Consider the following 225,270-nt stretch of genomic DNA (forward strand, 5'->3'; position numbering starts at 1 on the left):
ATGCCTTGAGTCTACTAGCTGTATTACCTTTTTCTTTAAGGTTCCATCTCTTTGGAATGACCTTTCTCTTCATTTACATGCTAAGCTGACTTTAAGAACATAAAAATAGCCATACTGGATCAGACCAGTGGTCTATCCAGCCCAGTATCCTGCTTCCAACAGTGGCTAATCCAGGTTACAAGTACCTGGCAGAAACCCAAATAGTAGCAACATTCCGTGCTATCAATCCCATGGCAAGCAGTAGCTTCCTCCATATCCATCTCAGACTATGGACTTTTCCTCCAGGAACTTGTCCAAATCTTTTTTTTAAACCCAGATAATGCTAACTGCTGTTACCACATTCTCCGGCAATGAGTTCCAGGGCTCAACTAGTCTTTGAGTGAAAAAATATTTCCTCTTATTTGTTTTAAGCACGCGCCTGTGGAACGTGGTGGCACAAGTGGTGAAAACAACTTATGATCACCTAAAATTCAGAAAATGATTAAAGACTCACCTATTCGGAAAGGCATATCCGAATGACCCAACTTAGGTGACTCAACTCTGCAACACTTCACTATCAAAGATCGTATTGAACATTGCCAAACCCTTTTACCTCAAACCCAGCTTGATTGAATCTTATCTTCCCTACCCCACTACAACATTTTGTACTTATCCCATACTGGACTTGGCGAATGCCTTCACGGTATTATGTAAGCCACATTGAGCCTGCAAATGTGTGGGAAAACGTGGGATACAAATGTAACAAATAAAATAAATAAATACATTTTACCATATAACTGAATGTCACCTGGCCTTCGTACTTTTTGAAAGAGTGAAAAATTGATTCACTTTTACCTGTTCAACACCACTCAGGATTTTATAGACCTCAATCATATCCCCCCCAATCTCTTTTCCAAGCTGCAGATCCCTAACCTCTTTAGCCTTTCCTCATATGAGAGAAGTTCCTTCCCGTTATCATTTTGGTTGCTCTTCTTTGAACCTTTTCTAATTCCGCTGTATCTTTTTTGAGATATGGCAACCAGAACTGAACGCAATACTCAAGGTAAGGTCGCACCATGGAGCGATACAGAGGCATTATAATATTCTTGGTCTCATTTTCCATCCCTTTCCTATTAATTCCTAGCATCCTGTTTGCTTTTTTTTTTTTTTTTTTTAAGAAATGTAGACCTGCTTTTAGACTTCTTTTTTCAGTTAGGCTTTGGGGATTGACTTGGAAGCCTGGGATTTGAGAGGCTCCAGGGTTTGCCCTGCTTCGTTCTGCTTTAAGATATTATGGGATTCTTTTCTTCTTCTGTGATGTGATTCATATCTGTCATTTTTTGTTCCTTTCTGACTATAACTTACTTTTACTATGATTGGAAACTGCTTTTATTTGTGCTGCAAACAAGGTGGTATATCAAATTCCAACAACCATAAACTTACTATCTCATCAATTTGTATCTGAAATGTAAGAAAGAGAGAAAATCCGGAGTAAAATCATGTCTTGTTTATATCGCATCCACCTCTATGCTTATATTTGATATTCTGCCTGTAAATAGGATTATGGTGTGCTCGGCCTTGGTGCTGCAGAAGTCTTGAGCCAGATAAGTGGCCTGTGGCATATTTAGCTCTAACTTCTGGAGATTTAGGGTGAAATTCTATACAGTGGTGCCTATGTTAAGGTGCCAGTTCTTTAATGGCATTGAAGCATGTCTAACCCATTACAAAATGCCGCTTTGGCATGCCAAAACTTAGGTGCAACCACTTACGTCAAGTCAATGGCTGGAGTAAATTGCCCCATCTAAGTGCAACATGCAGTGCACCCAACTATCAATATTTTAGACATTGGGCACATTGCATGGCAGCACCCATTCTCTGCCCACAGGTATGGCCAATTTTATTGAATAGCACCCAGCAATTACGCACATATGAGCCAATTAATGGAGCCAGTCTCTGCTCTAAATGCTGGCATGCAACTTTAGACGCGCCTTATAGACTTGACTTTTACTGCTTGGAATGCTGTTTTCTACATGTGAATTTCACTTGGTGCTGCCCAAATATTTTCTGTACTTGGGGCTCTTTTTACAAAGCGGCACTACCGATTAGCGAGCACTGAATGTGAAGCAGCCCCACGGGAATTGAATGGGCTTCTTCGCATTCAACACACTGCTAATCGGTAGAGCTGCTTTATAAAGGGAACCTCAAATTAGGTTGTGAAATAAACAATGGGAAGATGTGGTCCATGTTTCCATTTATGTAGCCCGATGGTGGCTTTTCTTGACTGCAGGGGAATCTGTGGTTGGCAGACGCATCCTCTGGACTCGGGGCCAATATTGTGAGGAATGAAGCTTTTCAAACTAGAGAACAGATATGGAAACTGTGGTCCAAAAATCAAACGTCCTTATTATATGGAAACATTAAATCTTATATCAGAAGGACAAGCCTCCGATATAAATCAGGCACTTTTTAATTCAGTGCTCACTCCATATCTATCATAGGCAAAAAAAAAACCTTTGGAATATTATATCGGAAAAACTGCAAAAACTTCCAAAAGGTACAATCCAGATGTTATGTGGTCACTTAACTGTCAGCGTTCAAGCAACTTATTCAATGATCATCCATCTGACGATGGCCAGTGTGTCGGGGTATAAATGAAAATCAAGTACTCCTTAGAGTTATCGTTCACTTCTCTCTAGTTTCTGTGAACCCTCATCTGACGAAGAAGGGCAACCTTCGTTATGTCCAATAAAAAAGGTATCATCTTATTTTCTTTTCCATGTTTTATTTTGTTTGATTTCTATTGATAACCTTTAAGAGTGGACTAACACGGCTACCACACCTCTCTACTTGTGAACCCTCAGAACTGACTGTTTGCAGAACTGCTTTGAAACATCTTCTCCTCCGCCGTGTCCCAAGCAAACACGTGGACGGTTACCAAGAAGACCTGGTTCGATGCCACGGAATGTATCTTTCTGTGATCAGGAGTAAAATTAGCTGCATGAGTCATTCTTTCACATGCAGGCCTGTGTGTGCGTTTCTGTACAGATATACTGTCCTCAACTGACTGTTTATCTGACAAGCCTCAATTGCACAGCGATGGCAGACACCAGTCTGGGAGAACCATAAGCCTGCGTCCTCCTGGCTTACTCAACAATGTTTTGGCCAATATGGAGCGATGGAGAGAGGGGGTTGTGAGAATGCCAGACAGTTTTTCTTTTCTTTTTAATTAAATGCTGGGCTGGCCACCAGAGGGGAGAATTATGGCTAGCTTATGGAGTTAGAGCACTGGGCTGACAATGAGAGAAGCCAGGGTCAAATGCTACTCCTCATTCTTGTGACCTTGGGCAAGTCACTTATCCTTCTGTTGCCTCATGTACAAATGTAGATTCTATACCCTCCAGGGACAGAAAAATACTTACTGAATCTGAATATAACCCCCTTGAAAAAATGTGAGCGAAACCTAAATAAAATAATGATGACCGTTCCACTCCCCTTCACTTTTCACTACGGGAGGGAGGAGACAGTGATGGTGGCAGCTATTGACCCTCTCCCCCCCCCACCCAAATACTTTTAATACCACAGAACAGAGAAAACATACAAACAGACCGATTTCGATCTACTCTTGCAGTGTCAATATGTTTTGCCTAACTTTCTCCCCTTGACATAACCTTAGCTCCAGGTCTCACCTAGAATTTGACAGGCTAAATTTTGGAGGGTGCATTTAGCCAGGTAGCCCAGTCAATTTGAAAGGCTTTTGATCAAGCTGGCAAGATCTTACTTAGCTTCATAGATCCCTTTGACAACAGTCAGATCTGCAGGTAACAAGTGTGGCCTAGCTTACCGAATCATGCTCACAGAACATAATAAGAACATAACGATTGAAGAACCCTTGGCATAATATTGTTAAAATATGAATTCTCATCTTAAATTCAAAATCCATTGGATCTGAATATTCTACAAAACCCTGAGTGGTGTAGAACGAGTAGAAGTAAATTGATTTTTTACTCATTCCAAAAGTAAAAAGACTAGGGGACACTTGAGGAAGTTACATGGAAATACTTTTAAAACAAATAGGAGGAAATATTTTTTCACTCAATGACTAGTTAAGCTCTGGAACTCTTTGCCGGAGGAAGTGGTAACAGCGGTTAGCTTATCTGGGTTTAAAAAAGGTCTGGACAAATTCCTGGAGGAAAAGTCTATAGTCTGCTACTGAGACAGACATGGGGAAGCAGCTGCTTGCCGTGGGATTTGTAGTATGGAATGTTGCTACTCTTTGAGATTCTGCATGGAATCTTGTCACTCTTTAGGATTCCAGAATCTTGCTATTCTTTCGGGTTCTACATGAAATGTTGCTGCTCTTTGAGATTCTGCATGGGATCTTGTCACTCTTTAGGATTCCAGAATCTTGCTATTCTTTGGGGTTCTACATGGAATGTTGCTAGTCTTCGAGATTCTGCATGGAATCTTGTCACTCTCTAGGATTCCAGAATCTTGCTATTCTTTCGGGTTCTACATGAAATGTTGCTGCTCTTTGAGATTCTGCATGGGATCTTGTCACTCTTTAGGATTCCAGAATCTTGCTATTCTTTGGGGTTCTACATGGAATGTTGCTAGTCTTCGAGATTCTGCATGGAATCTTGTCACTCTCTAGGATTCCAGAATCTTGCTATTCTTTGGGGTTCTACATGGAATGTTGCCACGATTTGGGTTTCTGCCAGGTACTTGTGACCTGGCTTGGCCACTGTTTGGAAAACAGGATACTGGGCTAGATGAACCATTGGTATGACCCAGTATAGCTACTCTTATGAGGAGTAGCCTGGTGGTTAGTGCAGCAGCCGTTGATCCTGGGGAACTGGGTTCGATTCCCACTGCGGCTCCTTGTGACTCTGGGCAAGTCACTTAACCCTCCATTGGCGCAGGTACAATTAAGTACCTGTATATACTATGTGAACCACTTTGAATGTAGTTGCAAAAACCACAGGAAGGTGATATTTCAAGTCCCGTTCCCTTTCCCTTATATTCTTAGTGTTAATTTAATTGAAACCTGAGGCCAGTTACGTCACAGGGCTAAGAACACAAGGTAAAACACCTCTGTAGTTCAAGAAGCATGGTCTTAAGCAGGCCCCTGGCTGCCATACCCCAAACACAGCTTGTAAGTCTTTCTCCAAATTAAAGGGTCTGGCTCCAGGCAGAGCTCAGAGCAAGGCTTACAAGTCTCAAACAGGAAATAAAAGTGGCTTACCCCAGCCAGATCACAATCATTGAATGTGAGTTGTAATGGCGTATGCTGGGACTTCGATTTTTCCATCCCTGGGCTTCCTTAACCTCAGTCTGGTCCTGTCATTTATACTTCCTGGTTCTGACTCCACCCCTCCAGGCTTACTTCCTCCCAGGGCAAGACCAGTGATCTTAAGGTGGCTCAAGATATTTGATGGACTATTCTTAAGGGTGAGAGGCAATGTTCTAGAAACCCCTTCTCAGAGCCCTTATCACCACCCATTATGTAAGCGGTAAGGACTCATGTGCTAAGCACACGCTAATTGATTAGTGCACAGCAATGTATCTGCACTAACATTAGCGTAGAATATGTCCAAATTTCTTTTAGAGAGTGGCTAGTGTGAGGAGATCCCAAAATTACCATGGGATGCCTCAGCACACCCTGCATTGCACCATTTTTTGTTAAGGTAAACATGCGTTAGTGCTTACTGTATCTTTGCAAAAGGGTTTCTTAATTTCCTTTATGAAGCTATCCAAACCTTTTTTTAAACCCCGCTAAGCTAACTGGTTTTACCACATTATCTGGCAACGAATTCCAGTTTAATTACACGTTGAGTGAAGAAATATTTTCTCTGATTTGTTTTAAATTTACTACTTTGTAGCTTCATCTCGTGCCCCCTAGTCCTAGTATTTTTGGAAAGAGTACACAAGCGATTCACATCTACCTGTTCCACTCCACTCATTATTTTATAGACCTCTATCATATCTCCCCTCAGCCGTCTTTTCTCCATTTCCTCTGTTGGGCAGTGCCTCTGAGTCCTCCTTTGCCTCCCTGTCTCCCGTCCCACGTTGCAGGAACAGACTGACAGTCCTTGACCAGGGGCCAAAAATGCACTTCTTTTCACGCATAAGCATCGTGATTCTGGCCACTAGATGTTGCTGTTGTGAAAGTCACCCCTGCGTCATCCTCCCACCAAGGGGCTGGGACTCTTTCATTTCCACTAATACTGAAATATTAAGTTGCATTCCTCCATTAAAAAACTGAAGGATTTCTATGCAGAAAAGAAATATGGCTAGTGTTGTGCTCTGGGCACCTGTTCGCTTCCTTGATGAGAAGTTTGTATGGCGAGCAATGTGTGGCTGCAGTTTTGAGCTGCTGTAGAAGTTTCTGGTTGCAGTGTGTGCACGTAGAGGCCAAGTGAGCATATGGCTTTTACTTCTGTTTTGTGGATGAGTGGTTACTCCTTGCTTAATCCATGAGGACTGCCAGATCAGCAATTTTGGTCCGTCCCAAAGGGCTGCTGACTGCTGGTGTGTCATTTGAAGGAATTAGTTCAACTCGGATCTTGGTCGTTTCTCAATTCCCAGTTTGCTAGTATGTGATTTCATGTGGAAAGCTCAGTGCATCGAACAAGGTTTAAATAAGCCTGGAGTCTGCAAATCATTGTTCAAAGTAATACAGATGTGAACAATGACATTAGAACAGCTTCTTAGAATGAGACAGCACCAGGGCCGCCGAGAGACTAGGCCGGGCCTGGGGCAAGGCTGCCCCGCCTCCGCCCCCCCCCCCCCCCCCCCGTCACTGCAGGCCGCGGTCTCATCTGCCTGCCTCCACGGCTCCGGGCCCCCTTCATTCAAAGCGGCAGTCACAGATCGCTTCTCTTCTGGCCTTCCCTCAATGTGTCCCACCCTCGTGTGATGTAACTTCTGGTTTCCATGAGGGCGGGACACGGGGAGGGAAAGCCAGAAGAGATGCGATCTGCGACTGCTGCTTTGAATGAAGGGGGCCCGCAGCCGAGGAGGCAGGCAGGTAAGACTGGGAACTGCAGCGCTGGTGGCCTGACCCCGGCGCCGGGCCCCCCTTGGAGGCCCAGGTCCAGGGAAGTTTGCCCCCCCCCCCCGCTCGGCGGCCATGGACAGCACTAAGGGGCTTTTACAAAGTCACATGGAGGGGCACAATTGAACGAAAACGTCTATCTCCATAGGCGTTTATCTCCGAGAACGGGTCCTTGAAGGGGCGGACTGAACCGTATTTTCGAAAAAAATAGACGTCCATGTTTTATTCGACAATTTGTGAGCTGGGCATTTTTGTTTTTCAGTGATAATGGAAAATGAAAGCGCCCAGCTCAAAAACGAATAAATCCAAGGCATTTGTTCGTGGGAGGGGCCAGGATTCGTAGTGCACTGGTCCCCCTCACATGCCAGGACACCAACCGGGCACCCTAGGGGGCACTTTTACAAAAACAAAAAAAAAGGTAAAAGCTCCCAGGTGCATAGCACCCTTCCCTTGTGTGTTGAGCCCCCCAAATCCCCCTCAAAACCCACTGCCCACAAGTCTACACCATTACTATAGCCCTAAGGAGTGAAGGGGGACACCTCCATATGGGTACAGTGGGTTTGGATGACTAAGCATTAAGCAGCACAATTGTAACAGGTAGGGGGGGGATGGGCCTGGGTCCACCTGCCTGAAGTCCACTGCACCCCCTAACAACTGCTCCAGGGACCTGCATACTGCTGCCAGGGAGGTGGGTATGACATTTGAGGGTGAAAATAAAAAGTTGTGAAACATCATGTTTTGTGGTGGGAGGGGGTTAGTGACCACTGGGGGAGTCAGGGGAGGTCATCTCCGATTCCCTCTGGTGGTAATCTGGTCATTTAGGGCACTTTTGGGGCCTTATTCGTGAAAAAACAGGGTCCAGGAAAAGTGCCCTAAATTCTAGCTACAAACGCATACTTTTTTTCCATTATCGGCGAAAGGCGCCCATCTCTCCTCGGCCGATAACCACGCCCCAGTTCCACCTTTGCCACGCCTCCGACACGCCCCTGTCAACTTTGTACGCTTCCGCGATGGAGTGCAGTTGAAAACGTCCAAAATCGGCTCTCCATTATACCGATTTATTCGTTTTTGTGAGATAAACGTCTATCTCCCGATTTGGGTCGAAATCTAGGCGTTTTTCTCTTTCAATTATAAGGTGGATAGGCGCCTACGCGCACCCAATGTGCACCAGTTCAGAACTACTGCCTGCCTACCGTGTGTCCCAGGTGGTAATTTCATTTTTTATGCATGTCTAATACGCGCGCTGGAAAATATATTTTATTTTCCAGCACGCGGTGCTAACCGGCATTGTACATGCGCTGACAGTTACCGCACGGTTAATGCGTGAGACCTTACTGCTACGTGAATGGGTGGCAGTGAGGTCTCAGGCCCAAAATGGATGCGCACCAATTTTCATTTTTCCACACGTCCATTCAGCCCCCAAAAAAGGCCTTTTTTGCGGTTGTTCTGAAAAATAGACTTGCACGTGCCAATACCTGCATCGACACCAGCGCAGGGCACTTTTCAGGACTCGTGAAAGAGTTCTTCTCATCTCTCTTTTTGGAATACAGCAGTTGCAAACTTAGCTTATTTTGTGAAACGATGATATTTTGTTGGAACAGATTTGACTATGTAGCTCCTTTTTGTGTAGCCATTTTGTAGGCCACGCGTTCTTAGTTCCTTGTCCAACCTCCATAGAGCATATGTATAAAACTTGGGAGGAGGGCGAGAAGATTCTCCATTTTAGGGCCCAAGTCATACTGTTCGTTATTTAGGGCAATAATTCAGACAGGATAATGTTGTTTCAAAAACAACAAGTAGGGAAAGCATGCAGAGCATGGCTCAGGGAATTCCTTTACTTTCTTAATTTTCAGCTGTTTATTGAGAATAAGTGAAACAGTTAATTCACTGCTGCAGATAGCTGAACAACAAGAGTTCTGCCCAGCTGGGATGAGTCCTTGAAGCTGGATGCCAGTCTATTAGTTGACAGACTGCCAGACTGAAGAGGTGGAAGTTGAGTGACTGGAGAGATGGATTCTGAATTATTGAAAAGATGGAAGTTAAGCTTCAGTGGAAAAAGTGAAAGCTGACTGACTAGATAAACGCAGGGTTCAAAGCAAGAAGGATGTTGAGCATCTTCAGTGAGGATGTTGGTCCCTTTGGTTTATTCACCAAAGGGTAGAGGGGCAGAGAGCTGAGGACAGCTTGTTCTTGAGGCCAAGATAGGGAATTCTGCTCTGTAGGGAGAGATGCAGAGAATATCCACAAGATTAGGAGGCTGAAGAAATGGCCAATAGGGTTGGAACCTGTGCTTGTGGGATTGAACCCAGAACTGGCAGGTTTCTTTCTTGCGGCCCTCTGTGTACAAAGGTTCTCACCGTGCTCTAATGTCAAAACTGGAAATGCAGAGAGTTCCATAGACCTCCTGTGACAAATAAATAAGTAAAAATTTAACTAAAAATGATCCAACCAAGTGGTACAGGCTCCTCCCATGTTAAATCACTTCTGCCCACCTAAGTGGTGATATCCAGCAGCACTTCATTGGACTGAATATCACCACAGACTGCCCTGCACCAGGGGCGTAGCCAGACCTCACGGTGGGAGGGGGCCAAAGCCTGAAGTGGGGGGGGCAAGTTTTGGTGTGCCACTCCCCCTCCACCACCGCCTCACCACCCCACTGATCCCTGCCACCTTGCCGTTGCAAATACCTTGGCTGGTGGAGGTCCCCAACCCCCGCCAGCTGAACCCTTCTTCCAGCGCCGGTCTCCGGCATCGCCGCATTGCCTGCCCTGTTCTCTCTTCCCCTCACATCCTGCACGTTCCTTTTAGTGAAATTGAGCAGAGAAGGCAACGCGGAGGCGCTGGAGACCAGTGCTGGATGAAGGTTTTGGCTTGCGGGGGTTTGGGACCCCTGCCAGCAAAACCAGAGGCCCAGAAGACATTTGAGGGGGCCCATGCCCCTGTGGCCCCACTTAGCTCTGCCACTGCCCTGCACTGTCTGTTTAGTGCGGGTGGTTCGTGTGCAGAGCGTGGGAACAGCAGGGACGTAACCAGTTAACCACTAACCCATTAGGTAAGCGACTAAAGTCCGAAAATTGACTGGTGTCTGGTTAGCTTCCAGGTTGCAGCACTAATTTTCCTGCTGCCCCCTCTGTGACCCTGATCCATTTTGCTGTGTCTTGTATTCTGTTCAATCGAAGTTGGAAAGGAGTTGAGAATCTCTGTCTGTCCTTTAGTCTGTCTGAGACTAAAGTTTGAACTTATTTTTAAAATGTTTACATTTTTTTAAATATTTGTTTTATGTATAATTTATATGTTTCAATTCTGGCTTCATTCCCATGTTTGAAGAACTTTAGGTTTGACTATGTCTAAGAAAGGTGGTATATTAATGCAATATATATTTAAATATTGTGGTCAGCATTGACTTCAAATGTTCTGCACCGGCCCAATGAGCAGCGGTGACTTAACATATTTAGAAACTAAGTCAGAGCTTTCTAAACTGATCCTGGGAACCCAATGTCCACAATGAATACACATGAGATACATTTATATTTGTTGGGTCTCCAAAGTATGGAGATTTATCTCCTGCAGAATGTGTGTGGATATCCAGAAAACATGGCTGATTGTGGGATCCCGGAGACCGGTTTGGAACAGTAGGATGGAACTGCATTCAGGGATTAGTAAAAGAGAAGGCAACTGGTCCACAATATCCACTGTGAAACAGAAAACAAGAAGCAGACTTTGATGTTTCGCCGAGATTACAGGCTGCGTCAGGGACCTACAGGATCAGTTGGTGCAAATCTTAACACTCCAGCAACATAGGTCCCAGGAAGATACACATTTGACCTATGGCAAAACATGGCCATATCGGGCATCTGAGTGTGAACCCTGGGAGCATTCATACGATTCATTAAAGGGAAATGGGACTTGATATACGGCATTTCTGATGTTTTTGCAACTACATTCAAAGCGGTTTACATAGTATATACAGGTACTTATTTTGTACCAGGATCAATGGAGGGTTAAGTGATTTGCCCAGAGTCACAAGGAGCTGCAGTGGGAATCGAACCCAGTTCCCCAGGATCAAAGTCCACTGCACTAACCACTGCTACTCCTCCACTGCACTTTCTTCATCAAGGTCTGCTTCTTGGTTTTTGCTCCATGGTGGAACTACATTCAGACCAGTTCTCCACTTTTTAATTAGTTAGCAGGACTCTGCTCTCCTTTGCTCCCTTCTTCTTCCCTCACATCGCTAATGAGCATCGAGCAGTGTTAGGGCTTTGATGACCATTCAATGTGCGTTAAGAGAATTAGCATGAGTTAAATTCTAAAGACCCATAGGTATAAAATAGGCTTTTAGCATTTAGCGCATACTAATTCCCTTTAAGGCCCTGATGCGGCTTGCTGAATTCCCCCCTTAAGCACAAACACTCCCAGCCCATGCAGGAAGGACCTTGGTATAGTGCTGAAGTTGAACTGTGAAGTCTTCTGCTTTTTAGCATAAGGTTATTTGAGATTAACTCGGCCTCTGATGGCTGATGGATTATTTTGTGGCTTCAGGGAAACCATTTATCCCTATTGGCAATTAAAGATGTGGAAGTGTTTTACACAGAGATTGCACAGTTAACCAGTTAAGGCTGGTAGTTAATAAGCTTTGATAAAATATCACATTATACTCCTATGTTATATTTCATTTAGCGTTGCTGCAGCTGGGAACATTACTCATTCCTGATTGCAGCAATGCAAGACAGAGAGCCCTAAATCCAACCTGCTGAATTTATAGGGCTGATAACTGAACAAATTCCCCCCCCCCCCCCCACCCAGAAATTCCCTCCTTATCGTCAAGTACACCTTCCTGTCCCTCAATCTCCACCCCCCCCCCCCAGTAGCCAATTGACTCCATCTTCTTCCCAGCATCAAGTACAAACCCCCTACCCACAATCCCCCCTTGCTAGCAAATACTCCTCCACCTCCACCAATGATCCATCCTCCAACATCTATTATTGTCTCCCTGGTCGATAGTGGGAGGGGCAAGAAAATTTCCATACTTGGAAGAAGGGAGGCGGACTGGATCAAGGGTGAAGGATTTGTAAATTGGGGGAGGTTGGGGGTATTGTTTTCAGACACCTGAGGCTGCCAGGAGCATCAGGTCATGTGACCCTAAATATAAATAAAAATGGACCATCACATTATGTATAATTTAATGTGGCATTTGTAATAATTGATAAACACTGTCGTTCTCTTCTCTGTGTTTATTAAAGGAAAGTTGAGTGCATTTTTGTACCCTGCCCCCATCTGCCTCCCTGAAGTCAGCAATGCAAATTTGGGCTGTGTGAAATGATGCCGTCTCTCTCAACTCCCAGTTGTCATATTTTTCCTCATGAAACCCATTCACTCATTCATTCATGAAGCGGAGCTTCAGTAACAAATTTGTATCTCTTAAGAAAATGATTCATGTCCTCTAAAAATAGGCACAAATAAAATTAGTTGTCAAGCTTCATAATTGATAGGCATACTTATCTTTAATGCTTCTATTTTCTTCCACAGTCAAGAGCTCAAAACACTTAAATAGAATTTTTTTAGGTAGTGGTACTGACAAGTACTATTTTGGAGAACTTTATTAGCCATTAAATGTCCTTTTATCACCTTAATTATTGTTTTATTCTAGACACAATAACGATTTCACATGTTATTTCTCTTTAAATCTTGGTACGCTGCTATTGTGGTCCTCCTCAGAATCCCCCCCATCCTCTAGGCAGCCATCATGAATGACACTACTACTACTTGACATTTCTAAAGCGCTACTAGGGTTACGCAGCGCTGTACAATTTAACATAGAAGGACAGTCCCTGCTCAAAGGAGCTTACAATCTAAAGGACAAATGTACAGTCAGTCAAATTGGGGCAGTCTAGATTTCATGAAAAGGTATAAAGGTTAGGTGCCATGTAACATACTCTAGGTATACAGCACAAACTGTATGTATACAGCACAGAGAGTTGATTACTGCAGAGAAACAGGCACTCCAGAGCCCTTTTCCTAAGGCATACCGAAAAATGGCCTGCGCTGGTGTAGGCGCATGTATTGGACGTGCGCAGGTCCATTTTTCAATGCGCCTGCATAAAAGGCCTTTTTTGGGGGGTGAAAATGGACATGTGGCAAATAAAAGTTGGCGTTCATCCATTTTGGTCCCGAGACCTTACCACCACCCATTGGCTTAGCGGTAAGGTCTCATGCATTAACTGGGTGGTAATCATCAAAGAGCATACACTGCTGATTAACCCACAGCTAGCGCCACACGGTAGAAAAATAAAAAAAATAATTTCTGCTGCGTGTATCAGACATGCGTAAAAATTAGAATTACCGCCTGGGGCACGCGGTAGCTGGACGGTAGTTCTAATTTGATGTACGTTATATGTGCCTTAGTAAAAAAAAAACCAGCTCTGTGACTCAAAGTTCAGCAGCTCTCTGCATCTTCAGATGGACTAGCATCTTGCCCTCCGCACTGTAAGGACCAGATCTTCCTCAAAAGATCCTTAGATAAATAGCTATTTGGGTTTATCAAATCATTTCAGTAGTAGATCAAGGTAAGTTACGTTCAGGTACAGTGTTTGTTGTCTGTAACTGAAGCAATGGGTGTAAGTGACTTGCCTGAGGAGGCCACAAGGAGCATCAGTGGGATTTCACACCTGGCTTCCCGGGTTCTTGGCCTACGTTTCTAATCAGTAGGCCACTCCTAGGCTCTTCAGTTTCCCCCTCTCGCTGTAGCTCTGGGCTTGCTCTGTCGTATTTATAACTGGCACCTCCTCTCTCTGAGCTCATGGGTCTCTTAAATTCTTCTGCGTAGGCCATCAAAGGTGCCTGGCCAGTTCCGTGGGAATAATGAGGTTGTTCTCTCTGGGGCAGATCTCCCTTGGAATATGTGTGAACCTCAGTCTACGGGGTCACTGTGGGCCTGTATCCAGCAGATGTGAAGGCAAAGAATGTAGCAAACCAGCAAGAAAAATGTCCATCCTTAGCATCTCTTTTTCTTTTTCTTTTAATGTGGTGGTGGTGGGGGGGGGGGGGGGGGTTCCACCTCTCTTCCTTATGCCAGGCACTTAATACCTTCTAACAGCATATTCTCCTTGGATTTCTTTTTTCCTCACTCATTGCTTGTGTGCACAACTGCCATTACAGAATTCACGCTTATCGCTCATCATCCCGGCATCTATCTTTTGAGAATTACTCCCTCATTTAGAGCACCTTCTTGCTGTTGCTAAAATTATGCAGCAACTTCTAGAACCCCCCCCCCCCCACCACCACCACCACCATCTGCTGCACCATTAACGCAACCATTACTGTGCAGTAAATGCACAGCTGCCCTCCCCAAAGTGCTGGGAAGATCCCAATGGTCAGCAAAGTGGTTTTGCATCTATCATGCCTTAACTTTGGCAAACCTTCAGTGTAGCCTAGGAAAAAGGGCCCTGGATCAGCTAATCACTCTATTCCTCCCACTCTGATGCCTTTCATTTTTATTAATATGCCACTTCTTACCAAAACACTGTTACAATTCTTTGTGATGATTTACAAAAATGTTGATTAAGTTACTGAAAATGTTGCTTTTTTTTTCTTCTATCTTTTTTTCAGATATATTGTGTCCACCAGAACCTCGGACCTGTGCGCCATAGGATATCTAGGAAATAACAAGATGCCTAAGACAGGTGACAAAGAAAATGTTAATTATAACTGACAGTATGCTAAACGTCTGTTCACATCTCTAAGAACTCCTGCATTGATCGTACAGACAAATCTCTCTCACTTGGTGGTACAGATATATCTGCAGCTCCTCTGAAACTTTAGAAATTCATTATATAAATGCAAAAGAATGAATGAAATTGAGTGTCTGCAGACAATACAGCTGGAATCCGTTTTCATGAAATTACGCATTTACAGCACATCCAACTGAGTTCCCTGCCTTATACAGACTGCTGCCTGCACTGAACACAGTAGGTCTTTCTAGCTAGACAACTAGATATAAAGTCGACAGACAAAAAAAAATCCATCTTATCGTCTTACAACTTGTATACTACAAATTATCGGAGCTGACCATGGAGGACTATGAGTTCAGTGTACAACAACTGCAGCCCAATGTTATTTCAGTCCGACTCTTCAAACGCAAGGTTGGAGGTCTTGGATTTCTGGTGAAGCAACGTGTCAACAAGCCCCCAGTGATCATCTCAGATCTGATCCGGGGAGGGGCAGCAGAACAGAGTGGACTTGTCCAAGTTGGAGACATTATCTTGGCAGTTAATGATAGATCATTAGTAGATGTCGGCTACGAATCTGCCCTTGAGATCCTTCGAAGCATCTCCTCTGAGACCTTTGTTGTCCTTATTCTGAGAGGCCCAGAGGGTTTCACAACCCACTTGGAGACTACTTTCACCAGTGATGGGAAACCAAAGACAACCCGAGTGACCCGGCCTGTGTGCCCCAATTCAAAATTGGTTAACCTGTCCAGCCAAAGCATCTATAGCAAAGATCAGTCCCAAGCAGTAGACAGTGCTACAAGTTCAGTTGGCTCATCGTGGACAAGGGAGAATGGACAGGACATCAACTCATTGGTTCACCTCAATGGCATGGCCTCCACTGTGATAGGAGAGAGAAGTGATGATATAAGCTGCAGTCCTTGCATAAATGGCAAGGATGAAAATGACATCTTCAAAGAAATAAAGCCAGTTGGGAGTCTTTTGCAAAATGGAAGGAAGGAGCTCAATGGAGGTGGAGCTTCCAAGGCAGAGATGAAGGATGCTGAAATCCAAGTGGACAGGTAGGTCTCTTCATTCATTTATTTCCATTGAGAGAAAAGAGCCAAGAACAAGGAAGCTAAGGGTCCGATATTCCAAAAAATCTAAGCTCCTAGGTTGGGCTCATAAATTTGAGCTCTATTTTCTGACAAACCTTAGAAGCCTAACTTTTGAGCTGAAAATTCATAAAATTTAGTTTAAAAGTTTGTTTATAAATTTAGACCTGTCATTCATTTGCTTAGATTTATGAGCCTCATTCTGAAAATCAGGGTGAAGCGCCTCAGTTTTATTCCCTGCCCTAAATCACCCCTGCTGCCACCTACCTCTTATGCTCCTAAATTTAGGAGTTTAGTGAAATTGAGTATAGAGTTATGCACTCAGCTCTACTCAGTTTTCATACAGACCAATTTAGAATTGTAACTCTCAAAGTTAGGAGCGTAAATCCTTTGAATATTGAGCCCTAAGTGAACAAGCATGTTGTTTATGCAGTAAGTTTTGCAGATTTAGATTCTCACATGACTTCAGCTGCATTCTAGATCCTGAAATAGCATCTCCCCCTGCTGGTCAGCCAGAGCTGTGAGCAGTGTCTAGCACTGGGGTGGTTTAGCAGAGCTATGGCTTAGCAAGTGATGCTGCTCCTCAGAACTGCACAGAGCCATTTTCATTAGGACACAGTGCAATTGCCAGGCTATTCTGTACAAATACAGAGACTTGTAAACCAACAAAGGTATAAGAAATTCCTTTCCATTGGACTAGCTTAGCAAATTTGTGATTAACTTCTATGTGCTATATTCAGGTCAGTAGAGAAGGTTTGGTAGTAATCAAAAAACCCTACCTTTGAGAAGTGCGTCCAATACGCACTCCTGAAAATAAAAATGATTTTTTGGATGTGCGTATTGGACGTGCACCAAAAATGAAATTACTGCAAGAGTTGTGCAGTGGCCGGGCGGTAAGTCCATTTTGGCGCACGTTGGGTGCGCATAGACTAGGGTTACCATATGTCCGGATTTACCCAGACATGTCCTCTTTTTGAAGACATGTCTGGGCAACTGGGCGGGTTTTGCCAATCTGCCCGTTTGTCCGGATTTCTGAAATCCGGACAAACGGGCAGATTGCTAGCCTTCCCTCCCCTTACTTACTACTGCCCTGGTGGTCTAGTGACCTCTTCCGCCTTCGGGGCAGAAAAGAGCCCCCTCTTTCCTGCCCGGAGCTCTGCCCTGCATGCATCATTCCTGTTGCTGATCTCGGCGCCGATTCAAAATGGCCACCGAGAGTTAACGTGACCTCGCGAGACTTCAACTCTCAGCAGCCATTTTGAATTGGCACCGAGATCAGCAACAGGAATGATGCATGCAGGGCAGAGCTCCGGGCAGGAAAGAGGGGGCTCTTTTCTGCCCCGAAGAGGTCATTAGACCACCAGGGCAGTAGTAGTAAAGTAAGGGGAGGGGGGTGACGGGATGTGTGACAGGGGGGAGGGGAAAATGTGACATGGGCGGAGCGAGGGTGTGAAAGGGGGTGGGGCAGGGTGTGAAAGAGGGTGGGGTGTGTGGTGGGGGTGGAGCATGTGTCCTTTTTGGGGGACAAAATATGGTTAACCCTACCATAGACGCTTACGCGATTTAGTAAATATTTCAGCAGTTTCAGTAGATATTTCAGTAGTTTGCCATAGCAAGTAATTAACTCCAACAATGATGGTCACACCGGTCCTCATGGGGCTCTTCCTCTTCCTCCAATCTCATGCTTAGCAGGATATTGCACAGGCAGCCATTTCCAGGAAGCAGACTGTGCGCATTGCCAAAGCACTATTTGACAACATTTCATTAGTGAAAATGTTTTGCAGTTCTAATTGGAACCCATTTAGTAACAGCAAAGTAGAGCAGCCATTAGTGAGTGGAGCTTGGTCCAACAGCTAGGTTAAAACCATGGCCAGTTTGCAAGGCTTCAGCTGGCACTTAGGCGCACTTAACATCAACTCTATAAAGGCTTAAGGGCAACACCTAAGCCATTCTAGAATAACTAGTGGAAATCTGCATCAGCCTGCTGGTGTGAGTGGATGCACCTAAATGCACCACGCAGTGCACCTAAATGCACCACACAGTGCAGCTACCATGCAGTAAACCTAAATGCACAACACACGAAAATGCACCATGCAATGCACGCAAAAAGTGGTGCTCGTAATTTGGTGAAATGCCCATGATATGCCCATGTGTACATCCCCTGAAAGTTGCACACTTACCCTTGGTTTCTATTTTTACAAGACTGCACAAATTGCATGCACTGTTATGCAAGAGAGCAGTATGTGCATGCAAATTAATATAATAACAGCCAATTATTAGCACTAATTGGCACCATTTGCAGTTGCACGCAAACCTGCCCTTACAAGCTATTCTATAACCTGGGAGTGTAAATTCAAGGTGCGCATTTCAAAGGGGGCATTGACATGGGAGGGGCATGAGTGGGTCATGGACACGGCCAGAATGTGTGCATAGGTCACAGAATTCCTGCATATGCATATTCAGGCAGCCGCTTTTACACCAGCCGTTGTGACGCCTAAATGGGCATAAGCAAATGCACACTTAGCCGCTATTCTGTTACGGAAAGTATGAACCCATTTGCTGTTATACAATAGCTGAATGATTGGCGGGGGTTTTTGTTTGCCTTTGTGGTTTCGGGTCTCAGCTCCTTCTCACATGGCAAATTCCCGCACAGAAGCCTGGACCTTGCTGCTTCTAGGTCACTCTCAGCTTCTTGGCTTCCCTTGCAGCCTTCTCCTGGCTGTGTGTTCACTCTGCTGCTCACTTCTCTTTCTGAGGCCTTGGCTATGCTGGCGTGGGTTGCCCTTTTTTCCTGGGGGGATTGTATTTCCTTCTCACCTTGAGCTAAGGGGCAATGTCTCCTCGTGGTTGCCTGGCCTGCTCTTTCCCAGCTGCATAGGCAGCCTTCAGCTTGTGCCTGCAATTGCAGAGGCATTTGCTTCCATCTGCTGCATTTATGTCAGGTACTGGATTGCAGAGTTCCTTGTTTTGGTAGCTACGGCTCTCTCACTTGGACTGTTTTTTTTCTCCTTCCTGAGGCATGGCCATTTTTCTCGATGGTAGTCCATGTCCGCATGAGCATCTAGTGGTGCACTGCGTTGCTGTAGCATCCACCTTCAGAGCACATTGGTCATCCCGGCATGGCTTCCCTATGGTGGAGATCCCATACGGCATCAGGAGCCTTAGACTCATGGTTATCTGACCTGTTTTTCAGCCCCTTGCGGCATGGTCGGCTTTCAGCTCCTGACTGCATTTGTGGACTTTGACTTCAGCATATGGAGGCATTTCTACCTCGCAGTTCTCCACGCCTTGGGGCCGTTCCAGCATGGGTGATTGCCCTTCAGATTATTTAGCATTTGTACTATTTCCTTCGGGCCACTGTACCTTTGCAGCATGGAATAGGTACTGGGTGGGATGCCCCCTGGGTGCCTGGCAGGTTGCAGCCTCCATTGCTGCTGGTCAGTGGAAGACAGTTTGTGGCGTCTTCAGTAGCCTCTTCATGACTGCAGATCTGGGACCTTCCTGTTGGGGGCTATGCAGGCTGCCAGCCCTCGGTGCCCACTGCATATCTTCAGGTTCTTGCTGTCTTGAGTGCCCTCTCTCCGTTGTGCAGGTCATGTGATTGTGTCTTTTTGCTTCTTCAAGCACTGTTTCATTGTTAGCAGTTCCTGTGGCCTTTGTCGGCCTTTGCCTCACAATGAGGCTATGGCTGCTTGACTAGTTCCTGGCTCTCCAGCAGAATTTGGTTCCTTCAAGGCTGTTGAGCTGCTTCCGTTGGTACATGTGGAATACGGCTCCATCACTGTCTGTACAGCACAGTTTCCCCTTTCCACATGCTGAGCTGCTCAGTATTTGGCTATGGAGCATGGTTCTGGCTACACCTGGTGGCCACATCACCATATCTAGTGTGGTTCACTCATGATTTGCTGGTCTCAGTCTCAGTTTGGTTCTGTCTTGGGATGCCATTCCCAGTTTCCTCTCTGTTGATTGGAGCAGTTCCGTATCTGAATGGGGAGCAACCCTAGTCCTGACTGAACATGACCGTCTGTGTCTGATAGCCACAGTTCCTTTTTGAGACACAGTTCCATGTCTGATAACTCTGCTCCACTGCTGCCTGTTGAGCACTGCTTCTTCTTTATGTGCTGAGCCTTCTATGCCTGGTGAGCGCAGCTCTATTTAGAACTGTTGATCTCAGCTCCATATATCCCGGTTGGGCGCAGATCCATTTTTGCCTAGTGAACATGACTCCTTCTCTGCATGTTGAACGCAACACCATCACTGAATGAAGACCACCGCTCCATCTCTGCTTATGGAGCACATCTTGTCTCTGAATGTGTGTGTATCATTTCTGTATGTCTAATGCCCTCTCTGAACGTAGAGCACAGCCGCATCTCTGAATATGGGTCACAACAGCATCTCTGAATGTGGAGCACAGCTCCATCTGGGATAATCAGCAAGGCACCATCTATGAATATGGATCACGGCATCATTTCTGCTTCTTCTGTATCGCTCCAGTACAGTTGGCTCTGTCTCTGTTTATGGGGCACAGCTCCTTCTCTGCATGTATGTCCAACTCCACCTCTGAGCGTGACGTGAGGTTTCATTGCAGGAAGCAGATCACCTCTCTGGTTATGCCTCATAGCTTCATCCGTGGAGTTGTCCAAAGCTCCATCTCTGGATGTGTAGTTCAGTTCTATCTCTGATTATGGAGCACTGCTCCTTGTCTGGCTCTGGGTGCACCTCTGTCTCTGGACGCAGCTGCATATCTGGATGAGGAGTACTGCGCCATTCATGTGGTGGAAGTGCACCCGTCTCTGTGCACAACAGCTTCAACATTGTTCCGTATCTTACTCTCAGATTGGTCTCGTCCTTGTCATCTGTGACTTTCTCACTTTGCTAGGGAATCTCTTTGAGCTGGGGAGTGCACATCTGGTGTTCAGTAGTGCACAGCTTAGACCTTTCTGTGCAGAATGTTGCTTGCAGGTGTCGTATTTCAGCTCATCCTATGCCTATAGGGTTCTGCTTGGCTACGAACCTGAGGAACAATCTTGCCCTATTCTGGGCCTCAGCCCTATTGTGCGACAGGATCCTCCCCGTCTTACATTGGAGTTCTCCTGTGTGCCTTCTTCCAACTGGCTCCAACTCTGCATGGTCAGCATGACTCCAGCTCAGCATTTTTTGCTTGGTTCCATCACTAATTTGAAATCCTGACAGTATTCTGTGCAGATTCCTTATTCGTGTCTCAAAGTCAAGGGTGACTCTCAGCACAGTCCCGCCATTGTTACCTGTGGTGGTATCCATATTTCCATTTTATCAGCTGTTGTTTCCTTCATTCTTCAGGAGGAAAATCATCCTGGGAGTTTCCATCTGCTGATTTATATCATGGTCAATGTGGACCTTTCTGGTACCTTCAGGCTACCAATGGATGTCTGAGTGTAGACTCCCTTCTTGCTACTGGTGGGCCCCAGTCAGGGCAATGCAGTCTCATGTGCAGCCATAGCTCGCTGGAGTCAGGCGCCTATTTCTTTGGCATATATCTTCTGGGTGCATCTCCTCTTCATTTTCTTCTATGAAAGTCCCCTATGTGGTTCTTGTGACGCACGTTTTCCAGACTTTGTTTTTGGCTAGGTCTAAGGCATCTTTCGGGGTGTCAGTTTTTTCCATGGTTGTGTCTGGTTCCCATCCTACTTTGCTACATCCCACAAGTCTCTGGATTCATCTGCTGCTGCTGATGAGGAAGGAAAAATTATGTCTTACCTGATAATTTTCTTTCCTTTAATCACAGCAAACAAATCTAGAGTCCCACACTTTCACGAGGTTGACATTATCAGTTCAGTCTGTTTCTTTGCTTAGGTTTCTTGCTGTGGTTGCCTGTGAATAGTTCTGCTAGTTGACAGGTTTATGCCTCATTTCTGTGAGGAGGGAGAAATGTTTGCCTTATTTCTTCTGCTTTGATATAAGAAATACTGACTGACCAAGGAGCATATCATCCTATGCGGCAGAGTTCAGTTTGGTACTCTCTATCTCCACCTGCTGGTAGATGGTCATAATCCACAAGTCTCTGGATTGGTCTGCTATGACTACAGGAAAGAAAATTATCAGGTAAGAAATAATTTTCCTTTGTTTTTTGGTGTTACAATAAGTAATAAATGATATGCTGGGGTAAACAAATGATCGATATAGCTCAGTATCCCATCTTTAAAAAGTGGTTGACCTGTGTCACTTAGAAGATCTGTTGCCTTTCTGTTACTCCCAGAAGTAAGAGGTGGTGATTTAAGGTTTCCTGACTAATCGTTGTTAATGGACCTGCCATCACAAAGCTCATCCAAACCTTTATTTTTTTCTATTGAAGATTTCAATTTTAACTGTTAAACTAAAAATACAAAGGAAATATGAAATATGGAAACATACAAAGACAAAAATAAGAAACAAAGCTAAATGCCCATGTCATGGAGAAAGAAAGGAAATAAATACCAAGTGCTGATATATAAACTCACAAAGCTACTTCCTTAACAAATCAATGAGCATTTATATTCCATCTTCCCTACCAGGAAAATTACAGATATGCATAATCAAATCAAACCATGACAGAGACCCCAAAAAACCACACACAAAAACTTGGTACAGTTTGTAAGACAGAGGATCTAGTAACTTAGGTCAATAAGTGGGTCCTTTTACTAATGTATGCTGAAAAATGGCCTGCGGTAGTGTAGGCGTGGGTTTTGGGCGTGCGCAGGTCCATTTTTCAGCGCGCCTGTAAAAAAAAGGCCTTTATTTTTTGCCTAAAATGGACGTGCGGCAAAATCAAAATTGCTGCGTGTCCATTTTAGATCTGCGACCTCACTGTCAGCCCTTGACCTAGCGGTAAAGACTCATGCGGTAACTGGGCGGTAATGACCTACGTGCATCAAATGCAGCTTGGCACGCGTCTGATACGTGCACCTGAAAATAAAAATTATTTTTCGGACGCGTGTATCAGACGCGCACCAAAAATGAAATTACTGCAAGAGCCACATGGTAGCCAAGCAGTAACTCCATTTTGGCGCATGTTGGGCGCGCATAGACGCTTACGTGGCTTAGTAAAAGGACCCCTAAGTAAATACTGAATTCAGTTAAGCATCAGATCTCCAGATCTGGATTCTACAACACAGCTCTGCATCCCTTACCTTTCAGGGAACAATGTCCTTGTTCCCTACAATTGTTTTCAATTTCCAAGGACAAAAGCAATCCCTGAAGGGCAGGATTACTGGTCCTGGCTTTGGTCCCAGTTCAGAGTCTCCTAGCTTGCCTGAACTTAAATCTAGAAAAGTCACACAGTAACATTGACATGGGGCCTTAGCCTTCAGTCTCAACAAGCCTCTGCTTCAAGGGCTACCAAATCCCTTCCCTTATTCTCTTTATTGGTTTTTTTTGCCCTTCCCTGTAACTTTTCTAGTCCCATTATATCTTTTTTTACGGGGATATCCAGAACTGTAGGCAATACTTGAGATGTGGTTACATCATGGATCAAAACCGAGACTTGGGTGTGATCGTATGTGATAATCTTAAGGTGGCCAAACAGGCAACGGTGAAAGCTAGAAGGATGCTTGGGTGCATAGGGACAGGAATGGCCAGTAGGAAAAAGGAGGAGATGATGCCCCTGTGTAAGATTCTGGTGAGATCTCATTCAGAACATTGTGTACAATTCTGGAGATGCACCTTCAAAAAGATATAAACAGGATGGAGTCGGTCCAGAGGGTGGCAACTAAAACGGTCAGTGGTCTTTGTCATAAAGCGTCTGGGGACAGACTTAAAGATCTGAATACTTTGGAAGAAAGGCCAGAGAGGGGAGATACGATAAGACACATTTAAATACCTATGTGGCATAAATGCACAGGAAGTGAGTCTCTTTCAATTGAAAGGAAGCTCTGGAACGAGGGGGCACAGGATGAAGGTGAAAGGAGATAGACTCAGAAATAACCCGAGGAAATACTTCTTCACAGAAAGGGAGATGAATTTGTGGAATGACCTTCCTTCCTTCTGGAGGTGGTGGAGACAAAAACTGTATCTGAATTCATGAAAGTTCTGGAAGGGAAAGGAAAGGAAAGAGGTTGGCATGGATGGGCAGACTGCATAGGCCATATGGTCTCTATTTGCCTTCATTTTTCTGTGTTTCTAGGTTTGCCAGTTTTATTCTCTATTTTGAATGCAGTCCACAGTGATTCCAAAGTCTTTATCCTGAGTTGTAAAACGTAGTGTGAAGCCAGCACTGTGTTTGTATCATTAAGGGTTCTTTTTCTCTCTTTGTATCGCTTTGCATTTGCCCACATTCAGCTTCCGCTGCCGTTTAGATGCCAGTTCTCTGATCTGCCAGGGCACCACTTTGAATCACTTTGTGCGTTTGCAGAGTCAATGGCCTCACTCGTTGCTCCCTTTTCCAGATCATTAATGACTGTTAAAGAAGATTGTTCTTTCATAAGCAAGATCACAAGTAAATTACCAGAATATATTATCAAGAGTTTCTCTTGTATGCCAGAAATAGAAAATTATCCTTTTTTTTTTTCCAAAGAGAGTTACATAAATTGTGTGCATTTCATTAACCAGGCATAATAGAAAACTGTCAAGCTGGTATCTGTTAAGAAAGGTGTCATCAGGGAGACCTGTAAAGCATGTTGTAGTTTTAAAAGAAAACTACATTTTGCAGAAGATTAAAAGAGCACAAAAGCAGCAAAATGCCCTGTGAGGAAATCTCTCTCTCTCTCTCTCTCTCTCTCTCTATCTATCTATCAGTGGAGTAGCTACGTGGGGCCACGGGGGCCTGGGCCCCCGTAGATTTGTCCCTGGACCCCCCTGCCAACGACCCTCTCGACCCCCCTCCCACCGCCAACCCTTCCTCGTCGTCGCCGTCAGCTACCTTTGCTGGCTGGGGAACCCCAAAACCCACCAGCCGAGGTCCTCTTCTTCCGGCACAAAGCTTCATTCTGTTTCTGTGAGTCTGACGTCCTGCATCTACAACGTGCAACACGTCAGACTCACAGAAACAGAATGAAGCCTTGCGCCGGAAGAAGAGGGCCTCGGTTGGTGGGGGTTGGGGTCCCCTGCCAGCAAAGGTAGGCGACAGCGGCGGCGGGAGGGGGTCGAGACTCTTGGCAGGATCGTCGGCGGGGGGGGGGGGGGTCAAAGTTGGTGGTGGGGGGGGGAGTCTGCGGCACCGGGGGGGGCTAAAATGTGCCCCCTCACCTCGGGCTCTGGACCCCCCCTCCCGCCGAAGTCTGGCTACGCCCCTGATATATATATATATATATATATATATATATATATATATACACACACACACACAGAGAATGTGTATGCATAGATATAGAGAGATTCATATATATAATCTACATCTTTCTCTCTCTGTACATACCTTGTATACTTGTCAATAAGTCAAGGGCAGTTTGGGGCTAGAAATAGCCAAAATTGGTGTGACCTGTGTATAGGTCGAGGCCTCTTGCACACAGCCAAATTTAACCCCCTCCCTAGCAACAGGGTTTTCTCCGTGAAACAAACACACACTCACACACATCCTCAGCCAATATGTCGTTCTCTCTGCCTCTCTCACACCCCACCACACAAATCCAGCGTGCCTTCCTCCCACACACATAAACCCAGCATGCCATCTTCTGCTGCACCCCCTAAACATGTTATTGTCCCCCCCTCCCCTCCACAGTGTACCTTCAAAACTTTCTTCCACACAAAACCACCATTTCAATGGTACACCTAGGCTGCCTGAGGTCTGCACCAGAGCTTTCTCTGACTCCACTTCCTGTTTCCACATGGGCGGGACAGATCAGAGGGAGTGCTCCAGACCAGACCACAGGCAGCCAAGGTGTAGTGCCAGTGCTGTAAGGAAGTGAGATTTGAAGGTACACAGGGGGAGGGGTAAATTTGAAATGGCAAGTTGCGGCTAGCACTGACAGGGGTGCAGGGGAAGTCGTCCAATTCCCTTTATCATTAGTTCTTCCATTAAAGGACTGGTTGAAGAGCCAAGCTTTCAACTACTTTCTGAAGTAGAGATAGTCTTGTGTTAAGCGGACCCTTTCAGGAAGTGCATTTCAGAGTGTTGGGGCTACTCTGGGGAAGGCTCGTTTGCAGGTATCACATTGTGTAATGTATTTTGGAGAGGGTGTGGTTTGGGATACCCCTTGGGAGGACCTTAAATGTCCTTGGAGGTGTGTAAAGGGTCATCCTGTTCTTCAAGTACTCGGGGCCATTTCCTTTAAGGGCCTTGAATATCAGACATAGAGTTTTAAATTTAGCCCTGTATTGTACTGGTAGCTAGTAAAGGTTTTGCAAAAATGGTGTGATGTGGTTAAGTCACTTGCAACCTTCTATGATCTTGGCTGCAGCATTCTGAATCAATTGGAGCTGGTGCAGACCCTCTGTAGTCAGACCAGTGTAGAGTGCATTACAGTAATCCAGTCTTGATGTTATCACGGCATGCACAACTGGGATAAGATTTTCCTTCTCAGTGTAAGGAAAGAGGCAGCGCAGTTGTCGTAAGTAGTAGAAATAGCTCTTGGAGGTTGCTTGGATTTGAGGAATCAGAGTAAGTGTTAAATCTAACTGTATTCCAAGGTTCCCAACTTGTAATTTGAGGGGGAGTTTGTACTTCCCAAAAGAGATTTTGATGTCAGGTGCATGTCCACTTGTGTCCCATTTTGGTGCCAGGTATGTGTCCCATTATTATCGTGTTCTCCAGTTGGTTAGCCTCCCTAATTTCTGATAACATTTCTACATCTGTCTGTAGGGATTCTAAGGTGTGTTTTGTTTCCTGCAGAATTTTCAATCTATTTGATTCAAGGCCCTCCTTAACATACAATGCTACCCTTCCACCAATTCGATCCATCCTATCACTACGATATAATTTGTACCCCGGTATGACAGTGTCCCGCTGGTTATCCTCCTTCCACCAGGTCTCAGAGATGCCTATTATATCTAATTTTTCATTTAGTGCAATATATTCTAACTCTCCCATCTTATTTCTTAGGTTTCTGGCATTTGCATATAGACATTTCAAACTATGTTTTTTGTTCCTATTTACATCTTGCTCAGCAGTTGACAGTGATAATTTGCAATCTTGAAAATCTGTCTGCTTTTTATTTAAAGACACTGGGAGGGGCATAATCGAAAGGGACGCCAAGTTTTCCTGGGATGTCCTCGCAGGATGGTCCCGTGAAGGGGCGGGGAAAACCCGTATTATCGAAACAAGATGGGTGTCCGTCTTTTGTTTCGATAATACGGTCGGGGATGCCCAAATCCTGAAATTTAGGTCGACCTTAGAAATGGTCGCCCTTAGACTTGGTCGTTTCTGATTTTTGGCAATAATGGAAACCGAGGACGCCCATCTCAGAAATGACCAAATTCAAGCCATTTGGTCATGGGAGGAGCTAGCATTTGTAGTGCACTGGTCCTCCTGACATGCCAGGACATCAACTGGGCACCATAGGGGGCACTGCAGTGGACTTCACAAATTGCTCCCAAGTGCATAGCTCCCTTACCTTGTGTGCTGAGCCCCCCCAACCCCCCCCAAAAACCCACTACCCACAACTGTACACCAGTACCATAGCCCTTAGGGGTGAAGGGGGCACCTAGATGTGGGTACAGTAGGTTTCTGGTGGGTTTTGAAGGGCTCACATTTACCACCACAAGTATAACAGGTAGGGGGGATGGGCCTGGGTCTGCCTGCCTGAAGTGCACTGCACCCACTAAAACTGCTCCAGGGACCTGCATACTGCTGCGAGGGACCTGAGTATGACATTTGAGGCTGGCATAGAGGCTGGCACAAAAGATTTTTAAAGTTGTTTTTTGAGGGTGGGAGGGGAGTAAGAGGAGGTCATCCCCAATTCCCTCTGGTGGTCATCTGGTCAGTTTGGGCACCTTTTTGAGATTTGATCGTAAGAAAAAAGGGACCAAGTAAAGTCGGCCAAGTGCTCGTTGGGGACGCCCTTCTTTTTTCCATTATGGGTCGAGGACGCTCATGTGTTAGGCACACCCAAATCCCGCTTTTGCTACGCCTCCGACATGCCCCCGGGAACTTTGGTCGTCCCCGCAACGGAAAGCAGTTGGGGACACCCAAAATCGTCTTTTGATTATGCTGATTTTGGGCGACCCTGAAAGAAGGACACCCATTTCCCGATTTGTGTCAAAGGATGGGTGCCCTTCTCTTTCGAAAATAAGCCTGATGATCTACAATGGTCTCTATTAACTGGATGCCCTATCTTATCTGTTTTGGTGATATCTTTGAAAGATACCTTGTTCCGAACCATGCTCTTTTTAACGTCTGTCAGCCTTCCCCCGGTTTCTAGTTTAAAAGCTGCTCTATCTCCTTTTTAAATGCTGATGCCAGCAGCTTGGTCCCACCCTAATTAAGGTGGAGCCCATCATTCCAGAATAAGCTCCCCCTTCTCCAGAATGTTGCCCAGTTTCTAACAAATCTAAAACCCTCCTTCTTGCACCTTTGCCTCATCCACACTTTGAGACTGTAAAGCTCTGCCTGTCTCTTGGGACCTGCACGTGGAACGGGGAGCACTTTGAAAATGCTACCCTAGAGATTCTGGATTTGAGCTTTCTACCTAAGAGCCTAAATTTGGCTTCCGGAACTTCCCTCCCACATTTTCCTATGTCATTGGTACCCACATGTACTAAGACAGCCGGCTCCCCAACCCCCACCCCAGCACTATTTAAATGTTTAGGTGACGCAGGAGGTCTGCCACCTTCTTACCAGACAGGCTAGTGACCAAGTGATCCTCATGTCCAGCGGCCATCCAGCTATCTACAAGCCTAATAATCGAACCACCACAACCCTTTCCTCCTGGGCAAAAGCTCCTGGAGACACATCCTCATTGCATTTTTCAGCACAAATTTCTTTCCATTGTCAAGTATAGTTGGTGTATGTGTGTATCTATCCATCTGTGTGTGTGTATATATAGATATACACTTAACATATACTGTGTCTGGGGAAAAAATGAGCCCCCTAAACATTTTTCAATAACAACCTTGAACCTGCACTGAATGAATTAAAATTTTACGTGCACATCTAAGCATAATTAACAAACAAACTTTAGAGTCTACTTTAAAGTGGTTCACTTTTTGTTTAAAAAATATCAAGGGTTGATTGTTTTATTGTGTCTGTTTGCTTCTTTTAATGATTTCCATCAAGAGTTTTAATTGTAAAACTGAAAGAGAATCTGCCTTTTCTGTTTCACGAAATTTAAGTCCCATTTGCAAACCTGCATGCGCCTCTGTGATCTTAGGTGGCGACTCGGGCTCCTCGTTCATATTGTCCTCGATTGCATCCAAATCATGATTTTTGTCGGTAACATTTTCGATTATTTCTGAATCAGGGATATGCTCATATGTAAGACAGCTGTTATCCCCATCCAAGATTCTATAGTGGCCCCACTCTTCCCATCAATGAACGCTTCCCGCATGTTGGCCATGTCATTTTCTGTGAGGCCTTCATTAGTATATCTTTCCAAGAACTGTTCGGTGGTGGTGACATCTTCCTCTGTAAAAGCCTTCAAAGTCATTCTATTCATCGCTGTTGCTGGCTCCCTGGGAGATATCCAGGACTATACTTGCACCAGTTAGGTGTCTCCAACATTTGGAAATACAAATTTGTGTAATCGCATCCCAGGCTTCACCACCAATGTAAAAAAACATTTTAGGTTTAGCTTCTTTAAAAATGTGGTAACTGAAAATCCTCACTCGTGATTATTTGCTGTATCGGCTTCTTTCAGAAGTTCATCTTGAATGTTGATGTAATACCTTGATCGAGCAGTTGTTATAATTCTGATGTGGTGTTATTGTGCAAGTAGCTGGCTCAGATTTTACCATCTCTGCTTATAAGGTTATCGGCTGACGGATGGTCCAGGGCAGTTATGTAGCAACAACAGCGCTGTGGAATCGGACTCTGCTGCCGCAAGTGATATTGGGTACGAACTACTAATAAAACCAGTTTTCAAAAGTACTGGAAGTCATCCATACATTTTTTCTAAACTCAGGAAAAAGGCATAGAGGCCGTGTTCCCATGTTGGAAGCACCAACTGGCTTCAGTTTGTGATTTCCTGTTTGGTTAACACATAAGAGAACAGTCACTCTGTCCTTCATTTGCTTGAAGCCCTGCTTCGCTGGTAGTCATTCTTTCAAGCAACCACAAGAACAGCAGAAGAAACCAAAAGGATCAGACTGAAAACTGATAGTAAGGACCACCAAAATAGTTTTATTAGGGCCCTACATGGTCCGTGTTTCGGCCGGAAAGGCCTTCCTCAGGGGTCTTCAAATTGACGTATACAAATGTTGCCTCCAAAGTTGCTCTCTCCTGTTAATCAAATCGAGAACCACACTTGCATCACTTTATAAGTGGATTCTCATTGTATCAGATTGTGTTGTAACAGAGTTGAGGAGGGGTGTGTATAGATATATATAATGGATTTGCACAGACAATGTTTCATTTTGGGAATTTTATACCCAGTTTTCAAACTTTTGTTCACTTCACACATTCATGCAAAAAAAATGTAATATGTGCTAGAATTTTTAGAATTTGGAAAACAATGGCACATAGGTTTCACATTTCAGTTTCATTTAATATACCGCGGTTTACAAAAGAAAATTAAAATCAATTCAATTATCAGAGAAGAACAGGTGAAGAAACGGCAAGAGCCTCTGTTCCATTCATTATCATATACCCTGAAAGGGATAGGGGGAATAAATATCAAACTATAACACCATAGGGGGAAGGGAGATGAAAAGAGCAGACTTGGAAAGTGCCAGGAGAAGGATGCACTTGGAGCATGGCGAGGCAGATAATGAATTGACAGTTATTCCTGTGAGGAGCACAGGGTAATCATGATGTGGGGGTTGGAGAAGGGAATGCCTTTGAGAAAAAGTAAGCCTTACGCCGGGCCTTAACGTTTTTAAAGTGACAGTTCTTAACACATCTCAAGTGGAAGGAAGATCCCCATTGAAGGAGCTACTACACTAAAACAAAAGATTGGGCAGAATCAGCCCCCAATTCCTAAACCCCCCCCCCCCAAATAAAAGCACTCTTCCTCCTTGCTGGAAGTCCCCTTGGGCCTACTTTTAAATCCCTGGTGCCTAGTGGTCTCATGATAGAAGTGATCCTCATTTGCTCTTGCACTTGCTGGTGGTGGGTTCAAAATGGTGCTGGTGACCCCTAGCAGTAGACTCAAGGAACTACCACTAGGAGACAAGTTACCATTTAAGTTGACCATGAATCCTTTCCAGAGAAGGCTATTGGTGCTCCTTCTGCATTTTTTCTAACTTTGGCTGAGTCCAGATCTCTCTGAGCCACCAGGCCAGTCCTGCTGTATTCCGTTCTTGTTAGTTCTACTTGTATTTCCTTCGCTCAGCATTTGCAATTGCAATATATTAACATCTATTTTAGGACCTTTTTGTAAAGGTAGAATTCACAATTCCATCATGAAAACATGATCTCGCTGGAACTAGGTTTGTGAGCCCTTCGGCCACTGCCGAGTAGCGGCAGTGGCAGGCAAAACCACCCCACACCGGAGACTATGCAGAACAGGACTGGAACCCCGGACTGGAGTTGTAGCAGAGGCGAGCAGGTACCCTTAAACTTCACCTGCATTTGGCCACTTTTCACCAGGAGTTGAGCTCCTGGCTGCAGGTGGCCGGCAGGACTTACTGGGCAAGGCAGGACTGGATACCCACTAGGCTGAACCAGGACTGAGGGTCAGAGGGGAAAGGAACATACAGGGGCAGCAGGGCAAGGAAGGGAAAGCTACAGGGCAGGACTGAAAACTGCAAGCAGCCACTAAAACAGTGAACAAACACTGGTAGACGAGACAAAACTGAAAGCTGCCAGGCAGCCACTGAACAAGAAACACAGAGAACCTAGAACTAGACAAAGACAAACAAACAAGAAACAAGACTGGGAAACAAGCAATACAATACAAGAAGCTACACAAAGACTAAACTAGAATCAGGCAAGAACTTGAACCAGAAACTAAACTAGGCAGAAGTGCCACAAGCACCAACATACCAAGGCCTTAGGTGATGCAAAGGCAAGGCAGAAAGGTTCCAAAATGGCTAATAAGCCCAGCAGCAGCTGATACTCAGCTACAGCAATCACCAGGCAACTAAGGGTGCTGTGCAGGTTCAAACAAAACAAGCAAGTCTGGTAGTCTGGAAGATCCGGACCGGACTGGGCTGAAATCTGGAACAGGTGACAGCACACAGACAATCTAATGCAACCAGCACACAGAGACAGAACTAACTCACAAAGAACAGACAGAAGCCAGCTCAGAAGCTGACAACAGGTCCTAAGGTGAGTCTGAGAGGGGTCACGGCCACAGACGTGACACTCACTGAGATGTGGGCTCTCCATTAAGGGGTTCATTTGAATAAATGTTGTCATATTTCGCTCATTTCTGACCCGAGGAAGGTATTGCCTTCAAAATTATTCAACGAGCCCTACAATAAGAACCCTTCATAAAGACCCTCTATCACATCTGTATCAAAACTAATCAACATTGAACTCTTAATTTGACTACTTTAATCGTATTGTTATTATTTAACACCATACTCTACCTTATATTTTGCATATCTGAGATGTATTAATTATTTCTTTGTTTCTAATTTTCTTGATATCTAATGTACCTTAATTGTATTAATTGTATTAATACTTTGCTCTTCTCACACCGTTAATGACGATTGTCATTGCGGCATAATGTAAGCCACATTGAGCCTGCAAAGAGGTGGGAAAATGTGGGATACAAATGCAGCAAATCTATATATATAAAAGGCAACCCCAACGTTCTGAAGCCTCCACGGAAGTTGAGGCGCCCGAGATATCCGGTGTGCCCTGGAGTGTCTGCACCGCCCTCGCGTCAAAACGTCATGATGTCGAGGGCGGAGCTATTGACACTCGAGGGCCGAAACGGCCCACAGCAAACAAGGCAAGTAGCTTCGAGGGACGGAGGGAGGGGACCCCTTGCTAGCGCCCATTTCATTCCGCTCAGAAACGGGCATTTTTTCCTAGTAAATAAATAAAAGCTAGTCAAAAAATGTATTATGTTAGTCCAGTAAAAAAAAGGTATTATCATATTTTCTTGTTTTGCTTTATTTTCTGTCTTTTTTTTTACCTTTAAAAGTGGACTAACAAGGTTCCCAGACCATTTTATTCTTTAAATACTGGAAAATCAGTTTCTGCTACTAAGGGGTTAAAATTGCAGTTTTACTTGTAGGGTTTATATTTCATTTACAGTAGCAATAAGAAAACAAGCTCCAAAATGCTGCCTGGCATGCAAGCTGTGAAAAGTAATTAAGAGAGAAGTACAGAGGGTTTCCTCCAGGAATATGGGAAAAGTGTGAACACAGGCAGCTGAAACAAATCAGCTCATTAACTCCGGAAAGAAAATAAAACCTTAAGGAGCACAATCCCTCTCCACCCCTAACTTAGATCAGGGAAGGGTCAAGCCTCTTTCCCTAGGATGTGTCCCTTTGCATCATGAATCAAGTGGCATGGGCAAGTTTGGATGTCTCTTGGTGGAAGGGGGTCTTGGGATTTTGAGGGATCTGGAAGTTAAGGAAGTGCTTGAAGGTATTTTTATCTCTGCATCATTTCAAGGCTCTTGTAGTTATCAATAGAAATCAAACAAAATAAAACATGGAAAAGAAAATAAGATGATACCTTTTTTATTGGACATAATTTAATACATTTCTTGATTAGCTTTCGAAGGCTGCCCTTCTTCCTCAGATCGGAAATAAGCAAATGTGCTAGCTGACAGTGTATATAAGTGAAAACATTCAAGCATTACTATGACAGTCTGACAGGGTGGGAGGATGGGGGTGGGTCGGAGGTATGCATGGGGACATCAAAGCATATCATTGATATTCTAACAGGATGGGTGTGGATAGGTGAGGGGTGGGGTGATCAACAGAGACATACAGCTTTATGGTTTATAATGGGCTAGGAACCCCAGATCCTTGTTAAGTCCTTTCTGTTGGGTGTTAAAATATTCAATCATTCTGACTTCAAAACCATAAAGCTGTATGTCTCTGTTGATCACCCTCCCCTCACCTATCCACACCCACCCTGTTAGAATATCAATGATATGCTTTGATGTCCCCATGCATACCTCCTACCCACCCCCACCCTCCTACCCTGTCAGACTGTCAAAGTAATGCTTGGATGTTTTACTTATATATACTATCTGCTACCACATTTGCTTATTTCTGATCTGACGAAGAAGGGCGACCTTCGAAAGCTAATCAAGAAATGTATTAAGTTATGTCCAATAAAAAAGGTATCATCTTATTTTCTTTTCCATGTTTTATTTTGTTTGATTTCTATTGATAACCTTAAGAGTGGACTAACACGGCTACCATACCTCTCTACTCTAGAATTAGGGGTAAAATAGTATCTGGTTTTAAAGGAAAGCAGATTTTCATCTTCATGGGTATCTCCTTGTGATGTTCCCCAAGGTTCTCCCTTCTCCCCACTGCTATACAACTTATACATGAGCTCCCTCAGTCAACTTCTGTTGAAATCTGGTGAGCTCATGTTGTCCTATGCATACGATATTTTCTTTTTGTTTCCCTGTAGACTCTATTTCTTATAAAATCAACAGTTGTATAAATAGGATTAAAGCGTGGTCTGCTAAGGTTAAACTCGAACTTAATGCTGATAAGGACCCAACTTAATTACCTGAATCCAGTAACTCAAAGAAACCCAAATTTGTTATGAACTTAATGAACTTTATATAACTTCCCTCTCTATGTTTCCCTAATGTGTCTGTACATATCTATTTCATTTAAAATAACATCACTCTACACCGGAGGAGGCTTTCGCCCCACTGCGCTATGTAAGCCACATTGAGCCAGCAAATAGGTAGGAAAATGTGGGGTACAAATGTAATAAATAAATAAATAAATAAGACCAAGATATTATGGGTCCCTTTTACTAAGCTGCGTAAGCGTCTACGCACGCCCAACGCGTGCCAATTTGAAGTTATTGACCGGCTACCACGTGGCTCTTGCGGTAATTTCATTTTGGGCGCGCATCCAAAAAATAATTTTTATTTTCTGGTGCGCGTCCACTAAGTGCACCAAGTGGCATTTGACACGCATAGGTCATTAACACCCAGTTAATGCATGAGACCTTACCGCTAAGTCAATGGCTGGCGGTAAGGTCTCAGACCCAAAATGAACGCCTGCCAATTTTTATTTTGCCGCACATCCATTTTTGGCAAAAATTTAAAAAAAGCATTTTTTTGCAGGCGCGCTGAAAAATGGATCTGCATGCGCCCAAAACACGCACCTACACTACCGCAGGCCATTTTTTCAGCACACCTTAGTAAAAGGACCCCCATGGTTTTCATTGGATTTAGCCAAAATTCCCTAGGTAATCTTAGGTGGTGATAAATCCCAGTTCAAAGTAGAGAGAACCTCCAAAGTTTTGGGAGTGATACTGGATTCATCTTTAACAATGGAGCCACAGATTAATGATTTAAAATTAGAAAAGCATATTTCAAGTTAAAACAGTTACACTTGCTAAGATCTCACTTTTAGAAGATCACTTTAAGATCATTGTACAGCTAACTATTTTATCACTTTTATATTATGTAAACTCCTTATATTTGGGGTCTGTCCTCAAAGCAACTTTCTAGAATTCGGCCGCTAGTCTTTCGGAAAACTCGGTTGGATCATAAAAGTCCTTTGTTGGAAACATTGTATTGGTTGCCTGCAAGGACTCAGGTCATTTTTAAGGCATTTTGTTTAGTACTTAAAGTTTTTGGAGAGTACTTTGCCCTGAAGGTGAATCTCAGTTGGTGACTGTGTTAAAGTCTAGGACAATCTCTAGAAGATGTAACTACTTACTGTTAGTTTTAAATTCAATTAAAAAAATGTGCGGTTTGAAGCTGGTTTTTCTCAATAATTTTTTATCTTAGCTGTTTGCTATTGGAATAATCTTCCTTTTGAATTACACTCACTGAGGAGTTATCTTCTATTTGTTTGTTAGGCCTGGGGGGTGGGGGGGTTAATATTTGATTTCTTGAGATTATATAATTCCTGGTGTTTGTCATGTTTTTTTAAAAATTTTAAATCGAGTGTAACTCACATTGAATATTATATTAGAGAGTTGGAGAGAGATAACATAACAATCTTCCAGTCAACTTTAGTTTTATCACTTTGTATGCTTTGGTTTTATATGGGTTTTTGTTGTTGTTGTTTAAAAGGTTTTTAAGCTCCTATTAACAAGTTTTTTGCTCTGCTGCTTTGTTGGTTGTATTATTTGTTTATAGCTGGATTTGCCTCTTCTATTTATCTGGTATTGTCATTTCTAATCATTTTTGTCCTAAGCTCATTTCTTCTGTCTTTTGTCTGTCTTCTTCTAACTCCTTTCCAGGGTGTCCTGTCCATTTGTCTGTCTTCTCTTTCCTCTTGTATTCTTGAGTTCCTCCATTGCATCTGCTTCTGAAATTGATCGTTCCCTTTTATCTCTTTTCAACATTTCTATCTACTCATAGGTTGAAGTCATCCCTTCTTCTTCCCATCTCCGATCTTTCTCAGCCAGTCCTTAATCTCCCTCTCTCTACCTCTTTCCTATCTGCTTTCTATCTCCAGTCCATCTCTGCACTCTTTTCAGCAATCAAGATTCTGCCTGAAGAAGTCTCAAAGGTTAGCCCTCAGATACAGTAGATGGAAAAAACAGCATCCTGCTTTCTAGCTGCCTCTTCTGAATGCACCCAAACCAATTGCTCATACCTAGTAGTGTGGGTTTATGGTACTTTTTTTTTTTTTTTTTACCGCTTCTGCTTCAGATTCCCAGCTGGTCTAATTGTAAACTTCTCTACTAGGTGTCCATGTTTAGTGACAAAGAAGGCATGAAACCAAGAACAATCCTGCTTAACATAAGGCTTAAAGAGAAGAGTTTGAGTGATGTGGTGATATTAAGAGAGAGAATCAGAAGAGATTGGACAGATACAGTAAACTTAGAACCCTGGTTAATTTTGTCAGCAAAAACAAAAATTGAATTGACAGTGAAATTTAATCAGAAGTTCATCATGTCAGCTAATGAGGCTAGAGCAGGAGAATGGTGCAAAAAGTAATGAAAGATGAGCCTTCAGAATCTTGAAATAGCTGGTAGAAGAGGGATGTGAGAGTCAGAAAGGCCACCTGATAAGTCTAGTTGGTGGTAGAGAGGCGGGGATAGTGCTGGGAAGACTTATACGGTCTGTGCCAGAGCCGGTGGTGGGAAGCGGGACTGGTGGTTGGGAGGCGGGGATAGTGCTGGGTAGACTTGTACGGTCTGTGCCAGAACCGGTGGTTGGGAGGCGGGGATAGTGCTGGGCAGACTTATACGGTCTGTGCCAGAGCTGGTGGTGGGAGGCAGGGCTGGTGGTTGGGAGGCGGGGATAGTGCTGGGCAGACTTATACGGTCTGTGCCAGAGCTGGTGGTGGGAGGCGGGGTTGGTGGTTGGGAGGCGGGGATAGTGCTGGGCAGACTTATACGGTCTGTGCCAGAGCCGGTGGTGGGAGGCGGGGCTGGTGGTTGGGAGGTGGGATAGTGCTGGGCAGACTTATACGGTCTGTGCCAGAGCTGGTGGTGGGAGGCAGGGCTGGTGGTTGGGAGGCGGGGATAGTGCTGGGCAGACTTATACGGTCTGTGCCAGGGCTGGTGGTGGGAGGCGGGGTTGGTGGTGGGAGGTGGGGATAGTGCTGGGCAGACTTATACGGTCTGTGCCAGAGCTGGTGGTGGGAGGCAGGGCTGGTGGTTGGGAGGCGGGGATAGTGCTGGGCAGACTTATACGGTCTGTGCCCTGAAGAGCACAGGTACAAATCAAAGTAGGGTATACACAAAAGGTAGCAAATATGAGTTATCTTGTTGGGCAGACTGGATGGACCGTGCAGGTCTTTTTCTGCCGTCATCTACTATGTTACTATGTTATGTTATGTTACTTGTATAGAAACAGAGAAAAATATAGCGGATAATTATCATATAGCCTATCCTCTCTGCCCATCCATACTATCTATTATCTTTTCTTCTCCCTGAGAGACCCTGTGTGTTTGTCTCGTGTTTCCTTGAATTTGGTTACAATCTTTGTCTCCACCACATTCACATCCACCACTTTTTCTGTAAAGAAGTATTTCCTTAGATTACTCTTGAATCTGTCCCCTTTCACCTTCATCCTATGACCCCTTACTTCAGAACTTCCTTACAGTTGACAAACTCATTTCCTGTGCATTTGTGACATTGAGAAATTTAAACGTCTTTATTATATCTATAGGGGTACCATTTGTCCGGTTTTACCTGGACACGTCCTCTTTTTGAGGACACGGCCGGGCAACCAGGCAGGATTTGCCAGCCTGCCCTTTTGTCCGGATTTGTGGACAAACGGCAGGCTGGCTGGCAGGCGGGCCTAGTGGTGTCCTATCCTCCCCTCCTCTTACTGTACTGCCCTGGTGGTCTAGTGACCTCTTCGGGGCAGGAAAGAGCCCCCTCAGACTGTTTTTTGCTGACTCTGGTCCAGGCGCTGATTCAAAATGGCCACCTAGAGTTGAAGCAGCCTCGCAAGACTTCTGCAAAAGTCTTGCAAGGTCACTCTCTGCAGCCATTTTGAATCAGCGCCAATAGGGGAGGGAGCAAGACAGCCTCTGCAGTCGTTCTGGGCAGGAAAGAGGGGGCTCTTTCCTGCCCTGAAGAGGTCACTAGACCACCAGGGCAGTACAGTAAGGGGAGGGGAGGATAGGACACCCTTAGGGGGGTGTGACGGGGGGCAGGGTGTGTGTGTGTGTGAAAGGGGTGGGCGGTATGTGATGGGGGTGTGGCAGAGGCATGGTGGGGGTGTGGTGTGGTGGGGCATGTGTCCTCTTTTTTGGAGAATCAAATATGGTAACCCTATATATATCTCCTCTCTCCCGCTTTTATTCCAAAGTATATATGACCCCATCTGAAAATGCCCATTCTTGAAAGGTGGGAGGAAGGATTTTCAGGGTGGTCACTAAGGAGACAGAGCTGGTTTTGACAGCCTGGTTGAGAGAATCTAGAGCAAAGCCCAGCCCATGGAGGGGGGGGGGGGGGGGCAGGACAAAGAAGTTAATGAAAGAGATTGCTGGGAAACAATTCTGGTCTTGCTAAGCCCATAGGAAATAGGGGGAAGTTCCGGGTACCAAGGCAGGAGAAGTTTAGAAATGTGGTGTTTGGAAGCTTCTGCACATGGCAGAAAGAAGGTGCCTTCAGTAGGAGTGCCTGGGGAGAAGTGGGAGAGGGCGAGCCTCACGTCCAGCAGGACTTGCATTGCATAAGTGAATGACCCCTGTTCCGAGATGGGACAGAGAGTAACTGAGGAGATTGTGAAGATGACTGAGGACTAGAAAGAATCAGTGTGAAGATTACCACGTGCTGATACCTGGCAGCAAATAGAGGAGATGCAAAATAGAACTGAACTGTGAGTTTGAATGCCCTGATATCAAGTGGAGACTGTTTTCCACTGTGCTGACCATTTGAAGGAAACCCCCCAGAATTGTACAGACCAAGTTGACAAGTTTATAAACGGTTTTTATTTTTTTTTTCAAGTTACTGTTAGTAAAGCAAGTTAAAGTTTTTGTAACGGAGACCTGCTGACTGATCTTTGGAGTGAAAGTGCCCAGAGAAAGAGGGCGCTCGGCCTACCGGAGTAAGTCTGGCCCTGGCCTTCGCCCAGCTCCAGTGATTCTGTGTGTGGCAGAAGTATATCCTTTGTGTGGCCCCGATCCCTGAGTGAGATGTGAAGCTGAGCCAGAGGTGTGTGCCCGGGGGTTACATATACATATTGAGATCTTTTTAATTCTGACCCCATGCATTGCCTTCAAAGGTTTATCAAAGAATGTATTAAGTTAATCCAATTTAAAAAAGTATTATCTTATTTTCCTTTCTTTTGTTATGTTTTATTTCTATGTATTACCTTCATGCACAGAAATATTTTGCCCCCCTGTAAAGGTGGAAACTTCTCTTTGCATTTTCTGGGTTCTTCCCTATATGGAAAGGGCTGTTTTTCCCTGGAATAATATATTTATTGACATTACTATACTGTATCACTCCCTTGGATTTTTGCAGCCCAAATTCATGATCCTACGTTTCTTCAGACTAAATCAGAGCTGCCAAATTCTAGAGCATTCTTCAACTTTTGCTAGATCCCTCCTCACAATTTCTAGAATGTCTACCCTATTGCAAATTTTGGTTATCGTGCACAAAGAAGCAAACCTTACCAACGGCACTTAATTGCTCTCAAAAATGTGCAAGAACCAGACCAAAGACTGATCTCTGATATTGATCCTATCCTTAGAGTGAACTCCATTTACCTCTCCCCTTTGTTGCCTCCCAATCAATTGGGTTCTGACCCATTCAATCACTTTACAGCCCATTCCAAGTTAAGTTTTAAACAGTTTTGATCAAACTGGGCCATAGGCAATGTATGAATATATAAATCTCATGCACATACGTTGCACATATGTTGACAACCAGATTGTTTGGGGAATCCCACCAAGTTGAGTCACTGTCTTAGAATAGAAAATACCTTGTATGCAATAAACACTGTACAGTTCGTAGCTAAATGAGGAAATAGGTGCAGAAGAGGACAAAGGCGGTTAGCTCAGCGGAGTTTTAAAAAGGTTTGGATGGCTTCCTAAAGGAAAAGTCCATAGACCGTTATTAAATGGACTTTGGGAAAATCCACTATTTCTGGGATAAGCAGTATAAAATGTTTTGTACTTTTTTGGGATCTTGCCAGGTATTTGTGATCTGGATTGGCCACTGTTGGAAACAGGATGCTGGGCTCGATGGACCTTTGGTCTTTCCCAGTATGGCAATACTTATGTACTTATGTACTCAGATTCTTTGCCAAATCAGAAAAAGGAAGGGGCATTTTGTCAATTGGAAGTGACCTAGTGGTTAGAGCAATGAGCTGAGGCCCAGGGACACCATAGTAACATAGTAGATGTTGGCAGATGACTACCTGCATGGTCTATCCAGTCTGCCCAACAAGATAAACCATTAGTATATAATGTATGCATGTACTAGTGGTTGACCTTGAGCTGTCCTTGCCATTTTCAGGGCACAGACTATAGAAATCTGCCTGACAGTGGCTTAAGTTTCAACCACTGGAGATGTTGTTGAAGTCCATTCCACCCAACTAGATTGATCCAGCCAGGATCTGGACACAGTTTGTAGAAGTCTGCCAGCAATAATCTTGCTTCCCAATTACTAGGTTTGGCGCTTAAGCACAACTAAGTTGCTTTGATTCAATATAGGGAGCCTTTCTGTATATCCCACGCATTTTTGAATTCCGTTACCATTTTCATCTTCACCGTCTCGCAGGAGGGTATTACAAGCATCCACCAGCCTCTCGGTGACAAAGTACTTCCTGACATTACTCCTAAGTTGACTTTTCTGTAACCTCATGCCCTCTAGTTCTACCGCTTACCCTTCTCTGGAAGAGGTTTGTATGCATATTAATACCTTTCAAATATTTAAACATCTGTATCATATCACCCCTAATCCTACAGGGTATACATATTCAGGTCCTCAAGTCTCTTCTCATTGGTCTTTTGGCACAAACCCCGTATCATTTTTGTCACTTTTCTCTGAACCACTTCCCTAGGTTTAAATCTCACTTCTGACACCGCTACTTGGGATCTTGGCAAGTCACTTTTATCACTCTTAGAATGTAAGCTGTATGGGGCAGAGACATATTTACTTGAATATTTATCATCATTGAACAGTAGGGATCCACAGCCAGACAAGTTTCATTTCTTGTTGTTTTGGGTGAATTTCCATTTTGTTTGGGCCCCCCCGGCCCCCTTGTGTCATTGCAGGAGAATGAAAAGAAAATGTTCTGGCCCCCTTCCCATTCCCCCCCCCCCTCCACACACACACACACACACACACACACACACACACACACACACACACACACACACACACACACACACACACAATCCTGTCCCACCCTCATTTGGCTCCCCTTCCTGTTGTCGCCCCTTCCAACCCCCATTTCTCCCAGCCCTGGGCCTACCTCAGTCCCTGGTGGTCCAGCGGAAAATCGTTGGGGCACAGTGGTAGTACTGTTCATTGCCATGTGAAAGATTCCTAGTTTGATCTTCAAGTAAAATCATCTGTTCTTTCAGTTGGCTGGGCTTGGGGATGTTGCAGAAATGGTGTTTATAGCTCCCAAAGGTGCAAAGTCATCATGTAAGGGTGATAGTGAGCTGATACAGGCCTCGTGAATGCAGAAAGGAGGCCCAGTGCATGACCCTTGGCTGCCATTACAGTAACCATGCTAGGTATGGTGGGATCAGAACAAAGCAAGAATAAAGGGGAAACTCCCTGGGCAGTTGTAAATGGAAGCTGAAGGTGCTAGATCCCAGTCTTGTTACTGAACTGGAAGTCCACAGGAACAGGGGTAAACTGGTGCATGCAGTTTAATAATAGCTAAAAAGAAAAGACAAAGCATATCCAACCAAGATATCAGGGGAGGAAGAATTTGCAGGGAAAATGATTCCTTCTGTTTCAGATGCATTTATTGAGATAGTGGAGCACATTTAGGGTTATAATGAGGAGAGGCAGGAGGAAATCCAGCCAGGGAAGAAAGAAGAAGAGATGTGGGTATCCTCCATGAAGCAGTGATAGAAGCATTTGTACAAGATGAAGAAACCCTTTCCTTGCCCTCCCTTACCGAAGTATTTTAAGCTTAACTCAATGTTTGCAAAAGATGTCAGTGCCGGTTGTATACACAGGATTGAAGTTTTGGTGGGGCTGAATTTAGCATGGTAGGGTACCAGGCAGTGTAGATACCGACACTGCTTTTGATTCTCCTCTCAATGGCCCATCCTACCTACCGTTGATGGTTGGGCCTAACTGCAAAGTTGAGGGTTATGGCACACCGAGGCTCATCTGTGCCTATCCCCCCCCCCCCCCTCCCCACCTAGTCAGTGTTCTCCTATTTGCTGATACCTATCACTAAAGTCCCAATCCTCTCCAAGTATATTGTGGTGGGAGTTGGAAAACCAGAACAAATTTCTCATGATCTGGATGTAATTGGAAAACTACCTTCTACTTTCCCCCCCAAAACCTCCCCTTTCCTTTGCAAGGAACTGCGACACAAAAGGTAGGCTGAATTAGCATAAGCCTGGAACACGGGGTCAGTACTCTTGCCAATAGACAAGCCCAGCCAAGGTTGAAGCACTGACAATTAGCGTTGCCGCTCACATTCTGATTTTCTGCTAATTCAACCTCTTTTTTATATTTTTCCATGGAATGAAATCAACCCCCCCCCCCCCAACCCAGCAGCCCTGGCTTTGGTTTTTGCAAACTGCAAGAATTTCAAATTTGTCAGGCTTTTAAAGCTCTGGCAAGGATTCTGTCACCCAGAGCCAACAACACTGCTCCAGATTTTTAAAAATAGAATACTTATGTATTGTATACTGTATGCAAGCATACTTCCACCAATTCTGCACCAATGCAGACAAACGTTTGCTGTACACCATCTTGTGATTTGAAAGTTGGTCACAAAATACAATTGAAACGTTCTTAATGTACAGGACTTTACAGTAAACTTACAATATGGTTCAAGATTCGCAGTGAAGGCCTTGACCCAGCTTTTAATGCTGAACCAATGAATCTGTGAGCTTGCAGACCTACCGTTCTGACTTGAATTAGAACTACAGCTCCCTGCATGCAATGGGGCAAAATCAGAATGGCTACTATCTCTCCCTGGTGACCTTGTAACCCAGATTGTCCACTGTTGGAAACAGGATGCTGGACTTGATGGACCTTCAGTCTGTCCCGTTCTGGCAACACCTATGTTAGGTATTAGCATCATGTCTGTTGTTTGAATGTTCTAATGTGTGCTTATTAAATGTTTAATTACTATTATGCTGACATCATAATGTATCTCTGTTACTTGAATTTCAGTGTTGTTAAATGTGTATATTTTTGATCCTGTTTCATGGTAGGTTTCAGTTTGCTGTTCTCAAGTTTACTTCATTTAGTGTATTTAGAACAAAACATAAGAACATAAAGTGTTGCCATACTGGGACAGACCAAAGGTCCATCAAGCCCAGCATCCTGCTTCCAACAGTTGCCAATCCAGGTCAAGAGTAACCTGGCAAGATCCCCAAAACAGTAAAATACATTTTATGCTGCTTATCCTAGAAATAAGCAGTGGATTTTTCCAAGTTCATCTTAATAGTGGCTTATAGAGGTTTTTTTTAGAAGATACCCAATCCTTTTTTTTAAACCCCGCTAAGCTAACTGTTTTTACCACATTCTCTGGCAACGAATTCCAGCATTTAATTACACATTGAGTGAAGAAATATTTTCTCTGATTTGTTTTAAATGTACTACTTTGTAGCTTCATCGCATGCCCCCTAGTCCTAGTATTTTTGGAAAGAGTAAACAAGTGATTCACGTCTACCCATTCAACTCCACTCATTTTATAGACCTCTATCATATCTCCCCTTATCCGTCTTTTCTCCAACTGAAGAGCCCTAGCCACTTCAGCCTTTCCTCACAGGGAAGTCGTCCCATCCCCTTTATCATTTTCGTCGCCCTTCTCTACACCTTTAATAATTCCACTATATCTTTTTTGAGATGCGGTGACCAGAATTGCACACAGTATTTGAGGTGCAGTCGCACCATGGAGCGATACAAAGGCATTATAACATCCTCATTTTTGTTTTCCATTCCTTTCCTAATAATACCTAACATTCTATTTACTTTCTTCGCTGCCGCTACACACTGAGCAGAGGGTTTCAGCGTATCATCAACAATGACACATAAATCCTTTTCTTGGTCGGTGACTTCTAATGTGGAACTTTGCATCACGTAGCTATAGTTCGGGTTCCTCTTTCTCACATCTATCATTTTGCACTTGCTCACATTAAACGTCGTCTACTATTTGGAATCCCAGTCTCGTAAAGTCCTCTTGCAATATTTCACAATCCTCATGTGATTTAACAACTTTAGTTTGTGTCGTCAGCAAATTTAATTTCCTCACTAGTTATTCCCATACCTAGATCATTTATAAATATGTTAAAAAGCAGCGGTCCCAGCACAGACCCCTGCGGAATCCCACTATCTACCCTTCTCCATTGAAAATACTGACCATTTAACCATACTCTCTCTTTTCAGTCTTTTAACCAGTTTTTAATTCACAATAGAACACTACCTCCTATCCCATGACTCTCCAATTTCCTCTGGAGTCTTTTATGAGGTACTTTTTCAAATGCCTTTTGAAAATCCAGATACACAATTTCAACCGGCTCACCTTTATCCACACGTTTGTTCACCTCTTCAAAGAAATGTAGTAGATTGGTGAGGCAAGATTTCCCTTCACTAAATCTATGTTGACTTTGTCTCATTAACCCATGATTTTGTTCTTTATAATATTCTCTAACCATTTTTCCTGGTACTGACGTCAGGCTCACCGGTCTCTAATTTCCCAGATCACTTCTGGAACCCTTTTAAAAAATCAGCGTTGCGTTGGCCACCCTCCAATCTTCCGGTACTATGCTTGATTTTAAAGATAAATTACATATTACTAACAATAGTTTTGCAAGTTCATTTTTCAATTCTGTCAGTATTCTGGGATGTCTACTATCTGGTCCAGGTGATTTACTACTCTTTAATTTGTCAAATTGCCCCATTACATCTTCCAGGTTTACAAAGAATTGATTTAGTTTCTCTGACTCGTCATCACTGAATACCATTTCTGGCACCACATCTTCCTCAGTGAAGACCGAAACAAAAGAATTCATTTAATCTCTCTGCTATGGCCTTGTCTTCCCTGAATGCCCCCTTTTACCCCTTGGTCATCTAGCAGTCAAACTGATCTTTGCCGGCTTCTTGCTTCTAATATACCTAAAAAAAGTTTTTACTATGTTTTTTGCCTCCAATACAATCTTCTTTTCAAAGTCCCTTTGCCTTCCTTATCAATGCTTTGCATTTGACTTGCCATTCTTTATACTGTTTCCTATTATTTTCAGTTGGATCCTTTTCCATATTCTGAAGGATTTTCTTTAACCCATAAGTGCCCAGTGTTCCCATAGGGGCACTTATGTATACTCTGGAAGAAAGGAGAAACAGGTGTGATATGATACAGACGTTCAAATATTTGAAATGTATTAATCCGCAAATGAACCTTTTCTGGAGGTGCGAAGGCGGTAGTAATGAGAGGACATGAAATGAGATTGAAGGGGGGCAGAATCAAGAAAAATGTCAGGAAGTATTTTTTCACGGAGAGAGTAGTGGATGCTTGGAATGCCCTCCCGCGGGAGGTGGTGGAAATGAAAACGGTAACGGAATTCAAACATGCGTGGGATAAACATAAAGGAATCCTGTTCAGAAGGAATGGATCCTAAGGAGCTTAGCCGAGATTGGGTGGCACAGTCGGTGGCGGGAGGCGGGGACAGTGCTGGGCAGACTTATACGGTCAGTGCCAGAGCCGGTGGTGGGAGGCGGGGCTGGTGGTTGTGAGGCGGGGATAGTGCTGGGCAGACTTATACGGTCTGTGCCCTGAAAAGGACAGGTACAAATCAAGGTAAGGTATACACAAAAAGTAGCACATGTGAGTTTATCTTGTTGGGCAGACTGGATGGACCGTGCAGGTCTTTTTCTGCCGTCATTTACTATGTTACTATGTTACTTATTATGGGAACATTGGGCACTAATGGGTTAAGCTGTAATAGCTTTCTTCACCTCACGTTTTAACCATGCCAGCTGTCATTTGGTCTTCCTTCCTCCTTTTTTAATACACAGAATATATTTGGCCTGATGTAAATTTTTGACCCTCACAGCCGCTCCTCTAAGTTTTTTTTTTTCACTGTTCTTCTCATTTTGTCATAGTCTCCTTTTTGAAAGTTAAATGCTAACGTATTGGACATCCTGTGTATACTTACTCCAATGCTACTATCAAATCTGATCATATTATGATCACTGTTATCAAGTGGCCTGAACTGCTATGGATTTACAACCTGTCTCACTGACACAGACTACTGTGGATTCTTTTGGATTCGTAATATGTAAATGAAAACCTTTATTAGAAGAGCTAAATTCTACAATGATTAAGATATATACAACGGTTAGCACATATACAATGAATTAGCTCTATACACACAATATTTAGCTAAACAATCATTACATCACTGGTCTCTACATCTAAGCAATGCCAAGAGTTCTTAGACCAGGAAAAGAAGCAATAATTACATCACTATACATTCAATCATCACTGGTCTCCATCATCCAGGCTCTTAACATCAGCTGGGGGTGGGGGGGCCGGTTCACAGCGAGAGCTAGGAGCTTTGGACCAGGAACAAACCCTCTGCACAGCACGTCTGCTCACAGATGAACCCCGACTCTGCTGTGACAAGCCCTCCCTTTTTATTAGGCTCTTAGCTTATGTCCAGAGCTAAGGAAAGTTACAGAATGCTTCTAAGCTTAGGTCTGTGGGAACGTGGTCACATGCTTTCCCAAGTCCAGGTGGGATGCAGGACTCAAAGATAAGACTACATTAGTTGAATTACCTGCTGGAAATTGAGGAAGATTTTTTCAACGTGTTGTTGCCATCCAAGATAAGTAACATTTTCCATTGTTACATTATATATATATATAATCGTGTCTCCACCTATGAGTGTTTGTTGAAGGTGGATGGACAGCATTTCATGAAGTGATTTAATGTGGAATTGTTTTGAGACTTATGATTAAAGAGGCACTCTTTCTTATTATAAGGCGTGTCCTTTGGAAGGAGGGGTTGCCGGTTACACTGAGGTCTTTTTTCTCCACAATTTTTTCATGTGTGAAAGTCCATAACCTCCTCTCAACCTTGTGACGATTGTAGAAAGCTGAAAATTAGTGGTGATTTATATTCTACATATTCCTTACATTTAGTTGGTAATTGAAATCACCCAGTTTGCCCAGTTTGTTAGCCTCCCTAATTTCCTTTAACATTTCTACAGCCATCTGTTCATCCTAGCCAGGTAGACGGTAGTACACTCCTATCACTAGCCTTTTCTCCTTTACACATAGAATTTCAATCCATAGGAATTCCAAGACGTGTTTTGTGTCCTACAGAATTTTCAATCCATTTGATTGAAGACCCTCCTTAACATATAATGCTACCCCGTCCACCAATTCGATCCACCCTATCACTACGATATAATTTGTACCCCGGTATGACAGTGTCCCACTGGTTATCCTCCTCCTACCAGGTCTCAGAGATGCCTATTATATTTAATTTTTCATTTAGTGCAATATATTCTAACTCTCCCATCTTATTTCTTAGGCTTCTGGCATTTGGTCATTTTACTGTTGTTATGCTGTTAACAAAATTGTAAGTTTTATGTTAAACTGTAGCTGCTGTACACCGCCTTGGGAGAATCACTTCATCAAGGTGGTTAATAAATCCCAATAAATCAATAAACAAGCCTGGAGGATTAACAAATGAAAGAGTCAACTTGAAGGGATTGGAAGTGGAGAGAAGATGGAAAAGGCTGACTGGTGGGGTTGGGATAGGGAAGGGATTATGACTAGCTGGGATATGGAGTCTGCTAGGGAGCCAGGATAGAAAATGTATGTGAAGGGAGATGGGTTTAGGGAAAGAGACAATGTATTGTGGTGTGACATTATTTTCGTTGCATAAATTATTCAGAATGTGCTCGAGCAGCCAGGCCAGATGTCACTGTAGGAGGATGCCCCTTTCCACCCCTCCCCCATCCCCCCAGTGTGCCATCTTGGCTCTCCCACGAGTTTTTTGCCAACATGACCCTACTAGAAAAACTGTGAAGATTTCTACACTAATAACAGAGACAGAACAGGCAAGTTTAGGATTCTCTCATTCCTGCCCTCACTTCATTCTGGCCAATCCCAGTAGGATTCATTCTTGACACCACATTTGAAGGCTGGTTGTCAAATCTGATCTCTGTTGAAAAAAAACATTCTGACAATCGATCAGCAGCCTGGACTTGTTTTAACAAGGACCACGATGCACATCCAGACACAAAATTGACTCGATGGAAAAACATACCATCTTGTCAGTTGAGACTAGTAATTAAGGGCAGATGTCAGGAGATGCGGCTTGACAATATTTAGAAATATTCTGAGTAGGATGTCCAGGGTCTTTGCACTGGTACCATTAGCAATGCTGAGAAGTGCTAAGTTGTGTGACAGTGATGGATTGTGAAGGTTCATGCAGTCTTATCGTCAGCAGGTAAGTCACTAGCTCTAAGAACTGCCTGCAAGGTTTGTACTCTTATCCTACAGCCTTGCTCGGTGCTCAGAGCTGCACCTGCAGTCTGATGTTTTGTTTTGATTCCATATGTCAAGATGAACACAACAGAGCTGGAAAGAAACACAGCATCGAGCAACTTGGTTCATTAGGGGAGTGGAGCTTCTGTCCTGTGATGAAAAACTGAAGCAGATACTGTACAAATATTTATCTGGAAGAAATACCTAGTAAATGACGGCAGATAAAAACCAGCATGGCCCATCCAGTCTGGCCAGAAACATGGTCATGGTTGTACCTGTGACTTTTTGTGTGGGTTTCTGCTCCTCCTTTCCGGTCAATATTCAGCCAGCAGTGAACAGCGTATTTTTAAATGCTGACCGTCACTGCCATTTAATAGCGGTGGCTGATCAGACTCCTGCGGGTCCTGGCTGATATTCACTTGCAATCCGCATAAGCTGATCCCACCTGAATATCGGCCGAGACTAGCATAAGTGGAGTGTGCATATCCCCCCTCCCCATCAAGTTCACTGAGCCCCCCCCCCTCCCAGCACCGGCAAAGATTCCAAGCCCCCCTCTACTCCTCCTCCTCCCAACATACCATTACTATGAAAGGCCCCATTAATTGACAGGCGCCTATTGTACTTGGCCTTATTCTAAGGTAACGCCTAAGTGTCACAGTGCATAACTCAAGGGGGGTATATACATGGGTAGAGCATGGGTGGGCTATGGGCGTCTCTTCCAATTGCACGTGTAACTGTAGAATATTATAAATTACACGCCTCATTTGGCGCACGTAGGCACTCAATTTCTATAATGGAACCTTGGTAATCAAGATATTTATAGAGTTGGTGCTAAGTGCATGGCCTTGGGGCACCTAAACCGCGGCACCAATGTCTAGAATCGTCCCACGTTCTTTTTCAGAGATGGGAATGGGTTAGAACTAGAGCACATAAACTGAGGTTGCAGGATGATAGGCTTAGAAGTAACATCAGAAAATACTTTTCCAGTGAGAGGGTGGTGGATGCCTGGAATACACTTCCCAGGGGAGGTGGTGGGGACAAAACCAATGATGGAATTCAATAGAAAGAAGGTTGAATCAAACCATAACCAATAACATTCACACTTTAAACAAGACAAGAGGTACATAACCTTCAAAGAGCAGCAGGCACAACCCTGGCCGCCTTACTGGGGAGACTGGAAGGACCAATCTCCCATCATTTACTATATTAATATGGTGCATATTTTAGAAGTCCAATTTGTGATTTAGACATTTCAGTCCTACCACATAAATGTCTAGCAGTGAAGATTAGAACCCGATTTGGGGAAGGCAGGATTCAAACATCTAAACCATCAAGATGTCCTTCTGTCAAGGCGTCGTGGTTTGGGTAGGACTAGAGCTGACTAGGGCAGGATGAAAACAAATGTGCATTCCCATTTCCAAAAAGAAGAACACAAAGGAATCCTGTTTAGAAGGAATGGTTTCGTGGAATCTTAGCGGAGATTGGGTGGCGATGCAGGTAATTGGGAAACAAAATGAGAGCTGGGCAGATTTCTATGGTCTATGCCCTGATCGTGACTGAATAGATAGGCATGGGCTGGAGTGTAAATTTTAAGGGGCTTCAACGTTAGCTTCAGAACGTAGTACAAGTACAGTGCTGGGTAGACTTCTATGGTCTGTGCCCTGAGAATGGCAATGACAAATCAAACTCGGGTATAGGCGCCGACGCTGTGGGTGCTCAGTGTTTTAACCCGCCCGGCTCAACAGTCCTCTGTCCTCACCTTCCTGCTGCCCAGAATTTAAAACTCATCTTTCCTCGGTCACAGGCGGCAGTGAAAGGCGAGCAGGCTCGGCTTCAGCCTTCCCTTGTTTCTCAGCTCTGGTCCCACCCTCATTTCCTGTTTCCGCGAAGGCGGGACCAGAGCTGAGAGACAAGGGAAAGCTGAAGCTGAGCCTGCTCGCCTTTCACTGCTGCCAGCCCAGGACCGAGGTAAGATGAGGTTTAAATTCTGGGTGGCACGAAGGCGAGGACGGAGGACTGTTGTGGGAGAAGAGGTCAGGCTGGGGTTAGGACTGGCACTCGGAGGAGAGGGGGGCTGAAAGGGGCAGGTAATGTTTGGGGCAAGTTACTGGACATGGAGGGGAGGAGAGAGAGGTGAAATTGCTGGACATGGAGGGGAGGGCAGGGGAGAGATGAGGCTTGTTGGCCATGGATGAATGGAGGGAGGAGAAGGCAGGGGAGAGAGGAGAATTCGCTGGACATGGATGAGAGGGGAGGGTAGGGGAGAGAGAAGAATTGCTGGATATGAATGGAGGGGAGAGGAGGAGGGAGAAAATGCACCACTTGTTAAAAAGAAAATCAGCACTCCCAATCATTTTGAAAAGCTGGCTCCTATTTATTTATTTATTTTATTTGTTTCATTTGTATCCCACATTTTCCCACCTGTTTGCAGGCTCAATGTGGCTTACATAGAACCTTAAAGGCATTCACCAGTTCCGGTATGAACAAATACATGTGATGTCATGGTAGAATAAAGTTCATATGTGACAGACGAGTTATTTCGTATCCGTTATGAGCTATGGTTTTGTGGAGAGGAAGAGTTATTTTGTGTTTAATCTGAGCCTCGGTTTCGTTATGTTGCAAGGTTTAGGCATTTATTTTGGGTCAGTAGGGTATGCCTTTTGAATGGGTTGGTTTTGAGTGATTTCCGGAAGTTTAGGTGGTTGTACGTTGTTTTCACGGCTGTTGGTAATGCGTTCCATAGTTGTGAGCTTATGTAGGAAAAGCTAGATGCATAAGTTGATTTATATTTGAGTCCTTTGCAGCTTGGGTAGTGAAGATTTAAGTATGTTCGTGATGATTCTGATGAGTTCCTGGTTGGTAGATCTATGAGGTCAATCATGTATCCTGGGGAATCGCTGTAGATAATTTTATGAATTAGGGTGCAGATTTTGAAAGCAATTCATTCTTTGATTGGGAGCCAGTGTAGGTTTTCTCAGAGGGATTTGGTGCTTTCAAATCGCGTTTTTCCAAAAATGAGTCTGGATGCTGTGTTTTGAGCCGTCTGAAGTTTTATGACTTGTTCTTTGCATCCCGCATAAATTCCATTGCAGTAATCAATGTGGCTTAGTACCATTGATTGTATCAAATTGTGAAATGTTTCCCTCTGGAAGAATGGTTTCAAGCGTTTGTTTCCACATTGAGTGGAACATTTTCTTTGTTGTAGATTTCGCTTGGTTTTCCAATGTGAGGTTACGGTCGATTGTAACGCCGAGGATTTTCAAGCTGTCCAAGATTGGAAGGGTGCAGCCTGGGATGTTTTTGGGTGTGTATGGTATTGGGATGAGATGATGAGGCAGTGTGTTTTATCTGTGTTGAGTTTTAATTGGAAAGCATTTGCCCATGAGTTCATGAGGTTCAAGCTGAGCTTGATTTCGTTGGTGATTTATATTATGACATCGTCAGCATAGATGAAAGGGTTAAGACCTTGGTTGGATAGGGCCTTGGCAAATGGGGTCATCATTAGGTTGAAAAGGGTTGGTGATAGTGGTGATCCTTGAAGTACTCCGCAGTCTGCTTTCCATGGTGATGATATATTTGAACTTGGTATGTTCTGGTAGTTAGGAAGCCCTTGATCCATTTAAGTATGTTTCCGCTAATCCCAAAGTGCTCTAGGAGTCTTAGTAGTATTTTATGGTTTACCATGTCAAACACACTGGGCATGTCAAATTGGAGGAGAAGTATATTTTGCCTATTGCTATTTCTTGTTTCAATTTGGCAAGGAGAGTAATTAGTACTGTTTTGGTGCTATGTAAAGGGCGGAATCCTGATTGTGATTCATGTAATATTGCAAATCTGTTTATATAGTCATTGAGTTGTTTGTTTACTATGCTTTCCATCAGTTTGACTACCAGTGGGATGGATGCTACCGGGCTGTAATTAGTTATTTCATTTTTTTCTTAGTGTCTTTTGGTAGTGGGGTGAGGAGGATGTTGTCGTCATCCTTGGGGAAGAGACCTTGTTGAAGCAAGTAATTTTAGATGGGATGTGAGGTCTGCTGTGAAGCAATGGGGAGGCGGATTTGCTTAAGTAGCTGGGGCATATATCTAAATGACAATTTGAGGACCTATTAATCGCATGGGTAACTGTTTCGACATTGAGGAAAACGAAGTTTGACCAGATTCGGTCAGTAGGGTATTTGCCAGGGGTTGGGTCCAGGCCGTTGATGAAGTTTTTGATGTCGGTGTTGTCCTGAGGTAGAGCTTTACGTAGGCTTGCAATTTTTTCATTAAAGTATTTATCAAGATTGTCTGCCGATGGGATGTCTGTATTGGTTGAGGTGACCGGGGTGATGTCTAGTAGTTTGTTCATGGGTATACATATCACATACCATGTAAAATGAGTTTATCTTGTTGGGCAGACTGGATGGACCGTACAGGTCTTTATCTGCCGACATTTACTATGTTACTATCCTGCTTATTTTCAAAGGACATGGCCATCCAACTTCCGACACAAATTGGGAGATGGCAGGCCATCTCCTAAACCCGGTCAAAATAAGTATAATGGAAAGCTGATTTTGGCCGGCTCCAACTGCTTTCTGTCGCAGGGCCAGCCAAAGTTAAAGGGGGCGTTTTGGCAGGGTATGGAAGGCGGGACGGGATTGTGGTTAACAGATGGCCAGCTTCGGCCGATAATGGAAAAAAGAAGGCCGGCTCTGACGAGCACTTGGCCGGCTTCATTTGGTCCATTTATTTTTAGGACCGAGCCTCCAAAAAGTGCCCCAACTGACCAGATGACCACCGGAGGGAATCGGGGATCTTCTCCCCTTACTCCCCCAGTGGTCATCAACCCCCTCCCATCAAAAAAAAATCATTTTTTTGCCAGCCTGAAATGTCATACCCAGCTCCATGACATACCCAGCTGCATACTGCAGGTCACTGGAGCAGTTTTTAGTGGGTGCAGTGCACTTCAGGCAGGTGGACCCAGGTCCATCTTCCCCGTTACCTCTTACACTTGTGGTGGTAAATGGGAGCCTTCCAACCCCCCCCCCCCAAACCCACTGTACCCACATGTAGGTCCCCCCCCCCTTCATCCCTAAGGGCTATGGTAGTGGTGTACAGTTGTGGGGAGTGGGTTTTGGGGGGGATTTGGGGGGGGGGCTCAGCACACAAGGTAAGGGAGCTATGCACCTGGGATCAATTTGTGAAATCCACTGCAGTGCCCCCTAAGGTGCCCGGTTGGTGTCCTGGCATGTGAGAAGGACCAGTGCACTACAAATGCTGACTCCTCCCACGACCAAATGCCGTGGATTTGAGATCACCGCCATTAGTTTCCATTATCGCTGAAAATCTCTAAAGCCGGCCCAAATGTTGAGATTTGGCCGGCTCTGACCGTATTATTGAAACAAAAGATGGCCGGCCATCTTGTTTCGATAATACGGTCGGGTCGCCGCTTTACGATTATGCCCCTCCACATTATTTAACTGGCCAGAAGCCAATCCTGGCCAGTTAAATAGTTTTAAATATCGGCCAGCATATCTTTTTACTGGTTTTTCCCACATGCCAAGCTTCATTCTGTTTCCTTAAATTTTCAGAGTTGTTTTGTCCCCAGACAGACAGGCAGAAATTCTTGAGCCCTTTTGTATTCTCTTTCTAACTTCCATTCCAAGGAAAATTCAAGAGGAAAGAAGTAGGATGGAGTGGAGGGGAAGAACAGGCAAGAATGAGGGATGGTCTGTAGACTTTTATGGTTTTATAATATGGCAAAGAACACAGCTTTAAGTCCTTTCTGGTTAATTTCAAGTTCCTAGAATTTGGAACACATTCACATCTGGAACACATCTTCATGCTAAGCCAGCCACTCTTGAATCAAAATTATTGGCTTTAATAGGCATCCGTGATATCAGGTTTATTATGTTAAATGTATTTAGTCCTTTGCTTAAAGGAATGACCTTGTTTGAAAATGAAAAGGTTTGAGAGTCTGACTGCCTTGTTCAGAGAACTCTGGCAGACAAGGATGACAAGAGGCTGGCACCAAATGAACACTGATATCCTAAGAGGGACAGATCAGGTTTCCTGAGGCTCTGCCTGTCATCTACACAATACATTTAAGTTAACCAAAGCAGCAAAAGCAATCATTTATTTACAGGAGAAAAAAAGCTCCCTAATTTTATCAGAGCCTAATACTCACCTCCCAACACAACAAGAAAGAATTCACCGCCATTAACACACCAACTCTAAACCTTCCTATTTCAGAAACCCTAAAAATTCTTGGAGTCACCATTGATCGACACCTAACACTAGAGAACCACGCGAAAAACACAACCAAGAAGATGTTCCACTCAATGTGGAAATTAAAAAGAATAAGACCTTTCTTCCCAAGGAGTGTTTTCCACAACCTGATACAATCAATGGTGCTCAGTCACCTAGACTATTGCAACGCACTATATGCCGGCTGCAAAGAACAAATAATCAAGAAACTCCAGACAGCCCAGAACACTGCAGCTAGACTCATATTTGGCAAACCAAAATTTGAAAGTGCCAAGCCCTTACGAGAAAATTTACACTGGCTCCCAATTAAGGAACGCATCACATTCAAAATATGCTCACTAGTTCACAAAATTATCCATGGAGACGCACCAGCTTACATGTCAGACCTGATAGACCTACCACCTAGGAATGCCAAAAGATCATCCCGCACATTCCTTGATCTGCACTTCCCCAGCTGCAAAAGAATGAAATACAAACTAATGCATGCATCAAACTTTACCTACCTGAGCACACAGTTATGGAACGCACTGCCGCGCAGCTTGAAATCGATCTACGAAAGAACGAACTTCCGCATATTACTGAAGACCCATCTCTTTAATAAAGCGTACCACAAAGATCAACCAATGTGAATGTACACAACTCGCCCATCTATATTCAGAACTGTTTCTTAATATCTGCTTGTATATTATTACTTTGTTTTATTATCATCATGGCGACCAAGATCCTGCAATACTAAATGTTTGTTTACTAACATTCTTCCACTACTCATGATGTATTGTAAGCCACTTTGAGCCTGCAAAGAGGTGGGATAAGGTGGGATACAAATGCAACAAATAATAATAATCAAAGAACTTAGGTGTAGAGAACATGGAAAAACAGCCAGGAGCAAGTCAGAAATCGCAGAGAAAAAGAAACAGCTTTCTAAGAAAGATTTCTAGAAATAAAATTAAGGATGATAACCTTTGTGATTGGCTATTGGGGGTTACACTACCCAAGACTGCCAAGAGACAAAACTGGGCCTGGAGCAAATGATTTTCAGGGCCCTGCTGCTGCTGCCCCACCACCACCACTGCTGCCACCACTGATCTCCCCCCCCCCCCCATTGCTCCCCAAACCGCATCTCCCCTCCCGCAGCAGTGAACAAGAGAGTGCTCTGCCACATCCCGCCTCCTGTGAAGTAACTTCCTGTTTCCACATAGGCAGGAAGAAGGAACTGTGACCAGCAGAACAGTCTCTTTTGATCACTGGCGCCAGGTCCTTCTTGGAGGCCAAGCCCAGGGAATCTTGCCCCCCCCCCCTTCTCCCCCACCTCTCAGTGGCCCTGACCCTACTTTCATCAGGTCAGGGCAGGAAGAGTGATTACAGTTGCCTGAGTAGAGAAGTAAATTAGGGGTTGTATTACAGTGGTGGTGTGGTGATGTAGAATTATAAAGATGGCTGGGGGGGGCAGGGTGACATGTTTGCAGAGAGGTGTGAAGACTGTGGGAGACAAACAGCAGAATTTTACAGATGGAGGAGGAGGGATGTCTGGTTGTGGGTGGGGAAACCAATGTCCTTATTAATTCCCTTTGTGTTTGTTTCAAAGTGTTTGATCATTTTAATTTCAAATGTCTTTTACGAAGAGAGGATGCTGCATAAGTGAAATGGGTTTGGAAGGTAAAGGCCAGAGCAAATCTTCACAAGACGATTCAGCACAGAAAAGAGCAGTAAGGGCAGAGGTACTCGTAGGGTGTGGTAGGACGCACTGCCCCGCTCCATGGAAAATATCACTGTGAGTTATGAAAAGACCGTAGCAGATCACAGCCACTGCTGCTGCCTGCAAAATCGCTCTCGCAGGGCGCCGAAAGAGCGCTATTCTAGAAGCCGTGCTGAAAGTTAGGTGTGGTTTATAGAATAGTGTCTACGGCCAGGAATCACATGCAAATGCACGCATCTACACTAGGCGCCTATCCCCTGTTATTCTGTAACAGTATGCGTTAATTTTAGGAACACCCTATTACACCCATGCCCCTCCCATTTCTGCTCCCCCTTTTTCTGATCACATGTACATTTTTCGACTGTAAATGGTAATTTAATCTAATTAGTGCTAATAATAGCTTGTTAAGCCAATTGGCACTGATTGGCTCATTATTGAATTTAATTTGTGCACACAGCTTTTGGCAAATTTTATACAATTAAAAACACTTTAGTGTCCAATGTTCCCATCAATCTGTTCCCATATGGCTTATTACGGGAACATTGGACACTAAAGGGTTAAGGGGAAAAGCACTTTTTATTTTTAACAGGGTCAACCTCAGTGGGCGGGGTGGCTATCCATGGCTCCAGCTCTATGGTAGCCACACCCTTGTCACCAGCCATGCAACATATATAAAGGTTGCACTGCAACTACCTTGCCAGTCCCTATTTACAGAATAGCTCTTAGGTGTTTAAGTACATGTCTGAACACATAGATACAAAAATGCCATTATTCTAATGAGTCGTGCATGTAATCGGTGAGTAATTGCTAGCATGTACTACAGGGGTTCTCAACCTGATCCTCAGGACTCACCTAGCCAGTCAGGCTTTCAGGATATCCACAGTGAATCGGCATGCACTACCTCCATTCTATGCAAATCTGTTTCATGCATATTCATTGTGCATATCCTGAAACCCCGCCTGGCTAGGTGCGCCTCCAGCAAAGATTGTTGTGGAACACAAGAGCCAGCAAACCATGAGGACTTAGGGAATGAAAGCGACGTTATTTCTCAAAGTTCTTTTTATTTGGTTTCTATGCAAACTTCCATGGTAACCAAACACTGCTGGCAACCTGACTTTTCCACTTGGCTTTTAACAGTAGTTAATGTTGATTTAAATTTGATTCTGCTCGGTTCATGTCATCTGCTGCAAGTTATTAGGGGCGGCACATGGTACCTCTTGTTATGGAAGCAAAGGTGCAGTTTTTAGGGTTCAGGGGCAGTGGCAGCCTCGCTCCCTTCCCCACATTGTTAACATGACTTCCCTGCTCCTTGCCTCTCCTCCCCCAATCAAAGCAGGGGAAATATACATATCTGATGCAGTATTAGTAGTAGGTTTGTCTCACGTAAAGAAATGGACAAATGCCGACTCATGCCGAGCTTTGTAATCCATTGCCATTATGCAGTAACTCGGTATGATTTTGATTAGTAAACTGAACAAACACGATCTGAAATCCATATAGCAACCACATGCGGACCTCCCTATGACTTCTTCTTTAGACATGACATCGGCCATCAAAAGAGACACCTTAAAGACCAAACATAAGTGAGTCAGAATTGATTGGCGTCAGCGATTGTATTTATTTGAACACTGGTATGGTTTTTAAAGGGATATGGATTTAGCGCGTGCCTTTCTTATTTATTTATTTATTTATATATTTGTTTGTTTGTTTATTTATTTGCTGCATTTGTATCCCACATTTTCCCACCTATTTGCAGGCTCAATGTGGCTTACAATATGTTACAACGACACTCACATTAATGGAATAAGAATTTCAGAGTATAGATACAGATAAGGTGCATAAGAATATCATATAGGATTAGAAGTGGATAAATAGGTAAAACATAACATAATGATATCATGACAAGATATTATTCAATAATGAGGATGTAATTAAGCAAATTACAAGAGTTCCATAATAGTTGTATCTGGTGTAATTTAGGAGTCAGATCGTAATGGGGGATCCTTTTTGTACGTCTTTTTGAACAAGTCAGTCTTCAGTAATTTTCGGAAGGTTGTCTTAGTAGCTCAAGGTGAGTTATGTCACGTAACCTACGTGCAGGTATGGTATGTATTTTTCTATCCACAGAGGACTTATTATCTAAGTTTCCTCCTAAGGCAATGGAGGGTTAAGCGCTTCTTTTACAAAGCTGTGCGGCAAATCAAAAGAAGCCCATAGGAATTGAATGGGCTTCCTTTCATTTGCCGCACCGAGAATCGGCAGCATGGTCTTGTAAATGAGGCCCTAAGCGACCTGCCCAAGATCACAAGCAGCCACAGTGGGATTTGAACCCTGGCTTTTCTGATCTAACCGTTGGCTACTCCAAGTTGCAATTTTGATGGTTGGTGGCACTGGATATATGTATAGGGCGATAGATACATTGGTAGGGCAATTCGATTATCTAGTCACCCATGTTTATATAACCTTTGTGTATGTAAATGTCTAGAATATGCTAGAACTTACATGTGTACCAGTATGTGTACATTTAACTAGGAAAGTGCCAGCAGGGCGCTGAAATGCTATTTTGTGACAGAGAATGGAAGAGGAGGAGGCTACAGGTGATGGTAACCTAACTCCTTCAACAATAACCTTACTATCGTTAAGAGTCTCGTTCCTAGGGGGAGCCCCCTCTTTTGGAGACAGTTCCTCAGAGGGCATACTGCTTTCCAAATCAGGAGCACAAGCTCACCCCCGCTCTAGTGCAGCTTTGTGGGGGTGGGGTTCCACTCCCCCCCCCCCCCAAAGACGGAGAAGTTTCAGGGGAGGAAACTGCAAAATTTCTGCAAATGCTTGTCCATTGGTCCCTTCCCAGCTTGCATTTCCCCATGAAAAAGGAGCAGAGTAACATGCTCCATTATCTGAAGGGGCTCTAAAGGGGCAGTACCTGCCCCTTTGGTCACGGCCATGCACCTGTGGCCACATACTACAGCTGGGATGTGCTAAAGTATGCCTATGCCACTTTGGAAGTTATTTATTTATTTGGATTTTGCTCAACCTTTTTCAGTAGTAGCGCAAAGCAAGTTACATTCAGGTACTCTGGATATTTCTCTGTCCCAGGAGGGCTCACAATCTAAGTTTGTACCTGAGGCAATGGAGGGTTAAGTGACTTGCCCAAGATCACAAGGAGTGGCAGTGGGATCTCAACCGGCCACCTCTGGATTGCAAGACCAGTGCTCTAACCACTAGGCCACTCCTCCTCACGGTACACCTGGCAGTTTGAAATTTTCCTCTGCATAAAAAGTTTCCCTCTGATATTTAAACACCGCTGTTAGTGTTGACTTCAAACACTGCCCAGGTTTAAATTTATACCCGGCGCTCCTGTCCCATATTGCTTTAATATTAATAGCAGAACATAAAACTCTGGGCTTGAGTTGAACCATCTCACCTCTTCTTTGTTTCCTATGAGGTCTCCCTAGTCCTCCTCAGCCCAGTCCTTCACCCTCTTCTTCAAGGAAGGAGAATATATGCAGGCTTATTTTCGAAAGAGAAGGGCGCCCATCTTTCGACACAAATCGGGAGATGGGCGTCCTTCTCCCAGGGTAGCCCAAATCGGCATAATCGAAAGTGGATTTTGGGCATCCTCAACTGCTTTCTGTTGCGGGGATGATCAAAGTTCACGGGGGTGTGTCGGAGGCGTAGCAAAGGCAGGACTTGGGCATGCCTAACACATGGGCGTCCTCGACCGATAATCGAAAAAAGAAGGGCATCCCTTACGAGCACTTGAGCGACTTTACTTGGTCCATTTTTTTGTAGGACCAAGCCATGAAAAATGCCCTAAATGACCAGATGACCACCGGAGGAAATCGGGGATGACCTCTCCTTACTCCCCCAGTGGTCACTAACCTCCTCCCACCCTAAAAAAAATTTTAAAATATTTTTTCCAGTCTCTATGCCAGCCTCAAATATTATACCCAGCTCCATGACAGCAGCATGCAGGTCCCTGGAACAGTTTTAGTGGGTGCAGCGCACTGCAGGCAGGCGGACCCAGGCCCATCCCCCCCTACCTATTACAGTTGTGGTGGTAAAAATGAGCCCTTCAAAACCCACCAGAAGCCCACTGTACCCACATGTAGGTGCCCCCGTTCACCCCTTAGGACTATGGTAATGGTGTACAGTTGTGGGGGAGTGGGGTTGGGGGGCTCAGCACCCAAGGTAAGGGAGCAATTTCTGAAGTCCACTGCAGTGCCCCCTAGGGTGCCCGGTTGGTGTCCTGGCATGTGAGGGGGACCAGTGCACTACGAATGCTGGCTCCTCCCATGACCAAATGGCTTGGATTTGGTCGTTTCTAAGATGGGCGTCCTCGGTTTCCATTATCGCCGAAAATCGGGGACGACCATCTCTAAGGTCGACCTAAATTTCGCGATTTGGGCGCCCCCGACTGTATTATTGTAGCGAAAGATGGATGCCCATCTTGTTTCGATAATATGGGTTTCCCCGCCCCTTCGCCGGGATGTCCTGTGAGGACGTCCTCAGGAAAACTTGGGCGCCTCTTTCGATTATGCCCCTCTTCGTTAACTCTATCCTACTGCCACATTGACTTCCAAATGCTACCAGTGGGTGGCGCTGTGATGGTCTCTGGAGTTATTGGTCCACTTCCCACTCCTCCTTTGGTTTCTTGTACTTCCGTGGGATTTTGCTGTTCATCCACCTAGTGGATTACCCTTCCCCACAGCATATCCTGCTCATGACTCTGGGACAGGGAGGAATATCTCCTGTTTCTAAGAAGGACGTGCAGATGGGATAGAGTTGTGGGGGATCAGAGTGTGACCACATTACTAAAGTGGGGGAATAATAGGTTCAATTTACAATCAGAGCTCCAGGATGAGGGGTAAAGATGTCTCTTTTTCAAAGGATCTAGCCAGGCAGTTTGCAACTGACAATGCAACTTATGTGGGAAAATTATCTGGATATTAGATCACCAAACTACTTTCTGAAGATTATCCAGAATAGTCATAAATGAAGGCAGTGTTTCCCAACCTTGTTGAGCCCAAGCCATCACTGAATTTTCAAAAACGGTCTGCGTAAAATCAGTCTTCATGGAGCAGGCACAGTGGGCGACAGAGAGGATTCATATGGCCGAAAAGAACAGGAAGATTCAAAGGAGGAGGAGCAGGAGGAGTTTCTCTATGTAAAAAGTGTGTACTGCACAATGCAGAGCTTGGCTATCTGTGCCCTACACCAGGGGTTCCCAAAGCTAGTCCTGGAGGCTCCCAGCCAGTTAGGTTTTCTGAATATCCACAATAAATATCCATGATAGACATCTGTTTGCACTGTATGCAAATCTCTCTCATGAATATTCATTGTGGATATGCTGAAAACCTGAGTGGCCTGGGTGCCTCCAGGACCAGCTTTGGGAACCACTGCCTGTTGATTCCCACACTGCACAACTCCTGCTGTATCTAGGAAGGAGCTTCCATATGTTAAAATGACTCCGTTGGTGTCTCTTGTTGCTGCAAGGTGCTGACAAGAGGTCTAAATGTGATCAGAGTGTGGCAACATTTTCAGAGCTGCCTCGGTTACCCAGTTCCAAAAGAGAGACTTTTTGGCCAGGCCTCATCTTCAATTTGCATCCTCATGCATTATGGTACTTGTAGTCTGTGATTCTATCCATTGACATCGGTGCTACAGGTCCCACAATGCACCAGGATGAAGTTGTCCTAAAAACAATGTTTGGCCTAGAAGTAGGTGGGTAACTTGGCAGCTTTGCATTTTTTTTTCTGGCATATTGATAATATCTGAAAGCAAAGCTGGTCGGGAAGCGTTGAATTACAGTGGCTGTATAGCTCTCTCCTTTGAGAATTCAGAATTACGTCCTCACGCAGGCAGTGGCATAAACCCAGGATGGATTCTGTTTGTTTTGACATTTTCTGTTTTTGAGCAGGAGAATGTCTTTGTTCATCTCTGGCTGTTTTCAACGGGTAACCCTGCCTAGGAGAAACAGTACAAGCACCCACACACATTCACATTCCTTTATTATAAATAAAAATAAACGGAGGCCGAAGAGGAGAAGACTGACTGTGTCACATGAAAGAAAGAAAAAGTGCAGACTGGGATACAACAAATCCTGCTTTTCACCTGCTGTCTGAGACTGGTGTCCTATTCATTAGCTGTACAGTACACAGAAAAATCCCCTTACTTATGGTTAAAAGCTTCTGGCTGTGTGGTCACTGCGGTAGGTATTGCTAATGGCATTGGTTCATCATTTAATTCCTCATGAAATTGGTCACCAAGGATCTGAAGTGGCTAGTTAATTCAAAGTGCAGTACAGATACTTAGCACAGCTGACCAGTTCCAAACACAGACTTTGTCTCTTGTGAGAAAGAGGGGGGGAGGGGAATTGGCAAAGGATTGCTAGCTTCTCTTGTCCAAATTCCCCAGGGCTGCTCAAGAATCAGGGAGTTTAAGGGAGGGCAGGGGCCTTCTGAAGGAGCGCTTAACCCTTTCCAGCTATCACACCCAGGTCTGCACCCTGCTGTTTTATGACATATAATTTACAATGCACACTTGTTCCTTCCGCCCAGTCACTACTGTTTTACAGCAAATGGATTGCAAAAATGGTGTCATGTTAATCCTGTTACTAGGATTAAATTTGCCATTGTTCTAATCATTTACATATTTATTAGAATGTTAATGCCTAGTTTATAGAATTATTCCCTAAGTTTCTGTGCATCTACATTTTCTGCCTTCATGTGTATCCAAGCATTTTATAAGAGATTGTGGTAAAAGCAGTTAGCTTAGCGGGGTTTAAACAGGGTTTGGATAGCTTCCTAAAAGAAAAGTCCATAAGCCATTATTAAAACGGACTTGGGAAAATCCACTGCTTATTTGTAGGATAAGCAGAATGAAAAGTATTGTAGTGTTTTAGGATCTTGCCAGGTACTTGTGACCTGGATTGGCCACTGTTTGATGGACCGTCAGTATGGCAACACTTATTTATGTACCGTTCAACCTACTTGAGTTCCTTACAAATTATCCCCCAAACACTGACACACCATTCATTCATAGGTAGGAGTCTATCAACGAATTTACCTTTGAATTTCCTGTTTGAGGATAGAGGAGTGTGGTAGCCGTGTATTTCTCTGTTGATCACCCTCCCCTCACCTATCCACACCCATCCTGTTAGAATATCAATGATATGCTTTGATGTCCCCATGCATACCTCCTACCCACCCCCATCCTCCCACCCTGTCAGACTGTCATAGTAATGCTTGAATGTTTTCACTTATATACACTGTCAGCTAGCACATTTGCTTATTTCCGATCTGAGGAAGAAGGGCAACCTTGGAAAGCTAATCAAGAAATGTATTAAGTTATGTCCAATAAAAAAGGTATCATCTTATTTTCTTTTCCATGTTTTATTTTGTTTGATTTCTATTGATAACCTTTAAGAGTGGACTAACACGGCTACCACACCTCTCTAATTAGGACAGAGAAACAGGACAAATAAGGGATAAGGACAAAGGGTAGCAAGATTCCGGAATCCCAAAGAGTAGCAAGCTTCTGTGCAGAGTCCCAAAGAGTAGCAAGATTCCGGAACACAAATAATAGCAAGATTCCGGAATCCCAAAGACTACTACTACTTATCATTTCTATAGCGTTGTACACTTGAACATGAAGAGACAGTCCCTGCTCGACAGAGCTTACAATCTAATTAGGACAGAAGGGCAACCTTGGAAAGCTAATCAAGAAATGTATTAAGTTATGTCCAATAACAAAGGTATCATCTTATTTTCTTTTCCATGTTTTATTTTGTTTGATTTCTATTGATAACCTGTTTGAGGATGAATGAGGCTTCCTTTTGAGACCTCTTAATCTAAGTACAGACTAGAAGTCTGTGAACTATTGCAATACAGGAACCCTTCACTTTGCCTTGGCAAGTATCACGTGGTACAGGGGCCTGGGCTTCTTCCAGATAGTCACTGTTCTAGTGAAGGGTGAGATTCTCTGAGCAGTGCAACACAAAGTACCAGTAATGTATGACCTTTTCTCTTCCAGAGAGCTGGACAGTAGATCCCAGAAGCCTTTGCCACTGGGGACAGAGAACGATCGGGTCTTCAGTGACCTGTGGAAAAACAATAATATGCCCATGGTCTTGAACAACCCTTATCTGGAACATGAACAGGTACGTCATTATTTTCTGGCCAGGCAGGGCAACTGTACTACAAAACAGCAATCCAAGGGGTGAAATTATGGGTTCATAGTAAACATAGTAGATGATGGCAGAAAAAGACCTGCACGGTCCATCCTGTCTGCCCAAGAAGATAAATTCATATGTGCTACTTTTTTATTTGTACTGTCCTCTTCAGTGCACAGACCGTATAAGTCTGGCCAGCCCTATCCCCGCCTCCCAACTACCAGTCCCGCCTTCCACCACCAGCTCTGGCACAGACTGTATAAGTCTGCCCAGCACTATCCCTGCCTCCCACCACCGGCTCTAGCACAGACCGTATAAGTCTGCCCAGCATTAGCCCCGCCTCCCAACCACCAGCTCTGCCACCCATTCTAGGCTAAGCTCCTGAGGATCCCTTCCTTCTGCACAGGATTCCTTTATGTTTATCCCACGCATGTTTGAATTCTGTTACCGTTTTCATCTCCACCACCTCCCGCGGGAGGGCATTCCAAGCATCCAGCACCCTCTCCGTGAAAAAATACTTCCTGACATTCTTCTTGAGTCTGCCCCCCTTCAATCTCATTTCATGCCCTCTCGTTCTACCGCCTTCCCATCTCCGGAAAAGGTTTGTTTGCGGATTAATCAAATATTTGAACGTCTGTATCATATCACCCCTGTTTCTTCTTTCCTCCAGGGTATACATGCTCCTCTATACTGGATAATTGTGACAGCCTGAATTTTGAGCAAACATCTCATAGAAATTTTAGAAATGATCAAGATGGCGGGGTTTTATAATAGATGAGAACACATCACATTTAAAGAATCCAGGCAGAAACGTATTGGTTTTCATTCTAGATTTGATCTAAGATGGCCATGGAAGACCTTCTAGGCCTCCCTGAATGGCTCTTCCGGTTCCTTCTCTGATGTGCAGTAGAGATGCTCAGGACTGCACTCTCTCGCTGTCAGAGCTCACGATGCAATGCAGTGGGAGACGCAGAATGTATGATTTAGGTGTTTGTGTTCTGAAATATGTATATTTTGGTTTGACGACAACAGTGGCGTTCCTGGGGGGGCTGACCCCGGGGCGGATCGCCGATGCGCCCCGACCCCTGGGAGCAGCGCCCTTCCCCGGAACAGCGCGACGCCCCCCCCGGCGAAATAACCCCCCCCCCCCCGGTGCAGCGCCATCCCCCGGTGAAAGAACACCCCCCCGGGTGCACGCCGCTGGGGGGGGTGCCCCGTGCCTGCCGGCTCTTCATTTTCATGCTCCCTCTGCCCCGGAACAGGTTACTTCCTGTTTCGGGGCAAAGGGAGCATGAAAACGAAGAGCCAACAGGCACGCGGCACCCCCCCCCCAGCGGCGTGCACCCGGAGCGGACCCCCCCTTGGTACGCCACTGGACGGCAACACAATGAGCTGTGTCCAGGAGGACGTGTAAATCTTCTGTCCTTCCACGGACTGTAGGTCTAATGGATGATCTTCCTGTGTGGGCTACTATTAAGATATGTTACATTACTGTTAAGCCCAGCTATTAGTAACTAGGTCTCATTGCATAAAATGGGGCCTGTGCAAAAATAGCACCAGCTATTGGTACAAAAACCCATCAAAAGTAGCCCATGATGATAAATTCCCTCAGTCAGTAGAAAGCTTCTGCTGGCCTGTGAGCATGGGCCAAGTGTCTGTGAAGACCTGTTAGTTGCCACTCACTCGGTGATGTCGGCCGAACAATCAACAACCATCTACCCTTCAGAAAAATGTTGAAGACCCATCTCTTTTCAAGAAAGCTTACCCTAATGACCCTACTTAACTTTTAAGCCTACCCACATGATTCCTGTCCTGACGATTATCATTCCTTTGACCATATCTCCCAATCTCCTTATGACTATTCCTCAATCTTTTCCTCTCCATCCTTCCCACTCCTTATCCCTCCCAATCTCTTTTCCTTTGTTCATCCTATCTTTGTTTTACCTCTCCATGTTCAATTTACATATCCTTAAAAAAAACCCTTATTACTATGTTTATTACAACTTGTAATACTCTCCTTCAAGGCTTTGTAATTCTATTTGCTATGTAAGCCACACTGAACCTGCAATGTGTGGGAAAGCGCGGGGTACAAATGTAATAAATAAATATCCATGAAAGCATTACAACTCTTGTTAGCACAGAAATCTCTGTTGTCCATATAAATAGGCCCTTGCCTATATGCGATTACCTTCACTTAAACCCTTTTGAGTCAGTCTCTGGTGAGGTACCCAGAGGGCCTCAGCCCAGCCCAGCCTCTTTTCCCTCTGTGGGGTCAGCAAAAGGTCCAGCAAAGTTCAAGCAACAGTTCTGTATATAAAACCCCAAATATTCAGGGAATTGTCCTTTATCTCAAACCCGTTTATGGCACATTTCTGTAGTTGAGTCCAGGCCTTGTCCCAGTCTGCCTGCCTGCCACCACCTGACAACAGTGCGGAGGATTTGATCATTGGGGCCTTCTGCTCCAAACTTTCACCTCCCTGAGACCAGATTGGAGAGGAATACCTGCTTCTTGTTCCTTTTGGGTGATTGGCTTTGACCGTACATAGTCTTTTCTATCTGTTTGGCCACCTTAAGGTCATCAGGTACGATCACCTCCAATTCCCACTCTTCTTTCATATAAAGAAGTACTTCACCCCCTATACTATACCGTTCCCTTGGATTGTTGTAACCCAAGTACATGGCCCTGCATTTTTTAGCATTAAATCTTAGTTGGCCATTACTGAAAAAACTTTCCTAGATCTCTCCTCATGCTAGCCACACCCTCCAGTTTTCTAACCTACTACAGAATTTGGTGTCATCCACAAAGAGACCAACCTTACCGGACAGTCCTTCCACAATATCACTCATAAAAGATGTTAAAAAGAGCCAGCCCAAGGACCGATCCCAGCAGTACATCACTGATAGAATCCTTTTCCTTGGAGCAAACTCCATTTACCACTACCCTCTGTCTCCTTCCATTTAACCAGTTTTTAACCCAGTCAGTCACTTTAGGTCCCATACTGAGGGCCCTCAGTTTATATATCAGTCGCCTGTGTGGAACCGTGTCAAAGGCTTTGCTAAAATCCAAGTACGCCACATCTAGCGTCCTTCCCATATCCAACTGTTTAGTCACCCAATCAAAGAAATCAATCAGATTTGTCTGACAAGATCTGCCTCTAGTGATAGCATGCTGCCTCGGGTCCTGCAGTCCATTTGATTCAAGAAACCTCACAATCTCTGCTTCAGAAGCATTTCCATTAGTTTACTCACCACTGAGGTCAGGCTGACAAGACTGTAATTCCCAACCGCCTCCTTACTTCCACTCTTGTGCAGAGAGGGACCACATCCGTCCTTCTCCGGACTCTAAAGATGCATTGAAGAGCTCCAACAATGGAGCCACCAGAACCTCTCTGAATTTCTTGAGTACCCTCAGCTATATCCCATCAGACCCCATCTCTTTGTCTATGTTTAGTTTAGCTAGATTCTCACAAACACAGTCTTCTGAGAATCAGTCCTGGTCTACCATACATCCATCTCCATTATCATTTGTTTTCTGCAGTCCTACCCCCTGGCCTTTCATCTGTGAACACAGAACAGAAATAACTGTTAAGCAGTTCATCTTCACCCTTATCAGCTTCTATATATTCCTCCCCTTCACTCTTGAGCCTCACAATGCCATTTTGGCACTTCCTCCTATCACTGACATATCTAAAAAATTTTCTTGTCCCTCAGTTTTACCATATTGTCTATCTTTTTTTCCATTTCCATCTTTGCTTTCCTGACAGCTTTTCCAGTTTCTCTTAGCTTTTCCAGGTATTTTTGTCTGTCTTCCTCTTTCTGAGTCGTCTTGTAATTTATGAAGGCTAATCTTTTCTTCCCTTATGTTTTTTTCAGCTAATACGTTTGAGAACCAAAGCGGCCTTCTTTGCCTCTTTCTTTTATGTACTTTTCTAACATAAAGGTTTGTTGCCTTTAAAATAGCTCCTTTAAGTTTAGCCCACTGATATTCTACTTCCTTTAGGTGTTCGTATCCAACTAACTCTTCCTTGAGATATTACCCCATCGTGGCAAAGTTAGTTCTTTTGAAGTCCAGAATCCTCAGTCTTGAATAAGCCCATAAGTCCTCTCCTCCTGTGTCATAATATTGAACCACTCCATTCGGTGATCACTAGATGCCAAATGACCTCCCACCATAACATCAGAAACACTCTCCCCGTTTGTAAGCACCAGGTCTAGAACAGCTCCATCCCGCGTGGGTTCCGTTACGAACTTCTGGAACAATTCTTCCTGTAGAGACTCCAAGATCCACTTGCTTCTAAATGACCCCGCAGCAGGGACACCCCAATTAACGTCCGGCATATTAAAATTACCTATCAGTAGTACTTCCCCTTTCCTAGCTATCTTGTGAATGTCTGTCCATTTCTTTGGACTGTGAAGAAGGTCTGTACATCACACCAATGTCAATATATTTTCCACTCTCTCTGCCACATTAACCCACAGAGATGTAAACTGTAACCTTCAATGCCATTGTCACAGTAATGGTACTGAATCCTGGTACCTTTAGTTGCCAGCTACCTCCCTTTAGAAGTATCCCTCATCTCAATGCTTTTCAATGTCTATGTGCTAAGTTGGGAGAGCTCTTGATAGACAGGTGACTTGCCCTCCTACCTGCAAAGACAGTCATTGCTGTGGGTACAACAATGGAAATGCGAGATTTGAAAATGGACCACCAGCACATGAGGGGGGTCATTCTATAAGAGTGCACCTAGAGGGCGCTGGTTTTATAAAGGAAAGATAATTTAGGTGCAAGGAGTTACAGCAACCATAGAGCTGGTGTAAGTACCTTGCACCTAAGTGCAGGAGATATGAATGTGACTCGTAGTATTCTACAAGTTATGGACTGAATTCAGTAAATGGGCACAGAAAAAATGCACGCTGAACGCTATTCTATAAACGCAGTTCTGAGTTGGGTACCGTTTATAGAATAATATGTAGTGCCAGGATCCACACCCAACTTTTAGGTGCAAGGTACTTACAACAACTGAACCCTGACGTAAATTCCTACACCAAAATTACGTCCGTATCCCGTAAATTCTGTAGTAGTATATATGCATCTTAAGTGAATGAGCCTGACCCGCCCATGCCCTTCCCATGGCCACGCCTTCTTTTCAGTTGTGTTCAGGGGATGCTGAATAATTCAGTAATTACACAGCATATTAATGTATCTTTTTACACCATGCTTTTTACTTGTATTTATGCAGAAATGGATGACTGTTCTAGTTCTGTATGTTGGGAATTGTAGTTGAATGGCGGGGGGGGGGGGGGGGGGGGCACTGCAGCAGAGCAAGAGTTGAAATACTGAGTGAAGCTAGGTGTAGGGTCTGAGGTTTGGGACAGCAACGAATGTGCAATGGATCTTCAAGAGCTGTCATAGGTTAGGATTGAAGTACTGATACACTGGAAGAGCCTTGGTTTTCATCTGCTTCAGTGTATATGAATCTTCTTGTACAAAGGGTTGGTATTGTCTTCAGAATGAGTATATGGCTTAACGACTGCCCAAAAGACAAATAGTTAGAAATCTCTCTTGAGAAAAATGAATCACGATGATGATTTATGTCAGGGGTTGGGACACACCTAGCCATTTCAGGATATCTGCAATGAATATGCATGAGATAAATTTGCATGCACTGTCTCCACTGAATGCAAATCTGTTTCATGCATATTCATTGTGGTTATTCTAAAGACCTAACTGGCTGGGTGTGTGCCCAGGACTTGGATGAAACCCTCTGATTTATGTGAACCTCCAAAGGGTTGATCTTCATACTGTCCGTCTCAGGAATGGACCTTTGTTTCTCTTTCACTACACCATTTCTTAATGAAAGGAAAGGAACTCAACTGAAAGGTCAAACTATGGTTCTGAAACCCTTTCACACTCTTGTGCAGGGACTGAAAGTGATAGGAAGGTAGCACAAGAAACCTACAGCATGCAGTGTTTGTGAACAGGATTGCCCAGCTCCAGGGTTTTGTTTACTGCAATAAGCAGCATTCGTGGAATTTTGCTGTCTGATCTTCATTGTTCTACCGCCACTCTCCCTGTACCTTCTTCCTTCTGCCTGCTTACATTTTCTCTTTTCAGGTTCCTGTTTTGGGAAGACACTCGCCAACTAAGAACCTCGTGAATGGGAGTCCTTCAAAGTGCCCCCGTTACATGAAGGTGCGGAACTGGGAAACAGGGGCGGTGCTCCATGATACCCTGCATTTCAAGAGTGCTATGGTAGGTACAAGGACGGTCCTACTGTAGGTGACCCTTGCCCTGATTGCATCATTGCTTAGATCTTGGTTGTTGTAGGTGGAACATCTGTTGATCCAGTTGTGCCTGTTCCCGTAGAAGTGCTATCAAAATTCCTAAAAGCATCAGCGTATCAGTTTCTGAAATGTACTGGTCGATGAGATGACCTGGTGCAGAAAGTCCAGGAAGAGTTGAACACAATGTAACATCAGTGTGGCATAATGATGACTTTGGGGCTTATTTTCAAAGCATTTAGACTTACAGAGTTCCATAGTAACCTATAGAACTGTGTAACTCTAAGTGCTTTGAAAATATGCCTCCACATGTTCTTTCAATAAGCCACCTTCCAGATGCTATTCTCCCTTCTCTCTTGACGTTTTTCACCCTTTTCAACCCCCCCCCTTCCTTCTAGGATGAACAAGTCACATGAGCAGGGCCGCCGAGAGACAGAGGAGGGCCCAGGACAGGGCCGCCGCCCCCCCGCCCCCCACACACACACACACTCGGGCCACAGTCACTGCTGCTGCCTCTCCCCCCTCCCCACTCGGGCCACAGTCACTGCTGCTGCCTCTCCCCCCTCCCCACTTGGGCTGCCCCTTTACCTTCTTGCATCTGCTCTGTCTATCACTGTCCTGCTCCTGTGTGTCACAACCCAGATTATCTCATTAATGCAATCACTCAGGCCCCGACATGCAGGAGCAAAAGAGAGACAGGCCAAGGGAGCAGAACTTTCTGCCTGCCTCCAGAAGCCTTGCTGGTGCTGGGCCCTCCTTGGAGGCCACACCCGGGGAATCTTGCCCCTCCCTCTTTCTGGTGGCCTTGCACATGAAATTACCCACACTCCTCCCACTCTGCATCCCTACAGGTTGGCAGCAGGAGATTCGTTTAATCTGATATCTTCTCCTACTGCACTGAGACCAAATCCACAGCTCTTATTTTGAGATTTGGCTTGAGGAGGATTGAGTTATAGGTACCCCTCAGCTTCTACCTGTACCTGGGAGGATGAGGAGTGTGGAAAATGGAGGGAAAGTGAGAATTAGGGGAAAGATTGTGGCCCGATGCCACTTGCCACATGACATCCAGGGCAGATGCCCCATTTGCCACTCCCTAGTCCCAGCCCTGTCTACTCTAATTCAGTTGACATTTGGATGTGCATATTTTTAGTGCTCCTTAAAAAAAATCTGGTGCAAGCAAAATTGATTTAATTAACCTATGAATTAACAGTCATACGATCGGTCTGCATGCATTAGAGTTTGACTACATGTCAAAATGATTTTATTAAACTTAGGTGCGTATTTTTCAGAAGCACTGTTCTGGTTTTTTTTGACCTGTATAAACTGGTATTTAGATGTTAATATTATATAAATGTTTAAATCCCAATTTTACAAAGGTGGGATAGACACATTTAAAATTGTAACACATGCATCTGGCAAGGGGGTGAATAGACATTTACGTCCACAAAATGAACGTGGAACGTTACGCCTGCTACTTCAGGATGCTCCACTCGAGAGAGTGCGTGAGGTCGTCCCTTAATCCCCTCCGAAAATTGCTTTGGAAAAATGATTCTAAAATGGCTGACACAAACATTCATGTTGCTAGTTCATAATGTAAATGCTTTTGTGTTTGTTTTGGCCTTTCTTCATATTTAGATAAATGCTCCTGCTGCTCGTCTATTTTACCACATGTTGGCAGGTCTTGTAAAATATAAACCGAACTGGATGTCTCAATTCTGATTTGTACATCTTTTCTAAAAGTTTCTAAAATGAAAAAAACCAAAAAAAATTGAGAAAATGTAAAAAACAAATCCAAAAATGAACCATTATTTAGCTTATACTCTTCCCTAATTCACGCTGTGCCTCTCTGTAGAGGAATTAGGAAGCTGCAAGAATGGTACATGGTACAATCTCACAACCAGGCCTAGCAGTTCACCTGTCAAACATAAACCCACATGGATGTTAGTCCTTGATCACTATAAACTATGCCTTCTCCTGGTTTCACTAGTCCTTGTACAATATATCTTATGTGAACTCCTCAAAGATTAGACTGGTTTATTAGATTCAGGATTTGTTCTCATGTTTCTTCGTTGTCACTGGGACCCTCTAGATACCAGGTCAGGGTCACGTTGGGCAGCTCAGGCTTCTGTTGCCAACAAGGAAGTCTGTTCATGGGATGCACATCAGTGCTGTGCTCTTAAGAAGCGGGACGAAACAGAATACTACTACTACTACTACTACTTAACATTTCTAGAGCGCTACTAGGGTTATGCAGCGCTGTACAGATTAACATAAATTGACATAAAGGACAGTCCCTGCTCCAAGGAGCTTACAATCTAAAGGGCGAAATGTCAAGTAGGGGCAGTCCAGGTTTCCTGAATAGAGGTATGGTGGTTAGGTGCCGAAGGCGACATTGAAGAGGTGGGTTTTGAGCAAGGCTTTGAAGATGGGCAGGGAGGGCCTGGCGTATGGGCTCAGGGAGATTATTCCAGGCATGGGGTGAGGCGAGGCAGAAAGGGCGGAGCCTGGAGTTGGCAGTGGTGGAGAAGGGTACTGACAGGATGGATTTGTCTTGAGAGCGGAGGTTACGGGTAGGAACGTAAGGGGAGATGAGGGTAGAGCGGTAAGGAGGGGCTGTAGATCGAGTGCATTTGTAGGTTAAAAGGAGAAGCTTAATGAGTGTATCAGACAGAGAAGGGCTTGCATACTAAGAGTATCACCGTCTTCTCTTTTCTCAGCCAACGGCATGTACAGAGCAGATCTGTATGGGCTCCGTGATGACACCTTCTCAGCACATTCGCAAACCGGAAGATATTCGGACAAAAGAGGACCTGTTCCCCCTGGCCAAAGATTTCATCGATCAGTACTACTCATCCATTAAGAGGCGAGTCTCAGAGGGCAGGCAGTTAATGCCTTAGAAGTGCACAGCATATATAAAATACACACACGTATACACGTGAGCGCACATACATACACACACAACACATAAACACACAGAGACATATACACACAAAAACACATACACTCATAAACACGTATAGACATACACATTCATACACACATATATACACACACACACACTGTGTTATGTTTTTCTAATAGTCATGGTTATTGTGCTGTACAGCCAAATAAAAGGATTCCTAATTCTTTTTCCTGCTCTTCGGGCTGTTCTGGGTTACATTGTGTTGCGTATCTATACATGTTGTGCTATCTTTGTAGATCAGAAGGGACAAAACGCTTGTTTAGATCAGGAGACCTAGTGACTGATGAAAGAGTAGCACTGGAAGCTTGTAGCCAGATTGTGGCCGGTAATAACAGTGCCAGGCCCTGACTGCATTGGTGGCAGTAATAGGTTTCTGTATTTAGGTCAGTGGCAATGTCAGAATGTACTGGGTTGTAGCAAAACCAGGCTCCTGTAGTGAGTTTGGAGCACTGTCAGGTTGCAGAAGTTCCAGGGTCCTGAAGTGGGTCAATAACAGATTTTTGCCCCACCTTGTTTTCCTACATAAGCAGGTTTGACTCTAAAGCCTACAAAGAGAGACTGGAAGAGGTGACCAAGGAGATTGAAACAACGGGCACATACCAGCTGAAAGATACAGAGCTCATTTATGGAGCAAAGCATGCCTGGAGGAATGCTTCTCGATGCGTTGGGAGGATACAGTGGTCCAAACTGCAGGTAAGGTACCTACTCTTGGACAAGCCGCTGGTTCTAGAACCCAATAGTGCAATGATTCAGAAAGTGCATGAATTTTTTTTCATTCTGAATTCTGGAATTTCTAATATTCTATTTTCATGAAATTAAAAATGACACAATCCAACACTGTAGTGTAAAAGCTCTGGCTTGCGGGATGTTGGAGATGCATACAATCTTCCAAACAAGGCACTACAGATCCCACCTTTAGTACAAGTGTTTGATTCAACATGTCACACTTACCAGTAAGAATCCTTAGAGGTAACTTTAAAAAGGAGAGCATATGAATCACAAAATATTCATGTATTAGATTCCAAAAATAAGCCCCTGAATATTAAATTCAGAATGTAGCCTTTAATACCATCTGCTTACATTTCCTTTATTTATGTGTAATTGGAAACTTATACTGAACAACACATTCACACAATGTACAATTTTTTAAGAACTACTAAATTCTACAATATGCCGAACAGTTCGGACAGAACAGCAATGCAGCGTTATTGTATCCCGTAGGAAAATAAGATAAGACACACACTAATATGTCAAGTCCGGCATCCTGTGTCTGACAGTGCCTGTACAGATTACAAGTCCCCCCCCCCCCCCCCCCCACAGATCCCAAAAGTAGCTCATATCCAGGAATAACGATAGCTTGTCCAAATCTACCTGGCTATTCGTTTTTGGTGGACTTTTCCTTCAGCAACGTCTTTGGAGCCCTGCGATGTCAGTTGCCTTGACTACGTCCCTGGCAACAGATTCCATAGCTTCATTGTATGCTGCAAGAACCGTACTTTCAACGCTTTGCTTTCAGGCAGCTGGTTCTTACTTTCTTGGAGTGTCTGTTGTTTCACGGGTTAAACAACCATCCCTTAGTCAACCGTTCCATCTCTTCCTTGATTTTATAGACGTCTATCATATCCCTCTGTCTTCTCTTTTCCACGCTGAGCAGCCTTTATCTGTTTAGCCTTTCTTCATAGATGCCTACTTTCCTTAATAGAATAGGCTCTAAAGTGAATAGTCTGCGGTATCTTCAACTGTTGACAAGACCAAGCCAAGTAGCAGATATTACAGTACTCCAATTGTATCAACAATAAGAGCCTGAACTGCCAATTTAAATTCTTCAATACTAAGTGCAATTTTTTTTAATGAGAAAACAATGATTTCTCTCCTTGTTCCCCTGCTGATTAATACAGTGGCGTACCAAGGGGGGGCGGTCTGCCCCGGGTGCACGCTGCTGGGGGGGTGCCGCGGTGCGCGCCTGTCGGCTCCGAGTTCGCTAACTTTGCTCGTTTGCTGCAGCTCCCTCTGCCCCGAAACAGGCGCGCGCTGCGGCACCCCCCCCCCCCAGCGGCGTGCACCCAGGAGGGTGTCATTTCGCCGGGGGGGGGGCAGATGTGTCATTTCGCAGGGGAGGGCACACTGCACCCGGGGGGGGGGGGGGCGCATCGGCGATCCGCCCCGGGTGTCATCCAGGCTAGGAAAGCCACTGGATTAATATTCCCCTTTACGTTCCCCATCCTGCTTAGTTTTCCACTGTTAGTCAATGCTCCCCTTGTTTAACCTTTTTTCGCTTTATCTGTATCTTCATAATTTGTAATTCCTCCTAATTTTCTGTAAGCCACATTGTGCCTGCATGTGTGGGAAAATGTGGGATATAAATGAACCATAAATAAATAAATAAATTTTTGTGGCTGTAGAGACAAAGTATTATCTCTATACATCTGTCTCTATCTATCTATATTATCTCTATCCAATGAGTGGAAGAGTGGCCTAATAGTTAGTGCAGCGGACTTTGATCCCAGCATCATGGGTTTGGTTCCCACTGCAGCTCCTTGTGACCCTGGGCAATTCACTTAACCCTCCATTGCCTCAGGTACAAAAACCAACCAACATTGTGAGCACTCTAGGGGACAGAGATAATTGGATTGTAAGCCACATTGAACCTGAACTCTGGGATAATAAGGGATACAAATGTCATAATAAATAAAATACTGCAAAAAATTTGATAACTGACGAGAATTTATATTGTGTTTATGCAATACAAATAGACTGTGGAATATTTGTGATTTTTGATCCCCTCAGCCAAACAACTGCTTGGCTAAAGGGATCAATAGCAATGCCCCTTGATTGGACTGCAAGGCATAAGAACATACATAGCAGTCTATCTTGTTTTTTTAGGTACAGTAGACTACTGCCTTGGATCACCTGAAAGACAAACGGTGATATCTTAAATTGTGCTTGCGATTGAACTGGTAGCCTCATTACCTCTCTACCGTCATCTCCCCTTACGCTCCCACCCGAAACCTCCGCTCACTGGACAAATCCCTCCTCGCAGTTCCCTTCTTCACCACCGCCAACTCCAGGCTCCGCCCTTTCTGCCTCGCCTCACCCTATGCTTGGAATAAACTTCCTGAGCCCATTCGCCAAGCCCCCTCCCTGCCCATCTTCAAATCTTTGCTCAAAGCCCACCTCTTCAATGTCGCATTCGGCACCTAACCTTTATGCTTCTATTCAGGAAATCTAGACTGCCCCAAATTGACTGCCCTATTTGACTGACTGTACACTTGTCCTTTAGATTGTAAGCTCCTTGAGCAGGGACTGTCCTTCTATGTTAAAATGTACAGCGCTGCGTAACCCTAGTAGCGCTTTAGAAATGTTAAGTAGTAGTAGCCAGTGCTGGACACATAATAGGGGATTGCAGAAATCCATCTAGACTGTTCCAAGACCACCTGAGCAGCTGTATTTGGGCTATCCATATTCTATGAGTCATCCATGCAGGAAGGCCAATGTTACAACTATGGCTTGTGGAGTCCTTGGTGAGCTTTAAATCACCCCCTGAAAACATTTTTATTTACATAAGAACATAAGAGTAGCCATATTGGGTCAGACCAATGGTCCATCGAGCCCATTATTCTGCTTCCAAAATTGGCCAATCCAGGTCACAAGTACCTGACAGAAACCCAATTAGTAGCAACATTCCATGCTACCGATCCCAGGGCAAGCAGTGGCTTCCCTCATGTCCATCTCAATAACAGACTATGGACTTTTCCTCCAGGAACTTGTCCAAACCTTTTTTAAACCCAGATATGCTAACCACTGTTACCACACTCTCTGGCAACGAGTTCTAGAGCTTCACTATTATTTGAGTGAAAAAATATTTCCTCCTATTTGTTTTAAAAGTATTTCCATGTAATTTCATTAAGTGTCCCCTGGTGTTTGTACTTTTTGAAAGAGTGAAAAATCGGTTCAGTTCTTTTCGTTCTACACCACTCAGGATTTTATAGCACCCCCCCCCCCCCCCCCCGGAGTGCGTACTTATATGGGAAAGCGGCGAGGGATGGGCGGGAGGGCCTAAACGCCCCGAGTGCATGTTGCTGGGAGCTGCGTCGGCTCCGCTTGTTCCCTACTCTCTCTGCCCCGGAGCAGGAAGTAACCTGTTCCGGGGCAGAGAGAGCAGTGAGCCAGCGGAGCCAACACCCCCCCCCCCCCAGCAGAGTGCACCCGGGGCGGACCGCCCCACCGCCCCCCCCCCCCCTTCCTACGCCACTGGTTCTACCAATGAACATACCTGGCTTTCTTCCACCATTATTGAAACCTCTCTTATCAGGATTCCCTAAAGATTCTGTTTCAATAGTATCCTTCAAGGATACTCCACACCGAACCATCCGCTCCCGGGCGACTGTCAGCTTTCCCTCCATTCTAGTTTAAAAGCTGCTCTATCTCCAGAATGCAAACTCATCATAATTCCAAGCCTTTGTGCTCGATGATGGGTACTTCAATCTTTGCAGCACTGGTGTGTTTTTCCTTTTCTCTATCTTCTTCCTCTGTATATTCCTATAATTGAATGTTATAAACCCTTTAGAAGACATATTTGATGGGTGGCATATCAAATGTTAATAAAACTTGAAACTTATTTTGTCTGATCAACTGGCAGCAGTAAAGTGAGCTGTGCAGTCCCCCAGAGTCTTGCTCATATCTGAAGTCCCTGGGGACATTGACACGGTCTCTGGGTTTTAAATCATTCCTCTAAACAGGTGATACGCAGATCGTTTTTCCTTTGAGCTAATTCCAAGCAGGATCTTAAATAGGATTTGGTGGAGATTTTAAATTGGACAGTGTTGGACAAGTTACTTCAAATGGGACAATGTTGGACAATTTCCACATATTAAACCGAATGGTTTCACAGCTAGCTCCAATCTGATATGAAGAGATTCAGGTACATTTCAGTTGACTAAACTGGCGAGAGAATTAGGTTTTACTTGAATTCACACCTAAATTTAGAGGTCAGATTTCTCAAGTTGTAGGCTTTGTTTGGTGAAGACGTTGCTTCATTATTTTGGATATAACCTCACTTAGAGGGCTGTTTACTAAACTGAGGTAAAATTTGCCATTAACATGCACTAATTGCAAAACTTAATGAGAGTTAACAGCAAAAACTCCACAGTAATGTGTTATAGGCAAAACGGGGGGAAGCAGTCATGATGTTCACATGAATTAATGGAGCAGCTGTTACCATGGAAGCTGTAAACTGCACCGCTGGAGATGCAATTAAACTATCATGGTAACAGCCTGCTCTTGCCATTAACATGATGAAATCCCATGTTAGGTATTTAGCATGAAATTAATGCATGTTAACAATATTTACTAGGGATCCCTTTTAATAAGCGGCGGGTTTACCGCTTGCTAAACAGGAAGTACCGCTGGGTTACCACAGCAGCCCGGCGGTACATCCCACCCCTAGCACACCGTCATATCCGGCCCTACAAAAATATATTTATTATTGTAGCGCCAGAGTGTACCCGGCAGTAATCGGGCATTGCTACGTGCTGCCCGGTTATACCGTCGGGTTAGCGCCACCTCAGTGGGTGGCGGTAAGGGCTCCTTCCCAAAACGGCCGCACGGCAAGTGCTTTACTTATTGCACGGCCATTTCCTGCAGGAAAAAGAGACTTCCCTTTTACTCGCTGCAAGAGCAGGCCCCCTTTTGCTGCAGCTTTGTAAAAGGGGCCCCTAAGTGTATTAAAACCAGCTAATGCTCTTTAGTAAGCAGACCTCTTTGATCTCTAATACAAGCCCTAGTTATATCTCATTTGGATAACACAGGGCCTACGACACTAAAAATTCATGAATGAGAAAAATTATAACGGACAGTATGAAGAGAAGGAACTGTAAGATTGTAAGCCTGGGAGGAACAAAGAACCCTAGCAGGAGAGTAGGGAGTAAGTAGGCAGGAAAAATAGAGAGGGATGCCAGAGCAGGGGCGTATCTGGAGTCCGGCGGTAGGAGGGGCCAGAGCCAGAGGAAGGGGGCGCATTTTAGCCCCCCCCCCCCGCCGCTGCCACCACCACCAACGACTCTCTCCACCCCCCCCCCCCACAGTCAACCCTCCCCCGCTGCTTACCTTTGCTGGCGGGGGGCCCCAACCCCCGCCAGCCGAGGTCCGCTTCCTCCTGCCTTTAAAAATATTTCTTCCGCTGGCGGGGGACCCCAACCCCCCGCCAGCCGACCCGAAGTCTTCATATTTCTTCTTTGTCCGACTCCTCCGTGGCCATGCTGTAAGTAACGCTGTTGATTGAATCCAGTTCGGAGTCTGATGTCGCAGCACAGTTCGGAGTCTGACATCGCAGCACGTTGTACGTTCGGAGTCTGACGTCGCAGCACGTTGTACATGCGTACAACGTGCTGCAGCGTCAGACTCCGAACTGGATTCAATCAACAGCGTTACTTACAGCATGGCCACGGAGGAGTCGGACGAAGAAGAAATATGAAGACTTCGGGTCGGCTGGCAGGGGGTTGGGGCGAAATCTGTGGGGGCCCAGGCCCCTGTGGCCCCACGCAGATACGCCCCTGTGCCAGAGTGAGACTTTGGTTACCTATTACTAGTAGGATTATTTTCAAGCTGCTCACTTTGGTACACAACATTCTTCTTTCAAGAGTGGTGTGACACGATCAAGCGTATGGAGTCTGCTATGAGCTTTACTTCCGCATTTTGGACAAGTTGTAGGCAATAAAAATAAAAATCTACCCAATGTTAAGACCATGCTAGATATCCTGGGCTATTGACGTCTCTCCAATAAAACAGTGTTGTCCACCAGATGAAATGCTGATGTAAAATCCAGCAGAATTGGGAAAGCCTGATCCCCTTGGATTATATAGCATAGAATCTCATCATGGACTGTCATCAACACTATCTCAGTGCCGTGGCCTATCCTGAGGCTTGCTTGAGAGAATCCAGCTTCTCGATGTCTTCTAAAAAAAAAAAAACAAGTCAATTTTAAATTGGCAGTACACTGAATGAGTTCTTCTAAAAAGGGGACTATTGGACACCAGCCTACGTGATGCAAGGTTGACAATCAAATGCAGCAACCTGTCACTTACAAAGATGCACAGGAACAGCTCGGACCTTCCACTCTGCTCAGCTCCAGGGGAATTGCTAGAGAGCCAGAGGACTACAAACACAGGCCCTGAAATCCCCAAGATCCCAGATCCGGATGCAGGTGTGTCTGTATACGGAAGTCCCAAGAGAACGTCCCAAAACAGTAATGAGCATTATACTCTTTGCATTCAGAGAATATAGGCTGCTGTAGCCAGTTAGAAAGTTCAAAAACATGTTTTTCACAGGTGTACGTTGGATACGTTTTTCCCAGGGGAGAAAAGATAAGATTTATTTTGTCTAACAGTGTCTGCACATGCTGTCCATAAAAGAAATATGCACGAAAAATATGTTTTCATACACTAGTCTGGGTAATCTCCCTCTAAAGCAGAAAATATTGAGAGAAAGAAAAACATTTTAAAAACTGTAAAGTCATTCTAGCTTTTAGCTTACGTCTCCAGCCTGACTTTTCCCTAGAGTAACCATGATTTTCTAGCCTGCCTCACTATAACTCTCACAAGACTTTTTTTTTTAATAGAGACAATGATGGAAAGTGTGGATGTTGTAGAAATACCCCTTTCTCCAACAACTACACCACAATACTCAGCTTTGCAACTTGTTCTGGTAGACCGTTTAAGAGCCAGGAGTGGTAAGAGTTCAATTCTGGTAGCCGTAGCTCAAAAAAGATGTAGCAGAATTAGAAAAGATTCAAAGAAGAGCAACCAAAATGAGAAAGGGGATGGAACTCCTCCCGTATGAGGAAAGGCTAAAGAGGTTAGGGCTCTTCAGCTGAGGGGGGAGATATGATTGAGGTCTACAAAATCCTAAGTTGTATGGAGCAGGTGGCGGTGAATCAAATTTTCACTCGTTCAGAAAATACAAAGACCAGGGGACAATCAATGAAATTTCATGGAAATACGTTTAAAAACAAATAGGAAGAATATTTTTTCACTCAAAGAATAGTTAAGCTCTGGAACTTCTTGCTGGAGGATGTTGTAACAGCGGTTAGCGTATCCGGGTTTTAAAAAAAAGATTTGGACAAGTTCCCGGAGGAAAAGTTTAGTCTGTTATTGAGATGGACATGGGGAAGCCAGTGCTTGTGCTGGGATTGGTAGCATGGAATGGTGCTGCTATTTGGGTTTCTGCCAGGTAATTGTGGCCTGGATTGGCCACTGCTGGAAGCAGGGTACTGGGCTAGATGGACCACTGGTCTGACCCAGTATGAATATTCTTATGTTTTTAGGTTCTTAAGAGTCAAGGAAATAAAAATAGATTTCAAACTTGTCACAACTGCCATCACTTGCAATAATGACAGTTGATCAAAATGTTCTAGCTATACTTGTGAAAGACCAGGCACAATTTTTGTTCTGAGGTGGACGATTTTCAGGCAGGCCAGTTTTCCAGTTTCTTAGAATTATTCCCTGGCTACTAACATTTATGCAGTGCTGATCATGACTGACCCTGGACCCACTGTGTAATGATATCACTTAGCCAACAAGATGTAGGCTCAAGTCATAGATCTTTTGCTGGTTACACATGCTTCAACTTTCAGCTAATGTCGGAGTGCTGTGTGCAACCAACATTTTGTTATAGATTTCTGGGTTTCTGCTTGCCCTGTGGCCGTTCATTGAACAAACAGAGCATGAAGGATTCACTGAATGTCATTTGTTGAGAGGAGTAGCTAATGAGCCACATACCAAGCCTACATACCATAGAGGAACTGAAGCAATCCACTCAGCCCAGGCTAGCAAATATAGAACTTGAATTGCTTCCATGTTTTTGGGGTTTTTTTCCTGTTGCCTGGCCTAAGAATGCAAGCTGGCATCACTTTCAGTCATACAATTTTCCTCTCAATATGAATACCAATAAATCACACTTTGGGTTTCTAGGAATATCCTATGCAGCTATCCTCTCCTAGACAGTCTCTTGTCAAAATGTTTGCATCCACATGGACCATATCCCCTCCAATGTCCACAAGAGACTGAGTCATGAATTGTATCCACTCTTCTCAGACGCTGATAAATCCTATTGAAGGAACCTATGTATTGTCAGAAACTCTTGACACGTCTTCCAACTTGTAAATGATTTCAAACATCATTCATATGTTTCTTTTCTACACTATCTCCCTGCTCACAGTTCTGACAAGCTGTTTCTAACACTTCTCAGGACTAAGTGGAGAAGTGGCCTAGTGGTTAGAGCACTGGTCTTGCAATCCAGAGGTGGCTGGTTCAAATCCCACTGCTGCTCCTTGTGATTTTGGGCAAGTGGAGGAGTGGCCTAGTGGTTAGGGTGGTGGACTTTGGTCCTGAGGAACTAAGTTCGATTCCCAGCACAGGCAGATCCTTGTGACTCTGGGCAAGTCACTTAACCCTCCATTGCCTGCTGCATTGAGCCTGCCATGAGTGGGAAAGCGCGGGGTACAAATTTAACAAAAAAAATAAATAAAATAAAGTCACTTAACCCTCCATTGCCTCAGATACAAACTTAGATTGTGAGCCCTCCTGGGACAGAGAAATATCCAGAGTACCTGAATGTAACTCACCTTGAGCTACTATTGAAAAAGGTGTGAGCAAAATCTAAATAAATAAATAAAGATTCTAGAATTCTAAAGAATAACAAGATTCCATGCAGAATGTCAAAGTGTAGCAACATTCCATGTAGAACCCCAAAGAGTAACAAGATTCTTTGGGGTGGAGGAGTGGCCTAGTGGTTAGAGCACCAGTCTTGCAATCCAGAGGCGGCCAGTTCAAATCCCACTGCTGCTCCTTGTGATCTTGGGTAAGTCACTTAACCCTCCATTGCCTCAGGTACAAACTTAGATTGTGAGCCCTCCTGGGACAGAGAAATATCCAGAGTACCTGAATGTAACTCACCTTGAGCTACTACTGGAAAAGGTGGGAGCAAAATCTAAATAAATAAATAAGGATCTGCTAATTGATATTATTGCAGTCACCCCATCACAGCTTCTGAAGTGTTCCACAGCACCTACTTCTTTCCTTCAGCCTTGCTGTCCCATCTGAAGAGGGGACTCATGATCTTAAAGCTTGTGTATATCACTGCCTCTGGATAGTTCATACATTGGTACAATAAACAGAAGTTCATTTCTGAGGACACTGATCTCTGATTTCCTAAAGAGTAGCACTGATTACAAATCATTGAAAATCAATGAGATTCAAAGCTGCCAAGTCACCCAGTTCCAGCAGGGAAGTTTTAGGTCTGTGCTGGATTTCTAACAGCCACATCATGGGTAGCAATTAGGGACTGCAGATGAAATGCTTTGGGGTGTAAGTGACCAAAAAGTCTCCCTCTTGGAACTGGGTAACTTGGCAGCTTCAGAGATTACTTGACGTTGTCCTGACGTGCTATTTGAGGTGGCTGGTAGAGGACAGAGGGGAGAATTTTGAAAGAGGCAGTAGGGGAGAGAAAACAGTAGTTAATTCCTAAGTCTATCCCCTTTCACCTTCATCCTATGCTCCCTTGTTCCAGAGTTTCCTTTCAGTTGAAAGAGACTCTCCTCCTGTGCGTTTATACCACATATGTAAATGCCGAAGGTCCAGCTACGCCCTGTTCTGTAAGTAAGTGAGTATTTTACAGCTGGACATTCGCATGGACAGAGTGTGGACAGGACTCATGTATCTCCCAGCTCTATCATATATATGTATATGCCCTGGCACCTACATTCCTTTATATAACAGGCTGCACATAGGACAGTCTATAAGTGGGCATCTTGGTTTAGAAGCCCTGATTACAAGCGTTTGGACTGAGCCCTAGTCTATAACAATATCTCTGGGTCCGACCCTGAAGGAAGAAGCTGAGAAAAAGATAAGTAGAATGAAAGGAACCAGCTTCGGGGATTGTTTAAGGAAAGAACAAACTTGTTAACTCCAAAGAGCAGCGAGAGTCGAGAGTCAGATTTCAGTGTCGAGCAGAAAACCTGCATTAAGCCTGTAATGCCCATTGCTGTAGATTTATTTTTCTTCCCTTTCAATAATTGATATTCTTTGGTAAGTGAGATACTGTTTTTATGTTAAGAATTGTATTTTATTAAAAAGAGAAACAAAGAAATATGCACAACTATACAATACTGAAATCGCAACCACATTTTATGAAGAGAACACGTCCCCCCCCCCCCGCACCCACCCAGACCCAAACCACCTACACAAGAACAAATCCCTTGCCAACCTGAGTCAATCGTGTTATTCCTTCAAGAGAGATACTGTGTTTAAATTGTGCAAATGAAGGAGGCAATTTGATAAGAGTCACCCCGAATTGGGTACCAGAAATCTGAGCTCTAAGCTAGTACTTCTCTAATGGCAAATTTAAATACCCAAGTTGTTCTAAAATACCAGCGTAAATCAGCAATAGCGCACCTAAAGTTAGTCTGACCACTCACGCTTACTCTATGGCAGGATAAGAGTGAGAACAGAATAAGGCATCCAACATGGCATCCAAATTATTCATGGTGAGGCCCCGACATATATGTTTGACCTCATTGATTTACCAGCAAGGAATACAAAAAGTTCGTCACGTACTTTCTTGAATCTCCATTATCCCAATTGCAGAGGACTTAAATTTAAATCAATATATGCATCTAGTTTCTCCTACATTTGTACGCAACGTTGGAATGCACTGCCGAATGCCATAAAAACAACACACGATTTGGCAGCCTTCCGGAAACTAATGAAGACTAACCTGTTCAGAGAGACTTATCAAAAGGACCCTTCTTAAAAAAACAGGACATCAGAACTGTACCAGAATTAGTTAACATTGAATTATTCTTATTTTGGTTACTTTATCACATTGTCATTATTGAACGCTTTTCACTACCCTTGATTTCAGCACCTGAAATGTATTGATTACCGATTTTATTCTAATTTACTGTGTACTCTATATACTCTGATTGGAACATTCTTCTGTATTTCTTATTCCGGAAATGGCAATCGCCACTACGGTATTTGTAAGCCACATTGAGCCTGCAAAGAGGTGGGAAAATGTGGGATATAAATGCAAAAAATAAATAAATAAATAAACATAGCTGTAAAATATTTATTAGTGGATGACACAACCCAGTACCATGTTTCGGCACTGAAAGTGCTTCTTCAGGAGCCTTGGTAAACATGTCAAACGAATCCTTATGAATAATGTCTTCAGAAATAAACCTCGCTGATGGTATGGCTTCTAGGCGCTGCTGGTGTGCTGAAGAAGGCACGTTCAATGCCGAAACATGATACCTTGTTGAGTCATCTCTTAATAAATATTTTATACCTACCTTGGATGCCTTTGGTCTATCTTTTGAAGAGTCTGATTCTGTTCCCACTCTTCTCCTGCTCCTGTGACTTTTCATGGGACATTGTTGTTCTTTCCATAATTACATAAGTATTGCCATACTGGGACAGACCAAAGGTCCATCAAGCCCAGCATTCTGTTTCTAACAGTGGCCAATCCAGGTCACATGTACCTGGCAAGATCCAAAACATTACAATACATTTTATGCTGCTTATTCTAGAAATAAGCAGTGGATTTTCCCCAAGTCCATTTTAATAATGGTCTATGGACTTTTGCTTTAGGAAGCCATCCAAACCTTTTCAAAACTCTGCTAAGCTAACTGCTTTTACTACATTCTCTGGCTATGAATTCCAGAGTTTAATTACACGTTGAGTGAAGAAACATTTTCTCCAATTCCTTTCAAATTTACTACTTTGTAGCTTCATCGCATGCCCCCTAGTCCTAGTATTTTTGGAAAGAGTAAACAAGTGATTCACGTCTACCCATTCACTTAAAGTTAGTCTGACCACCACTCACGCTTACTCTATGGCAGGCATGAGGCATAAATATTAGCAGCAAAATGCAGCAGTTGCAAGCATACATGAGAATAATAGGAACGCCGAGGACCCCCACACAGGAACGCTCAAGCCCCTCCAGGAATGCCCAGGCCCCTCCCACAGGAATACCTCCCTTTGCAGTTATGCACTAGACAAATCAGTCTGTTTACTGTTTCAAATGATTTATGGTCTTAGCTCTGAATTATTATTTAGTTTGTTCAGCACTTCTTTCTTTTGCCGTTCTTCTCGTCTACATGCTGCGCTAATCTTTCAACTCCCAACTTCAAGAGGTGTCACTTTTCAAGTGTTTATAGTTCATTATTTTGCTGCAATTTCATTTTGGAATTTTCTTCCTTCATGCTTAAGCCTGTAAACCAAGTATTTATCTTTCCACAAAAAAAACTGAAGACATTTTAATTTGATAACCGTTAATGATTTGACTTGACAGGGTTAATCCTGTATTTTGGATTTGTTGATTATTTCTCATCTTCAATGTCTGAATTATAGTGGTATATAAGTGCTACATCAACATTGATGATTTACACACGCACTTTCTAGAATAGGGAACATAACTGCAAATTATTGGCAATTAGTGCTGGTTAAGGCCAATCATAATTAGATGCCAATTAAGGACCAATTAAGTAATTGGTAGTAAGCTCTATGTTGCATGAGTAACTGTGATGGGGGAAGTGACTTGGAGCCTTTTGCACTTGAGTTATCCTACTTTTACTTGTAATACAAATCAAGCTCCACATTATATTGTACTGTTGTTCCTGGGAAATGTGGGTCTTCTTGGATGTCTGTGCCTCGGAGATTTATCTGTCATCCTGTTTCAGGTGTTCGATGCACGGGACTGTACCACGGCCCATGGGATGTTCAACTACATCTGCAACCACATCAAGTATGCAACTAACAAAGGCAACCTCAGGTCAGTGGGGGCCAGAGCTCCATGGCAAAGGCACAGATTGGCATATGTGTAAATACACTGAAAAGGGAACTTGCCACAAGGCCACGACTCTTCCTATGTTATAAGTACATAAGTATTGCCATACCGGGAAAGACCAAAGGTCCATCGAGCCCAGCATCCTGTTTCCAACAGTGGCCAATCCAGGTCACAAATACCTGGCAAGATCCCCAAAAAGTACAAAACATTTTATACTGCTTATCCCAGAAATAGTGGATTTTCCCCAAGTCCATTTAATAACGGTCTGTGGACTTTCCTTTAGGAAGCCGTTCAAACCTTTTTTAAACTCAGCTAAGCTAACTGCCTTTACCACATTCTTTGGCAATGAATTCCAGAGTTTAATTACACGTTGAGTGAAGAAATATTTTCTCCAATTCGTTTTAAATTTACTACATTGTAGCTTCATCGCATGCCCCCTAGTCCTAGTATTTTTGGAAAGTGTAAACAGATGCTTCACATCTACCCGTTCAACTCCACTCATTATTTTATAGACCTCTATCATATCTCCCCTCAGCCACCTTTTCTCCAAGCTGAAGAGCCCTAGCTGCTTTAGCCTTTCCTCATAGGGAACTCGTCCCATCCCCTTTATCATTTTCGTCGCCCTTCTCTGCACCTTTTCTAATTCCACTATATCTTTTTTGAGATATGGCGACCTGTTATAATAAACATTGCCTTATATTTAATTATACGTCTCCCCCATTGATTGGAAAGAGCCTATCTTCCCCCACTCTTCTCTTTTTATACTACATTTGTTTCGTGGGGATTAAGTGCACCTCCACATCCTGTGTGGCCCCCTTTTTTAGACCAGAATTGAACACAATATTCGAGGTGCAGTCGCACCATGGAGCGATACAAAGGCATTATAAGATCCTCATTTTTGTTTTCCATCCCTTTCCTAATAATACCTAACATTCTATTTGCTTTCTTAGCCGCAGCAGCACACTGAGCAGAAGGTTTCAACGTATCATCAACGACGACACCTAGATCCCTTTCTTGGTCCGTGACTCCTAATGTGGGACCTTGCATGACGTAGCTATATTTCAGGTTCCTCTTTCCGACATGCATCACTTTGCACTTGCTCACATTAAATGTCATCTGCCATTTAGACGCCCAGTCTCGTAAGGTCCTCTTGTAATTTTTCACAATCCTCCTGCGATTTAACGACTTTGAATAACTTTGTATCATCAGCAAATTTAATTACCTCACTAGTTACTCCCATCTCTAGCTCTGCAGCTACTTACAAATTTGTAATGTGAATATGATGTGCTCAGAAAACAAATTGTGGCTTATAATGATATGAAAAACATCCACCTCAAGCCATTGTCATCTATCATTGCACATCAGTTATCACACTTTGTTGAAATACAATGCCCAAAATAAATAGTGCTATCAACTTTTTCAGTACTTATCTTAATTGATGAAACTTCTAGTCACACTGTCTTCACTGTTTCAACACTTCATAAAGCTCATCAAATCATTATGGGGATCTACATCATCTTTACGCATTGAATGCAGGGCTGTACAAATCCTCAGTCCATAAAGTTCATATTCTCAACCTGGATCCATGTTTCAGCAACAACATTGGCTTCGTCAGGAGAAACAAATCACTATTCAAAATCAATTAGACATCTTCATTAAACCAAAACTCCTTAATTCACAATAACTGACATACAGAAGGTCAAGCATCCCTCCACTTCAAGATGGCGCTCAGGAGAAGTAAAGATGCCAGGCCTCCTTTTCAATCCATGTTAGGAGACCACCGCACAGGTGCTATTAAAATATAATGACATTCACTCTATATCTCTGTTGAGACCCGCTGGAGAGACTGTTCCACTCAAAAATAACTTTTTGTTCTTAACAAAGCTTGTGAAACATTCTCTCCTCTCGGAAAGTGCATTGTTAACATTGTTCCGGAGAGGAGGGAAAGTTTCACAAGCTTTGTTAAGAACAAAAAGTTATTTTTGAGTGGAACAGTCTCTCCAGCGGGTCTCAACAGAGAAATAGAGTGAATGTCATTATATTTTAATAGCACCTGTGCGGTGGTCTCCTAACATGGATTGAAAAGGAGGCCTGGCATCTTTACTTCTCCTGAGCGCCATCTTGAAGTGGAGGGATGCTTGACCTTCTGTATGTCAGTTATTGTGAATTAAGGAGTTTTGGTTTAATGAAGATGTCTAATTGATTTTGAATAGTGATTTGTTTCTCCTGACGAAGCCAATGTTGTTGCTGAAACATGGATCCAGGTTGAGAATATGAACTTTATGGACTGAGGATTTGTACAGCCCTGCATTCAATGCGTAAAGATGATGTAGATCCTGATAATGATTTGATGAGCTTTATGAAGTGTTGAAACAGTGAAGACAGTGTGACTGGAAGTTTCATCGAATAAGATAAGTACTGGAAAGGTTGATAGCAGTGCTCATGGACATTGTGGGTACCTGATGTGCAATGATAGATGGCAGTGGCTGGAGGTGGATGTTTTTCATAACATTATAAGCCACAATTTGTCTTCTGAACACATCGTGTTCATATTATACATTTTTAAGTAGCTGTCTGGCTATTTGTAGAGACACACAATTTACAGAATACTATCAGTTGTGCGAATTGCATGGCACACTTATGCCAGTCGTTGATCTGTTGTAAGTAAGTACACCTAATCTTTCATGCATCAATGCGGTTTTGACCTAAGATTCTATAAAGGTTTTGGCGCACCCTTAAGCTGTTACAGAATGGCGCTAAGCTCACCCCCTTTGTCATGACTAAAATGAGGCACTAATTTATCTTACTGTTTATGGAGGAGATGTGCATTTCCGCCTAGTGACGATCTAAAGAGGTTGACAGCACTCCATTGTCTGGAATGATAGATCCAGAGGCTGTCGTAACTTCCCCAATGTATCTACCAAACACGAACCTTCTTTTACCACAATAACACCTGTATTTGTTCATACTGCAACTGGCGAACGCCATTACGGTGCTATGTAAGCCACATTGAGCTTGCAAATAGGTGGGAAAATGTGGGATACAAATGAAACAAATAAATAAAATAAATTTGTCTCTTGAATGAGATATTTGGGTCATTTGCATTGTTCCATTAGGTTTGAGGGCACTCGTCCCAAGCTGGGTGAGATTTAGGAAGAAGGCAACACTTTCTCAGGGCTGCTGATACTTAAGTGAGCTTAGTACTAGTGAAAAATACCGAGCAATGATGAAAGCTGAGCATCTTCATTTACAGAATAGGGCAGGCTGCAAATCCCTGTGTCTTACACCTGCTCTGCACGCCCTCCTACCTTACTCCGCTCTTCTGCTGAGTATATCATATCCCTGCTCTCAGCATCTTCACCCCCTCCCCACCCCTCCCTTTCCTTTCTCTTACACTGCTGGTTGTCTTTTCTAACGCCACCGGTATTTTCCTTTAGGTCGGCCATCACTATCTTCCCTCAGCGGACGGATGGAAAGCAGGATTTCCGAATCTGGAATGCCCAGCTGATTCGCTACGCTGGTTACAAGCAATCAGACGGCAGCATTCTGGGAGACCCTGCCAACGTGGAGTTAACAGAGGTACAGTAATATAATGAAAAATGAAACAGCAGAGCAGATGGAGACGGAGGTTTAGTCTTAAATTAGACATGATGCAGTGGGAAACTATAGGATGTTGATGTTGGAAGATGATTCAGAAAAGTATGTATTTATGCAACTTCTGTCTTACAACATTGGTTAAATATTTGGGGCTTTTTATGCATAAGACATAGATATGCTGAGAATTACTTCCACCACATACATGCCTTTGAGAATCCTAAATTCTGGGCCTGACAAGATCCCTGAAATAGAAGCAGTGCTTCAATGATACTGTACAGAAAATCCAGAGTTGAGTCTTTGTCCAGAACCTTCTTTGTGGGCCAGCCAGAAATGTTGCAGCCATTGTGAACAGTGACACCTTGTAGCTGGATCACAAATACACTTGTACCAGGATCCAGAGGAATTATGGTGAGTGGGACAAAAGGGACCGGGGGGCTTGCCCGCAAGATAGTTCTTCACCTCATCACAAAGTCTACTGTGGGAGAACAACATGGGACCAGTTGCACCGAGGAGCTCCACCAATTTACTGCTGTATGTGAAGAATTCTACCTGCCAGCCAGGGACAGCAAAAGTCAGGAGTTCCACTTTGCAGCATATACCCACTCCATGACGGAATAGAACAGATGAAGGGGAGCTGCTCAGCTGCAAAACACACTGTGAGGTTGTGTGTTGTCTCTCCTAACCCTTGAAATGAGCTTTGCTGTCTGCTGTAGGAGCCTGGAGTGAGACGGGCACAGTGAAATATTCTGCTCTGTGCTCCTGTCTCTTAGAGAGCAGAGAGCAGCCGTCCTTTGTCCTGGGGACTTCAGAGGACCAGTAAGGAGCTACTGGGCAGGCAAATCCGGAATGATTTGGGGACACAGAAAGAAAATGAATGATCCAAGGTGAGGACAAGGTGAACTGGGAGATGATACAAGAGAGGGTTTAACGTAGTAGGAAGGTGAGAGGAGGTTGAGGAGGTTGGATACTTGAAGGTGCGCAAGAGAGGGCAGTAAGAAGGTCAAAATGCTGTCTTCTCCTTTCCTCTTCCCCATCTCCTTCCGTCTTCTTCAAGTCACAGAGCAAACTTGGACTAACCTTCACGTGTTTCACAGGTGTGGGGAACAGTTGGGGGTGAGAGAGTCAGGGAGGGCAGCAGAATCAGGGTGAGGAGGTATAAAAGGGTATTGGAGAATGAGGTGTGAAAGAATGCCAGAGATGGTGACAGTCCTTGCAGCAGTAAAATGTCCTCAGGTACCTCCAGCTTAATCAGTCCCCCTGTGCCTCTGGAAGTCAGGGAAATGTCACTGCCCTGAGAGGGAGGAGGGAAGTCCTGAGCTGTTGCGAATGAAGGCCTTTGGCATGCAGCCAAGTTAGAACAAAGTCCAGTTCAGCTGGAAGGCCAAAGGAGAAGGCAGAAGCTGCAGGGCAGAAAATATTAAACAGGAATTATATGCAAGAGCAGTGGGACGCTGCAAGCACTTTGCAAGAAACCTGGAGGTATCCAGTCAACCAGACCCGATCAGCAAGTTCAGTTCATTTTATTCCTCAGAGTGATTTAAATAAGAGCCCAATTTTCACATGGGTGTCTGGATAGGAAATGCAACATCCAGGTGGGGATGTGTATAATTTCCCACTTCCTAGGTATTTCGTGAAACACATATAAAGCCTCCAGGAAACACACATGTCCTCTGCAACATGTACAGCGAGTACAGCCATCCTTCAAAGCAGTAGCGTACATTCAACAAAAGAGCAGCATTTCCTGGGGTTCTGAAAGCGTAAGTGTCGGATTTTACAAACCTGGATATCCTTGAACAGCCAATTAAGAAAACAAACTAAAAATACTCTGGGCTTAATATTGAGCAGGAGTTAATTGGACAGCAGTTGAAAAGCACATGTGTATTTCTGATTTTATAATAGTGAGACATGAATTCCTTAAAAAAAATACTAGACCCTTAGCTATCTGGGTTAGAATCGGTGATGGAGGAGGCAATCGTGCTGACTCTTTTAGCAGTTACAAGCCCTCAAAAATCCAAAAAAACAGACTGGGAAATATCCAGGTACTGGCACTGAGTACCAGGTCCTTGGTGTCTCCCAGGAGCTCCCTGGTTACTGCTGACGCTCTAACACTAATTCCTGTAATTTATGGTTTTCATCATCGTCTCTCAATCTCCCATTAGATCTATGTCCATCAGTAACTTTGCCTTCAGATTTTTATCCAAAATTCTTTGTGCTCAGATATTTTAACAATACTCAAAAACAAGTTTATTAATGTGTCCATTTAGAAATGTTTGTCCACCCTACCTAGTCAACTAATAAAGTCCAAAATTATTTATCTTAAAATCACATCATCCCATAAACTGTGGATGTCAAAAAATCCGTTGAACGATATCGTCACACTTTTTCCATAGAAGAGATCTTGTTAAAGCATCGGCGCCTCATTTCTCCTTTTCTCCATTTTGATTTTTAGATTTTAGATATATCTCCATTTTTGAATTAAATTTCTTTACATGTGGTTGGGATAATTAGAAATGTCCACACTTCGACTCTTTGGACATTGGTTGGAGAACCCTGAGAGCCCCAGTAAAGATGCAGTTCTGCTCTGGCATCTGGGGGTTTGAGCTCTTTTTCCTCGTGTTTTTAAGATCACACAATTTGCATGAGCGTTCCGAACTTGTTCGTTGGAGACAGAGCTTTTTTTGAGGGGATACTTGGGGGTACTGAGTACCGGCACCTTTTCCATTGTCTGCTAAAATTGACCCATGGTCCCCAAGTTTTAATGAAAGAGCTCAGCTCTATACACCAATTCTGCATTGTTAAAGATTCTGTGACTGGTCGCTGGGTGCCTGGCTATTTTAGGGTGGGTCTTCCAATGATCACTCCACCCCTGAAGGGTGGCCTCGCATTTGAGTACCGGCACCTTTTTTGCTAGAAAAAAACGCACTGGTTGGAGATATAGCGCCAAGCAAAACTTCTAAAATGACCTCCTAGACCTCTTAGGGGTTCTTTTGCTAAGCTGTGGTGAGCATTAATACGTGCTTCCCGCGGGGCACATTCAGGTATCCTACAGTAGTTTGGGAATTGGCATGTGCTACCCAAGAACTAAAAAACAGAATTTATTTTTTAGTGCTGGGGGGTGAAAAGTAGGAATGTTCTGCAGTAATTGGTTAGTGCAGCTACATCACCATGCGCTAATCGATTACCACGCGAGTCCTTACTGCCTACAAAATAGGTGGCTGGTAAGGGCTGTGAATTTTGGTCCTGCAATACCACCATACATCAGAACACGGGATAGAGAGGCCAGAGAAATTAAGCATTGGGAGGTCAAAAGGGTCAAAAGTATTAGAACAATGGGTAACATTTCCTAGAAAGCGAGAATGTGCCTGGGTAGTGTAGCGTCGCAAGCATATAGAAATTCAATACTTTTGACCCACTATAAACAGCTGACATGCTAATGGCCACACGCTATCTCAGGGCCATTTTACCGCACACACGTCGTAACCCCACCCCCTGCTCTGCAATCCCAGGAACATTCTATGTGTAGTTCACTGCAGAATGCATAGGCTTCTCTTAGCATAGTAACATAGTAGATGACGGCAGAAAAAGACCTGCACGGTCCATCTAGTCTGCCCAACAAGACAACTCATGTGTGCTACTTTTGTGTATACCCTACTTTGATTTGTACCTGTGCTCTTCAGGGTACAGACCGTATAAGTCTGCCCAGCACTAGCCCCGCCTCCCAACCACCGGCTCTGGCACAGACCGTATAAGTCTGCCCAACACTATCCCCGCCTCCCACCACCGGCTCTGGCACAGACCGTATAAGTCTGCCCAGCACTATCCCCGCCTCCCACCACCGGCTCTGGCACAGACCGTATAAGTCTGCCCAGCGCTATCCCTGCCTCCCAACCTCCAGTCCCGCCTCCCACCACTGGCTCTGGCACAGACCGTATAAGTCTGCCCCGCACTATCCCCGCCTCCCAACCTCCAGCCCCGCCTCCCACTACCAACTCTGCTATCCAATCTCGGTTAAGCTCCTGAGGATCCTTTCCTTCTGAACAGGATTCCTTTATGTTTGTATCGGCTATTTCCTACCTGGAAAATGTGCTTTACTTGCAGAAAATTCCCCCTGGGAGTATCATTCTTTAAGGCATTTTAGTGCAAAAATGGCCTTTCACAATTTGCCAGTTTATTTTATTTATTACATTTGTACCCCGCTCTTTCCCACATACAGCATGTCCAGTGCGGCTTACATAGTAAAAGAAAGCATCTTACATGGTAAAGAATACAGTAAAAACAAGGAAATGTAGGAACAGTATTATAAATTGTGATGATCGTAACTACTTACATTATGAAAGGCATTACAAAGGACATGTGAAAAGAAGGTAATGAACTAGAATAGGGAAGGTAGACAAGGATATGATAGGTGAAAGGGAAGGAGAATGGGAGGGAAATGGTAAAGGATGGAGGGAAGAAGATGAGGGATTGAGAATAACATTGGATTCAGAGTAAGCGTCGACGTCTTAGCAGGAGTATCGTAGGTGAATGCAAAAAACTTGCCCACTGTATTCCCAAAGTCAGGTCTGGGAACAGGTGTGCAGGGACATGCACACTCTTGAAAATCTGAGTGCCTGTGCATGATTTTACCAGAAAAGCTGTGCGCCCCAAAGTACATCGACCTGTCCAGCCAAATTTTAACTGGGTGGGGGAGGGAGGATTGAAAAGCAGGTATGTAGCAGGTATCTTACTTGCTTAACTTCCAAGGTTAACTACAGTCATTGTTTCTGCCATTCAGTCATCAGCAAGAATTATTAAATACTTGTTATTTTTTTGTGGAGGAAACCTAGAAGTCCCATTTACTTTTTCATTTTCTTTTCTAACACTAATGGAAAATCCAGCAACCCCTGGCCATCCTACTACTACTACTATTTAGCATTTCTATAGTGCTACAAGGCATACGCAGCACTGCACAAACATAGAAGAAAGACAGTCCCTGCTCAAAGAGCTTACAATCTAATAGACAAAAAATAAATAAAGTAAGCAAATCAAATCAATTAATGTCGCCCACTGTTAAGTGCTGTGGCTCCATTGGTTTCAGTGGAGAACTTCAGGCTGTGGGTGCTTGAGCATTTCTAGTTATGTTGTGGCCGGGGCACAGGAGCAGAGATTTCCTTCTCTCTGTCTAGATGCCGTAGCCACAGGTGGGCCTGGGTGGGCCGGGGCCCACCCACTTAGGGCTCAAGCCCACCCAACAGTAGCACACGTTTAGCTGGTAGCTGGTGGGGATCCCAAGCTCAGCCAGCTGAAGACTTCCCCCTGATGGTAACGAAAACGCTACTCTCCACGATACTGGCACCTGCGCATGCCTGCTGCAGACTGCCAAGGTGGAAAGAAGCATTTCCGCACCAGCTCAGGTATTTTTTTGGGTGGTGGTTGGGACGGGGGAGAACACTTGGTGCCCACCCACTTCTTGCCTAGGCCCACCCAAAATCTGTTGTCTGGCTACACCTCTGAGACAGAGGTATCTCTCTTCATGGTAAACAGGGGTCACCTTGGCTATGCCTATGTGAGAATTACTCTTAATCTTCCAGCTCCATGACTATTTGTGTACTTTTTGCTGTCTGCCTCATGACAGCTTGGAATGATTATTTTAATTTTTTGCCACAGATCTGCATTCAGCAAGGCTGGAAGGCACCGAGGGGTCGTTTTGATGTTCTGCCGCTTGTACTGCAGGCTGGTGGCAATGATCCAGAACTATTTGAGATTCCTCCAGAACTGATCCTGGAAGTACCAATTCGGCACCCCAAGTAAGTCACAGAAGGTTGCTGCCAGCGAGTGGGGGTGGGTAGGCATACATGGGATCATCTTGGGGGATGAGAACTTTATAGGGTCCTTTCTTCACATTCAGATGATGAGTCCTGCTGGACTTGATGTCTTGTTTTTAATTTTTGGGCAACTTTTTCCTGTCCCTGTTTACTAGTGAGCAAACGGTATTACTGGGTCTCCTATAACAGCCGCAATCAAGCGAACAAGAGATGTCTCCGAGGAAAAAACGTCTTACAGATGTCTCATAACTCTCTCATGCACATATTATAGACATATGAAGATACAAATCCCTCTCAGTCTATAACAGGTCACATGAACTTAGGCACCAAGGGGTAAATTCTGTAAGTGACACCTAAAAATCAGTGCTGAAAATGTTCTATTCTATAAAGGGTCTGCGTCCCTTATAGATTAAGTCTTAGGGCATAAACCCTGCCTAGCTTTAGTTACTGGCAATTATGCCTGCTAAAAGCAGGTATAAATCCTGGCACCTAAATTAGCTGCAGTGTGGCTGAATTTTGTATTTACTCACATAACATAGTAGATGACGGCAGAAAAAGACCTGTATGGTCCATCCAGTCTGCCCAACAAGATAAACTCATATGTGCTACTTTTTGTGTATACCTTACCTCAGGGGCATGGCCAGACCTCAGCAGGAGGGGGGTCCAGAGCCGGAGGTGAGGGGCACATTTTAGCCCCATCCGGCGCCGCCGACACCCCCCCACCATTGCCGACCCCGCCGCCGCTACCAGCACCACCAACTTTGATCCCCCCGCCGACGACCCTCTCGACCCCCCCCTACCGCCGCCAACCCTCCCCCGCCGTCGCCTACCTTTGCTGGCGGGGGACCCCAACCCCTGCCAGTCGAGGTCCTCTTCTTCCTTCGTTCTGTTTCTGAGTCTGACGTCCTGCACGTATGTGCGGGACATCAGACTCAGAACGAAGGAAGAATAGGACCTTGGCTGGCGGGGGCTGGGGTCCCCCGCCAGCAAAGGTAGCAGATGGCGACGGCGGGTTGACAGCAGGAGGGGGGGTCGAGAGGGTTGTCGGCAGGGGGGTCCAGGGCCAAATCTATGGGGGCCCAGGCTCCCGTGGCCCCACGTAGCTACGCCTCTGCCTTACCTTGATTTGTATCTGCCATTTTCAGAGCACCGACCGTAGAAGTCTTGCCCAGCAGTAGCCCCACCTCCCAACCACCAGCCCAGCCTCACCCCACTGGCTCTGCCACCCAATCTCGGCTAAGCTTCTGAGGATCCCTTCCTTCTGAACAGGATTCCTTTATGTTTATCCCACGCATGTTTCAATTCCGTTACTGTTTTCATGTCCACCGCCTCTCGTAGGAGGGCATTCGAAATATCCACCACTCTCTCCGTGAAAAAATATTTCCTGACATTTTTCTTGAGTCTACCCCCCCTCAAGAAAAATGTCAGGAAGTATTTTTGGAACATTTTGGAACGCCCCAGAAATGCCCCAAGCTATGACCCCCAAAATTTACGCACATTAAGATTTACATGTGGCTCATTATAGAATACTAGTAAAAAAGGCCCGTTTCTGACACAAATGAAACGGGCGCTAGCAAGGTTTTCCTCGGAGTGTGTATGTTTGGGAGAGTGTATGTGAGAGTGACTGTTTGAGAGTCAGAGTGAAAGTGTGAGTGTGTGTGTGTGAGAGAGAGAGTGAGTCTGGGTGTGAGTGTGTTTGTGAGAGAGTGTGTGTGTGAGAATGAGAGTGTATGCAAGTGTGTATGTGAGACACAGTGTGAGAGAGAGTGTGTGTGTGTGGGCGAGAGAGAGAGTGTGTGTGAGACACAGATTCTCTGTGAGAGTGAGTGTATGAGACCAAGCGAGTGTGTGAGTGACTGTGTGGCACATAGAGAGTGAATGTGATACAGTGTGAGACAGAGTGTGTGAGAGTGAGAGTCAGAAAGACATTGTATATGAGAGAGAGAGTGTGAGCCCTGCCCTCCCAATCCATGCCCATCTGTCCCCTGCCCCCTCCATTTATCCTTTTCCAGCATTTCCCCTCTCTCCCTGAGCCCTGCCCTCCCAATCCATGCCCATCCATGCTCCTCTGTCCCCTGCCCCCTCCATTCATCCCTACCCAGCAATTCCCCTCTCTCCCTGAGCCCTGCCCTGCAATCCATATCCATCCATGCCCATCTGTCCCCTCCATTCATCCCTATCCAGCAATTCCCCTCTCTCCCTGAGCCCTGCCCTCCCAATCCATGCCCATCCATGCTCCTCTGTCCCCTGCCCCCTCCATTCATCCCTTTCCAGCAATTCCCCTCTCTCCCTGAGCCCTGCCCTCCCAATCCATGCCCATCCATGCTCCTCTGTCACCTGCCCCCTCCATTCATCCCTATCCAGCAATTCCCCTCTCTCCCTGAGCCCTGTCCTGCAATCCATATCCATCCATGCCCATCTGTCCCCTCCATTCATCCCTATCCAGCAATTCCCCTCTTCCTGAGCCCTGCCCTCCCAATCCATGCTCCTCTGTCACCTGCCCCCTCCATTCATCCCTATCCAGCAATTCCCTTCTCTCCCTGAGCCCTGCCCTGCAATCCATATCCATCCATGCCCATCTGTCCCCTCCATTCATCCCTATCCAGCAATTCCCCTCTCTCCCTGAGCCCTGCCCTCCCAATCCATGCCCCTCCATTCATCCCTTTCCAGCAATTCCCCTCTCTCCCTGAGCCCTGCCCTCCCAATCCATGCCCATCCATGCTCCTCTGTCCCCTGCCCCCTCCATTCATCCCTTTCCAGCAATTCCCCTCTCTCCCTGAGCCCTGCCCTCCCAATCCATGCCCATCCATGCTCCTCTGTCCCCTGCCGCCTCCATTCAACCTTTTCCAGCAAGTCCCCTCTCTCCCTTCCATGACCCCCCTCGCATCCATGCTCCTCTCTCTCCCATGTCCCAGCCTGGCCCGCCCTCTTCTCCCCCCCCCCCTTCGCATCCATGGCCCCCCCTTCGCATCCATGCTGTCGTTTCTCCCCTGCCCTCCCGCTCCCATTGTTTAACTTTACTGGTCACCCTCTTCTCTCCCCCAAACTTCCTTTTTTTTTTTTTTCTTCTTTTTAAATTTACCTCCGTGGCGGTTCCGGCAGCGAAGCGTCAGGGAAGGAGGCGGCGCTCCCGACGTCTAGCCTTCCCTTCGCTGTGTTCCGCCTTCTTCTGATGTCATCCTTGATGTTAGAAGAAGGCGGAACACAGCGAAGGGAAGGCTAGAGACGTCGGGAGCGCCGCCTCCTTCCCTGACGCTGCGCTGCCGGAATTGTTTGGTTTTTTTTTCCGCCCTCGACGTCATGACGTTTGACGCGAGGGCGGGGCAGAGACGGCTGGCTGGCTTGAAGGCTTCACACCATGAATCCACGAATCCTTCAGCCTGGGAGTGACGTCAGATGGCTTCAGAACGTTGTCCTCAGAACGTTGAGGGTGCGTTTTATTATATTAGAAGATGATCTGCGCATAAATCCTAATTAAGGTCAATTAATGCCAATAATTGGTTCTTAGCAGCCAATGATTGGCTTGTTAAGCAATTAAGTTGCGTTCATAAATTGGCTAAGCATGCTGATTGTACGCGCAACTTTGGTCATCATTTGTAGAATCCAGGGACCATCGTGAATGTAGGTCGCAGAATGGCAGCACTTATATGCATAAGGGCCAGGCTCACACGCAAGGCTCCCCTAGAACTCTAAGGGGGAGGATTTAGGTGGTTGCCTGTACTCCTGCTATTGACATGGTGCAAGTAGGCATGTAACTACTGACATATAAGAGAAATTACACGTAAAGGACTAGAGCCTGCATGCCGAAAAAATGCATACTGAGCTCTGAGTTGGGCGCTGTTTGTAGAATAGCACATAGCACCGGGGATCCACGCCCCACTGGTGGGGTGAGCATTGACACCAACTGAAACCTGGAGTAAATCTTCACGCAAATTCCCTCGATTTCTATAATAGTGTGTACATCTTTAGCAAACACTCTTGTGACCCGCCCATGCTCCTCCTGTGGCCACACCCCCTTTTCAATTGCACGCTAAAAGATCTATATGTGCATCTTTAGAGAATAACGCTTAGCACAACGCCCACGTAAATCCAGATTGTTGACAATGCCAATAATTGAATTAGCACCAAATTATTGGCTGTAATTGACTTGTTACCCAATTAAATTGGGCATGTGCCCAGATTTGTTTGCAGAATTTTGAGCACCATATACAGAATCAGGGCGGAAAGTGGGCACCTAAATTATGGCACCTAGTTATGGATTGTCCCCTGTCTACATACACCGATACCACAGGCATAGAGGATTTTTGCTAAAGACATGTATGCATAGAGACCAATGTATATCAAACTGTCACTGCATTCAAGTGGAAGGGAAGAGATTTGGGATTTAGCTCACACCTTGTAGCTCAAGACCAGGGCCGCTGAGAGAGGGGCCAAAATTCCCCGGGCCTCCAAGGGGGGCCCGGTGCCACAGTACCCAGTCTCACCCGCCTGCCCTCGGCTCCGTCAACAGCCCCCCTCCGTCCGCCACCGGGCCCCCTGCATTCAAATCATAGCGCCTCACCTCCGTCTGAAAGCGCAGCAGCAGATCGCCTCCCTTCGGGCCTTCCCTCCCTGTGCCCCGCCCTAGTCTGATGTAACTTCCTGTTTCCGCGAGGGCAGGACACAGGGAGGGAAGGCCCGAAAGGAGGCGATCTGCTGCTGCGCTTTCACACGGAGGTGAGGCGCTGTGATTTGAATGCAGGGGGCCCGGTGGCAGACGGGGCTGGGGGTGGGCGGGGGGGGGGGGGGGGAGGCGGCAGGGGCCGGGCCCAGCCCAGCCTCTCGGCAGCCCTGCCCCTGCCGCCAGATCAGTTACATTCAGGTGCAGTAGGTAAGTTTCTGTCCCTGATGGGCTCACAGTCTGTTTATACCTGAGGCAATGGAGGGTTAAGTGACCTGCCGATGACCACACGGAGCTGTAGTGAGATTTGAACCAAGGTGATCATAACCTCTAATTATAAATTGATTCTTGGACATTTGGTTTCTTCTAGAAGCAAATAACTATTACAGTTGTTGGACAGAGTAACTTCTCTTTCTCCTGGTCACTTGTAGAGAATGACTTGGCTCAAAGGCCTCATTGTCCACTTTTGTTCTCTATAATGACCTTAATTTAATGTGTTGGTGGGTAAGAGTCACTTTGATACCAGTTTTCAGCCTCATGTGAAAATAAAGCATTTGTGTTCTTGCTAGAAACTTTTGTTAAAGCCATCTCACCACTGCCCAACCCCTGATTCTGAGCCCATCTTACCCCGCTGTGTGGTTATCTACAGGTTTGAATGGTTTAAGGATCTAGGCTTGAAATGGTACGGATTGCCCGCTGTATCCAGCATGCTCCTGGAAATTGGAGGCCTGGAATTCACTGCCTGTCCGTTCAGTGGCTGGTACATGGGCACGGAGATTGGTGTCCGAGACTACTGCGACAACTCTCGCTATAACATCCTGGAGGTACCGTCCCCTTTCTAATACCTGTGACTCGCTCTCTCTTTCACAGCAGGCACGGTGGATGCATTCAAAACAATGTTCTTTCATTTCCTCTTTATTTCATATGTCACATGTCTTTATTTCATTTCATTCTGTTCTCATCTGCTCTATTTGCAAATAATGCCCTCTAAACTATTTTAGCACGCACTGCTTGCAATTACAAATAACGTATATAAAGTGACAAGATATGAATGTTTAAAAATGAACACTTTGCTTAGAAAATGGCATGAAATACCGCAGTTCACTATTTGTTATGTTGCTACAATGTTTGTCATTTGTACAACGTAAAATATAAGACCATTGTACCTGCAGGGAGGGTGGGCAATTTTCAAATAGTAATGCTTAGACTATAGTGTGAAGAGGCAGTGGTGTACCAAGGGGGGGAGGTGCGGAGGGGGCGGTCTGCCCCGGGTGCACGCCGCTGGGGGGGGGGGGGTGCCGCGCGCCTGTTGACTCCGCTCGTTCCGTGCTCCCTCTGCCCGGAACAGATTACTTCCTGTTCTGGGGCAGAGGGAGCATGGAACGAGCGAAGCCGACAGGTGCGCGGCACCCCCCCCAGCAGGTAAAAATGCACCTGGGGGGGTGTCCTTTCGCCGGGGGGAGGTGTCCTTTCACCAGGGGGGGTGTCCTTTCGCCGGGGGGGGGGGCGCGCTGCACCCGGGGGGGGGGCACATCGGCGATCCGCCCCGGGTGTCAGCCACCCTAGGAACGCCACTGTGAAGAGGTACTGGAGAATCTAATAATCTTCAGTTAATTCAATCCCCATAAAAACAATTTTTTTCAAAGATTTTCCAGATTTCAACAGGAACACTCTATCAATTCAACATCAATCACTGGAGGAAAAGACCACAGAGGTTAAAAAAAATGTACAAATATGTTATAAAACGTTTCAATAATATCGTTAGTCAGAAAAACCTCCCACTTTTTCTTGAATAAAAAGTCTTGCAAATAATCCAAAAATGGTAAAAGTTCAGGTCAGTGGCATAACTACGGGTGGGCACAGGCCCACCCATTCTTGGTTCAGACCCACCCAGCGGCAGCACCCCACATCAACATCTCTCCTCTTTCGTGACGTCCTGGCATCTGACCGCCCCATTGCTGAACCCCGTCTCTCCCCCGTCCCCGGTATACCTTAATGGCATCCCCGGCGCCTGCACTGATTCAATTATTGCTGTCTGCGCCGACCCTGCAGGCTTCCATTAGCTGGATCCCGCCCTCGCTTTCATCATTTCCTGTCTGGCAGGACCCGGACGATGGAAGCCTGCAGGGCCGGTGCAGGCAGCAATAATTGAATCACTGCAGGTGCCAGGGACGCCTGTAAGGTACACTAGGTAGGGACAGGGTTCAGTGATGGGCGGTCAGATGCCTGGACGCCACGGAGGAGGAGAGATGTTGATGTGGGGTAGGTGAAAAAAATCTATAATTTTTTAAATATCTACAGGGGTTGGGGGGGAGCTGTGCCATGGAAGGACCCATCTAAGTTAACTCCAAAATACGCCACTTTTTCGGGTCAATATTCAAAGCGATTTCACCAGCTAGAACGAGCTCCTGGCTGGTTAAATCGCCTGTTTAGCAATAACTACTAACTTCCACAGGTACTTAACTGGTTTGTGCTGCTAGAAATAGCCAGTTAACACCAAACTGCAAACCAGCTATTTTGGGGGCATTCCAGGGGTAATTGGCCTGTTAAATGCCGATATTCAGCACTTAACTGTCCAGGTTAACTGCATTAAAGTCAGTCCTATCTTTACAGAATATCCCATAGCCAGTTACATGCTGAATACTGGGCTTTACCAGCTATGCGTTAGCTGGCTCCAGACAGAGCCCGACATTGAATATCCAGGAATAACTCTGGCAGTGGTCAGCAAAACACTAAATATCGACCCCTATGTTAATGAACTGTAGCCTGAAGATCCACTCAGTTCAATGAAAACGTCCAAGTCAAAAAAAGAAGGGCATTCTAAGTTTTTAGACCTGTTTCAATCACGTCCAGGGTATCCAAAGGTGCCCTATTTGAGTAGCTGACCACTGGAGGGATTAATGCATGACACCTCATGAGTCCCCCCCCCCAGTGGTTACTGTCCCCCCTCCCTCACCCCTGAAAGTGGAACCGGAAAGCGAAACTAGGTTCCCCGACAACATCGGTTATTGTGGGCATTCTGAACACAACAAAAGCATAGAAGCCAGCTCTCTGGGGGCTTGAGCACCTCCAACATTGAACAAACTCCTTGCCTGTGTCCAGGGAGAGGTCATTTCTGTTGGGTTTAGCACCCCCAATAATTATGAAAAGTTGGCTCCTATGGTGTGAAGTGGTCAAGTATATTGAGCCCTCCGGAACTGGAGATATACTTACTGTACCTAAATATTAAAACCACCTGTACAGTAGGCATATCCCTCTTTCTGGCGGAGTTCACCAATTAAAATAACAGAGTTGAGTGGACTATGAACCTGCACTGATCATTAAGCTGCCCCTCTGCTCTGGAGGGACATCTGTGTGGACCTTTATGTAAAATGTTACAAGACAGACATTCTTTCCCCTGTTTTGTTTTGTTTTTGGCGTTCATAATTTGGAAGTTTTACAGTAAAGTCTTGATCATGCAACGTAAATAGGATTGACCCGTTGTTGGGTAAGTGAAAAGTTGGATAATACAGAAAACAATGGTAACCCCTCAAACAGTCCATACACAAAGTCTGTAAAAGCAGGGTCCCGGTCACAACGGTGCTGTTTCTCTGTAAAATTTGGGTCTGAACAAAAATGGTCTCCAGTGCGAAACTTCCCTAACGGAGAAGAACACGATGACGTCATCAGGCGGTCTGTCGGATATGCCGGATGGTCAGATTAGTGAAGATCGGATAATCGTGACTGTACTTTATTTTGGAAAATGGCTTTCATTTTAGACGTTCGAACAGGAAACTCCAGAGTTTTTCTTGTTCAAAAATGGCTGTGAGATGGATGGGGTTTTTGCACGTTATGAGTAGGGCATCCCGATTCTGACTTGGACATTCCTTTGAAAGTGCCCTTTCACGTATCTTTAGAAAATAGGCTCCTAGGACAATTCCCAGAGGCACATAAATTTACAGCAGCTTTGAAGAAGTTATAAATTTGTGCAGATGTTCTAGGTGTGGATGTGCATTTTTAATCAAATAAGTGTATGCGTCATAGTTCTGTTTGTACTCTGACAAACTACAGCCTCGGGTCTTTCAGTGCTCACCCTTACTGTCTTGTGGTATGAATGACTGCTGTCCTGTTCTATGATTTGGGGTTCCTTTCTGACTTAGTTTTTTATATTTTATTGTTAGTCACTTTGATCTACTTGGCTATAATGGCAATATAGCAGATATTAAAAAAAACCCATAAACTATACATGTAATCTACTATACGGACCCACGATATTGTTCATATATCATCAGCTGCACTCTTTTATAAAATCATGTGTTTATAACATGATTTCCATATGGAAAACGCTTTATAACATTAACTCTCAATAATGCTAAAATTAGACTACTGTGATGCAAAGAACTGCAACTGGAAACTCCCAGTAAGGGAATTATCATTCAAGCTGATCTATTGTTTTTTGCAGGAAGTTGCCAAAAAAATGAGCTTGGACACACGGAAAATGTCATCACTGTGGAAGGACCAGGCGCTGGTGGAAATTAACATCGCTGTTCTCTACAGCTACCAGGTACTGGCCTCTAAAAGGGGAAGGTGTGCGCTGGTTACCCACATTCATCTCGACAGTTGTCAACTAGCAGGTCATTTTGCTAAGCCCTTCCATTCATCCTTCAGTTCAGCTCGGTTTCTTTAGAAACATGCTATTAAACCCGAAATTTATGATGCTGGACATATTCCAGGAATTGTGTTGAAGACAGGCAAATTGGACTGGAGACTGAAATATATCAAATGGATTCTTAGGTGCTTAAAATGTTGACGATGGTGAGGGTATGTAATACGTTGGCATTTATGCCAGTTCTCTCTGGCATCAATTCAATTTCATCTGCAGCTGAGCACTGAATAATTATTTTGGGAAATACACCAGAGCCACTCGGCTGCAGAAGCATTCTTCTGTTCTGCCCATGGCAAAAACAAGTTTTTAAAAAGCTGCAATCAAATAAAAATAGAAAAAAAGCAAGAATTCTTATCTGATTTCTCTTTGTGAGATCAAGTGAAAGTGAAGGCTATGCCCTACGTACAGGACGTGAGGGGGAAGAGACAGCAGGGCAGGCAACATGGTGGTGCCGAAGACCAGCGTTGGATTAGGCTTCAGCTGGCGGGGTTTGGGGACCCCAGAGGAAATTTGGGGGGGCCTAGGCCCCCTGGCCCCATGTAGCTACGCCACTGCGGCTAAAGAAACACTTACTGCTGCCAGCTGATATGTACCCTCTAGTAGTGGAGTGGAGGCGTAGCCTAGTGGTTAGCGCAGCGGACTTTGATCCTGGGGAACTGAGTTCGATTCCCACTGCAGCTCCTTGTGACTCTGGGCAAGTCACTTAACCCTCCATTGCCCCAGGTACAAAATAAGTACCTGAACATATGTAAACCGCTTTGAATGTAGTTGCAAAAACCTCAGAAAGGGGGTATGTCAAGTCCCATTTCCCCTTTCCCTATTTGAGATTCTAGATGGAATGTTGCTACTATCTGAGATTCTACAATGAATGTTGCTATTCCACTAGCAGGACGTCAGACTCACAGAAACAGAAGCCTGTGTGGCCGCGTTGCTGATCTGCTACTAGGGCAGGCTTCTACATGAAACATTGCTAGTGGAGGAGTAGCCTAGTGGTTAGTGCAGCGGACTCTGATTCTGGGGAACTGTATTGGGCAATCAAGCCATTGTGACATCACTGATGAGGTTGTCTCTTATTGGTGGAATGAGGAGGAGTAGCCTAGTGGTTAGTGCAGTGGACTCTGATCCTGGGGAACTGGGTTCGATTCCCACTGCAGCTCCTTGTGACTCTGGGCAAGTCACTTAACCCTCCATTGCCCCAGGTACAAATAAGGACCTGTATATACTATGTAATTGCTTTGAATGCAGTTGCAAAAACCACAGAAAGATGGTATATTAAATCCCATTTCCCTTTCCCTTTCCTTAGTTACTAATAACTGGGGATAAGAGTACACTTAGTACATTTATAGCCCGGTAACATAGTTCATAGCAGATTACAATTAAGATACTAGATCGAAGTAAATCTAACATATGACAATATTAACCTGAAGTTGTATCACAGCCATCAATAATCATTACCAAAACCCAACGTCAATTAAGGTAACTACAGTTTGTTACTTCCTTATCACATATTTATAGAATAACAATGTCTTTAGTCTCTTTTTAACGATAACTAGGCAACTGCCTTAGGTTAAATGGAAGAGAATTCCATAAACTAAATGCCTGATAATGCAAATAAAGAAGTGAACGGTTTCTTCGAAGTAATCCCCCGTGTACTGGGGAAAGAAAAGGACAAGGAATTTCGAATATTATAGTGTTGTCCTGTTTTTGAATAACAAACGAGAGAAATCATATAACCGAGGAATCAAACCAGCTGCAATCTTAAGTAAGAAACATCCTAACTTGAAAAACACCCTGGCCTCCATGGAAAGCCAATAAATGCAGCTCAATAAAATATGGAGTAATTCTGTCAAATTTCTTAAGAGAGGAAATCGGGCGAACAGCCACATTTTGAACAGTTGGAATTCTCTACTATAATAAAAAGCACCTCCAACGTTCTGAAGCTGACTCCGTGGCTTCACTGAAGTGAAGGGTTCATAGGGTTCGTCAGATTCGTCAGTCTGTCACCATCTCTCTCGGCCCCGCCCTCGCGTCAAAACGTGATGACGTCGAGGGCGGCGGACCTATCAGAGGTGCGAGGGCGGGGCCGAGAGAGATGGTGACAGACTGACGAATCTGACGAACCTTACGAACCCTTCACTTCAGTGAAGCCACGGAGTCAGCTTCACAACATTGCAGGTGCGTTTTATTACACTACACAGCTCCCTAATTTTGCAGTTAAACATCGCAGGGTGGCTGGAGGGGGGGGGGGGAGATGGGGGGGCAATGATCCTGGAAAACTGGGAGGGAGGGAGAGGGGGGGCAATGACCCTGGGAGGGTGGGGGGGACGGACCCTGGAACTTGGAGGGGGGCGGGCAGACCCAGGAACTGGGAGGGAGGGAGGGGGAGTGACCCTGAAACTGGGAGGGAGGGGGAAAGGGCCGACCCTGCAACTGGGAGGGAGGGAGGGGGCAGGGACACCCTGGAACTGGGAGGGAGGGAGAGGGGGGGGCCCTGGCACACACACTCATTCTCACACACACACTCTCGCACCTAGTCTCACTCTCTCTGTCACACACACTCACACGTTCACTCTGTCTCTATCACAGACTCACTCTCACACACACTCTGTAAAACACACACACTCCGAGGAAAACCTTGCTAGCGCCCATTTCATTTGTGTCAGAAACGGGCCTTTTTTCCTAGTTTTCTCAATGAATGATAACCCCAAATATACAATATTATAGTAATTTAGGGATCCTTTTACACAGCGGTGGTAACCCCAACGTGAGCTTACTGCTCACTCTTTTGGGACTACCGCCAGCTCAACAAGGCAGCCGGTGGTTGTACTGCCCCAAGAATGCGCCATTTCAAGGGGGGAAAAATAAAACCCCTGGAAATGGCTTATGTGGCACTCACCTGGCCCTCAATGGGTGGTGGTAAGGGCTCCCCCGCCGCATGGCCATGCGGTAAAGAGTTATCTCACGTGGGGGGGGGGGGGTGCTTTTACCGTCTGAGGGAAAAATGGCCCTGGCACGTGGGAAAAACAGCCCCCGCAGCTTAGTCAAAGGACCCCTTAATTTACTAGGAATCAATGATTGTACCACAAGTTTAAACAAATCTTTTGACAAATCTTTCCAAATACTTCTTAACTTGCTCATAACATCAAAAGAACTCTTTGCAAGTGAGTTAACCTGATGCTCCATGGATAATTTATCATCCAGCACAACACCCAAGACTTTAATTGAGCGATCTAACAAAGACGTTTCTCCATCAATAGTGAAATTTAGATCCATTTTTCATTCTACCCTAGGCCCCCGACAACAGAAATTTTGTTTGTTCTCTATTTAACAAGATAATGAGAGGTCATCTAAGAACAATGAGTATTATGCATATCTTTTAAATCCGTAATGACAGGGAAAATAACACATGCTGACGGTAACCCACATTGATACCTTCCCCCTTAGTTGATTAGTGCTGAAAATCAAAACTGAACAGCTAAGTCCTCGGAAAACCTGCTCCACCCCCTCCCAATGCATTTGTTAAAAAGGGGCTCTTCTGACAGCCGATCCTCCTCCCTCCCACTCTGTATTTAAAGAATCTTACCCAGTCAGCCTCTGTCCTCCATATCCGCAAGGGATTTTCCTCTCCCTGAGGTAATCAATAGAAATAAAACAAAATAAAACATGGAAAAGAAAATAAGATGATACCTTTTTTATTGGACATAACTTAATACATTTCTTGATTAGCTTTCGAAGGTTGCCCTTCTTCCTCAGATCGGAAATAAGCAAATGTGGTAGATGACAGTATGTATAAGTGAAACATCAATGCATTTCAGTGACAGTCTTAACAGGGTGGGGGTGGATAGGTGAGAGGAGGGTGGCAAACAGAGCAATACAACTTTATGGTTTATAATGGGCTAGAAAACCCAGATCTTTGTTAAGTCCTCTCTGAGTAAAGTGTCTTTGATCCAGATGGGAAATTTCTGAGCTGACCTGAATTGCTGTTACCTCTGGCTGGAAATTATCAGGTGAGTATCTGCGTGTCAAGCTACTTGTATTCAGGCTTCGGAACCTGGTTGAGAGCTGGCTGGGCAGCATAGATTTCAGTTTGACCTGAACTGGGAAGGAGTTGCCCATCCAGCTACATACAGAATTGTTTTGGATTAAATCTGAATTGTCTTGCTAATAATACTAATGTCTAACCTCCTTCTCCCCTAAAATAGAGCGATAAGATAACAATTGTTGATCATCATTCAGCCACCGAGTCCTTTATTAAGCATATGGAGAATGAGTATCGCTGCCGAGGTGGATGCCCGGCTGACTGGGTTTGGATCGTCCCACCGATGTCTGGCAGCATCACGCCTGTCTTTCACCAAGAGATGCTCAATTACCGGCTCACCCCATCCTTTGAATACCAGGTACCTGCTTTCTAGACCTACCTTCCACCTCTGCTGTTCTGAGTGCGCTTAAAACATTGGTACAATGCCCAACCAGGGCATGTAGGGCTTCAGCTAACCCAGTGTCAGCAGCGTAATAGTGGCGACCATAAAGATAGAAAAGAATCAAGATGAAAAAAAATGTAATTACTGTGGAATACCAAAGCCTATGTAAGAGCAAGACTCCAGTTAACCTTAACCTGAAACATTTATTTATTAGGATTTATTTACCGCCTTTTTGAAGGAATTCACTCAAGGCGGTGTACAGTAAGAATAAACCAAACGTAAGCAATAGACAATTACAGCAGTAAAAATATTCAAAAAACATTACAAAGTATGGCATAGTAGACTACTTACAATGTCAACACAATACGTAATAGAACATTTTAACAGACAGTGTAGGGTTTAAGCAAAGTTTTACAACTCTGGATCTACTGTGTTGATCTAAAGTTACATATTGCTTTGGAAACGTTGCCTGCCTTTGTACAACGAACAATACGAGTTTCCTGATGCAGGCGTTTTGACGCCGAAACACAGCAGCTGTATCTTTCCACACCAGACATCACCGCGGAGACCCAGGCAAAGGTATCAGCCTGCTTATCCGACATTACTGCCTGGATGTCCAACCGCCACCTGAAACTGAACATGTCCAAGACCGAGCTTATCGTCTTTTCACCAAAACCCACTTCTCCTCTTCCTCCACTTTCTATCTCAGTTGATAACACCCTCAACCTCGGAGTCATCTTTGACTCCTCTCTCTCCTTCTCTGCGCATATCCAGCAGATAGCCAAGACCTGTCGCTTCTTCCTCTTTAACATCAGCAAAATTCGCCCTTTCCTCTCTGAACACACCACCCGAACTCTCGTCCACGCTCTCATTACCTCTCGCCTGGACTACTGCAACTTACTCCTCACCGGCCTCCCACTTAGCCATCTATCCCCCCTTCAATCTGTTCAGAACTCTGCTGCACATCTCATATTCCGCCAGAACTGATATACTCATATCACCCCTCTCCTCAGGTCACTTCACTGGCTTCCGATCAGATACCGCATTCAATTCAAGCTTCTCCTACTTACCTACAAATGCACTCAGTCTGCTGCCCCTCACTATCTTTCTACCCTCATCTCCCCTTACGTTCCCGCCCATAACCTCCGTTCACAGGATAAATCCCTCCTCTCAGTACCCTTCTCCACCACCGCCAACTCCAGGCTCCGCTCATTCTGCCTCGCCTCACCCTATGCTTGGAACAACCTTCCTGAGCCCTTACGCCAAGCCCCCTCCCTACCCGTCTTCAAGTCTTTGCTTAAAGCCCACCTCTTCAATACTGCGTTCGGCACCTAACCCTTGCCGTTTACTGAATCCAGACTGCCCCAATTTGACTGCCCCTATCGGACCGACCGTTCACTTGTCTATTAGATTGTAAGCTCTTTGAGCAGGGACTGTCTCTCTTTGTTAAATTGTACAGCGCTGCGTAACCCTAGTAGTGCTCTAGAAATGTTAAATAGTAGTAGTAGTAGCTGTGTCGAGACTTTTAAGTTGTTTCAAAAAAGATCACATTGTTGAACCTGCGTCTCCCTTGGTTTTCTGGAAGAGCCCATCTACCCTACTCCGTGGACTCTCTCTTGCTGGTGTTCGTAGGGACTTTGTGTGCCTCCACTTTGTGTGGTTGTCTCAGTAGTACAGGAGACACCTATGGAGCTGTGGAAGGCTAAGTGCTTTGAAAATATGCCTCAAAGATTCCTGCGCCCACAATACAAACAGAAAGGCAGAAAATTATACAGGTCATTAAATCTATGGGATCAATATTCAGCGGCTGTTACTTGGGTAAGTGCCACTCATCTGAGGCCAGGCATGAATTGTCAGCAGCAATATCCGGATAGTACTGCTGAAAAAATTACTGCCCCTCCCTTCCCAAAACCAGCTAGGGGGTGAAACCAAAGTTGAACAGGAAGATATCTAGGAACTGCCACTATTCAGCAAAATAAATGTCCTAGCTAGCTGGATAGTTATCTGGGTACAGGTGCTGAATACTGGGGGAGTAGGGTTACCATATGTCCGGATTTACCCGGACATGTCCTCTTTTTGAGGACATGTCCGGGCAACCAGGCGGGTTTTGCCAATCTGCCCATTTGTCCGGATTTCTGGACAAACAGGCAGGCTGGTGGGCGGGCCATCCTAGGATGGCCCGCCCACCAGCCTGCCCGTTTGTCCAGAAATCCGGACAAACGGGCAGATTGCTAGCCTCCCCTCCCCTTACTTACTAGTGCCCTGGTGATCTAGTGACCTCTTCCGCCTTCGGGGCAGGAAAGAGCTCCCTCTTTCCTGCCCGGGGCGCTGCCCTGCATGCATCCTTCCAGTTGCTGATCTCGGCACCGATTCAAAATGGCCGCCGAGAGTTGAAGTGACCTCGTGAGACTTCAACTCTCGGCAGCCATTTTGAATCGGCACCGAGATCAGCATCAGAAAGGATGCATGCATGGCAGCGCTCCAGGCAGGAAAGAGGGGGCTCTTTCATGCCCCGAAGAGGTCACTAGACCACCAGGGCAGTAGTAAGGTAAGGAGAGGGGGTGACGGGGATGGGGAGTGATGGAGTGTGTGACAGGGGGAGGGGAAAATGTGATGGGGCGGGGTGTGGTGTGAAAGGGGACGGGGTGGGGTGTGGGGTGTGGGCGGGGCATGTGTCCTTCTTTTGGGGGGACAAAATATGGTAACAAAATATACAAAGACTTTAGAGAACAAAACTTCAAAAAAGGTGCTTGTCAGTGGAGAAAAACCCTCAGAAACCTGAGGCAAACTATGGTAACCCTAACTGGGGGTACCCCAATAACTTCCACAGCTGCCTGGATAGTCAATGCAGCCAGGACCGGTCTTAGCAAGTGCGGGGCCCTGTGCAGACCAATTTGGTGGGGCCCCATCCTAGCCCCGCCCCCACCCTAGCTCCGCCCCACCCTAGCTCCACCCCATTGATAAGATTATTCCAAATAAATAAAGACAAATGAAGCTAAACTTGTACAAAAAAACTGATTGAAATAATAAGCACAATGTTATCATGAACCCCCCCCCCCCCCCCAGAAATTATTCAGTTTAAGTCCACTACAATTAGTAGTTCCAATTCTCATAACAAAGGAGAAAATAAGGAAAAATATTAAGAAAAGATCCAGCACAGTGCTTCAGTGTACAAGGTATGCCAGGAATGCTTTATTTGCCTATGGTTGGAGAGAGGTTGAGTGACTCGATGCGGTCCCGGTCCGGGTCGGAGCGGAGGCACGAGGCAGAGTTGAGGCACGCTGAGCGGGGTCCCCTTAGGCGCGGGGCCCTATGCGGCCGCCTTGGTCGCCTCTGCCTAAGACCGGCCCTGAATGCAGCCCTGGCACTCAATCCCTAGGTGTAAATTTAAACACAACAGTCAGCATTGGAGGTCAACACTGGACCAAGGTGTTTAAGTATCAGGGATGTTAAAAAAATTGGCAATTAATCAGAGTAAAACATACCCCTACGTGCTCCAAAAATATCCCATCAGAACTGGGTTGTTCTCCTACCATTCTGATGCACTGAAATTTGTATTCAAAGAACCAGTGCAAAGCAGAACTGACAGAAAACCATGAAGTTTATTATTGATAAGTTTATTAATTCAATGGAAGTTGTTCATGTCAAACTGTACCTGTTTTATACCACATTGGGTGAATCTCTTCATAGAGACAGTTAACAAATCTTAATAAATAAATAAATAAATAAATAAATATACATTCCATGTCTCATACATTACACATTTAGAATGAGAATTTCCAAAATTTGACCAAATTGACCCCTCCTCCCATCACTTCTCTATTTTATCATTATTAAAACTACCAACCTGGGGCCAGCCTGGCGACTGAGTGGCCAAGTTGTATGCTGTCATGCGTGGTCCCAGCTCGATCCCAGAATTCAGTCTTCTGCTCCCTGTGTCATGGGATAGGAGGAAATGTCCTATTGTGGATTAAAAACTGGTTGAAGGATAGGAAACAGAGAGTGGGGTTAAATGGGCAGTATTCACAATGGAGAAGGGTAGTTAGTGGGGTTCCTCAGGGGTCCGTGCTAGGACCGCTGCTTTTTAATATATTTATAAATGATTTAGAGATGGGAGTAACTAGCGAGGTAATTAAATTTGCTGATGACACAAAGTTATTCAAAGTCGTTAAATCGCGACAGGATTGTGAAAAATTACAAGAGGACCTTACGAGACTGGGAGACTGGGCGGCTAAATGGCAGATGATGTTTAATGTGAGCAAGTGCAAGGTGATGCATGTGGGAAAAAAGAACCTGAATTATAGCTACGTCATGCAAGGTTCCACGTTAGGAGTTACGGACCAAGAAAGGGATCTGGGTGTCGTCGTCGATAACACACTGAAACCTTCTGCTCAGTGTGCTGCTGCGGCTAAGAAAGCGAATAGAATGTTGGGTATTATTAGGAAAGGTATGGAAAACAGGTGTGAGGATGTTATAATGCCGTTGTATCGCTCCATGGTGCGACCGCACCTTGAGTATTGTGTTCAATTCTGGTCGCCGCATCTCAAGAAAGATATAGTAGAATTGGAAAAGGTGCAGCGAATGGCGACTAAAATGATAGCGGGGATGGGACGACTTCCCTATGAAGAAAGACTAAGGAGGCTAGGGCTATACAGCTTGGAGAAGAGACGGCTGAGGGGAGACATGATAGAGGTATATAAAATAATGAGTGGAGTGGAACAGGTGGATGTGAAGCTTCTGTTCACGCTTTCCAAAAATACTAGGACTAGGGGGCATGCGATGAAACTACAGTGTAGTAAATTTAAAGCAAATCGGAGAAACCTTTTCTTCACCCAACGTATAATTAAACTCTGGAATTCGTTGCCGGAGAAAGTGGTGAAGTCGGTTAGCTTAGCAGAGTTTAAAAAGGGGTTGGACGGTTTCCTAAAGGACAAGTCCATAAACCGCTACTAAACGGACTTGGAAAAATCCAAAATTCCAGGAATAACATGTATAGAATGTTTGTACGTTTGGGAAGCTTGCCAGGTGCCCTTGGCCTGGCTTGGCCGCTGTCGTGGACAGGATGCTGGGCTCGATGGACCCTTGGTCTTTTCCCAGTATGGCATTACTTATGTACTTATGTGTCAACGACAGACTTCAGACAGAGAGGGATGGGAAAAAATAAACACAGAAACTGGTTCATTTTATCTGACTATCTTTAACCAGACATTGTTCAGCAGTATATTGGCCCTAGCATTAATCACTCATCAGTTTAAATTATCCTTGGATCAGTTCAAAGTCTGACTTGGACTCATCTCCCATGTAGACTTCAAAAATGTTGAGAACAGCTGGATTTTGTTGGCTGATTTAACTTTCTCTGGTGCATAACTAATTCTTTTTTTATGCAAGACATATTCACCCTGAGGCTTTTGTATTTGAAACATGGTGGTAGCAAAGTTTACTGAGTGTGCATTTTTAGAGAAGATCATTCAGATTCCTATGGGGAAGGTGCACTGGACATCCATAAAGTTATTGTTGAAAAATAAAGCCTTCTTAGGGCTGTATTAGAATACAACAGAGGGTTGGCAAGAAAGCACAGTATTCATATGAACAGCTCAGCAAAATCGGTAGCACCAGCTCTGTGGTCAACAGAGTAGGGGGATCCTTCCTACTTCTCACACTTGACGTGGGAGGGAGACCTTCCACCTCAACCTCATTGATGATGTTGGAGTATGCTCCTCAGTCTCATGGCCCCAAGGTCCCAAGACAGGTTAAGATGATATTGCGTAAAGGGAGATCTTAAGTCTAGAGGTCCTGGTGTCCTACTCTTTCCTACTGCTCCACAGATAAAGAAGCCCAAGAAACAGGCGGCTTACCTTTACATCAAGAAATGTCAGACATAATAGCTTTTTGCTTTTTTTTCAGACACCACAGCATGGCTGTTTCCCATACCCAAGCGGTCAAAGTCTTTCCATATGGGTCTGGGGCACACTGATACAGACTCAGGGCTAAGACCCACCCAGCCACTGGTACCTCGGACTCTTAACCTTTTCAACACAGTTACAGAAGGAATCAAACCCTTCCAACCTTCAGCCACTTCAGGGGTAGCTCAAGAGGCCCAGATTTCTAAGTAGGCAGTTTTGGATCCCTGGTGAGAAACAGCAGAATGTCCCCATCCTTCCAGTCCTCATTCAGAAAGACTAAAACTGAACTTTGATGGCATGTGTGAGATATAAATTTCATATAATAATAACAGTTTGCCGCAGTGAATTCCCTACTGGACAAAGTGCTGCTCACGAGTGTTGTGATAGGGTTAAATAGGTCTCAGTGGTGGCACAGCAGGGGTTGGATATTCCTTGAGTTCCAATTCATAATACTTGAAGGATGTCTCTCCAAGGATGAGATGCACTATATTGCTGGATTTGAAGTGGTGATTGATACACTTTTCCAGTTTCTGAGGTACAAGTCATGTATTTCTTGTCAAGGTATAGTAAAGTGGAGTGGAACAGGTGGATGTGAAGCGTCTGTTCATGCTTTCCAAAAATACTAGGACTAGGGGGCATGCGATGAAACTACAGTGTAGCAAATTTAGTACAAATCGGAGAAAATGTTTGTTCACCCAACGCTTAATTAAACTCTGGAATTCGTTGCCGGAGAACGTGGTGAAGGCGGTTAGCTTGGCAGAGTTTAAAAAGGGGTTAGACGGTTTCCTAAAGGACAAGTCCATAAACCACTACTAAATGGACTTGGGAAAAATCCACAATTCCAGGAATAACATGTATAGAATGTTTGTACGTTTGGGAAGCTCGCCAGGTGCCCTTGGCCTGGATTGGCCGCTGTCGTGGACAGGATGCTGGGCTCGATGGACCCTTGGTCTTTTCCCAGTGTGGCATTACTTATGTACCCCTAATCCTGCTAACCAATCCTCTCTTCCTCTTAGGCTAATTGGAGACTATGGGGTCCTTTTACTAAGGTGCGCTAATGGATTTAGCACACACTAATGATTAGCATATGCTGAAAGATAAAATGCCCATAGGAATATAATGGGCATCTTAGTATTTAGTGCAAAGTAATTGTTATGCAATAAGTCTGTTAGCTCATATAGTAAAAGGACCCCTATGAATAGGAGTTTGTAATAGGGGAGTGTGTGGATCACAAATTTTGGCTTGCATTCCTTGAATGATGAAAATGCCACTTAAATTCAAATGAGAGATATTTTGACTTGCCTGCAACATGTGCTTCACCTGTTAACTTTTTTGGAATGTCAAATGTTTGCTACTGTTCATTGATCCTAACATGAGTTCATAAAAATCCCACTAAATTGCTGTTTGGGAGGTTCAGTTACCACAAGACATAAGCCACAAAAGCTGGATTGACAGTTGTGGTGGGATTCATCAAAGACACACGTTCAGTGGTTCCTGGGCCTCTTTCCAGGGCTGCTGTTTTTTTACATGTTCTAAAAATTATTGTTGAAAGTCAGAAGTGATCCACATTCTTTGTTTTCTAGGACTCTGTTTCTAGTTCACTACCAAGTTAGACACCACACCAGTTACAAACAATGGCAAAGATGTACCAGATGTGGACAACCTTGCAAAATACTTCAAGGAGAAAATTATACAACTACGACTCAAAATACCTGCTAGCCCTATTGAGTACGCCACAATTTTAGATTGTCTAGACCCAGAAGAAGGAACATACCCTGCAGACAGAACATGGACCGAATTCGAAATACTATCAGAAGACCTCATCTCTGAAACTCTCAAAAGATATGCCAAATCCAACTGCAAACTAGATACGTGCCCAAACAACCTCATGAAATCTGCTCCTCAACAATTCATAATAGACCTAATGAGCCATGTGAACTTCATGCTACAAAACGGACTCTTCCCAAAAGAAAAAGGAAAAATCTTACTCACCCCAATTCCTAAGGACACAAAGAAAAACACAAGTGAAATAACCAACTACAGGCCAGTAGCATCCATACCACTAATAACCAAAATAACTGAAGGACTGGTAACCAAACAACTCACAAACTATCTAAACAAACACTCAATACTGCATGACGCCCAATCAGGATTCCGGTCGAATCATAGCACAGAAACAGTATTAGTCACCCTTATGACCAGATTTAAACAAATAATTGCAACAGGCAACAATATACTCCTCCTACAATTTGACATGTCAAGTGCCTTCGATATGGTTGACCATGGAATCCTATTACACATACTCGAATACTTTGGCATTGGAGGAAGTGTCCTGAATTGGTTCGAAGGGTTCCTAACCCAACGTTCGTATCAAGTCACATCAAATTCGACCACATCCAAGGCATGGACACCTGAATGTGGAGTACCACAAGGATCACCTCTCTCACCAACCATTTTCAACTTAATGATAATCCCTCTGGCAAAACTCCTATCAAACCATAACCTCAACCCATATATATACGCTGATGATGTGACAATATACATCCCCTTCAAACAAGACATTAACGAAATCTTCAACGAAATCAATCAAAGCCTACACATCATGAACACATGGGCGGATGCATTTCGTCTGAAATTAAATGCAGAAAAAACTCAATGCCTGATTCTCACCTCCCAATACAACACAAAAGAATTCACAGCCATAAACGCACCAAACCTGAACCTTCAAATCTCTGAAACGCTAAAAATCCTTGGAATCACTATCGACCGCCACCTAACGCTTGAAACTCACGCTAACAACACAACAAAAAAGATGTTTTACAGCATGTGGAAACTGAAAAGGATAAGACCATACTTCCCAAGATCCGTCTTTCGCAGCCTAGTGCAATCCCTCGTGCTCAGCCATTTGGATTACTGCAACTCACTATACGTAGGCTGCAAAGAACAAATACTGAGGAAACTTCAAACAGCCCAGAATACAGCAGCCAGACTCATCTTTGGAAAGCCAAAATATGAAAGTGCAAAACCATTACGAGAGAAACTGCACTGGCTCCCACTCAAGGAACGCGTCACTTTTAAAATATGCACATTGGTCCACAAAATCATTCATGGCGAAGCCCCAGCCTACATGTACGAGTTGATTGACTTACCAACTAGAAACGCCAAAAGATCATCCCGAACCTTCCTTAACCTCCACTTCCCCAATTGCAAGGGCGTGAAATACAAAGCGCTACACGCGTCAACCTTTTCTCACATGAGCACGCAGTTTTGGAATACACTGCCGCGCAACTTAAGAACAATCAACGAGCAAGCTTCCTTCCTCAGATCATTGAAGACCCATCTTTTCGAAAAAATTTACGGAAAGAAACAAAACACATAAAGGCCACACTTAATATTCACTAATGCATCATACATTCACCTCTGAATTCTCATTCCCGTAATATCACATCTCTCATACCTTTACTCACAGAAAGATATACACCATATGTCCTCATGCCTTTTTATCGCTCTCCAAGCTCCAAATGTTTCCTTCCAAAGTTTCAATGTTTATGTTCCATTGTTACATTCCCTAACGACACCTCAATTGTTTCGCATAACTCTGCACAATGTAATCCATAACCAATCTGTAACAAATTGTATTTCTAACATTTAACTCATATTGTAAGCCACACTGAACCCGCAAAAAGGTGGGAAAATGTGGGATACAAATGCAATAAATAAATAAATAAAGTTGCCACCTCCTCTTCAGCCTGTAGCCCTATCCAATAACCAACCAACCATGGCCTCATTCTCGTCCTTTCCTGAGATCACCGAGGATGAAACCTCCCGCCTTCTTTCCTTCTCGAAATGCACCACCTGTTCCTCTGATCCCATCCCCACCAACCTACTTAACACCATCTCCCATACTGTTACCCCCTCCATCTGTCGCATCCTTAACCTTTCTCTCTCCACTGCAACTGTCCCTGACACCTTCAAGCACGCCGTAGTCACACCTCTCCTAAAAAAAACATCACTTGACCCTACCTGCCCCTCCAACTACCGCCCCATCTCTCTCCTCCCCTTCCTCTCCAAAATACTTGAGCGTGCCGTTCACAGCCGCTGCCTTGATTTTCTCTCCTCTCATGCCATCCTCGATCCACTTCAATCCGGTTTTCGCCCTCTACACTCGACAGAAACAGCACTCTCTAAAGTCTGTAATGACCTGCTCCTTGCCAAATCCAGAGGCCACTACTCCATCCTCATCCTCCTCGATCTATCCGCCGCTTTTGACACTGTCAATCATGACTTACTTCTTGCCACACTGTCCTCATTTGGGTTCCAGGGCTCTGTCCTCTCCTGGTTCTCCCCCTATCTCTCCCACCGCACCTTCAGAGTTCATTCTCATGGATCTTCCTCCACCCCCATCCCCCTATCTGTTGGTGTTCCCCAGGGATCTGTCCTTGGACCCCTTCTCTTCTCAATCTACACCTCTTCCCTGGGCTCCCTGATCTCATCTCATGGTTTCCAGTATCATTTTATGCTGATGACACTCAGCTATATCTCTCCACACCAGACATCACCGTGGAGACCCAGGCCAAGGTATCGGCCTGCTGCTTATCCGGCATTGCTGCCTGGATGTCCAACCGCCACCTGAAGCTGAACATGTCCAAAACCGAGCTCCTCGTCTTTCCACCTAAACCCACCTCTCCTCTTTCTCCACTCTCTATCTCAGTTGATAACACCCTCATCCACCCCGTCCCATCTGCCCGCAACCTCGGAGTCATCTTCGATTCCTCCCTCTCCTTCTCTGCACATATCCAACAGACTGCCAAGACCTGTCGCTTCTTCCTCTTCAACATCAACAAAATTCGCTCTATCCTCTCTGAGCACATCACACGAACTCTCGTCCACGCTCTCATTACCTCTCACCTGGACTACTGCAACTTACTCCTCACCGGCCTCCCATTTAGCCATCTATCCCCCCTTCAATCCGTTCAGAACGCTGCCGCACGTCTTATATTCCGCCAGAACCAATATACTGATATCACCCCTCTCCTCAAGTCACTTCACTGGCTTCCGATCAGATACCGCATACAATTCAAGAGTCTCCTCCTTACCTACAAATGCACCCGGTCTGTGGCTCCTCACTACCTCTCTACCCTCATCTCCCCCTATGTTCCAGCCCGTAACCTCCGCTCACAGGACAAATCCCTCCTTTCAGTTCCCTTCTCCACCACTGCCAACTCCAGGCTCCGCTCATTCTGCCTTGCCTCACCCTATGCTTGGAACAATCTTCTTCAACCCCTACGCCAAGCCCCCTCCCTACCCATCTTCAAATCTCTACTTAAAACTCACCTCTTCAAGGCTGCTTTCGGCACCTAACCTTTCGTGAAATATAGTATGCCTTATCAGATGGACTCTACACTTGTCTTTTGACTGTACACTTGTCTTTAAATTGTTTAGATTGTCTTTAGATTGTACACCTGTCTTTTAGATTGTAAGCTCCTTGAGCAGGGACTGTCCTTCCATGTTAAATTGTACAGCGCTGCGTAACCCTAGTAGCGCTTTAGAAATGTTAAGTAGTAGTAGTTGGCATTGCTTCTTAATTGCATGAAAAATACAAAACTGTGGTGCAAATGGTTTCTAATTGGTACTTTCCTCTGTCCCTGGTTAATGTGTGCATGCCGTCTTCCTCTGTCCCTGGTTAATTTATGCATGCCATCTTCCTCTGTGCTTGCTTAATTTGTGCATGCCGTCTTCCTCTGTCCCTTGTTAATGTGTGCATGCCGTCTTCCTCTGTCCCTGGTTAATTTATGCATGCCATCTTCCTCTGTGCTTGCTTAATTTGTGCATGCCGTCTTCCTCTGTTCCTTGTTAATGTGTGCATGCCGTCTTCCTCTGTCCCTGGTTAATTTATGCATGCCATCTTCCTCTGTGCTTGCTTAATTTGTGCATGCCGTCTTCCTCTGTCCCTTGTTAATGTGTGCATGCCGTCTTCCTCTGTCCCTGGTTAATTTATGCATGCCATCTTCCTCTGTGCTTGCTTAATTTGTGCATGCCGTCTTCCTCTGTCCCTGGTTAATGTGTGCATGCCATCTTCCTCTGTCCCTGGTTAAAGTGCGCATGCCATCTTCCTCTGTCCCTGGTTAATTTATGCATACCATCTTCCTCTGTGCTTGCTTAATTTGTGCATGCCGTCTTCCTCTGTCCCTGGTTAATTTATGCATGCCATCTTCCTCTGTGCTTGCTTAATTTGTGCATGCCGTCTTCCTCTGTCCCTTGTTAATGTGTGCATGCCGTCTTCCTCTGTCCCTGGTTAATTTATGCATGCCATCTTCCTCTGTGCTTGCTTAATTTGTGCATGCCGTCTTCCTCTGTCCCTGGTTAAAGTGCGCATGCCATCTTCCTCTGTCTCTGGTTAAAGTGCGCATGCCATCTTCCTCTGTCCCTGGTTAATTTATGCATGCCATCTTCCTCTGTGCTTGCTTAATTTGTGCATGCCGTCTTCCTCTGTCCCTGGTTAATGTGTGCATGCCGTCTTCCTCTGTCCCTGGTTAATGTGTGCATGCCGTCTTCCTCTGTCCCTGGTTAATGTATGCATGCCGTCTTCCTCTGTCTCTGGTTAATGTATGCATGCCATCTTCCTCTGTCCCTGGTTAAAGTGTGCATGCCGTCTTCCTCTGTCCCTGGTTAATGTATGCATGCCATCTTCCTCTGTCCCTGGTTAAAGTGTGCATGCCGTCTTCCTCTGTCCCTGGTTAATGTATGCATGCCATCTTCCTCTGTCCCTGGTTAAAGTGTGCATGCCGTCTTCCTCTGTCCCTGGTTAATGTGTGCATGCCGTCTTCCTCTGTCCCTGGTTAACGTGTGCATGCTGTCCAATTGCCTTGGTGTTCTTGAATTTGTTGTTAATTGTTCTGCTGCAATAAATAGTAAATTAATAAAGTAACTGTGACCACACACAAACCTTTGCTAAACCATGTACCAGTTACCCGGGATCCTTACTGCAGTGTTGTACTGCTGAGTGTTAACATTACAAGATTGCAATGCTAAATGGGTAATTACAAGCAAGTGAGCATGGTTATTGGAAGAATGCTTAATTCAATATATGTGGGTGGCTCTCATTTGTGATACAGACATTGTACTATGAAAAGCCTGAGTTGTTTCATGATAAAGAGAAGGAACCCAGGCTTAGAAACCAAACCATCTATTTCTTACTGCTTCGTTAAGCGGTGTCATAACTAAAGATTTCTATTCTTTGTGTTTATCAATTGTTAATTTAGGAGTTTGGTGAAATTTTGAGTATAAAATTAACCATTCAGCCCTGGTACATTTTCAAAGAGGTCAATTCAGGAGCATAAATTAAGAGCACCGAGTCCTTTGAATACTGAATCCTTAGGGGAAAATTCTACATCTGGGCACACGTTAGGCAGGAGGATGGGTTGCTGATTGCACAGATGCTATTATAGAAACACTGGCTTAAGCCCGACAATGTGCTGACAATGTTAGGCTCAGCACTGCAGATCCCACATGTAACTTCCAATTTTATGAGACACATCCATGTCCTGCCCATACACCTTTTATATACTCCCCCCCCCCCATGCAGTTATTCACTACTGCGCTCGCACGCTATTCTCTAGAATAACACATATCTCACACGTGGTTATAGAATTGCCCTTCACCTTGCTATCAGTTGTTAATGTATGTGTTTATTTTCCAACTAATTTTGGGCTCTTTGAGGGTACAGAATATGGTTGGTTGTGTTTCTCTGCCACAGGTACTATTGTTGAGTATTCAAGGCTATTTTATTTGCTAACTTGCTTAAGAAGAACCATTAAAGTGGGGTACATTCAAAAAACAAAAGGAGCAATACAATAAATCAAAATCAACCATAGAAAGGAACACCAACCATATAGAAATTCCCTTATCTCTTATCTGTCCTGCTTGTGTGTCCTAATTAGATTGTAAGCTCTTTGGAGCCGGGACTGTCTCTTTATGTTCAAGTGTACAGTGCTGCGTACGTCTAGTAGCGCTATAGAAATGATAAGTAGTAATAGTAGTCTTTGGGATTCCGGAAGGTTGCTACTCTCTGGGATTCAGCACAGAATGTTGCTACTCTTTGGGATTCCGGAACCTTGTTACTCTTTGGGATTCCAGAATCTTGCTACTCTTTGTCCTTATCTCTTATTTGTCCTGTTTGTCTGTCCTAATTAGATTGTAAGCTCTTTGGAGCCGGGACTGTCTCTTCATGTTCAAGTGTACAGCGCTGTGTACGTCTAGTAGCGCTATAGAAATGATAAGTAGTAGTAGTAATATATAAAAGAGAAAAGAACAGACAAAAATATAAAGCATAAAACATAGCATAATAATAAAACATATGCATTTGTGTCACTCAGGAAACAGCAGTACGGAAAAGGCTCAAAAGCAGAGCATAGGATACAAGACCATCCAAGGGAGGGGTGAGAGAGTGATAGGAGCAGTAGCAATTTTCCAGTGTTTATAAAAAAAACCCTGTTACTTTAAATTGTTTATATCGGGGGTGTTTATTGGTCAAGACCTAAAATCAGAAGCTCAAATCATAACCTGCAAAGAGCCCAGTTTTTTCTGTGACTGATACCATATTAGATTCATGAAAGTGATGATTTTAAAAATTCATACATGTAATTGAGGGGGCCGATATTCAGCAAGGCTAAGTCCTTAATTTTTACTCGCAACTCTTTTTAGTGAATTTTCATAGAAAACAGAATCAACATCAAAAACAATAGTTATGTTCCGATCAGAGAGGGCGAATTAGAGAGGCCCTGAATCTATAATTGTGATATTATCTGAGTTTCTATAGAAACCAACTAGGTTTTAGGTGGTATACAAATTTTTTAAATAAATGCATATTTGACCAATCAGCTACAAACAGCAAATACACCCTTTGCCCTGATTGTGACTGAATAGATAGGGATGGGCTGGAGTGTAAATTTGAAGGGGCTTCGACGTTAGCTTCAGTACTTTTAGTACAGAAACAGTACTGGGCAGACTTCTACAGTCTGTGCCTGAGAAAGGCAAGGACAAATCAAACTTAGGGTTATATATAAAATATCACATACCATGTAAAATGGGTTTATCTTGTTGGGCAGCCTGGATGGACCGTAAGGTCTTTATCTGCCGTCATTTACTATGTTACTCTTTGGGGTTCTACATGGAATGTTGCTACTAATTGGGATTCCGGAATCTTGTAACTCTTTAGGATTCCAGAATGTTCAGAACTTTTAGTACAAGAACAGTGCTGGGCAGACTTCTACGGTCTGTGTCCTGATCATGACTGAATAGATAGGAATGGGCTAGAGTTTAAATTTTAAGGGGCTTCGACGTTAGCTTCAGAAATCTTAGTACAAGAACAGTGCTGGGCAGACTTCTACGGTCTGTGCCCTGAGAAAGGCAAGGACAAATCAAACTTAGGGTTATATATAAAGTATCACATACCATGTAAAATGAGTTTATCTTGTAGGGCAGACTGGATGGACCATAAGGTCTTTATCTGCCGTCATTTACTATGTTACTCTTTGGGGTTCTACGTGGAATGTTGCTACTAATTGGGATTCCGGAATCTTGTAACTCTTTAGGATTCCAGAATCTTCAGAACTTTTAGTACAAGAACAGTACTGGGCAGACTTCTACGGTCTCTGCCTTGAAAATGGCAAGGTCAGACCAACGTGAACACACACAATTCCTCCACATATATTAAGAAATGTCTTACATTATCAGCTTGTTATACTACTATCATGTTTCATCGCTATCATGTTGCTTAAGATCCTTCTGTAACACTAAATGTCTATTTTCTAATATTTCCACTATTCGTGATGTATTGTTTTATCATTATCATGTCATCCAAAATCCTTCTGCTATTACTAATTGTATACTTTCTCATGTATTCTCATTATTCATGATGTATTGTTAGCCACATTGAGCCTGCAAAGAGGTGAGAAAATGTGGGATACAAATGCAATAAATAAATATGAAGTATCACATACCATGAATAATGAGTTTATCATGTTGGGCAGACTGGATGGACCACACAGGTCTTTATCTGCCGTCATTTACTATGTTACTATGTTAAGATAGTTATCCCATAATGTCATCTCATGTGTTAAACCTCCTATCACCTATATCCAGTAGTAAGCAGATGTGTATGTTAAGAAAAGTACTATCAGATTTCTATTGATTGATCATAGTCATCTATCCCCCTGTTCCTCCCTCCCACTCTGACAACTTAGCTCTGCAATAATACCATCCAAATTTCCTTCCAGCACTGAAATTACCTTCCTCACTAGGGACAGTAAGCTAATAGTTCCCTGCTTCCCAAACCTGTCCTGGGGGAACCCTAGCCATTCAGGTTTTCTGGATAGCCAGACTGAATATTCATGAGATTGATTTGCATGCAAATTCCTCTCATGCATATTCAGTGTGGAGATCCAGAAAACCTGACTGACTGGGGCTCCCCTAGAACAGGTTTGGGAAGCACTGTAATAGTCATTTCATTGTCAACATAAACTATTGCGCCTGCTTTATGTAATCCAAAAGTTGAGCTAATCCCACTCAAACCTACCTGACTTAAATTTCTATAGCGCTACCAGTCGTAGGCAGCGCTTCACAATTGAACATGAAGAAGAGACAGTCCCTGCTCAAAAGAGCTTACAATCTAAATCAGGACAGACAGACAGGACCAATAAGGGATAAGGGTTGGACAGACAGAAGGACACATAGGGAAAGGGACTATTGAAGAGAGGAAGACAAGATTTCCCCATACTAAATAACACGTTAATCCCAATACACACCCTCCTCCCTTTCCCCTACCTCTTCCATCCTCCTTCCTTGCCCATCTTACCTATCCACACATAAACGACCACTTCTTTACTTACTATGTTACAGCTGCAACTATTCTGTATTACTTTGTCAACCTGATTTACTACGTAAGCCGCAATGAACCTGCTAATGAGTGGGAAAAGTGCGGGGTATAAATGTTACAAATAAATAAATAAATCTCGCTGACCTCTTAACTCATTTGTCAGTGTTTCCATTACTATGTACCATGTTTTCTGCAACTGTTCTGCTTCTGATAAAGGATGAACTCTCTTCCACAATCGAGCTGTTATCCTTCTAGCAGCGAACAGCAAACTCCAGCAGATCTTTAGATATTCCTTAGGAACGGTCCAATCAGGGTGCTCTCCCAACAAGAATCCTGTAATCGTATATGGCATGTCAGATTGCACAATTTGTGAGACCCAACTATGCACCAGTTTCCAGAAAGTTTGAATACAAGGGCAATGGAGGGAAGCACCTTGCTGACTGTACTGCGGCCAATATGGGTCAAAGGCTTCCAGGTCCTGAATCCACAATCATTGTGGCAATAACCTAATCCTTCATGACTGGTCTAATCTGTTAGAAAGCAGAGCTGGAGCTTTGAAATAGATTGGACTAAATTGGGATCCAGATTTGCTCTCAATCTAAAGGTCCAAGATCCTTATGTCATTACTTGACATAAGAATGATATGGAAGTAAGGAGAAGTTGATTAGTAGTGGTGCATATCATTTTTATATTTAAATTGAAGCTGCGTAATGAAAGTGGCATCATGACATAACTGAAAACAAGATAAGCGAGTTGTTGGACAAAGCACCAGGATTCTGAAAGTCAATGATTTGTCTGATTGATTGTGACGTTAACTGGATAAACCGTTTTGAATCTGGACTCCCCTCAAAATGTTAAATTTCTGTAGTTGGTCAACTTTTCAAGCTGTGTCTAACTTTTGTATCTGTCATGAACAATGCTCAATATTAATCAATGTATTTTGAGAATTAAAACGTGAAAGAGAGTGATTTCCTTTTTGTTTTCTCCTTTCCTAGCCCGATCCTTGGAACACTCATGTTTGGAAGGGTGTCAACGGAACCCCAACGAAAAAGAGAGCTATTGGTTTCAAAAAGCTAGCCAAGTAAGTGGTCCCTCTGAGACAGCCCAGTTTTCTGCTAGGAAACGCTGCTCTATGTCATGCATTCATCTTGACACTGACAAGGCTAAGGTAATTTACTCATTTAGAGAATATTATACAATTAGATTTCTTTGGATACCAATTACTGTACCATGGTTAGAGCGTGTCCTCTTCTGAACCAAAATTGTCAGTAGATTTGCTAATACCAGCCTCTCAAGTCCTTATATAGATGTTGTAGAGCTTTTCCTAACACAACCCCATTTTACATTTTCTACCTCCCCCCCCCCCCCCCAAAGGTAAACAGTTCTGCCAAACTGCTGTTACCTGCAACACTTTCTGCTATTTCAGTCCTCAGCTCCTCAAGCACCTGTTAATCCACTGACTTGACCTGAATCTGAACTGAGGCTCATAGCAAGAGATGTCACAAACTTTGTTCATTCTACTCCAGGCAGGCCAAGTGCAGGTCTTGTGGAATGGTACTGGGTGCCCTAGGCAAATCAACCTTTTGCCCGCCCCATAAACCCCAACTTACTTCCCATTCTTCCTCAAGTCTGACACCATGAACACACTCAAAGAGGATTTTGGGGCTATACTTCATGAAAGTGGTCTCTCGGGTACTATCTTGGTGTGGTTTACTTCTTATCTCTCTGACTGTTCCTTTGCTGTCTTTTGTGGTGTCTCCTAGGGCTCTATCCTACCCCCTTTGCTTTTCAACATCTACTTAAGTCCTCTAGCCACTTTAATACAAGATCACAACATCAGATTTTTTATTTAAGCAAATCACATTCTTTTAGTTTTTCCCAGATCTAATATTGACCCAGATCTTACTCCATTACAAATCTGTGTAGACACCTTAGCCAATTGGTTGACAAGTCTACTACTACTACTTATCACTTCTATAGCTCTACAAGGCATACTCAGTGCTGTACACCATACATGAAAAGACAGTCCCTGCTCAAAGAGCTCACAATCTAAATAGGACAGACAAACAGAACAACTAAGAGGTAAGGGAATTAAAGAGGGGGGATAAAAGGGTACAGGGCAAGTGAGTAGTGGTTAGGAGTCAAAAGCAGCGTTAAAGAGGTGGGCTTTTAGCCTGGATTTGAAAATGGCCACAAACTGGTACTTAATCCCTCTAAAACGGTAACCTCCTGGATCATAGGGTGTCACTCTACTTCTACTGTCATTTCCATTCCTTTTCACAGGCTCATCCTGTAGTTACCTTTTTGATATCTTGGAATCATGTTTGATTGAAATCTGACTTTTGCCCCACAGGTAGCTTCGTTAGTAAAATCAGGCTTTTTTTTACTCTTAGGAAACTTAGATCTATTCGCAGCTCAGGCCTCAAATAACAGTGACACCTATTGACCATATGTAGGATACAGAATTGCAAGGTGCCAGAAGGAACATAGATGTGTAATTGCAATAACTAGGCTATGTGAATCGAGAGGAATGTGAAACAGTCAAAATCCCCTGGTAGTTGTCAATAAATTGCCCATGATGCTGAATCTCAGCCCCAGCACTGATTGAGCTGGAAATGCAAAGGAGCAGGCCAAAACCAAAAATTAATGCTCTTATTCGGTTCTCTAGCTACGATTTGTAGACGTCAAATACATAATATACTAAGATATTTTAATCTCTCTTCCTCTTCAGAGCGGTTAAGTTCTCTGCTAAATTGATGGGCCAGGCAATGGCAAAGAGAGTCAAAGCTACTATCCTCTATGCTACAGAGACAGGGAAGTCACAGGTCTATGCAAAAACCCTATGTGAAATCTTCAAGCACGCCTTTGATGCCAAGGTATGGTGACCACTGGGGTGGAGTAGCGTCATAGGTTTGTAATAGAGAGACGGAATCTGAATTACCATTGTGTGCGCTGTATTGTTTGTCTCTTGTGATGGTCAACAGTGGGTTGAGATCCTAGGGAACCAGGTTCAATTCTCTCTGCAGCTCTATGTGACCCTGGGCAAGTCACTTAGCCCTCCGTTGCCCTAGGTACAATGTAATACTAGATTGTGAGCCCATTAGGGACAGTAGCAGTAGCTGTAAAAGAAAAGAATAGTGGAGGAGTGGCCTAGTGGTTAGGGTGGTGGACTTTGGTCCTGGGGAACTGAGTTCGATTCCCACTTCAGGCAGAGGCAGCTCCTTGTGACTCTGGGCAAGTCACTTAACCCTCCATTGCCCCATGTAAGCGGCATTGAGCCTGCCATGAGTGGGAAAGCGCAGCGTACAAATGTAACAAAAATAAAATAGATACTATTGGAGATTCTACATGGAATGTTGCTACTGTTGGAGATTCTACATGGAATGTTGCTATTCCACTAGCAACATTCCATGTAGAAGGCTGCGCAGGCTTCTGTTTCTGTGAGTCTGACGTCCTGCACGTACGTGCAGGACGTCAGACTCACAGAAGCAGAAGCCTGCGCGGCCACATTGGTGATCTGCAAGGGCCGACTTCTACCTGGAATGTTGCTAGAATCTCAAATAGTAGCAACAGTGGAGGAGTGGCCTAGTGGTTAGGGTGGTGGACTTTGGTCCTGGGGAACTGAGTTCAATTCCCACTTCAGGCACAGGCAGCTCCTTGTGACTCTGGGCAAGTCACTTAACCCTCCATTGCCCCATGTAAGCCGCATTGAGCCTGCCACGAGTGGGAAAGCGCAGGGTACAAATGTAACAAAAATAAAATAGATACTATTGGAGATTCTACATGGAATGTTGCTACTGTTGGAGATTCTACATGGAATTTTGCTATTCCACTAGCAACATTCCATGTAGAAGCCTGCGCGGCCACATTGGTGATCTGCAAGGGCCGACTTCTACCTGGAATGTTGCTAGAATCTCAAATAGTAGCAACAGTGGAGGAGTGGCCTAGTGGTTAGGGTGGTGGACTTTGGTCCTGGGGAACTGAGGAACTGAGTTTGAATCCCTCTTCAGGCACAGGCAGCTCCTTGTGACTCTGGGCAAGTCACTTAACCCTCCATTGCCCCATGTAAGCCGCATTGAGCCTGCCATGAGTGGGAAAGCGCAGGGTACAAATGTAACAAAAATAAAATAGATACTATTGGAGATTCTACATGGAATGTTGCTACAGGCTTCTGTTTCTGTGAGTCTGACGTCCTGCACATATGTGCAGGACGTCAGACTCGCAGAAGCCTGCGCGGCCACATTGGTGAACTGCAAGGACCGACTTCTACATGGAATGTTGCTAGTGGGACTCTGGGCAAGTCACTTAACCTTCCATTGCCCCATGTAAGCCACATTGAGCCTGCCATGAGTGGAAAAGCGCGGGGTACAAATGTAACAAAAAAAAAAGTGTTAACCGCTTAGGTCTAGGCGGTATATAAAAATACTGAAAGGAAATAAATTATGCAAATGCCATCTCATGCAGCCTTTTCAATGAGCCTTATATGGAAGTATGCCCCTTGGCAGTAATAGCACAACACTATATCTAGGGGTCAAAGCAGTTATCTTAGCAGGGTTTAAAAAGGTTTGGATAATCTCCTAAAAGAAAAGTCAGTAAGCCATCATTAAGATGGACTTGGGAAAATCCACTGATTATTTCTAGGATAAACGGCATAAAATCTGCTTGACTCTTTTGGGATCTTGCCAGGTACTTGTGACCTGGGTTGGCCACCGTCAGAAACAGGATACCGGGCTTGGTGGACCTTCGGTCTGTCCAAGTATGGCAATGCTTATGTTCTTATTAGCATACTAGAAAAGTAGGGAATGGACCTAGGCCAACCAATACCACAGAGTTTCCAGAGGTCGATTGTAGCAATTTTATTTTCAAAAAAACAAATACTGCAGACTCGAGACGGACTGTGTTTCCAGTACTCTTTACTCCACTGTGGGGGATTTTTTTCCTCCTTTCTTCTGGTGTTGCTTATGTTCTTATCAGACCCATTTTGAATCCCAGCATAGACCTGGGCAGGAACAAAGGGGTATTGCTCCTGTCTGGGACCACTAGACCACCAATGACAACCCCTGGGTAAGTCCCACAGGTGTCGTGGAATGGGAGAAGGTTGGGTTATGGAGACAGAAGGTGCTAATGCCCAGGGGGCAGGGTTTTGACTTGGGGGATGTCAGGGAAAGGTATCAGAAGGTCCTGGGGTGCCGGGGGAGTCAGGGAAGGGGATCATAAGTGCCAAGGGATGTTGGGGAAAAGGATCAGACGTCCGTAGGGATGTTGGCAGATACTTGGGGTGTCAGGGAGAGAGATCAGAAGTATATGAAGGAGCAGGAGAGAGGGACTGGAAGTGTCTGGGGGTGTTGTGGGAGGGGGGCTCAGAAGTGGCAAAAGGATCAGCAGAACATTGAGGGATTTGTGTTATATATACTGCAAAGCCACTGGCGTCACACCTTCATGGAACTATTATTACGAAAAATGTTGAGTGAGTGAGTTTAGTTTTATATTTTGGATTTTTTTTAATGATCTTTGAATTAAAAAAATAAATATTTCCTTTTTTTTATTTCAGTTTTTCTCTGAAAAAAACCTATGGGCCCTTTACCAAACAGTAGTAAAATGTGGCCTTAGTAACGCATGCTTCCCGTGTGCACGATGGCCCATTGTGCATGTGCCCTTATCAAGAGTGTGTGCATTCTTTCCTGATAGTGTGTGCACACTTCACTTATGCACGATGATTCCTTGTGTGTGTGCCCTTATCAAAAGCATGTGCACTCTTTCCTGATAGTGTGAGCACAGTTCACCTATGCACAAAGGTTTATTGTGCATGTGCCCTTATCAAGAGCTCGTGCACTCTTTTCTGATGGTGTATGCATGCTTCGTGTGTGCACGATGGCCCATTGTTCATGTGCCCTTATCAAGAGTTTGTGCATTCTTTCCTGATAGTGTGTGCACAGTTCACCTATGCACAATGGTTCATTGTGCATGTGCCCTTATCAAGAGCTCGTGCACTCTTTTCTGATGGTGTATGCATGCTTCGTGTGTGCACGAAGGCCCATTGTGCATGTGCCCTTATCAAGAGCATTCACGCTGTTTCTGAAAGAGTGAACACCTTCATTGCAAAGAGTGCACTGCATGATTGGCATGTTTTGTTTGTTAACAGCATGCAATGAAATGGGATATGTCTTTGGCATTTCTCATGTTGTTGCAAACAGCCAGTCCCTAGTTCTTTGGTATTATATCAAATATGGGCAGACTAGAATAACCTTGCAGTTCTTTCTTGCTGTTTTTTGTTTCTATGTAAATCTTCGGGGATAGTAACACTGGAAATGAAGCAGCTCCCTGCATAATGCATACATAAGTAGATGTAATTGGGAAGCAACAGAATAGTCTTGTGGGTCTTTACCAAATTGCTTAAGCACAAAATGTCCCAAAACACAATTTTGAAAGCCATTTGCAGGTAAAAAGAAATTTACTTGCATAAATCAGCCATCTGAAAGTTGTCCTCAGTGGCAGTGAAAGTAAGTGCACTGTGTGAATTTACCTTCAGTTGCACTGAGGGGAGTTGCAACAGGAAAATATACATTTTCAAAGCTACTGATGCCATTTTTCAATTAAAAAAAAAAAGTGGCAGAAAAATCAGATGCAAATGTCCCCAAGTACTTTTTCTCTAGAGCAAATTTCAAGCCAAAATTACCTGGGTACTTTCACTTTTCCCCCCAGGTGGACAACATCAATATTGCTCTCACAGTATAAGGAAGTATTTTAAACAGTGGGTAATAGTTTACAGCTGCAGCCTTCAAACCCACTTAATATTTATCTGATGTTTTTTCCACCAGCTTTGCCCGATTTTCTTATTTGTGCCGTATCCTTTTCCAGTTTGCCTCATCTAGCACCATTAGTATCAGTCACTGAGTGACATCTGAGTTCATCCTTTGTAGTTTTATATGTCGGTTGTAAAACCCTACATCCCAGTTATCTAGACTTGAGACCCAAAAGAAGAAAGGTGTCTAGACATATGGTCTCAAGTAACAACCCTCCTCTCTTCCAGGTGATGTCAATGGACGAGTATGATGTTGTCCATCTTGAGCACGAAACCCTAGTTCTGGTGGTAACTAGTACATTTGGCAATGGGGATCCACCTGAAAATGGCGAGGTAGGATAAAACGCTGTCAATTTTGAGTTCTAGACATAATTTACTAAACTGTTTCCCGTAGTCATGGAATGGAGAAAAGCCTTGGTAAATCAGGGGCCCTTTTACTAAGCTGTGTAGGCGCGAACTCACATCCTACGCGTGGCCCGGGTGGTAATTTCATTTTTTACACACATCCGCTACACGCTGTGGAAACTTTTCCGGCATGCGGTGCTAACCGAGCGGTAATCAGTATTGTACGTGAGCTGACAGTTACCACCCGGTTAACGCATGAGACCTTACCGCCAAGTCAATGGGTCTCAGGCCCAAAATGGACGCACACCAATTTTCATTTGCCACATGTCCATTTTCAGCCCCAAAATAAGGCCTATTTTGCAGGTGCGCTGAAAAATGGACCTGCGCACGTCCCATACATGCGTCTACAACAGCGCAGGCCATTTTTCAGCGCACCTTAGTAAAACAACCCCTCGAAGCCTAACAGGGCTATATATTTGGTAGACATGAACCATTTAAGAGTTACAGGCAAGACTGGTGTTACCTAGTTATCCATCTTGTGCAGAGGGTTCCTATGCCGCCCCCTTCAGGAATACTGGTGGCAGCAGAAGCCACAGAGCACTGGTGCCTGTGAGCCAGCGTCTTCTCACAAGAGCTGCAGTGGCTCTGCCTCCCACATGATGATAAGCCTTACATGAGAACGGGAACAGGGTCATTGTGACCTCTGTGAGAATACTGAATTCCACATCACCTCTAGCCCTGTCTCCTCCAGAAGCACATTCAGTACAGCTGAACCTCCAGCTCAAACATCAAGTTACATCTTCAAAAATATGATCTTGCTGGACGTTTACAAGTTTAAACAGCAAATTTACATATGTAAAAGACTCAGTGTATTCAAGTATCATTTTTGTAAGCCAGCATTTTATAGCTTGTAGCTTTGCTTCTTAATTGGGTCCCCTTGGACCTCCAGTTTTGTAAGATTTAGTATTTCCATGTATAAGTGTCACCATTTCAGTGTGTAGGTTGCAAGATTGCTACTTACATGTGTAAGTACTGGTACTTATATGCTTAAAGCACCAAGTGATGCTGTTCTGTTTTGAACCTACTCCTTTAATCCTCGGTGGAAATGGAGTTTGGTCGGCTGGCATGTTGATTAGTTTATTATGGTTATTGCTGTATGACCCTTATGTAGCTCTAAGTTGGAGAACCCCAGTAAGACATTTGATACAGAGCAAGTCTTCTGGACTGGAAATTGAGACAACACGACCATTAGTAGCAGTGATCTGATTAGCCGTCCGGCCTCTGGATGTGCTGTAAATTATTCATATTTCTCCTCCAGCCTTACAAAGGGCTTCACACTCAATGAGCCTTTTGTAAAACACGCTGGAAACTGTGAATGTCCAAACCAGTGGCGTACCGAGGGCAGGGAGGTGGGGGTGGTCCGCCCCAGGTGCACGCTGCAGTAGGGGTGCAGGGAGCAACTGTGTGGCTGTCGGCTCCTCCGGTTCCCTGCTCCCTCTGCTGTTACTTCCTGTTTTGGAGCAGGGAACAGGCAGAGCCAACAGCTGCGTGGCTGCTCCCCATCAGGCAAGAAGAATGCACCTAGGGGGGAAGGCATGGAGGTGATGCACGGGGGGGGGGGGGGATGACGCTGCACCGGGGGGGGGGGGGGTCATACAGAGAACACTGCACCTAGGGGGGGGGGTGAACAGCAGCAATCCTCGGGTGGCAGCTGACCAAGGAACGCCACTGGTCCAAACTTGGACATCTCTTTTTCTACCTAGATAACCTATGGAAAAATCAAGTAAATAAACCATGAATTATTTTATGAAAAAAAAAATATATTTTTTTTTAATTTAAAAAAGTAGCATGTATTGGCCCCCTGCAAATTCTGCAGCACCCAAAAGAGAATGGTTTTGGAACAAGAGAGCTTAAGGGCTAGCCCCTGCTCCAGCCATCACCCCCTGCTGCTCCACTTTGGTCTAGTCCAGATCTCATGTTCTTTAACACCTCTCACTCTACCTCTGAGAAATGGTTCCCAGTTCTATTCTGCAGTGGAAGGCCAGTCCCTCACGCCTTCATCCCAGCTCTTGTTCCATTATTCTTTTGTCTACCTGCTTCCTCCTCTTCCAGGCTCTCGTTTCCCTCTTTCACTCATCCTTCTGACAACCTTCTTCCCGGTTCATTGTCTCCTTTTCTGCCCGTCCCGCCTGCAGTCCTTCATCCCATCTTCTGATTCATTCTCCTTCTCTTCCTCAGTGACTCAGGCTCCAATGCTCAAAAGCAAATGTGGACGCTATGGACCATTAGTGCCATACAAATGCTCGCATTTATCTGTGCGGAATTTTCAGAGGCTCGGAGTGCAGGAACAAACGATCAGGCAGAAGAACAGCAGAAGTAGGATGCTAATGTAGTCAAGCACATGTAAATGAGGTCATTTTGTATTCCTTCCCAATGCTCAGAAAAGAGCGCCCTAAACAAAACTGCCTTACTGCTGCAAAAGATATCGCCAGGTTGGAATATATTTTAGGGTGTTGGAAGAGAAGATTTCTCATTCTTCTGTCTTCAAAATCTGCTGGCTTTGATTGCTTTTGAAAGCAGAAGCCTGTGCAAGCCTTTAAGTGCTGGTCGTGAGAAATGAATATGGGAAAGTCACAGCAGACCCAAAAGTGAAAGCACGCATTGGCATCTGTTTCCTGCGTTTAAATATAAGCGTCAAAATTTGTTAAAAAATGCATATATTAAAGCCACAGAAAACAGACACCGATGACTCCTCTGAGCATGCGCCAAGCATAATCCTCCTGCTGATCTCCCTAATTCTCCATGCTATGAGTGTGCCTATATTTACATCTCATTAGCGTTGAGCATTAGGAGTTTGTTCTTTGGCGCTGTTCAGAAGAGCGTCGGAGTTTTGAGCATCAGCCTTTCAGTCTCTGAGAATCTACTTCTTTTTTTTTGCTGCATCGCCATCCCTCTGCTGTTCTCTCTACTCTTCTCCCTTTCAGTGGCATTCCTAGGGTGGCTGACACCTGGGGCGGATCACCGATGCGCCCCCCCCCCCCCCCCGGGTGCATCTTTACCTGCTGGGGGGGTGCCACGTGTTTGTCGGCAACGCTCGTTCCCTGCTCCCTCTGCCCCGGAACAGGAAGTAACCCGTTCTGGGGCAGAGGGAGCAGGGAACGAGCATTGCCGACAGACGCCCCCACCCCCTTGGTACGCCACTTCTCCCTTTTCCTCTTCTCTGTGGTTTACTTTCCCTTCTTGCCTGCACTTTTTCCACTTTCCCCTTTCCTTTCTGCTATTCCTTCCCTCCCCCTTTGCCTGGTGAATCTCCTTCAGCAGGAGAGACCAGGAGATTTCTTGCCTCACTGTCCCTCCCGCAGAATTTGCCAACTTGGGCAAATTCAGCAATTGCACCCACGGTTGTGGAGGCTCCGGTTGTATGTTACTTTTGTCAGATAGTGCAAATCAGTGGAAACCATTTGGTTGCTGAAATATTGTATGAACAAAAGTGCAGTTAGTTACCTAAACTAAAAGTAGTTCCTCACTTCAGTCATATTGGTACACTCACATCTTTTGATTTCTGCAGAAATTTGGTTGTGCTTTGATGGACATGCGGAATCCCAACTCAAATCTGGAAGAGAGGAAGTAAGTAAGATAGCGTGGAAAAAAATATGCTACTGCTAACTTTAATTACTCAAGATTTCTATCGGGCTACTGGCAGCAGCAGTGCAGAGGGTAGCTACCTTCGAGTGAGCCTGACAAAAAGCCCAGGGCTATTCACTGGCAGAAGCCGCCTTCTACTGCACCAAAGTGCCTGCACCTGACTCCCTGCTCTCCTCCCTCCACTCACCCCCAGGGTCTGGCATTTCTCCCTGGCCCCAAGTTGTCCAAATGTTCAGCAGGTCACCAGCTGTGGAAGTGCTACACACAGGCCTTCTCCGACCAACCCCAATGCTTTCTCTCTGCTGCATCCCACCCACAGGAAGTGACGACAGAGGAGGTGGGACATGGCAGAGGGAAGGTGTCCAGGTCATCCAGAAGAGGCCTGTGTGAAGCACTTCCATGGTCAGTGGCCCACTATATGTTTGGAAGACAGTGGTGGTAAAGGAGAGATGCCAGACCTGCTGTGGGGGTCAGAGAGAAGGAGAGACGCCAGACCTGAGGAGAGAGAGAGAAAGATATGCAGGACTGTGGGAGAAGGGGGGAGGGAGAGATGCTGGCCCTAGGGGGTAAACGTGAGAGGAAGAGTCACTGGTCCAGGGGTTGGTGGTGCGAGAGAAAGGGAAAAGAGAGGGGAGAAGCTGGATATGGACAGGGACACACAGAAGAGATGCTGGATATGGAGGAACTAAAAGGAGACAAAGGGGTGATGCTGGACACAAGGGGAGGGATATGGGCACAGGAGGAAAGATAGGGTCAGTGAGGGCAGATGCTGGACCTAGGAGGTGGGATAGCGACACTGACGTCAGATGCCTGTTACAGGGTGAGGGATAGTGATACAAAGGGGAAATGCTGGATAGGGCACAGAGGACAGATGCTAAATATGGGGTGGGGGAGAAGGATAGGGACACTAAGAGGGCAGGTGCTGAGTATGGGGGGAGGATTCGGACAGAAACACAGTGGGGAGAAACTGAACAGAATGGGTAGGGACGCAGAGGAAAGATGGATGATGGACATGGTAAGAGAAGAAATGCCAAATGAACAGGAGACCCTGGAAAGAGAATTAAGAAAAAAACTGAGAAAAGCAGAAAAAAAGACACTGGGACCAAAGCAAATTGAGAAATAAAATGAGCAGACAAAAGTTAAAAAAAAAGGTATTTTGTTCTGAATATGTTAATTTGAATTTGTCATTTGTGGATAATGTGCAACTCTCGTATCTTCCAAAATAACCAAACCTCAATATTTATGCACAAGCGGGAGTAAATGTTAATATCACAATACCAAAGCTCGCTCTGTGGCCCATAAATCAATTAGTCATAATCATTTTCATTTCAACGACAATAAATAAATCTAATTTGGGAAGTGGATCTTCAGAATAAAACCATACCACTAACCATATAAGTGGCTACAATAGAAATGGATTAGAAAGTAAAGTTGTCTAAAATTGCAACTCTATACTGTGGAACTAAAAAATGTGCACCAAATATGGAAATACCACAGCGTAATGGACATAGCTGCTTACAAGCTGTTTACGGCCGTGGGCTGAATATTACCCCCCATGATTAAAATTACTTTATTTGTGTGAAATCTCCCTCCCACTTTTCCTAATTGGTAGTCATAGTTACCTGATGCTAGGATCCACCTTAGGAGTCAGCACTCAAGAAAAAGATCTAGGTGTCATTGCAGACAATACGTTGAAATCTGCCCAGTGTGCGGCGGCCAAAAAAGCAAACAGGATACTAGGAATTATTAGGAAAGGGATGCAAAATGAGACTAAGAATATTAAAATGCCTCTGTATCGCTCTATGATGCGACCTCATCTTGAGTATTGCGTTCAATTCTGGTTGCTGTATCTCAAGAAAGATATAGCGGAATTCGACAAGGTTCAAAGAAGAGCAACCAAAATGATAAAGGGGATCAAACTCCTCCCATATGAGGAAAGGCTGGTTAGAGCTCTTCAGCTTGGTAAAAGATGAGGGGAGATATGATTGAGGTCTATAAAATCGTGAGTGGTGTAGAACAGGTAGAAATTGACTTTTCACTCTTTCAAAAAGGGCAAAGACCAGGGAACACTCAATGAAACTGTACAGAAATACTTTTTAAAACAAATAGGAGGAAATATTGTTTCACTCAAAGAATAGTTAAGCTCTGGAACTCTTTGCCGGTTAGCATATCTGGGTTTTAAAAAGTTTTGGACAAGTTCCTGGAGGAAAAGTCCATAGTCTTTTATTGAGCTGGACATGGGGGAAGCCACTGCTTGCCCTGGGATTGGTAGCATGGAATCTTTCTACTATTTAGGTTTCTGCCAGGTACTTGTGACCTGCATTGGTCACTCCTGGAAGCAGGATACTGGGCTAGATGGACCCAGTATGGCTCTTCTTATGTTCTTATGTAATTACAGCGGTTGTCCTGAGGAAGGAAGATATGCATCGATGCTCTTTCTAGGATTCTGTATCATGAGAGCTTGACTGTCTCTGCCCCCTCCCTCCACACACATACATGGGGGTCTGTGAATGCTGTCTTCACCATATCCTCAGCTGACTCATGCTTGGAGGAGCTATCCGGGAATTGAACTAGAGTCGGTCTACACTGAATGATGCTAGTGAGCAACCAGGCTGGCCATGATGACTTCTGACCCTTACATGGGGCTTCTTGTAAAAAGATACGGGCAACACTGCAGGACAGAAGGATAGAAAAGAATGAAAAAGAAGGGAAAGCACAGGCCGCAAAGAATAAGTGAATATCTAGAATCAAAATACATACTCAAGATAATATCAAAAGTGAACAGCATGCCAGCTCTGGATTTCTAACTCCTGTCCCATTGAACATAAAATTAGACCTACATTGAGATCGGAATAACAAAGTCAAGACTGAGCTATCGACTTCAGTGGAAAACTGAGGCTGGACTTTAATCCTTCATGGAAAAGGAGTTAGGGTGGCCGGCGTGTTAATTAGTTTATTATGATTATTGCTATATGATCATTAAGTAGCTCTAAGTTGGAGAACAGCGTACGTCTTGAGGACTAGAAATTAAGAAAACATGACCATTAGTAGCAGAGACCTGATTAGCCGCCCAGCCTCTGGTACTTCATTTTCACAGTGAGTTCAGCATGCCGTTAATGTATCAGCACACAGCAGGGACCACTTCAGCTGGTTATTATGAGACATCACGGGGACACTGTGGGCAGGAGTCCAAAGACTTAAGAGTTTGAGTCATCCAAAATCTTTTTCATCTCTGGAGTGTAGATTCATGAGAAAACTACATGGCAACTGATTTAAGAGAAAATATTGGAGACGATATGGAAATACAGTACGTATATTTTTCCCAGTCTACACAGGCGGAAGATCACCACAGGCTCTCAATCGGTCCATTTTGCCTGCAGATTTGCCTACAAACACCAAATCACTGAAATACATACACAGAATGTTTTTCGCCTCTGGCATCCTTCACACCTGAATATATTTTTGGGTCAAGTGCAAACCAGAGTCCTGCCGCGGCTGTATGGCTGTCATTACTTCCTATATAATTAGTTTTGATATGTTTCAAATGTTTTATAGCTTTTAAAGAAAGGGAGGGGGCAGGAGAAGTAGCTGCAACCAACCCTCTTTTTTACACTCCAATTAACTTCTCACTAGAGGACATGAATTGAAGCTGAAGGGAGGCAGACTCAGGAGTCATATCAGGAAGTATTTTTTCACGGAGAGGATGGTGGATATGTGGAATGGCCTCCCGCAGGAGGTGGTGGAGATGAAAACGGTAATGGAATTCAAACGTGTGGGATAAACACAAAGGAATCCTGTTTAGAAGGAATAGATCCATGGAATCTTAGTGGAGATTAGGTGGTGACGCTGGTAATTGGGAAACAAAATGGGAGCTGGGCAGACTTCTACTGTCTATGCCCTGATCGTGACTGGATACGGATGGGCTGGAGTGTAAATTTGAAGGGACTTCGAAGTTAGCTTCAGTACTTTTAGTACAGAGACAGTACTGGGCAGGCTTCTACGGTCTGTGCCCTGAGACTGGCAGGGACAAATCAAACTCGGGTATAAAGTATCGCATACCATGTAAAATGAGTTTATCTTGTTGGGCAGACTGGATGGACCATACAGGTCTTTATCTGTCGTCATTTACTATGTTACTCTTTGGGGTTCTACATGGAATGTTGCTACTAATTGGGATTCCGGAATCTTGTAACTCTTTAGGATTCCAGAATCTTCAGAACTTTTAGTACAAGAGACTTCTACGGTCTGTGCCCTGATCGTGACTGAATAGATATGGATGAGCTGGACTTTAAATTTTAAGGGGCTTCGACGTTAGCTTCAGAACTTAGTACAAGAACAGTGCTGGGCAGACTTTTACAGTCTGTGCCCTGAGAATGATAAGGACAAATCAAACTCGGGTATAAAGTATCACTTACCATGTAAAATGAGTTTATCTTGTTGGGCAGACTGGATGGACCGTTCAGGTCTTTATGTGCCGTCATATACTATGTTACTCTTTGGGGTTCTACATGGAATGTTGCTACTAATTGGGATTCCAGAATCTTGTAACTCTTTAGGATTCCAGAATCTTCTGACCTTTTAGTACAAGAGACTTCTACAGTCTGTGCCCTGAGAATGGCAAAGACAAATCAAACTCAGGTATAAAGTATGACATACCATGTAAAATGAGTTTATCTTGTTGGGCAGACTGGATGGACCGTACAGGTCTTTATCTGCCGTCATTTACTATGTTACTATGTTACTCTTTGGGGTTCTACGTGGAATGTTGCTACTAATTGGGATTCCGGAATCTTGTAACTCTTTATGATTCCAGAATCTTCAGAACTTTTAGTACAAGAACAGTGCTGGGCAGACTTCTACGGCAAGCACATCATCGCATACCATGTAAAATGAGTTTATCTTGTTGAGCAGACTGGATGGACCGTTCAGGTCTTTATCTGCCGTCATTTACTATGTTACTCTTTGGGGTTCTACATGGAATGTTGCTACTAATTGGGATTCCGGAATCTTGTAACTCTTTAGGATTCCAGAATGTTCAGAACTTTTAGTACAAGAACAGTGCTGGGCAGACTTCTACGGTCTGTGCCCTGATCGTGACTGAATAGATATGGATGGGCTGGAGTGCAAATTTTAAGGGGTTTCGATGTTAGCTTCAGAACTTAGTACAAGAACAGTGCAGGGTAGACTTCTACGGCAAGCACATCATCGCATACCATGTAAAATGAGTTTATCTTGTTGGGCAGACTGGATGGACTGTAAGGTCTTTATCTGCCGTCATTCACTATGTTACTATGTTACTCTTTGGGGTTCTACATGGAATGTTGCTACTAATTGGGATTCCGGAATCTTGTAACTCTTTAGGATTCCAGAATCTTCAGAACTTTTAGTACAAGAAGAGTGCTTTTCTCAGGAAATCTAAACTACTCCAACTTGACATTTCGTCCTTTAGATTGTAAGCTCTTCTGAGAAGGGACTGTCCTTATTTGTTAATTTGTACAGCGCTGCGTAACCCTTGTGGCGCTCTAGAAATGTTAAGTAGTAGTAGTAGTAGTACTTCTACGGCAAGCACATCATCGCATACCATGTAAAATGAGTTTATGTTGTTGGGCAGACTGGATGGACCGTTCAGGTCTTTATCTGCCGTCATTTACTATGTAACTTCATAATATTTTTAGATTTTGCTTTATATTATTTATTCATTTCTAAAAATGTATATACCATCCTATCTGTAAATATACATCCAATATCAGCATAAACCTCTCTTTTCCGTGTGGATTTGTCTTTCTTTTGAGTACTAAAGCAATTCTTGAAGATTTCCATCTGCATCAGCCGATCCTACTCTTATTTCTCCAAAGCCAACTGGTTTGCACTGTACTGTGCTAACATGTCCCAGTACAAGAGCAGATAATGAGCTGTGGGGGAGGGAGGTGAGCAGAGGGACAGGACTGTGGAGAAGAAATTACACGGCTGGGCCTGACATTTTATTGAGGCACTATGTGAAATCAAGTGACAGCTGCAGGAGTTAGGAGCGCAAATCCCCAGGAAGACCAAGGGTGCCAGTAATATACCGAACACACAGATGAGGTTTTCGCTCCAGCAGCTGCATGAAAACGGGATGCTAAATCTTAAACTTTTGTGCAGCCTTCCTACTCCTGTTCCATTACAAGCAAAAACAGATGGAAATTATACTGGGGAGGGAAGAAGTAGGCCAAGGGACCACATTCAGCATTTAAGAACCAGCTGCAAACATCTGACCTGAAATTTTAATTAGTTTATCGTTTTTAAAGAAGCAGTAAACATTTCCATAGACAAGTCTCTTTTAAAGGGCTCATTGCTCCTAAACACTTCCCGTCCTTACCTAATGCCTACATTAGCTTCGACTTTTAATGCATCTCTTTTCCTACTCCGAGAATAATTTTACATTCACAGCTTTACCGTCTACCACAGCTGAAACTTGCATTCCACACTCTTTCTGACTGGAAACTCCTTTGACTGTAATATAGCCCTCATCTACTCACAGACAGAGGAATTAATCATTTCTAGGTTGATTTTCAAAGGTCTAAGTGCCTAGAGGTTCAAATTTAGAAAGTGCTGGTTCTAAACTCCTAAATTTAGGACGGGTACATAGGATCTGTAAGGGAGTGAAAGGGAGACCAGGTGCAGGGTTATCATATGTCCGGATTTACCCGGACACGTCCTCTTTTTGAGGACGTGTCCGGGTAACCGGGCGGGTTTTGCCAATCTGCCCGTTTGCCCGGATTTCTGGACAAACGGGCAGGCTGGTAGGCAGATGGCCCGCCCGCCAGCCTGCCCGTTTGTCCAGAAATCCAGACAAATGGGCAGATTGCTAGCCTCCCCTCCCCTTACTACTGCCCTGGTGGTCTAGTGACCTCTTCCGCCTTCAGGGCAGGAAAGAACCCCCGGAGCGCTGCCCTGCATGCATTCTTCCTGTTCCTGATCTCGGTGCCAATTCAAAATGGCCGCCAAGAGTTGAAGTGACCTCGCGAGACTTCAACTCTCGGCGGCCATTTTGAATCGGCGCCAAGATCAAGAACAGGAAGGATGCATGCAGGGCAGCGCTCCGGGCAGGAAAGAGGGGGCTCTTTCCTGCCCCAAAGAGGTCACTTGACCACCAGGGCAGTAGTAAGGGGAGGGGGGTGACAGGGAGGAGGAGTGACGGGGTGTGTGACAGGGGGTGGAGCGAGGGCATGAAAGGGGACAGGGCGGGGTGTGAAATGGGGTGGGGCATGTGTCCTCCTTTTTGGGGGACAAAATATGGTAACCCTAACCAGGTGGTATGGATGGGAGACTGGATAGGCCACATAGTCTTTATCTGCCTTCATTTTTCTCTGTTTCTCTGTTTCAATGTCTTAAATTGAAAGCCAATGAAGGAATTTATTTCCTTTCAAGGAAGGGGAAGGGGGCATTTGAATTTAGTTCACAAATATTTAGTAGCAGCTCAAGGCAAGTTATGTTCAGATACAATAGGTATTTCCCTGCTTCCAGAGGGTTTACAATTTAAACTCATACCGTTTAGGGGCCCTTTTACAGAACGGTGGTAATCCCAACATGGGCTTGCCGCTGGCTATTCCGGGACTACCGCCGGCCGGGTTGAACGTGTGCCATTTCCGGGTGGAAAAAGCCTGGAAATGGTTAGTACAGCAGTAAGCTGGTTGTAATCGGGCAGAAACCCTTACTGCCAGCTCAGTGGGTGGTGGTAAGAGTTCCCTGCCACGTGACCATGCGGTAAGAGTTTTCTTACCGCGTGGCCATTTTGTTTTGGGGACTGTTTACCCACTGCTGTAAAAAGGGCCCTGGCACACAGGAAAAACAGACCCCACTGCTACCACAGGGCCCCCTTTTGTCCCACAGCTTGGTAAAGGACCAAATCACACAATGCACCTCTGGGATTTGAACCCTGCTTCTCAGCCCACTGCTCTAATCACCAGGCTACTCCTCACTATTGATTTCCAGTTCTTGGCGCTTATGTTAGGAAAGTCCATGGAGGATTAGGAAACCTAAAGTTACAGTTGGGGTATTCAGGTCTTAAAATAGGTACCTAAACCTAACGCCTCATTTAGAAGCCTCTGAAGAGACAGTCATCCCTTTTTGAATACTGTGAGCTAAAGCCAAGTAACTTACAATCAGGCTCCCACGGTACAGAAGAGATGAAGCTGGGTATTTTAAACACGATCCTCCCTCTTGAATGCGAAATGTTATGCTTAGCGCACACCAAACTGTATCTGCAGTTATAGAAAATCTATAGTTGTGCACGTAACCTAATTGACAAATTAGCTGCTAATTGCCACTAACAACCAATTGCTGTTAATTGACACTAATTTACAGTTAGGCATGGGGGATTTGTCAACATATGTTATTTGGCCCTAACACCTCTTGACTTAAAATACTACGTTGCCGCTGGATAGGGAATAATGAGATGCAAAATATGCAAATGCACATTTTGCATCTCTTTATCTTGCAAATACCCTAACAGCTTGCAGTGATACCACTATTCCTGGGCGAACAGGACTAGGTTCCCCCTCCCCCCAATCAAGTCCCCCTTCCCGATCAAGAGCCCCCCCCCCCCCCCCCCCGGCCAGAGTGTCTGGGGAGAGTCCAAGGGGTCTTTGGGCAGGAAATCTGACCCCTAGCAGTAGTTGTGCTATTTTGAGAATGGCAAAGGATACGGCAGGAGCGATTGCACATCATTCCTGCCAAAAGACCCCCCCCCCCACCCACCCACCCACCCACACACACACACACACACACACACACACACACACACACACACACACACACACACTGGACCACCAGTGCTGCAAAGGATGGGGGCAGGAGTGTCTTGCTCTGGAAGAGGTGCTTGATCAGGGTAAGGGAAAACCCAGCCCTGTCAACCCAGAAGCATCGGTCCGCAGCTTTGAGGCCTAGTGCTCCCAGGCAGTAAAATAACCCCAGCAAAAAGCTTTTTTAGGCAGGATTCAGCAACCTAAGCATAGAAATTCATTAGCACATAACAGCAAGCGGGTGTGGACATGGGAGGTGCATGGGCGGGTCAAGGGTGAACCCAGGACTTATGCACTAAATTTGTAGAATACCGACAGTAACATGCATCATTGTAATATTTAGGCTCAGGCATTTACAACAGCCGTAGACATGAGCACTAGGTAGGGTTACCATATGTCCGGATTTACTCGGACATGTCCTGTTTTTGAGGACATGTCCGGGCAACCGGACAGGTTTTGCCAATCTGCCCATTTGTCCACATTTCTGGACAAACGGGAAGGCTGGTGGGTGGGCAGGCCGTCCTATGCTAGCCTCCCGGCCCTCCCCTCCCCTTAGTTACTACTCTACTGCCCTGATGGTCTAGTGACCTCTTCCACCTTCGGGGCAGGAAAAAGCCCCCTCTTTCCTGCCTTGCATTCTGTTGCTGATCTCGGCGCTGATTCAAAATGGCCACTGAGAGTTAAAGCGACCTCGCGAGACTTCAACTCTCTGCAGCCATTTTGAATCGGCACCAAGATCAGCAACAGAATGCAGGGCAGCGCTCCGGGCAGCAAAGAGGGGGCTCTTTCCTGCCCTGAGGAGGTCACTAGACCACCAGGGCAGTAGAATAAGGGAAGGGAAGGGGGCTGACAGAGAGGGGAGTGGAGGGGGGTGACGGGGTGTGTGACAGGGGGGGAGGGCGGAGGGGAATATGTGACAGGGGGCGGTGCAAGGATGTGAAAGGGGGTGGGGTGGGGTGTTAAGGGGGCGGGGTGTGGTGGGGTGGGGCATGTGTCCTCTTTTTGGGGGGGGGACCAAATATGGTAACCCTAGCACTAGGACCCAGTTTCATTTTGCTCAGTTCCCATGGTCTTGGTCCCCTGGCCTAGTCTAGGATTGTTACTAGTCTTACCTCAGGTGAGGTGTTCCTCAAGGTTCTGCTCTCCTTCCTTTACTTTTTAACATTTTCGCTCTCTTGCTTCTCTCATTCAGGAGTCCCTCATTAAGTGCTATTTAATACTGACAACATTCTCCTGGGCTCTTCCTAGAATCCCTGTATTGATAAAGTTACTGTCTGGACCACCACCTTCACCTCAACGAGCAAAAAACTGTGACCCTTTTGGTCACAGGCCACCGCTCTTACCCATCATTCTCTCCTGTCATCAATGGTTCCCCCACCTAGTTGGTGGATTCCTTCAAATATCTCAGTGTTCATTTTGACAGTGCCTTGACCTTCTCTTCTCACATTGCTTCCACAGTAAAAAGCTATTTTTTCTCTTTCTGACTTGTTCGCTCTCTGCGACCTTATTGCACTGATGAAAGCTGTGCCACTCTCCTTTATGCCCTTGTAGCATCTAAGCTCACCTACTGTAATATCATCTATGCAAGTCTTCCAGCTATCTTGCTCCGAAAACTTCAAACACTGCAGAACATTGCAGTGTGTGTTCTCTCCCACGCTAGACATTTTAATCAAGTCTTCCCTCTCTTGAGACAGCATCACTGACTACCTATAAAATCCCGAATCCTTCACAAAGTCTTGACTCTCACCTTTAAGGTTCTCCACTTGGATTCCCCCTTACCTTGCAAGTCTAACACTCCTCCACGCGTTCGTTTCTCACCCCTCTGTTCCTCTTGTCCTTTGCTCACTGTTGGATTCCATCCGCCACTCAGCTTTCTTCTACCTCGCTCCCTCTCTTTGGAATTCTCTTCCTATTTAAGGTCGGAGCTCTCTTACCCCCATTTTCGCTACCTTCTCAAAGCTGACTTGTTTTCTTCAGCATCTTGTTTGTCCTCTCCAGTGCCTATTTTTGTCCACTTAGTGTTCGACCGTGGGTCTGCAGTCTGTCGCCCTCTACCCCTTGCTTCTTCTTTTTGTTTCTCTGTCCTATCTGATGATGGAGTTTCTTTCTTTTTCCTATATGAAGCGTCGTACACCGTTTTGATTTTACCTGGAAAGGCGGTGTATTAGGTCCGTGAGAAACATAAACACACCTAAATGGTGGTGCATAAATCCTGACACGCTCGTATTCTGTAATGGTAATTAAACACTGGTAATTACCCCGAATTATATATATGGCGCTGATCTAAGATGTGCGCCCAACAAAAACGGCTAACGAGCCAATTGGTGTCAATAATTGGGTGCTAATTAGCCCCAGTTTGAATTAGTTCATAAAATCATTCACGGAGATGCCCCGGCCTACATGTCAGACCTGGTCGACTTACCACCCAGGAACGCTAAAAGATCATCCCGCACATTCCTCAATCTTCACTTCCCCAGTTGTAAAGACTAAAATACAAACTAACACATGCGTCTAGCTTTTCCTACATGAGTACGCAGCTGTGGAATGCACTGCCACTTAACCTAAAAACTATTTACGAACTAATTAACTTTCGTAAATCTCTGAAGACCTACCTCTTCAACAAGGCATACCACAATGATCAATAATTGTAATCGTAACATATCACCACTTTACCTATATTCTGAACTGTTTTCGTCCAACATCTGTTTGCTTAATTGCCTAATCCTAAAATGTCATTTATGTTCTCTATGTAACACCAATTTGATACCTTTCACTCTGTAATGGCGACTGCCATAACGAAACACTGTAAGCCACATTGAGCCTGCAAATAGGTGGGAAAATGTGGGATACAAATACAATAAATAAAGAAAAATAAATTAGTGTGCAGATGTATAACAATATGCACCCAAATCCCATAGCGGCAACCCAAAAGGGGGCGTGCAAGGGTGGGTTAGGAGCAGTGTTATAGATTACCAGGGATGTGCACCCAAATTACACCTGGTTCCAGCAGTCCTCGGGCCCCAAAATCAGCGCTCAATGCTAATCTATAATTGATGCTCATCTTTGACTGACCATTATAAGTAGCATTAAGTGCCATTTTTTTCGGCACCAATTTTTGAGCCATTTACTGAATCTAGCCTTTAGCGCACAGCGTCCTGGTGCTTAACGTTAGGCAACCCATAAAGAATTACCCACAATGGGTGTAACATTGAACCCATGGCGGTTCATGATTTATTAAACACTGCCACCAGGGGTAAAAACACCCGAAAGAGTGGCTGCTGCTGAATATTTGGCGTTTGTGGTCAGCGCTGGATCTATTCGGACAGCAGCGATATTGATCCACTCTCTGAATAGCCACAATCCGAATAAACAGGATCACCCTGGCGCTATCCAGACAGGAAATACTCGGCGGAACCATCTGGATAGTGCCTGTGAATACTGGGCTTTCCAATACTCCTCCAGTCAGTAAGTCCTGATAACCGGATTAACCCTTTTGAATACTGACCCAATTGTAAATGCCTGTGGACTGTAAATCAACTCACCAGAGTGTCTCTTCTATTATTTACATTAATAAATTGAATGTTGATTAGGAAAGCTTCTAAAGTACACACATGTCACAGTTCACTGGGGGACAAACCTCCCCACAGCTCGATTGCACTCTTTGTGTTAAAAAGATATTCCAAACTATCTGTTTTTCTTGTGGAGACTCTAGAGAACAGGGCTGTAGCCAGACCTCGACAGGAGGGGGGCAAGAGCCCACTACCTGCTGCCACCCTACCGCCGCCACTTCTACCACCACTGCTGCGGCTTCCCCCCCCCCCCCCCACACACACACACACACACCACTGCTGGAAGGTACCTTGGCTGGTGGGGGTCCCCAACCCCTGCCAGGTAAAGTGTTTATCATAGTAATATAATAAATGACGACAGATAAAGACCTGAACGGTCCATCCAGTCTGCCCAACAAGATAAACTCATTTTACATGGTATGTGACACTTTATACCCGAGTTTGATTTGTCCTTGCCAATCTCAGGGCACAGACCGTAGAAGTCTGCCCAGCACTGTCCTTGTACTAAAAGTTCTGAAGATTCTGGAATCCTAAAGAGTTACAAGATTCCGGAATCCCAATTAGTAGCAACATTCCATGTAGAACCCCAAAGAGTAACATAGTAAATGACGGCTGATAAAGACCTGTACGGTCCATCCAGTCTGCCCAACAAGATAAACTAATTTTACATGGTATGTGATACTTTATACCCAAGTTTGATTTGTCCTTGCCTTTCTCAGGGCACAGACCGTAGAAGTCTGCCCAGCACTGTCCTTGTACTAAAGGTTCTGAAGCTAACGTCGAAGCCCCTTAAAATTTACACTCCAACCCATCCAAATCTATTCAGCAACGATCAGGGTGCAGACCGTAGAAGTCTGCCCAGCACTGGTTTTACTCTCTAATCAGCGTTGCCACCCAATCTCCGCTAAGATTCCATAGATCCATTCCTTGTCCCGCGCTGGTCTCACATTGCCTGGCGCCCTGTCATGTTTTCAGTGCCATGTACACTCGTTTTAATGAGCCAATTTGGGAGGCCCAGGCCCCCGTGCCCCCCCACCCCGGATCTACGCCACTGCTAGAGCAGAAGTCGTTTGGATAATATAAACTCAGGTAGGTAATCACCAATTCTAAATACCGTACAAATTTTATACTGTACGTTGGCAACTGATCGTTTTAAATATATACTTTTTAAATGTTGTCAGGAACCCTTCAGGGGAGGTCACCTGCGAGCGTGCTTAAAAGATTTCAGAAGGTAAGTTTCTATTAAGTTTGCATATAATTCACACACTAATTCCTTATCAATACATTTCTTCTATTTTTCCTTATTTTTTTTTTAGACTTTTCCTCTGGGTCTTTCTCACTTGCAATATAATTCTGACCACAGTAAACCACTTTGGGAGCTCATGTGGTCCTACTGAGAGAGAGACGAAAAGGTGCTCCACAACAGCAAATAGAAGTTCACAGAGATCTTAGATCTTCTGGAAGTTGACAAGGATATAAGCACATAAGCACCGCCAAGCTAGGAAAAGACCAAAGGTCCATCAAGCCCAGCACTCCGTCTCCGACAGCGGCCAATCCAGGCCCCAAGAACCTGGCAAAAACCCCAAATTTAATAACGATCAATGGACTTTTCCTTCAGGAATCTATCCAGACCCCCTTTAAACTCAGCAAAGCCAGCTGCCGTCACTACCTTCGGCAATGAGTTTTACCTTAGCTCCAGGCCTGTCATGGCCAGGAGGAAATGCTGTACTCTGTTCTTGTTCTGTGCATCTCTACTGGAATTAATTCCTATTAAAATTCACTAATAAATAAATAAAAGTTCTAACCGGCCTGCAGAGTTCAATATTCTTTCACAATTACCACGCCATCATAAGACAAAGATACGTCCATCTCACTCAGCTATTTCAGCCTAACTAGACAGGTAAAATAAGGTAAGCACTCTATTACTGTAACTACTATATCAGTTTTTCAGTGGTGTTAATCTTTCACAGCTCTTCCACGTATAATTATTCCTGGTTACCACAGCAACCTAGTTCTACTTTGCATCGCATCATTTATTAATTGCAATGACTGAAAACACTGAGCTCACTCTTACATACCTGCCTACAGGCTGCATCACCATTCTCTGAATGGACTGTTCAAAAGATCCTGGGAGATGTCTCCGAATCAATCATTGGCCAACACAGATTCCATGGATGAGAATTCTACTCCCATTCGTTAGAGCTGCATTTTTCCAGCTTTTGAGATCTTTTGATTGACACTTGCTTTGGCCAGTCAAATGTGTGCTGAAACCACCCTTCTTCCTGTCCAAATCAAAGACACCATTATGATTCAACATTCTGTGATCTAATTATTTAAACTAACATTGAAAGATAAAGAAAAGGAATATATTTCCAGGCTCTATATCTTTAAAATGAAAGAGGACTTATATTCCATTTTTTAATTGTATTTTTCTACTGCATGCTTCCAAAATTACAGAGCAATTTCAAATAAGGCATTCACTCCCTCACCTCTAATAAAAACCCATGTGCTCTTTCCGTGTGCCTACTTTTTATATCTGTACGCAGTTGTTTACTTTTATAAAAGCTTTTTCATGTGTAAAACAGGGTTTACATACAGAGAAAGCGTCATGAAATTAACCCCATAATTTGCATCCTTATAAGTTAAGGTTAACACCTTGAACAGTATTCTACAACCAACATTCAGTGTAGTTTAGCAGAACTGGGGAGATATGATCCCACCATCTATGGTAAATCAAAAAATATGCTACTGAATTTTGAAGCAGTGGGAACGTTTACAGCAATTTCCCAGAAAAACCCAAGTATAATAATCCAACCTAGAGGCCAGAATAGCGTGAACAATTATGGAAAATCAATACAGCAGTTGAAAGAGAAATGGATTGGGAATTGATATACCGACTTTCTGCGGTCTTTGCAACTACATTCAAAATGGTTTAGATGTTATATACAGGTACTTACTTGTCCCTGGAGCAATGGAGGGTTAAGTGACTTGCCTAGAGTCACAAGGAGCTACTGTGGGAATCAAACCCAGTTCCCCAGGATCAAAGTCCACTGCACTAGCCACTAGGCTACTCCTCCACCAGCAACATTCCATGTAGAATCTCAGAAAGGGAAATGATATACTGCCTTTCTGTGGGGTTTACATGGTATATACAGGTACTTATTTGTACATGGGGCAATGGAGGGTTACGTGACTTGCCCAGAGTCAGAAAGAGTTGTAGTGGGAATTGAACTCAGTTCCCCAGGATCAAAGTCTGCTAGACAGTGTCGACTCATGGCGACCCAATGAATAATGTTGTGAACTAGATTCAGCGTCTTTGGACAGGTGGCTAACTGTTGATACAGTGGCATGCATAACTCTGATGCCTCTCCCGGAGTATCTGGAAGGATTTCGGCCCAATGAAAGCAAGCTGTTGCCACATAACCGCCACAAAAGACGGCTTGCAAAGCCAAGGCCGACACCTCAAAGAAGCACTTTAGAAGCGCCTCCAAGGATCTTTCAGAGCCACTCCACCTTACACAAGCTTCGTGTCTTCTTGGTCACTGCCATAACCAATGCATCCACCTTGGGAACTTGGAAATGGCCCTGCTCCTTTGCAGGCAAGCGATACAAATGGGCCATAGCCCGTGCTGTGCGCAGTGGGGCATCCAGCTACACCTTAGAAGGTTGATGAGTTCCCTTGAAAACTGGATCCTCTTTACGGAGAGCCACTGGGTGCCTTTGGTGCAGAACTTGGGCAGTCAACCAGGGAAGACCCTGCCTGTGAAAAAGGACCACTGAAGGATCCTCCCACAGCGGGGATGCCGAGAGGTTCTCCACTGTCTCCTGACTAGGTGAAACTTGGCGGGTCCACATAGCATCCAAAGACACCCCCATCTCCAAAGAGTCCTCCACATCCTGTGAGGGTCTGGCACCTGCGCACTTAAAGTAATAAGCCTAGTGCAAGAGCAGGATGAGCTCAGGGGGGAAAGGTGGCGGATCTATCGCTGCCAGACTAAAGAGGAATACAGGTGCCATCGACTGGCTCCCACCCGCCAAAGGGAGAGCTTGAAACTCATCCTGAGCTGGGAGGTCACGCACCTCCACCTAAGTGCAATCAGGATTCCCCATACACTTCCCAACTTCCAGCCTCACAGCCAAATCAGATCCCATAGGACCGGACACTTTCTGATGCAAAAGCTCCCCCACTGGAAGCCTCTTCGCACACGCAGCAAAGGCCCGTCGCTGGCGCAAGCATGCAGTGCGCTTTCGTAAATGAAACTGCCATCCAGGAGAAAAGGAAGGAAGCAGGCCACAAACCCTTTCACCCCTTCACATGCTGTTCATGCACAGTGTGGGACAGGACCCTGGAGACCAACAGGAGGTACGGACTGAGGCCAATAAGCCCTGCACTTTTGCTATGGGGTTTTTTTTGTCTGTGGATTTCCACCAAAAGTACCAGGAGCTCTGGGTCCCCACTGGGCTGCCTGAAGGAACCCCTCTCTAGGAAAGGGAGAGGAGGCCAAGGCAGACCCTGAAGCAAAGGTTGGGGAGGAGGGGGCCACCAAGGGGAAAGGAACCCTCACCACAGAGTGTGCACTCCCGGGGATCATGGCAGGAATGCGGATCCCCCACAGAAACCGGCCAAGCAGGTCACAGAGGCTATTTGAGCAGCAGCAAGGTTGTGGCTTCAGTATTGCTTTCTTTCTTTTTCTTTTTTTTAAACCAGCACTGCTTGAGCTTTTCTGCAGTGCCTTTATTTAAATAAAAAAAATCAGATAGACCCTAGGAATGGAGTAATTTCTGTTTTGTTGGTTGTTTTGTGTTTTTTATTTTTTATTTTATAAAGTAATGCAGAACCCACAGTACCTACCTACCATCTGCTTAGGAGACTACTACTACTACTTATCATTTCTATAGCGCTACTAGATGTACGCAGCGCTGTACACTTGAACATGAAGAGACAGTCCCTGCTCCACAGAGCTTACAATCTAATTAGGACAGACAAACAGGACAAATAAGGGATAAGGACAAAGAGTAGCAGGATTCCGGAACCACAAAGAGTAGCAAGATTCCAGAATCCCAAAGACAACTACTACTACTACTACTTATCATTTCTATAGCGCTACTAGATGTACACAGCGCTGTACACTTGAACATGAAGAGACAGTCCCTGCTCCACAGAGCTTACAATCTAATTAGGACAGACAAACAGGACAAACAGAAAACTGAGAAATACTGAGGGGTGCAGGGTTCCACACTTCACAGTTTCTCGGTCTCGGTCTGGGGCTGACGCTAAGGAAATAAAGGCATTTGCTGTGGAGGCTTTTGCACGTAACATACCTTACCGCAATTATGCGGCTGACATAACCATTTATATCCCTTTTGGAAGAGATATATTAAATATAATACCAAAAATGAATTGAGCATTGAAATGCCTAGAGAGTTGAACTGAGTCATCCAAATTAAAGTTAAATGCAAAAAAAAAAAACAAATTTCTGTTAATTAGTCATCCTGATAGGACAAGCCTAGAGGATGCTTAAGATATAAATTAGAGTCTCATTTGAAAACCTTTGGGATCCTAGCAGATAAACATCTTGTGAATTTGTTGACTTCTTTGGAAGTTGAGATGCATTAAATCTTATTTTGAAGTAGGTGTTTTCAACTAATTGTGCTGTTTGGACTACTAAAATATTATATATATTGGTTGGAGCATATTAATTCATCAGTTACTTCAGAATACAGCGGCACGCCTTATATTTTAGATCTGCCAGGTTCGTGTAAGATGCACAGGCTACTGGTAGAAGTCCACTCAGTTTTTAAGCTGTATTGTATGGTATTCCTAATTTTATATGGTCAAGCATCGAAGTATATGACATTATTAATTACTGTGCATAGAAAGAATTATGCAAAGAGTTCAAGGCATTATTTTGTACTCCGATTTCCTTTGCCTCAGGGTCTGATAAATCTGAATTCTCAGACTATTTGCATATTCAGCTGCCAACTGGTGGAACAATTTACCTCTGAATATATGATCTGAAACTAATTATCTCTGTTTTGGCAAATTGCTAAAAACCTGGTTGTTTCAAATTGTTGATTTAGAAATGTATCATTTGTGTGGAAGTTCTGCCTGATGTAGGGTTTGCTCTGCTCTTAGTCGTAAGCTGTTGTGATCTAAAACTTTTGGTAGGTGCGGCCTATAAATGTTACCTGTAATGGAATTTGGGTGCGCAGCAGAAAATATGCCTATTTCAAGCTTATTTTATAAAGAAATTTAGATGCCTACTTTTTATTATACACTACTAGTATCCAAAAATGCACCTTTTTAAGGTATAATCCCTTACACCAGCCCTAGGTGGCGCGTGCCTGCCTACGCTTAGCCAAAATGCATATAAATCAATGTGGGGCCCTTTCACAAAGCGGTGGGAAGCCCAACGCGGAGTTACCGCACACTAATCTGCCCAATGCAGGAGCTCTGAGTAGCGCCAGCCCTAGCGCTCACCATTTCCCGTGCTAGGGAAAATAGGGAGGTAATTTCTTCCGTGGTGCTAACTCGACAGTAATCAGGCAGCGCTGTGTGCCACCCAATTACCACTGGGTTAGCGTGGGAGCTCTTACCGCCACCTCAATGGGTGGCCATGAGGTATTTTCGGGCTTTTTTACCTGCTGCGGTAAAAAGGGCCGCAATGTGTGGCAAAAAATGGCCCCCGTCGCTAGCGCAGGGCCCTTTTACCGCAGCTTAGTAACAGCAGCCCTGTATTTGATAATTTATTTAGAGTTCTTATTACACATATCCACACATGCCTTACCCAAACACCGCCCGTGTTCACGCCCACAGTAAAACTATGCAGATAGACTTTGTGCTGCTCATTCATGCAAATGATAAAATACCACCATTTATGGAAATTCTTGCCACCTAAACTAGGCAGGTTTTTACAAAGTACCATCTAAAGGCAAAATCTTAATGCAGATAAGTAAATGTGTGTGTGTGTATATATATATATATATATATATATACATTAATGGAACCTCCAACGTTCCATGTCTGGCTGCCTGGGTTCGTAACATCTCCTGACGTCAGCAAGCCTCCAGCATTCCATTCCCCCTCACTGTCCCGCCCTCGCATCAAGATGTAATGACGTCAGAGGGCGGAACAGTGAGAGGGAAGGGAACGCTGGAGGCGAGCTGACATCAGGAGGGATGATATGAATGGAATGGAAGCCAGGACCAGCCAGCCAGAGAACGTTCAGGTACAAATCGAGGGGAGGAGAGAATTGCGGGACATCGAGGGGAGGGCAGGGCAGAGGAGAATTGATGGGCATGGTTGGGATGGGAAGACAGTAGAGGAGAAAATCGCAGGACACAGATGGGAGGGCGGGGAAGAGCAGACTCGCTGGACATAGAGGGGAGGGAAGAATTGCTGGACATGGAGGGGAGGGAAGGGCAGGGGAGAGAGAAAAAAAAGCTTACATGACAGCTTTCCTAGGGCCTGTTTCATTGTTGAGGAAACGAGCATGGTTCCACTAATATTATATAAGTATCTTACGTAATCCGCCTAGAACATTGGTGATAGAGCAGAATAAACATTTTTAAATCAACAAGATACCACCTGCCAAGTTAACTTCATGGCTCTGCTTTTCCCCTATCCTAAGGAGCTACAAGGTTCGGTTTAACAGTGTTTCTTCATACTCGGATGTGCGAAAATCTTCATATGATGAGACAGGACCTAGAGATAATTTTGGGAGTGCTGGACCTCTGGCTAATGTCAGGTACATGTACATTCCTAAGTCGAAAGCAGTATGCTGTTAATTTGCTATGATTTTTGCCTGTAATAATGGGGAAATACAGCTAATAATGGGGTAAGTTTTTTTTTTTTTTACTTTTTTGTTTTATTCAAATCCAAACTACTTGCAGACCTCCTTTTCAATAATGTGTAGCTTTGCCCAAAAACTACCTGCAAAATGACAGATGAAAATCTATCCAACCGCTTTAGCTTGCTGCAATAATCTAGATAAAACTATGCTCTTTTCGCGTTTGAGATGTGCAGAAACTGGCACATAAACTTATAACTGACATAAACATCTAAGTCCAATTTTACAAAGCCGGGATATGCACATCTCAAGCCCAAGTGCTTGCAAATGAAAGGGGCGTGGCTTGAACGACAATATTCAGCTAACTGCAGTCAGTGTTTTGTTTTGTTTTAAATACTGACCGTGGTCGGTTAAAGTAGGCCTGGATATTCAGTGCCAGGCCATGACTGGGAACCTGCACTGAATATCCGGGTCTAACTGTCCTAGTGCTAGCCGCTGGAGCTTATGCAGGTCACAGCTGACATTCAGCCAGAGTCCACATAAGACAGTTATACAGGTGGATCCAAAAAAATCTGCAGATTCCTTCTGATTCCCCCCTCCCACCCCAAACTTGCAGAATAGGCCCCCCCCCCCCCGGGCCTACCTGCAATCCCTGATGGTCCAGTGGGGTGGTGGGTGCAGCAGCGAAATCCACTCACTCCCACCCCTAGTGACTTCCTTTCCAAAATGGCTGCCATGACCTCTCACAGCAGCCTAGTGGTACTACCTAAGTTCGCCTGCTTAGATATGCATAACTGCCGGCTCCTGTCCAACCCCCACCCCCTGTACCGGCCCTGACCTGCCCACTTTTTTGATGGCTGGTCAGAGCCAATATTCAGCTGCACTGCCTGGTTAAGTGCCACAGAATATCGGTGGTTGGGGGGCCCTGAGCGATTCAAGCGGGTCGGAGCCTCTCTTGCCTGCTTGAATCACTTTTAATATCAGCCCATTGGTCCCCATTTCAGAAGGGGAATAAATGTCTCTGTCCTAAAAGATCGATGTGGGGAGTTACACCTGTGACCAATCACGTTTAGGATTTCTTCCAATATGTTTATTTATTTTGTAATAGAAACATCAAGAACAAATAGATTTGGAAAACAGCTGCTATTGAGCAGAACTCCACTGGTAGATTAGAGAAGTTGCCCCCAGTGGATTTTGTCTCCCCCCCCCCCCCCCAAACGCCCAGTCTCTGTGACAGCACTGGGAAAATACATGATTATTTTTCAAAAATGGCCAAAATAACCATGTACGTTCCGATTTTCAAACTTAGTCTTTCAGTTTTAATCTCATGAAATGTCCGCTCTGCATTTAGTGCTCAAGCTCATCCCATCCAGCATGACAACCCAGGGCTGCAGCTTGCCCGCTCACTTACCAGACAAGCGTCCCGCTGGGTTTATTTCCAGGACCCGGACCTCCCTGTCCCTCCTTCCCCCAGAGGCACAGTTCCTCTCACCCACCTCTGGACCAAACAGGTCAGTCCCTATTCCATTCACGGGGTGGGGGGTGGGCATGGAGGAAAGGGAATTCTCTCCCCCCCCCCCCCCCCCAGAGCCTCCTAGCTTCAACCTCTGCTCTCAAGCAAAGATCAATTGGTACTAACATTCTGATGAAGGGCAGGATACCCCCCCCCCCCAACTCCTTGGGTCTTGGAAAGACCCTGCTCCCAGTACAGAAGATGCTTTTATCACATACCAGTCCCCCCCACCCACCCACCCACCCACCCACACATACACAATTACATCTCACTGTCCATCCTTAATGTATCATTTTTCCACTTATTTTTTTAACAGAACTATACCAATACACATTCACCACATATGAATCGGCAGGGTATATCCCCCCCCCCCCCCCCCCGCCACTCCCAGAACTCCTCCCAGCCTCTGGTCAGGAGCCGATCATCTTCTACTAATCCCCTGGGGGAAACGCACCCAGACCTTACTCCATCACCAGTTTCCCAGGGGGGTCACATGTGACTTTCAGTGGCACGGTGGCGCTGGGCCTGGCAAGCAGGGAGCATGACCTCTGAATCGAATCTCAGGCCCAAGGTTCCTTCCTCTTCTGGGAACTTTTTTACACTGACAGTTGTTTTTTGTGGAGCTCTGATTCGATTGTTGCTGTTCAGAGACGTGATGACTTTGCTTGTGGTTGGTTTACAGGTTCTCTGCGTTTGGCCTGGGATCCCGAGCGTATCCCCATTTCTGTGCCTTCGCCCGTGCTGTGGATACTTTGATGGAGGAGCTAGGAGGGGAACGGATTCTTAAGATGGGAGAGGGTGATGAACTTTGTGGCCAAGAAGAGTCTTTCAGGACGTGGGCAAAAAAGGTCTTCAAGGTATTCACTTTTCTTTTTATCATCACTAAAGTGGTTTCACTTCCAGTCTAGCTTTTCAAGATAGCCCTCATGAATATGCATGACAGAGATTTGCATACGGTAGAGGTAGTAGGTATACAGAACTCTCTCATGCATATTCATTAGGTATATTCTGAAAACCTGACCTCTTGGCGGCCCTCAAAGATTGGAAATGAACTCTGAAAAACGGCTGGATTACAGAAGTATTATCGAAATAGATCTGACCATAGGTCCGTCAAGCCCAAAAATGGCCAAACCAGGTCACAAGTACCTGGCAGGATCCCGAAAATGAGCTGGATTCATCCAAAGCTCAGTGTATGGACATTTGCTCCAGGAATTTGTCTAAACCATTTTTAAACCCAGGTACACTAGCTGGTTTTACCACATCCTCTGGCAACAAATTCTAGAGCTTTAAATATATGGTGAATGAAAAAAAATCTTTAAAATGTACAGTTTTCATGCAACATCAACATTTCCGTCTTCCTGATTTCCCTAATGATGTCAGTGGTCAAAAAAGGACCAACTGTACTGTCACCTTTGATTCCTGAAACCTATGTAAGAAACTCTTTTAGTATAGAAGGAACAGGTATTTTTGCAGGGAAGACCCTGATTTTGCTTTTTCTCTTTTGTTTTGCATTTCTTTGTTTTTTTTTTCATGTTGGTTTCTTTCTTTTCAATTCAAATAAATGAAAATAAACAACAAACAACCTGGAAAAAAGAAAAATAAAATGAAAAAAATCAGAGCACACCCATAGTGTGTAAAAATATATAAAGAGAGAGAACAGAACAGCCGAGTATGTGTGGGGAAAACACTTCCCATGTGAACTTAAGTCACATCACCCTCTTCTTGTGCTATTTTCCTGGAGTGGCCTAGTAGTTAGTGCAGTGGACTTTGATCCTGGGGAACTGGGTTTGATTCCCACTGCAGCTCCTTGTGACTCTGGGCAAGTCACTTAACCCTCCATTGCCCCTGGTACAAAATAAGTACCTGAATATACTGTATGTAAACTGCTTTGAATGTAGTTGCAAAAACCTCAGAAAGGCGGTATATCCAGTCCCATTTCCCTTTCCCTTATGACATCACAATATCAGAAGTGAGCCAAGTATCGGGCAATCAAGCCATTGTGACATCACTGATGAGGTTGGCTCTTATTGGTGGAATGAGTGGAGGAGTAGCCTAGTGGTTAGTGCAGTGGACTTTGATCCTGGGGAACTGGGCTCAATTCCCACTGCAGTTCCTTGTGACTCTGGGCAAGTGACCTAACCCTCCATTGCCCCAGGTACTGCCTTGAATGTAGCTGCAAAAAAACCACAGAAATGCTGTGTATCAAATCCCACTCCTTCCCCCCACCCCCCCTGTGCATCTGTAGTGTGTTGACATTTTTCCCATCCCCAATTAAAACTTTTTTGAAAATACGGTCTGAGATGTAGCATCTCATGGAAAAAGCAAAGCAGCAATGATTCTTTTCTTCAAAATACAGAGAGGCCTAGTGAAGGTGCTGCATATTGTTAGGTGGAGTTACCTGATTGCTAGATCCAGGCAGTGGAATGGAGTGGGTCACTGGGGTCATGACCCCCATCAATATTTTGCCCAACACAGCATCAGGGGTAGATTGGTTTGATTGGCCCCTCCAACCAATAAGATGTTGTGTAGCCCTGCCTGGGTACAGTCCATTTTTAACTGGGGGGGGGGGGGGGGGGGGGGGCTTTTTACAAAGGCACACTAGCGGTGCCTATAGAAATATATAGGTGACTGTAACATTTAGTTTGCCTTTGCTTGCTACAGATTCTATAGAGGTGAGAGAGAGAGAGAGAGAGAGAGACTGACCCAAATATTGCACAATGGTGACACCTAGTGGTAACATTTGGAATCTAAACTAAAAAATATTTTTATAGTGCAAAATGTCTAGTAAAATTCTGTTAAGTTTACATAGAAGAGAAACCAGGCATACCTATGTTTCTTGAGCTGTGGAGGGAGTAGTTTCTTATGGCCCTGAGCCAAGCGCTGTCTCTGCGGCAACCGAGCTGAGTTTGTAGGAAGTTCAGTGGAGGCTGGTTCTGATTGAAATGAAAATCCAAAAATATAGGGGGATATTACTGAGCCAAAAAAGAAAAAAAAGCAAAAAAAATAAAAAAAAAATAAAATAAAATCCCTGACAGTGTCATATTGCGTGCAGGCAGCGTGTGATGTGTTCTGTGTCGGAGATGATGTGAACATTGAGAAGGCCAATAATTCCCTGATCAGTAATGACCGGAGCTGGAAAAGAAGCAAATTCCGACTGACCTTTGTAGCTGAAGCACCAGAGCTCACCCAAGGTATAGTAAAAGGGCTCTTTCCTTACAGAAAGCTCCCCGAAAAGAAATAGTGAGACTAAAGTACATCAGTGCTGAAATACTACTACTACTACTTAACATTTCTAGAGCGCTACTAGGGTTACGCAGCGCTGTACAGTTTAACAAAGAAGGACAGTCCCTGCTCAAAGGAGCTTACAATCTAAAGGATGAAATGTCAAGTTGGAGCAGTCTAGATTTCCGCATTATAGTTTCACAAGAGCCCAAAGCAAAAGATGGAATCGTGCACTAGTATTAATGTGACATTCCTGTGACAACTGCAGATGTTATTAATCGCAAGGCCTTATTCCATAGTAACATAACATAGTAGATGACGGTAGAATAAAGACCAGTGCATCCAGTCTGCCCACTCACAGCTTAAGTTTATTCAAAATGAAATCATCTATCCCAGACTGTCCATAATACCAGCCTGGAAGAAGGCAAAGATTTTCTTCAGCACTGGGAAGGTCATTTCATCATCATTTTATTTTATTGACTATTTTCGCAACTGAAGATGGCCCAAAGTGAATCAGCAATAAATTCCAGAATGCAAAACAACCACAACACGTTACCAGTAATCTAAAATTACAGTATAAACACGGCATAATCAAGTATTTTAATTCAAATGGGCACTTATGAAATTTTCAAAACATGCCACGCTTAAAACATAAGCACCTCACGTGACTTTTATCTTCTTCCAGAATCCTCACTAGCTCAGACAAATTTACACTGACTCCAAGGCAGGGAGTTAATATGTGCAATGCTCTTTTTGACCTGCAGACCACGGTTTCCACATGTGTACAAAATAGGTTATACAATTATCCCCGAAGAGGGCACCTGGTACTTGTAAACCAAATTTCAAAGAAACCCAGCATGGCTCACCGTGGGACCAGAGCACCATTCTTGGCAGGTGTCTTTGCCCCTGCTTACTCCACTCCCCCCAAAATTTGTTTCCCCATCACCTCCCCCCTAAAAAAGGCTGCACATCTGTCTGAACATTTCTGTATATAATGAACCTAACTAGGCCCTTCCAAAAACAGGTCTAGAGGCCTGAAGCTGTCAGCCACACCTAAAAATCATGTCCTCTGTGTGACCCAGAGGCTCATGAGCTCTTGTGACAGGCTTGCAGAAAGAAGCAATTTTCCATGCAAGGTGTTTACTAAAGAATGTGGTTAGGGGCTTTTTGCAGATATAATGACTGGAACATAGATAAATGGGTGCTGGCGAAATGGAACATGCTAATCAGTATGATGTTGCTTTAGCCCTTACCAATAATCTTGAACTAATAATTATCTACAAGGCGGTTGAAGATAATGATAACGAAATGTTTGAGCTGTGTAATCGTAGAAGAGTGTAAAATATGATAGATGACAAGACTGAATTGGAGAAGTACTCAGAGATAGAACCCATGTGCAGCTTTGTTGTAACTCTCCCATGAGAAAAGAACTGTAGTCTATTTTCTCATCTCTTCGTGGCCTTCACTTCTTCTCTCCCTAACTGGATGAGTGTGAGGAACATTCTATTGGGTTAGGGAGGGCAGAAGAATTAAACATTTCCCTTCCCTCAAAGTAGCTAAGGAGGTAATTTTGTAAAGTTATTCCCATGCCACATACGTGCATAAATGAGCTCTCATATAAAATGCTGACTGGTATGAAACTACACGCCATGACATGATGGCACACACTTTGCCAGTAGGCATACACGGGGTGGAGTTTGCACATACACATGTAGCTTATGAAATAGTTGAATTACACACCTTTATTTGCACCTGTCCTGAAGCAGGTATAGATCGTGCCTAGTTGTTTGCCACACACACTCGTCTTTATAAAATAGCGCAGCGATTAGAAACATTAAGGCCCTGAAGTCTGCCCCTGCCTTTGGGACTCAAGTTTGTCGCCATCTTTCACTTGGCTCCTTCACGACCAAGGCTCACTGGGCCTTTATTCCCTGGCTTCCTGAATTCTGCTACTATCTTTGTATTCACTCCAACTAAAACTAGATTAGATTGTAAGAATTTGAATTTTAGTTACAAATTCAAGAACATTTAGTAGGATTCACTCTGTAGTACTTAACCATCCAATTCGAATCAGAGGCAGTGGAGACTTGTCCAACGTCACAGGGAATGTCGAAGGAGAAACATGATTATTATAAACTGCTTTTAATACCTTGGTTAAGTGATATAAAAGTAAATAAATCAAAGGGGATTTGAACCCCAGCCGCCCTCCCCGCCAGCTGCTCTAACCGTTACTCTGTGGTTGTGATTATTTAAAGATTATTTTTCATAAGCACAGAAAGGGAGAATATTCTCGATAAATCAGCAGGAAATGCGGAGGGTGATGCCTAGGATTTCTGAGCAAGGGGGCTGGAGGGTGAATAGGTCATATGGCTGAGAAACATCTGGGCAAGGACAGGATGGATCCTGTGATTACTGAAACAGTATTGAACAGACTAAATATTTCTGCAAGGCCAGTCTCAAGTGTACCTCAGTGACTGAAGCCATGGAAACAGTTCAGGGAGAATGGAGCTCTCCAGTTTTGAGTATGCAGATAGAGGCCTTTCATCTGTTTGCAATTCACACTTTATAGTTGTACTTATTTTAATCTCCTTATCAACAGCTCTCTACAGTATTCACAAAAAGAAAGTCTTCGCTGCTCGGCTTTTGTCTCGGCAAAACTTGCAAAGCCCCAAATCAAGGTATGTCATCTTTCAATTTACAGCTTTTACCTCTAAGTCCTGGTCTTCTCTTTCTTCCCTCCTCGGAGTTGTGTGACTAGGGTTACCATATTTTGTCACCCAAAAAGGAGGACACATACCCCGCCCCACCCCCTTTCACGCCCTCGGTCCACCCCCTGTCACATTCCCCCCCCCCCCCCCATCACCCCCTCCCCTTACCTTACTATTGCCCTGGTGGTCTAGTGACCTCTTCGTGACAGGAAAGAGCCCCCTCTTTCCTGCCTGGAGCACTGCCCTGCATGCATCCTTCCTGTTGGTGATCTCGGCGCCAATTCAAAATGGCCGCCGAAGTCTCGCGAGGTCACTTCAACTCTCAGCGGCCATTTTGAATCGGCGCCGAGATCACCAACAGGAAGGATGCATGCAGGGCAGCACTCCGGGCAGGAAAGAGGGGGCTCTTTCCTGCCACGAAGGCGGAAGAGGTCACTAGACCACCAGGGCAGTAGTAAGTAAGGGGAGGGGAGGCTAGCAATCTGCCTGTTTGTCCAGAAATCCGGACAAACGGGCAGATTGGCAAAACCCACCCGGTTGCCTGGACATGTCCTCAAAAAGAGGACATGTCCAGGTAAATTCGGACATATGGTAACCCTATGTGTGACCCCTGCCAGCCTGGAGGCAGTCCTAACAGGGTTGCTTTTATCTGAATTTGTCTTGTGTCTTTTTTGAATTGTAGCTCAAGGCGAGTTACATTCAGGTACAGGAGGTAATTTCCTGTCTCAAGAGGGCTTACCATTTAAGCTTGTCTTCTTAGCCCATTCATCTGACCATTAGGCTAATCCTCCACTTTAGTCTGGATACACTAGTTTTCTGTGGTGGGATACTGGTAAATATTCAATGCTAAGTCGGCCAAGTTGAATTAGGCTGCAGGAGTCAAGATGGCCACACGAGCAGTGTACTGAGCGCATCTCTCAGCGTCGCTGGTTGCTTTTTGAGAATTCCACTGAATCTTTATGCCACATACCAAACGCAAAGCAGTGGTTAAGAGCCGGTCCCTCGCTGGCAAACACCTCGTCCTGCTTCAGCTGAGGCTGTTTCCTCTTTGAATAAGGTTTACTTTAAATTTTCCTCTGAGAATCATTCTTAGGGTCTACCTAAGAGCCAGATATGTGAAGAAAGGATAGATGTTAATAATATATCTGCAATATTGGAAGATTGTTTCACAAGTAATGGAAAGAGGTACCCTGATAGCAAGACTTAAATGCTGTTTTTAGATTGTATCAAATGCCCAGACATTGTTTTGTGGTCAAGGTATATGGATAAATCCTGATGTGAATAAAAACAGGAGAGAAGAAAGGCTTTCCTTGCGTTGAGACAGGATACGAGGAATATTGCAGCTGCTTATTTGTTTGCCTATCCTTGTAAATGTTTAGTCTGTTTAGGCAGTGTTAAATATGTTGTTTTTATTTTTGTTTTTGTGCCAGAATAGGGTTACCATATGTCCGGATTTACCCGGACATGTCCTCTTTTTGAGGACATGTCCGGGCAACCGGGCGGATTTCTGGACAAACGGGCAGGTTGGTGGATGGGCCATAGGACGGCCCACCCACCAGCCTGCCCGTTTGTCCAGAAATCCAGACAAACAGGCAGATTGCTAGCCTCCCCTCCCCTTACTACTGCCCTGGTGGTCTAGTGACCTCTTCCGCCTTCAGGGCAGGAAAGAGCCCCCTCTTTCCTACCCGGAGTGCTGCCCTGCATGCATCTTTCCTGTTGCTGATCTCGGCACCGATTCAAAATGGCCGCCGAGAGTTGAAGTGACCTCGCGAGACTTGAACTCTCGCCAGCCATTTTGAATCGGCGCCAAGATCAGCAACAGGAAGGGTGCATGCAGGGCAGCGCTCCGGGCAGGAAAGAGGGGGCTCTTTCCTGCCCCGAAGAGGTCACTAGACCACCAGGGCAGTAGTAAGGTAAGGGGAGGGGGTGACGGGGAGGGGGGTGATGGGGTGTGTGACAGGGGGAGGGGGAAATGTGACAGGGGTGGAGCGAGGGCGTGAAAGGGGGTGGGGCATGTGGTGGGGCGGGGCATGTGTCCTCCTTTTGGGGGGACAAAATATGGTAACCCTATGCCAGAGCAGCTAAAGGCCTTTCATAGATCTGAAGAAAACCTGTAATGGGGGGGGGGGGGGGGGGGGGGGGATTTTGTCTCATGTTAAAGCCTATTTCTAATTTCTTTATTATGGTCTCCTGTCTTTTCTAGATCTCTTCCTCCCTCCTTTTTTCTTTTATTAATGGTCTAAGAAAAATGATAAATGTTTCCTAATTGATTTGTGTGCGTAAATAGCAGCCCTATCTTTAAGTGGGTTGGCTTATGAGGGCAAAGGCTAAAAAAATAACGCCTGGACAAGGCCCGACATCGAATATCCAGGAATAACGCTGACAGTGGGCAGCAAAACGCTCACCACCACTAGCTGAATATTGGAACGATAGTAAATGTATATAAAATATCAAATTTCCTTCCCAACAGCCGATCAACAATTTTCTTGCGTCTTCACACTAATGACCACCAAGAGTTGAAGTACCTGCCTGGAGACCACTTAGGAGTATTTCCAGGCAACCATGAAGACTTAGTCAATGCTCTGATCGAGCGTCTGGAGGATGCCCCCCCAACCAACCAGATGGTAAAGGTGGAGCTTCTTGAAGAACGGAATACTGCATTAGGTATGGTTAAAATTTTGATATAAAATTGGTCTCTCGCTTTGTAATCTAATCTCACTCATTGTAATTCAACTTTTTTAATATATGCAAGCCACATTGAACTGAAATTGGTTTTGGATAATGTGGGATATAAGAACCAATAAATAAATACATAAATACCATCTTTCCTCAAAAGAGGTCAAAGCAGTTAACAGATAACATTTAACGTAAAATCATAGGAAACAGAACTCCGTTAAAAAAAGGAAAGAACAACAATCATTCCAACTCAGAGAAACAGGGGAGCACAATTAGCAGGGTTCCAACTCTGTGGTTTGGTTTTCCTGTGGAATTGGGCAGGTTTGTTTTTTTTTCAGTCGCAGGTTGCGACTTTTCCAGTGGGCTTTTAATTTTTGGGCGGCTTTCACCCTATTGGTCAAATTTGGAGCTAGAATGAGGCTTGATTCATCTCAAGCCTCACTGAGGCTCCAAATTTGACCAATAGGAGGACAAGGTGGGTGATGAGGTCATCAGCTGATGATGACTCATTACACTTTGGAGGAGGAGCCAGACAAGCAGTAGTAGCAGCACGTTGCATCATGAGGAGGAGAGCACAGCAGAAGAGGAGAGGGAGCAGAGAAAGCATGTTTGCAAGGGTGGGACCGTGGGACCCCCCACCCCCACCACACATAGTAACATAGTAACATAACATAGTAGATGACGGCAGAAAAAGACCTGCACGGTCCATCCAGTCTGCCCAACAAGATAACTCATATTTGCTGCTTTTTGTGTATACCCTACTTTGATTTGTACCTGTGCCCTTCAGGGCACAGACCACATAAGTCTGCCCAGCACTATCCCCGCCTCCCAACCACCAGCCCCGCCTCCCAACAACCGGCTCTGGCACAGACCGTATAAGTCTGCCCAGCACTATCCCTGCCTCCCAACCACCAGCCCCGCCTCCCACCACCGGCTCTGGCACAGACCATATAAGTCTGCCCAGCACTATCCCTGCCTCCCAACCACCGGCTCTGGCACAGACCGTATAAGTCTGCCCAGCACTATCCCCGCCTCCCAACCACCAGCCCCACCTCCCACCCACCAGCTCTGGCAAAGGCACAGACCGTATAAGTCTGCCCAGCACTATCCTCACCTCCCCAGCCCTGCCTCCCAACCCCGGCTCTGGCACAGACCGTACAAGTCTGTCCTGCCTCCCAACCCCGGCTCTGGCACAGACCGTACAAGTCTGTCCAGCACTATCTCCGCCTCCCAACCACCAGTCCCGCTTCCCACCACCGGCTCTGGCACAGACCGTATAAGTCTGCCCAGCCCTATCCCCGCCTCCCAACCTCCAGCCCCGCCTCCTGATCTTGACTAAGCTCCTGAGGATCCATTCCTTCGGCACAGGATTCCTTTATGCTTATCCCACGCATGTTTGAATTCCGTTACCGTTTTCATTTCCACCACCTCCCGCGGGAGGGCATTCCAAGCATCCACTGCTCTCTCCGTGAAAAAATACTTCCTGACATTTTTCTTGAGTCTGCCCCCCTTCAATCTCATTTCATGTCCTCTCGTTCTACCACCTTCCCATCTCCGGAAAAGATTCGTTTGCGGATTAATACCTTTCAAATATTTGAACGTCTGTATCATATCACCCCTGTTTCTCCTTTCCTCCAGAGTATACATGTTTAGTTCAGCAAGTCTCTCCTCATACGTCTTGTAACGCAAATCCCATACCATTCTCGTAGCTTTTCTTTGCACCGCTTCAATTCTTTTTACATCCTTAACAAGATACGGCCTTCAAAACTGAACACAATACTCCAGGTAGGGTCTTACCAACGACTTATACACACAGTTTGGGCTCATTTTGGACAAGGGTTGGGCTGGGAAATATTTTACTATCTGGCAACGTTGACAATTAGGACGGAAAATAATGGAGAAGTGGAGTGGAAAGGGTTAAGAAAATTAAAGCATAAAGACAAAACGAAATAAAAATAATAGGCTGAATCAGCACTAAATTAGCTACAGGAGTCCCAAAAGCTTTCTGGAAATAACTTCAGTAAAGAATGTCAATAACAGCCAGTGCTCAGTATAACGTGAACAGCGCTGCGTATGTCTACTACTAGTAGTACTACTTATCATCAGACGTACACAGCGCTGTACACTTGAACATGAAGAGACAGTCCCTGCTCGATAACGGCACTGTACAAATTAGTTTCCCCACGAATGTCCTTTTCATTAAGCACTTTTATGGAATGAAAAGGTAAACAAAGGGAGTAATCGAGATTCTTAAAACACATCTTTTTTTTTTGTTTGTTTGATGTAGCTCAAGCCTTTTCAGTAATAGCTCAAGGTCAGTTGCATTCAGGTGCACAGGGTGTTTCCCTGTTCCTGGAGGACTCAACAGTCTAAGGCAGTGGTGTAGCTACGTGGGGCCACAGGGGCCTGGGCCCCCCGTAGATTTGGCCCTGGACCCCCCTGCCGACGACCCTCTCGACCTCCCCCCTCCCGCCGCCTCCTACCTTTGCTGGCGGGGGACCCCAACCCCCGCCAGCCGAGGTCCTCTTCTTCCGGCGCAAGGCTTCGTTCTGTTTCTGACGTCCTGCAGAACGAAGCCTTGCGCCAGAAGAAGAGGATCTCGGCTGGCGGGGGTTGGGGTCCCCCGTCAGCAAAGGTAGGTGACGACGGCGGGTTGGCGGCGGGAGGGGGGAGGTCGAGAGGGTCGTCGGCAGGGGGGGGTCAAAGTTGGTGGTGGCGGTGCAGGCGCCGGGGGGGGGGTCGGTGGCACCGGGGGGGGGCTAAAATATGCCCCCTCACCTCGGGCTCTGGACCCCCCCCCTCCCGCCGAAGTCTGGCTACGCCCCTGGTCTAAGGGGCCCTTGTACTAAGCTGCTGTTCATGTCCCACATGCCGCCGTAAATTTGGTCAGTTATTTCATGTTCTGGCCATGCTGTAAGATTAGCTGCCACTGAAAAAAAATTACTGAGGGAGCCCTTACTGCCTGATATAATTTAGACCAGGCTCTACATTGGCAGATTCTGTTCTAAAATAGTGCTGAGACGTGAGACACGCCGACCTGCACCTCTCAATTTCTAACACGGGGCTGCAGATGTTCAGTGGCTGGACCTTTTGCCTTACGAGATGAAAAGAACATTTGTGAATATAATTCTCCAGAGTTATCCCAGACCATAAATTAGCCTGAGATCAAATAGCTGTTAACGGTGGACTCTTGTGACAGGTGTCATCAGCAACTGGACCGATGAGGATCGTATCCCACCTTGCACCATCTTCCAAGCTTTTAAATATTACCTGGACATCACCACACCACCCACCCCTCTGCTGATTCAACAGTTTGCTTTACTGGCCAGAAGTGACAAGGAGAAGAAGCGGCTACAAGTCCTGAGCAAGGTGAGCTCTGCTTGCCCACAGGCTTGCCTTCATTTCCCTGTTCTGCCTTTTCTCCTTAGACAAGATTGCTGTGTTCCAGTATTACGTATCACCCGAAGTTTTATGCAATTGTTATAACTTTGCCTTCCAAACGTGGAACTCATTTATTTACAAATGTCTTTAATCTTAATAAAATGCTCATATACTTGAAGCTGTATACAGTTAGGATGTTTCTTCAATAGATACTTTCAAATGGAAGATATTGCCTTTTCTATATAAGGAATAGCAAAGGGGGGGGGGGGGGGGGGGGGGGGGGGGGAAGCCAGAATCCACAGGTTGAGGTAAACCAGAAACAAATATAGATATGTTACAAGTCAGACCCAAAATAGTGTTCATTAGATTCACTGGTCCTCTAATACAGTGTTTCCCAAGTCCCGGTCCTGGTGTACCTCTTGCCAGTCATGTTTTCAGGATATCTACAATGAATATGCATGAACTTCATTTGCATACACTGCCTCAATTATATGCAAATCTCTTTCATGCATGTCCATTGTGGATATCCTGAAAACCTGACTGGCGAAGAGGTACTCCAGGACAGTGGCGTACCAAGGGGGGGTGGGTGCGGTCCGGCCGGGTGCACGCCACTGGGGGGGGGGGCGCGCATCTGTCGGCAACGCTCGTTCCCTGCTCCTTCTGCCCCGGAACAGGTTACAGGCGCGCGGCCCCCCCCCCCCCCAAGCAGGTAAAAATGCACCCGGGGTGGTCCTTTCGCCGGGGGGGGTGTCCTTTTGCCGGGGGTGGGGGGGTCGCGCTGCACCCGGGGGGGTGTCCTTTCGCCGGGGGGAGGTGTCGCACTGCACCTGGGGGGGGGGGGGCGCATCAGTGATCTGCCCCGGGTGTCAGCCACCCTAGGAACACCACTGCTCCAGGACTGCTCTAATACACAGGAGTATGGAAAAACAACTGCTACAAGTCATGGATCTAATTGGTACCAAGAATTCACTACGTTTTATTAAAGTGCTCCATAAATATTTATATCCAGCAAAAAGTGGGGAAAGCATATGTGTGTGTCTCTATATATGTCTGTGAGAGTGTTTTCACGCCCTGTTCCCTTTAAGCTGAGCAGGAGTCTTCCAAGTGCACTGCTACCAGTAGGGGGCAGTGCTTCATTATTGTGTTTTCAACTGCTAGGAACAGGCAAGTTCCCTAGAGTCTTGCAGAGTTTGCCTGTCCCTCACTGTTAAAAATGTGATAGTGAAATAGGGCAGAACTGTAGGAATAGGGTTACCATATTTTGTCCCCCAAAAAGGAGGGCACATGCCCTGCCCCCTTTCACACCCCACCCCTTTCACGCCCACCCTACCCCCTTTCACACCCCTCCCCTTTCACGCCCACCCTGCCCCCTTTCACACCCTCGCTCCACCCCCTTTCACATTTTCCCCTCCCCCCTGTCACACACCCTGTCACTCCCCCTCCCCGTCACCCCCTCCCCTTACCTTACTACTGCCCTGGTGGTCTAGTGACCTCTTGGGGGCAGGAAAGAGCCCCCTCTTTCCTGCCCGGAGCGCTGCCCTGCATGCATCCTTCCTGTTCGTGATCTCAGTGCCGATTCAAAATGGCTGCCGAGAGTTGACGTGACCTCGCATTAGCCATCCCTTGTGAAAAGCCCCCACAAAGAGGTAACTTGTAATTCCAGCATCTGACCACAAAATTCAGCCCTAGTCCTGACTGCCAGAAGCCTGAGTGAAAAAATATGTTTTAAATGGAGCCTTAAATTTGGGAATTGATTGCTTGCTATGGATGTACGGTGGAAAATCGTTCCGAACTTTAGGAGTAAAAAATAAGGTACATGGAGGGGAGGGGGGGAGAAGTCAAGATGGCGGCAGGCTATCGCTGCTGTGAGCATTGAAGCTGCTAGATGGAGCCTCTCTTTTCAATTTCTTCATACCGTTCCACTTCCATCCATATACCACATACTAAAAGGAAGGGGGTTGTTAAGGCTTTGTCCTCGCCAGCCTTCAGTTCAAATATACTGTAAAAAGGGGAAACTGAAGTTCAAATATACAACCCTTGAGCATATATTTATAACAATTTATACAACAGGGCATAACAACCAGTAACCCAATCTAAACTTAATTTCCATTTAAATGAAAGTTCAAATCCAGTTTTCTATACTTCACACTGAGTAATTCACTTCAGGACAACAGTATTCAGTGAAAAATCCCATCAGAATTACAATTTTTTTTTTAATTCCCAAAATCTAGCAGTGAATCTACTGGCAGAATTGGTCCTGTAAAAAGTCGATTCTTTGTAGAGATTCTGCTCTTGTGCTGGTATAATGTGAAAACCAGTACATAATCCAGACTGCTAGAGCTGGCTTTCAAATTATCTTAACTCAATCACCCCTTTCTCTGGTCTTTGAGTAGTAGACTAATCATTGGCTTCTTGAGAAGATATATAGAGCCGTATTTTCAAAGCACTTAGAAGTTGCATAGTAACCTTTGGAGCTTTGTAAGTCTATGTGCTTTAAAAATAAGCCCCATAGTTTCCAGCACAGGGTCTTTACAAAAGGTCAGTTTTCAGCATAGAGATGTTCCCATGAACCAGCAGCTAACTGACGGCTTTGCAGTTGAGTCCTTGAGATTGCTTTGTGGGAGCGGAGGCCTTGTGTTGAAGGAGGAGGAAGGAGCATCCTCCTCACTGGAGCACAAAACATCTTTGTCTTCCCCAGCTGTAAATGCCCCGCTATGTCCGGCAGCCAAATTGGTGACTCTTGGAGGTGCTACCCTCATCGCAGGTTCAGCGTCTGGAGCACCTAGTGAGGACGGGGCGCCGAGAAATGGACCAACAGGAGAAACAACAAGAGATGCTTTGCTGGCTCCCACGGCGATGTCTTTAGATCACATTTGGAACCCTTTAGAGGTAGCATCATTGGTCTCTAAATTCGATGAAATGAAGAAGAACATTGAAGTATTGAAAGCTGACTTTTCTGGACAGATTAAACACATACAAAGAAACTGGTTAAAGGTCTTCCAAGATTTTAAAGCTGCTGCAGTAGTGGACAGGCTGATGGTTCACCGGCGATAAGAGCAGCTAGAAAATCAGAATAGGAGATTTAATCACCGTATTTTGAACTTTCTTATATCTTTGACCACAACTCCTTTGGATTTATTCAAGAAATATTTAGTTGATATGTTGGAATTTTCTTCTGACGGATTGCCTCTCGATAATAAAATGTTCTATTTGTCAGTTTCCTCTAAAAAAAAAGAATCCCAAGGAGAAGTGGGGGTGGACCCTCAAATCTGTCAATGAGGCTGTCTCTTCCTATAATACTATTTTCTCCTCTGCTCTGGATACTCTTGCTTCTCCCATTTCCCGTTCAGTAAGGCATATCAAACCCCAGCCTTGGCTGACCTCTAGAATCCGCTACCTAGGTTCCTGTGCTCAATATGCCGAATGCCTTTGGCTGAAATCCTGTGCCCATGCTGACTTCATACATTTCAAATTCTTGCTGACCTCCTTCCAGTCTGTACTACATCCAACATCCAGTTGACAAACTCTCTTGGCTCAAACCCTTGACGTCTCTTTGCCACACTGAACTCTCTCCTCCAACTACCTTCACCTCCAACTCCCCTTCACTTTCTCCCCAGACTCTGGCTGAATATATTCACGATAATGTTCATAAGATTAACCTTGAATTCTCAGCCAAGTCACCTCCAACTTTCTTTCCATTCTCTCAACCCTCCTTTAACCCCTTCCCCCTTTTTTTCCTTTTCCGAAATCACTGAAGAGGAAACTGCACATTTTCTTTCCGCCTCGAAACTAACAATCTGTTCCTCTGATCCTATTCCAACCCATCTATCCTCAATATTTCACTTTCCACCCTTGGTGCTCTGATCTCATCCAATGGTTTTCAGTATCACCTTTACAATTCAGTGATGTAGCTAAGGGTGGGCTTGAGCTCAGGCCCACCAGTAGCAGCACACCTATGATATTTCCACTTGGAGTTTGACCCAAGGAGCATGACTTGCTCCTTGAGTGCACGCCAAAGGCACAATGCATCGCCAATTTGTTACATTTAAATTCTTCTTCAGGCAGGTGGCCCATATATCAGCATATCACATAATGGTGTTAATCGGAGCACACAGTTCGGTTTGGCAGAAACCCGGGAGAATACATTCAAATACCTAGAATGCATAGAAAACAATACGATACAGTGAAAACCTACTAAGATAGAAAATAAACAAAAACATCGCCAATATGTTACAGTTAAAATCCTCTTCCGGGAGGTGGTCCCTACATCAGTGGGTCATGTGACAGTATATGGAGCACACGGTTGGGTTTGGCAGAGACCTAGGAGAATACAGTCAGATACATCAGCGAAAAGAGTTGCTGTCGCATGGGGACACTTTTGAAATGTAAAGGATGGAGAAAGGGGGAGAAGTTGTCGGGTGAAAGAGTTAAAGACTGACATTCGGCATTAGGCATCTCCATTTTTCTGTTTTAAGTTAGGCCTGGTATCTCTGCAGCCTAAATTTAAAATGATGAAAAACTACTGGAAAGGAGCTGGATTTTACTGCTGTCTGGATAACCTGTCATTCATCCCTCCCCCCACCCCACCCCTGCCTTCCCCTAAAACTGTACCTTTTGGTCTTCTTATAAGTTTTATGCAAAGAACCCATAATGGCATGTTCAACACACAAAAATCATGGGGTTGATAGTCAAAGTAATTTAAATGGGCAGAACAGCTTCCTCTCCATTTAAATCACTTGTGCCCACCCAGCCGCCAGTCTTCAACATCACTCAGCCAGACAGTGCTGCTGAGTATCGGCACTCACCTACCATGTCCTAAGTGAGCAGGTCAGGGACTTACAGTGGGAGGAGCCAGGAGTTATGCGGGTGCTGGCAATGGGAAAGGAGTGGCCTAGTGGTTAGGGTGGTGGACTTTGGTCCTGGGGAACTGAGGAACTGAGTTTGATTCCCACTTCAGGCACAGGCAGCTCCTTGTGACTCTGGGCAAGTCACTTAACCCTCCATTGCCCCATGTAAGCCGCATTGAGCCTGCCATGAGTGGGAAAGCGCAGGGTACAAATGTAACAAAAATAAAATAGATACTATTGGAGATTCTACATGGAATGTTGCTACTATTGGAGATTCTACATGGAATGTTGCTATTCCACTAGCAACATTCCATGTAGAATCTCCAATAGTAGCAACATTCCATGTAGAATCTCCAATAGTAGCTACTATTGGAGATTCTACATGGAATGTTGCTATTCCACTAGCAACATTCCATGTAGAAGGCTGCGCAGGCTTCTGTTTCTGTGAGTCTGACGTCAGACTCACAGAAGCAGAAGCCTGCGCGGCCACATTGGGTGATCTGCAAGGGCCGACTTCTAGTGGAATAGCAACATTCCATGTAGAATCTCAAATAGTAGCAACAGTGGAGGAGTGGCCTAGTGGTTAGGGTGGTGGACTTTGGTCCTGGGGAACTGAGGAACTGAGTTCGATTCCCACTTCAGGCACAGGCAGCTCCTTGTGACTCTGGGCAAATCACTTAACCCTCCATTGCCCCATGTAAGCCGCATTGAGCCTGCCATGAGTGGGAAAGCGCGGGGTACAAGTGTAACAAATAATCATTCCCTGTACCCCCATAACGGACCTGGTATGCAGGACCTCATAAAGATCAGTCCTAACTTTGCCCAGTTAGGTATGAAGCTGCCAACACTGAATATTGGCTGCTACCTGCATAACTTCGAGAACCGGCCAACACATGATGCAATGTTTACCCTCCCTCCCACCCCCTGGCAAGGTCTGATCGCACCTTCCTCCCTGGAAAGGTTAGGATCACCCTTGAAGAAGTAAAGAGCCCCCTCCCACCCACTCTCCCCAATCAGAATGGAGTCCCCCCTCCCCCCTACAGCTAGAGATTGTGGCAACCATATTTACCATGGAGCTATCAGGGGCAGGAGTAAATACGGTTCACTCCTGTCCCCATTGCAACACTGGACCACCAGGGAGTTCAGGTAAGCCCTGGGAGCCTATTCTGACTGGGGAGTTGGGGGTGGACTTTACTTGTCAGGGGGGATGAAAGGAGGCTTCTTTAGATGTCAGGGAGTGGGAGCAGGAGGTGTTCACTTGTCAGGAGGCTGTGGGGGGGGGGGGGGGCATGGATATAGGACTGCTATTCAATACTGGTGGCCAGAGATAGCCTGGCATTGAATATTGGTGCCTAATTCTGCCCACGGTGATCAACGTTTAAAAAAATGTTGACCACCACCAGCTGAATATTGACCGGTATGCATATAACTAGGGCATTTTTTTAAAATGATTCTTGCGGTCAACATTGGAACCAACCACGTATTGTCTTTCTGAATATCAGACCCATTGACAATGACAGACTGTGGAGCCCCAGGGTAGAAAGAGCGCTCACGCCTTACATGGCTCATTAATTAGGTCCCTCACTTTTGTATTTAGGGTTTGCAGGAATACGAGGAATGGAAATGGTATAAAAACCCAACCATTGTGGAGGTGCTGGAGGAGTTTCCATCTATTCAGATGCTATCGTCGCTGCTGCTAACCCAGCTGCCCCTGCTCCAGCCTCGTTATTATTCCATCAGCTCTTCCCCTGACATGTACCCAGACGAGGTGCAGCTTACCGTGGCAGTGGTGTCCTATCGCACAAGAGGTGAACGGAAAGACTTAAAAGGAGATCGTACTGTATTGCATTTACTGTGGAGGGTTCCTATTACCTGTATGATCTCAAAAACCCATGTATTGTATTGGTCCAAAAAAAGATATGCAAAAGAATATACAAGGGTATAGATCAAATTGTCCACTTGTTCATATAACATGTTTCAGCACATGTAATTAATGCCTGCATCAGGAGCATGGATCACACCTTTACAGCTCCCTGAACTCAATGTATTTATAGTAGTTTCAAAATAATACGCTCTCAAACATAATCACTTGTAAGGCAATCGGGAAAACCATTAAGAAAAAAACTTTACATATATGCGTGGGATAAGCATAAAGGAATCCTGTGCAGAAGGAATGGATCCTCAGGAGCTTAGTCAAGATCGGGAGGCGGGACTGGTGGTTGGGAGGTGGGGATAGTGCTGGGCAGACTTATACGGTCTGTGCCAGAGCCGGTGGTGGGAGGAGGGGCTGGTGTTTGGGAGGCGGGGCTAGTGCTGGGAAGACTTATACGGTCTGTGCGAGAGCCGGTGGTGGGAAGTGGGACTGGTGGTTGGGAGGCAGGGATAGTGCTGGGCACACTTATACGGTCTGTGCCAGAGGCGGTGGTGGGAGGCAGGAATAGTGCTGGGCAGACTTATACGGTCTGTGCCAGAGCCGGTGGTGGGAGGCGGGGATAGTGCTGGGCAGACTTATACGGTCTGTGCCAGAGCCGGTGGTGGGAGGCGGGACTGGTGGTTGGGAGGCGGGGATAGTGCTGGGCAGACTTATACGGTCTGTGCCAGAGCCGGTGGTGGGAGGCGGGACTGGTGGTTGGGAGGCGGGGATAGTGCTGGGCAGACTTATACGGTCTGTGCCAGAGCCGGTGGTTGGGAGGCGGGGCTGGTGGTTGGGAGACGGGGATAGTGCTGGGCAGACTTATACGGTCTGTGCCCTGAAGAGCATAGGTACAAATCAAAGTAGGGTATGCACAAAAAGTAGCACACATGGGTTGTCTTGTTGGGCAGACTGGATGGACCGTGCAGGTCTTTTTTGTGCCATCATCTACTATGTAAGCTGCTTATGATAGAAATAGGCAATGGATTTTCCCAAATCCATCTTAATAGCTCATGAACTTTTCCTTTAGGAAGCTTTCCAAACGTTTTTAAAACCCTGCTAAGCTAACTGCTTTTGCCACATTCTCTGGCAACAAATTTGCCATATCTCAAAAAAGTTACAGTATAGCAGAATTAGAAAAGGTTCAAAGAAGGGCAACCAAATTGATTAAGGGGATAGAACTCTTCTCATATGAGGAAGGGCTAATGAGGTTAGGGCTCTTCAACTTGGAGAAGAGACAGCTAAGGGGGGTTATGATAGAAGTCTACAAAATCCTGAGTGAATAGTACAGGTAAATATGAATTAATTGTTTACTCTTTTAAAAAGTACAAAGACTAGGGGTCACTCAATAAAGTTACATGGTAATACTTTTAAAACGAACAGTAGAAAATATTTTTTCATTTAACAAATAGTTAAGCCAGAGGATGTGGTAAAAGCATTTAGAATATCTGGTTTTTATAAAGGTATTGGACAAGCTCCTGGAGGAAAAGTCCATAGTCTGCTATTGACATACACAGGGGGAAAGCCAAGTAGCCAATCTTGCTACTTACCATTTAGGATTTTGCCTGGTACTTGTGACCTGGATTGGCCGCTGTTGGAAACACGATATCCAGTATGGCTATTCTTATGTTGTTACATATATTAAGCTCTCTGTAGGCAGCCTTTGGAGTTCTAAGTGAGTTCTGTAAAGGTGTGATCCATGTCTTGGAAGCGTTATTAATTTGCCCCTGATGAAGGCATTATACATGCTGAAACACGTCAGACATATGAACATGTAGACAATTTGATCTACATCACTGATGCTCTTTTAATGAAAGTTACTTTAATCTACAGTCACTGGTTGACATTGGGGCTCATTTTCAAAGCACTTAGGCTTACAAAGCTGCATAGGTTACTATGGAACTTTCTAAGTTTAAGTGCTTTGAAAATACACCTCATTGTACTGTTCCAACTTGTAAAGGGATGGTGGATCCATATCTGGTTTGGATGCAATTCCAGGCCCTTGTTCTGGTAGCCAGTCCCATTTCCAGTATAAAACTGGGGCAGGACAAGTGAGCTCAAGCACTGGACTAACTCTCAGTAAAGCCAGGCTTTAATTCTACTCCTTGTGGTCTTAGACAAGTCACTTAAAGGCAAATGCATAACTGGAGCACAAGCCCAGAACGCTAGATGGGAGAGAAGGAGGAAGAGGTGCCGGTTGCCCAGCTCTGGATAGCAGAAGCTTCCACAGAAACGAAGAGGTTCGTTTTAGCCAGGTTGGGAACAGTCAGGTTCAGAGCTCTTTGATCCTTCCCCCTTCCTCTTCTTTCAAACTGGAGACAAAAAGGGGCAATAGAGAGGAAACTTTCTTTGGATGGGATTATGTGGTATCTACCCAACGATTATCTACTCCCCATGCTGCAAAGCCAGTGTTTCCTTGCAAGAGCAACACAGTTGTTCCATGGTGAAAGAACCCTTCCCCAACTGAGCAGAAACATATTATTTCAGCTCCTGCGACCTGTGCTGGGTCCCTAACCTGCAAGGAAACCCTGCCTGTCCAGGGGATTCCAGCCAGTTGGGAACCCAGACACCCTAATACCAGCTCTGAGCTGGGGTAGGGTTTTCAGCGGCAAGAGCACCCTTGTTTGGCATGCTATCCTCTGAAAATTGGGGAGGAATAGGGAATGACCTCATCGGCGTGCATTTGCATGCTTATTGCGCTGTGAGCCGGCAAGCTCGTTGGTTCACGTGCTTGTCGGCTCTGAGCATTCTGCGGTAGCAAATGCTGGCGCTTTTCCCGCACTAATGGCCTCTGGCGGCCGCATTTGCTTCTGTGTATCAGAGCCCCTATCCTCTATTGCCTCAAGTACAAAATTAGATCGTGAGCCCTCCAAGGACAACAGAATACGTAGCATTCCTGAATGTGATTCACCTTGAATTACTGCTGAAAAGTATGAGCCAGGGGCGTATCTGCGTGGGGCCACAGGGGCCTGGGCCCCCGCAGATTTCGCCCTGGCCCCCCTCCCCGCCGTCAACCCTCCCCCGCTGCTTACTTTTGCTGGCGGGGGGCCCCAAGCCCCGCCAGCCGAGGTCCAACCCGAAGTCGTCATATTTCATCTTCCTCCGACTCCTCCGTGGCCATGCTGTAAGTAACGCTGCTGATTCGTTGAATCCAGCTCGGAGTCTGACGTCGCAGCACGTTGTACGCGCGTACAACACTGGATTCATCGAATCAGCAGCGTTACTTACAGCATGGAGGAGTCGGAGGAAGACGAAATATGAAGACTGCGGGTCGGACCTCGGCTGGCGGGGGTTGGGGCCCCCCCGCCAGCAAAGGTAAGCAGCGGGGGAGGGTTGACGGCGGGGGGGGGTGGAGAGTGGCGGCGGCGGGGGGGGGAGGAGGGAGGCAAAAATGTGCCCCCCCTCTCTCTGGCTCTGGCCCCCCCTACCGCCGGATTCCAGATACACCCCTGGTATGAGCTAAATCCAAATAAATAAACTTTGAACATGTTGCATTTATTTAATTTTCAAAAATGAACAGAATAGGAAATTTTACTGAGATGTTCAAATTAAAGCGAGTCCTTCCATACCCAAGACTGTGCAAGAGGAAGAACAGAAAAAAAGTCATGAAAGGCTTAATGATTCTCTGTTTCACAGGTGGTGATGGGCCTATTCACCATGGAGTCTGCTCCTCGTGGTTCAACAGGATAGAGACAGATGAGGTTGTGCCCTGCTTTGTGAGAGGGTAAGCACTTCGAATTAATAATGCCAAATTAGGAAATATATGTTATACAACATGTGGGGCTAAATGTATGATAATAATGGGCCAATCTCCACAAGCTTTAAATATTCAAACCAGAGGCGTATCTGGACTTCGGTGGGAAGGGGGGCCAGAGCCAAAGTGAGAGGGCACATTTTAGCCCCCCCCTGGTGCCACTAACCCCCCCCCCCCGGCCGCCACTGACCCCCCCCCGCCATTGCCGTACCCCCCTGCCGACGACCCTCTCCACCCCCTTCCCGCTGCCAACCCTACCCCGCCACCATCGCCTACCTTTGCTGGCGGGGGACCCCAACCCCCACCAGCCGAGGTCCTTCCGTTGCAAAGCTGGCAGGGGACCCCAACCCCCACCAGCCGAGGTCCTTCCGTTGCAAAGCTGGCAGGGGACCCCAACCCCCACCAGCCGAGGTCCTTCCATTGCAAAGCTGGCGGGGGACCCCAACCCCCACCAGCCGAGGTCCTTCCTTTGCAAAGCTGGCAGGGGACCCCAACCCCCACCAGCCGAGGTCCTTCCGTTGCAAAGCTGGCGGGGGACCCCAACCCCCACCAGCCGAGGTCCTTCCGTTGCAAAGCTGGCGGGGGATCCCAACCCCAGCCAGCCAAGGTCCTCTCTTCCTTTGCAGCAAAGCTTCCTTCAGTTTCAAATTCTGAGCAACGGAAGGACCTCGGCTGGTGGGGGTTGGGGTGCCCCGCCAGCAAAGATAGGCGACGGCGGGTTGGCGGCGGGAGGGGGGTGGAGAGGGTCGTCGGCAGGGGGTCCAAGGCCAAATCTACGGGGGCCCAGGCCCCTGTGGCCCCACGCAGATATGCCCCTGATTCAAACTAGCATTCGTATGGAATTTTCAGCACACCTCACAACACGACAACCCTGTAGGTGGGTTCATACGAGACCCATCATGCTGTATCTCAAATCACAGGTACTACAGAGTGGCAGAGGGTGGTAAATGCCACCCAAAAAAATGATTTACCACCTGTTTTTCTAGCATGTTTGTAGTTTAGGGGAAAGAAGCAGAAAAGGGTGTCTCACTCCCTGTCTAGTATCCTCTCCTCCTCCCATACGTGAGGTCCAGTTTCTCTCCCACTTCCTCTTCACCCCCTCCCCAACACAGTCCAGCATATCTCTCTTCCTTCTCTCCCCCTCCTGGCAGTCATCCAACCTTCCCATAGGACACTGGCAGCACCAGCGATGAAGCAACCTGCCTTCAGCTGGCCCCGGAAGCCTTCCCTCTGCCACATCTCCTCTGTTGCAACTTCTTCTTTCTGTGTATTTGGAACATGGCAGAGGGAAGGCTTTTGGGGCTGATCAGAGGTATTTACCTTACTGATTCTGCCAGTGACCCACATGAAGACTAGAGGACCACTGGGGAGGAGGGAAGGGAGATACTTGACTGAATCAGGGTGGAAGGAGAGATGTTTCTGCACTTGGGGGAAGGGAAGGAAAAGAGAGATTCCTGATGATGGGGATAGATCAGATGGAACATGGAAGGGAGGGGAAGAAGATTGTGGACCCATGGAGGGAAAGAGATGCTGGGACCAGAGGGAAAAGAGAGACCGGAGTGGGGGGGGGAAGTGATAGAAATGCTGGACCAACAGAGAGAAAGAGATGCTGGACCACGGTGAGGGGGGCAGGGGGGAGAGAGAGAGAGTTGCTGGCCCTGGAGTGAGAGGTGCAGGAGAAAGGGAAGAGAGCGTGAGAAGCTGGACTTAGGGGGGAGAGTTGGGGATACAGAGGGGGGATGCTGGACAGAATAGTTGAGGCACAAAGGGGATGATGGTGGATATGGATAGAGAAGACAAATCAGATGGACATGAGATCTGAGAAAGAGCAGAAGATGGATAAGATTGATGGAGGAAGGGAGGGAAACAGAGAAGATGACTGGGACTTGGTAGCTGAGACACAGAGTGAGCAGGAAATTATAGATGGGAGAAATAGAGAGGGAATTTTGAGGGGACAGTGAGAACCTGGCAACTGGCAGGTATGAGTGGAGGGGTGTTGATGGGTTGAGACAATAAGTGAGGGTGGGAATTGGGGGGTGGGAGAATGAGAAAATATGGAGAAAGGCTGAGACATAATGAGACGAACTTGGTAGACTGGAGAGAGGATAAGGGGTACTGAGGAGGGATATGGGAGAAAGGGGAGATGAGTCTCTGAAGGGGTTGAGTGAGGATGAAAATGAGGTTGAATGATGATGGGAGAGAGGCAATGCGGGGCTGGAAAAAGGGTAAGAGACAGAAGGAAGGAAGGCAAGCTGGGGCTGGAGAGGGAATGAGAGGCAGTGAGGGTGGAGAGTAGGTGAGGGCTGAGAGGGTGAGACAGAAGAAGGGAAGGGAAATGGGACTAGATATGGAGGGTTAAGTGACTTGCCCAGAGTCAAAACTGGACCCAGTTCCCCAGGATTAAAGTCTGCTGAACTAACCACTAGGCTACTCCTCCACTCTACTCTAACGGAAATGAGGGACTAGGGAGTGAGTAAAAGATGGGGGGAAGGGAGAGAGACAGACAGAGGGAACAATGGCAGTACTGGAAAGGGGATGACAAGGAGATAGGAAAAGCCAGTAAGTAGATGAGAAGTGGTCACAGGCAATATTCATCAGCACCACCCACTTAAAGGGGGAAACTTACTCCCATTACATAGTAACATAGTAACATAGTAGATGACGGCAGAAAAAGACCTGCATGGTCCATCCAGTCTGCCCAAGACAAACTCATATGTGTATACCTTACCTTGAATTTGTACCTGTCCTTTTTAGGGCACAGACCATATAAGTCTGCCCAGCAGTATTTCCCGCCTCCCAACCACCAGTCCCGCCTCCCATCACCGGCTCTGGTACAGACCGTATAAGTCTGCCCTCCCCTATCCTCGCCTCCCAACCACCACCCCCTCTTCCCCCCAACTGCTCCGCCAGTTGTTAGGGGGGGTAAAGGGTCTTGGAGTTGGTGCGCTGCCTTTCTGTGGTACAAACTTTACAAATTCTGTGCAGGTACTTTCTCTGTCTCTGCTAGATCTCACTGCATAAATTGAGACCTGTACTGAAACAGCAGGAGTTAGCGGTAAAATAAAGCGTCTTAACAGTAGTCTTCATTGATAGCCCCTAGACCCCTAAATGTTGCGGGCTTTAACCAGGCAGGAGTCTCTCCTGTCTGGTTGAATCTTTTTGAATATTGGTCCTTAGGCTTTTAAGTGTGGCTGAAAATAGAGCACAAGTTTAGAAGACTAACTTAGGAGCTCAGGTTTTTTAATGATTATTTATTTATTGCATTTGTATCCCACATTTTCCCACCTCTTTGCAGGCTCAATGTGGCTTACAGTGTGTCGTTGTTAGTAGATAGTAGATTAGGAGATAACCGTTAGTGTTACATAAAAGTAGCATCATTGACATTTAAACAAGAAAATATAAGTAGAAAACATTGCTGATTATAGGTAAAGGTATAGATGTCGTAGAGAATAGCGTGATCGAAATTTAACAAATTGACATAAGCAAGAGGATTGTTGATAGAGTAGGTAGGTTGCGATGTATTACATTTATAGTTGCTGCTCTTTTTGGTATGCCTTGTTGAATAGGTGGGTCTTCAGGGATTTGCGAAAGTTAATTGATTCATAAGTAGTTTTTAAGCTGTGCGGCAATGCGTTTCATAGCTGTGTACTCAGACAAGAGAAGTTAGACGTATGCGTTAGTTTGTATTTTAGGCCCTTACAACTGGGGAAGTGCAGATTAAGGAATTATCTGGCCAACTGTTGATTTGCATGCATTTCTATGTTCTTTGTAGAGGAAATGTTAGATGTGTATAATGGATGTTCGTTGAACCTATCTCTAGTTACTGTATAAAATCTTTTTTAAAAATATTGAATCCATAGATGTCATTGTTCATGGAGATCAGCATAAGGGCCAAATAAAGCTGAGCAGAATTTAAGGTGCAGTCTTTCATTGATTCTTTCCTGAAGGAGACTGGCTAACTTCTGCTTCTGTTGTCTAGTGCTCCCAGCTTCCACATGCCACAAGACCCCCGTGTTCCCTGCATCCTGGTAGGACCAGGCACAGGAATCGCCCCTTTCAGAAGCTTCTGGCAGCAGCGTCTTTTCGACATACAGCACAAAGGTGTGTCTGAATTTCTAGGTGAAAGCCATTTAACGATACTAACCCTTCTTCCCTATAGACTTGGGTAAGGTTTGCTCAATAGAAGGGTCAATCTACAGGTCAGTGGAAGAAACTGTAAAGCCCCCATCACTCTATTGTCTTTCAGTCTCTACTTTCTTCCATTACATAGTAACATAGTAGATGACGGCAGAAAAAGATCTGCACGGTCCATCCAGTCTGCCTAACAAGATAAACTCATATGTGCTACTTTTTGTGTATACCTGACCTTGATTTGTATCTGCCATTTTCAGGTCACAGACCGTAGAAGTCTGCCCAGCACTATCCCCGCCTCCCAACCACCAGCCCCACCTCCCACCACTGGCTCTGGCACAGACCGTATAAGTCTGCCCAGCACTATCCCCGCCTCCCAACCACCAGCCCCTCCTCCCACCACCGGCTCTGGCACAGACCGTATAAGTTTGCCCAGCACTAGCCCTGCCTCCCAACCACCAGCCCCGGCACAGACCATTTAAGTCTGCCCAGCACTATCCCCGCCTCCCAACCACCAGCCCCGCCTCCCAGCACCGGCTCTGGCACAGACCGTATGTCTGCCCAGCACTAGCCCCGTCTCCCAACCACCAGCCCCGCCTCCCAGCACCGGCTCTGCCATCCAATCTCCACTAAGCTCCTGAGGATCCATTCCTTCTAAACAGGATTCCTTTATGTTTATCCCACGCATGTTTGAATTCCGTTACCGTTTTCATCTCCACCAGATTAACTAACAGCACAAAACAGTGTTCCTCCCATGTCTTGTCTGTATTAAAAGTATTTGGCACACTGAACTTAGCATGCTTTTTTCATGAAAATCCATCAATGCTTGCATTTTGAATAATGAATGAAATAATGAAGCTGCCCCAGCAATGTTCTATATAAGCAAAATATGTCCATATCCTCTTTGCGCCAACCCCCCCCCCCCCCCACCCGCCCGCCCACACACACGTGTTTCAAGAGAGTTCCATATGTCTGGCTCTAGAGATTAAAATATGTTAAAGGCATAGCCATTCGGGATAGGCATACAGAGTATACTCAACCACTTGATGGGGCTTTTGTACTCCCTATGTACTAACCTTGTGCCTGTTACTCCTTAGGAATTAAACCATGCCCAATGATTCTTGTCTTTGGATGTCGGGAGTCCAAAATTGATCACATTTACAAAGAAGAGACAATTCTAGCGAAAAACAAAGGTGTTTTCAAAGAACTGTATACAGCTTACTCTCGTGAACCAGATAAACCAAAGGTACGTCTGTTCCAAGTGACTCATTTCGTCTTGTACCTAACTCACATTTACTGTAAACAGAAAGACTACTGTTCTTAATTAAGGGAAAACAGAGAAGCACAAACCCCAGAAAATGGGAACAAAACTGACTTATTTCAAATGATGCAGAGCGAAAGCAAGGGGTGAAATAGTAGAAGGTGTCAGGAGCTCCAGCTGGGACATGGGTAGCTGAGGAATGGAGGGCCCTGTCGTAAGCCATCACCACAGGTAGATGGACTCTCTCCATAGTAAATCAGGGCTACAAACTAAATTTGTCAAAAAGCCTCCAAATGCGTTCTACCAAATGCATCCAGCATTCCTCACCATCATATACCAATTCTAACAGTAGAAATCAAAGCACTTTTTATAAGTACATAAGTGTTGCCATAGCATCTTGTTTCCAGCAGTTTTAGGAAACTATCCAAACCTAACTATGTCTGATCTTCAAGGTCCTGAAAAGAAATGGCCCTGAGTATCTGAAGAATAGGATGATCTTCCACACACCGCCAAGGACACTAAGGTCCTCCCAAGGACTTTCACTATCTACACCCTCTCCAAAAGACATTACATGATATGATACCCTCAAGCGAGCCTTCTCTGGAGTAGCCCCCACACTCTGGAATGCACTGCCTGAAAGCCTGTGCTTAATACAAGATTATCTGTACTTCAGGAAGCAGGTGAAAGCTTGGTTCTTCAACCAGGCCTTTAACGGAAGAAGTAACTAACTTGTTAGTCTCACCCACACACACAAGCATTGACTCGGGCTGCACATACTGCAACGGGACATGTTTATCCACTCCTAGCCTGAGATAATATTTAACCATTTCTCTGACCTCACGTGCAACTTTCTTTAAATCAGTCACCTTACTTTCTGTCTATATGTTACATCTACTACTACTACTACTTGACATTTCTAAAGCGCTACTAGGGTTACGCAGCGCTGTACATCTTTGCTTTACCCTTCACTATCAATTATAATGTTCTGTTACGTATTGTGTTGACATTGTAAGTAGTAGACTGTGCCATACTTGGTATTATTTTTGAATATTTTTACTGCTGTAATTGCCTATTGCTCATGTTTGATCTATTTCTTACTGTACACGACCTTGAGTGAATTCCTTCAAAAAGGCGATAAATATATATCTTAGTAAATAAATAAATAAAATAAATGCTTTTAACCGCCTTTATGAAGAGATTCATCCAGGATGATGTGCAATAGGTACAGCTTGACATTAAACTTACAGTTTTGTTAACAGCATAATAATGAAATGATCTACCGTAAGAATAAAAGAAGTTAACTTGGAGATGGTAAACGAATTCCAGAGTTTAATTACATGTTGAGTGAAGAAATATTTTCTCCAATTTATTTTGAATTTAGTACTTTGTGGCTTCATTGCATGCTCCCTAGTCCTAGTTGTGGGGAGTGTAGTTGTGGGGAGTGGGTTTTGGGGTTTTTTGGGAGGCTCAGCACCCAATGTAGGGGAGCTATGCACCTGGGACCAATTTGCGAAGTTCACTGTAGTGCCCCCTAGGGTGCCCGGTTGGTGCCCTGGCATGTGAGGGGGACCAGTGCACTACAAATGCTGGCCCCTCCCACGACCGAGTGGCTTGGATTTGGCCGGGTCTGAGATGGCTGGCTTCGGTTTCCATTATGGGCGAAAACCGATGCCGGCCATCTCAAACCCGGCGATCTCAACAGTTATGTCGAGATTTGGCCGGCTCCAACCGTATTATCGAAAAAAAGATGGCCACCATCTTTTTTGAAAATACGGTTGGCTCCGCCCATTTACGGAGCCGGCCCTGGAGATGGCCGGCACCGTTCAATTATGGCCCTCTATGTAAATTTGTAAGTCTAAGTGCTTTGAAAATACACCTCTTGGGCTAAGGAGTTCAGTTTTTAAAAAATTCCGTGACTACATTCTGTACACGGGGTGAGTAAAACATTACAATAGTTGAACAGAGGAGTGAAATGAGCAGAGATAACTTACCTAAAATTCTCCTCTGACAAATAAACCCTAAGGAGTTTCAGTTTAAAGAAAATACACTTGACTACATTCCATACATGGGGTGAAAATAACAAAGCCGAATCCAGGAGTACCCTCAGGTATTTCATCTCATCTTTAATTTCAATTGAAGACCCTTCCACACCAAGTTGCTTGGGAGATGTTGAATCCAGATTATCAGAAAGAATCATAATTTGAGTCTTGGTCATATTAAGCTTTAATCTTTTGGCCGACATCCAGTTCTTTATCGTTGACTGCTTTTGTAACAGATTTTTCAATAGGAAAAAAGAACCAAATGTCATCAGCACACAGTTGATAAGATACTCCCAGTCCGCTCAAACGTTTACATAAAGATAGCATGGAAATATTGAACAAGACAGGCGATAAGGCAGACCCCTGGGGCACCCCTGATCAAATCTCTAACCAGCTAGATGTTGACTGATTTATTTGCACCTGAAAAAAACTGATTACTCAGAACAGAACCAGACCAGGAAAAGACCTTACCCCCACCCCCCACCCCCACACCCAGTTCTTCCAGGCATTCCAGCAGCAATTCATAATGTAATGAGATGTCTAGAGCAATTGTATAATAGAAATAGGAAAATGTCAGCAGAGAATAAATGATACCATAATAGGCAGCATTGAAAGAACATTCATATAGCATAGATATGATACTCATGATGTCAGCACAATGCAAATGACACATCTTAATAGGTTTGGAATTGGCACAGTCAAATAACATAGATATGATATTCACAATATCAGTAAGAAACAGTAAAACACTTTAATAGACAGCTAACATTGGAAGCAGGTGCAGTTGATACATGTAGATGGACAAATTGGGTAAGGCAGAGTCCTTGGGATTAATAGATAGGTGGCTAAATCAAAGGCAAATTATATGTACAGTTGAATAAGGTGTGAGGAACTGGTCTACGTTACAGGGTGTGCGACAAGCTAATGGATGTCACTTCCAAACTTAAAAAAAGTTTGCCCATTCCAAACACCACAATCTGAAATTACTCTAACAGATGCTTTCACACACGGCTGGGGAGCCCGTTCTCTCCATTTGTACACTCAAAGGAATATGAACTCAACAAGAAAAAGCTCAGAGGTTCAATGCGAACCATGAGGATGGACAAACAAGTAGCAATGTTTTTCATCAATAAGCAAGAGGGCTCTGGTTCTCTTCATTTGTGCCAAGAAATGGAGAAGATCTGGAAGCTTATGAGCCTTACTGAAAAACTCCTGGAGATGGTTTCAGCTTAGCCACTCTTGGAGTCAGGCTGGTACGTGATTATGAAACTGAATCTGACAAAGAACAAGGCCTACCTGGCCTGGTTGAGGCTTCACTGGTGGGCAGACTATATGTGCTCTGTAAATACGGGATGTTGGGCTCTTCCAGGAGGTACTGCCATTCTTCAAATGCCCACTTAATCGCTAGGAACTCCCTGTTCCAATGTCATAGTTCTTCTCTACTGGACATAATTTTCTGAAGATATGCACAGGGGTAAAGCTAGGCTAATTCCAGATACTGCTGAGAGAGAACTGAATTCCCCATGGATTTGGCTGCTGGTCTTTCCAGTAAGGGTCAATTTCCGTGTTTTTCCTGTTTCCCATGTGCTCTGGAGGTTTCCATGCATTTTCTGAATGTTAGATTTTTACCTCCCCCTTCTCCTAGCCTCTGACCAGCAATGCACAATATATAGATTTCTAGGATGGATGTATTGGACCATATGCGTACAGCAATTGAATACGGACATTTATAACAACTGCATCTGATATGAATGTTTCACTTTCATGAATTAAGGAAACACACATGCATTCATTCCCATGGTTGGGAGTTATGGTTTACATGTAAAAATAATTTTTTTAAGTGGCCTTTAAAGTAAAGGTCGAGTCAATCTGGACATTGAAGTGTCAGCAACTGTTTGTGTTTTGCCGACCAGTTCTATAACTGTGTAGATTTTTGACAATAGGTTATTTCGAGAAGATTATGATAACCCAATATATATTTTCTTTATATTATTTGGATACGTTTGTAACATTTTGACCATGGTAATATATAGCATTCTACTAATTCGTGTTATTTACTTCTAGATGAACTAAAAGCCTTCTGCTTCCTCCCTTGCTTAGAAATATGTACAAGATGTGCTGCGTGAACAGCTGGCGGAGATGACCTATAAAGCACTTAAAGAACAAGGAGGCCATGTTTACGTGTGTGGTGACGTCACTATGGCTGGTGATGTTCTGAAGAGCATTCAGCACATTATGAAGCAGCAGGGAAGCCTGACTGTGGAGGACTCCAGCTTTTTCATCAGCAGACTGAGGGTAAGAGCTGGTGTCTGAGGCGTCGGCATAACCAATTTTTTAGAGAGAACGAGAGGAACGTGGGCTAGGAAAGGAAGTGAAAAGGTCCACGGACGTAATCAACTTCTCCACAAACAAAAGGTGTAACTTCTTTCTGCTCCATATGGAGCTTTCTGTCTCCAGCAATCTTCTTAAGTGTTGTTTGTCATAGTTTGTTGTAAGCTGGTAGGGTAAAAATCGTTCAACTAAACTACCACGTGCTTTCCCCTTCTTTCCCCCAGCAACTTGGCTATTGCAGCAATGAGCCTTGGCTGAGAACTCATCAGCAAGCGTCCTCAAGACATAATAGCCAGGCTACCTGTATCATAGCCAGATGGCAAATGTTGGGTGGGCCTATGTGCAAAATGAGTAGGAACGAAATGTCCTCTCTGCTCACCACCCCCCCCCCAGTGCCCCTCCTCCCCAACCAAATTTAAAATTTAAATACCTGAGCTAGCAGGGATCCCCAAGCCCCCCTCCCCCCCCAGGTAAAGATCTCCGCTGAAGGTGCCCAGAACTCCCTGCTGCCAAATTATTCTTTCTCTTTGTGACTGTCTGATTACTGAACTCATGTTTAGCAACCTAGTGGAGTGGAGGAGTGGCCTAGTGGTTAGAGCACCAGTCTTGCAATCCAGAGGTGGCCGGTTCAAATCCCACTGCTGCTCCTTGTGATCTTGGGTAAGTCACTTAACCCTCCATTGCCTCAGGTACAAACTTAGATTGTGAGCCCTCCTGGGACAGAGAAATATCCAGAGTACCTGAATGTAACTCACCTTGAGCTACTACTGGAAAAGGTGTGAGCAAAATCTAAATAAATAAAGATTCCATTCAGAATCTGTAAGAATAGCAACAACATTCCATGTAGAATCCCAAAGAATATCAAGATTCTGGAATCCTAAAGAGTGACAAAATTCCATGCAGAATCTCAAACAGTAGAAACTTTCCATGTAAAACCCTAAAGAATAACAAACGGAGGAATGGCCTGTGGTTAGAGCACTGGTCTTGCAATCCAGAGGTGGCTGGTGCAAATCCCACTGCTGCTCCTTGTGATCTTGGACAAGTCACTTAACCCTCCATTGCCTCAGGTACAAACTTAGATTGTGAGTCCTCCTGGCCCAGAGAAATATCCAGAGTACCTGAGCTACTACTGAAAAAGGTGTGAGCAAAATCTAAATAAATAAACCATAGTGAGCAAGATATGTAAGAAATGATGTGCATAAATTTTAATTGTCTTCTATCCGGACATTATAAGCAAGCTTTTAATAACAGGCTTATGTAAAGATCTGAACTTCACTTTTGTATTGCTTTATCCGACTTCAACTTATATTTTTTTTTTAAGCAGGTGATTTTATGCTCACATACCTCTGGGCAATTGTAGAAGCAGGTACTTGAATGTATACAGCTCTGTTCTGTATGCTGAAATTGCTTGTGAAATTTCTCTTTGGCCTGATTTATTTTGTTGCATTTGTATCCCACCTTATCCCACCTCTTTGCAGGCTCAAAGTGGCTTACAATACATCATGAGTAGTGGAAGACTGTTAGTAGATAAATATTTGGTATTGCAGGATCTTGGTCAGCATGATGATAACACAAAGTCGTAGTATACAAGCAGATATTATGAAACAGTTCTGAATATAGATTATCGACCCCTACGGTTTTCATTTGTCCCCTCTTTTCTTCAATTTAGGATGACAACAGATACCATGAAGATATTTTTGGAGTAACCCTACGCACATATGAAGTAACAAACCGCCTTAGATCCGAGTCCATTGCATTCATCGAGGAAAGCAAAAAGGACACCGATGAGTACGTTTGTAATGCAGCTCTTTTCTGGTCTGAATTCACTTTATTCATGGCCAACTCTTCACCCCTAAATACTAACGTACATAGGTTAAAACAAACATATTGGCCTCCTGACGTCTCTCAGCTCTGAATCTCATTGGTAACCAGATATATATAGCTTCTTATGTTTATGCTAGAGTTAGCCTATCATTTATTCATTTATTTTTAATTTGTAACTTTTCCTTAATTTTATTTGTTTTATGTTATGCAATGATTTTTATGTCTGACAGCTTGCTGAGATTTGTTTTGATTCTGTAGGATCTAAAATTAAATAAATACATACAATTAAAGATCCGGAAATTCAGACAATGTATGTTTCATATTTTGGGGTGTTTTTACTAAGCTGCAGTAAGAATTGACCTTAACGCGCCCTTTCAGGGGTCTTTACTGTGCACTAAAGCCATTTTTTTTCTGCAGCCATTTAAAAACCCCTATTTTCTATATATTTCATTTACAGTCATATGCTAATATTACCATTAGAGCACAACCATTTTAAAAACTTACCATACTGAACACTAACTATTACCTATTAAGGAGGCTGAAAGGGGTCTGGTGTTAATTGTGTAGTAATTAGTTAATGCATGCTAATGTAGATAACTCCTCCTCCCTGACAACCCTCTCCCCCCCCCCCAAAAAAAAAACATTTACCGTGCACATCCGCAAACTAACGTGGACTGCATTAGTGCATCTCGCATTAAGCACATGTTGCTACCTAACACAACTTAGTGGAAGGACCCCTTTGAGAGGTGGGGGCGTATTTTCAAAGCACTTACAGTAACCTATGGAACATTCTAAGTCTACAAAATACAGCTCTACTTTCCCCAGCGCAGGAAACGACGTGTTCTGGGGCTGGAACTATCATCAATGAGCACATCAGGATGACAGTAGCTGCAGATTAGCATGTGCTGAGCCTGCATCGGGCTTTCCGCCACTTCGTGAAAGGGCCCCTTAATTTTTAGGCTGCTAAATTAGGATGAATTGTCAGCTGAAAACTTAGGAGCTCAGCTTTTTGTGAATACCAGACCCGAAAAACAAGTGGGGCTGCTCCAGAGTGCTTTGGGGCTGGGTTCCACTGGGGGTTTGTGTCAGGCCCACTGGACCACCAGGGATTTGAGGTCCCCCTGAAATTGGGTAGAATGGGGGAACCACAGATTACCTGCACTGCCCCCTGCACCATTGTTGGTTTAAACATGAGAATAGGAAGTATTAGGGAGGTGGGGACAGTGACAAGATCAAAGCACTGCTCGCTGTGAAGGCTGAGCCAGTTGATGGAGGCTTCTGACACCCTTGAATTTTGGCATCCTGAGCCAGGACCTCACATGGCTCATGCCTTAAGCTGGACCTGCAGTTAAGAGGTGTAGCTAAGTACGTTGCATTTTGTTTGCTGTGCTGTTAACATTCAGTAGTTACATTTTGTTTCTCTTTCCCAAGCATTTACATCCGTAAATAGCAGAACTTCCAGGGGGTCCACTTTTTCAGTGGGAGATCTAGAGCATGCCTCCAGCCCGCCCAAGGTTCTGCTCATCCCCACCCACAGCTCCGCTCTGGCACACCCCAATGACGGCCCACGGCTCCAACAGTCACTTCCCCTTCCAGCAGCAGTAGGAGGCACCTTAATAAAACATCATTTCCTGCCTCCGGACCAGTCCAACAGCTCTTTTTGGTCCCATGGCAGCAGGAAATGATGTTTTATTAAGGCGTCTCCTACTGTCGCTGGAAGGGGAAGCTGCTCGGCGGGACATCCTGGCTCCCCAGCAGAAGTATGGGAGTCTCCTGCTGAAAACAAGAGAATTGATAGGTCTGAAACAGTGGCCTTCTGGAATCCCAATCTAGATGTGTAGATGATTCTAAAATGATCTCATGGTATCTGGGTTCCCTCTTTTTAAACACCACTTTTATGACTTGTGTCCTCAGATTGCATCCTTTATGGCGTTGTGGTTTATGTGGTAATTTACGTTCATTTGTTCTCTCCTTACCTACAGGGTTTTCTGTTCATAACTGGAATATTTTTCTCGATTGCCAAACTGACCATACAGCCCTACGTCCAACCTTTCAAGCTGGAAGAAAAACGGGTTTTGTATTTCATGGACGATGCTGAACCTTTTCGACAGGACTCCAAGAGAATTCCATCTGCCTCGTGTCCTGTTTATGACCTTGTCCTGTGGCAAGATACATATAATAGACGTATCTATATTTACTTTAGCATTTCCGAGGGGACCTGATGCTACTATGTGCTGTTTTCCAATCTGCCGTGAAACGATGGTCTGCTATGACGAGCAAGAACTGAAGGATGCATGATTTGTTTTGGATTCTGCTATTTTTACTGTTGGTTGAGGGACGTATATTGATTTGTCTTATGTCTTATTTTCTTCATCAAGCAAGAAAGACTGAAGAAAATTGCCAGTTTTTTTTAAGCCCCCTTTTTTTGAGTACTAAATGGAAGATGGCATCTTTCTACCACCACCCCCCCCCCCCAATATAATCTCATCCGTGCTTATCGCATGCCCCGCAGCTCTGCCACACCCCTCCTCCTAAATGTTAACACTTCCAGAGTCATTTAAACTTGCCACTATTCTGATTGTGAAACACAAAACAGCTTGGTTAAGTAAAATAGTTGCGGTGCATTGCAAAGTTGATTTTGTGATCACCTCCACGTTGAGCGCATGAATTTTGTTCCTGTTCTGTACATTTCATAGGTCTTAGGAAGGTTGAGGGTTTAAGGTTAGTGCCGCACATGGCAGTCCAAAAGAACTCCTTTCTAGAACACAAGACAGAGGTTGGACCATCCGTTTGCTACATACTTAAGTTCTGAAGTGCACAATTCTCTTTTTCTCCGAGGCAGATGTGCTAAAGGTGAGGCTACAGGCTAAGATCTGTCCAGTTTATTCTTTCTGTTAAATATAGATCACACAGGAATTAAAATGAACTGAAAACAGCACTTCTTTATACCAGGCCACTGCCTACAGCAGTTCCATAGATGAGGCAGACACTATACCATTATGTTCCAAACACAACCCCGCAATCCATGTTGAAGTTGCTGGGAATATGGTACCATTCAAGCAGATTTAGGGGACAGGTCAGGCGTAGACTTCTCTGTATTTCAGTGTACGGTTTATTCTAGAAGCGGGCACCTCAAGGCGAGAGCAGCCAGATTCTATTATAGAATGGAGGATAAGGAAAGGGGATGGGATTTGATATACCACCTTTCTGTGGTTCTTGCAACTACACTCAAAGCGGTTTACTTAGTATATACAGGTACTTATTTGTACCTGGGGCAATGGAGGGATAAGTGAGTTGCCCACAGTCACAAGGAGCTGCTATGGGAATTGAACCCAGTTCCCCAGCATCAAGGTCCACTACACTAGCCACTAGGCTACTCCTCCACTCCTTACTCTTTGGGATTCTGGAAACTTGCTATTCTTTGGGGGTTCTACATGCAATGTTGCTACTCTTTGAGATTATGATTGCGCATGGAATCTTGTTAATGGGACTTTCAATTCAAAGCGGTTTACATAATACATACAGGTACTTATTTGGGTTAAGTGACTTGCCCAGAGTCACAAGCAGCTGCAGTGGGAATTGAACCCACTTCCCCAGGATCAAAGTCTGCTGCACTAACCACTAGGCTGCTCCTCCACTAGCAACATTCCATGTAGAATCTCAAATAGGGAAAGGGAAATGGGACTTGATATACCACCTTTCTGTGGTTACAATCAAAGTGGTTTACATATTATATACAGGTACTTATTTGTACCTGGGGCAATGGAGGGTTAAGTGACTTGTCCAGAATCACAAGGAGCTGCAGTGGGAATCGAATCCAGTTCCCCTGGCTCTCAGGCCACTGCACTAACCATTAGGCTACTGGTGAAAGCCAGCATCCGTGCACTAAGCATTTATGCGGCCATAGACCTGCTGTAGCTGCAGTCAGGGCTGCCGAGCGGGGGGGGGGGGGGGGGGGCAAAATTCCACGGACCTGGGTGCCGGGGTCAGGCCGCTGGCGCTGCAGTCCCCGGTTTCACCTGCCTGCCTCCACGGCTCCGGGCCCCCTTCATTCAAAGCGGCAGTCGCAGATCGCCTCTCTTCTGGCCTTCCCTCCCTGTGTCCCGCCCTCGTGGAAACCGGAAGTTACATCAGACAAGGGTGGGACACAGGGAGGGAAGGCCAGAAGAGACGCGATCTGCGACTGCCACTTTGAAAAGGGGGCCCAGAGCCATGGAGGCAGGCAGGTGAGACAGCGGACTGCAGCAGCAGGGGGGGGTGCGACAGGGGGGCGGCAGCGGCATGGGGAGCGACGGGGGCGGCAGCGGCGGGGGGGGGGGGGGTGGAGGCGGGGCAGCAGAGGGCGGAGGCAGAGCGGCCTTGCCCCGGGCCCTGCCTAGTCTCTCGGCGGCCCTGGCTGCAGGCAAGTAAATGTGGCAGACGCAGTCAACTAACAGTATTATGAAAATTCTGAGCATAACTAAGAGCCCCACCCCTGCCTTGCCCACATGTTCACCCACTTACACTTACACATACCCTTAACAAATAGTGCTTAGGGCGTTTACTTACTTAAGCGCTGCTTTTCTGTGTACTTATGTAAAGGGGCGAGTAAGCACAGGCCCCTACCACTGTTCCCTCTAAGCTGAGCAGGAGTCCTCCAACTACATTGCTGCCAGTAGGGGGCGGTGCTTCAACATTGTATTTTCAATCGCTAGGGACAGGCAGGTTCCCTGGAGTCCTGCAAAGCTTCCCTGTCAGTCACTACTGAAAATATGATCATGAAACAGCTCCACCCACTGGCAGGACTGTTAGTGGCCTCCATTTCTAGAATTGCCCTTTGAAAGCCTCCTTAATTATGAAATGGTGGCCAGCTAACTTCCTCAGCAACTGAAAACCAATCATGAGTTCTTTTTAAATGTGAGCCTCAGTAATCCAGACGTATTTTCTCCAATAATCTGGTTTTAGGTAGTATCAGGGAGGATATTATAACTAGGGTTACCATATGTCCGGATTTACCCGGACATGTCCTCTTTTGGAGGACATGTCTGGGCAAACGGGCGGATTTTGCTAATCTGCCCGTTTGTCCGGATTTCTGGACAAACGGGCAGATTGCTAGCCTCCCCTCCCCTTAGTTACTACTGCCCTGGTGGTCTAGTGACCTCTTCTGCCTTCGGGGCAGGAAAGAGCCCCCTCCTTCCTGCCCGGAGCGCTACCCTACTACTACTACTACTACTACTACTTAACATTTCTAGAGCGCTACTAGGGTTACGCAGCGCTGTACAATTTAACAAAGAGAGACAGTCCCTGCTCAAAGAGCTTACAATCTAATAGACAAGTGAACGGTCGGTCCGATAGGGGCAGTCAAATTGGGGCAGTCTGGATTCACTGAACGGTAAGGGTTAGGTGCCGAACCCTGCATGCATCCTTCCTGTTGGTGATCTCAGCGCCGATTCAAAATGGCCGCGGAGAGTTGAAGTGACCTCGCGAGACTTCAACTCTCGGAGGCCATTTTGAATCGGCGCCGAGATCACCAACAGGAAGGGTGCATGCAGGACAGCGCTCCGGGCAGGAAAGAGGGGGCTCTTTCCTGCCCCGAAGAGGTCACTAGACCACCAGGGCAGTAGTAAGGTAAGGGGAGGGGGTGGCGGGGTGTGTGACAGGGGGCGGAGCGAGAGCGTGAAAGGAGGTGGGCGGGTGTGAAAGGGGGCGCGGTGGGGTGTGGGGTGGGGGCGGGGCATGTGTCCTTTTTGGGGGACAAAATATGGTAACCCTAATTATAACAGTATTGCAGCATGCACTAAATCATAGGGATTATGCACAGATCTAGAGTCAGCAGCTGATCCCAAAGTACCAAGGATAGTGTTAAGCCAGTGCCAATTCTCTCCTGTTTCCTATTTGCTTGTATTAGGGAAATCAGAAGTACAATTACTATCACTATGGCTTACCCTAAACTGACTCAGCCTGTCAGTGTCAATCTTAGGTTCCTCCCTAACACAATTATGTCTGGAGTGAGATAAGGCAAAATCAGAGCAAAGAAACTCCCAGAAGAAAGGACGGTGGGTACCTCCAGTGCTCTCACTTCCTATTTTAGGATTTCGCTATACTATCGATTCATTAGCCTTAATATGAATGAGAACGACTCACACACATTTCTATCCATCATTTCATTTTGTAACTGCCTGAAAAAGCCACTGAGCATAGGGTAGAGCCTAAACCTCAGCTTTGCTGGATAACTAATTCCACAACTCCGCTTTATTAATAAAAAGGCAGCCATATGTTAACCCAAATGGTATCCGCCTCTCAGCTATTAGACTCACCTCATTGTATCAACTGGATGAGCGAAAGATGTCCAACCTCTGGTCTTTTTGTCTCCTGCCATCCTAGTACAGATTAGGCAACAGACTGACCCTCCTGCAGAAGGAAAAGCAAATACCTTGGGAACTCAATTGTACTCCAAATCATTCCACCATATGCATTCCACGCCCTTCCTCCTTCCTGTCAACCAGACCGAGAAACAGACCTGCCAGACGGACTTTGCCAAAACGGAGGCTTCTATCTTGTTTCTTTTCTTTTTTTAAGTTTTCCGTTTCTCTTTTTATGCAGCATGTGGGTGACATATGCAGGCTTTGTAACCAAAATGTGAGCACATGGCATGCATGCTATGTAATTCAAGTATCCTGCTACTGATAAACGATGCTCTCTATAAAGAAAAATGTGATCTTTGGATCACAGATGTGTCACGTGTGGTTTTTTTTTCTAAAGCGCTGTGGGGTCCTTTTACTAAGGTGGACTGAAACATGGGCTGCAGTAGTGTAGGCACGTGTTGTGGACGTGCGCAGATCCATTTTTCAGCGCACCTGTAAAAAAAAAAAGGCCTTTAAAAAAAATTTTGCTGAAAATGGACGTGCGGTAAAATAAAAATTGGCAGCCGTCCATTTTGGGTCTGAGACCTTACCGCCAGTCATTGACTTAGCGGTAAGGTGTCTCGCGTTAACTGTGCAGTAATTGCCTACATGTGTCAAGTCAGAGTTCCCGCCCGATTTTCACCATATTTTCTGGCGCGCACAGCAGACGCATGTCAAAACTGAAATGACTGCACCGGCCACGCGGCAACTCCAAATTGACGCACGTGGGGCACACCTAGGCATCTACTTGGCTTAGTAAAAGGGCCCCAGTGTAGCTTCTAAAATTCCCAATATATACGTAGGAGAACATTCTTGGAAAAACTGTAAAATTCTACAACTTCTCAAATTATAAGAGTTGATATTCGGTAGGAGTTAACTAGGTAGGAACAGAGCTTTTTTTGAGGGGGTACTTGGGGGTACTGAGTACCGGCACCTTTTCCATTGTCTGCTAAAATTGACCCACGGCTCCCAAGTTTTAATAAAAGAGCTCAGGCTCTACACACCAATTCTGCCTTGTCATAGATTCTGTGACTGGTTGCAGGGGGCCTGGCTATTGTGGGGTGGGTCCCTCAGTGATTATCCGACCCCTGAAGGGTGGCTTAGCATTTGAGTACTGGCACCTTTTTCGCTAGAAAAAATGCATTGGGTAGGAATGACTTCTACCTGATTCACTCCTGTTGACTGGATCCAGCACAGATATTTAGTGGCCGTTAACTATACCTGTTCTGCCTGGGGCCTGAGGTGGAGCCAGAAGTTATCCAAGCACTGCTGATACTCAGTTCCAGCGCCCAGAAAATATTTATCCAGGCAAGCTGGGCCAGACCAAAGACTGTCCTAACTTTTCTGAGGATCTATCAGGGTGCCAGCTCTGACTACCAGCAGCCATCAAAAACCCAGATATTCAGTACTGGTATCTGGGTTTAAATATCCCACTGTGGGCTCAATATCAAGGCAAGGACTTCTCAGATGTCAGAGCTATGCATTGCTGTGTAGGAGACCTTGGTTCACTTCTGAGCTGGGGAGACGATGTTCATGGTCTAAGGGACTGAGGAGGGAACCTCAGCCATCAGGCCACAGTGACATTTTCAGGCCAGCTTTAGGGTGTGTGTGGACCAGGTTGCAGAGGAAGCAGCAGGCTCTGGCCCCATGGTTGGACTGGGAGGAGGGTTATGAAATAGGGGAAGAACCTTACATAGTGGGAGGTTCTTGGTGCCAAAGCACAAAAAAAGAGACTAATTCTCAAAGCCATTGCCACAGGATAAACAACACTTTACTGTCCGATATTCTGCTAAAAGAACACGTGGTTTTACATTTTACCCGCTATAAGGGTTCCAGGTGGGGTTTTGAAATTTGTATAATTTTGATTTTTCGAAAGGATATGCATATTTTTGCTCAGAAAAAGTTTCTGTATAAACTAGGAGGTGGAAACATGTAGGGATACTTTTCCTGGGACACTTCTGAAAGGGAAACCACACGTGTACTTTGAAAATCCTGAAAAGTTCCCACAAGAAAAGTCCATAAGAGTATTATTTATTTATTTTATTGGGATTTATTACCACATTTTTGAAGGAATCCACTCAAGGAGGTGTACAAGAAGAATAAATCAAACATGAGCAATAGCCAATTACAGCAGTAAAAATATTCAAATAACAATACAAAGTATGGCACAGTAGACTACCTACAATGTCAACACAATACGTAATAGAACATTGTGTTTGACAGTGTGGGGCATAAGCAAAGATGGAACATATAGAAAGGTAAGAGGAGTTAGAAAGTAGGGTGACTAATTTAAAAGAAAGTTAAGATGAACTTGGAAAAATCCACTACTTATTTCTGGAATAAGCAGCATAAAATCTGTTTTATTCTTTGGGGATCCTGCCAGGTACTTGTGACCTCGATTGGCCACTGTTGGAAGCAGGATATTGGGCTCGATGGACCTTCGGTCTATTCCAGTAATACAATGCCTATGTTCTTATGCTCCAGGCATAGTTTTCACCAATCCAGGCAGTTGGAAAATAACTCTCTATGATGTCAGTTCCAACTCACCAGGAAGCCCAAAGCAACAGGAAGGAAGTGCTCAAAAAACACCAGGCAACGTTGATCTCATACATTGTTTCCCAACTGGCGTGTTTGGCATCAGACCTGATCAGGTGCCACAGAAATGCAAGAAAACAGCAAAAACAGAAGATGTCCAGAAAGACCAAACTCAAATGACAGATGTAAAAAAACCCCAATTCGTTTATTAAGACCCTACACGGTCCATGTTTCGGCCAAAGAGGCCTTCTTCAGGGGTCTACAAATTGGCATATACAGATATTCTTTCCAAGGTTCTCACAAATTGAGACAAATCTCCTGGTACTATCCAAGCGAAGCGTGAACCCTATAGTCAAATAAAAGAAATGCAAACCACACGTGCCATCATCTCTGCATCTTGCAACCGCTGTAGCAACGGCTCTTCTGAGGACATGAGTCACCGCAAGTGCCTCCCTCCTTCATAAACAAAGCAAGTAGGATATGGACAGCTTTTAGCACCACACAAATAGCAGCCGCATCGTCTTCTTCCCCCTTTGCTTTGCTTTTGGCTGTGTGAGTCCCTCTCTCTTCATTACACTGCCCGTGCTGCAGAACATTCTCAAAAATGTGCCCTGGGCTCAAAAACCTTGGAAACGTTGTCTGATTTATCACTTACTTTTGCCAATTTTGTGCTTTGATTAAAACAAATCAGGGCCCCCAGGGAATCCAAAGCCAAATTTATCTTATCTGAGCAAAACTCCAAACGTGAGATCACTTGCAGGCTCATTTTCGAAAGAGATGGATGTCCAAAAAGTGACATAAATCGGCACTTGGGCATCCACCTCTCAGAGACGTCCAAATCGGTATAATCGAAACCCAATTTTGGACGTCTATCGGAAGTCTGTCGCAAGGACGTACAAATCTGAAGGGGCGTATCGGAGGTGTGGTGGAGGCGGGACTTGGGCTTTCCTAAGACTTGGACGTCTTTGAGCCATAACGGAAAAAAGTAAAGACATCTGTGACTAAGACGTTTTCACCTGGACCTGTTTTTATTACAAATAAGGCACAAAGAGGTGCCCAATATGACCAGATGACCACTGGAGGGAATCGGGGATGACATCCCATTACTCCCCCAGTGGTCACTAACCCCCTCCCGCCCTCAAAAAACATCATTAAAAATATTACTTGCCAGCCTCTATGCCAGTCTCAGATGTCATACTCAGGTGCATGCAGGTCCCTGGAGTAGTTTCGTAGTAGGTGCAGTGCACTTCATACCCCCTCCCCTATCTGTTACATTTGTGGAGGAAACAGCAAACCCTCCAAATCCCACCAGAAACCCTCTGTACCCACATATAGGTGCCCCCTTCACCTGTAAGGGCTATGGTAGTGCTGTACAGTTGGGGGTAGTGGGTTTTGAGGGGGGGGTTGGGAGGCTCAGCACACAAGATAAGGGAGCTGTGTACCTGGGAGCATTTTATAAAGTCCACTGCAGTGCCCCCTAGGGTGCCCGAATGCCGTCCTGGCATGTCAGGGGGACCAGTGTACTACAAATGATGGCTCCTCCCACATCCAAATGGCTTGCATTTGGACGTTTTAGACTTGGACGTCTTTGGTTTCGAAAATCGCTGAAAATGAAAGACGTCCAAATCCAGGGACGTCCATGGTATTTTCGAAACCAAAGATGGACGTCCATCTTTTTTCGAAAATGACCTTCTCCCCACCTCTGAATTTGGACGTTTTACAAAGACGTCCAAATTCCAACTTAGACATTTCTTTCGAAAATGCCCCTCTTGGTCATGCAACTTTCAAATGATTGCTATAGGATTTGTGAGTCCTTTGTTTCCAGATGGATGTATCCCATGGGTGCTTCTCAACCTCAACCGCATTAGAATATCCATCACAACAGAACTTTAATCGTACAAGGGGCCATGAAATAAATGGCAACATCTGTGTGCTTTAGTACAAAACCACTTTTCAGTTTTTGTTATATTTTTACTTCTGGATTTGCATTCCTGATGTTTAAAAAGACTTAGGGGGAAGTTATCAACATGGGCTACCATTCAGATGTGTTATTTTACCACTAACTGGTGCTATTTTAGCACAGATCCCATATTATGCAAAGATACCTAGTTAATAACCGGAATGCCTCAGGGATCGGTGCTGGAACCGATTCTGTTCAATATATTTGTGAGTGACATTGCCGAAGGGTTAGAAGGTAAAGTTTGCCTTTTTGTGGATGACACCAAGATTTGTAACAGAGTGGACACCTTGGAGGGAATGGAAAACATGAAAAAAAATCTGCAGAAGCTAGAAGAATGGTCTAATGTTTGGCAATTAACATTCAATGCGAAGAAATGCAAAGTGATGCACTTAGGGAGTAGAAATCCACGGGAGACGTATGTGTTATGCAGTGAGAGTCAGGGCCGCCGAGGGGGGGGGGCAAAATTCCCCGGGCCCGGGACTCCAAGGGGGGCCTGGCGCCAGGGTCAGGCCGCCGGTGCTGAAGTCCCTGGGCTCACCTGCCTGCCTCCTCGGATCCAGGCCCCCTGCATTCAAAGCGGCAGTCACAGATCGCCTCTCTTCTGGCCTTCCCTCCCTGTGTCCCGCCCTCACAGAAACCGGAAGTTACATCAGACGAGGGTGAGACACAGGGAGGGAAGGCCAGAAGAGATGCGATCTGCAACTGCTGCTTTGAATGAAGGGGACCGGAGCCGTGGAGGCAGGCAGGTGAGACTGCGGACTGCAGCGGCGGTGGGTGCGACGGGGGGTGGTAGTGGCAGGGGGCAGAGGCGGGGCAGCGGGGGGGGGGGGGGGAGAGGAGATGGGGTGGCCTTGCCCCAGGCCCGGCCTAGTCTCTCGGCGGCCCTGGTGAGTCTGATATGTACGGACGGGGAAAGGGATCTTGGGGTGATAGTATCTGAGGATCTGAAAGCGACGAAACAGTGTGACAAGGCGGTGGCCATAGCTAGAAGGTTGCTAGGCTGTATAGAGAGAGGTATGACCAGCAGAAGAAAGGAGGTTTTAATGCCCCTGTATAAGTCGTTGGTGAGGCCCCACCTGGAGTATTGTGTTCAGTTTTGGAGGCCGTATCTTGCTAAGGATGTAAAAAGAATTGAAGCGGTGCAAAGAAAAGCTACGAGAATGGTATGGGATTTGCGTTACAAGACGTATGAGGAGAGACTTGTTGACCTGAACATGTATACCCAGGAGGAAAGGAGAAACGGGTGATATGATACAGACGTTCAAATATTTGAAAGGTATTAATCCGCAAACGAACCTTTTCCGTAGATAGGAAGGCGGTAGAACTAGAGGACATGAAATGAGATTGAAGGGGAGCAGACTCAAGAAAAATGTCAGTAACAGTATGTTTTCACGGAGAGAATGGTGGAGATGAAAATGGTAACGGAATTCAAACATGCATGGGATAAACATGCGTAGTCAACGGTGTGTGAAACGCTCCTGCTAAGCTGGGAAGTAAGATTGTTTTCTTCAGAACTATGCCACATGCCAAGCATAAGGGGATGGTGAGATTGGTGCCCCCACCCTCCTCGACCTCCTCACCTATCCAGCCAAGCTTAGAGCACTTCTTCACCGGGACCTCCCAAACATTGAGGGGAACGGATCCCATAGTGAGGTTTTCCGGAGAAGCGGAATCCCCACGGGGAGAGGAAATCTGCCTCTCACTGCCAGCATTGTTGTTCCCTCCGTGTCCAGCGTTGACAGCTGCCCTAGAAGCGACCCAGTACACCACTGGGAAGCGTGGCGGGAGTATTGCCAAGCGACGGACTAGTGTTGCTGCAAAAGACGCCGAGATCTGAGGTTGGAACCTCGGAGAAAGTTTCAGACGTAAATTTGGTGAAGATTTGGCTGATGCTGAATAAAATGGACTTAACACTACAAAAATCATCAGGTGAAGTAGTTGCTCTTAATGCTAAATTTGAAGAGTTAAAACTTACGGTAGATTCAGTTAAACAAGAGCTAGCAGCAAAAGTTATACATTTACAAACAGACGTTAACAACTTCAAGAATTTAAAGCTACAGCTGCTAAAGATAATATTGACCTACGTCGGAAAATTGAACAGATAGAGAATTTCAACAGACGTTTGAATTTGCGCCTTCTGAACTTCCCTAAACTCCCAGGGAATACCCCGATGGAACTATTTAAATTTGAAAATACCTCTTGAAGCTATACCCCCAATAAATAAAATATACTACATTGTAAATCCCAAGAGGGAAGAAGGAAAAACGGGAGTGGAAGTGGGGGGATCCTTTTTTCTAGCTTATCCATGTAAGTGCATTGTAAAGTTGGGTATGACGAAATATGTTTTTTATTCACCTGATCAGCCTAAAGTCATTTCTAGATATGAAACAACTGAAATAATATCTTTACTATTAATTTGGAGGATACGCAGCTTTGCCTAATTTAATAGTTATATGTAATGTAATCTTCTCATTTGCCCCCCCCCCCCCCCAATATTCTGGTCTGAGAAAGCGTAATGTATTGCTTAAAATGTATAATAGTTGATTTAACTTTTTTCTTTTTCGGCGGAGGTGGGATTCCGCTGCCGCCTTGTTTTTCATTTTATAAGCTGCTTGTAAAAAAAAAAAAAAAAAAAATATATATATATATATATATATATAATTCTTGGCTGTATATCATTTGACAAGTGTACTCTTGTTAATAATTTGAAACAAATAAATAAATATTTTTTTAAGTGTAAAATACTCAGCCTTCACACATAAGAGGCCAGCAATAAAATGCCCCTTGTAGAATCCATGATACAGGAGTCCTATGTATGGCAACCAGACTAGGAGGACTGGGTGATGGAGGAGGATAGTTATAATAAGGAAACAATCCTCAAGCAGTTGTAAATGCTCGTTCCATAGACCTGCATCCAGTTGCAAAGGGAAACTTCCAGAGATATTATTACCTACACTGAGGGAGTGGGGAAATTCTCAAAGGCTGTTTTTTACGTAGGCATTCATACGTCTACCTGCATAAATTCCTTGAAAATTGTCCTCATAATGACCAGCAGATGAGCTTCCTTCTAGTAATTAAACAAAAGATATTTCCAGTTGAAAACTATTCAGCTCAGGAAGCAAGTTAAAAAGATGATTAATTATGATTTGTTTAAACTACTGAGTTTCTAAAACATTTCTTTGCTAGAGGTGCTGCTATTAAAAATAGCCTTTTAATTTTTAAAGATCGAGGGATCACGTGATGCAGTGAGAGCAACGGCTGTGAAATAGTTGTGCTCCGGGGCCCCCGCTCTTTCCTCTCAATTTAACGGGAATTGGATCTCGCTGAGCAGCGGGGAGACGCTCGAAATCAGCGTACAAATAGTGGATGGACCAGTTCTTGGTCTCGATGCCGGCAGGAACTGCAAGAAAGAACTCTAAAATTGAAAAAGGGAGAACCGCGACGCCTGACGCGGAACCCAAAATGGCGACTGTAATAGCGGGTCCAAATACTGAGTTCACGGAACAACAAGTAGCCCAAATAGCCAAGGCAGTGGGTTTGGCTTTGGAACCGCGATTTGAGGCATTAGCGGACAAAATGAGCAAGTGGGACGCTGTAATAGCGGAATTAACAAAGCGCACGCTGGAAGTGGAAAACCGCGTGTCTGTTGCAGAAGACGCATGGAATACCGCCGAACCAAAGCTGAAAGATATGGCGCTTCAATTACAGCAACAAAATGACAAGATTGAAGAATTGGAAAACAGAGCCCGTCGTTCTAACTTACGGATAGTGGGCTTTCCTGAATCTGTTGCAGAAAGAAATCTGGGACCGATACTGGAAGCGTGGCTGAAGCAAGAATTCGCTTTGTCAGACAGCAACGGGGCACTGTGCCTTGAGCGGGCACACAGGATCGGCAGATTACAAGCTGACAAGACCAGGCCCCGAGTGGCTATTGTGAAAATACATAACTATTTACATAAGGAGGAAATCCTAAGAGGCTATAAAGCGAAGCGAGAGACTTTGAAATATGATGACAACAGGATTCTGATTTTCCCGGACTATTCGGCCGGAGTTCAGGAACGCAGAAAGCGGTTTCACCCTTTATGTTCTAAGTTGGCAGACAAGAAGATTCGTTTTATGCTGAGCTACCCGGCAGTCCTGAAAATACAGCGAGATGGCAAATGGAATACTTTTGACTCTGTGGCAATGGCCTCAGAGTTTGTGAATCAGGACATTGGGGAAAAGAGGGAGACCACCTGAGGACAAGCTGGGGTTAGAAATCAGATGTAAAGCTGGTGATCGTGGAAGAGAAGAGCTGATTTACTGATCTTGTAAAGTTCAAAATGAGGTCATGTTTACTGATGATGTGTTAAGTAACAGATGATGTTTTGCTGATGTTGAAAGTAAAGGGGGGGAGCGGGGGTCCTAGCATGTATGTGATTTCTGGGATGGGTATAGGCTCATCACAAGTACGGGTTTGTTATAAGGGGCAAGGGCAAAGGGTGAGAGGGGGGGGAAGATGGATAAGATGGGATGGGGGGGGGAGGGAAGACTTGGGTCAGAGAGGGGCGGGTAGGACGGGTAGGGAGGGAGCGGGGAGCAATGCAATGTATCTAGGCTATAAATGTATGCAAGTGGGAAAGTTAAGGTGCTGGCATGGCGGTGGTTTAAGATTCAAGAGGCTGGGGGGAGGGCTGGGCTCCCGGACTCGAAGTATATACATAAACATGATTCATAGGTGGGCTGTTAGACAATTGTCTCTTCCTCATGTAAGATAATATCCTGGAATGTGGGGGGGATCTCCTCCCCGATAAAGCGAAAGAAAATTCTGGCACATTTGAACCGGTTGCAGGCAGACATCGCCTGTCTTCAAGAAACTAGACTATCTGATGAGGAACATAAAAAGTTGGAGAGGTCGTGGGTGGGGCAGATAGAATGGGCCTCTTCAGGAGCGCGCAGAGGGGGAGTGGCAATACTGGTTAGGAAGTCCTTGGTTTGTTCAGTTGAGAGGGTCATGGCTGATGATGGGGGAAGATACCTGCTGGTGAAGCTCTGTTTACAGGGTAGGGAGGTATATTTGCTATCTCTTTATGGACCCACTCCATGGGAGCCGGGGTTCTTCCCTAACCTTCTCAAAAACCTAATACCATTTCAAGGAAAGACTTTCATAATTGCGGGTGATATGAATGCTTTGTTGGACCCTGCCCTGGATAGCACGGGGAGTAGAGCACAAGGGACTTTGAATGCAGGGGGGGTAGGGACTTTGTTGACTTTTGTCACATCCTTAGGGGTAATTGACACTTGGAGGTCACTGCATCCGGAAGAGAGGGATTTTACCCATAGATCAAGGGCACATGGCTCTTGGGCACGTTTAGACCACGTGTTTGTCTCAGCCAGTCTTTTCTCAGAGATCTCGGAGGCACAGATAGAACAGGTGGTGATCTCGGATCATGCGCCGATATGGGTAGCGCTGGAGGCTCCAGGGGACAGTCATTACATAAGGCGCTGGCGATTCCCAAATTATTTAGTCAAAGACCAGGAGTTTCTTAAGTATTTGCAGGGGAAGTGGGAGGAGTTCTCCCTTCACAATGAGCAGCACAGGGAGGATCCAGGGCTGTTTTGGTGTACAGCAAAGGCAGTTCTGAGAGGGGACATTATCCAGTACACAGCCACGAGACGTAAAAAAGTTGCGGCTAACATTATAAATCTAACTGGGCGGTTGCGACGGGCCAAGCGTGCATTATTAGAAGCCCCTTCTCGGGTTAATAAAGAAAACTATCTGTCCTTGCAGATAACTCTCAATTCATTGATTCATGAACAGACCAAAAGACAGATGGTTTTTCAGAGGTATAGGTACTTCAGGCATGGAGACCGCCAGGGAGGACTCCTGGCCCGTATGGTAAAATCGTGGAAGGGTAATGGGACAATAGGAGCTCTAAAAGATGCAAAGGGGCGAGTAACAAATCGCACAGAGGGAATTTTGCGGATATTTAAAGAATATTTTCAGGATTTGTATGCGACCAGGAGCCCTCCGAATAAAGAAGAGGTGGTGGCTTTTCTGGAAAGGGCAGGGATGGGAAAGTTCACTCCGGAGGCTCAAGAAGTTTTTGCTGGCCCCTTCCAACCTAAGGAATTGCAGACGGCAATAAAGGGGTTGAAATTAAATTCTTCCCCCGGGATTGATGGCTTTTCGGGAGAATTTTATAAAACTATGCAGCTTCCAGTGTTGAGGTCTTTGTTGGAGTATTATAATGCAGTGCTTGACTCTGGAACGTTCCCGCCACACGAAAACACAGCCCTAATAGTTATGCTCCTTAAACCGGGTAAACCATCAGAAGATCCTGAATCGTACCGGCCCATCTCACTGATAAATGTGGACATTAAGCTTTTATCCAAAATGATGGCGAATAGATTGATTGGTTATCTCCCAGGAGTGGTGAGTACAGCGCAGGTGGGGTTTGTCCCGAAGAGACACTCGGTGCTACACGTTCGCAGAATTTTATTGGCAATGGCCAAGAGTGTCTCTGGGGGGAATCCAGCAGTGTTGGCCAGTTTGGACGCCTCTAAGGCTTTCGATAATGTGGGGTGGGAATATCTTTTTTACTTACTGCAGTGGATGGAAGTGCCGGAAGGGTTTTGGAAGGCCATAAAGACATTATACACTGGAATAGGAGCACACATTGCAGTAAATGGGGGTAGATCGGACTGGTTTCCCATATGCAGGGGAACTAGACAGGGGTGCCCCTTGTCCCCTATATTGTTTGACCTTTTTCTAGAGCCCTTAATCAGAGTATTGAACAGCTCCGTGGAGGTGGTGGGGGTGGACATTGGCTCTGAAATAGTTAAAACGCTGGCATATGCGGATGACATTGTAATGATGTTGTCGAATCCGCAGGTTTCCTTGCGGAAGGCTCTGTCTAAAATAAAAGACTTTGGCAGGATCTCCGGCTTCTCCTTAAATTTACAAAAGTCTTGTGCAATGGCCCTAGACGAGACAGTACAACTTGAGTGGAGGGGGGAATTCCCTCTGCGATGGGTGGATAGAGAATTGAAATATTTAGGTGTCCTTCTCCCCAGAGATTTAAAACGGCTTTACTCAGGCAATGTTAAACCGATGATTGAGATGACAAAGCGGAAACTGGCACTTTGGGAGGGACTGCCACTATCATTGTGGGGGCGAATAGCGCTTTTTAACATGTTGATTGCCCCCAAGTGGCTATATTTATTTCAACAGTTACCAATATGTTTGAAGGGAACAGATGAAAAGAGAGTGAATCGCCTTCTTCAACGATATCTTTGGCGGGGGAAAAGGCCTAGGCTCCCGATGTCCACTCTTACATCGCCTAGGGATTGCGGTGGGATGGGCCTGACCAGTTTAAAGACCTTATCGGTGGCATGTGAAATGCGGCACATTAATGACTGGTTCCGGGGTACCTCTGAATTTTCAGTGACACAGGCGGAGGTAAGGTGGTTCCCGGGGTGGCATTTTAGTAGTCTCTTGCATGGGGGGAAAGGGATGCCTCCACACGCACTAGCACACCATCCTCTGTTACCAGCTATGAGAGCTACTTGGAGATGGATTTGTAGAAGACACCAGTTTTCGGGTAAGAGCACGCCATGGTTGGCCATTTGTGATAATCCAGCCTTCCCGCCAGGTCAGGGGGGAGGAGTGTTCCTACGCTGGGCAAGGAAGGGGTTAATATACTTATCTCATGTGCTCACGGAGGAGGGGAAGTTAAAGGCCCTTTCAGAATTAACGAAGGTATTGGGGGAGGAGACAAGTCATCATTTTGCGTATTTTCAATTACATCATTACATTTCCTCCCTCTGCTGGACGGACCTAACTGAAGACGTCCAAGAAGTGCTAGCAGAAATGTATTCCTTGGGGGCGCAGATGTCGGTGCCACTCCGGTTTCATCTTCAGCAATTGAGAGAGACATCATCTGAGATAGATTATGCACGCTTGGTCCGTAGCTGGAGGGAGGACTTGAATTGTGAGGTGACAGAAGATTTATGTAAATCTCTTATAAAACAGTTATACTCTATGAGGATCTCGATTCCACAGAGGGAACGTATGTATAAAATCCTGTTACGAATGTATATACCCCCCAGGAGAGCTTCTAAGATGATAGCGAACTGTGATGGTTCTTGCCCCAAATGTGGAATCGCCAGTGCCTCTTTGGGTCATATGTTTTGGCGCTGTGCACGAGTGCAACAGTTTTGGGGAGGGCTCTTGCAGGCGATAGACAGTCAGTGGGGATGTACAATGTTGAAAGACCCCTTAATAATCTTTTTCAAAAATACCTACACGTCTACGCCGCCAGCAGGATTTAAAAGATATATACAAATGGCTGTTTATTTTGGGCTTACATCCATTCTAAAATTCTGGACATCAGAAACGGGACCCTCTCTAACATTTTGGAGAGCTCAGATGATTGCCCAAATGAGAACAGATAGATGCCAGGTTAAATCATGGGATAGTGTACCTGGGCAGCAATTTCGAATGCAATGGGAACCTCTATGGCTGACTTTGCCCTCACGGGGGAGAAGCTTCATATTGAATTTTTGACTACACTTAGATCATTATGAGAGAGGGGTAGGATGAATCTCGCTGTGTCAGATGGGTATAGAATGAGGACCACACCACATTGAGAGACTACTTGCATTAAGCTCAGAACTTATTGAAGGGTCAGGAAGGGAGGGGAAGGTGGGCGGGGAGGGTTTAAGGGTTCATATGCTGACCGCTCAGATGCCAGAGCAAACACCACAGAGGCGACTTGCAGCCGAAGGGTCATAAGAGTGTAGACCCTGGGCAGCTTTACATAATGAATGGCATATTAGTTTCTGCCATTAAGAAGCTTGTTGTACAGTGGATATTAAGAGGTTAGACACTGGGACGCCGGTATTTGGGTCCTATGGGAGAAATCGATTAGTTGAAAGCTGGCAATGTTGAAGAGTTATAAGAAACATGTCTGTTAAAGGTATCTGAGGGCATGGAAAGGGTGGGGGGTTGGGACATAAAATGTAAAATGCACGAGAATACTGTTCTGTGTTAGATATAATATCTATGTGGTTTGATTTGTGATTATGTACAAGTTCTAAGTTGCTCAATAAACAGATTCAAACATAATTTTTAAAGATCTTCCTACTTGCAGTAAATTTGAATTTTGCCACAAGGAGGCGCTGCTGCATTAAGGACAGAATCATTGGACTGCGTTTCTACCTTATCAATAAAATTTTGAATGAGCAGTGATGAGTATGATTTTATTTTGTTATCAGAATTATTAGAATTTTATTTTATGTTTGCCCTACTTAAGGCATGGCCCAGGCAAAGAATCTATTATTTGGCATGTCACATGTTTGGTGGAGCTTCAATAACATGCTACTTGCAGTCCTGTGGCAGACTTAGCTTACTTAAGAGAATGTAAACCATTGGACCAGGAGAGGCTCTGACCCAAGGCTCCAGCAACTAAGCACCCTCAGTCCAGTCTCTCCCCTCCCTGCGGATCTGGCACTGTTGCCTCACCTCTCTCACTTCCCCACTGTCTTGTGGAATTTATTTTGCTCACCGGCAGAAGCAGCAGCTTGACAGGCTGCCTTTGACCAGTGCATGAGAGGGCGAGAGGTTGAATCCCACAGGAGAAGGAGGGGTTCTGGAACCAATGCAATGGGGGCGGGAGGTGCCGCAAAAGCAAGTTGGCTCAAGGCACCACTATCCTTTGAGCCGGTTCTGGTTAAGCCCTAATGGGCTAGATTCTGCCTATCATGCCTAAAAATCAGTGCAGAAAAGAATTACACCTAGGCATCCTATATAATAATTTGCACCTCCGTCTGGCTGCCTGGGTTCATAACACAGTTTCCATTGGTCCACCCTGGGGATGACGTCACAGGGCGGACCAATGGGAAGTGAGAGGGAAGGGAACCCAGCAGCAGCCACCAGAGGTAAGTAAACAATCGCCCCGCCCCCCCCCCCCCCCCCACCGAGTTCCATGACCCCCTACCTCCCTCCCTCCCTCCCTCCTTCCTTCCACTCCTGGCCGGCCGAGTTCCACGGGCCCACTCAAGTCCGACGGGCCCCCTCCCGTTTGATTTCCACGCCCCCCCCCTCCACCGATTTCCGCTGCCCAGCACCTCGCTTCCTCTATGTGGCCTCCGAGTGCAAGGAGGACGTTTGTGGCTGCCTCAGCCCTTCGTAAGTGGCAGCTGTTCTTTAAAACGTTTTACCTCCTGCTCCGTCGGCAACAGTGAAGTCCAGCACACACGGACGCCGTTTCAGACTGCCTTTGCTTTCTCTTCTGTTTCAGCTGTTCCTCTGGTCCCGCCGTTCCGCAAACAGGAAATGAGGTGGGAGCAGAGGAACAGCTGAAACAGAAGCGAAAGCAAAGGCAGTCTGAAGCGGCGTCCGTGCATGCTGGACTTCACTGTTGCCGGTGGAGCAGGAGGTAAAATGTTTTAAACAACAGCTGGCACTTACGAAGGGCTGAGGCACCCGCACACGTTCTGCTTACACTCGGAGGCCACAGACAGAGAGGCAGGGGGCCACGGGGTTCTGGAACTCGGACAACAGTGGATGCATGGAACTCGGACGGCACGGGACGAGAGAGGGGGGGAGGAGGTCCAGAGACAACAGAGTGGGGGGAGGGGGTCCTGAGACAACAGAGGGGGGGAGGGGGAGGGCGGAGAAGGAGGGTGGAGGAGGGGAAAGGAGCAGGGAGGGGGAGGGGTGCCTGGAACTCGGAGGAGAGGGAGGGAGGCAGGTAGGGGGGCGTGGGAGGGGAGGGGGCCTGGAACTCGGAGGACGGAGGAGGGGGGCCCTGGAACCTTACTAGCGCCCGTTTCCTTTCTGTTGGAAACGGGCCTCTTTTACTAGTATTCTATAAATTACACCTAATTTTAGGCACGGTTTATAGAATACACCTAGCGCCAATCTACACTAGTCACGGGCAGTTACGCCAAGTAAAATTTGGTATAAATGCTGACACCTAAATTAGAACAATGCGCATAGGTGCCCTTTTACAAAGGCGCAGGAGGGCTAACTCGCAAGTAGTGAACGCCCAATCAGCACTACTGCTGGGGTAGCACTTGCTCCCGGTGGTAATTCTGAGTTTGGCATGCGTGGAATCCCGCAGTAGAAAATAATTTTCTATTTTCTAATGCGGGGGCATTCCTGGCGGTAACCGTCAGGCGCTGCATGGCTAACGCAAGGGTAGCACATGAGTCTTTACCACTAGGTCAATGGGTGGCAGTAAGGGCTCGGGGCCATAAATAGGCATGAGCTAGTTTTAATATTGACGCAGGTCCATTTTCCAGCCCATTAAAAAAATAGCTTTTTTCCCAGCTGCGGTAAAAAATGGCCCAGCACGCACCTAAAAGATGTACCCACACTACCACAGGCCACCTTTTACTGTGGCTTTGTAAAAGGACCCCATAGCTTTTAGAAATGCCCATGACCTGTCCATTAGATGCCTCCTTTTCAGTTATGCGCCTTAGAATTCACACACATTACTTTGCAGAATACGCTTAGACAGTTGAGCACATACATTCTAATTAATTATTATTTGTTGCATTTGTATCCCACATTTTCCCACCTATTTACAGGCTCAATGTGGCTTACATTGTACCGAGGAGGCGTTCGCCATCTCCGGTATAGAAACAAATACATGAAGTTACTGTGGTCAGATAAGGATCATGTGTTAGAGACACATTGGGAATCATAGAGAGGAAGAGTTATGAACAGTCTGTTACAAGCATTGGTATCGTTGTGTTGCAGGGTTTAGGCACTTATGTTTTTTATTTTTTTTTTTTTATTTGTTGCATTTGTAGCCCACATTTTCCCACCTTTTTTCAGGCTCAAAGTGGCTTACATATTGCTGTTAACGGCGTTAGCCGATTCCGGTCTGAACAAATACATGGTACGAATGAATACAATGTGATGTAGATAAGGTACATGTAAGGTAGGTGTAGTTGGGGGAATTTAGAAAGGCGGGGGGAGGATGAGTCAGGTAATGTCCTTTACGTTCTTTGGTTGCATTGTGTTGTAGGTGTCCATGTATTTTTATGTTGGGTCAGTGGGGTATGCTCTTTTGAACAGGACCGTTTTTAGTGATTTCCGGAAATTAAGGTGGTCTGGCGTAGTTTTTACAATTTTTGGCAGTGCGTTCCATAGTTGTGCGCTTAAGTAGGAAAAGCTGGATGCATAGGTGGATTTATATTTGAGTCCTTTGTTGCTTGGGTAGTTGAGGTTTAGGTATGATCGTGTAGATTTAGTGGTATTTCTGGTTGGCAGGTCAATAAGGTCTGTCATGTATCCAGGTGCCTCGTCGTAAATGATTTTATGAACAGTTGTGCAGATTTTGAACGTGATTAGTTCTTTCATTGGTAGCCAATGCAGTTTTTCTCTGAGTGGTTTGGCGCTGTCAAAACACGTTTTTCCAAATATAAGTCTGGCTGCTGTGTTTTGGGTGGTTTGAAGTTTTTTTATGATTTGATCTTTGCATCCCGCGTAGATTCCATTACAGTAGTCTGCATGGCTTAGTACCATTGTTTGTATCAGGTTTCGAAATATTTCCGTTGGGAAGAATGGTTTCATGCGTTTGAGTTTCCACATTGAGAAAAACATTTTCTTTATGGAGGATTTCGCTTGGGTCTCAAGTGAGAGGTTACGGTCAATTGTTACTCCGAGAATTTTTAGCCTGTCTGAGATAGGGAGGGTGTATCCTGGGGCGTAGATGTTTGTGGGTTTGTATGTATTGTATTGTGATGAGATGAGATGAGATGATGAGACAGTGTGATTTTTCTGTATTGAGTTTTAGTTGGAATGCGTTAGCCCATGAGTTCATGGTGTTTAAGCTGAGTTTGATTTCATTGGTGATTTCTGCCAAGTCATGTTTGAAGGGGATATATAATGTGACGTCATCAGTGTAGATAAATGGGTTAAATCCAGTGGTGTGCTGGAGCAGGCTCTCACAGGCTCGCAAGAGCCGGTTGTTAAGTTTTTAAGAATTTGGGGAGCCGGTTGTTAAAGTTGGGCCCTCCATGGCTACTTTAACAACTAGCTCCCAAAATGTGGGCTTGGGCCCCCTGCTGAATTATCTTTTACTTTGCTGGTGGGGATGCTGAGCCCTGCCAGCCAAGTAAATAGACTACTGCTGTTCCCCGCTCCTTGTTTCCAGCTCTGGGTAGCAGGCTGGGACTTCTCGAGCATGTGAGAGAAGTTCCAGCATACTGCTCAGAGGAAGACGTTGGGAGTGGTGGCAGTCCATTTATTGGCTGCCAGCAAAGGTATGCCTAGCGTGCCCGCACGAAGGGAGGGAGGAGAGAGAGGCAAGTGTTGCTCCCCCCCCACCCCGGCCACCCCTGGCCCTTCCAACTGCAGAGCTGGCTACGTCCGGAGAAAGAGCCTGTTGTTAAAAATTTACCAGCACACCCCTGGTTAAGTCTTTGAGTGGATAAGGTCTTGGCTAGTGGCGATGGGGTATGCCTTTTTGAACAGGTTGGTTTTTAGTGACTTCCGGAAGTTTAGGTGGTCGTACATTGTTTTCCCGGCTTTTGGTAGTGCGTTCCACAGCTGTGTGCTTATGTAGGAGAAACTGGATGCATAGATTGATTTGTATTTGAGTCCTTTGCAGCTTGGGTAGTGGAGATTTAGGTGTGTTCGTGATGATCCGATTGTGTTTCTTGTTGGTAGGTCTATGAGGTCTGTCATGTATGCCGGGGCTTCGCCATACATAATTTTATGGACCATGGTGCAGATTTTGAAAGCAATACGCTCTTTGATTGGTAGCCAGTGTAGCTTTTCTCGGAGGAATTTGGTGCTTTCAAATCGCATTTTTCCAATTATAATGCCAATTAGTGTCGATAATTGCTTGTTAATTGTCAATTATCAGTGCTGATTGGCTCGTTAGTTAATTAACTTGCATATACAAATCAAGAACACACAACTTAAGTCGCGCTATATAGAATTTGGGGCCATGCATGCTTGTCTGTTAGCAAATGTTAAATTGATCATTACCTACTTTAAAAAAAACAATTCTGGAGGTGTGTCGCGGCTTTGAAGTGGTATGCGCTAACTCGATAATGTACTACCTACAAGCTCTATGACCAGAGCCTCCCCATTGGCTGGATCCTACCTACAGGCTCTGTGACTAGCACTGCCAAGAAGGTTAGATAAAAACAGGAGATGACGTCAAAAAGTTGAAGCTAATTAAGTTAGTCTCTGTTTCCCCGCACAGCCGTCATTCGGCATACACTCAAAACAAAGCAAGCAAACCTCTGAGCTGCTGCATCCGTGTTGTCATTCTTTATTGTTGGTAGCATTTTTATTTAATCTCACTTATATTTTTAAACATTCCGGCTTGTGCAGCACACAAATGTACACACAGAAAGTATAATAGAGCAATAACTTTTTCATAGGTAGAGTAGTAACTTGTTATAAATCATACTGAGTGTGTCATTTGAAGGGGCCAGTTATAGGGACACCCTAGCACGTGTTATATTCATGCAGAGATGCTTATTTTTCTCCTGGTAAAGGGCCACTAAATAGACATCATGTTATGAGAATCAGGTCTCAACATTCAGAGTTTCTATTTATTTATTTATGACATTTATATCCCACATCAAACATGAATTAGGTTGAAACTTGGGAGCATTTTAAATCTTTTTTTTTTCTTGTACCTACATCAAAAGAAAAAGATGGCATGTGGGAACTTGCTCCTTTTGTTTTGTGGATTGCAGTGGTATATTATAAAAATGCACTTGTCTTTTTTAATTACTACTATTTCACAGAGCGCTTTTAAATAATGAGGGAAGGGCTTTCATCATGCTGTTCTGTCCAGCGTCAGTCGAAATGTGCCAGCTGGATGGTGACGGCATAATTTATTTATTACATTTGTACCCCGCTCTTTCCCACATACAGCATGTCCAGTGCGGCTTACATAGTAAAAGAAAGCATCTTACATGGTAAAGAATACAGTAAAAACAAGGAAATGTAGGAACAGTATTATAAATTGTGATGATCATAACTACTTACATTATGAAAGGCATTACAAAGGACATGTGAAAAGAAGGTAATGAAGTAGAATAGGGAAGGTAGACAAGGATATGATAGGTGAAAGGGAAGGAGAATGGGAGGGAAATGGTAAAGGATGGAGGGAAGAAGATGAGGGATTGAGTATAACATCGGGGTCAGAGTAAGCATCGACGTCTTAGCAGGAGTATCGTAGGTGATCTGGTGGAATTAAGCTGGTCCATTAGGGTAAACTTGCTTGAAAAAAATGGGACTTTAACATTTTCCTGAAAGGTAAATAGTTATTAATAGCTCAGATGGGTCTTGGGAGAGCATTGCAAAGTTGACTACCCAGAAAGGAGAAACTGGATGCATAGTATGTTTTGTACTATGCATAAGGCAATGAAGTTTGGTCCAGTGAAGACTAACTCAAAAATAGCATGTTCATTAGCTGGGTCTAATATTACCATATATAGAAAATGCGACCATACCATGCCTTTGTGGTTATGTTCCACTAATAAGTTAAATGAATGACTGGCTTTCTAGAAAGGATTATATAAACTTTGGATGCATGACTAGGGTCACAAACATACACTTCTTTATTCAATATCACAATTCCTCACATACAGCCACAAAACAACCTTTTAGGGTGGATAGTGTTCATAATGAGTTCCTTTCCTTCTTGACCAGATAGAAGAGGTAAGCGTTTTCAGTTTTGGCACAGTATAAATCATCACAAGAACAAAATATAAGAAAACCAATGGACTGCATTAGGGGCTTATAGCCCATTTAGTTATATTTCAACCAATATGAGATCTGCAGGAAACTAAATATTTATTTTTATTATTTTGACTTATAAAACTAATTGTCCCTGAAACATGCTCAAAACAGAATAATCCATCTGTGCATCTAAAATGTAAATTTCTACAAATGAGATGAGGCGAAGATGTGATTCCATTTGCTCCAATAAAAGGAGAGTTTAATTTTACTTCCATTTAATTTCAATATATTCCATCTTTATAACACCAGGCTTACAGATTACAATAACGTCCATTTTCGGCAAAAATTTTAAACAGGTGTTTTTTTGCAAGTGCGTTGAAAAATGATTCTGTCCTTGCCCATTTTCCAGTGTGCCTTTGTAAAACGCCCCTCAATTCTTTTCTCGTCAATGTTATAATACACAAATTTTTAATTAGTAGATGTTTTTTCCAAACGGAAGGAAAACAGCCACAGCAGTCATAAGCTCATGCTGTGCAAATTAGGCATTGTGCATTCCACTCTATCTATACTTGAGTGTCATAGCTGCCTATTGACCCAATCATCTGCAAAAACCTCCCCCAAATTTTTTCTTTCACTTAATTCTCAAACAAATAAATCTCCTGTGCATAATAACTAATGTCCAATAGCACCGTGAAAAACAGCACTTAGCTTTCAACGTGCTCTGTCTCTGACCCGATCCCTTGGAAAAACATCTATTAATTAAAAATTTGTGTATTACAACACTGAAAAGAATTTAATGTTGTAACCTGAGAATTTTCATAGGTGAATTAAAGGTCCACAGTATTTTTCTTTTACACAGATGTTACTTGGCAATACACATAGCAACCAATTAAAAACGAAATAAAGGGAAAGAGAATTGTTAATATTCTCTCTGTGTGCATCTGTGGGGTCTGCATGTGTTCTGTGCTGTGTGCGCCAGGTTTTGAACCCTGGAAACCATCAGTACCTTAGTCCTCTACCCAAAAGGCTGAGGAAGAGAAGTGAAGGAGAGGGGAAAGTGAAGGAGTGAATTCTGCTCGCACAGGTAAAGTGGAGGACAGGGGGTAAGCCTGAAAACCAGCTGAATCCCAGGGAACAAGGTACCTTGAGGAGGATATCATGGAACTCTTTGCCTGAGGAGGTGGTAACAGTGGTTAGCATATCTGGGTTTAAAAAAAGGTTTGGATGAATTTCTGGAGGAAAAGCCCATAGTCTGCTATTGAGACAGACATGGGAAGCAACTGCTTGCCCTGGGATTTGTAGCATGGAATGTTGCTACTCTGAGATTCTGCATGGAACCTTGTCACTCTTTAGGATTCCAGAATCTTGCTATTCTTTGGGGTTCTATATTGGATGTTGCTACTTTTTGAGATTCTGCATGGAATCTTGTCACTATGAAAAAGGTGGAGGCTATATCTAAAGAAGTCCAAAAGGAGGACACCTCCTTTTAAAAGAGCCCGTATAGTAACCCTACCTAGGCCCAGCCTCCATGGGGGGCCCAGCACTGGCAATAGTTTCCAGTGGCAAAAGGCTGGATTGGCCTCCTGCTCCTGGCTTATCATGTTAACTCTGCTCTGCAGGCCACTGTCCCACCTCCTATGTGAAGTACTTCCTATTTTGCATAGGTGGGAGCCTGGGAGGGCACACGGCAGGAAGAAGTACCCATGGCCAGTAGAGTTAACATGAGAGCCAAGTTAACTCTACAATAAAGAAAATGTTCCACTCAATGTGGAAACTTAAACGAGTGAAACCGTTCTTCCAGAGGGCAATATTTTGCAATCTGGTACAATCAATGGTCCTAAGCCATGCCGACTACTGCAACAGAATTTATGCTGGATGCAAAGAGAATCTTATAAAGAAGCTTCAGACCGTTCAAAATACGGCAGCCAGGCTTGTATTTGAAAGATCGCGATTCGAAAGCGCCAAACCCCTTCGTGAAAAATTACATTGGTTTTGTTTTTCTATTCTTCCTTTTTATCCCGGGAAGAATTGCCCCTCTCCCACAATGGACATGTGTCCAAATGGACGAGGGGAGTCTCCCAGAAGGCTTAAAATATATTCCTCTAACATCACCTCTTTCATCTGACTCCTGATATCCGTGAACATCAGTAGATGTGTAAGGGTCCTACCCATAACTAATTTAGGCTCAGGAGGTTAAGCATCCTGCTAGTCAATAGTTAAGAAGGAGAGAAGACAGATAGCAAGGGTAACTACCTTTATTATATCTTACCACGATAACACAGCAGGATCAGGAATACAAGCAGATAGGTGGACGGCCGGACAGCACTTCGTGTAGCAAGTCAGAAGGTCGTCTCCAAATTGCTCAAATCTGACCCTATATTTATACCCATTTTCCCTCATTAGAAATGTATTAGACCCATTATCTTCTACGAGAGCTTCGTCATGGAAAGTTTGCCAACCACAACTTCCTTTTCACTTTTTTTTTCTATTTCTAAGTTCCTCTTTTTAACACCTGGCGTTTCCTTTTTGGTAAACAACTCCTTCTATTTTTTTTTATTTAATTTAACTGTCATTTTCAGTCATGTGGGACAAGCTACTCCATTTTGTATCTCAGATTGTAACTTAGGTTCCATTTTGATTCCTAATTTTTCCAAATTACAGCTTTTAAGCCCCGTTCTTTTGGCCTTTTTCAGGTTTTTAAATTAGGCCTTGCTTTTCCAGCAAGTCCTTACTCGCCCAGCCATAGATTTAAACCTGGCTGGTATTTTTTTTCTCAGCCTGAGTTGAGGGCCTCTTGCTGTACCATAATTATACATTTTCCAATCAAAAAACGTATTACTTTAAAAAATCTGCACTTCGGTCCACAAAATTATCTATGGAGATGGCCCTGGACATATGTCTGACCTCATAGACTTGCCAACTAGAAACTCAACCAGATCATCACATACTTTCTTAAATCTTTGCCACCCTAGTTGCAAAGGACTCAAGTACAAATCAATCTATGGATCCAGCTTCTCGTATATAAGCACACAACTCTGGAATGCACTCCCAAAAGCCACAAAAACTATGTACGACCACCTTACCTTCCGTAAATCACTAAAGACCAATCTGTTCGAAAAGGCATATCCCACTGACCCAACTTAAGTACCTGAACCCAGCAACACAAAGAAACCTAAACTTGTAATGAACACCATGAACTTTATATAACTTCTCTCTTCATCATTCCGTAATGTGTTTGTACATATCTATTTCATTGACAATAACATCACTTTGTATTTGTTTCTTCACCGTAGGTGGCTATCGATTCATGGTACTGTGTAAGCCACATTGAGCCTGCAAATAGGTGGGAAAATGTGGGGTAGAAATGTAACAAACAAATAAATAAATGAATGAATGAATGCCATGACACCAGTGGCGTAGCTAAGGGTGGGCCTTGGTGGGCACATGCCCACCCATTCCTGCCTCAGGCCCACCCAGTCAGCAGCCCATGAGGCCTCACTACTCTCTTTCTCTCTTCTCCACTTGTGGCCTGGCATCTACCCGTCTCTCTCTAGAACCCCCCCCCCCCCTCCAGGTCTACCTCAGAGCTACTGCCGACCGCAATTCCTATAGGCATCCCGTGCCAGCCCTGCAGGCATCTCTCTGTCATGTCCTGCCCTCAATGATGTCACTTCTTGTTTCTTTGCTGGGGATGTGGTAGAAGATGCCTGCAGAGCTGGTGTAGGTTGCCTATAGGAATTGCGATGGGCAACAGCTCTGAGGTAGACCAGGGGGGGAGGAGGTTTAGAGAGAAATGGGCAGATGCTGGGTCATTAAAAAAAAAAAAACCACTATATTGTATGTATGTACAGGGGTAAGAGTAGGGGGTGGGAAGGGCCCACCCAAAATGACAGGTCTGCCTACGCCCCTGCCAGAGAATAGTGAGCTA

The 225,270-nt window shown here is 44.9% G+C and overlaps 1 protein-coding gene across 1 annotated transcript; it reads left to right on the plus strand.

The window, feature by feature from the left end:
• The first annotated feature begins 14,704 nt into the window (after nucleotides 1-14,704).
• NOS1 (nitric oxide synthase 1) lies at nucleotides 14,705-197,170 on the plus strand. The gene is made up of 28 exons (XM_030219764.1): nucleotides 14,705-15,818; nucleotides 65,098-65,224; nucleotides 71,352-71,489; nucleotides 74,236-74,381; nucleotides 75,011-75,173; nucleotides 88,216-88,307; nucleotides 91,760-91,901; nucleotides 97,566-97,705; nucleotides 103,033-103,207; nucleotides 106,825-106,926; nucleotides 111,231-111,425; nucleotides 129,224-129,309; nucleotides 130,960-131,104; nucleotides 135,259-135,363; nucleotides 138,944-139,002; nucleotides 159,004-159,120; nucleotides 161,358-161,532; nucleotides 163,728-163,866; nucleotides 166,497-166,575; nucleotides 169,076-169,269; nucleotides 172,481-172,650; nucleotides 179,107-179,317; nucleotides 183,058-183,145; nucleotides 187,155-187,276; nucleotides 188,404-188,552; nucleotides 192,707-192,901; nucleotides 194,607-194,725; nucleotides 196,744-197,170. The coding sequence occupies exons 1-28, from the start codon at nucleotides 15,100-15,102 to the stop codon at nucleotides 196,757-196,759; spliced, it is 4,308 nt and encodes a 1,435-aa protein (XP_030075624.1). The 5' UTR covers nucleotides 14,705-15,099; the 3' UTR covers nucleotides 196,760-197,170.
• Nucleotides 197,171-225,270: the final 28,100 nt, after the last annotated feature.

The sequence above is a fragment of the Microcaecilia unicolor genome, chromosome 11 (assembly GCF_901765095.1).
Source record: "Microcaecilia unicolor chromosome 11, aMicUni1.1, whole genome shotgun sequence".
NCBI lineage: Eukaryota > Metazoa > Chordata > Amphibia > Gymnophiona > Siphonopidae > Microcaecilia > Microcaecilia unicolor.

Bases quoted from the DNA above. Each gene is read 5' to 3' on its own strand.
- NOS1 (XM_030219764.1), top strand. From the start codon at position 15,100: ATGGAGGACTATGAGTTCAGTGTACAACAACTGCAGCCCAATGTTATT. The intron at 183,146-187,154 runs GTAAGCACTTCG...TCTGTTGTCTAG, and splicing joins GTGCCCTGCTTTGTGAGAGG to TGCTCCCAGCTTCCACATGC. The intron at 188,553-192,706 runs GTACGTCTGTTC...TCCCTTGCTTAG, and splicing joins GTGAACCAGATAAACCAAAG to AAATATGTACAAGATGTGCT.